This window comes from Lygodium microphyllum, chromosome 3 (assembly GCF_053477565.2).
Source record: "Lygodium microphyllum isolate KBCC chromosome 3, Lygodium_microphyllum_v1.1.10, whole genome shotgun sequence".
Lineage (NCBI taxonomy): Eukaryota > Viridiplantae > Streptophyta > Polypodiopsida > Schizaeales > Lygodiaceae > Lygodium > Lygodium microphyllum.
The window spans coordinates 74,356,073-74,644,430 of NC_141137.1; the positions used below are offsets into that span (position 1 = coordinate 74,356,073).

The 288,358-nt window shown below is 42.7% G+C and overlaps 2 protein-coding genes and 1 pseudogene across 5 annotated transcripts; 1 reads left to right on the top strand and 2 right to left on the bottom strand.

Annotated features, from left to right (window-relative positions):
* Positions 1–1,695: 1,695 nt before the first annotated feature.
* Positions 1,696–181,994, bottom strand: LOC148038509 (DUF21 domain-containing protein At1g55930, chloroplastic-like). 3 transcript variants are annotated; one of them, XM_087672858.1, is made up of 14 exons: positions 181,096–181,994; positions 140,495–140,592; positions 140,291–140,384; positions 140,089–140,166; positions 128,468–128,571; positions 65,808–65,889; positions 29,690–29,829; positions 29,536–29,614; positions 29,179–29,242; positions 8,551–8,642; positions 4,069–4,134; positions 3,802–3,918; positions 3,518–3,700; positions 1,696–3,399 (listed from the first exon to the last, which is right to left on the bottom strand). In XM_087672858.1, exons 1-14 carry the CDS (start codon positions 181,846–181,848, stop codon positions 2,674–2,676), a joined length of 2,676 nt encoding a protein of 891 aa, XP_087528984.1. In that variant the 5' UTR covers positions 181,849–181,994; the 3' UTR covers positions 1,696–2,673. The 3 variants fall into 3 exon arrangements, with proteins under 3 accessions (XP_087528984.1, XP_087528985.1, XP_087528990.1); XM_087672864.1 differs by having other exon boundaries at positions 1,697–3,399; positions 140,291–140,319; positions 181,096–181,232; XM_087672859.1 differs by lacking the exon at positions 4,069–4,134.
* On the bottom strand, positions 57,256–58,738 carry LOC148038510 (uncharacterized; annotated as a pseudogene).
* A 46,216-nt stretch (positions 181,995–228,210) lies between the features above and the next one.
* LOC148038511 (NADH dehydrogenase ubiquinone 1 alpha subcomplex subunit) lies at positions 228,211–283,706 on the top strand. 2 transcript variants are annotated; one of them, XM_087672875.1, is made up of 4 exons: positions 228,211–228,376; positions 262,751–262,890; positions 280,123–280,206; positions 283,188–283,706. In XM_087672875.1, the coding sequence occupies exons 2-4, from the start codon at positions 262,762–262,764 to the stop codon at positions 283,212–283,214; spliced, it is 240 nt and encodes a 79-aa protein (XP_087529001.1). In that variant the 5' UTR covers positions 228,211–228,376; positions 262,751–262,761; the 3' UTR covers positions 283,215–283,706. The 2 variants fall into 2 exon arrangements, with proteins under 2 accessions (XP_087529001.1, XP_087529007.1); XM_087672881.1 differs by having other exon boundaries at positions 228,219–228,376; positions 262,751–262,860.
* Positions 283,707–288,358: the final 4,652 nt, after the last annotated feature.

A 288,358-nucleotide genomic window follows, 5' to 3' on the forward strand; every position in this document is an offset into this window, starting at 1 on the left:
AAATGCAAGACATATTTTGTGTAAATGATGAGATGGAATAGCAAAAGTTAGAGTAACATTGAAAGTCTATTGAATAATTATACATGGAAAAATAGATTGGATGAAGCTAGACGTACCAAATTATGGTAAGAACATTTGTATCAATAAGTATACATTAAACCACTTTTAACACAAAGATGATCAAGTTACTAATGAAGGGAAGACTCTAATGATGATTGGACTTTGAAGAGAACAAATTCTACAACAAAAGAGAAAAGCAATGTAATAGAACTACTAGATACATGGATAAATGTGAGAGAACAAATGTATTTTAGATGGTAGAGGCTAGGGCATTACTTCGTTTTGGTCCTCTTACATTGGCTCATATCTTGGGTATTACAACCAAACAATTTACTTGATAGCTGCAAGAGAAATGGAAAGAAGACGCATTTTACTTGGAGTCATGCTTCTAGTTTTTCTCTCTTCAATTGACTCCTACTAAACTCACAAGTAAATTGTTCATGAAAGCATCTATGTCATTATCAATTACTTAGCTAATAGAATATACTCTTATGCCTACACCGTCATAAATATAAAAGTCTCTCTAGGTCGGGAAATAATGAAGCTAAGAGCTAATAGAATATACTCTTGAAGCTAAGAGCTAATAGAATATACTCTTATGCATACACCATCATAAAGATAAAAGTCTCTCTAGGATGGGAAATAATGAAGCTAAGTTTGGGGCTAGAGCTTTCAACCATGTGAAGCTTTCTCACATGTGCCACATTATCTCCATCTCTACTTAATGATAGCAAATATCTTAATAATCAAGGGAAGGCAAGGCGGAGGTGATGCTGAGAGAAATGACATTAGAAGGCATGAATTGCCATGCAAGGTTGTGCAAATTGGCAAGTAGGAACAAGAGAGTGGCGGTGAAAAGGAGGCAAAAATGAGAACATATTACACCATTTCATAAACTTTTCAATCAACAAACTTCATACTAAAATGCCTGCCATGTGTTCACAAGGTTGATAACCTCAAAAGTTCGTGAGCTAAAAATATTATAAGGTAATCTTGAAATCAATCACTTTCATAGAGGTCAAGCAAATTGGCAAGTAGGAACATGAGAGAATGGTTGTGACAAGTAGGCAAAAAGGAGAACATATTTCATAGACTTTTCAATCAACAAACTTCATACTAAAATTCCTCGTGTTCACATGGTTAATAGCCTCAAAAGTTTGTGAGCTAAAAATATTATAAGGTAATCTTGTAATCAATCACTTTCACAAACAAAACTATTTGAGGAAAGATTCTTAAACTCAATCAATTCTTTTCCAAAGCAAGAAGCTTCTTGAACCAAATGCCTAAGAAAGGTACCTAAGGCTGACTTACTTTACTAACACAAAACATAGCCTAAATCATTAAAAAAACTTATCAATTATGTCTAACCTTGCAAAATACAATGCAGTTGTAAAACAAAGAAATTGATCATGCCTCCATATAAATTTAAGAAATGTGCCAAACTCTAGGCTATAGTGCATAATCCACGCTTTGTTGCTTGGATATAACAATTAGGTTCATGAGTATTTTAACTAGATTTTCTTCTCATTCAAAAATATTAACTTAGCAATTCAAGAGTAAAGAAAATATCTATTGAAACACAAAGGAAATCGAGAGAGAGAGAGAGAGAGAGAGAGAGAGAGAGAGAGAGAGAGAGAGAGAGAGAGCATGAGCGAGCGAGCAAGCTAGGGCTGATTATTTCATTACTTGAGATGCACAATCTTAGGAATATCTGGAGTACTAGGTATACTTTTTATCTTCAGCATCTAACTAATGTTCATGGTCCTATTGGGACCACATAAGGCGTTTATAATCATGAAAGGCAGTCTCTGTAATATCAGATGTGTGTTATCATCCATTGTATGGGAACTCCGTGGCTTTGAGATATATCCCACCTCATCAATCCCTATTGTGCATGACTTCACATAGGCCACGAGTGTTGAGTGGCTTTCTTAGCTGCTCTTTGGCCACATTCAGTGATCTAAATAAACATCATATGTAGTTGGCCAAATGCAGCAACAAGGGAGATAAAGCTACTAAAAAGAAGTGCTTCTGATTGATTTGTACTTTATATCTCGGATAGTTTCAGTAAATATTGCTACAGCATGGAGTAAGAATCAAGTACAGCTCAGGTATGTCTACAATACTTCCACAGAAAATCCTTTCAGTTGTGTCTTGGTTTGAAGAGCACTTGCACATTGCTTCAACTGATCAGCTGCACCATTTCTGAGTAGGGCAATGAGAAGAACCACTGGTATGGACAGTAAACAGTCGAGGATGTGGCTTCAGTCGTCCATGCATTCCAGGATCGGTGATTGATAGAACATGATATGAATCACAGTAGTTGATAATAAACTCTCTTGGATCAGAAACCTCACAACTCTTATAACTCTGTACAGTATTCCCGCGATTAACTTGGCATATAGACTCAGGCTGGTCAGGGTCATTCAGCCGCTTCATGCCTATACCATCACCCACTCTTACTCATCTTGTAGTTGGTGAACTGATTAAGAGACCTTTTAAACTGAACACCACAAGAGAATAATGTGTCGTAGAAGTTCAGGTCACCTTGCTGGCAGTGGATTTTCTGGAACATAAAATCCAGTAGAACTGAGACCAAACTTGAGCAATCAACTACACTTTTTCATCATTTGAATTTGCTCCTTTATCTGTTTGCTCTTTTCTGTTCTCCCGTATCCGCATGCCCATTGCAGCTTCCCTGCGCTTTATGTGAATTTTTCGATGTCTGTCAAGTTCTACAACTGCATCAGCAGACTGCTTTCTCCTCCTTTGACGTCTTCTCTCCACAAGGCCTTCATGTTTTTCCCAATTCTTATTCAGGGTGTCCATGTCCATGGCTGTTTTACCATCTACATTGTCAGCATCCAGACTAGATTTATTGGCTGATGTGATAACATTCCATTCTTCACCAACCACCACTGCCTGCCCACTTCCAGCATTTGCATCAGAACTGATAGTGGTATCTACCCCAATACTCTCTGGAACAAGGTAGCGGTTTTCTGAACTAGTGCACACGTCTTCTGAGTCACTGATATTGTCCACATCAACACTTTCTGCAATGAGGTAACGCCTTCTAACATGGTCTTCATCAGTATTACAGGTATCCTCATCATCAGATATGAATTCTTCTTCTGACTCCCCCTCTGAATGCCATGGAAGATATGCTCTTACCTCGGTGTTCTCTGCCTTCTCAGGTTCCAAAGTGCTTTTTCCTTCCCACTTGTTCTTCACAATGTGTGGGACAACATGAGTTACTGTATCCTTATCAATTTTGATATCCGTTCCATCTATGCGCTCAAATCGGACTGACCCAACCTTTCGTGCATTTCCTGCCAAGATCTGTGAATGATAATCATGAGAGAGTCTCACAAGAGCAACAGTGGCAACACACGTACATTAAACAAACATTCTATCCTGTGGCCAACTTATATAGACAGGAGGCAGAACAAATGCAGACCTCAAGTCTGTACTTCTGAAATTTTTCCTTGCGGTCTTCTGGGCTATCTGATTCACCTTCTGTGCGCTCTGATCCTTCGTCTTCTGCCTTGTGAAGAATCACACTAATACTCTCACCTGTCCGTGGAATGTATCCAAAAGCTTCACAGACAAACCCAGAGACTGTCTCATAATGATACGGACCCTGCAATTATGTTTTTCAGTTTCACACCTTCAGTGTCAAGTTTTGCTGTACTCAATCACACTATCCTAAAAACATTGGGTTTGTTAAGATTCCAAGTATACCTCAGGAACCTTGACCTCGAGAGCTTCAGTAAGATCTTCAATTGATGTATTAGCATCGACATCAAAAATGCCATCACCCCTTTGGACCACATATCCAGTTTTTCTTCGGATTTCTTCCTGAAGGATTTAGCAAAGAAATACTTTACGAGACAAATTTATTCAAATTTTCGATGGACCAGGCATGTCAAACTAAGAGATCCAAATTCCTCACTTTAAGCATGCATGCAAACACAACATGAAAACAATATCCATCTTTGTATCCCTTACCTTTGAATCATTCTCATCAAAAATCTCACCGACAATTTCTTCAACAACATCCTCCAAAGTTACAACCTATAGACACAAAATAGATAAGAATAGAACTTAAACAGGCAAGGAAGACTCCCTGCCATAGGCTTGTACAGGTTCACATAAAACATCACCTATTCTACACAAATATGAGATGTGTTATGCAGCTAGAATAATACGTTAAACATATGAAAGCATGAAGAACAGGTGAGAGCAATGGAACTGAATTCACTAGTGTCCAATACCAAGGATCCCATGCCCAAGGACAGCTGCAATGGAACACAGAAGTACAAGCGATCCCACATAGGGACAAGGTCACATGCATGCAGATGCAACTCAAGTAAGTAATGGCCCTATGATAGTGACCAAAAGGCTGGCCACCTGGTCCTCCTACGGTGAACACACATGCAATACTGAAATCACCTCTAAAGGCCTCTCACAGCCCATAGGTAGAACACTGAAGAGGAACAAAGTGCACCATGAACAATCCCCGCATAGCCTTTGCAGGATGCACCTTGAAGAAGCACAATGAGCTTAAAGCACCACCAAATTCCAACAGCTAAGTGTAAGAAGATGTATAAACTGTCACACACAAAAGTCACACGAGCTATTGACAACGCTTGCCACGTAACAACTATGGAATCCCTTTCGCGAAAATGGCCCTTCAAAACATGTGCACAGGCTGTAAAACTTGTGAAATAGTAATAATGTAAAACACATGCCAATGTGGGACAGAAAAGTCAAAAGGGTAAGGCCTTAAACAAAACAGTTTACTCATGGGTCTGTAGAACCAGCTATCAATTTCAATTCTCGGGTAAAGAGCAGCAGATGACATGATGCAACACATAGGGACTGAAAACAGTTATGTAGGGAGCGAAAACAATCTCTGCCCGCCATAGCACCTGGCCGTCTGCTTGCCATCTACTTGTTGCCCATGTTGCCCATCCTGCACACAGCTCTGCACTGGCTGCCCCTGCACCTGTTGCCCGCACCCCATGCATCTGCTGTTCTTAGGCACCTACTTAGTGCTTATCTTTGTCATGTCAGGGAGAACTCAATCGACTGGTTTCTTTTTCTCGTGTTGGACCTTCAATAACTCAATGAGCACTCTTTTTCCACCCTCGCTAGAGGTTGTGGTTGATCCTGATGCAGCTTTATTGCCTTCCTTTTGAGGGTAAGCAAGGCCTCCTACTCAAGGTAGTTATGGTCTTGGTATTGAAAAGACTAACATGTGCCTGTCGCAAAGATTATGGAACTCGCCCATATGGATTGATAGTTGTGTTTGCCAGCACAAGTTCAAGCTGCCCAATTTCCATTCATACAGTGCAAGGATGTTGGAATAGGAATCTCTATCTATGAGAGCTTCAGGGACGTGCTGTCTCTTTGTGTTCATTTTGATCATAAGATACTTAGGTGGTAGTAGCTCTTCATCTTCTAAGTCAATCACAGTGTTTTTACCACTCTAACAAAAATGTTGGACACAATCAATGGTGGCTCATCCTTTGTTCAAGTGGGTAAGTTTTTGGTACACTGCCCATCCCCTCACCTTCAAGGTTTCAAGTTGTACGTTGCTTGTTTGGCTATTTGAATAAATGTGGAAGGGTCCTAACACTCCAAACTCCATCTTTTGTTTGTGTCCTTTAATAGAGTAAAGTAATACTAGGTCACCTTTCCCACCAAATTGATTATATAATTTACTGAGCAGAGTTCCTTGAACTTTTTATTTTACATTGGGAGGCCCAGGGGGCAGGGATGGGGGAGCGCGCTCTAAGCTTGTTATAAATAAAATTTTCATCTCTGATAAATCAAATTGAAATGGGGTCTAGCATGGTAGTCTTCTAAGTTGTGTGATAACACAGAGTTTCCATGAGTTGTGCCCCAGTCACTTGCAAAGGTTGAGACAATCTTTGTGAGTACATTGATCAATATTTTGTTTGTTGATTTAGCTTGGATGTTTACTTGTGGATGATATGGAGATCACTAATGAAGGATCCCCTGCCGCTGCCACCTCACCCTGAATTTTAGGAAAATAATCAGCTGCTTCCTCCCTTTGCAACAGCATTCCTTTGGTTGTTGGCAGCTCACCCAAAAGGTTCTTGATCCAACTCATGCAATGGAAACCTTAGGTCTAATGCCGGAGCACTCCATGGGTGCTCCCTAATCACAAGCCTTGCATGACATCCTCAACAAGGAACAACTTCAGTCTGTCTCTGCCATAGAGAAGGAACTAGAGGAGACCACAATCTTTGAAAAGGTCATGGGTCACTCCCCATCCAGGGCACAACTTTGAGATTGGCTCCATTCAACCTTGCACATCGACACCTTGGAGATAGCAAAGGGAGCAGTGATGGGGCAAGGTATCTTCATGATTGGACTCACCTTTGCAGATGCAGTGTAGGAGCTCATCGACAACTCCTCCATTGTATCCTTGAAGGGAGTCATTTATATGGTATAGTGACTTCACCATTGCAGACTTTGTGCTGCGCTTCATACTAGACTCCCCAGATACTCCATTACCCTCCTCTTCCCCGGGCTTGTGATCGAGTACTGTTGGTTGGTGAAGGACATACTCCCCCCTCATTTGCTAATGCAATGACGTGTGCAGGAGTACCAAAGGTATGGGTAGTACTGTTAGACCCAAAGAAGATCCCTAAGTTCCTGGAGATTGAGGTAGATAGACACAGGACAACAAATCATAGTGACGGGAAAGCTTGGACAGTGTCTTTACTACAATGATTTTAGGCACCAGGCCTTGGAGTGCACTCACTTCCATCCAAGACCATGTAGTAGACAACTGCACAAGTAGAGGCACAAGTAGAGGATGATAGCTTCATCAGAGTCCAGTCATGCCAAGGCAAGAGGCAGGTAGGGAAACAGTAGGCAATGCAGTCCCAGTAGCCACACCCCTAATAGCCACCGCTGAGGGTAGGTGGCCACATTGGTGATTGCTCATTGAGCTTTTGAGCTTGTCTTCTAACTTGCATTCCTAGAGTAGGGAGTGAAGTACGAAAAGAGGGGGGTAAGAGAGGTGGAGATAAATCACTAGCCTAACATGTATCTTTCTAAATGTCCCAACTTCTATTACCATGAACTCAGCTCCCTACCTTCAAGGAGATGAGTCCATTTCTTCAAGATTTTGACATGTGCATTAGTTCTTCTATCTGACAGGTATCTATTCTGATTCATAAAAGTCCACAAAAAGTGAATGCTAAAGTTCATCAAACAAATTTGATTCCATTCTTGTCACAACTCACTAGGCTAACATGTATCTTTCTAAATGTCCCAACTTCTATTACCATGTCCAAGAACTCAGCCCCTTGCCTTCAAGGAGGCAAGTCCATTTCTTCAAGATTTTGAGATGTGCATTAGTTCTTTATCGGACAGGTATCTATTCCGATTCATAAAAGTCCACAAAAAGTCAACGCTAAGGTGCTCTATGGATCAGAGGGCCATCATGTCCTGATTGTAAGAAGCAGGAAAAGAGGAGGGCAAGAACAATAAATAAAAGAAGAATCCAAGTCTCCGTCTGCAATGCGTTGAAGGTGGACAACTAGAGGGATAGAAAATTGCATAAATAAAAGTTTTCCTTCTTGGACAGAAAATGGCATTAATGAAAGTAAACAAACTCAGAAGAGTATTGTTTGTGGATGAAAACTTCTCCTATTTAGAGCTTTCCTTCTTATGCAGAATGCATAGATAGAAACGAAAAAACTTAGTAGAGTACTGTTTGTAGACACAAATATTTACAAAATATTGTAAAAGACACCTAAAAACTTAGGAACTATATTTTTCTACTAATATTTGTAGATCAATCTGGGGCTGAAATGTAAAGGCCCCTACAAAATTCAAGATATCAAAGTTCAGAAGATTTCTCTTCACGAGTACATTTTCAACACAAGATCAAAATCTCAATTTGGGATACATAAACTTCAAGCAAGTGGCCCCTATATGCACATTATGCTCAGTTCTTTATGTCAGCTTGTGATTTTAACTAATATGCATTGCAAATTTACAAGTATTAAATTTTCTAGTGTGAGAGCTTAATTTTGGTATGTGAAACAACCATGCACATCCACCATGAGCTTCACTTTCATCAATCACCAGCAGACTAGCTCAAGTGCACAAATCTATCACAGATAGATGGATCTTCTTTCAATTAGTTGTCCACCACAACCTTTTGCCACTCACCAGCAGAGTAGCTCAAGTGCACAAGCCTATCAAATAGAGGGATGCTCTTTCTACTTTTAAAATCTAACTTTTGGAAATGAAATTGGCACACAGACAAAAGATTACGAGATGAAATTGACCAAGACATTTTTTTTGTTGTCTTTTATGAGTCTACCTTTATTTCATAATCTTATTTAGTATGAGCTGATTCACTTCTCTAGACCATTCCATTCAGCAATTTCAGGCATTCAACATTGTAAATCTCAAAAGGTGAAAGGCTAGGAGTTTATCTACCCCTACAGCGCCACCATACTCATTAAGAACAATTGCCATGTGTACTTTTCTGATTCGAAATTCTCTTAGAAGGTTCCATACAGACATTGAATCTGAAATAACAAAAATTGCATGTTGTTAATTAACAATGTCCCTGTCCTAAAGAAAACAGCAAATGTGAACTCCAGTTATCCATGTTAAGTCAGGATTTTAATGCAAGCAACCTCAGTTCAAATTGCATGCTGAAGTTAGATACCATCATAGATAAGAGCACAAAACTAGAAAGGGAAAGTCAAACAAAATAAAAAAGCAAAACAGTTGTCTTCTATGATAAACAAGAACAAGAAATGCCATATCAGCATAGAGATAGAAGGGAAAATAAGGGGGTGTACATTAAGAAACTTCCTCAATCAGTTAAAATTACTTTAACAGTTCAAGGAAAGAACCTTATATCAGTAAAAAATAAATCCTCTTAGCTTTTAGCTTAGCACTTCAAAGAAAAAACTTCTATAAGTAAAAAGAGGGCGTTAGGCATAAAGCGAGAGTCACAGAGGGCGATTGAGAGCTCCCCTATACAAGTATAATAGGGAAGGGTAAACAGGTCTTCGAAGCTGGCCAATCTAACGCCAGCATCCTTGTTTTTAAGAAAACAAAACCTCCTCCTTTTTTTAGTTCAAAGAGGCGAAGAAGGAAAAAGGACCGACACTGTTTATGGGACTATCCCAAAGCTCATGAGGTATGGAAGAAAGCCCTCAGGATGGTCTTTCACAGAAACAACAGAAACCATGGTTTGGGAACATGTAGCTTGGATCACAGAAAGAGACCCACCATGTGGATATGGGGATTTTCAAGGGAGCCACTTCTCTCATCACGTGTCAGCATCTCAGCAGGATCCCCATCTAGACTACTCACATGCACAGTGGACTGAAGGACACTGACACAGATGGGAGCTGATTGCTAGCATTGTTTCCTGGTACAGTAAGAGTGCGAGGTGTAGCCATGCTATGGACCTCCAGGATGTCTCCAGGATAGAGACTCTTTCGAGAATTTGGATAGAGATAATCCATGCCCTTTACAAAAGATGGAAGAGGCCATAGGGTGGTTGTGTGAGGACAAGGAGGGGTTGAGATGCCATCCTGCAGCCAGGGATTCCAGCACCTTTTTTCACCTAGCCCCTCGGATGGTCTGGCACAACCATTGCTTTTATGATGGCCTGGCACAACCATTGCTTCACCTAGCCCCTTGGATGGTCTGGCACAACCATTGCTTCTATGATGTACTCAGCTGTTGTCTACAGGCTTCTTTGTACTTTGTATTTTATCTCAGGGGGTTTTCTCTGAGGTGTTATAAATAGAATTTTATTTTCTTTGAAAAAATCAAGGAAAAGGTGCTGCGACTATTTTATTTATTTATTTGTTTGTCTATTGCTTTATTTTAGCTTGTAAACCTACTCATTCCCTTCGCATCAGTCATGGAGTATGCTGCGCATCATGATGCATATATGCAGCCTCTACATGTTCATCCAAATGAAGCATGCTATAACCCCCCAAAAGTACAACTTTAAGCCCCAAAGGCAAAAAGGCTTTTGTTTTAGACATAAACAGCTGGCTGTTAAGAGGCAGTTTTGGCAAACTTCTAAAGCTGATTTTTTGAAGTTCTTGGTACCTCCTGAAGCTCAACAAACCATTTACTTCTAAGGCTGATTTTTTGAAGTTCTTCGTACCTCCTGAAGCTCAACAAACCATTTACTTTCACTTAGTGTATTGGATATCTGGAGATTTGGTGCTGGTTAGAGCAGACTTTGCCATTTCCAGACTGCCATCTTGATGTCTATACAGTCCCTAGCAGTCCGGAACAGGTACCTTCTACTTCTACCCTGGTTTGAGATGTAAAGCTGTTCTGATCCAAAAGAAGCCCATGTCATGTTTGTGGCTTGCACTGTCCCAGGGATATATTTTGAGGGCTCTAGTACTAGTTACTTTCATTCTTATAAACTTATCTTGGTTCTCTAGTCATCACTGCATTACATAACTCCAATTGCAGGTTATTGTATATCTCTCGGTCGACTATGGGTGAATGTACAGCCATAGTCGACCGAGAGATATAAACTTATCTTGGTTCTCTAGTCATCACTGCATTACATAACTCCAATTGCAGGTTATTGTATATCTCTCGGTCGACTATGGCTGAATGTACAGCCATCACTAGATCCAGCTGAGCCTATAAACTTGGGGTTTCTGTATTCACACTCTTAAGGGGTGAGAAATGCACCTGCTATGGAGGAGAGAGAAACGAGAGAGAGTGACTATGAGTGAGATAAAGCAAGAGGGTAGAGTGTACTTGCTGAACTGAAAGATAAAGTGAAGGTACAACAGTAGTTTAGGTCATAGGTTGATCTAACCAGTCTTCTACAAACTAACTAGAGTTGGGTTAACTTACTCTAGTCCCTAGTGTCACTACTTTAATGCCTAAAAACACTAGGCGCACACACACACACACACACACACACACACACACACACACACACACACACACCATTGACACTTTAATAAGTATCCATACCACGCAAATTACATGGACATTGCCTAGAATTGGCAAATTCTAATAGCCCCCTTGTAGTGCCAATGTGATGAAGTACAAGGATGATCAATCACCAAAAGGTAATAAGTTCAAGGACTTTTGAAAAGCCTCAAACTTCTCATGTGGTAATGCTTTGGTGAAAATGTTTGCAACATTTTTCTCTTTGGGTACATACATTAGCTGATCTCTCTTGCATAGCATCTCTTTGTGAGACTGTCAGAAAGAATGGGCATAGGACCCTTCAATGGTATATGTAGATCAGTCCCAACAATCTACACAGCCATACACATTCCACTGTTGCCGTGAAGGCTGCCTTGTACTCAGCCTCACAAGACAAGGTAGCCCCTATAGGCTATTTCTTACTTAGCCATGAAACGCACGAGTGACCTAGAAAGAAAGTGTCCACTAGTAGACTACCTAGTGTCTAAATCATAAGTGAAATTTGAATCACTCTAAGCCTGTGGATGCAAGTCTTGATGAGTACGAGTGGAAGCAGAGATAGCACACACGTCAATCAAGGCGATGAACAATGAGAGTGTGTGAGAGTGAGAGTCGACGGATAGGTGTGTGCCAGTGTGGTACACACAAATAATAAAAAAATGTATTCATACTTAAGGTACACCCGCTAGGGTGAGTTCACATGTGTAAAGTAATATATACACGGGAGATACATGGGAGAGAGTAAGGGGCCTTTACACCCAACAACCTCCCACTTGAAGGTCCTAAGTGAACCTTAACCGACTCCCACAAGTCTAATGCAATGCTCATGTTGAGCCTTTGCAAGACTTTTAGTGAGAACATCTGCAGGATTATCCTGTGACTTGATCTTAGTCACTATGACTAGACCATCATCCAGAACCTGTTTGATAAAATGATACCGAACATCAATATGTTTGGTAAGTGCATGAAACATGGCATTCTTAGCCACACATACAACACTCTAGCAATCGTATCCAAGTACACGTGTTTTGGTGGGCAGCCCAAAATCCTAGAACAAACGACCAAGCCAAACAACTTCTTTGAAGCTTCAGTGGCTGAAAAATATTCAGCTTTAGTGGTAGAGAGTGCTACTATCTTTTGCAATCTAAAGCACCAAGGAATTGCCTCACTAGTCAAGGTAAATAGGTACCCGCTAGTAGACTTGCGAGTATCCAAGTCACTTGCCATGTTTGCATTACAATACCCCTGCAAATCTAATGTATCCTTTTCATAGCAGATACATTTTCTTTGTGTGCCCTTAAGGTACCGTAATATGCATTTCACTGCTTCTGTAGGGAATAAAGGGCCATCGTGCCTTTTATATGTGCACGGGTGTGGTGAACACACCCTTAGCACATTGTACTTTCATACATATATCTATCTAAAAACCTAAAGTGGTACACTCGTGATTGTACCGAAAAACGTGTTCACTCTCTACTCTGCTCACTCGCACTCTCTCTCTCTCTCTCACTGCATGTAATGACTATTTGCCTCGACCTCTGTGCCTAATCGATTCCTACAAACTGATATCAGAGCGTAAGGTGCTGCTGACAGTCGTTAGGCTGAGGTAGAAGACCAGCGTGGTGACGAGAGCTCAAAGGCGAGCAGGAAAGTCACAGGTGTAAGTTGCACGCAGTGACAGTCGGCTGCAGCAGGTGTGGACCAAGCACGCGACGTGACTGGTCGAGCTGCGCGACGTGACCGGTCGAGCTGCGCGACGTGACCGGTCGAGCGGCGGGCGCCGTGACGCGGGCAGGTCGCGCGACCCGCCCCATAGGTCAACAGGGCCACAATTTTCAAAATCTTCTTGAAATTTTTTTTCCTTGGCTTAATAGGGGAATTCGCGCGTATAAGCACGAAAGGTCAAATTAGTGCAATTTTGGCCCAGAAAGTTGGGGCTTCATCAGACTAAGCACTATTTGTGAAACATTGAGGCATCTGCGTTGGAATTGCAGACATTGTGCGCATTTGATTTGGGGATTTCGCCAAAATTGTTGAAATTTTGCTCATTGAGTGAAATTTCTTAACATTTGATCCACAAAATTTGGGGCTATTCCTAGATTTGGAGAATGTGATGCAAGACAATCAAAGTTATCTCAGAAATTGCAGGAATTTGTGAAATCTTGCCTCCGACATTTGGGGCTTTTAATGTACATGCACAAATTGGGCTGAAGTTTATCCAATTTCTTGACATTGAGGCACATTGGATCCCATGCAATTTGGGGCTTTTGCAGTTTGGGCAAAATTTGTACAGCATTTGGTCATTTTATACACATGCATGTTGAATTCTGTGCAATTTGGACATCAACACTCGGTAAAATTTGGAGGTTTTGCTGAAATTGCTTTATTTTGGATAAATTGGATAGTCCTATGCATGAAAGAGGAAATGCAGATGTGTGTTTGATGCTTTGAGCACAAAATTTTGGGGCTTTTGACCGTTCGTGTCGAATTTTATGCCCGTGGGTACATGTACAACAGAAATTGCAGCTGAAATTTTGGGATTTCTCATGTAATGTGATGCACATGCCCTTTGGAACAGCTGTAATCAGTTGGATAATGCTGTAGCACTTGGTTTGGTGTTTTTGAAAACTTAATTACAGATCTGAAATCTGTACTTTTGCATGGCCATTTATTGCTGATTGGTACTTGTTTGCACCTTGGTCACTTGGGTGACAGTTTGGGCCTGTATTTGCTGGTTTTTTGGTCACATTTGGGCTGAAAACCATGGCTGGCAGTAATGACAGCAGTAATTTGATGCATATAAAGAAGCTTGAAGGTGCACATAATTTTGCAGTGGCAAAAACAGTGCTACAATATCCTGTTACAAAAGAAGCAGGCAAAGCTGTTCAAAACTAAAGGGGCAAAGCCTGCAGACATGGATCAGGACGATTGGGATGAGTTGAATGAGCTTGCACGCTCAACCATAGAGCTATCGATTTCTGATGCCTTGCTCTTTAACATTGAAGGTTTGGATTCTGCAAATGCTACATGGACTAGACTGGAAGAACTGTATGCACAGAAGAGTGCTGCAAGCAAAGTGTATTGGCTGAAAAAGCTTATGGATTTGCGTATGAAAGAAGGTACAGCAATGTCTACTCCCTTGAGTGAGTTTAACTCCATTTTCAACTAGCTGGTTGCCTTGAAGTTCATGATTGATGAGGAATTTAAGGTTAATTTCTTGCTTTGCACTCTATCAGAGAGTTGGGATACATTTAGGACTGCTATGAGCAATTCTAATGTGATCCTTTTGTATGCTGATGTAGAGAGTGCTCTACTTATGGAAGAGATGAATCGGCTGAACAATGCATCCAATAACTCTTCCAGTGCTTGGCATACTAGAGATCACAGCAAAAGGGAAAATATGATAGCAAGGGACGCAGTAAATCACGTGGCAAAGATGTTGAATGTCATCATTGTGGCAAGAAGGCTCACTTCAAACGTGACTGCTACAAATGGAAGAAAGAGAAAGGAAAAGGCAAGAAGATAGATGATTGCAAGGAAGAGAAAAATGACAGTCAGCCTAAGAAGAGTGGTGTAAAAATTAAAGAGGTGAATGTAGTCACTCATGATAGTGACAGTGGGAGTGATGTACTCTTTGCCTCTTCACATTTTGGTGCACATGCTCTACTTGCAGATACAGATGATGACATGTATACTTGGATTCTTGATTCAGGTGCTTCCTTTCATGTCACCCCTCATCGTGAGTGGTTTTCCGCCTATACAGGGGGTCGACATGGTGTTGTCCATCTTGGGGACAACTATGCATGTGAGATTGCAGGTATTGGCAGTGTGCAGTTACAGTTTCAGCACGGCTCTGTCTTTACACTTCAGCATGTACGGCATGTATCTCAGTTCAAGAAGAGCTTGATTAGCACAGGGCAGCTAGATGATGATGGTTTTCATACCACCTTTGGTGATGGAAAATGGAAGATCTGTAAGGGATCTAGGGTTATTGCCACAGGTTGCAAGAGTGATACGTGTATCCACTTCATGTATCTAGTGTGCGTGACCATGTTGTTGCCGTGACCGAGCAACCAAGTGTTTCTTTGTGGCATGGCCGGTTGGGACATATGAGTGAAACAGGAATGAAAGTGCTTTCTCGTTTGGGTTACTTGCCTTGTCTTCGTTATAATGATTTTGAGCATTGCCATCATTGCATTTATGGCAAGCATGCACAAATGTCTCACAAAAAGTCTCTTTCTTTAATAATCTTCTCCTCTACAGTTAGTATATTCGGATGTATGTCAAATGCCAGGATTATCTATAGGGGGAAAAGAAATATTTGTCACCTTTGTCGATGATGCTACACGGAAAGTATGGGTTTATCCTATTCGTAGCAAGGATGAAGTGCTTGACAAGTTTAAAAAATTCTTGGCATTGGCTCAAAATCAGACAGATAAGACACTTAAGTGTCTTCACTCTGACAATAGTAGGGAATATGTGTCCAAAGCCTTTCAGGCATTTTGTGACAGCAAAGGAATAAAGAGGGAGCTCACTGCCCCTCATAATCCACCCCAAAATGGAGTTGCAGAGTGTATGAATCGGACCATACAGGATAAGGTCCATACGATGCTGTCTCATGCTGCATTACCCCATGGTTTTTGGGCAGAGGTTGTTATGACAGCCGTTCACTTGATTAATCGGTGACCAAATAGGTCTTTTGGGGGGGGGTTTTTCCCAAGAGGCCTAGTCGGGCAAGCCACCTTCATATGCTCATCTGAAACTGTTTGGCTACGAGGCTTTTGTGCACATTCGTAAAGAAAAACGCAGCAAACTTGAGCCAAAGTCTTGTAAATGCATTTTCCTAGGATATGGTGACGAGGGTGAAATGGGGTATAAATTGTGGGATCCCGAGAAAAGGAAAGTAGTACGCAGCAATGACATTATCTTCCGGGAAGATCGCATGCACAAACAGCCCGAAAAGACTGAGGAGGTCCGTAGGGTTGTATTCCGGGAAGAAATGCCTTTTGGATAGCAAAATGTGCCCGCTGTACAGCAACAAATACCTGCTGTAAATGAACCTGTAAATGCAGGAAATGATCAGCCAGCTATTGCCCATGAAAATGAGCCATTACATGTGCAGGAACAGCCAGGACAGCAAGCTGTTAATGCTGATTTGCAGGCTGAAATGCCAGGACAGCATGCTCAAAATGGAAATTTGCAGGAACAGCCAGCAAACAATGACCATAGGGTTAGGAGATCGTCTAGGGCTACTAGAAAATCTGACAAGTTTGTTACTTGTGCAATTAATGTGGCTGACTGTGTCATGCTGACAGACTGCGGTGAGCTGTCTTGGTTCAAGGAAGCAATGGACAGACAGGACAGCAAGAAATGGTATAAAGCCATGCTGTCATAGATGGAATCTCTTGAAAAAAATGGCACTTCGTGCAGTTGCCTAAAGGGCAGAAAATCCTTCCATGCAAATGGGTTTACAAAATGAAGATCACTTTTGGTTCCTCACCAAAGTACAAAGCAAGATTGGTTGCAAAGGGGTACAAGTAGGAGCATGGAATTGACTTTGATGAGATTTTCTCTCCTGTAGTCAAGATGACTACATTGAGAACCATTTTGGGCTTGGTTGCAGTTGAGGATATGGAGCTCATACAGATGGATGTAAGGACTGCGTTTTTACATGGTGATCTGTATGAAGACATATATATGCAGCAGTCTGAAGGGTTTGTTGAACAAGGGAAGGAAAAAATGGTATGTAAACTCAAAAGGAGTTTGTATGGGCTGAAACAAGCACCAAGAGAATGGCATCATAAGTTTGATACATTCATGCAGTCCCAAGGCTTTCATAGAAGTCAAGTGGATCACTGCTTGTACACCAAAAAGGTAGTAGATGGCAGCCTGATTATCTTGGTTTTGTATGCAGATGACATGCTGATTGCTGGTAGGGATACTCACACCTTGGATTCATTGAAGCAAAGTCTTCATGGCAGCTTTGACATGAAGGATCTTGGTGATACAAATCACATTCTTGGTATGCGAATACTCAGAGATAGATCGAAACGCTTACTCTATCTATCTCAGCAGGAGTATATCTCCAAAGTTTTGCAACCTTTCAATACAGAGGAGGGGAAAACAATTGGGGTTCCATTGCCTCTATATGTGAAACTCAATGCAGAGGAAAACCCTACATCTGATGATGAGAAGACTAAAATGGCCAAGATACCATATGCTTCAGTTGTTGGCAGTTTGATGTATGCTATGGTTGCTATACATCCTGACATTGCCTTTGCAGTGGGAGTGGTTAGCAGATACATGGCAACCCCTGGCAAGGAGCATTGGGATGCAGTGAAAGGTATTATGAGATACCTCAAAGACACAAAGAAGTTGTGCATCTGCTTTGGAAAGCAGAAGGCATCTGTTGTTGGCTTTAGGGATGCAGACTATGCTGGTCATGCGGACTGTAGGAAGTCCACTCTTGGGTATGTGTTTACTTTCACAGGAGGAGCAGTCTCTTGGATCTCTAGGCTACAAAAGTGTGTTGCATTGTCTACTACAGAGGCAGAGTATGTAGCTGCCACTGAGGTATGCAAGGAGGCTTTATGGCTTTCACGTTTGGTGGGAGAGCTTGGCATCATAGAGTTACCTGTTCTCCATTGTGATAGTCAGAGTGCTATCATACTAGCACGGAATCCTGTCTTTCATGCAAAGACAAAGCATATACAGGTGAAGTACCACTTCATTAGAGATGTACTTGACAGCAAGAGCATTGAGCTTGTCAAAGTGCATATAGATGATAATCCTGTAGACCTTCTCATGAAGGGTCTTCCGGCAGAGCGGTTTGCTCATTGCTGACAGATGATGGGAGTTGGATAGATATATTTATTTAAGCTTTGTACATATCTAGACTTAGCTGATTTTTTTCTCCTCTTAAGGCACATTGCCTTTAGGTGGGATGTTGTTGGGAATAAAGGGCCATCGTGCCTTTTATATGTGCACGGGTGTGAACACACCCTTAGTACATTGTACTTTCATACATATATCTATCTAAAAACCTAAAGTGGTACACTCGTCATTGAACGGAAGAAGGTGTTCATTCTCTACTCTACTCACTCGCACTCTCTCTGTCTCTCTCACTGCGCGTAATGATTGTGTGCCTCGACCTCCGTGCCTAAATCGATTGCTATAGCTTCCCAATGTGCTTTGCCAGGATTTGACATAAACCTGCTCACAACTTCCATTGCATGAGCAATGTTAGGTCTATTGGCAACCACAGCATACACGAGTGAGCCACAAGCTGAAGCATAAGGAACACCCTTCATAGAGCTGGTTGCCTTATCATCTTTTGGGAAATTTGCCTTGCTAAGCTTAAGATATGGTGGTAAAGGTACACTGAGAGGCTTAGCATCTACTATAGAAAAACGATCAAGTACTTTGCTGATGTACCTTTCTTGTGAGAGAAATAAGAGTTGTTGCTCTCTATCTCGTGCCACACGCATGCCCAAAATGTGTTCAACTGCACTCAAATTCTTCATGGAAAAGGCTGAATTCAGCTATCTTTTCAATGCATTAATCTAGCTTTTATGCTTACCAGCAATAAGCATATCATCCACATAAAGCACAAGTATAATAATTCTTCCATCATTAGCCTTCTTAATATATGAGCAGTGATCTGCGCTACTTCTTGTAAATCCACGTGAAAGTATGAAGGCATTAAACTTTTTATACCATTGTCTAGAAGCCTGTTTCAAACCATACAAGCTTCTCTTAAGCTTACATACCAAATGATCCTTTCCTTGTATAACAAAACCTTCGGACTATTTATGTACAACTCTTCTTCCAGATCACCATGCAAGAATGTAGTTCTAACATCCATCTGATCAAGTTCAAGATCCATAGATGCTACAATGGCAAATAATACTCGAAGAGAGGTCATTTTGACAACACGAGAAAACATTTCCTGAAAATTAGTGTTCTCTTTTTGTGTATAGCCCTTAGCCACAAGTCTAGCTTTGTATTTGGGTTTGCCATCCACACATTTGATTGTATAGATCCATTTGTTAGGAATGGCTTTCCTAGCCTTGGGCAATGTAACCAAATCCGAAGTATCATTCTGATACAATGACTTCATTTCTTCCTGCATAGCTAGCTTCCACTTTTTCTTCAATTCACATGATAAAGCCTCTTTGAATGTAAAAGGCTCACCTTCATCTGTGAGCAAAACACAGTTCAAAGAAGGATCAAACCTTTGTATAGGTCTTCTGACACGTGTAGACCTTCTTACTCAATGATCTGTGTTATCAGGTAATGGATCCATATCCAAGGGAATGTCAATGACCTCATTATTCAGCTGCTGAAATGCATGTTCAGGTGGTTGTAATACAATTTCAGGTTTGCTGTAATTCATTTCAGTATGCTGATTTTGTTGCCCTAGCTGATTTTTAGCATCCCCTTGCTGCCCATTTTCATCTAGCTCAATGATGATACGTTGATTATCATAACTAGCATCAAATGGAGCTGAATTTTCAGTGGCGCTGATGGCTATTCAAGTGACTAATCATGCTGAAATTTTACTTTCTTTTTGTCCAAGTCATTAGATGTGGCATTTTTCACCAACTTTGACTCATTAAATACCACATCTCGCTTGCATAGCACCTTTTTCATGCTTGGAACCCAAACTCTATAGCCCATTTCACCTTCATCTCCATAACCCATGAAGATGCCTCTATGGGATTTCATGTCAAGTTTGGTTTTGGTATTACCGAGTACATGTACGTAGCATTCGCAACCAAAGATCCTTAAGTGGTCATATGAAGCAAGTTTGCCAAACCAAACCTCTTCAAGGATGCCACTTTCAAGTGCATGGTGTGGAGATCGGTTGCAAATATGTACCGCAGTTTTAAGTGCCTCTCCCCAAAATGATTGCAGGAGATTAGCTATGGACAGTATACACCGAATCTTCTCACATAACGTGCGATTCATTCGCTCAGCCACACCATTAGATGATGGATTATAAGGAGTGGTAAGCTCCCTTTTAATCCCATTTGTATCACAAAATTTATTGAATTCTTTAGATACATACTCTCCCCCATTATCTGCTCTTATGCATTTTAATTTTAAACCCTTTTCAATACTAACAAATGCATAAAACCTTTTGAAAGTATCCAATGCCTCACTTTTTTGCTTAAGCAAGTAAACCCATAGTTTTCTAGAATGGTCATCAATAGAAGACACAAAATAACGGAAATCACTATGAGTTTTTATTGGCATGGTGCATACATCAGAATGGACTAAATCCAAGATACATGCTTTCCTAGAGGCTCCATGAGAGTATGGACTCTTTATATGTTTACCCAGAACATAGTGATCACAAAAGTCAAGCTTTGAGTTTTTCAGATCAACTCTTCCAAGTGAATAAAGTGCCTGCAAACCCTTTTGGCTCATGTATCCAAGACATTTATGCCATAACTCCATGTATGATTGCACTTTAGTAACTCCAATAAACTTTCCAACAAATGCCTTGCATTAGAAATAATAGAGAGTCCCCTTTTTACCACCTCTAGTGACTAGCATAGATCCTTTTTGTATCTTCCACATTCCACCACTAAAAGTAGGGAAGTAACCTTTGCTGTCTAGCTGCCCAACAGAAAGCAAGCTCTTCTTGATGCTAGGTACATATCTAACATCATGAAGGATCAATTCTTGACCATTTTCAAGGGTCAGGTGCATGGTGCCCATTCCTTCAATATCACATGCATGATTGTTGCCAAGGTAGACTTTTCCAAGGTTACCTTTTGCATAAGAAGAAAAACACTCCAAAAATGGAGTTACATGAAATAAAGCACCGTTGTCAACAATCTACGATTGTAGCAAACCACCATGAGCCAACAACAAAGCATCAATCGCATCCGTTTTAGTGATATACATGTCCTTCATTGTCATAGCATGTGGATCTAAAAATGTAACCAATAAATCAACATCTTTATCCTCTTTAATCTTCTCAATAACAACACTAGATACCACATTTTCTTTTTCTGTCTCTTTAGGGGTAGAGCTGCCATCCGTTTCATTCTTTTTGCTGTTTGCATTAGCCTGCTTCTTGCGTTCTTGTTTCCTTTTAAAAAACCTGCAATCTAGTTTTTTATGCCCTTTGCGACCACATTGATAACAAGTTATATCTTGCTTTTTTTCCTTGCTTTTGGTACGATTTTTGTTCTTATTTGCAGCATTAGATCTTTTTTAAGTTCTTTCTCTTACATTGTAAGCTGATCCACTATTTTCCCCACTTGCCTTGCGTCTAATCTCTTCATTGAGAATAGAACCACGCACACCATCAAATATCAAGTTGGGATTATTGCTAAACGAAACAATCAATGCTTCCCATGAATTGGGCAAGATCATGAGCAAGAAGATAGCCCTCGATTTACGATCTAAAGCTAGCAAACCTACATATTATAGACAAACTCAAAATACCAGTGAAAGCATTTAAATGCTCTGGGGTAGGCTTAGACTCATCAAGCTTCAAGTTGATAAACTTTCGCATGGATGTACTTGATTGAAAGGAGTTGTATTCTCATAAGTAGCCTTGAGTTTCTTCCAAACTGCGCAGGCAGTATCAAGCCCCTTTATACCAACCAAGTTATTATCTGTGACTGCCATTTTAATGTAAGTAATGGCCTTTTTATTCATTTTAGCCCAATCCTCAACTAACAAAGCAACATGCTTACGTTTTGCTAAAGCATCATCACAATCCTTTAGAAAGAGTATACCTTGCATACGATCTTTCCATAGATCAAAGCCATTGCCGTAAAATTTACGAATCTCAAAGAGATTCTTTGTGTCAGATGTAGATGCACCGCCAATCATCTTTAGCAATAAAAACTGCAATAAAGGGCTGAAATTTTTCAGCAAATAGCAAGGTTGCTGAATCTAACACCAAGTACACACACTTGTACTTTCAAGGTGCCCAAGAAGCAGATGTTTAGCTGCAATTTCAGTCTGAAGTACTGATTACAACCTATTGAAGAATCAAATCTGATACATTTGCATTAAGGATAGCTCATAGCAAGGTTGCTGAATGTAATAGCAAGTATACACACTTGTACTTTCAAGGTGTCCAAGAAGTAGATGTTTAGCTGTGATTTCAGTCTCAAGTACTGATTACAGCCTATTCACGAATCAAATCTGATACATTTGCATTAATGATAGTTCCCACTTTAGTAATACATCACCACAATGCCCAAACGCAATAATGATACATTTGCATTAATGATAGTTCCCACTTTAGTAATACATCACCACAATGCCCAAATGCAATAACCCAAAAGGTGTATTTACCACTATTTAACTACATAGTGAGCATTCAACAATACATATACCAAGAGAAGCTACCCTTTTATAGCATTTGAAGCATCCAAAGCTCAAAATTCTCCCACTCAGCAATGAATCTACTATAAATTTCATTGTCTAGCCTTAAATCAACTCAAAATACATCACCAATGTGGAAAGCCCAAAAAATTTTACAGTAAAACTATCCCAATTGCATCAATTCATGTTCCTGAGCATCAAATGTGGGCAAATGCTGCAGAAATTTTAGGAATTCTACAAAAGCCCCAATTTTGGAATCCAAGAGTGCACAAATTCCAAAGAAATTGGCTCAACTGAGCAAAAATTTCATTTACACATGAAAATCCCCAAAATTTCCGAGACCCATGCACTCAATGTTTGCAATTTATGGGTCAAATGTCAGTGAAGTATGTGACAGGCACAAAATCTGGAAAAGCCCCAAATTCCTAGGAGCAAATTTGTAAAGATTTATAATCTGTGCTTATGCGTTTGAACGCCCAGAAGAGAAAGAAGAAAAACTGAAAATTCCAGATTTAATAAAGAGGGCCATTGACCTGCCCGTTTCCAGCCATCTGTCTGTCAGGTGGACACGTGCTACCTGTCAATCACTTTGCTCTGTTGACTAGCTGCAGCTTGCTGACTTTGCGCGCTGGTCCTGTCGTCTGGTCGCCGCGCGCAGGTCTCGTCCACCTGACCAGCGTTTGATGCCCACAGCTAGTGCCTGTGCATTGATGACTGCGGTTGTTGATATAGCTGGCGACTACTACTCATGACTATCGATGTTGTAGCTACCTGCGTGGACCATCGGCTCTGATACCAGTTTGATGAGTACAAGCGGAAGCAAAGATAGCACACACATCAATTGAGGTGCTAAGCAATGAGTGAGTGTGAGAATGGGAGTCGATGGATAGGTATGTACTAGTGTGGTACACACAAATAATAAAAGAATGTATTTATAATTCGGGTACACCCGCTAGGCTAAGTTCACATGTGTAAAGTAATATATACACGGGAGAGCGTAAGGGGCCTTTACACCCAACAAGTCTCCCCCCTGGGAGATAATAATGTACGTAACTAAGTACCTTGCAAATATATAAAGCTTTGCTTAACAGCTTGCTAATGTATGGTCCATAGGTTGTGATATACTTACTTAAGATGCTGCATATTGAATGCCAGGGTGTGTGTTGCAAAGATAATAAGATAACCAATAGTGTGGCTATAAATTGCAACATCAGACATATCTTCACCATCATGCATAGACAAGTTTAAGCCTGGCTCCATAGGAGTGCACATAGGTTTGCAACCTTGCATGTTAAACCTATGTAAAATCTTGTTCACATATTGTGACAACGACATGATGATGCCATGTTGATTTTGGGTGAATCGAATCCCCAAATAATAGCGTAGACAGCCCATATTTGACATAGTAAATGCATATTTAATTCAGCCTTGAAATCTGCAATTTTATTCTCTTTAGGTCTAGTGAGCGGCATGTTATCCACATAAAGAATGATATTCATCAAGTTCCCCCTTCATCTTTAATGAATAGAGGGGGAGCAATTGGACTATTTTTGAAGCCTTTGTTGGCCAAATAAGCATCAATTTAAGAGTACCTACCATGCATGAGGAGCCTCTTTGAGACGATAAAGAGCTTATGCAATTTATAGACCTTGTGCTCTTTTCCCTTAACCATAAACCTTGGAGATTATGAAACATAAACATTCTCATGTAGATCCCCATTCAAAAATGCTGTTTTTATGTCCAACTGATGTACTTTTCAGCCATAATTTGCAGCTATAGCAATCACACATCTCACTCTACTCATACGAGATGTACAAGCAAAGGTTTCCTCTTAATCTATACCCTTTTAGTACCAACTGCACCTTGTACTTGTCAATTGTGTCATCAGTGTTGTGTTTGAGTTTAAAAACCCATTTTGTGCCAATAGCCTTCTTGCCAGCGGGCGGCTAAATCCACAAGATCCCATGTAGAGTTTGTGGCAATAGAGTCTAACTCTTCCTACACAGCCTGCATCCAATGTACATCTTGCTAAGCTTCATCCAACGAAGTAGGCTCATTATCATCCAATAGTGAGCTCATGAATACATGCTCATTACAAACATCATCTACTTCCATAAAATCAGCCAAATGTACCCCCCCTGCATCATGTGCTACATGCCTAACAACCCCTCTAGTGCACTAAGGTAAGGGAGTATCCATTCTACTCTCTTGGAGAGTGCATAATAGCCATCTAGAGACTGTTTTAGCTGCATTTATAGCAACCCTTTTCATGTTGTACTACATCTTCCATTGCATGGGGCAATCCAAGATCAAGTACTTACTGTTTCAAAGCATGTGGTGTTGCAACAGCTTGCAGTAATGTGTCTGTCCAGCCATTTACAATAGGCATGGACTCCAAAGAAAGTGGCAAAAGACCCTCAAAGACATCACAATGTCATGGGTGGTTGGCATCTCGAACTGATCATGTGAAAATGTAGCATTTTTAGTAAATATAACATCTCAACTGACAAATACTTTCTTTGTGCATGGACTTACAAACAATAGCCCTTGCTCTCTCCGAACTTTAGGCAATAAAAATGCATTTTACAGCTTTATTATCGAGCTTTCCACAAAGCTTTTTCAGAATATATACATAGGCTATGCATCCAAACACCGAAAAGTAATCAACTTTGGGTTTCTTGCCATGCCAAGCTTCAAACGGTATCATTGTCTTTAGTGCTTTGGTGGGTGCACCATTTAATACATGATTCGCACACTGAAGGCCTTCGAGCCAAACTTATGTGGCAAACCCTTGTGTTTAAGCATGCAATGAGTCATTTCTATAAATATCTGATTTTTCCTTTTAGCTACATCATTTTGTTGAGATGTCATTCTAATAGTGGCTTGATGCGTGATGCCATGTCAAGCAAAAATGTCTCAAAAGCACAAGACGTGTATTCCTCCCCTCTATCCGTGCAAAGTGTTTGTAGTTTCAAGCTAATTTCAGCCTCAGGCTTTGCAACAAGATGCTTAAAATTCATAAACACATCAGATTTTGCTTTTGGCCCATACATCCATGTATATTGTGAGTAGTCATCAATAAAGGTGAAAAAATAAAGATGACCCCTAGATTCACGTGTCCTCATGGAACCACAAATATCAGAGTAGAAAAGCTGCATTTTCTGAATAACATGTATTGCACCATCCTTCAAAGCAAACCTGTGGATTTTGCCCAAAACACATCCCTTACATGCATGGGAGGTGGGGTCTCCACTGGAGGCAATGCATCTATCATCTAACATTGTTGAAGGGTCATCAGATTGCCAAGACTGTGTATCATACATATCCAACAAAAAGTACTAATTGCTAGAGCATCATGGGACCGTGTATCATACATATCCAACAAAAATAGAATCTCATATAGGGTACCAGATAGCTTGAGTTCATAATTCATCTCTTTGTCTCTAACAATGCATTTGTCATATTCAAAGATGACCTTAAATCCATGCTTATTGAAAGCAGAGATAGACTATAGATTCTTTGTAATGCCAGGCACAATCGAAACATCCAAAAGCATGAAATTAGAATCATCTACAGCAATAATAATGACTAAACCAATGCTACACATATCATTATTACTGCTGTTTGCACATGTAACATGCTTTCCTACAAGGGCTAAATGAAAAGATGTGAATAGATACTTCCTAGAAGTGATATGCTTGGATGCCCCATTGTCAAAATACCATGTATGTTGTGTTTCAACAGCATTAAATGCTGAATCAACCATCAAAGAATCAAAACTACATGTAAGAAATGCATAATCCTTCTCCAAAAAGTTGGCTGAAGTATCACCATCAATAGATCTACTAATTGGTCTCCTTGACAGCCAAGCTGAAGTTTTTTTTCTTCTCTTAGGCCAATCATTTCCTGCATTCATCAATATAATGACCAAGTTTTTTGCAATAATGACATCTCCCCCCCCCCCCCGTGCGGGAAAACACCCCTCAAAGACAACATCAACGATGTGTGAAATCTAAGATACAACTCAAAAAGTGAGTTTAGTATGATGCTAACCAATTTTGCATCCTAAATGACCTTATCAACATTAAGCAATTGCTCATGCAAATCCTGTAAGTGTATGAGGTGATTTGTCATACTCTCACCCTTATCCATGTTTACATTAGCCAGCTCTTTGCAGAGATAAGATATCCTGGCTTCATTATGTGTTGCAAACGTATGCTCTAGCACATCTCAAGTTGCTTTTGAGGTCATACAAGATTGAATATGTGAAATAATAGCCCTTTTCACTAACGAGGCAATTAAAGATAGGACATGTGCACCTTTTGAGTCCCATCTTTGTTGATCCTCAGCAAGAGGGGGAGGGGATAGTACTAGCAACCTATCCTTTGGAATTACGTTGAGGTGTCTAAGGTGCAAGACCTCCTGGTCGTTGCAGATCACCATTGACATAGTCCCATAAATCCTTCGCCACAAGAAGGTTACGCACCATAAAACTCCATAGAAGGTAGTTGGTGCCATTGAACTTGTCCTCTAGAGTGAGAACACCAAGAATGATGCTCTATCCATCATGCCCTTGACACGTCATGCTGCCAATGATGTACAAAAATCAGCAGCCAAATACTTCAAGCTGAAGTGTATAATGTACTCTGCTGAGTACCAGAAATCCTCACATGGGATTAGAATGCAAGTACCAAACTATCACAATTCTTGAAAAATTACCCAAGGTTGCACAAGTCAGCCACTCAGCCTGAAAAATTAGAGTAATATACTGTTGAATTGCACTTACCTCAAAATACTTGCCCAAATAGACAATTTACAGCAATTCAATGCTGAGTCTCCCTAAATTTTACTGAAAATCTCCAAAATTCACAGTCAAATCTGGCTGATGCAGCAAGATAATGCTGCTGTGTACCACCATGTGTCAGGCAAAAACCCCAAATCTCTTTGCAAAATTTTAAAGAAATCGAAGAAGTTTCTACCTTACAGTCTGAAATTCTGTCAAAATGTTGCCTCAAGATGCATGCCAATAGTAACCAATACCTGGAATCTGCTTCTAATGCATATAGGAGCCTCTAAACCAAAAAGCCCCAAATTTGTTGCACAAACCTAGAAGAAATTGTGCAAAATATCGGCTTGCCGGGTGTTCACATTGGAAGCCAAATTGAGCAAAGCCTCATATTTTGGGCACCTCGAGAAGCATGCACAGAGCTCAAGAGGTTCATGTCAGACTAGAATGGAGTTGGAACTACCGATCCAACAGGTAGGTGGCAGATTGGTGGCGGGCATCACTGCAATCAGCAGCAACCAAAGGAGCAGGTGGTGCTGCAGTCGTGAGGTGCAGACATGAACTGCAGGCAGCCTGAGGGCAGAACGAGTGGAGCTGATGTGCAGGTGCTCAGTTTTTGGCAACTCCTCCTCTTCCTTGCACGTACCAAAGGTGGTGGCAGGACCTTGGGCGGAGTAGCATTGGCTGAGGGTTGAGCAAAAACCACATGGAAGCTACTCTATTACCAAATGTGAGAAATGCACAGCTATGGAGGAGAGAGAAACGAGAGACTGTGACTGTGAGTGAGCTGAAGCAAGAGAGTAGAGTGTATTTGCTGAACTGAAAGAGTGAGTGAAGGTACAAGACTAGTTTAGGTCATATGTTGACCTAACTAGAATTCCACCAACTAGCTAGAGTTAGGTTAACTTACTCAAGTGCCTAGTGTCACTACTTTAATGTCTAAAGACACTAGCGACACACACACGCACACTACATTCACACTTTAAAAAATGTCCACACTGCACGAATTACATAGGCACTGCCCAGAATTGGCAAATTCTAACAAGGGGGTCTATAATATCAGTCTGTTCTGGTGGTCCAGGGATAGGCTATTACACAGGTTAGCTTCCTTTCTACTGCCATCATAACTGTTGAGTTGTTCTTGCCCTAGTCAGACAATAAAGCACAACTGTTGAGCTGTCCTGATACATGACTTTTTCCACACATTATCTCCAACACCACCCTTAAGGTTTCCTACAGGAACTTCCCCATCATCTAGCAGAAACAATAGATATTTGGCTGCCTTAAGTTCTTTTCGAGCATGGAATTGTGCTCTATGTCTGATTTGAACTGGCTGGAGTCAAAGTATCACAAAACGTCAAAAAACTGACAAATCCTCTTACCTTTCTAGATCTGTCTGTCAGTTCTTATACGATTGTCATCTACTGCACCAAATAGACTACCTACAGCTATATGCTCCATTGCCTTTAAACATAACCTATAAGATGATCCTTTGTATTGGGGAACCTTCCCTTTTTAACATTTTAGGAGAGAATTTACAAGAAAGCTATGCATTGAGCAGATAAATTGGGTTTAGTAAAGGCTTCTTAGAAATGCAACAGTATTTGAAAGCTTACAATTTCACCTTACCAAAAACACAAAAACCTCAACAATCTTCTAGGCTTCAACATTATTGTCTTACAAAAAGCTGTTCTGCAAGTTATACCCTATTTTCGGGTATCTATAGATAAGGGAAAACAAGACAAGAGTACAATCAAATCAAGTTGCAGGCTCTGTCCCTCTAAAGCATTTCATCATTTGTGAGCTCAAGAATACCTACATGAGAGCTGTAACATGCAAATTATCACATTCCAAACCATGATTCAACCTTAGCACTTGTTTTTGGAATTTTCCTTCAACCCTGTTATGTTCTACACTGCCATCATTAACAAGACAACCAACAAGAAACAAAAAGTATTAATCATTTCATGTGCTATCATGAAACCTACCAGGTACAAAATAAGCAGGCCTGTGTGCAATACGTCCAACCGTCAATCTTTGCAACACATCAACCTGCAGAATAGCAAATATGCACATCCATCAAAACAATATTTGGCATTTCAACCTCCTAAGTTCTTCTGCACCTGCATATAGTTCACCCACAGTGTGAAGAAAAGTGAACCATCGTTTTCAGCTCTAGTATTATGATGTCAGTACGACTAGATTTGCAGGTGCAAATTCGTATAGTCAGTTAGCTTCCATAAATAAATAACATGACTGTGAGCAGCTGCAAATAATATTTTCCTGCTCTTTTATTATAAAAGCTGAGCAGTTATAAGCATTTTATCAAAAGAGAGTGTACAAACCTGCTCCACATAATCAAGCATATCCATTGCATATGCTATACCTACAATATTGTCCACCCGTCGCTCAAAAACTGGTACCCTGCCAGTCAAAGGTAAGATTGATAAGGTTCATTGATTCTCTAAAAGCTGCATACATGCAAGCTTATGTGTTCACCTTGAGTACTGATGTGTAACCCATAGATTACGAAAATCCATCAAGGTGGCACTTGAGTCGATTGCCACTACATCTATTAATGGGGTCATTACCTCCCTCACATATGTGTCTTTGATCTCAAGGACATTTTCAATCATATCCTGCAAAATATATCCAATGCAATGAAAATTTGATCTCACAAAGGTCAAATCATGGATGTTTTAACATCTGCAAAGGGTACACCAATACAGAGCCCAGCACTGCTTAAGCATGGACTACAAACACAACTGTGCAATACAGATGTTCAGCTAGAAGAAAAAACCAACACTCAGTGTGCAGAATACCGATAAGAACTAATGCAACTTGATGCTGATACTAAGTTATACTTCAAATAAACTTCCAATATATAAAAATGGTAAATTTCCATTGTTGGCCTGGTTTAGCACAGTAAATTCTGCAGCATAAATTAGCCATCCCATTAATCTGCAAGTTACAAAGACTCTCCCTAGGGCTGGGGCCACAAAAACTATTCATACACTACAAGGGAGATGGGAGAGACTGCAGGATGAGTCCAAGTGCACCACAAGAAAGAGAGATGCCTTATATCCTATTGAGATTTTTGGCACTTTTTTCCATTACTCAGCCGATGTGAAATTTTAAGATGCTTTAATCTTGTTGATAACATTTGATTAAGTGCAAGGTTGTTTAGCACATGTGATACACACGGCAGTTCTTTCATGGTAACAGGCCAAGGACCCCGAGGATGCAGTGGGTATCAAATGTAAAAGTTGCGATAAGTTATGTCAGCTGGGCTTTGGGGGTCAATTGGTGTCAGTTTTGACTCTAGGATAGTTATTTGGCCAAAAGTGTCAGTGGTGACACTAGGGACTAGCCTTAATTAATTAATTAATGGCAGTCTAAGGATCAACAAGGATGGAACCACTCCAAGTTGCAAATGGCCTTGACAATTTAATTACATATGGGCACATTTAATTTTGGGGTAGGGTCAAAAGGGCTAAAACTAATTAAATGGCTGGATAACGCTGACAAATGGGTTTAGAAGGCTGCCACTTGGTGAAAATGCCCATGTAAACTAAGAAAACGTTTTTGGGGGCTATGTTTTAGCCATTGAGTTAGTTTACAGCTTGGAGGAGAGAGAGAGGGAGTTGTTGGTTCAATTTCTCATCAGAGAACAACAATTTGTTGCAGAAGGCAGCCATTTGGGGCCTCAATAGAAAGGGGACAGTAGGGAGACACCTTCCAGGGGCTGGGAACAACATTGCTAATCACGTGAGCATTTTGGAGGTGCTTGGTAGTAGGTGACTGCATTAAATGCAGGCTAGAGCAGGCAGTAAGCAGACTTTAGGGTTTTCTTGCAAAGAAAAGCGGATTTCTCCCTTATCTCGACTTTCCCTCATCTTATTCAATAATTTCTCAAAAGGTCTTAGCATTTCTTAACCATTAGGAGCAGATCTCAGCCATATTTGGTGGACAGTAGGAGGATTTCTGTTGTAAACCCTAAATCTCTGTAGAAATTAGGGTTAAGCAGCCACCTCGGGGCCTGTGCCAATAGGAGAAGGCATCATACACTAAATTCAATAGTTGAAATTTGTGTAATTGTCAAGGAATTCAAATGCCAGCCCATTCATTGTAAATTGGGGCAACATTTGGCTTGTTTGTGATTCCAATTGTGCAAGTTCTGGGTGAAAAGTTAAGGGAAAATGGCCGAAATTGCATGCTGATTGTTATCATAGCAAGGGGCTTTTGGAAGAGTAAAGGAAATTGTGAAATCTCAACTTGTACTCATTCCATTAGCAATTAAAGTTAAAGAAGTACCGAAAGGGGCACCGGTTTTGGGGCCAACAAGGTATCCAATGTCCAAGATTATTAAGGTAAATTGTGCATTTCAATTTATGCTCAACATTTAATTGTTGTAATTAAGTGCTTGATCACGTTTTACCACCCTATCCGAAGAGGAGGGCTGGTTTCATAGTTCCCTGGGATACCACTCACTTCCTTGATTTGGTGGGTTCAAGGCACTTGATTGCAAGCCAAACTAAGAGTAAGATTGAGAGAAAAACAATTCTTTTGCATGGCGGATTAGCAATACATCAATATGGCTTCCTTCTTGATCTTGTGATAGAAAAAGGGCTTGAGAAGGAGATTTAACGAGTTACAAGTTTATTGATTTGCTGTCCTGTAAAACAGCAATGGAAGAAGGGAAAATATGGAGGTATTAGAGAATGATGAGTGAAGGGATGATGCTAGAGAGGGCAAAGGCCAACTTTAGGCTATCTTTAGCTCATGTAAATGAGTTCACAGCCATGAATATTGATGTAGAATGAGAGGAAACATGCTCTTTTTTATAGGAAAAAGGGGATAGTTAGTGTAAAAAGAAAAGTGGAGTAGCACAAGACAAATGTCTAGCCACACATTTTGAGGTGTGACAAGTTGTCGAAAAATTGGAAGCTTGTGTGACAAGTGTCCTAACACTTGTCTCGTCTCTTCTCTGTAACCTTTCTTTTTGGGCTAAGAATTGTCAAGAATAGACATGACCAAATTTAGTAAGCATGGCCAAAATATAAAACATTGTACAAACATTTTATGATCATGCCATTTTGCTGATTATGATTATCTATCCTAGTGGATCTAGTCCACAATTCAAGGCATTAATCCTTTTTTGTGTGCAAGTTTGAGCCTAATATATTTGAGTTTCAATTACGGGCGCTCAATCAAGTCATATAGATGGAAGTGTGTACTATCTTCTAACATATTGCATGGGTCCACCATAACATATGACCACTTATTAGTAGGAAGCAACTCTAATGCACTTTCTATATATCCAATAATTACAAAGGAAACAAATTTAATAAATAATTGACTATGCAAATATAGTAAAAAGGATAGAAGTTCTTTGTCTATTGTCTTGTAACATAAGGTGTATAACATAGTCGCATATCTATAAGATAGAATAGAAGGAAAACCAGTACTAATAAACTATAATAGTACAAAAGTTACCCTAATGAGACACCAATATGATCTTCACAAAATATCCACCTCTCCTCTTTTCCTATGGTAGGTGTGGAGGCAACCACGGATTGGATTCAAATGGTATGTTGTGGAAAAAGTAGTAATCTCGGCTAGGGGGTATTGAATCTTCTCTCCTACTTCCATGAGCATGCCTTGGCTCTGGGCAAGAGTTGCTTTGATACCAAGTGCAATACACCTACACTCAACTCACTCACTCAGTCTCTTAGTCTCTCTCTCTCTCACCCACTCAACACAACAAAGAAAGAGCACATGAAATGTGAGAACAAGGTATGCACTTGTATTACTTGAAAGAAAGAAAGATACAACACACACACATCTCTAAACTACAACCTCTTGACACGCCCTATAAGGATTCACCTTGGAGCATGCAGAATCATATATAGAAGGTCTTAGTTAAGCACCCCACTACTTCCCATATAAGTGCATTTTCCTCTAGTGCCAATTGGCAACTCACCCAAAAAGGAAAGGGGGGTCAAATTGGCAACTAGCAAGGACCATGCTTTTGGAACATGCCCCTATTCTTCTATCTCTAGATGGGCCTGCCTTGTCCCTTAACCCATGCTCATGTTGGAACTAGGACTTGCCCTATGAGCATAGGAAGGTGTGTAGAGAAATTAGACAACTTCAAGTTAGAGATTATGCATAGGACAAAGTGATTATGGAGGAGTCAACACACGGCCTAGGAGAGTTGAACGAGATTTGCCAAGAGAAGGCTCTCCATGCAAAACAATAGTGTTGGTAGAAAGAGAGGGCTTTGCAATCCAACTCACAACCATTGAGAGGTTACTAACAGACACCATGAAACACACCTTTCTAACCTAGGATTTGCTAGGTGAAGACATGAAGATAGATTTTTCTTTTTGCACATCAGTTGTCTTTTGGGCGCAGATAGGCGACAGTTTGTGCCATGAGTTCTTCCTAGTGGATAGATTCATCACTTCAAGTAATTACATCCAAAGCCTACATGATAAATATGAGAAAAGTCCTACCTTGAGGAGGTGCTGGGGCTAGATACTAACTTGTACAGACAGCTTTATCAACAAGAGATGGTCTTGGCTCATGCACACCATTGCACGTGGTAGATGTAGTTGCAAGATGGGCAAACATGCTTGGGTGAGGATGGGCTTTCTAGCCCATTCTTGACTTTGTTAAAAGTTATCTTATTTGTCGGTCTTCTAAGTCTTCTTTCCAAAAAGCACTATAAAGAATGCTATTGTTAGTAGCCCATAAAGCACTCGCAAAGACGATCAACAACAAATCTCTACTCCTTTGAGCCATGATTCATGAAACCTAGATTATAGATAAGTCTTGTCCAAGATTGGGGAATTTCGGATGAGATAACCTTCTTTGAGGCTACAAAATGGGCCTTCTAATGGGTAGAGGATTGTAGTGCTTCTTTTAAATTTTGAGAAAGCCCATGATGAGCTCATTGTGACTTCTTGAAAGGTATTTGCAAGCAGTGGGATGTCGAAGGCAAGTAGCATCCAAATGATGGGAGATTTATGCAACGATTTGCCAAGAGTGGTTGGTCTCTTTCCATCGAGCACTTGTGCAATCGAGCAATGGTTAGGTAGCTCAATTTGCACTAGTGGACATTTCAATGTAGGTCATAGATAGAGGCAATGGCATCCCCTTAGATGCCTTCTTCATCCCACATGAGGGTGGCTAGTCAGCAGTACACAAAGGGCAACAAGGTTTAGGCTTCTCTAATATACCAATTTGCACTAGTGGACATCTCAATGTAGCTCATAGATAGAGTCAATGGCACCCCCTTAGATACCTTCTTTATCCCGCATGAGGGTGGCTAGTTAGCAGTAGACATAGGGCAACAAGGTTTAGCTTTCTCTGATATACCTTAAAAGACGATCATACTAGAGGACTCCAAGGGAAGTCATAGCAACTTGATCCACACGTTCTTAATTAAGTATCCAAAAGTGGTGACTCCAGATTTGTGAGGGGCCTTACATGAGGTGAACTAGAATTTAGGCGAGTGAAACTGGTGAATCCCATGCATTTTCACAAAAAGGAAAGAGAGTGCCTTCACCTATAGAGTAGGGATTGGTAGGTATACCTTGTGTAGGATGATATGGATTGGCTGCATCATGCAACAAACACTAGGCAAAGCATAGCATCATGAAACCTTTCAAATAGACTTAGTGGCCTATAAGATAACCAGTTGCCAAGGAGGGTTTCTTACTTTCTATAGCTAGTAGCAAATGTGATCTTGTAGTTGGGAGCTCTTTAGTTTGAATACAAAAGTCTATTGGTCACAGATATCACCTACTCAACTAGGTGGAGAAACATGACATGATCTTCAATATCAAGGCTTGCTTGTGCTTGTGTGCAATTGTAGGCTTGGAGGCGTTGTGCAACCACCGGGTACTGGAGCCTGCTATGTGGCGATCTAGGTATGCAAGATTATTGGCAACCTCACAAGGTGGCATATCTTGAAGGCTTGCTAGCAATTGGGTGAGAGCTTTTGAGTGTATGCCACTTTAGTGGAGCTCCAATCATCCATTCTTCACTCCCTTAGAGACTGTTAGGAGCAACTTTAGCACGTCTCTAGGTAGTGGTGGTAGTTTCATTCACACTTGGGCTTGCAATAACCTTTTCTTTTCACCCTATTGAGCGGTAAACCCCAATGGTGTTGCACTCCACCACGGCTTCTCTCTTATCCCTCCCAAACCGTCCTGAAAGACTTTGAATGTAGGTGATTTCATTTGCACTCAACTCCAACTTGACTCATGAGCATTTGTACTTCGTAGTATTTGTCAAAAAAATGACAAAGAGACCAAAGAGAGTAGGGTTTGCAGGCAAAAACAGAAAGTGTGTATGGTAAACACTCTGAGAGAAGAGAAACTTAGAAACACAAAACCACAATGATAAAGCACTAAATCATGCTATGAGAAGAAAAACTGATACAACTGAGCCGAAGCTCAGAAGATAACTGCACTATCCTATTTGAATCAAGTGGCTACACCTGTGGGAATTTGCATAGTGAAGGGAGCGAAACGTAGTCCTTTGGGTAGTGGGCTATCAAAGTAATCACTGGGAGGTGAAGGACAACTGTTGAGGGAGTGAACAATAGTCGTTTGATGCTATCGCAGATGTGGAAAATGATCAGCAGTTGTCAAGGGAGCGAAGCCCGGTCCTTAAATTGTTGAGGAGTGGCTTGGGCAGTAAAATGCAAAGCCAAAAATGCTAAAGACACACTATAGAATGCTGACGCGTGTGTAGGAAAGGTCACCAAATGTGGAGGCCATGCCTGATGATGGCAAACATAGACAATAGGGGCCTCCTTGTGCAAAATGCATGGTACACGTTAATGCCAGCAGGTGGAGACTGTTGCGAGGTGGAGAAGACACAAAACACAAGTAGATAGATGCAGCTTGGTGGAGAAGAGATGTTGCTAGGAAGGAAAGAAGATTGTCACATACAGAAGACCTCCAAACACAGACTTGATGATGAGGAAATAGGGCAGGAGCTAGGGACAAAGATGGCTTTCTACCGCGGGCATTTCCTTCATACTACAAATGATGGATTTATTGTTTGCCTGAGATACAAGGATACTCACCTTTCCCATGAGATCAGATGTACTATTGGCCAATTGCGCACCTCCTCACATGAGAGAGAGAGAGAGAGAGAGAGAGAGAGAGAGAGAGAGAGAGATTGTATAGAAAGAGAAATTCTTAATTGTGGAGTAAAAAGAAGATTCTGAAGTTTTAATTGGGAAGAGACAGAGAGTTGTTTGCAATTTTGAGAGAGAGAGAGAGAGAGAGAGAGAGAGAGAGAGAGAGAGAGAGAGAGAGAGAGAGAGAGAGAGAGACTACGATTGTATAGAAAGAGAAATTCTTAATTGTGAAGTAAAAAGAAGATTCTGAAGTTTTAATTGGGAAGAGACAGAGTTGTTTGCAATTGAGAGAGAGAGAGAGAGAGAGAGAGAGAGAGAGAGAGACTATGATTGTATAGAAAGAGAAAAATTCTTAATTGTGGAGTAAAAAGAATATTCTGAAGTTTTAATTGGGAAGAGAGAGAGTTGTTTGCAATTGAGCAAGGGGGGAGAGAGAGAGAGAGAGAGAGAGAGAGAGTGTGTGAAGAGAGAGAGAGAGAGAGAGAGAGAGAGAGAGAGAGAGAGAGAGAGAGAGAGAGAGAGGGGAGAGAGAATCTCGATGGCGCGCAACAGGATGGCGATGGCGAACCTGTCCGCGACCTGACTGCGGCAGCGCTTTCTCTGCTTCTCCGGCTCGTCCAGGGCAGCCCGTCGTTTCCTGCAGGTGCGAGAGAGAGAGAGAGAGAGAGAGAGAGAGAGAGCGAGAGAGAGCGCATGTGTGCCTGCGTCGGTCGCCCTTGGCGCCGCCTTGCGCGCCGCCCTGACTTGTCCCTTGTCGCTACCCCCAGCGCGCCCTTCGTCGCCCCCTGCCCTGTCGCCCTTCATCACCCCCTGCGTGACGTCTTTGACCTGCCTACGTGCTGCGCCGCCCTGCCCTGTGATTTCTTCGCCGTCCTGCCCTGCATGCCGCCTGGCCCCTTCCCCCAGGGCAGCGCAGGCTTGACTGGACCCTGCGTGAAGCTGGGGACCTGCAATCCGACCCTGCGCAGGATCGACCTCACCTAACCTAGCTCGCCCTCTGCCAGGACGAGTGCGAAGACAGCAGTATGGCTAGCCTGGATATGGATTTTCTTGACCGGACGGTGGCAGCCCTTGGCCCTGATTCCGATGCAGAGGAGCCGGAAGATATGGTGCCATGCACGGAGGAGTTGCCGCCGAGTTCTGAACTGCCGCCTGCCGGCAAACGTTCCAAGCATACTTCTGATGAGCCAATGAGTCCTCCGGAACGCTCCTATGCGCAAGTGGCCTCTGATCCTGTGGATTCGCAGGAAATTGACTGGGAGCATTTGCTGGACTTTGCCAATACTCTGCTCGGCGATTATGTCCAGCATAATACTGAATCTTTTTCTGTTGCGGGAACGGATGATGTGCTGGAAGCCACGGTGGACCCCAAATCAGTCTTGCGATCCTTCTCGGTGTTTTATGACCGTGCAGTTATACTTTTCTTCACTGGCAGGATTCCAGTGCTTTCGCATATTCGCCAGTGGTTGCACCATCTATTGCAAGGGGAGTCTGTTGAGGAGATCTTCCTTGGACCTCGCAGCTTTTATAAGGTGCTGCTGAAATCGGAAACGCATCAAGCTGAGCTCTTGTCCAAGTTGCAACTATTCTTTGATCGCCGCTTGGTCCATGTTGTGCCATGGCGCCCCATGGCCGACTTCTAGCGTCTGCTTCAACGCGAATGCCCAGTGTGGGTGGAGGTGGAAAATTGTCCGGCGGTCTATTGGCCCATGTTGAAAGATGCGATGGCGGTTGTGGGAACAGTGCTGGTTCCCCCAAGCCTCAGGGCGATGAACCGCAACCGTTTATGCATGCTAAGGGACACGGCCAGGAAAAGGCCCGCGTGGCTTCGCCTCAATTGTTCGGGCATGCATCCTTTGTATTTTTGCTTAAAATGGGGCAACTTTGCGGGACACTGCTTTTCATGTGGTAAATTGGGGCATTTCATGGCCGAATGCCCTGAAAGGCAACCGTCTTCGGAGGATGCGCAGGTTGTGCTGCCCAAGGATGACATGGTGCTTGATGCCATGCCCCAGGAAGCCCTTCAGTCTCCTCATGTCATGGATAAAGGCAAACAACAGGTCCTGAGTGTGGATTCCCGTCGCACTGACTGGATTGAGGCACGTCCCAAAAAAGGTAAAAAGCTGGATGCAGGCCTGGCGGATCCTGGGCCTATTGCTTCCCAGGATTCCGTGCGCACGTATACGCGCCGGAAAGAAATGGCCACTTCACAGCAGGCTGCGCGTCCTACGGCCCCGTCTGCCCCCCGTAATCAGTCTCCAAGGAGAGCCTATACCGACGGCCCCAAAGGCCCACTTGCCAAGCTGCCGTTTGATGCCAAAGGTAATGTTATTACACCCTGGGATCGGCGTTATCCCCGCCCCTCTCCCAAGGCAGTGGATTTCCCTTCTACCTCTAAAGCAGGTCGCCAGAATTCTTTTGCAGTATTGGCTGATTTTCTGGATGAGGATGTCGTGGATGCTCTCGCGGAAAAGGTGAAATCGAGGCAGCAGGCGCCTCGTTCGTGGCTTCCTTCTTTGAGGATGCATGAAGATAGCCACGTGGAATGTGCGAGGCATTTGTTCTCGCCATAAGCAACATGCCATGTGGACCGTCTTGCATGAGAACCAGTCGGATGTATTGTGTGCAGTTGAGCACAAAAGTCACGGTGAAGCAGGAAAAGTGATGGATTGTCATGGATTCCGTCTGTTTTATGCAGGGACCCATGCTACGCACTATTCGGGCGTGCTGATGATTGTCCATGAGAAATATCAGCCTGTCCTTCTTAAAAATGATGTGCAGGGCCGCTTTCTGGTGATCGAAGTCTTATTTGAAGGAGAGATTTTATGGCTGTTGGGCCTCTATGCTCCGAATGATCCCGCATCCCGACGGGATCTTTGGTCCACTTTGCAGGGCTCCATGTCACTCGGCCGAAGGGGGTTTTTGATGGGAGATTTCACTATGTGTGTTGACTCTTCTCAGTCCACTTCAGGGCATTCGGTCATGGATACGCCGGAAAGCCGGGTGCGGAGTTCCTTTGCTTTGCACGTACTCAAGCAAGATCTTTGGTCGTGGCTTCACCCTTCTTTTTCAGGGTTTACTTTTCATTCCGCACAATATGCAACTACCTGGTCGCGACTGGACAGAATGTATATCATGCAGGGGGATGATTTTCTTCCCGAGATGCTGGAAATGAAGGTCTTGCAGCAATATGCGTTGTCGGACCATTTTCCCCTCCAGGTTGAGATGCGGGCACAATCTATTGCACCTTTTGTGCAATTGCTGGATAGGCTCCCTTTACGTTTCAACTCCTCTTATTTGAAGCATTCAATTTTCCAGGGCTATATGCAGCAGTTGATTGAGAGGTTCTTATTGGACTTCGCCTCTGAGGGCTTGCCTTCATTTGCACGGCTGCTCTCTAATGTGCAGCGGGTTGCTCGACAGTATGGGATCCATCATGCCTCGCTTTGCCGCCAACGTCGACATGCAGCAGAAGACTTACTGGCTTTGGTCCGTTCCTTGCTTCTGAATTCCCCAGATGATGATTTTTTGCTGTCACTAGAGAGGCGGTTGGCCCATCTTATTCAAGTGTTTCAGTTGAAATCTTATCAACAGGCCAAGCTGCACAACTTGACTGACACATTGCAAGATAGTGCCTGCCAGTCTCATAAGTTCTTTCGCGCCTTGCATGCGTCTCTGGCTCGCGAAAATATGACCAGACTCCAGGATTCGGAAGGTCGCATGGTCATTGATCCGCAGACCATTGTCACTATGTGCAGAAACTATTTTATGGAACTTCTTGGTTCTTCTTCCTCGCCTTCTAGCCAGGTTACGCATGCCCGCTCGGTCTTCTATCATCTGGTCCGCCAGCAGGTTCCAGTTGATATGCAAGCCACTTTGGAGGCGGATATTTGCGAGGAAGAGGTTATGGATGTTTTGTTGCACCTGCCGAAGGATAAAAGTCCTGGCTGGGATGGTCTCACTAATGAATTCTTTCAGACCTCGGCCACGCAGTTGGTGAAGCCATTGGTGGTCATGTTTCAGCAGGTTTGGGAAACAGGGGTCATGCCCTCCTCATGGAAAGAAGGCCTTATCAAACTAATTCCAAAGGTCCCTTCGCCGTCACAGCTGCAACACTGGCGACCAATCTCTTTGATGGGCTCCATGTATAAAATCTACTCCAAAGTGCTGGCAAATCGGCTTTACAAGCACCTTCCAGCTATTGTCCATCCTCTCCAATATGGTTTCATTAAGGGCCGCAACATTCTGCATAATATCTTAAATGTGCAAATGGCTATTGACTATGCGCGGCACTCCGGTCAGGAAGTGGTATTCATTCAATTGGACTTGGAAAAGGCGTTTGATTATGTGGACTGATCTTTCATTGCAGATCTCATGTCTGCTATGGGCTTTGGTAGCCGGATGTCCCGCTTGATCTACACCATTAGTGCTGCGGCTTCCTCCAGAGTTATGCTTAATGGTGGGGTTACAGAGCCATTTATCCTTGCACGCTCGGTCAGACAGGGTTGTCCTTTGAGCCCTCTCTTCTTTGCCCTGGCGACTCACTTTGTCCTTTCAATGTGACCCTCCATGGCAGCCTCTGCTCAGCTGGACGGGCTGTCTCTTCCGTTGGGTCAGCACTTCGTTAGCCAATCTTTGGCTGATGACACCTTTATGATTTTGCAGGCGGATAGGGACAACATTCGAAGGGCATTAGATGTTTGGACACTCTTTGGTCAGGCCTCTGGGCTTCGCATCAATGCCTTTAAGTCAGCCATTCTCAGTTGTACGGAGCCTGATTTACAGTCCTTAGGCTGGCAAGGCCAGGTGGTTTCCCGTGGCTCCATTGTCAGGCATCTTGGATACCCATTGGGAGTGGATGTACGGCCAAAAGACCTGCTGGAGTGGATTTCACAAAAACTGGCGGCGAAGTTAATGTATTGAAAGTCGCAAGCATGGCCATTCCATGTCCGCCTCAAAGTGGCCCAGACAATCATGCTACCAATGCTAACGTATTTCCTGCCTTTGTTGCCATGGACGCCTACTACTTTGAAGGCTCTCACTCATCCCATCCGTTTCATGCTATGGAAGAAGGATTCACTGCAGGCAGGCATTTCGTGGATTTCATGGTCACATGCATGTACCCCTAAGCGCATGGGTGGTGGAGCTATTTTGGACGCACACACTTGTATGTTAGCTCTCCGTTGGTCCCTTTTTCGTGCCATGTGTGTGGATCATCACCCGTGGACCATCATAGCTCGTTATTTTCTTGAGGACAGCGGGCTCCGCCATGGTAACACACGGCTTCGGGCCTCCTGGTGGCATGTCCTTAATGCTGACTCTCGTTTTTCCAGTCCCTCTTCCTCCTTGTTACTGCACTTGGTCGGCTCTTGGAAAGTGGTGCTCCAAAAGGCCCGTTGGCACCCAGTAGGGGACCGCTTGCAGACTAACTCCTTTCAGCTGGAATTGTTGGCAGTATCGAGACTCCTTTCACGGGAAGATAAACATTAGCTCAGACCAAGATTTAATCGCATGGCCCGTTTAGGTGTGACGTCGGTTGCGGATGCTACCCTTGCCACTCGCAATGTCCTCGTATCGTTTCGGACTGCTAGGCGACTCTTCAAGATCCCGTGTGGATACCGTGATTTATGAAAAAAGCTTTCGTTGGAGCTTCAGGGTAAGCAACCCTTTCCTGCCCTAGCTGTGGATCGCCCTTGGCAGGACTGCGACCTTGCAGGCCGGCTGAGTCTGGAAAAGGCCTCTACTAATCAGGTGTATCATCTTCTCATTCAAGATCACCAATGGCTGGGTGAGAAAGCTAATACTGTTTGGGGACTGCGGAAATCGCTGTCATGGTGGCAGAAAACGCTGATGGAGGGCTGGCTAAATAAGACACCTTTCAAATGCAAGGTCTTTCTTTGGCGGGTGATGATTGGTGGTCTTCCTTTGGCCTCGGCCCTTGCCAAGCCTCGCATCTCGAATGGCAATTGTTTCTTCTGTACCACACCGGCGGAATCGGCCCGACATCGTTTTCTCTCTTGCCCGCTCGCCAAGAATATCTGGTCACTCTTGTCGCACATTTGGGGTGCGGTGGTGGGGTCCTCGATAACTCCTTTCGACTGGGTTTTTGTGCGCTCGAAGTATCCCACACCGCCACAGTTGCATGTGAAGATCTTATTTCACTTTTTCAGATATTGGGGATGCTGGCACATTTGGACCACGCGCAATGCTTTTCTCTTTGATTCGGCCTCTAATGTACCGTGACATATTGCCAGGCTTAAAGGGCTCTTGCATTGGCAGCTAGATCTCATCCGACACTCCGACTTGCTCCCTCGGGAGGATTTGCATCCGTGGCATATGGCAATTGCCTCTGGGTCGTTGCCATGATTGGTGTAACCTTTTTAGTGCATTACTACGGGGATTCCCCACACGTTGGCCTAGGGCCCTCGTGTCTCTTGTAATCAGCAAAAAGAGAGAGAGAACCTCTTCACATGATGGCTTTGTGTCATCATGTATCTTGTAATCAAGTAATCTTGTATTTTTTTCGTAATTAATACAATTACCTTTTACGAAAAAAAAAGAGAGTGTGTGTAAATGTGTGTGTGTGTGTGTGTGTGAGTGATGGTGATACCTGTTTGTGCAAAATGCTTTTCTACAATTGCTGGTTGAGTCATGGGAGAGGAAGAAGCGAGTTCTTAATTATAGAAAGTTCAACGTGGACTCGTGGTGTAATGTGTGTCTGGCATGTGGGATGTCTTTGATAGATGGCAATAAGCCTTTACAACAATTGGCGTGAAGGAACCCGCCCAAGGGGAGGGTGTCACAAGACTGTGACAACTATTACCTTTTTGCTGATTTCTTTATTACTATTTTATTTGGTTTTTCTTTTTGAAAGGATCCCTCTTGAAATCTAAATGCCTGAGTTGCACAGACCAAAAGATTGATCCTCGTGCAAAAACGAAGATAATGACGCGAACAGATTCTGAGGTCCAAAAATAGTAACTCCCTAAAGTTTAGGAGTTGCTTCCATTGCATCCCACTAGTCTTCTGACCATCATTGCAGACTATGGCTACATCCAGATTTACAATGTAGCTCAACTGAAAGTGAATTTCCGCTGATGACCCCACATGGACTAATCTCTTGCAGATTTGTCCACCTTCACTTTGAACTAGTTTCTTCCAGGCTAGTTCTTCAACACACTTGTCCATATACACTTTCACAAGTCTCTTCCAGGCTTGTCAATCTACAGTGCCATCTGTCTCTTCCAAACTTATACTGGACCTTAACTGTCCAGTCTTGACTCACTAGTTATTCCTGTCCGTTTCACATACTGGCCATGCAACTCAGGCATTTAGATTTCAAGAGGGATCCTTCCAAAAAGAAAAACCAAATAAAATATGTAATAAAGAAATCAACAAAAAGGTAATAGTTGCCACAGTCTTGTGACAGTCCCCCCTCTCTCGACAACTCCAACAGCACGAGAGATTCTATTCGTTTCACCATCTAGCCTCGCCTAGAAGATTGCTGGCTCCTAATCCTAATCCGTGCCAGCCATCAACTTCAGGTGAGTCATACTATCTTTAAATTCACTGTCTCTCTAGGCTACCCTTGACCCCATTCGGGTGCCCAAGGCCCCCGGACGGTCATCCCTCGCACTTGTCTCCCCATAAGTTACATTTATTGATGTAACATTTCCTTCCCCTTAAGAATCGGTTTTGTCCTCGAAAACGATACTTGGAAGGTCCAACTGTAAATTGGGAAACCTTTTCCTTAAAGTACTTACTCGCTCCCATGTTGAGCTTTCTTTTGAACAATCTTTCCATTTGACCAGATATTCTTGATAAATAGTGTTCTTTGTTCGTTTGTTACGAACATTTAAAATTCTTTTTGGTTCATGTGGATTAGATTGGCCATCTAATAGCTCCTCAATATTATAATTTAAGATTAGATTATCCATATCACCCAGCTTCTTTCTTAGCTTACTTACATGAAAAACTGGATGTGTTTTACTACTTGCAAGTAGTTGGAGCTTGTAAGCCTGTTCTCCCATCCTTTTAAGTATTGTGAAAAGACCACAATACCTGGGTGACAGCTTTGGACATCGTCCTGTTTTCATGGTTTTAGTTTGTTCAGGTACTTTAAGATAGACCAATTCCCCTTCTTCAAAGGAGATGTCTCTTCGATGAGGATCTACATAAGCTCTAGCTCGATTTTGAGGTTTCTTAATATTTTCTTGAGCAAATTTTAACATATTATTCATATCCTACAAAAAGTCATTGGCTACCTGAACCTTTTCCTTATGCAATCCTACTGCATGAGGAGCTCTGGGCTGAAACCCTCATTAGCATAAATGGACTATATCCAGTGGAAGAGTGCTTGGCACTATTATATGCAAACTCTGCTATCGGTAGATACCCTTCCCAATTAGTTTGCCTTTTACTTACATATGCCTTGAGCATATCTTCAAGGATTTGGTTAACCCTTTTAGTTTGCCCATCAGGTTGCGGGTGCTCTGCCGTATTCATGCTAAGTTTAGCATCCAGCTTCCTAAATACAGCCCGCCAAAATTGACTTAATTCTTAGGAACATCCTGTGCCTTAATTCTTACTTGGTGATAGCCTGATCTTGAGTCTATCTTTGTGAAGAATTTTGCCCCTTGTAATTGATCAAAAAGATCCTCCATTCTGGGCATAGGAAATTTATTCTTCACCGTTATTTTATTAAGTGCTCTATAATCAACACAAAGTCGCATAGAAGCATCTTTTTTCTTACCAATAAAATTGGTGAAGCCTAAGGTGAATTGCTAGGTTGTATAAATCCTTTATCAAGGTAATCCTTAATTTGTCTTTCGACTTCTTCGTGCTGTGTTTCACTTAGCTTATAAGGTGGTTTAGAAATAGGGCGTGTATCCCTATCTATATCAATTGGGTGATTTACATTACCCCTATCTGGGTGAAGGCCACTTGGTAAATTAGAAGGAAACACATCTTTAAATTCATCTAACAAACTACTTAATTAATTATTTACATTCAACTCACAAACATAAGAAAATTGTTGCTTTATATTACAGAAAGTAAAAGTGTTTTGTATAGGAAGGGACCATAACATATGTACCTCACAAGCTTCCTTCTTTATTAGCTTTTGAACTTCAATGGAACACAACAAAGGGTTATTAGATACTTCATGTTCACCTTGAATCACAAAAGTCTTACCATCCCTTTCAAATTCCAATGTATTATGATGATAACTACGTTTTAAGAATGGTTCCAATCCCCATAGCCACTCCCTCCCTAAAGCAATATCGGCTCTTTCCATATTCATAATTTGGAAATTAAGTTTATCTTTATATCCTTGGATATCAATTTCCAAATTGGATACCATTGTATCCCATATTTTATTATCTTGACCTTGCATCATACGAACAACATATTGTTGCTCACTCTTTTGTTGGGGAAGTTTCAAATTATTTATAAGTGTATAACTTATGAAATTGTGGGTAGCAAATTCATCAATCATGACTCTAACCCTCTTTCCTGCTATCAATCCATGCACTCCAACTAAATCGTGTGGTCTGAAAGTAGGCTCCCACATAGAAGTTGACATACAACACCTGTGTTGTACATCCTTGTGCAAGACCTCTAAAGATATATACTTTTCATACCCGTTTAATTCCAGGGTCTGCACTACATGGATTTGTTTCTCTTTTCCCTTGCCCTTGTCCTTATCCTTTCCTTTATCTTCCCCCTTTTTCCTCTGAGGGCAATTCTAGGCAGCATGGTTAGGGGATAGGCAATTGAAACACAACCTTTCTTTTTTGGCCTTATCAAAGTCATCTTGACTTAACTTTGACCTTACATATTGTTTCTTTTCAAAGGGTTGTTTCTTACCCTTAAGGAATGGCATTTTCCTTTTAAATTTGCCTATCATTTTGAGGCTTGAAATTCCTTAGTCTTGGGCTCCGTATCAGTGAGACTAGTGAGTGCACCTGGACGCGTATTATCTTCATTGATTAATGCAAATTTAGTTGCCTCTTCAAGCGTCTTGGGTGAACTCCTTTTTACAGGCCTTATCTAGTCCCCTTATGAATTCTCTTGTCTTTTAAAATTCATCTATTCCTTTCAATTTGAGGATTTTCTCACAATACTCCTCGAGATATGTCAGCAAATGTCTTCCCTTTTGTCTGACATAATCCCAATCTTCCCAATTTCTTTCCATTTCATTTTCAGGAAGGAATTCTTTCAAAAAGGCTGATTCAAATCGAGCCCAAGTTTCAGGTATTTTATTTGCCTCCTTTAAAGTTCTCCACCATTTATATGCCTTTGGCCCCAAGGTTAGATTGGCCTCCAGCGCTTGGAGATGTGGTGGAGTATTCTTAAGTTTAAGCACGTCCTCCTATTTTTGGAGAAAATTAAAGATAGTGTCTTTATTTCTGTCTTTTTCCTCCACGTGAAACTGAGGGGATTTCATATCTTTTAACATTGGGTTATCCCTCAACTTTTGGTGGGGTTCCCTAAGGTCTTGCATAGTCACATCTAGATCTTTCGATGAAGATGGAATGTCTGAGGTTTCTACCTTATTTTTATCACTTTCTAATAATAAGGCTAATTCAGATTTTATTTCTGTGAGTACTTGAGTTAGCAACTCCATTTGAACCCCTTGTGCTTGCACAGGAGCAATTAAATCATCAAATTATTCTCGTGTAGCAAAAAATTCTTCCCATTGTTCTTCATGAAATTCCGTTTCATGGGGATCCACCATAAGATGGTCCTCGGAACTAGAGCCTTCAGTTACCTCCTTTTTCTCTTTGCCCTCCATTAATACACTGGAATTAGAAAGCAAATATAAGAAATTTGCGTACAAGATGAAGTACTTCCCTGATTACAGTTATAGGGTAAATGTCAATGGCTTTAACAGTTTAGTTATAGCAAAAGACGTGAGGAACAGTTCGACTTTTCTCTAAACTGTGCCGATCGTGTGGAAATAAGGCTTGTCGGGTAGAAATGCAAGATGAGGATGGGATTAAACACCCCCTCCCCCCCCCGCCAGGTCATGTATGAACTAGTTGTGACCACTATTGTCACTTTAAGGCGGGATTTTGCCCGACATGTCTTACACTATTATCACTTTAAGGCGGGATTTTGCCCGACATGTCTTACACTATTGTCACTTTAAGGCGGGATTTTGCCCGCCGACACGTCTTACACCGTCCCCCTTCCTTGCTAGCGATGCCTACGCAGGTTCGAATCCTGTTGTCCACCGTCCCTACTGGCAATGCTTGTGTTAGCCTGGTGCGAATGCTTTCATGTTGACATGGACAGCTGCAGGATTAACGTGCACAGCTCCCGACTGGTAACGCGATAGCTCAAGATTGGCGTGCCAAGTAGGGACGGGACCCAATGGCTCTTTTCCAAACAAGCCCACCAACAAAGAAACGTTTAAAACGTTGGAATTAGGCTCCAGTCTGGAAGGGCGACAACTAATGTAACATGCTCACGCATCGGCTATCGACGAGGACGAAAGCCCTTTCGACTCTTTCCAAGGTAACGTAGCCCAACGGCTCTGATACCAGTATTAGCTGGCCGTTTGAGTTTAATATCGGATATTCAGCCAAGTGCCCGCCCTCTGTCGACACCCAGCCTTGCCTAGAAGGTTTATAGCCTCTCTCTAGACTCCCCTTGACCCCGTTCGGGTGCCCAAGGCCCCTTGACGGTCATCCCTTGCTCTTGTCTCCCCATAAGTTACATTTATTAATGTAACACAGGGGGGTTCTGGATTAGGGCCTTACGGAGGTCCTGCCACATACGGAGTAAGTTGCGTAGGAAAGGTGATCTCGCGGGGTGATCTGGGCTGACGTGAAGATTCATCTCAGGGACGGCCTCCACTCACCGCCAAGCCTTGGTCTACAATCCTGAAGACCCTCTTGCAATAGGATCTTCCAATTCTATCCTCCTAGTGTGAGGCTACGAACAACTAGCTTGCCCAAGAGGGCCATACTCTGATACTTGGGATCTATGATCCCAAGCCCTCCCTCTGATCGATGCTGTATGATGGTTGCCCATGCCACCTTGGCCTTGGAATTCCTCAAGCAGTCTGACCCGGACCAAAGGAAGTTCCGCACTAGGCGGCGAAGCTTCACTACACAAGATGAGGAGAAGCACCAACACGAGGCGATGCACTAGGCCATCGCTAGGAGGACTTGGTTAAGCACCAAGGCTCGGCCTGCCACTGAGAGGCGATCCTGTAGGTCAGTTCCTTCGAATAGAATCGAGGACTAGAAGAAATTGCTGGGCAGGAGTGATGTCGAGTCCCACTTGAAACTCTAGGTAACAGACCGATTGCCCTCTGCTCACCCATCTAAATTCCAAGTGCACACCCCACTCTGTGCTAGAGTTTGGGTCTATGAGGAAACCAACTGACTTTCGCCAATTGATTTTCGCTTCCGCTGTAGAACAGAACACCTCAAGAGTCAGCCTCACTCTCTCTAGCATCACCTCATCATCCTCTGTAGAGTGTTGTATCATCTGCATACTCTGAGTCTGACAACTCACTCTCTTCTCTCACTAGAAGTCGGAGGCTGTGTAATCCGCTCACGCGTGACTTGAGGAAGTGAGACATCGTCTCTGCAAAGAGTAGAAACAGGTACAGGGCCAGGGGGCAGCCTTGCCAGACCGATCTCTCCAACGGAAACTCCTCCTCTCACCTACCACCTACGAGAACCCTGCTGGTGGCCGATTTGTAAAGTGGGGAGACCCCACAAATCCAAGCCTAGGGGAAACCCAACCTCACCATGGTGCCCTCTAGGAAATCCCAGTCCACCCTCTTATAAGCTTTCTCAAAATCCAAGAGTAGTACCGCCAGTCTCTGCCCACTGCTAAGCACACTCTGTCACCTCAAAGAAGGTGAATACGTTGTCTAGGATGCTCCTATCCTAGACAAAGTCTGTCTGTGTGTCATGGATGATGGGTAGAAGCATGGGGTGTAGTCACCTACCAATCATCTTTGCCAGTGCCTTATAGGCTACTGATAATAAGGTGATCGGTCTCCACTGGGAAAGCTCTAACGGGTCTCCCTCTTTGGGGAGAAGACTGGTAAGGCTTGCCGAAAGACTCCCTGGCCCTGAAGTGAAAATCTCCTGGAAGGCCATCAGTATAGTACCCCCTCCTAGTAGATAGTGAAGAAGGCCTTAGGGAGGCCATTCTCTCCCGAGCATTTTTGCTCGTCCTGTGTATGGAAAGCCTCCTCTAGTTCCTTCTCTGTCAAGGGGTTTAGGAGGGAGCGTTCCATCTCCTCTATGATGAGGAACGGGATGTGATCCCGGGCTTGCTATCTACATCGTTGTCCTCTAGCTAAGGCTGTCTCCTACTAGAAAAGGCGTCTCTAGTAGTTGGTGGCAATCTCCATCACCTTGTTTGGGCTAGAACAAGTCCTCCCATACAAATCTCGAAGGTTGCATATTTGCTCTACTAAGGTGGGAAGCTAGTGCACCTAGAAAAACTCCATGCGTATCATTCCCCCCTTCCATGCCCAGAAAGCTGCTGAGGTGCGGAAAGAAAACTGTGAGCACCTGTCCTCTAGGCCAGCAATGGTTGCTCACACGCGCACTTCCTGTGCGTGGAGGGTGGGATCCCCTGGTGCCTCCTGTAATAATCTCTGCGTGGCTGCACGGTCCCATTGAGGTGCTCTCTCGTCCTCCCAGCTCAGCTGTTTGACCTGTATGGCTGCCTCTTGGCAGATACTACTCGACTCGGCTAGAACCTCTACAACCTCCTTTGCAATCTGGTTCCTCTTGCCCCACTCCTTGGTTCAAATCTACTCAATCTATCTCGTCACCTGTGCCCTCCTATAGATCAAGTCAGGGATCCAACAGGATTGTGTGTCTAGAGCAGATGCTAGGGGATCAAGTGTCAGGAGAACCGGGCAATGATCGGCGGACAACATGGTGCCTGACAACTATCTAATCTGGCCTCCACGAGAGCCTCCCCACTCTCCCATATAAAACCTGTCCAACCGCTCCAGCAAGACTCCACCTAGCCGCTTGTATTCCCATGAGAAGTCCAGCAACCTCTCCCTCCTGTGGAAGGCAAGGTCTCTCCAAGCATCGCGTGCTTCTACTACTAGTAGAAAGACCTCCCATGACTCCTCCTCCTCCCCAGCCATGCCCTAGTAGTTTCTACCTTTGCCCTGCTGGTTCTCTAAATCCTCTAGGTTGTTGAAGTCTCCTCCAACGATCTAGGAGTCCACCTTTGGGAGTCCATCCGCGATCACCACCGAGAACCTACTATGTGCCCTAACCTACGTAGAGGCATGGACACTGAGGACTCCAAGGCAGGAGTCCCCAATATCCAATATGATCCATAGAACCCTCCTTGCCACTATCATCCCTTGGTCTCGTACACAGGCAGTGAGACTCGAAGCAATAGAGGTGCATATGTCTCCACCCCTCCCGTGAGCTTTGATGTCGTGCTCCCAGTAAGTGTGTGAGCTGCTCAGGACTACCTTCCCTACCCGTTGGGCTTGGGTGGGAGTAAGCTTGTGCTCATGTAGAAGTAAGATGTTGATCTGTCCGGCAAGGGAAAGCTGCAGCTCTTGTCGAAAAAATCAACTTGTTGGAACAACGTGCCTCACTATAGTGGAGGCTATTCACATTCTAGGATGCAAGGTGTAAACTCATAGGGAGACCTGTAACTGACCGAACAAGTATCTATTCGGTATGAAAGCTTCTGATAAAGAAGAGCAACTATGAGGCATACGTATACGCTTCGCTGCCGGCCTAGATGGTGAACTCCACTTCCCCATGGTAGCCCTCCGACAGACCATGGGGGTGATGGATGCGCTTGGTGGTACCACCAGGGTATCTATCAACCAGGCTGAGAGGTGAGACTCTGTAGATTGGTAGAAATGGGCCGCCTATGCCAGGGGCCACTTGATCACATCCATTAGCACTCTCCTCTGTGGAGGGGCTCCAAAGATAATGCTCAGATGAGGGACCTCAACCCCAGCCCACTAGTTGATGTCCATCATGCAATCCGGCCATTGCTGGGAGAAAAGTGCCAGTCCACCTTCTCCCATCCACTGAGAGATGTGGTCCGGCACGTGGCTCTTCACCTCCTCCTCTGTCTGAGTCGTCGTCTAGTCTCCTGTGTGAGAGATCTGAAGGAAAAAGGCGTAGTTTGGTCCATCCGGTGGTTGGAGGCACCCGGCAAGTGTGGGGGGGGGACTAGTAGCTCTAGGTCAAGGGGGGTGTAGACTAGGGTTGGGGAGGGAGCCGTGGGGAGGGGGGGAAAGAGGGGGTGGGGACTGTGGGCTGTGGGCCCTCGGGTGATACAGCCTCTGACGCCTCTGTGGGGGGTGGATGTGTAGAAATGTGGACCTATCAGGTAGGGTGAGGGGGGGGGGGGGGGGGGGGGTGGTACTCTGTCGGGGGGTGACACTCGCCCTCCTGCTCCATGCCGTGGCTGTGGAGCTGCCTGCAGCCCCCCTTGCCATCTCCCTCTCTGTCGTCTCTATACTTATGTGAAACCGTCCGCATCCACCTGTGGGCCTGTCGACAAAGGCGCCCTAGCTCCGAAGTGCATGCACTCTGCTACCTTGTGCCCAAAGTCATGGCATCGCAGACACTACCTTGGCTGCCCACTCACAATGACCTGCTGCTTGAAGGAGTGTCCACCTCCCTCAATCTCTAGAAATTGTGGAATATTCTTGGTCTCTTTCACTGCCACCTGTACCTTTGGGACTCCTATGGCTGTCACTAAGTCCGTGAAAGAGGCGAGAAGAAAAGTTCCGAAGAGCCATCTAAAGTCTTCCACCAACTCGCAATACTCACTAGTCCGGGGAAAAGTAGGGTAACCGGGTGTCTAAGGAACTTGTTGTGGAGCACAAATGCCTCCACTGTGAAGCCACTATACCAAGGGACCATGTAGATGACCCCCTTCGTGGAAACATAGGGTGAACTGGCCAGTAACTAATGGGCTATATCAACCGAGGTGAGTCGAACCATGAAGATCCCTTGACCCATTAGAACCGCCTCCACTATCTGCGTTGTGCCGATGCGCATTGTGGAGTGAAATCAATCCCGAAGCTGGGCCTTGGATGGGGAGTGACCTACTACCTGACCAAAGATCATTGTTTCTTTAAGCTCCAGCTTTGCGGAACGGATGGCTAAGAGCTATTCCTCAGAGAGGACGACACGCAAGGTGTTTGACTAGGGGGGCACTCGCAGAATGCACCGGCGTCTGACCAGAGGTTTCCATTGTGTGTCTTTGTTGAGAATCTACCAAACACGCTGCTACGCTGCTAGAGGGGGAGGGGAAGTTGCTGCAAAGGGAGGGAGCAATTCGAGTGAAAGGGGGGAGGGAGGAGGTGTTGGGCACCCAAGTAAGCTAGCTCGCAATGGTCATAGTGCGGGTGTTGGGCCTATCGGACGGGGCCAAGCTGCAGTACCAAAGAGGTAGAGGACCAGGGTGGAGGAGACGGGGGGTTAGGGTGGAGGAGGTGGGGGTTTAGGCTGTTAATCGGGGGAGACAGGGAGAGTTTAGATGGGGGCGAGTTGGCGAGGGAGGGGGAGGGAGAAAATAGATGGCAGGCGGACATTGCGCTAGGGGAGGTCGTGCTAGGGGATGGGCGGAGTAGCAAGCGGAAGGAGGCAGGGTCAGCCCTGGGTGGGTAGTTGTGCCAAGGACAAGGCGGGAGGGAGACAGGGGGTAGGCCCGGCAGAAGGTGAGAGAAGACAGGTGTGATGGGGGGTGGAGCAGGAGCGTGCCATGAGGCTTCTTGAATCTTTGAAGATGCTTCTCAGATCATAATATGAGTTCCTTATCTTATTCTTCTTGTTAAATTCCTTGTATCTTGTGAAGAGAGTGGAGGGCTTCCATCACGCAAAGTGTTCTTGCAACACGTGATTTTCGTGAACGAGGGCTTCCATCTTGCAAAGCATCCCTGCGGCGAGCAACTTTCATGAACTCTTGCGCGTATCCCATGCGACACTATGTGCCAGGTTTTGTTCTTTGGTGGCACCATGATAGGTTGGCAGTGGCTGGCAGGCTAGTGGCAATGTGATACATTGGTGGTAGTATGAAAGCCTAGCGGTGGCAAGTAGGTGATCCAACAGCTCACAGTAGCTCGATCTCGAGGCGATGGTTGGTCGACAGGTTCGTTTTCCTTCTTTCTTTCTTTCTTGGAAGGGGGGGCGAGGGAGCAGTGGCGCATTGGTAGGAGCTTGTCGTTCGTCACATAGATTTGGGCACAATTTGATCCTTCAATACTTGCATGCCACCCAAACAAATGGGAATGTAGTCATTTCTCAGATCAAATGTAAATCCTCAATCCACAATTGATACTTTCAATGCCGGTCTCAAATTATTAGCAAGGGATCTTGGGGTAGCTGGGAAAGTCTAATGGCTACTGCAAATTAGGGTTCTTCAGATGCTACCACCAAAGGCTGAAATATGCTGAGTATTGCTAAGGAAATGTCATAGAATGAGAGGAAATTGGATGAACTAGAAATAACATAAGGCATTGTATTCAAGAGAACATTGGCTCCTAGTATTTAAGCATGCTACCACTGAATATATCCTGAAATTTCCAGCCAGCAAAGCTAAGCCATAATCCACAAGAATGAATCATAACTACTATCAAAACCATAAGGGGTGTATCCACGTACCGAAGCCCAACATTCTTCTGACCACCAAGGCAAAGTAATGTTATAACTGAGCATAAACAGTGCCTCGAAGAAATGATGTACCACATGATACTAATGTAAAGCATACATCAGCTGCAAACCATATGTATCTTAAGCAAATATACTTCTCTCACATGACTTGCAAATGTCCATTGCATACCATCCATGTATCTCATACATGCCTTGCAAATGTACATCAAATCCAAATGCACATTCCATGTATTCCATGTGCTCCATACATGTCAACAACCTTGCAAATGTATAGTTTTAGAGCCTAGGTACAAACCATACACATCTACATGCCAAGTCACAATGACTAGTACACTAAATAGCTATCCAAATGGCAAAAATATTGTTAGCATACAGTGCAACCCAAGGCCATCCGAGGTCCACTATATAATTGGGTTGTGCATCACTAAGGGAGTGAAGGTGCAACCTCCCCTTTGAGCATCAAAACAATACTCTGGACCCTCTATGCTTTGCTAAACATGAATGAGCATGATCCATAGTCAACTTTAATTGAAACACATCAAGGTAAAGTGCAATGTTGAGGATGATATGCCAACCATTCATAGGTAGAACAGTCCTGAAATTTCACCAAGTAGCACATGGAAAGCTCCATTAGGTTCTAGGCATTGCATTCCATGCGTGGCTTCCTGCATACCATAAGGATTCATGCCATACATCCTCATAAAAAATCCTTTACCAACCATTACATGGAAAAGTAGATCCACCACCACAATATTCCAAGTGTCCCACATTAGCACGCATACCTTGTTGTCCTAAACTCATTGGACTCACCTTGCGATTGAGGTACTTGTCCCATTGGCATCATTTGCTTTTGGTTATTACAAACATTGTCTGCATCTTGTGGGTCAAGTGGCTTTTCTTTTGAAACCTCATGCTATCCCAAAAAAGCTGTAGAAGATGACGTCTTCTTCTTACCCTGGTGCTTTGTGGAAGAATTCAAAAATTGCACAAATCCAGGATTCTTTACCAACTATGCAAAGAGATTAGTTGCTGTCCTCAATTGAGCCTTAAACTAATCATCATCCTCTCCTTCTTACTGATCTCATTAGCATTTTGAAGCCCCAACATGCTGCCCATGTTGCGTGCCCATTCCAAGATTAGGCATAACATTTCCTTCAATGTTTTTTCAACCTTCAAATTGTGTAGCATCATAATGACTTCAATCCATTTCACTAGAGTATGATGACATGTTCGCTAAAATGCACTCAACTGATCGCAAACAGCAAATTCATTAGCTTGCACACAAGTGCCTCAGGCCCACCTACTCAAGGGAGTTGAAGTATGGAACCATGAAACCAGACTTCTCAGATAGGGTGGTAGATAACCTGATTTAACACAATTTGCACCAAGCAATAGAATTCACAAATCTAAAATTTAAATTTTAGCAATCAATCTCGGACAGTTGACACCCAATTGGCCCCAACAATTGATGCCCTTTGTGGTATTTCTTTAAATTGTATTACTCAAAACTCTGGGCTGACCTCCTTCAATCTTCAATCCATGGGACAGTCTTGAATGACCAGAAACAAGAGGCAACAATTTGCCCCTTTCTCGGAATACAGATATGGGCACAATTCAATCCTTAGGCTCTTGCATACAAGCCAAAGGAATGGAAATGGGCTCACCCCTAAGATTAGATGTAAATTCTCTATACACAACTGCTACCCTAAGTGTGTGATCTTCAACTATTGGGAATGGATTCCTGGATGGTTGAGAAACCCTAATGGCAACTGCAAATTAGGGTTTCAACAACAATTTCTTCAATTGCAATTCCCAAAGTCTGGAATATGTTCAGAATAGGAATTCTTTACTCCAGCTGAAAAACTACCGCCATCGCGTTGCCTCCGCCTCGTCCACCTTGAGGCCCGGCCAGGTGGTCATACCACCGTTTTGAAAACAACAATTTCCCCTCCCCCCCGCCTCCTTGCTATCGAAACCCCCCCCCCCCCCCCCCCCCCCCCCCCCCCCCGGGTAGCATAGCTGCATAATAGGTAGGTTCCCAGCAAGGACGCGCAATGGAAATCCCTGGTCACACGCCGGCACATTCTGCAAGTGCCTCCAATCAAAAACCTTGCGCATCATCCTCTCTGAGGAACAGCTCTTAGTCCTCCATGCCACAGAGTTGGAGTTGAAAGAAACAACGATCTTTGGTCAGGTCGTTGGACACTCCCCATCCATGGCCCAGCTGCGAGATTGGCTCCACTCCATGTTGCGCATTGGTACAACGTAGATCGTGGAGGCAGTCCTCATGGGCCAAGGGATCTTCATGGTTCAATTCACCTCTGCGGACGCAGCTCGTGAGTTAGTGGAGAGCTCGCCCTATGCCTCCACGAAGGGAGTCATTCACATGGTTCCCCAGTATAGCAAGTTGACAGTGGAGACATCTGTGCTCCACAATAGATTTCTTAGACATCTAGTCACCTTACTTTTCCCCGGACTAGCAGTAGAGTACTGCCAGTTAGTGGAGGACTTTGGACGGTTTTTAGCCAGAGTTCTTCCTACCTCCTTCACGGATGCAGTGACAGTTGTTGGAGTCCCAAAGGTACGAGTGGTAGTGAAAGACACAAAGAGTATACCCGAGTTCCTAGAGATTGAGGCAGGAGGTCACTCCTTTAAGCAATAGGTCATCATGCCTGGGCAACCAGGGCAGTGTCTACGCTGCCATGACTTTGGGCATAAGGCAACAATCTACACACATTTTGGACCCAAGGCGATTCTACTAACAGACCTGTAGCATAGTACGGGGGAGTTTCGGAAACGGGGGAAACAAAAACGGAAAAAACCGGAGTTTCGGCCAAATTGAAAAAATGGGAAAACGGCATTTCGGATTGTACACTTAAAAAAATACAGTAATATGTGGGTATATACATATATCAATGTCTACAACAACATGTATTTAAATTTCATACAAAACTTTGAGTCTTTATGTCATATGATTAAAATCACATTTGAGTCTTCATGTCACATTTCACAAGTCACAACTCCTCACGAGTAAAGATTAAGGACTCAGGAGTCAAGAGTCAAGACTGAGGACTCAATGGTTGAAACTTAAGACAGCTTAATACAATTAAGACTCATTTTTCAAAATATAAGGTAACAAAATGAATTAGAATTTATGACTCATGAATAATCTATGATCTAAACTTTAAAGAGTAGTGAAGACTGACATCAAGAACAATGGAAGTTGGAACAAGAATCAAGATGCATAATAAGTGGGATCAAGATACAATCATAGTAACTATGTCATGTCACATGTGAATAATCTATTATCTGTCAAAACTCCAAAGTTCAGTGAGGCTATAAGTATCAACATCAATGAACAACTGACAACTCTAGTCTGGACTCTACACTGCTAAACTGACTCTTGTATATCACGAGTCATCTGGACTCTCAGGATCTGTGCACCATCTCCTCGCCCGACTCCGAGGTCCCTAATCGAGAAGTTGATGAAGCAGCCTTAGTCTCATCCTCAGACTCTAGCTCTAACTATGCCTGTAATGCACGACTACGTGTGGCCCTTACTCTAACCCTCCTCTGTGTTCAAGTCTCATGCACCGGTGCCGATAGCTCCTCATAGACCATGGAGTAGATATCCCGCTCCTCCTGTGGTATCTGCGGAATGTCACGTACCTTCTCTATATCAATCTTGTCAACATTCACCTGTAAAGGTGAACGAGACAAAGATATATCATATGAGAGAAGATTCAATATGTTCAATGTTCAAACTTCATACATATCACAATTTAAAATCCAACTTCCAAGCAAATTAGCAATGTCAAGTGTCAAGAACTCAAGGTTAAAAAGTTAATTATACATAATACTAATCATTACCAATTTACCTGTGAAGGCTCAGGGGAGAGAGCGGTCCTCTCAAGAAGCTGGAGATTTACAATGGCAAAACACTAAACGCTCCAACTGGGCAGTTGTGAGCTTCTTTCTCTTTTTGGTGTGGAAGAGGGCCCATGTGCTCCAATTCCTCTCAGCAGACCCTAAACTACATTCTTGCGAGAGGACCCGAATGGCAATGCATTTCTATTCAATTTTAAAAGATTGAGGTCAAGTAATTGGCAATTGCTAATATGCATGCCACAAAATCAACATTTGAGTGGGCAATAGATTACAAAAACTGGTTACCTAGGTTGCATAATGGATTAGATAATTAAGATTCAAAATATAAAAGTCACCAATCACAGACCAAAGTAGGAGCACAATTGCCGTATTTCTCCCACCAAGAGACAGGCTGAAGGTGTGTCTCTCGAAGCCTAGCTGTGGGTCATCCAAAATGAAGAGAATGATTACGAAATGCCAGCAAACTATCCTCTACTCTTCTCATCATATCTATATCATCCGCTGTGAGACGCCTCATGTACTCCATGAAGCCCATCTCTAACTCCTTGCTAGTGTACTGCTCCTCGCTACGCCAAAGGGAATGCAAGATATGTGCGACAGTATGGATTGGTTTATGGAACCAATCCCATCGTGCATTCCAAACTGCGCGAATCTCATCAACCATATAGATAAAATATGTTAAAAACTTAGATGTTAGAATAATGATCAATCATCAAGGAGTCGTTAATACCAAGTAATTATACGTGTAAAAGTTAAACAAAAACTTGTCTTGGATCAAAAGCTATTGCAAAGCAAGGCCTCGTCAATTTTATCCATATACTCATATAGAAGCCCCAAAGTACTCCTCTCCATATCAGTGATGCGCAATACAGTGTAAATAGAAGTAAGACTTTTCACCAATGCCTCTGCCTCAACCCACTAACTCTCATTTAAATTGCGTCCAAAAGCAAGAGCCTTTGAAGACTCTCTCTCACTCCATGTGAGTCATTCTTGGTATGCAATGGTCCGTATCAAATTTGGACAACCTCTCCAATACAATAAACATATAAGCAAATCAAGTGGTGGAGGGCTTCAATAGCTCAAGTGTGCTATTGGCTCGAAACATGCTTGTGACGGATGGTCTCTTCTTCACAAATCTTACCATGCTTGTGGCCGTCTTGAAAATGTCATCCATCCAAGATATTTACTCAACATCTTCAATAAGCAAGTCAAGGCAATGGGATGCATATGGAGTCCATACTATGCTAGGAAACTCATCCTCAAGCATACGTCCCACAGACATACAATTGCTTCCATTATCTGTCACCACCTGCACCACATTTTGGACTCCTATGTCCATGATGACCTGTCGCATGTGCTCCCAAATGAAAGCTCATGTGATGGTAAGACCTGAGACAGAGGCATCGATGGCCTTAATCAACATGGTGCCTTTACATGAAGACACCAAAACATTGTAAACATTCCTTCGGCACATATCTGACCAGCCATCGCATAATATTGTGCATCCATATTCCATATTCAAGGGCTTTAATTGAGCCTTTATGGATGCTTTCTCCTTTTGAAGCTCCCATGTGCGTAATTTATCTGCGGATAGACCTTCCCACTCACACCCTATGCGGCTTACTACCCTGATTGTCTTCTTCCATTGATATGTAGTGGCCACATTGAAAGGGATAGCACACCAAATAAATAAACGTGTGAGTTCCCTAGTTGCCTCTACAATTGCATGTCTCTGAAGTCCTACATGGACACTTACACAATGCAAGCAGCCCTTTTGCCCACGACCACTAGAAGATCGCAACGGGATCCTTCTTGCACTTGGATCCGATACGGATATGGATGCACTTCGTTTTTATGGGTCACTGGCACCTCCAATTTGGCTAGCGCCACTAGGCCCACTAGTCTCTCTTTGCCCCACTTGTGCTTCTGCCGGGACATGTGTGCAAGGCCCGATGTCTTTGTTGGAAATGCAAGCCAAGTGGTCTTTCACACATGTTACACTCCCCGATTTCTCCAATCCACAATAGTTGCACCGCCACTTCTTTGATCCGCCGGAGCCCTCGTACGTTTCCGTCCCGGTCCGAAATGGCCATTCTGTTTCGGACTCTCCGAAACACCGTTTCGAGGTACACTGGCCCATAGGTGGACGTTGACGGCTTCATATGGATCTAGAGATGACAGAGAGGGAGACGGCAAGGGGAGCCTCGGCCAACTCCTGAAACACAGCCTCGTCTCAACAGGGATCAGGAGGGCAAGCGACGCTCCCTCGACAGAGCACTCCGCAACCCCCCTTGCCCACCCCACCCGGTAGGACCGCAGCCCCCCACATCCACCACCCGTGCCACAAACTACCTCACTTGAGATCCCACAACATCCATACCCACCCTCCCAACCTCCCATGGATCCCCCACTGACCCTAGCCCACATCCCCCTTCCCTTCGGGGGCCACTAGCCTTCCCCCACACTCGCCATGCACCTCAGACCACCCCACTATCCCTCGATCCTCTTTCCCCCACCACCTCCCCTACCGAGCACCCCCCTTGATCCGCATCTAGTACAGGTGATCCGTCCCAAACCCAACCCCCCCTCCCACTGGAGGTGATGAGCCACACATGCCCACATCCTCCTCGCACTAGCAGTCCTCTCCCCCCCCCCCCCCCCCCCCCCCCCCTCACAGCCACCAGCTTATCTACCCCGGCCGCCCGTCACACCTTCCCAAGACAGGTGCAACTGTTATCACAAGAGTTTTCCCGTAGTGGCCCGTGATCTTACCTGAGAGTTGTGGAGACGGAGAGTTCCCACTACCTCTAGAGGTGGGGATCTTCATGATGCGCAAGTCAAGGAGCGGCAAGGTCTATCTACTAGCACCACCGGATGGACCAAATTGCATCTTTTTCTTTCAGTCCTCTCACCTCAGGGGATTGGACGATGACACAGATAGAGGAGGATGTGCAAAGTCAGGTGGCGGACCACATCTCCTGGTGAATGGGAGAAGGACTAGCTTTGTTTGCACAGCAATGGCCAGGTTACATGATGGGCATAGAAAGACTATACATGTTCATCAAGTCGCACTTTTTTTGTCTACGTAAGCTCTAAAATTGCATCTAACTGGTGGGTTGGTACCGAGGTCCCAAACTTGAACATTATCTATCGTGCCCCTCCACAATGGATAGCTCCGATGGATGTGCTCGAGTGGCTCCTGGCACAAGCGGCCGGTTTCTACCAATGTACAAAGTGACGGATCTCAGCATGGCTGATAGATGCTTTGGAAGTAGCATTTGGAGCATCTATTCCCCCCATGGACAACCCCAGGGCCACCATGGGGGACTGGAGTTCGCTCTCCAGGCGGGCGGCAAAGCGTACTCATATGCCCCATAGTCCTTCATCCTCATCAGCAGCTTCCACACCAAATAGATGCATGTTCGGTGAGTCACAGGTTTCCCCATGAGCGTGCACCTGGCATCCTAGAATATGAATAGTCTCAACTACAGCGGGGTACGTGGCTCCAGGAAGTTGATTATTAGGCAGGAGTTGCAGCCGGCCCTAGGGGGACGGATAGACATCATGCTTCTACAGGAGCACAAGCTCACCTTCCGGCCAGGCCCATCGGATAGGGAGGTTCTCCTAGGCAGGGTCATACACCTACTGGGAATACGCCACCGATGCTTTCACGGAAGGAGTGGAGGCGTATGCACCTCTATTGGCCTGAGCCTTACCGCTTGCGTATGGGATCATGGGGCAATTGTGGCAACGAGGATCTTATGGGTCAGGTTGGATATTGGGAAATCGTGCATTGGAGTCCTCGATATCTATGCTCCCACTAAGGTTAGGGCACGCAACAGGTTCTGGGTGGAGATTGCAGCAGGACTCCCAGAGGTGGACCCCTGGATTGTTGGAGCAGACTTCAACAACCTGGAGACCTTAGAGCACCAGCAAGGTAGAGGCAGAAACTACCAAGGCATGGCTAGGGAGGAGCAGGAAGTATGGGAGGTCTTCCTACTGGCAGTAGGAGCTCGTGATGCTTGGAGAGACCCAGCGTTCCACAGGAGGAAAAGGTCATTGGACTTCTCGTGGGAATACAAGCGGCTAGACGCAGTCCTGCTAGAACGGTTGGATAGGTTCTATCTAGGAGTGTAGGGATGCTTTGGCGAAGGTAAGATAGTGTAGTTAGCTAGCACCACTCTGTCCGATCACTGCCCAATCCTCCTGACACTTGATCCCCCAGCATCCTCCCTAGATACACGATCCTATCGAATCCCTAACTCGATCTACACGAGAGAGGAGGTGAAGAGACAAATTGAGAAAATTTGGACGAGAAAGTGAAGCAGAAGGAACCAGATCGCAGGGGAGGTTGTAGAGGTCCTAGCTGCGTCGAGTAGCATCTGCAAGAAGATAGCTCAACACGCTAGGCAGCAGTGTTGGGAGCAGAGAGCACTCCTGCGTGACCTAGCAACTACGCAGAGATTGCTACAGCAGACATGGGAGGAACCCATCCTCCACGCATAGGAGGTGTACGCACAAGCAGCCATCGCCGGCCTAGCGGACAAGCGCTCGGACTTCTCATTCCACATCTCAACAGCCTTCTGGGCGTGGAAGGGGAAAACGATGTGCAAGGAGTTAATTCAAGCACACCAACCCTACACCTGAGGAGAGCAGATATGCAACTTTCGAGATCAGTATGGAAGGATTCGCTCTAGACCAGATGAGGTGATGGAGATTGGCACAGACTATTACAGACGCCTTTTCCAGTAGGAGACAGCCTCAGCGAGAGGACATCGTTGCAGACAGCAAGTCTGGGACCACATACCGTTCCTCGTCATAGAGGAGATGGGGCATTCCCTCCTAGCTCCCTTCACAGAGAAGGAACTAGAGGAGGCTTTCCACACATACGACGGGCAGAAATGTCCGGGAGAGGATTGCCTTTCTAAGGCCTTCTTCACTGCGTACTAGGAGGTGGTGAAGGACCCCCTATTGATGGCCTTCCAGGAGATTTTCACCTCAGGACAGATGCCAAGGAGTCGTTACACATGCCTTATCAGTCTTCTCCCCAAAGGGGGAGACCGGTTGGAGCTTTCCCAGTGGAGACCGATCACCTTATTGTCAATGGCTTATAAGGCACTAGCAAACAATGGGCTGGTTGGGAGGTCGGCCTGGCTCGTACCATCACGACTTGGCGGGAGGTGTACAAGATGGTGGACGAGGAGGCGTTGCACTGAGTATCAAGCTACCAGATAGGAGCGGAGTTCAGGAGACGGGAGATAGATGCAGCAATACCTCAAGAGTGGCTTGCTCCCCCGGTACAAGAGCCGATAGAGCCTAGGGAGGTATGGACCCTTTTGTCTTCTGGACCAGCTTAGGGAGTGGCGCCTCTGAATCTCGGAGGGCAGGCCACTTAACGAGCTGGAGTGGAATCTGCGACAGTGGCTATGGCCGGCTATTGCAGTCGCCAAGAAGCCACCGAGGTTCCTAAAGTACATTGCTAAGATAGGCAAACACATACTGATACAGGAGGATATGGATTGGGCACCGTCACGTAGCAAGGACTAGGCGGAGCACAGCATCACGGAGCCTTTCCGACAGACCTTTTGGCGCTGCCTTTGGAAAAGCTGGAGGCCGAGGAGGATATCGTATTTCTTATGGCTGGTGACACATGGAGACTTGACGATGGAAAGTTGGCTTACCCAAATGCAGAAGAAGGGAGGTTGAAAGTGCTAGAAACCCCAAAGCACTGCCTTTGGTCATATAAGGCGGCATAGCTCGTGTGGAGAGAAGCATACCGCATCCTTCGCCGTATAGCACCCAGCCTTGGATGTATCTCATGGGGAGCTTTTGGTTGGCAAGCAGTAAGCCAAGGCCGTCACCTTCTGTATGAGGCCGGGATGCAAGACACGATATTCATTATCGAGGCATGGTCATGCGTGATGGTCGGTTTGGAAACTCTACCCATCCGCTAGGTACTGGAGCCCACAACAGACCACCCTGAGGTATGGGAGATCATAGGGAGTCTCACTGGGTGGTATATCTAGAAAGCCTGGTGTCAGAAGACTTTTGGCGGAGAGAGACTTTCAATAGAGGCAACCTTAGCAGAACTCTGGACCCCCATCATCCACTCCCTCCGCGGCCGATGCGATCAGGTGCAGGGCGAATCCAGGGCTCGTCAAGAGCTTCAAGGTCATTTCATACGCACTTGGGGTGGCCAAGACCTGTTTTTCGTGATGCAGGCAGTCAGCCCTAGATGGTGATATACCACCCCTCCATGGCTTCTTGCCCCCATTCCCCTAGACCGCCTTGAGAGGCTTGTATACATGATGTATTTGTGACTTTCATCAGCTCCAGCAGGTCTGTCGAGCATGAGCACTCCCTTCTAATCAGATTTTTTGAGTAATATAATCAGCCACATTTTACTTGCAATTTAAAAAAAAAGAATATGTTGAGAATAGCCTAGGGAATGTTAGAAAATAAAAGAGAAAATCAGCTGAAGAGAGCATCTTTTGAATGGTACCTCTGATCCCAATTTTGATGACACCAATAGCTTCAAAAGGGGCGCAACATCTGGTGCAACTAATAAGCCCAGCTCATCTATCACTGCTCTCATTGAGAAGAAGGATCTTATATGACCAAAGCCCTGCTAGTTCTCACCCACTATAAGAGAGAACCTTCCTATACCAAAGATCTCATATATCTAACCAGCAGTGCTGCATTAGACAGTTTTATTTAGCTATGGGTAAAGAGCTTTGGGCAAGACTCTAGGGAAGACACAACACGTTAATCGCCTTCGACAACTCTTTGGAACTACAACTTGTTTCCAACTTCAATTGACCTTAGTCTAGCATCAATAAATTCATTAATGCCCAGCCCAAATGTCACCACAGGACATTTCTTGGGCCTAATCAATGCTACACAACCAAACTAGCACCGGGCACCCACAACTACCTCTCTTGTATAGCTTAATACAGCTTTTGCCAACTGCATACTTAGGGTACTTAGGCCCTCACCATGACACAATTGACTTACATCACACATGTGCACTACTTAATAATGCAAGTTAAGAATTCAAAATACACATGCCTGGTGACAGGAAGTTTCTAATCAGAGCAACTAGCAGGGTGTAAAATTAGGTAATAGGCTGGTTTGTATAAATGTGCAGAGTAGAGTTTGGCAAACTGGGAAACGTGCAAAGTTGAAGAAGAGAGAAGCAGGGTAGTAGGTGTGCATGTTTTGTAACCGACTACCTAATGAAAATTAAAGTTGATATTAAAGGCTATAGAACAGAGAGAATGGAAAGCTTGCTGGTTGTGCCTATAAACCTACAACACAGACTTGAAGCCATAAGAATGGCATAACTTGGGGTTAGCTTATTGGCCCTGCAGACAAGTGTGCAATACAAATGTTTAAGGCTTACAAACTGCTACTATGACCACCTTGCTCAAAGTGCGCTATATTGACCTCCTTTAGTTTTTACACTGTATTGGTATTTTGCATATCTTGAAGACAAGAAATGCATTTATCTTTGATATTGCTACAAACATACATGGTTATATTGATCGGAGATTGTTATTGTGGCAAGCAGGTTCTATGGTTTTAGTTAGTACTGTCCTTCAAATGGTCCCTACTTATGAAAGGAGGTAATCTATTCCACTCCAATTGTCTCCATATTAGTTCAGTGGCCAAATGATCCTTCATACAAAATAATTTTTAACTCAAGGCATACTTGTCTTATAACTAGAAACAAGATATAAGGTGCAGTAAAAATAAATCTATGCATGGATATGTAAATCTAATTTAATGGCTTCAACAGGTTGAAAGAAACAAATAACTTGAATGAGCAGGCTAACCATGAACATATCAATACCAAAAATGAATCCCTTAATTAACACCATCTAAGTACAGCATGGGCTATTAAACACAACAGCAATATCACCTGCTCTTCCTCTTCAATAGCTCCACTCAACTCTGCACCCCTTAGCATCAGCTTCAGCTCTTCCTCCGTCACAAAAGGCTCTCTGTAAAGCAACTTAGGATTATGTCAATAGCATCGCTCTAACAAACAAGCCATATCTTCTAGAAATCCTTCTAGAAGTCATATCTTCTAGAACTCCAAAAATCATCACTCACAATCAAAACAAAATTTACCCAAAAAGAGAAAAGGCCGAATTAAAGCACAATTGGAATTTCTCATGGTTGAATATGTATAAAAAAATCACAATGTTTCCAATCACTCAAATCCCAGGTTCACCAGCACTGCCTTGCACTTACAAAAGTCTTAATAGCTAGTTTCAAACATTGATTTTCAGATTACAAGCTTACGAAAGTCTTAATACCTAGTTTCCAACATTGATTTTCAGATTACAAGAACAAAAATGTTGAGTATTCACTCAATGCCTTTTGAAGAATTTTGTGGGTTTTCATTCACAATTGGCACACCGTGAATATGACTTGTACTGGTTGCATCCGGATACCAGCGCTCAAGGTTTGAATATCCCAACAGCTCAATGGGCCCTCTTTTACCAAAGCACTTGCTTATGTAATCTAGATCGACCAAATAGTTGCTACATAATCTTTGGATATCATACGACATGGATCTACATGAAACCGAATTGATTATGTTATCTGCAAAGCCACAAAGGGCCCTTGAATCAACATGGTGGCTTTGTGTGTTATTTGCAAACCAGGTCAACCAGACATGACTATTCTTTCTGTTTTTATGCCATGCACATGGATCAATCGCTAGTGGCTTGTTTGATTTGTACAGGAACCTAAGGACCATAGTTCAATTTCGACCAAGTAATTACTACTACATACCTGTAAAGTTTTTTGGTTCATGGCACCATGATAACTTTCAGGATTGTTGCACTATTTTCAACTGAACAGGTAACAATTATGGCTCAACTTCCTGGCGGATGAAGGGTCCTCTGCTTACGCTGCGAATGAGTGGGCATAAATCCTTTGCCACAAGGCATCTTTTTAAATCATGCATAAACTTGGGTACAGTCATCATATTCATATGTATGTAGATTCCAAATGGTACATGTTGCTTCATACCCAGCTCAAACAAAATTATGCTAGATAACCTATGTAAGGTGCTTGTGGTGCAGCATGTAGCCATGTATATCACCACTTGTTCTCTGTTTACACTGTGAACAAGTGAGCAAAAATACTTTGCTAGAGCTATCCTTTTCAATTATGTGTAAACTTGGGTACAGTCATCATATTCATGTGTATGTAGACTCCAAATTCTATGTGTTGTTTCATACCGAGCTGAAACACAATTATGCTAGAGAACTTATGTAAGGTGCTTGTGGTGCAGCATGTAACCATGTATATCACCAAACTCAATGATGCCAAATGATTAATTTATTTCTAAGGATATGAGTTTCAAATACATATCTCTATGAAGAAGTCCATTCAGCTATTAACTTTATGCCATTGTGACACCTTTGAAAGAGTGTAATTATCTTGTGTGCACGCATTTTATTTTAAAATATAGGATGCATTGAGACTGGTATATACACACTCTATGCATATCTTGAATCAGTTTGGCATGAATATGTCACTTAAAACAGTCCCTTCGTAATAGTTACATCACTTAATGAAAACGTTTTTTGGGGGTTGGAAGTGTGGGCACTCGTCATCTATTCATAATTAAAAATTAGAAGTTGTCCCTTAAATTCAGTCATTTGTGTACAACATTTCTGTCTCACAACATCCCCTACTCTCATAATGTCAACGTATATGTACATTAAATAGTTGAATAGTGGTATCAAAGCAAGTCTCCCTTCCTGAATGTGATCAATGCATTGTTTGCTGATCTTCATTGTTCTCTCACATTTCTCTCTCGCTTTCCTCATCATCCTTGCTGTGACAGTTGGGGACATTGGCAAAAGTTGTTGTGGGCAGGTGCCAGTGGATGCTTGGTACCAGATCTTGGTCAAGGATATTGAAATTCCCCTTGGCAATGATGTTTGGTCATGCGGTGTAGAGATTAAAATGATTTAATGTCCTAAACCAATGCTTGGGGAAACTTTCAATTTCACGTTCAAAGAGGTTACAAATGTAAAATTGCAGGTCATAAACATTTTATGTTATTTTAATGAGGGTAGGGCCAATGGATTATGCATCTCAAATTAGCATCTAGAGGCTCCAATGAAAATGGAAATTTTCCAAAAATCAAACCTTGGTCAGTTTTGGGCTGCATGCATGTGTATCTTCCATGTTGGGTTGTTTCTCTCCCATTCTCAGCTATTTGGGGCAGATCTGAGAGTGGAAAATTGAGTCGTGGGCTGAGAAAGAACAATTGACCATCAAGCACAGCAAAGAGACTTGATCTACAGAAGTTTCTTGGGCTGGAACAACACACAACTGCTGTGAAAGGATTTCTCTTGCTGGAAAGACAAAGAATTTTCTCTAATTTGCTGCTCCTCCCTTCTTCCTCAGCAGATCTGAATTTCTCAGCCATAACTTTCAAGTGTAGCTCTGAATTTTGGCAGAAATTAGGGTTTCTGGTTGTCTCGAGAAGAGTGCCATCAAATCTTAGCCCACAAGAAGGGTATTTGCTGGGAATTTGAGAAATTATACTAGATCTGAGAAGGATTGCTTGTCTACAGCCAAGATCACCTGCATGAAGTGCACAATATCCACTTTGTGCCCAATTCTGATGCAGAAATTTCTCTCTTGCCTCTTCTCTCTCATCTAGCCTTGAAGCATGTGTCATTAGTGAAGGAAATTGGAGATTTCAGGCTCAAATTTGAGCCTAATTGTGTTATGGTTGCTGATTTGTGATAGACAAAAAGATTGTTAGAGCTCCAAATGTCCTTGTCTGACTTCGATAGGCTCAATGGCAAAAGATGGCCATACATGACACACATGAGTGCTAACAAACCCTTGGAAACAAAGATGGCCTTCTATTGGAACAAGTACTCTCTCTTTGACACCAAAAGAATTCCTAGTACAATTAAGATACATGGATGTCCATGTATCCTAGCATTTGGTGTGTGAGTGACCAGCTCCACAAATGTTCACATCAACCACATGCATTGGGTACCTCCAGAGGGAGTATAGACTAGTGCACCATGATAGCCTCTTCATCGAAGGGACCTCCTTTTCACACATGATGAGAGTACCAAACCAAAACCACCTTAGGATCTATCTACTTGAGGCATAGAGACCTCGAGCTATGGAAACTAATCTAGCATGAGGGGCCCACACAAAAAATCCTCACATACTTTCGTGTCATGGGGCCGCCATTTAATTCCAGCCAAACTCTGTTGCCACCAGTTGTGCTCCCCCATGTAGACTTGGGGACACATACTCATCCTACTATGCAAATCCTTGTATCCATAGTCACAAGCAAGCTCCTACATGCTCCTCAACAAGATTCAATGGCTTGTAAAATCAATGAGAAGAATTACGGTTATACCAACCTTCCTTCTCGGATAGGGTGGTTTAATCTAATTAAGCACTTAATTACAGCAATAAATAAATGCACATAAAATGAAATACACACTTTACCATAACATTCTTGGATAGTAGACACCCTATTGGCCCAAATTGGGGCCCCTTGCGGTATTTCTTTACCTTTCATTCAATTGGAAGGAGTACAACTCGAGATTCTTCAATCTCCTCCTGCTAACCAATTGCTCTTGCTATCATAAATGACCAGCAAGCCTTTTGGGTCATTTGCCCCTTGATTCACCCAGGACTTCTTCTCCAATTTAACCCTTGGCTGGCCAAATGCTGCCCCAAATCAATTTGGGATGGGCCGGCTCTTGAAATCCCTTGATAATCTTCAATTATCAGTTGCTGATTTCAATCCCTTGAGCCTTCAATCTCTGGAACGGATCCCAAGGTGGCTGCTAAACACTAATTTCTGCTGTAAATTAGGGTTTACTGCAAAAATTACAGATCAGCCCACCAAAAATGGCTGAGATCTCCTCCAAATGGCTGAGAATTGCTGAGAATGGCTGAGCATAGGCTGAAGGAGATGAGAGAATGCTATAAAGAGAGAAAATTTTGAGATTTGTCGTGAAGAACTGATCAAAATCAGTTGCTGCCCTGCTCTACCAGCCCCAAACGGATGCACCAACAACAATAGGAGCATCAAAGACTGTGATCTTCAGGAGAAAGTGCATCAGCAGCAATTGTTAACTTCCCAAGGTCAAGAATATCCAATCTCCATCACCAAAATGGTCTCCAATGGCTAGAAAATGGCCCCAAAATCTGGCAGCAACAGTCCAATAGCTCCAAAATGAAAAAACGAGATCTTCCTCTCCCTTCAGCCCTATTTAGCCTTTCCCCCACTTGCATGGGAAAGTTTTGCCAAGTGGTAGCTTTCTTAATCCATTTTCAACAATTTCCAGCCATTTGATTAATTTTCAGAATTAATAAATTCTGAAAATTAATTCAGCCCTTAATCCATGCCCAAAAAATTGACCTTGCCCATCCAAAAATTAATTGGCTAGGCCACTTGCAACCCAAAGTGGTCCCATGCATTAATTGACCCTTGGACAATCATTAATCCATTAATGCTTGTCGCCACTGACACTTAACGGCCAATTAATGGTCCTAGGGACAAATTGACACCAAAATTCACCTAGAATCTAACAAGTGTAACTTGTTACAACTTTTGCCTTTGACACCCATCTTTTTCACAGGGTCCTTTGGACTTTAACTGTGAAAAAGTAGCTTGTACCTCACATGTGCAACACATGTGTATCTTTTAATTGCACATTTGATTGATTCTTTAATCAAATGTCAATTAAACATAACCAAAGCATCAAATTTTCACGTCGTCGTGACATACGGCCTCATGGTCAACCCAAACCATCCACTTCCATTCCCATGAATGGATGACCTAGACTTCTTTGCTTTCTTCTTCCCATGGGATTAAAAAAGGAGAGTATAGATGGTTCAAAGGTAAGGTACAAGGCAACTATATGAGTAGTAGTTTGAGCGGAAGATTATCTTCTTGTGTTGTCTCTTCATCCCTCAATTCGCCTTCCTCTCTTCCCTGTCGCATCACCATAGTCCTACAGACGAGACCAAGCCTACCACCCATGGAGGCCATGAGACAATGTGGAGTTTTCTGACAACCTGAAAAGGAGCTAACAAGAATGCGCTGACAATTGTATAAGCCACCTAGAGGACCAATTACACTAGTTTTGTGACTCTTGGCAATAACAAGTTGAATTGTTTTTAGGGAGGTGTGTCAAAGCTTTTCCTATCACTTAGTGGGTTTTTACTTGCACCACAACACAAAGGTTTATGTATGTTTTCGAGCAAAGGCCGAGTGTTGAGCTAAAAATTCATTATATCTTGATTATCTCTTTAAAACATCCCCAAAACAGTAAATTGACAAAAGTTTCATTAAATTGGGAGTGGTTCTAGAGAGTTTCTATGTCACACATGCAAAACCCTAATTTGGGAGGATCCTTCCATGTCTATAAATAGAGCCGCCCATCATTCAACCCTGTCCTTGTCTTGCAAGTTTCAGCCATCAACCCTCTTCCACTAGTCGTCCAACCCCTAGTGATTGCTGCTACCTAATCTAGAGTTGTCCCCCCCCAACCTCCCGCTATTGCGGATGATCAACTACCATTATCTACATCAGATTGTTTTTGTGTTTTCAGCAAATTTCTTCATCGGCTTTTGCTCTGATTGGTGGTTACCGAGTCAGGATCCGTCTCTGGTGGACAACACACATCAACCCCTCCCTCAGCCCACTCCTATGACAGCCACTAGTAGTTGGATAGCTTTGCCCTTGAGCATTCTCTACATTCTCTCATTCATTTACAGCATTCATTCATTCACTCCAAAGTTCTCTCTCTTCTTTGTTTATGTTTGTGTATTTTGCGTTTTGAAATTTATGTTTTGCATTTTGTGTTCAAGGTTTGAGTTTTGCATGCCAATGTCTACGCCTTTGTGTTTTAGTCATGGTCGTACATTCTATGTTTCCTCAATGCTCACCCTCAGCACATCCGTCAATGGAGATCCCACAATGCCACAACCAATGTTGAGTTAATGTAGGGAATTACTTCTCGAGTTCCATTCTTAATTACAATGTTTTCCCAAGCGTTGGAGTCATCTCATTGACCACTATGTGGCGTGAGATCATACTCGGCATATCAATCTCGATTTTCAGCTTTAGGAGTTTTCCATTACAAATGGGGATGATCAACAAGTCAAGTTGGCTAAATATTGGTGGTTACTCACTGAGTTTGCCACTACTGAGCTCTCTAAAATCAAACGACAATCAGGTTACATTCTTTTTGAACAAGCTACCTGAAAAATATTTCCATTGCATTAAGCACATTATCTCATTGCCCCGATTGCTAACCTTTTATGAGTTTGAGTGCTAATTCTTGCATTACACAAGGCTACATGATCAAGTCTACAAGAAGTCTTCCACATACTCTTATCTAAGGAGGGGTCTAGTTGCCTCTTCTTTGTAAGGGAAAACCGGTGATGGCAAGAACTCAGTAGATACAAAGACAAGCCCAAACAAGGGTGACACCCCTTCCTCCAATGGAACCAAAGAAACAAAATCCAACTAGTGACAACTCCCTAAGAAAAATACGTTTTGCACACACTATAAGAGATCGGGCCATGTGGACAACAGTGTTCTACCAAGGCCAAGGGTCTTACTCCCAAGAAACCCCAACATATTACGCCGATTGCCTCCACTTCTAGTGGACAATCCAATGGGGCAACGCCTCCACTTTCTGCCCCATCTCCTTCATCTGCCCCAATGGCTACTAAACATATGGCACACGGACAACCTTAGGAGCCGATATCTTTCAATACTCTTGAAGAATTAGTTAATTGGTTTGCTAGCTCCCCACCAACCACACTCTTTGCATCGGTTCCTTGGTCATCTCTACAAGTCCATCTAGGACTACTTCACCTCGTCAGGTGTTTCATTGGCAGAGGCCTGTTGATGGATCTACACAATGGTGGGCCCATCTTTAGTTTTTCCTTCTTTAATCTTTTGCTGCATTCACTCATACATCCATCCTTGTCTTGCACGTTTCAACCATCAGCCCTCTTCCACTAGTTGTCCAACCCTCAACGACTGCTGCTACATGGTCTATGGCTACCGCCCAACCTCCCACTACTGCTAGTGATCAGCTTCCATCATCTACATCAGCCTGTTTTTCTATTTTCAGCACTCTTTTTCATCACCCTCTGTTCCAATTGGTGGTTACTGCACTCAAGATGATTCGTCTACGGTGGATGACATACATCAACAATCTCCCTCAACCCACTCCCACGAGAGCTATCGGTGTTGGACAACTTTAACCTTGAGCATTTTGTACATTCTCGCATTCATCTCCAACATTAATTCATTCACTTCGCAATTCTTTCTCTTCTCTGTTTTTGTTTGTGTGTTTTGTGTTTTCCGTTTTCAGTTATCCATTTTGCGTTCAAGGTTTGCGTTTTGCATGTCACTATCTGAGTCTTTGTATTGCAATCGTCATCGTAGATTCTGTGCTTTCTTAGTGCAAACTCTAAGAAAGCATGTCTTCACACCTAGGTCACTTTAGACATTGAGGCTAGTATTTTGAAATCGAGAGGACATGTATCATCATGGTGTTAGAGATTTAGTCATCCCCTAGACTAGAATTGTAAGGCTATAATAGGTACAATTAGTTCTCTTGGCTACAATTACACATTTCCTGGTCAGTATTGGGCATTTTCAAGAGTCACCAACACAGCCACCTTTTAGTTGCTAGGTCAAACAGTTGGTTATATGTTGTCCGCCAGTTTGGCTGCTCATTTTGCACAATCACTTCTATTTCAAATGGTGAGCGAGGGATCGGCCTGAGGAGATAATTCGACATCCCGTTTGTATATCTACCTTTTTCATTTCAGCATTCATTGACTGCAGATTTCTACTTTCTACTATCTCTTCTCTCTCTCCATCTTCTCTCATGTTCATTGTCTTTCAATCTTGTCCATATGCTTTTGCATTTATTGCACTTTGACATGATATGAGAGCAGCACTGAAAGGCTGATTGATCGTGGGTAGACTTGAATGGCAGGATTCTTTGCAACGACAAAATTTTGTGTTTTCAGCATTCGGAGGTTGAGGCAAAGAGGTGAAGCATCGGGAAGGAGTGGAGTTGCTGTTTTTTGCAGGTTTTTTCTGTTGGTGAAGAAGAAAAGGCTGATTTTTCAGCCTTTTGGAGCAGATTTAGAGTTTACTTTCGCTCTAATGCGGTTGAAACTCTTTTAAGACAAGCGGAGGAAGCCCTAGTAGGCACAATGTGTGGAGTCAAAGGGGGCTGCCCTTATTTTTGTGCAAGTTGTTGACAATGTCTACTGAGATTGACGTAGAGTTTTAGACTATTATGGAATGTAAGGTCCCCGTGTTACTGGCTCTTCCTTCAAATTGGAAGCTCGATATGAAGAGTTGCCAGATTTGGCATGGAATGATGCTTGCCATCTTCGAGTCCTATGATTTGGTGAAGCTCCTGACGGAGGCTATAAACAATCCTACACCGTGTGATGCCTCCAAGTTTTCTATTAGCCACATTGGGACAAACAGAATGCCCAAATCCATTCATTCCTCTTTCTCTCTTGCACTCCAGCTATTATTGCTTGCATCGAGCACTTGACCATGGCTCCTGAGATATGGCTGGAGTTTGTGGATCAAATATACAATTGGATGACCATCATGAAGCAAGTATCTCTGGAGCTTCAAATGCAAACATTGAATCCCAACAAGTCGTCTTTTATGCGAGAGCAAGTCTTCTTCTATGCGGGAGCATGTCACCTCAGAGAACATAGTGATAAATCTTCTATCACATTTACAACCCCTATTCATTACCTTTTATTCCACCTTGGTTGCTTTGGGGCAGGGACCCAAAACCCTTAAGTGGGAGAAGATGGTTCTAAAAGCCTTGGACCAAGAGGAACAACCCAAAAGTTGGAATGATCCCAAGTTGGAGGTGTTGATAAGTCCGTCTTCACAACAGAAGGGGAAGAACGAGAAGAAGAAGACAAGGATGAGAAGAACAAGCAAGATAAAGCCAAGGAGTCTACTTGTCATAGCTATGATAAGACACGTCATTAGAAGATGGAAATTGCCCCAATAAGGACAAGGACACCGAGAAGGAGAAGACTACAAAGGGCTCAAGAGTGGTGGCTACTGCTCCATCTACCGCCTTCTTCCAACTAGAGGTTCTTGAGAATGTTTCTCCGATGGCCCACTAATGCAACAATATTGTCCCAACACTCTCATGAGTGGATTGTGATAGTGGCTTGTGCATGGATTGCTAGAGAGTGGGGTGAACCACCTGCCATGTGTATCTTGCATTCATGGTGAGCAAAGCGGCATGGAGATGCTATTCTCAACAAAGATTCATGATGGGCTAAGAATCCCTTGGAGCTTGTTTCAACAAACTTAAGTAGACCAATGAGGACGGAATCTCTTAAAGGTGAGTTCGTATTTTATGCCAATTATTGATTTTAGCAGGATGACATGGGCATACTTTTTGGAGTTGAAGTCAAAAGCATTCTCACACTTTTAAAGAATGGTTGATCTTTAAGGAAAATAGGTCTAGCTGGATTCACCCATTTTGCTTGTATTGGTTGACATTCCAAAGACTTGGACAAAGGTAGAGCCGCGAGGGGGATATCGGCCTCCTTCTCGTTGGGCACGTGATACAATCCGTGATTTAGGGATTGAGGGAGTCCTTAAGGATTGGGTGCCGCACAATCACTCGTGGCACTCTCGAAGGAATCATGCACATTCCACCAACTTTGTTTGTACTAACTATTGTTTAATGACTACGAAGTAGGAGTGGATGCGATTGAGTAGAATGGCACTTGGGATCTTGTGCCTTGGCTCGCTCATAGGAAGGTGATTGGAGTCAAATGGGTCTTTAAGACTCAATGGGTCTTTAAGACTAAGTGCCATAATGATGGCATTCGATAGTCACAAGGTGGGGCTCATTGCAAAGGGCTTCGCACCTATAGCTCAAATGGCTACCATAAGGATCATTCTTCCCTTAGCCAACCATAGGAGATGGCCCGTTTATCACCTTGATGTAGTCATCCCCTAGACTCCCATTGTCAAGCTACAGTAGGTACAATTTGTTCTCTTTGGCACAATTATGAATTTCCTGTCAGTTTTGGGCACTTTCAGCAATCACCAAGAGAGAGCACCTTTTACGAGGTAGGTCAGACAGTTTGGGGGGCAAGTAGCAAGGCCACATGGCTATCCAAGTAATCATTGGAAGGTGAAAGACACGTGTTGATGGAGCAGACCACAGTTCTTTGATGCCATCGAAGATGTAGAAGATGATCACCAACTACCGAGGGAGTGAACTGCAATCCTTTGATGGCAAGAAGTGATCTGGGCAACAAAACGTAAATCCTAGATTGTCAAAGTTGGCAAACGCAGGGAGAGTAGCCCCCACATGCTAACACCAGATAATGAAGGATGAGCCAAGCTACAAAAACGCAGGTCCCAACAACCTCTATAACAAATGAGTGATGTTAGGTAATGGAGGAGAACCAAACTGCAAAAACGTAGGTCCCAGCAATCCCTATGATAGACAAGTGATGAAATCATTGACACTCAGTGATGGAGACTGCCACTAGAGGTTAGGACGCTGACGCCAAGTTGAAGATGTTAACGCTAGGCCTAAGTGAAAGACGCAAGTGAAGGTGGAGCCTAAAAGAGAAGGGTGCTGATGCCAAGTAGACAATGATGACATTAGGTGGAAGATGCTCGAAACGCAAGGGCTGATGATGAAACAGGGCACACCAGGGCACCTAAAGCACAAGAGGAAAGGTAAAGGCAGTCATGCAAGAGAAGGGAAGTGGTGATGGTAAACGAAGAAGGTGATAAAGAATGACTGAAGAGAGAGGTTTGGAATAAATGAAGTGATTGCCTATTTATATGCATATCCTGTCTAGGGTGGCGCACCACTAAGTGGATGCCCACTAAAAAAGTGGCCAAAATGTGAACGCCAGCTCTTTTTGGAGCTGTTACTGCGAAACCCTAAATGAAGTGTATGAACTAAAAAAGTGGTCTCTCGACATCCCTCCTTTCTTGTGTTCATTGTCTTTTAGTCTTGTCCATATGCTTCCACATTCACTGCACTCACATGAATAGGGGCCTAATTGTAGGCCGAGAGAGTGAGGACACTATCCCCATCTCTATGATAGACAAGCTGCAAACCTGCAGCCACAAAGTCTTAGCTGAAATATTTAAAGCTCCAAACCAGGTGGAGATGATCCTGGGTAAATGGGTGATGCAACTCCCAAATTAAGACTAGCAGCGGATCGAGCTCCATGGCCTCAAGGGCCCTTTTTTTTCTTTTTGCCCTGAGAGCAGGGGGAGAAGATGCTCTTGTAAGTAGAGAAAGCAAATATTGAATGAAAATCACACATTCATAAATTATGAAAGTCAAAAGATAGGACTTTATTATATATGTCGCAAGCATGTGAAAATTTAATACATTGGCTAGAATTTGATTAAAACTTAATTAAATGTTCAAAGGTGACTTGTACACGTGAGATGCAAGTTAATTGTTACACAATATGGGACCCAAGGCATCGAGATATTAGTCAGTGCAAAACGCAAAACTTGTAGTAAGTTATGCCTTATAGATACTAGGTGGTACCCGATGTCAAATTTGGGTCTAGCCCAACTTATTAGACATCAATGTTAGTGGTCAATCTACGATGTCAATAATTGCTGGGGAACACTTAGGAGACAAATTGGCCTAGCCAATTAATAATTAGTTGGTGAAATTATTTTCCTTTGTACTAAAATAATTATTAATAAGCTAGATAATGCTGGAAAATGGGATTAGAAGGCTACCACTTCACAAAACTTGCCATGCAACTGGAAAAAACGTTTTTAGGGGTTGGTGGAAGTCTATTCCAAACATTGTGAGAGAAGAGGAGGCTGTTGGACTGTTCTACAGCATAGGAGACCTGCCCAAAAGTTGCAAACAGATGGTTGAAGGCCTAAAGCAGTAGTTGATAGCCCCACGAGAGCCAAAACAAGCCGGTGACAGCCATTTTGGACTCTCAGACTAAAGGTGAATGCAAGTTGCACTATCTTGATCGTTTCCCTCTCATTCTCTAGCCATTTCTCAGCTGTCCTCAACATTTTCCCACAGTTTGAGTCATCAAAGGAAGGGATTTTAGTTAATCTCTATTGTGGACCCTAATTTACAAAAGAATTTCTCTCTACAGTGTTCTCTCTCATTCCCCAGTCATTTCTCAACTCTTCTCAACATTTTCCAATAGTTTGAGTCATCAAAGGAAGAGATTTTAGTCAATCTTTGATGTGAACACTAATTTACAAAAATAATTAGGGCCTAGAACTTCAATTCTAGAGACTAAAACTGACGAATTTTAGGAATATCCCGCCAGTCAATATTAAATTTGGGACTTAATTCGTCTTTCAAGGAGCAGGGCGAATCCATCTCAAATAAAAGCTAAAGAAATACCACAAGGGGCACCAATTTTCGAGCCAATATATAAAAGAGAAGAAGCAGAGAAATAGGTAAAAGACTTGCAAAAAATGTGGTTTATTCAGTCTGGTCAGCCACCCTTTGCTTCTCCCATACTACTTGTTAATAAGAAAGATGGATCCTATCGATGTGCATTGATTCAACAAGAGCACTATAAAGAACAGGTACCCAATCCCCTGCATTGATGATTTGTTGGATAAACTCAAGGATACAAAGATGTTTACGCCATTATCCAGGGTTCTAGGCAAGACTCGACGTCACTCCTGCCCAACAGTTTCTTCCAGTCCTCGACTCTATTTGGAGGAAGCTGACCCACTGGAGTACTGCTCGTCTTTCCCTAGCGGGCCGAGCCCTGGTGGTTAACCAGGTCCTCCTAGGGACGGCTTCGTACATCGCCTCATATTGGTGCTTCTCCTCGTCCTGTGTAGTTCAACTTCGCCACCTAGTGCAGAATTTTCTCTAGGCCGGGTCACAAGGTTCCAGGGATCCAGGGCCAAGGTGGCGTGGGCCACCATCATCCGACATCGGTCTAAGGAAGAGCTTGGGATCATACACCTAGAGTATCAAAGTATGGCCCTTTTCGGCAAGCTAGTAGTCTACCGTCTCACACTAGGAGGGCAAACCTGGAAGGTCCTAATGCAGGAGGGCCTTCAAGAGTATAGACTGAGGCTTGGCGGTGATTGGAGGCCATCCTTGAGATGGATCTTCACGACGGCCGAGATCACGCCCCCCAAATCCTCCTTTCTACGTAGCCTACTTCCTCTATAGCAAGGCCTCCGTAAGGCCCTAATTTAGAGCCCCCCAAGCTACCAGGAGGAGATAGACCGCCAACCAGTGATCTGGAACTCCCAGGTCAAAGATCGCGATGGGATACAGATTGGCGAGCATTCCCACATCCAGTGGGCTGGGTGGGAGGATGGCCCGGCTCATACCATCAGGACATGGTGGGAGCTGTATAAGATGGTAGACCAGGAGGTCTTGCAATAGGCATCAGATTGCCTGAGAGGAATTGAGTTGAGGAGAAGGGAGATTGATGCAACAATACCTCAGAAAGTGGCTAGGTGAGATATGGGCCGCTAGGTTTTCACCAACAGGTATCCCACTATAGGTGGTAAGTAGAGTGGGCGACGCCCCACATGGAACTTTCTCCACCGTGCAGGAGGGGGGGCCTCTGGTTCTTCCGTGGAGGAGAAGGATTCAGGTGGTTGGCCTTCAAGGGAAGACATGGCGGCTGGACTCTTATGTGTTCTGGGAGGAGCTCAGAGAGTGGCACCTCTAGATATGGGAGGGCAAGCCACTTGATATGCTGGAGTGGGACCCGAGAGAGTGGCTATGGCCGGCCACTGCGGTTGCCAAGAAGCCACCAAGGTTTCTCAAGTACGCAGCTAGGATTGGCAGACACGTATTGATACAGGAGGACATGGACTGGATGGGCGCCATCACGTAGCAGAGCACAGCATCAAGGATGCCTTCAGGCAGACTTTCTAGCACCGCCTATGGGACAGTTGGAGACCGAGGAGGATATCGTATTTCGTATGGCTATTGGCACATGGAGGGCTGGCAGTGGGGAGTTGGTTAGCCCAGATGCAGAAGGATAGAGGTTGTAAACGCTGCACACAGCAGTTTCTGGAAACTCCAAAGCACTGCCTTTGGTCGTATGAGACAATGTAGCTCGTGTAGAGAGGAGTATACCGCATTCTCCACTATAAAGCATCCACCTTGGATGTATCTCATGGGGAGCTTTCTGCTGGCAGGTAGTCAACCAGGGCCGTCACCTCTGTATGAGGCTATGAGGCAAGACACGAATCTTCATTATTAAGGCTGGGTCATGTGTAGTGGTCCGTTTGGAGGCTCTACCCATTCGCTAGGTATTGGAGCCCACAGCAGACCGCTCTGAGGTATGGGAGATCATAGGGAGTCTTACTAGATGGCACATCTGGAAGGAGCGGTGCCAGGAGGTTATTGGTAGGGAGAAACTTTCACTACACACGACTTTGGCAAAGCTTTGGACCTCCATCATCCAATCTCTCTAGAGCCGATGGGACCAGGTGCAGGGCAAGTCTTGAGCTCGTCAAGAGCGTCGTTTTCATTTCATGCACACTAGGGACGACTAGAACCTGTTGTTCTTCATGATGCAAGCAGGCAGCCTCAGATGGCGATACACCCCCCCTCCATGGCTTCTTGCCCCCATTCCCCTAGATCGCCCTAAGAGGCTTGTATACTTAATATATCTGTTACTCTACATTAGCTCCAACTAGTCTGTTGAGCATGAGCACTTCCTTGTATTCAAGTTTTTTCTAAAGTAATATAATTGATCAAATTTAAAGCATTGCGGAATACTTGAAATTTGTCAAGAAGAAGAGCTTTGGTAAAGATGTTTGCCACATTACTGGTGGTAGGATAGTAGACAAGGTTGATATCTCCTGTATGTAGTGTCTCTCTGACAAAGTGATAGTGAATCTCTATGTATTTCGTGCGTGCATGAAATACTAAGTTCCATACAAGTGCAATGGCACTCTGACTATCAGTGAACAAAGGAGTAGCCTTCGGGATAGATACATCTAAATCAGCCAACAAAAGTCTCAACCATACACATTCAAGTGTGGTAGTGAAAGCTCCCTTGTATTCAGCTTTACATCATGATGTGGTAACAATGCGTTGTTTCTTGCTAAGCCAAGAGATGCAAGATGAGCCAAGAAAGAAACAATTATCACTCGTAGAGTGATGTGAATCAAAATCACTAACCCAATCTGAATCATTGTAAGCATGTAGTTGTAGCAGTTCCCCCTTAGCATAAAGCAATCCAAAAGTCCTAGTATCTTGCAAGTAACAAAAAACACACTTCACAGCTTGCCAATGTTATATACATGGTTTTCATCAAGGCTAAAACTGCAAACTAAATGTTTGGCCTTGTGTCGCATAAGTAAATGAGACATCCAACTACTGGAGCATACATATGGATATCAAACAAATCACTGTCATCAAGCAATGACAGGTAGAGTCCAGTTCCATTGGTGTATAAACTGACTTGCAATCCCGTAAGCCAAACCTCTCAAGAACTCTACCAATGTATCTAGACTGTGATAATCAAATGCCTCTAGACTGTGATAATCCAAGAAGCCTACCAATGTATCTAGACTGTGATAATCCAATGCCTCTAGTATCATGAATGAATTGAATGAGACATCTCAAAAGTTTGCTGCAAATTTTATTTGAATGTTGAAATCTGATCAGCATGTGTCCCTGTAAGCAGAATACATATGACCAACAAGGATCTCCCCTCTTTACATACGTAAAGTGTAGACTCTGATGAGATGTTTATGAAACCCTAGCTAAGTAAAAAGACATGAATTTTTGCATACCAAGCTTAGGGAGCTTGCTTCATACCATATAAAGCATTGTTCAGCTTACATACCAAGCGTTCGGATCCCACAACTACGAAACCAATGGGCTTCTATACATACAACTCTTGAAGTTCCCCATGTAAAATGCAGTCTTTATACCAAGCTGATACACAATTCATCCATAATGGAGAACCAAAGCAACCATAGACCGAATGGTAATCATGCGAGATGTAGCAACAAATGTCTCCTCATAGTCAATGCCTTTCTTCTGTGCATAGCCTTTACCACAAGCTTGGCCTTATATTTGTCAATGGATCCATCTACATTCCTTTTCAGCTTATAGACCCACTTTGTATCAATGGCTTTCTTTTCAACAGGCAAGGACACTAAATCCCATGTGTGATTCTTTATGATAGAATCAAACTCCGCTTGCATTGCAACCATCCAATGCACACTATGTTGTGCATCCTCAAAATATTCAAGCTCCTCATTACTAAGTGTATCTACCATAACAAACTCCATTGTATATGCACCATCATGCGTACGAGCTTGCCTTCTAGTACAATCAGCAATAGGAGTATCCAAATAACTCTCTCTCATAGCCTGCAAACACCATCTAGGGATCTATCTATCTTCCTAATTGTGTAGAACCTCCTGCTAAACTTCAAATTCAACCTCTTGTTGAATATTCATATCAGCCGTAGGCTGATTTTTTGCATTACCCAATGGAGCAGCTGGTTGAACATTGAGTGGCACTTGTTCAAAACATGGCAAGCACACATAATTGCTTCCATCCAAAAACTATGTGGCAAGCTCTTTGCTTTCAACTGTAACGTGTCCACTGGAACCCTCTAGGACACGTCTTAGCAGTCCATCGGAAAGGTTGTCTAGAAAACTCCACCCGGCACTCCCATGGAATGTTGCGGGTTTTGTCATCTAGGACTTTCCGCGTCTGCCACGTAACGGAAGCGTCCTGGACGTTCCCACTTAGGATCGGCTAGAATTGTTGGTCATTTACTAACAGCGACTAGCGTCAGACCTGATCGAACTACTTTACGCAGAGCGCCTGGTCTGAAGCGGATTCATGCTGCACTTGGTTCAAGGAGAATGGGAAACGAGAGGGATGCAAGGCTCGACCTCTCTGCCAAAAGGCATAGTCCCATTCCGTTCCCCTAAAACAGCTTGAATCGGGTAATCGGTACTTCCAAGTCATTGTTCTCCTTGCTTGTTTTGGTGATGACGATCATCCTCTGTCCATCGAAGATCTTGAGAAAAGTTCCCGGCTAACCGGGACCACCCATCCGTAGGACGGACCCATGGTCCATCCTCCGCACTTTCCTCGGTTTGTTTTAGTTATGTAATTACCTACCACATTAGTTTGACATATACAAACAGCTTCCTTGATTAACCCTGTTAAGCACTGGTTCCTTCACGTAATCTTATCACAGGACATAAAGAAAACAATGTCAAACAACTTCTTTGTTATCATTTAATCCTTTTATCTTTGCAATACAAGGAGTTCCCGCCCGTAGGCGCATTCATAATCCACCCGAAGGCTATCCAGTAATCCTTCAGTGATTACTAATCCAAGTTTCCGCCCGTAGACTAGTATGCGGGCCTCGAGATCCAATCCCGAGTCACGTTAGTCTCTTGTGCAGGACCCGGAAGGCGAGGGATTTACAGCCAGAGCCCCCCCTGGCACCCAAGCGTCCTCCTGCTCCAAGCAGAACTCAACGGAGAGACCTCTCACGGCGGGTTCGGTCCACGTTCCCGGCGCGGTTCACAACCCCCTTGGTTAGGGTTAGGCAGGCAGTCGGGGGTAACTGAAGCTGCCTCTCCCTTCAGGCTTCAACCTGAAGTATTTAGATATGTTTTCCTCCTTTAGTTCATTGAGCAAACAATGCAAACAGTGCTTTTCTAACGGTTACAAGCACAAACAAATTCCAATGGTCGTTGTGGCTGGCAAACTGTCAAGGAGTGACTTCCTTTCCTCCGAATGCAATCCGCATTCGTTCCGGAATCAATTGCAACTTGGCAAGATTCCTATCATTCTTGGGTTAGGGTCATACCCTACCCATACTTTAGTGTTTAGTTGTGGTAGGTTCCAGCGACCATGTCGCTTTGGTTTATAGTCTGGTCATTTGCTTCAAGGCAAATACTTAACTTTCCTTTTCCTTGGCAAATTATTCCAAAAGTGAGTAACAGGATGATTAGACATCCTCCAAATCATTCCTAATTAGGTTGGCCCATGGTTCAGGTTCCAGCGACCATGTCGCTTTGGTTAATAGTCCGGTCATTTGCTTCAAGGCAAATACTTAACTTTCCTTTTCCTTGGCAAATTATTCCAAAAGTGAGTAACAGGATGATTAGACATCCTCCAAATCATTCCTAATTAGGTTGGCCCATGGTTCCAGAAATATGCAACTCCGTCGGAGTTTCGTCATGATCCTTAGGATAACCTTAGATCATTTCATACATGAACATCCAATTGCTTCGACATTTTGTGAACGTGTGTAGGATCTTTAGATTCACGGTTTTTGTCTAAAGCTAGGTCGAATTATTATTGCACTAAGTTCTAGTTAGCACTTGGAATACCTTTCATTCCGACGGAGCCATACCCATGATTAGGTTACTTAGTCACTATCTTGCGACGAGGATGATCCTTCTAAAGGTAATAACTAAATCTAACGGAGAGCAATAGATACAATACCACCAAAACGCGTAAACATGCGATTGATTGCCTCTACGTATCACATGGTTCATGATAACATTATCTTTCCTTAGTAAGGTAAAATGCTTGCCAATCTGTACGCTAACTTTCCTAGGTCCTACTAGGATTTACCAATTAATCATGCCTACTACTTGTAGTCCATACTTTTGAATACTATGCTTTGACTCCTAAATGCAGCTCTTAACGATGGCATGACGACTACGCAATACACAACGTTCTCCTAGCTACGAAGTAGATAATGAAGTTTATACAAACTAGTGTTAATTTATTCCATCTTACAAGCTATTTGCAAGTCCATCCGTTCACTTTGGTACTCTATTATTTCTTTCCGGATCATACCTTATGGTGCTAACCTTTTCCTATGAAATCATTACGAGAAGTATGTTGCCTAATGTGCAGTATATGCTTATTTCTACCAAATCTAAGACAAAAGATAATGCACTTATAAATTCCATTTCCTTGCCTAAGTTTAGACTCATTACCTTGATAAGGTACCAAATCTACATGCAATTAGTATTTTACTCGTTCAAATTCATGACAATTTTAATCTTACCTAATGTTCAAGAGATGTATTTCTTTCCAATTTCCGTAAAAATGCAATTCCTTTTTATGGGCTAAGCGCGCCTAATCTTTTCCTTATGCGGAAATAACTCGAAAGAACCTGGACTTGTGGAGTCGGGGAGATGTCCACTTGTACATTCGGAGATGAGCCTTCCGCGGTCGCACCTTGCGATCTTTTCGGGGCCATCGTACACGTAGGTTCGGTTTCTGGATTCGCTTTCGTCGTCTACGGATTGTTTTGCCTTGACATGCAACCTTCCAGCCTTTGCCTTCCCTCGTAGGCGGAAGTTTCTTTTACGGAATGTCGCTTGCGGTGAAGGGGCTTTAAAGACTTATTGCGGGAAGCCTTTTCCGACGGTCTAGTGGGGTCCTTATGGCCCCTCTTCAAATCCCGGGAAGGGGGTATTAATGGCTTATTCGGAATTATGGTGGGAAGGGGATTTCGGAACAGGTGGTGGGAAAGGCCTTTAAGGAGGCCCCTCTTAGGAGCTTCCAAAGAAGCTTCTAAGAAGCTTCTGCTTCTTCAGTCCCACGTGGGGTCGTGATCAGCGTGGTGGGCGGGCTGTTTGGCGGCTGTGGCGGCAGCAACGGCTGCTGGCGGACAGGGCGGACTGGGGCGGCAACAACGGCAGCGCGGCGTCAGTGATTCCCTCCACGGCGGCCAGCACGGCCCTCCCTCTTCAGCACGGCCCTCCCTCACAGCCTTCCTTCTTCACGGCCTCTCTTCTCTCCCTCCCTTCTCCACAATCTCCTCTCACAGCCTCCTCCTTAGCACACCCCCTTGATGGGGGGTGTTTATATAAGAATGGGGGGGTGGGGAAGAGGGTCTCCACCCACGTGGAGAGCTTTCCTCATGCAACCCTCACTTGGCCATCCCCCCCCTCCACACTCCCTCTCCTCCAGCCATGCATCGGCTGGGGGAAGGGATAATAGTAAAAAAATTTGCCTTAATTTAATTAAAGTTGTCCCTCCCAAGAGGGTGTTTTCGTGCGGCTTGCGGTTTTGATCTCCCGGTCTTGATTTACCAAAGCGGAGGACCCCATTTCACGCGCGCGGGTCACACATTACGCGGTCAATAATTTCAATGCAGGAGATACCCTTTGTACGGGGTTTACACGGCGTGCGGAAGGTTAATATTTACGGTACGGTTACGCGGAAATATTACATCAACATACATCTAGCCATCTCCATCAATGACCGATTCTTCCTCTCTACAACCCCATTCTGTTGTGGAGTATAAGTAGTATACTGATGGACAATGCCTTTCTGCTTCAAAAAATTATTCAACATAGAAGACATGTACTCCCCTCCACGGTCCGAATGGAGAGTATTAATCCTATAGCCAAATTGATTTTCAGCAAGTGCTACAAAACCCAAAAAAGCATCATACACTTCTGACTTTTTCACCAATGAGTAGACCTAACAAAAATGAGTAAAGTCATCAATGAAAGTGACAAAATAGTAAGAGCTACCCAATGACTTTGTCTACAAAGGGCCACATACATCCGAATGCACAATGTGTAATCTCGCAGTTACTCTAAAAGAAACGTCACGAGGAAACAAAAAACGATGTATTTTGCACAAAATGCATCCCTCACATATATACTCGAGAGGTCTCTCCAAGAGAGGTAAGCCATCAAGCATCTGTGTATGATGCATAAGCATCAAGCTACCATAGGTTACATATCCCATACAAGCATGCCATAACTCTGCCTGTGACATAGCAAGAGGGAGAGTAGATGCTAGATAGACCGATTGATCAACTGAATAGGCATCTAACTCATATAGCTCATGACATAAAGTGCCAATCAAAACCAAAGTCATGGGTTCTTTATCTCTGACCACGCATTTATCACCATCAAAGGTGACTTGCACACCACACTTTGCCAAAGAAAAAATAGACAACAAATTCTTCTTTATGCCTGGCACAAATAATGAATCCTGCAAATGAAGAATAGAGCCATCAATGGCTATCAACACAATCTCTCCAATATCTCTAACAAGGTGTGATGCATTGTTGGCACAGTGCAAAGACTTGCCAATAGGGGCTACAATAACGGAAAAAAACAAATCCCTGTGGGATGTGATATGCCTAGAAGCCTGCTATGAAAGAACCATACGCTCGCATCCTTGGTAGAGCTAAATGCTCTATCAACCCAAGAAGAGTTATAAGTGCATGTGTGAAAACAATAGTCACAATCTCCAACAAAAGATGTGGACTCAGTAGCGGTAGAAGGTGCATCAAAAACAGACATCCTTGGCTCCTTTTTCTTTTCCTTGGCTATGCAAATCTAATCACACTCTGTCAAAATGTCTCTAGTGTACATGCACTCCAAAGCATAAACAATGCTCAGTAGCAGCAAAAATGTAAAAGCCTGTAAACGCCCCGAACAACGTAGTATGCTTAACAATTATGATATTTGCTTGTTTTCGAGATTTAATAGAAAAGAGAATGAACACTTAAAGCTGAAAATGAAAATTACTCACAAAATTACAGCCATAAAAATGTAAAAGTAATGGAGACAAGATTGAGGGTTGAAGATGGGCAACCCCCCCCCCGAAGGAATGTATTTCTGCTCAACCCAAGTCCCTTAGGGAAGAGCTCAGTTACAATCAACCTGAGAGTGAGAAGAAGTAATTCTCACTCTCACAAGATCATGCAAAGATGTACAAACACACATGCATTATCTATTATGCAATGATAAGAACTGATTTCTTTACAGTATGAGAGAAGAAAAAGGGGAATTCAGCCTTTCTCCATCGTTGATCAGCAGTACAGGGATAGAGCTTGCTTCTTGTAGCTAAAATGGAAGAAAGAGCTCAAGAAGGAGGTGCTGTAATGAATTTACAGGCTTGCTGTCTTGTAAAACAGCAGTGATAGAAGAGGGAATATGGAGGAATTTGATAATGGAGAAGTGGGGGATGATGATGGGAATGGATGGGGCCAGTTTCTGGCTATCTGTGGGTGCTGTACATGAGTTTATAGCAAAGAAAAATGATGCTCAATGAAGAAAAACGAGCTCTTATTTATAGGAGAGGGGAGAGCTGGTACAAAAGGGGAAAGTGGAGTAGCACAAGACAAGTGTCCAGCCACATGTCATGAGATGTGACAAGTGGTGGGACACTTGGAAACTTGTGTGACAAGTGTCTTGACACTTGTCTCTTCTTTATGGCCTTCCTTTTTGGGTTGAATACTGTCAAGAATAGAAACAACCAAATTTAGTAAGCACAGTAAGAGTACAGAACTTACTATTTTTAGAATGACATCCCTATTTTTTAGGACTAGCATTTTTAGGCTAATTCGAGGCTCCTAAAATTTAGGGACCTCCTAAAATTTAGGGATCTCCTAGAATTTAGGGAACCCCCCAATATGGGTATCATATGAAAGCTTTTTCCGTGTACATCGCAAAAATGGTATCCGAATCTTCATGTGACTTTCCTATGCAAAGAAATGTGCATTTCAAGCTTTCAGCCCACACATGCACATTATACAAGCATTTCATGATCATGCCATCTTGTTGATTGTAACTGTCTGTTCTGGTGGATCTAGCCCACACTTCAAGGCATCAATCCTTTCTGTGTGCGAGTCTAACCCTGATATGCGTGAGTTCTAGTCACAGGTGCCCAATCGGGTCATATAGGTGGAAGTGTGAACTATCTTTTCTCTAACCCACCGTGTGGGTCCACCATAACCTGTGACCACTCATCAGTGGCCAGCTCCAATGCACTTTTCTTTATATCTAATTAGTGCAAAGGAAATAAATTTAATAAATCATTATATAAATAAATTAATGAAAAAGGATACAAATTCTGTTTCTATAGAGTTGTGACTGCCCTCTGGCTTTTATTCAGCTGTCCTCAGCTGAAAATCTTCTTGATATTGTTGTAGAATATTTGGGTAATCCTTCATGAATTTTTCATCTACTCACTGTGCATCTGTTGTGGGTAGATTCTTGAATTTTAGCAAGAATTTTCGTGTCACAAGGCCACTTCTCGTGGTTCGATCCTTGAGAAACAAAATCTTTTCAGGTTCCAAGAGTTGCTCTGTTTCTTCAACTTCTGGGGGATCTTCAGTAATGGGTTCCTTTGGTTCTGGTCCAATGTAAGGTTTTAGCAAACTTACATGAAAAGCATTGTGTATTTTCCAATGAGTAGGAAGCTCAAGTCGATAAGAAACTTCATTTATTTTCTCAATCACTTTGAAGGGTCCAAAGTATCTACTGGAGAGCTTTGGAAAATATGAATTTTGACCAGAACCTTGTTTGAGCCTGCTTTTATCAAACTTTAGCAAGACATATTGACCTCTTTCAAAAGCCAAAGGTCTTCTTCGTTTATCTGCTTGCTTCTTTTGTCGCTCTTGCGCAACTTTGATAGTGGCTCGAACTTGATCCATTGTTGTTTTTAAATCTGAAGCAAACTCATCAGCAGCAAAAATCTTATCTTTAGTGCGAATAATTGGAGGAGGAATCACTTTACCCTGTACTATTTCATTTGGAGCTTTCCCTGTGGATGAGTGCACTGTATTGTTGTAAGCAAACTCCAATAATGGAAGATATTTCTCCCATTGTGACTTATGTTCACTAACATAAGCTTTCAACATATCCAAAAGAGTGAGATTCATCACCTCTGTTTGGCCGTCAGTTTAAGGATGAAAAGCTGAGGAGAACTTTAAAGTGGTTCCCAAATTCTCAAATAAAGCACGCCAAAAGTTACTTGTGAATTTGGAGTCTCTATCTGAAATGATCTCAGAAGGCATACCATGTAATCTGAAGATATGTTGAATGAAAAGTCTTGCAGCTTGTGCGGATTTCAATGTTTTATGACATGGAATAAAATGTGATTGTTTGCTGAATCTATCAATTATGACCCAAATCATATCATGACCTTGAGGTGTTCTTGGAATACCTGAGATGAAATCCATTGTGATAGATTCCCATAGATCTTTGGGCACTGGAAGAGGTTGCAACAATCCTGGAATCTTCTGCCTATCATATTTGGATTTTTGGCATACCAGACAAGCCTCAATGAAGTTATGTGTATCTTTTCGTAATGTTGGCCAATAAAAGTAACGCTCAATTGCACTTAGAGTGGCTGCCCTCCCTCTATGCCCTGCATAAGGGGGTTCATGACTTTCTTTAAGCACCTTTTGTCGAACAGGAAGAGTGACACAAAGGCGATTGTTCATGAGAAGGTAACCATCTTTGATGGAATAATCTGGATGAGAACCTCCTTGCTGTAAATTTGACCAAATTGCTGCAAAATCAGTATCTTCATCATAAGTATTCTTCATCGTTTGAAAATCTTCATGATGAGCCACTGTAATAGTTGCAATGCGAGGCACTCTAGAAAGTGCATCAGCAACTACATTTTGTTTCCCTGGAGTGTACATAATTTAAAAATGAAACATAGACAAGAAATTTTCTCATCTTGCATGTTTCTCCTGCAAATGCTTTTGAGTCTTGAAATACTTCAAGCTTTGATGATCGGTTTTAATAAGGAATTCATTGCCTAAAAGATAATGTTTCCATATCTTTAAAGCATAAACCACTGCTAAGAGCTCTTTTTCATTGTTGTCATACCTTTTCTCCACATCATTTAGACGGCGGCTTTCAAAGGCTACGGCATGGCCTTCTTGATTTAGCACTGCACCAATACAATCACCGCAAGCAGCTGCTTCCACCACAAATGGTTTTACCAGATCTGGAATGATAAGAACAAGTCCAGAAGTAAGAGCTGTTTTCAGCCTTGTGAAGGCTGCCTTCTCTTTTTCCTTCTATTGGAAAGAGATCTTCTTCTTTGTAAGGTCATGAAGTGGAGAAGCCATATGTGCAAAATGCTTGATGAAGCGGCGGTAATAAGAACAGAAGCCAAGAAACGATCGCACCTCATGTACATCACGAAGATGAGGCCATTCTTGGATTATCCTGATCTTTTCAGGATCCATCTGAATCCCTTCAAAAGAGATGACATGCCCAAGGTAATTTATTTTATGCATGAAAAATTCACTCTTTTTACCATTTACCAAGAGTTGATTTTGTTGTAGTAATTGTAGAACAATTTCCAAGTGTTGATGATGCTCCTCTTCATTCTTGCTAAAGACAAGAATATCATCAAAGAAAGTACCGACATATTGTCGATGCTCTCTAAAGATGCGCTCCATCATTCGATTAAAGGTGGCTGGTGCATTGGTTAATCCGAAAGGAACCACCAAGAATTCATAAAGACCGTATGAAGTGCAGAAAGCAGTTTTGTGTACATCTTGTGGTATTACCCTAATTTGATGATAACCACTCTTTAAATCAATGCGGCTGAAAACCTTTGAGCCTCCTAGACGATCCAAAATGTCGTCAATTCTGGGAATAGGAAACCGATTCTTCACGGTGATTTTGTTGAGGGCTCGATAATCAATGCACATCCTGAATGTGCCATCTTTCTTTTGAACAAGAAGAACCGGTGAACAAAATGGTGAGCTACTTGGCCTAATTAGCCCACGGTTGAGTAGGTCTTCGACTTGCTTTCTGATTTCTTCTTGTTGAGGACGGCTCACACGGTATGGTGCTATATTAGGAGGAGAACTGCCCGGGATAATATCAATATGATGGTCTTCTGGCCTTTCTGGGGGAAGCTGATAAGGAAGATCTTCCAAAAAACAATCTTTATACTTTTCCAAGAGCTAAAGTTGCTCTTGGTTTTCAGCATTCATATTATCTTTTACATCAGTGACATAAAGCAGACAACATTGAACACAATCCTTAATTGCTCTAGAGACTTGCATATGGCTTACCATAGGTATGGTGTCTCTAGAAACTCCATCTTGGATCTCGTACTTCTTGCCTTTGTTGGTGAGTTCTACCTTCTTTTTCTGAGAGAAGATTGTTGAATCTATTCTATGATTCCAGGGCATGCCAAGAATCACATCGCAACCATCAAGGTCTCCGATACAGAAGGTATCTTCGTCACTGTAGCCTTGAATTTGAAACTTGAGCTTGCCAATGTAGAGTATCACAGTCTTCATTGTGTCACCTTCATCAACATTTAAAGCTTGGCGAACTTCTACCAGAGTATCCATCTCTTCATTCTTTAATCCAAGCTCTTTAGCTAATTGCAAGGAAATAATATTTTCATTCGCCCCAAGATCTATCAAGAATAGTGCTTGCTTACCTTGCAACTGTCCCCAAGCTTTTAATAATTTGCGCGTCTCTGGAGTGTGAGTTGTGTTTGCAACTACATCACTGATAGCATTGATTTTCACTGGCGACTTAGGCTTGTTGTCAGAAACCTTGCTTTGTCCCTTGTTTGGACATTGCTTCGCTATGTGGCCTGTTTATCCACATTTAAAGCACTTCCCTTCTTTCATGAAGCGTTGCTTTTCTTCTTCGGAAAATTGCTTTGCTTGTGGGTATAGATTGGAGCGAAATTGAGGAGCATTAGGAGGTGCATAGAGCTTCATCTTCTTTTGATTTGATGGCTGCTTTTGCCACTGTTTTTGTCCTTCATTTGGGGCTGAATACTCCTCATCATCAGCTACTCTCTTCTTATCATTCTTTTGGAATGATTTGTTGCCATTGTGCTCCATTTCCCATGTCTCAACATGGTCAATGAGTTCCCTGAGACTAGAACAATGATAATGATTAAGAGCAGTACGAAGTTTAAAATGCAAACCTCCTTGAAACTTCCTAAGCTTTTCCGAACTGCTGATCTTCTTGAAATGTTGGACCTTCAAAAGTAGCTCCCAAAATCTCTTGGTATAGTCACCAAGTGACTCATTTTTCCTTTGCCAAAGCCGATCCCATTCCATTTCTACATCTCTTTTGAAATGAACAGGAAGAAATTGGCTTTGTATCAGGCGAACAAAGAACCGCCATGATTTTGGGGCAGCATGATCATATTCCAACCCCGTCCACCAAGTATCGGCTAAGTCGGTTAAATGTAAAGCTGCAAACTTAATCTTTTCTTTTTCTTTATACTTGTCCCGACCATACAAAATTTGAAATTGACGAATAAACTTCAGAAGAAGATCAGGATTTCGGGAACCATCATACATACTGAACTTGATCTTCTTTTCAAGTTGAGATAGTGACTTAGTCTTCTTCTTCTTCTTATGCCTTCGTCCATGCTCGGATATTGAGGTTGAAGATGATGAAGTGCTTGATGGGGATGAAGATGGAGACGAGGGTGAAGAATGTCGACGCCTTTGACGATGATGAGGTCTTCCACGAGAAGGGTGTGACTCTTCATTACTAAAAGAGAATCCATCAGAATAGGCGCCAGATGACTTTGAAAAAGAGGATGAGCTTCGACGCGATCTCTTTCTTTGTCTTGAAGTAGAATGGGACTGCCTCTTAGAAGTAGTTGGACTTCTTGATCGGCTCCTTTCATTGGTATGGCTTTGTCTCCTTGAAGTAGATGGGCTTCTTTCCTTGAATTCTTTGGGATTCTCAACTTTTTTTAGTTTGAGAAGTTGCTCACGAATTTGCTGATTCTCCTCTCTAAGACTTTGAATGACTTGAAGGATAGCACTCGATTGATCCATTGAGACTAAAGAAAAAAAAATATGCTCACACACTCAATGCAAGGGCTGAAAACAAACAAACTTATAGTGGTAAGCACTACCAGTGTTGGGGGTGAGGACCGAGCCAAAGCTCTAATACCACTGTAAACGCCCCGAACAACGTAGTATGCTTAACAATTATGATATTTGCTTGTTTTCGAGATTTAATAGAAAAGAGAATGAACACTTAAAGCTGAAAATAAAAATTACTCACAAAATTACAGCCATAAAAATGTAAAAGTAATGGAGACAAGATTGAGGGTTGAAGATGGGCAACCCCCCCCCCCCGAAGGAATGTATTTCTGCTCAACCCAAGTCCCTTAGGAAAGAGCTCAGTTACAATCAACCTGAGAGTGAGAAGAAGTAATTCTCACTCTCACAAGATCATGCAAAGATGTACAAACACACATGCATTATCTATTATGCAATGATAAGAACTGATTTCTTTACAGTATGAGAGAAGAAAAAGGGGAATTCAGCCTTTCTCCATCGTTGATCAGCAGTACAGGGATAGAGCTTGCTTCTTGTAGCTAAAATGGAAGAAAGAGCTCAAGAAGGAGGTGCTGTAATGAATTTACAGGCTTGCTGTCTTGTAAAACAGCAGTGATAGAAGAGGGAATATGGAGGAATTTGATAATGGAGAAGTGGGGGATGATGATGGGAATGGATGGGGCCAGTTTCTGGCTATCTGTGGGTGCTGTACATGAGTTTACAGCAAAGAGAAATGATGCTCAATGAAGAAACACGAGCTCTTATTTATAGGAGAGGGGAGAGCTAGTACAAAAGGGGAAAGTGGAGTAGCACAAGACAAGTGTCCAGCCACATGTCATGAGATGTGACAAGTGGTGGGACACTTGGAAACTTGTGTGACAAGTGTCTTGACACTTGTCTCTTCTTTATGGCCTTCCTTTTTGGGTTGAATACTGTCAAGAATAGAAACAACCAAATTTAGTAAGCACAGTAAGAGTACAAAACTTACTATTTTTAGAATGACATCCCTATTTTTTAGGACTAGCATTTTTAGGCTAATTCGAGGCTCCTAAAATTTAGGGACCTCCTAAAATTTAGGGATCTCCTAGAATTTAGGGACCCCCCCAATATGGGTATCATATGAAAGCTTTTTCCGTGTACATCGCAAAAATGGTATCCGAATCTTCATGTGACTTTCCTATGCAAAGAAATGTGCATTTCAAGCTTTCAGCAAACACATGCACATTATACAAGCATTTCATGATCATGCCATCTTGTTGATTGTAACTGTCTATTCTGGTGGATCTAGCCCACACTTCAAGGCATCAATCCTTTCTGTGTGCGAGTCTAACCCTGATATGCGTGAGTTCTAGTCACAGGCGCCCAATCGGGTCATATAGGTGGAAGTGTGAACTATCTTTTCTCTAACCCACCGTGTGGGTCCACCATAACCTGTGACCACTCATCAGTGGCCAGCTCCAATGCACTTTTCTTTATATCTAATTAGTGCAAATGAAATAAATTTAATAAATCATTATATAGATAAATTAATGAAAAAGGATACAAATTCTGTTTCTATAGAGTTGTGACAAAGCCCCAAAATGTCGTCCCGAAATGCACAAATTTAGTCTAATAATAGTGTCACTGATTTACATTTGCCAACCTCTAAGTTGACATTAGAAGCCCCAAATTTCTGACCCGAAATTTCACAAAATCTCTGAAAGGAATGTGTCCCAAACACTTGCAAGAATAGAGGTATGCTGCCGGGGCATAGGCTCCTTCCAGAAGATAAAATCTGATTTGAAAAATTGATTAAAATTCCTCTTTTGCCTCCTTGAACTGAGCTGTGGAAGGCGAACCTGGCTGTGCAGGTGGCAATTCGATGGTCGCTGAGCTGGAGGCGTAGGTCGCACAAGCAGCTGGCAGGCAGCGGCTGATGGTGGGCACGTGCAACGCTGATGGCGAAGGCAGGAATATGTGGGGCGTCTGCTGGTGGCGACTTTGCTTGGCGGCGTGCTGGCCCTGGTGGCACAGGTTGTGCAGGCAGCAGGGCGGGCATAGGCAGACTGGCAGCGCCCGCTGGAAGGTTAAGTTGGAGGTGGCACAAGTGGCGCTGGCGCTGCAGGCCAGTGAGGGGGGTAGATTGGCGGACGAGTTGGAGCTGCTAGTGGCAACTGTGGCTCAAGTCGCAGGACTGGCGGGCAGGCTCAAATGGCAGACTGCAGATGACGCCTAGGGCAATAGCTCTGCACGGGGAGCTGCAGCTGCGAGCTGGCGGACAAAAGGTGAGGAGTTTAGCTGGAGAAGGTGGCCATTGGCTAAGCTAAGCTGAGGGCCAGCTCTGGTACCAAATGTAAGAGGTGAGAAAATACACAAAGATCAAAGCTCAGCTGAGAGCACAATTGACCGTGAAAAGTGCGTGTGAGAGTGAAGGTACGATTCCCAATGCAATAGTCAAAGAGTGTAAGGTGCAAGTACAAAGTACAACCCTTAAACCTTAGGGTTGCTAGAGTGTGTTCACACCCGAAAGGTGTAAAACACAATAAGTGCCCAAACTGTATAGTATAGGCATATAAAATAAAAGAGAATAAATCTAGGGAAAAAGACCTCTCGTAAGGAGAGTAAAAAGTGCCCAAGTGTCCTATCAATGATCACCGACACTCCTCTGTGAGTGTAGGCATGAGTCAAACCCAACAAAAGTAACCTTGTAAGGGACTTCCATTTCAAGAATTATATAACAAGGGGAAGTCTATTACAAAGCTTGAGTGAATCTCAAGTCCTGAGAAAAGTATCTCTCCTCTACCTCATACTCTCTGAGTTGCCCTCTGGTCTCTCCCATCTTCCACGAAGAGTATGCACAATCTCTGTCCACATCCTAGAGAGAGTCTTTGCATTAGATATATCCAAAAAATCAATAGCCTACATCTGGCTGTCTATATGTACCAAGCAATAAAGCTAGCTATGAGCTCCCATCTTTAACAATACCCCCAAGTCCAAACTGTCTATGAAAAATCTGGCATAAAAGTCATGCTCACAAGCTGCCCAAGCCTGACATCCCTGTACATCCTCATACCCACAAGCTGGGCCTCTATCAATGACCCATAAAACTGTCGCCAAACTAGCAAATGTAGAATCTGTAGTGCCATGAATCACCATCCCGAGGGCTCTCCTCCAAACCTCTTGAGTTGTTTCCACCAAAGTCTTGCTTCGCCAGTAAGCTTCAGTTTGGCAAGCATAGCTTGGTTAGCGGGTGCAGTTCGTGCTACCTCGAAATAATCCTCCATGGATTCGATCCAAACCTCGGCGTCAATTTGGATGGTCCTCTTCCCTTACCATCGCATTCAGGTGGCTTAATTTGTTTAGAGGAACTTCTTCTCTTGAATTAAAGCCGTACTTAGTGCAGGGGTCGAACTAGGAATAATGGGCAATCCCATCAGCAATGCCTTTGAGTCTCCTCATGATCCCCACATCTAGTGTAAGGAATAGGGCCTCTACCATAGCCAAGTGATGTACCAATTGCTAAGCTCCTGTGCGCTAGTAGCCAAAGAAAGAGTGAAATCTTTCTTGGTCTAAAGTTGTCCTCCAATCTCCTCGAGAAGTCTACGTGGAAAGACTTTGATATACCTTGGATAGTCCAGTACTCAAGTGGCACCACTCTAGTCCTACTCACCTCTATTCTCCTCCCCAACCTAGTGATATAGCAAAGAAGGGAACATCCTAAGGCATCTCTGCAAATGGATCTCTCGATACCCAGTCTCAAGGATCCAACTAAAGCCTTTGTAGCAGCCTTCTCCTATATGCCCAATGTCTCCATCCATCTTCCATACAAGTCTAAAGGTGTGGGTTCAAGTATCAAAGTCCTATCACAATGAGCCACAACTCTAATCCCTTCTCAAGACTCGAGAGCATCCTGTGAACACCAACTGATCTAGATCCTCTCACCTAACTCTGCCATACATCTCTATTGAAAAAGTAAAGACACTCTCTCCATTGGTGGCTACCACTACAAGAAGGATCTCTCCTCTAGTAAATAGCCCTATCCATGTCTAGTCTGTCATTGTGTCATTTCTCCATTCAAGGGGTACCACCTCCCTAATGCTCTCCGTTAAGACTCTGACCCCCCCCAAATACCTCAAAGTCTCTGTCTTTGTATATGGGTTGGCAACTCCTAAAATGCAAACCACTCTCCCATTGTAGAAACTAGATGTGCCAAGAACCTCCCCCAAGATAGGAGGGTCCTCTCCCCAATGGTGTGGCCTCTCTCTATCTTTAGTAACTAATTAAAAAAAAGTGGCTGCCTAAGCTTCTCTTCAACACTAACTAGGTCAATTTAATGAAGTCCTATAGATACCGATCTCCATGCCTATATAATAGATGCAACAAATCTAACCTAAAAACTCTTCCCAAGCCCTCTAGCTTGGATATGCTAAAACACGCACTTTGCTAGGCTGCCACGGCCCTCTATGAGCAGAAATGATAGTCTCTTATCTCTAAAATAGTAGCTTCTTCCATGGCTCCTCACCCGGAAGACGGCCCCTTACAATGAGCTTTACCATCAGTGCTCTACTTTGACTATTTGGGTCAATAACCCCCAAACCTACTCAGTCATTGGGCCTTTACTATCCTCGAGGCACTTTTACTTGCTCATATGTGTTTACAAACAATGATTACCAAACGAAATGGTTTCACCCTTGGTGATTCATGCATCTCTTGGCAATCTTCAGTGACCACGTCTAGTTATCAAGCTAGATATGTGGTATCATTTAAAACTACATAGGAACCTATATATCACAATGTGGGAAAGCAATCATCCACTCCTCTCTATATTGATAGTCAAAACATTCTCACAGTTGTAAGAAACCCGAGCACATTGAGGTGCATTTCCATTATATCATAGAAATGTTGTCATGAGAACATGTATTTTTCAAACCTAACTTAACATGTGGATTAATTTTTAATCACATGATTAAGGAAATGATGCACATGTGAGGTGCAACTAGGGTAAAAGTAAATTTACGAGCCCACGACCTGAAGAAATCACGGGATATCGAAGGCAAAAGTTGCTATAATTTATGCCGCACAGGTACTTAGTGGTATCTCGTGCTAGTTGTTGGCCTAGGTCATCCATTTGGCCCTAAGTGTCAGTTGGTGATACTAGAGAAGTGGCGTTTAATGATACCTAACGACAATTTGATAGTCAAAGATGGCGCAGAGACACTCGGGAATAAAAGTTGCCTAGCCAAATTCATTATTGGCCAATCAGATTATTTTTCAGGGCACCAAAACAATTATTAGATTAATTCTTTGTATTTAAAGGCTGAAAATTAGTATTTACTTATGAAAAATGCTGGGAAAACCATTTGAGAAACCTACCACTAGTCAAAAATGCCCATGCAAGACTAAAAAACGTCTTTAAAGGCTGGAGAGAGACATTTTTATAAATACAGCCTACAAGAGACAGGGAGGGGAGCGTCTTGGTCTGATTTGCACCCATTGGAGGACCTTCTGAGGCTACCAAGGGTGTTGGAGTGCGCGGGTAGCAGAAGCGTGAAGATTTGCAGCAAAGGAAGTGAGCAGGTGAGTGAGAGTAAGAGTGACGAACTGATTTGGGTATACCAACAATGTGTTGGTACACAAAGAATAAAATGTATTTATACTTGGGGCCCGTAAGGGTGCATTCACATGTATAACATAACAATACACGTGTAAAAATACACGGAGGTGAATAAAGAACCTTTACATCCCAACAACTTCCCACTTAAAGGTCCGGAGTGAACCTTTAACCAACTCCCACTAGTCGTATGCAATGCTCATGCTGAGCCTTGCCTAGACTTTTAGTGAGAACATCTGCAGGGTTGTCCTGTGTTTTGATCTTGGTCAATGTGATTAAACCATCTTCCAGAATCTGTCTGATAAAGTGATATCGCACATCAATATGCTTTGTGCGTGAATGATACATGGCATTCTTAGCTAGATACACAGCACTCTGGCTATCACATCCCAACACTGGAGTACTCATAGACATGCCGAGATCCTCTGCGAGTTTGCTCAACCATATAGCTTCCTTAGAAGCTTCAGTAGCTGATATGTATTCAGCTTCAGTAGTACTCAGTGCTACGATGTTCTGCAACCTAGAGCACCAAGAGACGGCCCCTCCAGCAACTGTAAAGACATACCCGCTAGTGGACCTGCGAGTGTCTAAGTCACCTGCCATGTCTGCATCACAATAACCCTGCAGATTAAGTGCACCCTGCCCATAGCAAATACACTTTCTTTGTGTACCCTTCAGATATCTAAGAATACACTTGACAGCCTCCCAATGTGGTTTGCCAAGATTTGACATAAACCTGCTGACAACTCCCACTGCATGAGCAATGTCTGGACGAGTAGCCACCATAGCATACATAAGAGAGCCACAAGCTGATGCATAAGGGACTCCCTTCATAGCATTGGCTTCCATGTCATCTTTTGGGCTGTTGGCTTTACTAAGCTTAAGGTATGGAGGTAAGGGTACTCCGAGAGGCTTAGCTTCAGCCATGTTAAATCTGTCCGGTACCTTTTCAATGTACTTTTCTTGAGATAAGAACAGCAATTTCTGCATTCTATCCCTACGAATCCTCATGCCCAATATATGCTGTGCATTCCAACTGATCTTTGAGAGCCTCCAAGCTAGTCTTTCTCTTCCCAGCTAGCAACATATCATCCACATATAAAACAAGTATGATAGGGCTGCCATCTGTATCCTTTTTCATATACAAACAATGATCTGCATGGCTGCGTGTAAACCCATGAGAGAGCATAAAAGTGTCAAACTTTTTGTACCACTGCCGTGGTGCTTGTTTCAGCCCATATAAGCTGCGTTTTAGTTTACATACCAACTGCTCTTTTCCAGGAACTACAAAACCCTCGGGCTGTTTCATGTAGATCTCCTCATCAATGTCACCATGCAGAAAAGCTGTTTTCACATCCATTTGGTACAGCTCTAAATCCAATACAGTAGTGAGAGCAAAAAGCACATGTAGTGTAGTCATCTTCACGACAGGTGAGAAGACCTCCTGGAAGTCAATCCCTTCCTTCTGTGCATACCCTTTGGCAACCAATCTTGCCTTGTACTTGGGTTTCCCATCAATTGTCTTTACTTTGTAAACCCATTTGTTTGGAAGAGGCTTTCTTCCTTTGGGCAACGACACAAGATCCCAAGTATCATTAGCATACAGAGATTTATTCTCTTCCTGCATAGCTAGCTCCCACTTATTGCTGAATTTGCATGACTTAGCCTCTTTATATGTCAGAGACTCACCCTCATCAGTAAGCATCACATAATGCAAAGAGGGGTCATATCTATGTGGCTGCCTTCTTAGGCGTGTAGACCTGCGTACCCAATGATCTACATTCTCAGGAATCGGATCTACATCTGGAGGCATGTTATTTTCAGCATTTATTGGCTGCTGTAAGCCATTTTCAGCATGCTGTTCATGCTGTACAGCACCTTCATTTTCATTTCCAGCACCTGCATTTTCATAATCAGCAAGTCTATCTTGCTGTCCATGACCTCCCTGTGCTTCTATTTGCTGTCCATCATCATCTGGCTCAAAGATAACTGGCTGATCATCAGTTTCAGCCTGTCGTACAACACCATGAGGCTCATCATTTGAAGTAATAGGTGGCTGCGAATTTTGAAATTTGACCTTTTTCATGTCTTCATCTGAGGCTAAAGTACTTTTCAGCAACTTTGCCTCATTAAACACAACATTACGGCTGCGAACTATTTTCTTGGACTGAGGTAGCCACACTCTATAGCCAAATTCACCCTCATCACCATAGCCCATGAAAATGCCTTTGGTGGATTTCGGGTCAAGTTTATTCCTCAGCTCATCTCTAACATGCACAAAAGCATCACAGCCAAATATTCGTAAATGGTCATATAAGGCCGGTTTGCCAGACCAAACCTCCTCGGGGATGCCATTATTTAAGGACCTGTGTGGAGAGCGGTTGCAAAGGTGGACCGCGGTTTTAAGTGCCTCTCCCCAAATTTCATGAGGGAGATTAGCAGTGGACAGCATGCACCGCACTCTCTCACATAGGGTCCTATTGTATCTTTCAGCCACACCATTTGAAGAAGGGCTGTAAGGGGCTGTAAGCTCCCTCTTGATCCCATGGAAGTCACAAAAGGACTTAAATTCATTAGATGTAAACTCACCCCCATTATCAGTTCTCAAGCATTTCAACTTTCTACCTATCTGAGTGGTCACGAATGCATGAAAAGTTTTAAAAACAGCAAACACTTCACTTTTCTTTTTCAACAAATAAACCCAAATCTTCCTGGAACAATCATCAATAAAAGAGGCAACGTATGCAGCACCACCCAACGATTTCAAAGGCATGCTACATACATCAGAATGCACTAAGTCCACGACATTTGACTTACGTGAGACACCAGAGTAAAATGAATTTTTCATTTGCTTTCCAAACTGACACTCATTACAAAAATCAAGTTTAGAGCCTTTTCCATCAACCCTCTTCAAAGAGGTAAGGACATCAAGTCCTTTCTGGCTCATATGGCCTAATCTCTTATGCCATAACTCCAAATGACAGCCAATTTCAGCAACTGCAAGAAACTTGCCATTCAAAGCTTTACAGTGCAGACAATACAAAGTGCCCTTCTTGGTTCCTTTAGCAATCAGCATGGAACCCCTTTTTAATTTCCACAAACCACCACCAAACAGTGTGGTGTAACCATGCAAGTCAAGCTGTCCAACAGATAGTAAACTCTTCTTGATGCCAGGCACATATCTGACATCTTTCAACACAAGTTCTTGCCCATTATCCAAAGACAAGTGTATGGTGCCAATCCCATCAATGCTGCAAGCATGATTATTTCCAACGTAAACCTTGCCATGACAGCCTGCATCAAAAGTAGCAAAGCACTCCAAGCATGGAGTCACATGGAAAGAGGCACCAGAGTCTACAATCCAAGTCTGAGTGACACCATCATCAACAGACAAAAGTGCATCAATCACATCAGCCTTGGTGATCTGCATATCCTGCATGTGACATACAAGGGCATCATAATCCACTGCACATAATACATCAGCCTCTGCATCCGAGAGCTCCTCTATGACAACACTGGAGGCCACATTGGCCTTTTCCTTGCCTTTGCCTGCCTCAGATGCATCTATCTTTTCCTCTTTCTTCTTTTTGTCTCCTGCATTCTTCTTTCTCTCTTGTTCCTTCTTGTAATACCTGCAATCAGGCTTCTTGTGGCCCTTCTGATCACACTGATAGCATGTAACATCACTCTTTTCTTTTCCTTTGCTCTAGCTCCTGCTTCTCTGTCCAGCATTTGCATTTTTCTTTTCAGCCCTGCCTCTAACATTATAAGCTGAGTTGCTGCCTTCTCCACTAGACTTACGTCTAATTTCTTCATTCAAGATCGAACCCCTTACACCATCATATGTGAGATTGGGGTTATTACTGAGAGAAACAACCAAAGTCTCCCAAGAGTCAAGCAATGTCATGATCAAAAAGATCGCCCTCAACTTCTCATCAAAATCCAAACTTGCATCCTTGAGCTGATTTAAAATGCCAGTAAATGCTCAACTGCAGGCTTGGACTCATCTAGCCGCATATTCACCAACTTGCGCATTAAATGCACCTGATTAACAGGTGTGGTGATCTCATAGGTAGTTTTCAACTTCTCCCATATTGCATGACCAGTGTCTAAACCCTTAATGTCTGTCAAAATGTCATCAGTGACACCCATCTTTATATAAGCCACAGCCTTTTTATTGACTTTGGCCCAATCCGCCTCAGACATTTGTGCAGGTTTATCCATTTGCAAAGCATCCTCACAATCCTTTAAGAACAGTATGCCCTGCATACGATCTTTCCAAAGATCAAAGCCCTGGCCATCAAATCGTTTGATTTCCATCAAACTTTTAATGTCAGAACTGGAAGAAGTTGCAGCCATTTTTATCACAAGTACAAGTGTACATGCACTGAACTGCAAGAGCACAAGCTAAATCAGCAAATACACTGCTGTTCTTGCATAACCAGCAATAATCCTCTGCTGTTTTTACATAAACCAGCCACTGCACAGGCAAATAATGCAGAAAATTATCAAATTCTACACAAAATCCCAAATTTCCAGGTCCAAATGTGCGCAAATGTCAGCCAAACTGACTCAGCTGAGCAAAATTACATCAATACATGAAAAGCCCCAATTTTTCTTGGTCCAATGCCAAGAAATTTTACTCGGTTGAGCAAAATTTCACCAAATTTGGAAAAATCCCCAAATTAATTGAGGTCAATGCGCACAATGTCTGCAATTTCTGACAGAGATGTCACTGTCAAGCATAAACAGCATCAAATCTGGGAAAAGCCCCAAATTTCCAGGTTCAAATTTGCCCAAATCTGAGAACAGTGCTTGCGCGCGCGAACTCTTGTCAGTGGCAAAGGGGCTGCTTGCAGTAAACCTTAGAAAATTTTAAAAATTTTCTGGAAGAAAAATGTGTCGAATCTGCACCCGTTGACCTTGCGCCTGCCCGTCAGCCCGTCGCTTGATGCCACGCAGCCTTGCGCCTGTCGCCTGATGCCACGAGGCCTTGCGCCTGCCCGTCAGATGCCACGCAACCTGATGAATCTGCTGTCGCCTGTCAGAAAACGACCTGTCCTGACTGTCGCCTCAGCTGTTGCTTCACTTTCGTGAACTGCCGCCTCTGTAGAAACTGTCGCCTGCTTTCCTGTGAGCTGTTGCTGGTCAGACACGACCACTCCTGTGAGCTGTCGCTGGTCAGACACCACCTGTGTGAGCCCGCTAGTCAGACACGACCTGTGTGAACCTGTCACTGGACACGACCTGTGCGAGCTTGCCAAGTCAAAAACGACCTGTGTATTTCGCACGACCAAACACTGAAGATGTCTCACACGGGCTCCGCGAAGCGCGCACACCTTAGCCAAAGCTCTGATACCAGTTGTTGGAGTGCGCGGGTAGCGGAAGCGTGAAGATTTGCAGCAGAGGAAGTGAGCAGGTGAGTGAGAGTAAGAGTGACGAACTGATTTGGGTGTATCAACAATGTGTTGGTACACAAAGAATAAAATGTATTTATACTTAGGGCACGTAAGGGTGCATTCACATGTACAACATAACAATACACGTGTAAAAATACACGGAGGTGAATAAAGGACCTTTACATCCCAACAAAGGCCAGCAAAAGACCAATCAAAATCAAAAGCAGCAGACAACATCTACAAGCTGTTGAGACAGGACAGTAGCAGTAAATGACTGATTTTCTTCAGTTCTTTGCATCTACAAGCTCTTGTGGCACGGCAACAGCTCCATTTGACTGATTTTCAGTCATTCTTTGCAACAAAACTCTGAATTTTCTCTCTCTATAGTTTTCCCTCTCATCTCCCAGCCATTTTTCAGCCTTGCTCTGAAGATCTCAAAATTTGGACCCCTAGAGACTGAGAAATTTCAGATTTCTCTACTGTAAATCCTAATCTGCAGAGTAGAAATTAGAGTTTAGCACCAGCTTCCGAAAGCGCACCAAAAATTGAAAGCTCCAAGACTTGGATTCAACAAGGCTGAAGCTGTTTTTAGCCTATTCAAGTGGAGGGACCAGCACATAATTGAATTTGGGGCATTTTCCAACTCCATCAAAGCGGGTGAAGGCCAATTGATTGCCCAAATCAAGGGGCAAATCAGATTAAAGACTTGCTGGTGATTTTGAACAGCAGAGAGAGTTGGAATATCGAAAGGGATTGGGAGAATCCCATTGTAAATCAACTTCTTCTTCAATAACGCTAAAGAAATATCGAAAGGAGCATCAATTTTGGGGACAATCCGGTGTGCATTGTCCAAGATCAGTAGGTAAATTTGAATTTTCAGATTTACATTTATTGTTTGCTGCTGTAATTAAGTTGTAATCAGGGATTTACCACCCATCTACAGAAGGAAGGCTGGTTACATGGTTCCATTGCCACGATACCACTCAATCCCTTGATTAGGTGGGCCCAAGGCACCTGATTGCAAGCCAAAGCTTTGTGCTAGTGCTGATTTTTACTCTCAACTAAGAAATTACAGTAATATGTCTTCATACAGTGAGATGGATTCAAGCAATGATGATACTTCTCAGTATGAACATTCACATGGGAATGAAGAAAATGCAATGCCTGACCTTGCACAAGGCTCTGATTATAGACAGCAAGCTGAAAATGTTGTTGTTGGGCAAGATGCACGGCCTTTAGGGCATAAGGAAGTTAATAACCAGCAAAGTGAAGGGGAATTTGATGACCAGTTCAAGAATCAAATGACGACAGCAGCAAATCTCCTTACTAAATTGGCAAAGAATCCTCAATTTACCTAATTTTTGAATGCTCCAAAGAAAGACAACAAAGGCAAGAAGAAGAAGGCGTCTTCTACCCCTTCGGAACAGCAAGATACACCGAAGATAATGCCAAACCCTTCATTTGAAGCTCTAAAAGATGCTACTGAAATAGAACAGTTGGTACTTACGGGGCAAGGAATGCAAGTGCAAGGCCATCACGAAAGTGCCAATCCAATGGATTTTGGACAGCCAAGCATGCATGCTATGATGGGGCAGCCAGGATATTTTGGTGGAACCACCATTTTTCATGCTATGGTTGGACAAGGACCGCATAAGGGAATGTATGGCACAAATCCCTATGGTATGCAGCAACCAATGCATGGTGTGCAAGGCTCAATGTATTCGTGTATGGCTAGAAATATGCAAAACCCTATGTATGGCAGCATTGGCCTTGATGCCTAGGGAACAAAGTAGCATGTTTGATACTGTTTCTGCACCCCCAAATGCTTATGGGGCTCAAGGAATAAATGTTGGTCAGGCAGATGCTTCGCTTAATGTTGGTTTTGATGTAAATTCAGCAAATGCACCCTTTTTGCAACAGCCAGTGTATGACAACTTGACACCCAAAGGAGCAACAAAAGACTATGATGAGGGTGCAAAGGAGTGAAGTTTGAGCCCTTCAGCGGTGTATAAGATAGGCTGAAAGCTTTGACTTTCATTCAGCAATTTGATGCAGCCTATTTAAGGAGGAACTTCACGAAGTCCTCAAAGATTCGAAAGGCAGCCACTTTCTTGAAAGGGAATGCATTACAGTGGTGGTCCACTCTTTTGATGCAAGGTAGAGAACCATCAACGTGAGTACAATTCAAGCAAATGTTTGCATCGAATTGGTTGACAAGTACCTTTGAGGTGGACATCATGACAGCTTGGAATAAGCTGGATGCTAAGGAATGTAAGAATTTAAAGCAATATCATAAGAAGTTTTGGGATGCATTGCTGCCTATTACTTCTTATCGCCCCATACCCCTTCATGAGCAAGTGAAAAATATGTTTGTGGACTACCCGAAGGAATTAGGGATTTTTGCATTAAATCCACCGTGCCTAGCATGTCTCAACTTATAGAGACTGTTGCTACAAGCTACGTGGGAAGGATTCGGGCTTCCTAGAGAGTGGGGAAAAGCCGAATAAAAAGGGGGTTTAGGTTGAGAAAAGGGGCAGATCTGAAAATCAGCCTGAAAAGAGGCCAAAACAACAAAGAAAGGGCTCGAAAACATTGGCACAACGTAAGGAATTGATGGCTCCAAATAAATGTTTTGTTTGTGAACAGGAGGATCACATTGCAAGGGACTGTCCCAATAGGCAGCAAGTTGGAAAATCAGAAAATCAAGGAGACTAAAGGAAAGAATCCCAAAACATCAGTGGGATTGGTGCCTGATATTGTCAGTGATCAACCCAATGATGATGCTATTGACTTGTGCAGAGTATGGGGCAAAATTAGGGATCAACATGCATTGATTTTCTTTGAAAGCCAACTTCATCTCTATTGACATGGCTGCCCGTCTAGGCATCAGAGAGGATGAGATGGGATCCATTTGGGAAGTTGAAATGGCATGTAAAGGCCACGCAAAGCCTGTCACACCGCTCATTGAAAAGCTTCGATTGCACATACAAGGATATGTGGACAGTGACAAGTTCTTCATTGCTCCACTTGAGGATTGTGATGTATTGCTTGGTATGCCATGGTGTCATCCTATACATGTAGTGATTGATTCTCGTGCAAAAAAGATCACTATTCAGTATAAGAAAAAGATACTCACACTTGATGTAAAGTTGAAAGGTGAATTTGTCCCTGTTGTATCTGTAGCTGCCATTTCTAAAGTAATGAAAAATCATCTTTCAGCGTACTTGGTTTTTACTAAGGATAAAGATGATAGTGAGAATATTGGGAACATGTCTAAGTTATGAAAGGATTACATATCATTACTGAAAATGTATGCTAATTGCTTCTTAGTCACTTCCAAGGCAGCTACCGCCTAAAAGGCCAAAAGATCATGGCATAGATCTTATCCATGGAAGTAACCCACCTAATAAGCCACCCTACACAGTCAATGCAGCCCAATAGGAGATTATGAGTCAAGTAAATGAGCTATTAGATAAAGGGTTGATTCAGCCCAGCTCATCTTCTTTTTGTTCTCCAGTGCTTTTGGTGCAAAAAAAAGGATGCTTCATGGCGTATATACATTGATTATCATGCTCTGAACAAGATCACAATAAAGAATTGTGTTTTGATTCCTCGGATCGATGATGTTATGGATAGATTGCAAGGGGCAACCATATTTAGCCGTATAGATTTGAAAAGTGAGTATCATCAGATACGCATTAGACCGGAAGATGTGCATAATAAGACAACTCTTAGGACATCTTTTGGATTGTATGAGTTTCTTATTATGCCTTTTGCACTTACAAATGCTCCTGCCACTTTTAATCGGATGATAGATCGTATCTTCAGGCCACATAGAGGATTTGTGGACACTTTCTTTGATAACATGATTGACTATTCAAAGAACGAGGCAGAGCATAGAAGACACTTGGATATTGTATTCAATGAACTGCGTGACCATAGGCTGGTCATCAATGACAAGAGAAGTAAATTCTTCTTGCATAAAATCCACTTTTTGGGGCATATTGTATCAACTGATGGTATTTCCATGGACCCTGCAAAGGTTGAAGCAATACCATCATAGCCACCTTTGAGAAATGTGCATGAGATCCGCAGCTTCTTGGGTTTATGTTCTTACTACAGGAAGTATATACATGGGTTTGCTGAAATAGCATCTCCATTGCGTGCCTTGCAGAAAAAAGAATGTAACATTTAGATGGACAGCAGTGAAAATTTCAGCATTTGAAAAGTTGAAGGAAAAGATGACTTCAGATCCTACAATTGTGTTGCCCGATCTAAGGAAGTCATTCATCATTCAATGTGATGCATGTGCTAACAACATTGGGGCTGTTCTTATGCAAGACAACCGTGTTGTTGCTTATGAGAGCCGATTTCTCCATGGTGCAGAAAAGAATTTACAGGTCCATGAGAAAGAGCTCTTGGCTGTAATTCATGCAATGTCTAAGTGAAAACATTATTTGTTGGCGGACTGATTTTACAATGCAGACAGACCATTAAGCTTTGAGGTACTTTCTGGCGCAGACAAAGTTGTCAGAGAAGCATATAAGATGGATAAACTTTCTCTCTATGTTTCATTTTTAGATTGTACATATTGATGGTAAAAAGAATGTTGTGGCTGATGCACTATCACGTAAGCCACAAATTTCAACCCTCGGCATGGTTTATCACACTGAGTTGGATGCCATGAAAGAGCAATATGCTGCTAATTCGTACTTTGCTAATGTTTATGATCAATTTTGCAATGGCCAAAAGCATCAACACTTTGTGCTAAGACATGGATTTCTAATTATGCATGGACGACTATGTGTCACAAAGCAGCTAAGGCCTAGAGTTATCACTAAAAGTCATGTTCCTCCGTATGCAGGACACAGAGGTATTGATGCCATGGTCAAGGCAGTGGAGCATTTCTTTTATTGGCTAGCTCTGAGGCATGATGTAGCACAGTTTGTTAAGTCACGCATTGTATGCCAGAAGGTAAAGCATGATAAGCAAAAGATTCTGAGTTTCTTGCAGCCCTAGCCTATTCCAGATAGGCCTTGGCAGAGCATTGCAATGGACTTTATTTTTTAGCTTCCTAAGACACCTATAGGGAATGATGGGATATGGACTATCATTTGCATGTTTAGCAAACACATTCCAGGGAGAAAGAAAATAAAGGCTGATCATATGGCACGATTGTTTTTGCAACACATTTTTAAGTATCATGGTATGCCATAGTCGATCATTAGTGATCTAGACCCTTGGATGACCAGTTTATTTTGGAAGGGGTTGTTTGAGAATATGGGTACCACACTGAAATTCTCATCATCCTTCCATCCACAAACAAATGGTCAGTCTGAGGAAGCAAATTCCATAGTGTTAGATCTTTTGAGGTACTATGTTTCAGACCACAAGACACAATGGCAGTAGTATTTGCCCTTGGTTGAGTTTGCTTACAACAACACAGTGCATAGTTCTACGGGCAAAGCTCCATTTGAGGTGGTTGAGGGTGGAAAGAAGGTACCACCTATTCTGCAAACTAAGGATAAGATATTTGAGGCTGATCGTTATGTGGAAAACTTGGATGTAGCCTATGCAAAGATAAAATATGCACTCCAGAGATTGCAAGAAAAGCACAACAAGGCAACTGATTGCCACAGACGTGCTTTGCAGTTTGCAGAGGGTGATTATGTATTGCTGCGTTCTAAAAAGACAAGGCTGAAAAATATGAGAGGAAGAGAAAGATTGTATCCGAAGTTGAGTATGAGATTCTATGGGCTCTTCCAGGTGTTGGAGAAGATCAGCGATATGGCATATCGACTGAAATTACCTCCACATTGGCGGATACACAATGCCTTTCATGTCAGTTTCTTGAGGCCTTTTCATGGTTATGTGCCAAAGGATATGTCTGCTAAAATTCAACGTGAGGTTGAGGAGCTAGATGAGATTTTGGTACCTCAGTAGATTATGGCACACAATGAAAGAAATGTCAAAGGTAAAGTTTCCAAGAGATACTTGGTGAATTTTTAGAATTATTCACCAATCGATGTCAAATGGATGGAAGAGGATGACTTAGCAAACCATCCTCAGTTGTAGCTTTACCTAGATGCCTTTCAGTTAGAGCTGACTTTAGTTCGGGCTCCGTCGCGTTCAGCAGAGCAATGGTCCGGAGTATTGCCTGATGCTCAAGGGGGATGTAGCATTTCCTCTCCTCCAGTTATGGACAGCTCTCGTATGTAGTGCATCTCGGATGTATTTAGCATGCATCTAAGGTACTGCGCTGACTATATGTTTGCCATGAGATCACTACTCAGTGTACTAGTCATTATGTTTGATATGCAGATTGGTATGGTTTTCACTGCAGCTCTGAAACTATACATTTGCATCCGTTATGCTCGGTGTGTAATCAGTTATGCTTGGTATGGCATTGGTTATTCTTAGTGTAGCATCAGTTAATGAACATTAGGGGTTGATTATCGAATGCTGGTTTTTAGAGTATGATAATTAATATTCGATGGTATTGAGCTTAATTTTTTATCAGCTTGAGAACCATTTATGGTTACTTCTAGAATCAATTTTGCATCAGTTTTTGCATTGATTGCTGGTCACTTTTTGCAATGAGTTTGTGATCAGTTTGGGGTCACATTTGCAACAATTTGTGATCAATTCTTAGATCAACAGGTGATCAGTTTATGATCAGATTATGCTCGATTCTCAATGGTTTGAAGCTAGTTCCATGGACAACAACATATGTTATGATGCCATTGATGTTTTAGCCATGGTTTCTGCTTGTTTATGCTATGTTGTGGTTTGGTTTTGCCAGATGAGTTGAGCTCATGAGAAATGGACATCTCACATGATAATCTCGCAATGTTTCTTAAATTCTTTGTAAGGTCTTATGTTATGCTATGTTAGCTGGTAATTTTCAGCATATGTTGGGCATGGGCATATAGAATGGTTAAACAGCAGTACGCAATGTTGTGTTGACTGTGATGCCCTATGGAAAATTCCAATGTAGTACTTTGCTTTTGATGCATTTGGTAGTGCAATTGAGGACAATTGCAAGGATTTCAAGGGGGAGGGCTGTCATAAGGACATGTATTTTTGAAACCTCACTTAACATGTGGGTTAATTTTTAATCACATGGTTGAGTAAACATTGCACACATGAGCTGTAACTGGGATTAGAGTAAATTTACAAGCCCGTGACTCAAGGAAATTACGGGATGTCAAAGGCAAAAGTTGCTATAAGTTATGCCGTTGTCATGAGGACATGTATTTTTGAAACCTCACTTAACATGTGGATTAATTTTTAATCACATGGTTAAGTAAACATTGCACACATGAGGTGTAACTGGGGTTAGAGTAAATTTAGAAACCCGTGACTCCAGGAAATTACAGGAAGTCAAAGGCAAAAGTTGCTATAAGTTATGCCGCACAGGTACTTGGTGGTATCTGGTGCCAATTATTGGCCTAGGTCATCCATTTGGCCATGCACCAAACCCATAGGACCACAATAGGTTTGTTGACCAATACTGCAGTCCTCTACATTGAAACCAACTCAACTTGACAGTTCTAGTGTCCAAACTATTCCACAAGTAGAAATCAACACACCAATTGAGCCGCAAAAGTACCTAGTTGTCAACACAATGCAACAGCTTGGCTCGACACCAAGTGGAGAAGCCCCATTGCTAGGGGGATGAAGAGGCCGATATCTGTAGATGTAGAGTCAAGAAAAGACCCGAAGAAGCCTAGAAACCCAGAATGGAAGATCTTTTTGATCAATTACAAGGGGCGAAATTCTTCACAAAGATAGATTTAAGGTCAGGCTATCACCAAGTAAGAATTAAAGCACAGGATGTTCCTAAGACAGCATTTCGTACTAGATACGGGCATTATGATTTTTTGGTGATGCCTTTTGGCCTCACTGCTAGCATCCAAGAATCCCCCATTCTTGTTTTGTTCAGCCATATTATCAAATCTAATCTCATAAATCTTGCAAACCATGAGATCACTTTTTCATTCCATTATAAAACAATATTTGGCTATATAGTCAAATCCAATTTCACAGCATGTTATAACAAATGAATCACTTTCTTCATATGGTTATGAAACTAGATTTGGCCATATTGTTAAAACTAGTTTATACAAATCGTCTTATCTTGTATGTTTTTCCATGAGGTCAAATCTCCACCTTTCAAGTGTTTTTTACTTTATCTTATATTGATATCTATGGGATTTGCTACATTGGTGACACTAGAGAAGTGGCGTTTATAGGTACCTAACGCCAATCTGATGGTCAAATATGGTACAAAGACACTCGGGAATGAAAGTTGCCTAGCCAATTTAATTATTGGCTAGTCAGATTATTTTTCAAGGTACCAAAATAATTATTAGATTAATTTTCAGTATTTAAAGGCTGAAATTTAGTATTTAATTTATTCAATTATAAAAAATGCTAGAAAAACCATTTGGGAAGGCTACCACTTGTCAGAAATGCCCATGCAAGACTGAAAAACATCTTTAGAGGCTGGGGACATGCATTTTTTTAAGTTCAGCTTGCAAGAGAGAGGGAGGGGAGGCTACTGGTCTGATTTGCAGCCATTGGAGGACCTTCTGAGGCAGACAGGGGCAAAAGAAGACCAATCAACAGCAGGACACAGCATCTACAAGCTGTTGAGGCAAGCCAGCAGTAGTAAATGACTGATTTTCTTCAGTTCTTTGCATCTACATGCTGTTGTGGCAAAGCAACAGCTGCACTTGATTGATTTTCAGTCATTCTTCGCGACAATACTCTGAATTTTCTCTCTACAGCTTTCCCTCTCATCTGCCATCCATTTCACAACCTTGCTCCGAAGATCTCAGCATTTGGACCCTTGGAGGCTGAGAAATTGCAAATTTCTCTGCTATAAACCCTAATTTACAATAGAGATTAGGGTTTAGCAACAGCCTTGGGAAGCGTGCCAGAAATTGGAAGATCCAAGACTTGGATTCAACAAGGCTGAAGGTGAATTTCAGCTGAATTCAAGTGGAGGACTAGGCAACCATTGAATTTGGGGCATTTCCATCGTCTATGAAGTGGGTGAAGGCCAATTGAGTGCCCGCATCAAGGGGCAAAATAGATTAAAGACTTGGTGGTCACTTTGGACAGCAAGGGGAGTTGAAATACCGAAAGGGATTGGAAGAATCCCTTTGTAAATCAACTTTTTCTTCAATAAAGATAAAGAAATACCGAAAGGGACACCAATTTTGGGGCCTATCGGGTATGCATTGTCCAAGATCAATAGGTAAATTTGTATTTTCAGATTTGTATTTATTGTTTGCTACTGTAATTAAGTTGTAATCAGGGATTTACCACCCATCCACGGAAGGAAGGCTGATTTCACTGCTCAACCATATAGCTTCCTTAGAAACTTCAGTACCTGATATATATTCAGCTTCAGGGGTACTTAATGCGACAATGTTCTGTAACCTCAAACACCAAGAAAGAGCCCCACGAGCAACTTTAAAGACATACCCAATGGTGGACCTTCAAGTGTCCAAGTCACCTGCCATGTCTGCATCACAATAACCCTGCAAACTAAGTGCACCCTACCCAAAGCAAATGCACTTTCTTTGTATACCCTTGAGGTATCTAAGAATACACTTGATAGCCTCCCAATGTGTTTTGCCAGGATTTGGTATAAACTTGCTAAAAACTCCCATTGCATGAGCAATGTCTGGACGAGTAGCAACCATAGCATACATAAGAGAGCCACAAGCTAATGCATAAGGGACTCCCTTCACAGCATTTGCTTCCACATCATCTTTTGGGCTGTTAGCTTTACTAAGCTTAAGATGAGGTAAGGGTACCCCAAAAGGCTTAGCTTCAGCCATGTTGTATCTGTCCAGTACCTTTTCAACATACTTTTCTTGAGATAAAAACAGCAATTTCTGCATTCTATCTCTACGAATCCTCATGCCCAAAATATGCTCTGCATTCCCCAAATCTTTCATGGAGAAGGCTGATTTCAGCTAATTTTTGAGAGCATCCAAACTAGTCTTTCTTTTTCCAGCTACCAACATATCATCCAAATACAAAACAAGTATGATGGGGCTGCCATCTGTATCCTTTTTCATGTACAAACAATGATATGCATAGCTGCGAGTAAACCCATGAGTTAGCATAAAAGTGTCAAACTCTTTGTACCACTTCCGTGGTGCTTGCTTCAGCCCGTACAGACTGCATTTTAGTTTACACACCATCTGCTCTTTTCCAAGAACCACAAAGCCCTCGGGCTGTTTCATGTAGATTTCCTCATCAATGTCACCATGCAAGAAAGCAGTTTTTACATCCATTTGGTACAGTTCTAAGTCCAATACAGCAGTGAGAACAAAAAGGACACGTAGAGTGGTCATCTTTACAACAAGTGAGAAGACCTCTTGGAAGTCAATCCCTTCCTTTTGTGCATACCCTTTGGCCACTAGTCTTGCCTTGTACTTGGGTTTCCCATCAAATCTTGACTTTGTACACCCATTTGTTTGGAAGTGGCTTCCTTCCCTTGGGCAATGACACAAGATCCCAAGTATCATTTGCATATAGAGATTTAATCTCTTCCTGCATAGCTAGCTCCCACTTACTGCTGAATTCGCATGACTTGGCCTCTTTGTATATAAGAGGCTCACCCTCATCTGTAAGCATCACATAATTTGAGGAGGGGTCAAGCCTATGTGGTTGCCTTCTTAGGCATGTAGACCTACGTAACCAATGATCAACATTTTCAGAAATTGGATCTACATCTAGAGGTATATTATTTTCAGCATTTATTGACTATTATAAGCCATTTTCAGCATGTTGTTCATGCTGTACAGCTACTTCATTTTCATTACTAGCACCTGTCTCAAAATTTGACTTCTTTCATATCTTTATTTGAGGCTAAGGTACCTTTCAGCAATTTTGCCTCATTAAACACAACATTACAACTATGAATAATTTTCTTGGATTGAGGTAACCACACTCTGTAGCCAAATTCACCCTCATCACCATAGCCCATGAAAATGCCTTTGGTGGATTTTGGGTCAAGTTTGTTCCTCATCTCATCCCTAACATGCACAAAAGCATCATAGCCAAATATACGTAAATGGTCATATGAGGCCGATTTGCCTGACCAAACCTCCTCGGGGATGCCATTATTTAAGGACCTCTTCAAAGAGCGGCTGCAAATGTGAACCGCGGTTTTGAGTGACTCTCCCCAAAATTCATAAGGGAGATTAGCAGTGGACAGCATGCACCGCACTCTTTCACATAAAGTCCTATTATATATTTCAGCCATCCCATTTGAAGAAGGGTTGTAAGGGGTTGCAACTTCCTCTTAATACCATGCAAATCAAAAAAGGACTTGAATTTAGTTGATGTGAACTCACCCCCATTATCAATTCTCAAGCATTTCAGCTTTTTACCTATCTGAGTGGTCACAAATGCATAAAAGTTTTAAAAACAGCAAACACTTCACTTTTCTTTTTTAATAGGTATACCGAAATCTTTTTGAAACAATCATCTATAAAGGAGACAAAATATGCAGCACCACCCAACGATTTCACGGGCATACTACATACATCAGAGTGCACTAAGTCCAAGACATTGGACTTACAAGAGACACTAGAGTAAAAGGAACTTTTTATTTGCTTTCCAAACTGACACTCATTACCAAAGTCAAGTTTAGAGCCTTTTCCATCAACCCTCTTCAGAGAGGTAAGGACATTAAGTCCTTCCTAGCTCATATGGCGTAATCTCTTATGCCACAACTCCAAGTGACTGCAAATTTCACTAACTACAAGAAACTTGCCATTGAAGGCTTTACAGTGCAAACAATACAAAGTGCCCTTCTTGGTTTCTTTTGCAATCAGCATGGAACCCTTTTTCACTTTCCACAAACCACCACCAAACAGTGTAGTGTAACCATGTAAGTCAAGCTGACCTACGGATAGTATACACTTTTTAATGCTAGGCACATATCTGACATCTTTCAACACAAGCTCTTGCTCATTGTCTAAAGACAAGTGTACAGTGCCAATCCCATCAATGCTGAAAGCATGGTTATTTCCAAGATACACCTTTCCATAGCTGCCTGCATTGAACACAACAAAAGACTCCAAGCAAGGAGTTACATGGAAAGAGGCACCAAAGTCTACAATCCAAGTTTGAGTGACACCATCATCAACTCACAAAAGTGCATCAATCACATTAGCCTTGGTAATCTGCATATCTTGCATGTGACATACAAGGGCATCATAATCAACTGCACATAATACATCAGCCTCTATGTCCGAAAGCTCCTCTATAACCAAACTAGAGGCTACAATGGCCTTTTCCTTGCCTTTGACTGTGTCTCAGATGTATCTCCCTTATCCTCCTCCTTTTTATCTCCTGCATTCCTCTTTCTCTCTTATTTCTTCTTGTAATACCTGCAATCAGGTTTCTTGTGGCCCTTCTGACCACACTAATAGCAAGTAATGTCACTCTTTTCCTTTCCTTTGCTCTTGCTCCTATTTCTCCTTCATGCATTTGCATTTTTCTTGGCCTCTTACATTATAAGCTGAGTTGCTGCCTTCTCCACTAGACATACGCTAATTTCTTCATTCAAGATTGAAACCCTCACCCCAACATATGAGAGATTGGGGTTATTGCTGAGAGAAACCACCAAGGTCTCCCAAGAGTCAGCCAGTGTCATTATCAAAAAGACCGCCCTCAACTTATCATCAAAGTCCAAATTTGCATCCTTGAGCTGATTTAAAATGCATGTAAATGCACTGAAGTACTCAACTGCAGGCTTTGACTCATCCAGTCACATATTCACCAACTTGCGCATTAAATGCACTTGATTAATAGGTGTGGTGATCTCATAGGTAGTTTTCAGCTTCTCCCACATTGCATAACCTGTATCTAAACCCTTGATAGCTGTCAAGATGTCATCAATGACACCCATCTTAATGTAAGCCATAGCCTTTTTGTTTATTCTAGCCCATTCTGCATCAGACATTAATGCGGGTTTATCTTCCTGCAAAGCATCCTCACAATCCTTTAGGAACAATATGCCCTACATATGGTCTTTCCAAAGGTCAAAACCATGACCATCAAACCGTCCGTTTGATTTCCATCAAACGCTTGATGTCTGAACTGGAAGAAGTTGCAGCCACTTTATCGCAAACACAAGAGTAAATGCCCCTGAACTGCAAAAGCACAAGCTAAACCAGCAAAGACACTGTTGTTCTTCCTCAAACAGTAATAAATCTCTGCTATTTGTGCATGAACCAGCCACCACATGGGCAAAAATGCAGAAATTTACCAAATTATGCAAAACCCCCAAAATTTCAGGTCCAAATTTGCATACATGTCAGCCAATTTGACCCAGCTGAGCAAAATTTTACCAACACATGAAAAGCCCCAATTTTTTGGGATCCAGTGTCAAGAAATTTTACTCAAAATAGTAAAATTTTGACAAATTTGGCCAAATCCCCAAATTAATTGAAGTCACCACACAGAATATCTGCAATTTCTGACTTGAAAATCACTGCCAAGTATAAACGAGATCAAATCTGGGAAAAGCCCCAAATTTTTGGGCTCAAATTTGCACAAATCTGAGATCTGTACCTCCAGCGTGTGAACCCCTATCAAGACAAGTGGTAATGAAGATTAAAGAAAAAAAATTATTTTTTAAAAAAAGGAACTGACGAGGAGGGAGGGGGAGTCCATTGACCCTACCCCGTCATGTCACATCACTTGCCCGCCAGTGTTGCCTGCTTGTCGCCCGTCAAGCAACCACTCCACCTGCCTGTTGGACCCGTCACATCAACGGCCCGCCTTTACATTGCCTGTCGCTGATTCCCGTCGCTAGTTCACGCCATAGACACAGGTCCGTCGCGTCTGCTACGCTGCCGTCGCTTGCTTCCTGGACTAGTCTTGTCTAGCTGCCGCGAGCAATTTTCTGCTCGTCTTCAGCTCGGTTGCTAGTCTTCTTGACTTGTTGACTACGTATCGCCTATCAATTGTTTTGTCAACTAGAAAGACGTTGGGAAGCATACACAGAACCTGAAGCTCCGATACCAGTTGTTGGAGCTCAGGTGGATGTAGCAGAAGTTCGAGCATGAGAGCGTCGACTGGTGAGAGAGAGAGAGAGAGAGAGGAGTGAAAGTACGATTCCATATGCGTGTACCAACAATGTGTTGGTACACAAAGAATAAAATGTATTTATACTTACGGCACATAAGGGTGCATTTACATGTACGGCTAAATAATGTGTGTGTACTATACACGGAAGGTTAAACGGGCCTTTATCCCAACACTGTGAACTATGCTACAAGCCCCCGAGTAGCCACAATGGTCTCTATTGTGCCATGAAATACCATCCTGAGGGCTCTCATCCAAACCTCATGGGCTCTAGGGCAGACCCATAGGCAATGTCTCTGTGTCTCCACTAGCTCACCACATCTTGCGCATGCTATTGGGTCCCTACCATATCTGAGCCACATGCCAGCATAGATTACAAGCCATAGGAAGAGAGAGATCTTCCTAGGCCTGAAGTTGTCATGTAGCCTCCTCCAAAAGTCACATGGGAACTCCTCTGTGATTCCCTCTCTGTGCCAATTGGGAAAGGCGCTAGCCGTGCTTTCATCCTACTCATCTATATTTTCCCCCCCAACCTACTACTATAGCCAAAGAGCAACACATCGCAACGTCTATCAAGGAATGGATCCCTCCACACCCACTCTCCTACATCCCATGGTAATCTTTGTAGACCTCTCCTCTGGAAAGCCCAATATCTCCATCCATCAACAAGACAAAGGGCTCGGTCTAGGTCAATGTGCCGCTTCCTCTCAAAGTGAGCCACTACTTTGATCCTCTATCTAGAGCATCCAATGAGTGTTGTCTAGTCAAGGTCCTCTCACTAAAGATGGCCATCTTTCTCAACCATAAAAGTAAATGTCGTGTCTTTGTCAATCATAAAGACTACTAGTAGAATATCCCCTCTAGAGAAGAGACTGATCCAAGTCTAAGAGGTGCATATATCTGTCTACCAATCTGGTGGAACTCCCTCCTACACAACCTCAATCGTAACTCTAGCTCCCTTGAGCCCCTATAGTCTCTATCTCTGAGCCTTGTGCAATAGCTCCTAGAATGAACCAATCTCCCACTAATACAAGAACCAGTAAAGAGAATCTCCCCCCATGATGAGTATGTCCTCTATCCAAGAGTGTGGCCAAAGTCTCATTTCAAAAGGTGATTGAAGAGAAGAGGCTGCCTTCTCTTTTCTTCGGCTATAGTGGGGGGTAGCTGGTGAATCCCTGGTAGTACAAATCGCCAAGCTCTAATAATAGCAGCTGCAAATCTAACCTCGAAACTCCTCCCTAAGTCACCGTTCATGATCTCCAAAAAAATACAGTGGATGCTAGGCTGCCATGGTCCTCCGTGTGCATGTCTCATGGTTTCTTTCACGGGACCTCACTTGGAAGCAAACCCCTAACAATGAGCCTAGCCATCAAGGCTTTGCTTTGGCTATCTAGGTCTATGATCCCCAACCCTCCCCTAGATCTAGGCAGTATGACGACATCCCAAGCAATCTTTCCCCCAGCCGCACTCCGGTCTCCTTTGGACCAAAGGAAGTTCCTGATAAGGTGCTTCACATGGCTGATGCATGACCTAGAGAATGCCAAACAAGAAGTGATATATCAAATGTTGGCAACCACTAGTCTCCTTGCTAGTGAGAGTCTCGTTGAGCTCCAATTAAGGAGCTTCTATCTTATGCTCAAGAGGAGAGCTGCAAGTTGTTGTTTTGAGGTAATATAAATCCCCACATGGCATCCAACACATCTCATTGCGGTCCCACGGGGAACCCACGTGAAATCCTCATGTGGAGGCCACTATGGCCGCCTAGTGTCAAATACCCAAAATCCATAGGACTTGTGCCAATTAATTAAGCCACTTGCTACTCTACAAAATATCTCCATGGCCGATACAAAGGCCCTAATGCTACTCTCACCCCCTTCTAGATAGATTGTTGTGTCATCCACAAACTCCACATCCAAAAGCTTCTCAAACTCAAGGATGGGTAACCTGATGCCTCTAATGCCTGTAGATCTCTCTCTCAAGAAGGAGCTCATGGCCTCTACTACAAACAAGAACAAGAAGAGGGCTAGTGGGCAGCCTTGTCTAACTGATCTCTCAGTGCTAAGTTTGTTACCTTGTGGCCCATCGGTCATAACGTGGCTATGAGCTGAGAAGTAGAGAGTCGCTATTCCCCTAACCCACTGCTTTGGAAATCCCATCCTCACCATTATACCCTCCAAGAACTCCCAGTCGACACCATCATATGCCTTCTCAAAGTTGAGAAGTAACACAATAAGGTCCTAGTTCCTAGATTGAGCCAAAAACTATGGACACCCAAAAAATGCAGATGTTCTCCAAGATGCAGCGCTCATAGACAAAACCCGTCTATGTGGGACAGATGATATTTGCCATCAATGGGGCTAATCTAATACTAATCACCATTGCAAGGATCTTATAGGCAATTCCAAGCAAAGTGATTGCTCTCCACTATGTGATCTCCAATCTGTCTCCACTTCCCTTGGGAATGAGATGAATCAATCTCTCCGAAAGTCTTTCTGGCCTACATTACCCTACCTATTTTGGTGATGTTAGTCAATCATCTCTTGGCTATAAGCTCTTGCTAGAGTCTAATAGAGACATGGGAGCACTGGCAGTTTTAGTGTGCATTCCTCCGTATTTATTCAGGCTGTGCATAGTTTCGTGTACTTTTTTTATGCATTTTTTGTGTTTTCCAGATTGGCACTATCTGCCACGCATTCTCCAAGAATCTGGCTTCTTTTTGGGATTTTCTACCATTTATAGAACACTTTGGCTGGGGCAGCATTGATTGCCTTCTGCAAATTGTGCACTCTCCATCGGTGCTGCCATTTTCATCAGCCTAATCCGGTGCCCTCACTGACACTGTGGGCTGCGTGCAGGGACTAATCAGTCCTCCCTTTGTATTCAGCATTCATTTTCAGTCAGTGCAGATTTTTTCCTCCTCTTCCCTATTGTCTCTCTCTTCCCTTCTCACTATGTTGGTGTCCCATTTTTCATTGTGCACTTTCACATGGTATCATCACCAAAAATGCAACACAACTTGCACCCCCCACCTTTTTGAAGAGGTGACCCCCAGCCTTTAAAAGGCAGGTCATAACCTTGCATTTGCTGCACATGCACCCTCCCCTTCTTGAGGTGATAGGTTTGCAACCTATGCAACAACCTTCTAACTAGAGGCAATAAGTAATTTCCATCAGTTGTCACCTTTCTCACTACAAACGCAGGTTTTCTCCTCCAGCCAATAGTCTTCTCCATCAAGCAACAAGTTTTGGCAGCAGGCAACAGCATCTACCACACAGGTGGTGCATCTACATCAATTGTAGCTCTTTTCCTCCTATGCCCATCCTAATTGACAAATAAATGCAGGCTTTTTTGAGTGATTGCAAGTTCTCGAAGGTGTCTCCCAACCAGTTTTTCAGCTTTGATGACTGAGAGGGATGAGGTCTCATCATTCCTCTAAGAGATTATCATGCTAGTCTGTGCAAAGATTGCGATGAATGGAGGTCACTAAGCCCATTTATACGGAAGCCTTCTCCTATTCCCTCCCTTTATGTTTCTCACAAGACCCGGCACCATGGTCTTAAGACGCCCCCGATGGCACCCTTTATATAGGCATCCATGCTTCCTTCTTTGCCCAAGAAGGACCACTTGGATGATTCCAACGAACTTCTCACCCATAAGCACGCTGACTACAAGTGTCACGAGTATCTACTGCTATAAGCGCTCTATAGAGCTCTGCAAAATTCATCTCCTCCTCCTCGTCCACCTCCTGATGTACACTCGGAAGAGTGCCGCCCATCAACTTGAATGTATCAACATTCACCTACACAATACACTGATGAATGTAAGATTGTAAATGCTGGAGTCTAAATTGTAAAGTATAAACTTCTAAGTTCAAAGTTTAAAACAACAAATTTTAAATTTTATGGTTAAGTGTTTGAACTTTACCTGCTTCGGATTACCCATGCTCATCATAGCCCTCATCATGCGTAAGTTAGTGCAGCAATAGATTAGCTGCTCTAATTGTCATGTGCTAAACCGATTGTGAGTCTTTGTGTGAATGAGAGAATAGACACTCTAGTTTCTCTCACATGCACCCCAAGAGCAATCCTGGGTAAGGACCCTCATGGCTAAGGGCTAAAGGGTCCCCAATGTGTATCCAAAGTTTTGCCACCAAAATAAAGGCTTCACAAGTGACTCTCTTCTCCAACAAGTGGGAGAAGCAAAAGCCACATGCCCTCTCTGATCTGCATAGCATCCTAGCTCCTCCAGGCACTGCATACGAGTCAAATAAGCAAGCTGGTCCCAACAGAACTCTCTATCATCCATGACCACCAACGACTTGTAGGCCGGATGTACCAATGCAGCAAAACCATGGATAGGCTTATGCATCCATGCCCATCTACTCTCTGCTATCTCTAACACATGTACACGTTGTGTCTCTGTCAATACTGTACAAGCACGTGCCTCCACCAATGCCGCTCTAAAGAAGTGAACAAGAAGGCTATGGTGGACCCCTCGCAATCACTCACACGTAACACCCTATAAAAGGGAGTCACAACAATGACAACGGCTTGGACTTTTTACCAAAACTGCTCACTAAGGCACAAGCATTGCATGGCTTTGGTCTCCTCTGACTCATGCTCATCCCACTCATTCCATAGAGTTGACACCACTGTCTAGCCGCACCTCATAAAGGCCCTCCAACAATAACCACATGTAAGCAAAGTGAGTTAAAGAAGGCTTCTTTAATTCCAGTATGCAATACTCACGATACATCACAAGCACCTTTACCTTTGCCATGAAGAAGGTGACAATTGATGTAGCTTTGCGGACCACCCTCTTCACCCACTTGAGCTTCCCGATGTCCTCCATGAGCAAGTCCAAACAATGGCTTGCGCATGGAGCCCACACAATCGTGGAAAACTTCGCCTCAACCAAACGGCCCATGCACCAACAATTCGATGCATTGTCGGTAACAACTTGCACCACATTCGAGGGGCCCACCTACAACCAAAATTTATAAATTACAAGTAAGTACACTTACAAATTAATAATACTTGGAGGTTAGAGAGAGAAAGAGAGAGTTGAGCCTTTCAAGTTTCAACTTTCAAAATTCAAGATTGAAGAGAGATGGGGTTGGGGGCCTTGGGGCTCGGAGCGAAAGAGAGAATCGAGATAGATATTAGAAAGAAATTAGAATAGGGACATAGATAGTCATGCATAAATCAATTATCATAATGAAAGAAAGTGAAACAAATTTAAAAGGCAATGTATACCTTAATGATAGCTTGTCAACTATGGCGGTAGATGAATGCACCCGTCGTTTTCCTCCCCCTCTTGCCGGTATCTACGGCCCGCAAAAAGTAAGTGCTGAGTGGACATGAGACGAGTATATTGATGATACCCCGTTTCTTACAATCACTCCATCCGTCGGTGAGAATGAAGCAAACATATTTTTTCCATGTGACCCAAATAGGATCAAGGGCTCTATCAATCCTCTCCTCTTCATCAATCTTTTTCGTCCTCATGTTGTTGTATGTGACACCTGTCCATCTTTCATATGGACCCACATTGGCAATGGCTTTTACCATCTTCTTCCATTGCTCTTGCTTTAGGACATTGAATGCGAGATTGCACTCAATCACCCTGCATGCAATTTCAATATCCGCAAGTCGTTGCCTTTCTCTAAGAAAGGCAACCGATCCACGCACGACTTGAAGCTTCAAAGAGAAAGGATTGTCTCTCCGGCACTGCATGAGCCTCCAATCTTTGCCTTTTACCGAAGCCAGATGTGGATGTGGAGTCCCCCACCACCAATGGTAGAGGCCTCTCTCACATCGGTTGAAGATATGCCCACATTCGATGCTTCCTCGTTAGTAGGCATAGGAGTTAATGCCGATAAGCCACTTTCTCCTCCTCTTGTATATGCGTGCTTGCAATGTTTTTGGATGGAAGCAATCATGTGTGCTTGCCATGTTTTGAACACATGCCCTACCAAGGCATTAAAGAGTGTTACGCCTTTTGAGGCTTGAAACAGTCGAAGACCTGTTGGATATTTTCATACTTTTGGGTGTCTTGCATATGCTCACATTCCCGAGGTACTAAGAGAGAAGTTGGACAACAAGGTTGTTAAATGCATTTTTTTAGGGTAAAGCAACGAGAGCAAAGGATATAGATTGTGTGATCTTGTCTCTCAGAAAGTATTTCTTAGTAGAGATGTGGTTTTTGATGAAAAATCAGAATTATCCCTTGCTGGTTCTGATACATATCAGGCAACCAATGATGTATTTGAAGGGCTGCTGCCCATTTCTGTTGGTGATACAGTTGGAGCTTCAAATAAGTGAACATAATGTTCAGCCAACTACTCCATTGAGTAATGCAAACATTCACCCTATGGCTGATCTGAATATTCAATAGGATGCTGAATTTGAGATTCAACAAGAGCATGTACACAATCAAGAAGCTAGGCCATAGTAACAGGGAACGGCCGTCCCGAGGCCTCGGGACGCGAGAACGCTGTCCCGAACGAATGGGCCGAATGGGGACGCCAAAATGGGATGGGGATGTCCCCTATCCTGTCCCCAACAGCCGTCCCCCCGTCCCGGCCGTCCCCTAACCCGTCCCCTTGTCACGTTACCTGTTAGGGGACATTTTTTACTTTCTTTTTTTTTGGGTGGAAGTGGGTGTCTTTTAGGGGGTGGTTTTTTTGCATGTTCTTTGGTAGTATACATTCGCCCACACACACTGTAACATGGGACCGGTTTTGGGGATAGGGATGGGAATAGGGACAGGCCCACGGGGACAAGAATAATAAATTACCATCTCATGTTACCATGAGAGGGGGCTCTAACATGGAGATGGGACTCGGACCGGGAAGCTACAAAATGGGCATTCCCTATTACTATGCCACACATCCATCCACCACATCATATGCATACATTTTCAAATGCTATTTATGTATGCCGTTCCCTCCCGCGTCCCACCCCCTTGTCCCCGTTCCTTGCTTTTAGCCATCCCCCATCCCTGTTCCATGTTACTATCAGCTAGGCAGATGCCTAGATGGTATTTGCAGACTATGAAAGATAGTCATTCGGATGCTCCTAGTGCTGGTCATACCAAAAGACAAGCTCGTATGCATGATAGTGCTAATACAATGGAGTTTGTTATGGCAGCACATACACTTGATGATGAGGAGCCTGAATGTTATGAGGATACACAACAAAGTGTGCATCGGATGGCAACAATGCAAGCACAGTTTCATTCTATCATAAAGAATCAAGCGTGGGATTTAGTGACCTTGCCTATTAGAAAGAAAGCCACTAGTACAAAGTGGGTCTATAGGCTCGAAAGGAATGCAAATGGATCCATTGACAAGTATAAAGCCAGGCTTGTAGCCAAAGGCTACGCACAAATTCAATTCATTCATGATGCTAGAGGCACTGGATTATCACAGTCTAGATACATTGGTAGACATCTTGAGAGGTTTGGCTTACACGATTACAAGCCAATTTACACACCAATGGAGCCTGGTGAACTCAAGCTGTCCTTGTATGATGACAGTGATTTGTTTGATATCCATACGTATGCTCCCACAATTGGATGTCTCATTTACTCATGCAACGCAAGGATAGATATTCAATTTGTGGTTTCAGCTCTGAGAAGATTTATGCACCGTCCACGCATGTCACATTGGCAAGCTATGAAGCGTGTTTTTCATTACTTGCAAGATACTAGGACTCTTGGATTGCTTTGTACAAGTACATGCTCACAAATTACAATGATTCAAATTGGGCTGGTGATTTTGATTCATGTCACTCTACTAGTGGTAATTGTTTCTTTCTTGGTTTATCTTGCATCTCTTGGCTTAGCAAGAAACAATGGATTGTTGCCACATCGTCTTGTGAAGCTAAATACAAGGTAGCTTTCACTACCACAGTTGAATCTGTATGGCTGAGACATTTGCTAGCTGATTTAGATGTATCTATCACGGAACCTGCTCCTTTCTTTATTGACAATCGAAGTGCCATTGCAATGGCAGGGAACCCAATGTTTCATGCACACACAAAGCACAGAGAGATTCACTATTACTTTGTCAAAGAGAGGCTACATACAAGAGATATCAGCCTTGTCTACTATCCTTCCACCAGTAATGTGGCAGACATCTTCACCAAAGCTCTTCCTCGTGACAAATTTGAAGCATTCCGCAATGCTTTAAATTTGATCTCATTTGGTGGAAAATCCTTGTATATTGATCACTCTTCACTCCAAGGGGATTTGTTGGGTTTGGCTCACATCTACGCTCACAAAGAAGTGTCGCTGATCCTTAGTACGACACTAAGGCACTTTCTACTCTCCTTACGAGAGGTTTTGTCCCCCAAATTTATTCTCTTTTATTTTATGTACCTAGTTTACACAGTTTGGACACTTATCGTGTTTTACACCTTTCGGATGTGAACACACTTTAGCAACCCTAAGGTTTAAGGGTTACACTTTGTACTTGCACCTTACACTCTGTGATTATTGCATTGATAGCTGTGTCTTTACTCTCACACTCTCTTCACTGTCAACTGTACTCTCAGCTAAGCTTCGATCTCTATGCATCCTCTCACATCCTTATGGGGTGAGGCTAAGGCTACTCCAATACATATCCCCACAACTACACATTTTCTAGGTTCCTTTGGAAATTGCACATTTTCCAAGATGCTTTTGACATGTAGGCTATCCTTGAGCTCTTGGCTCATGACTAATCCTTTCCGCCCTATTGACATTCAACACTACTCATGTAGGATCTAGCATGCCCACACTGTGATAGTGCATTCAAATGCTAGCAACATCCCATCCACATCAGCCCATACCATCCTAACATGTGGATGGAGCTGCCTAGGGTTTAGAGTCCAAGAGTGGATCTCACAAGAGATGTCCAACAAATGATCCTTACGTCCTGTCTCCAAGACTCTTTACCTACCATAGCCCTAGGGCATGTTCACACTACGAGACTCCTCATATCATGATTTTAGGACATGTTTGCACCTAATCACCAAATGGTCAACGGTCAATCGCCAATATCGCAGATGCACATCCAAGATGTCCAAGGATGAACTTTGACAAGCCAGTAAAAATTGCACCTTAAAATTCTGATCAATTTATTCCTCCCATTTAAAAATCCAGAACAAAACAATTTAAATTCAATTCGACCAATGCTTGACTGTTTTTGGTAAAACAATTAACTCATAATGTTCTAGGATATGCATTTCTACAAGGTGTTGCAGTGTGACTTTGGAAATGTAAATACTCCAAGCACTTTCTTTCTTTGCATGAAAGGATGTGAATTCAGCTTTCATGAACAAGGCTGAGGCAGGCCGCAGTTCCAATGCAGACATGAAAGTAGCATGAGCACGTGAAAATTCTAGCATGAACAGACTAGTAGGAAAGTTCTAATTAGCAACCAATCTCAGGCTTTGAAAACATGGAGATAATCCAACTGCATACTTTCTGCTTATTGTGTTCTCCAATTAAGCTCTAATTCTGGCCTTTCAAGAAGACCCCATATAACCAATGCCTATGAATACTCAGACAGACATCTAATACAGGATTTGTTGAAGCATCGCAATGTTTTCTTTTAATAGCAAAAGCGTATCTGCAAACTATGATTCTGCTTCAACTAATAAGTTCAGGCATGCGAATGCTTTTTTGTTTTACAGCAAAAGAAACAAAAACTGGCTCAATCTTAGAAGATAGTTGAACAACCCAAACAACATGTTGGTCAGCTTGCTAGACCTTGGTTAACAGCTTATGATATGCTAAGACAAGTACTCATACCCGCTACTTTTAAGCCCCAAAACTTTGAGCATAGCCATGGAAATCGCAGTAACTATGCGCCCCACAGGATAAAGAACGTAAGACAGCCAAGCAACAGGCCTAACCTGCACTATCACATTACAATCAGCAAATGAGTACAAAGTCCATGTTACTACAAAGAACATCCTCAAAATTGACAACTTAAATCAAAAAATACTGCATCAAAACATTGAATAACATAACTGCTGCATCAACTCAAGTGGAACTTGCTAGATTGAGATGGTGAGAAACAGACTTAAATTTCATACCAACGCACAAGTAAACAGGCACCACCTCTTTCCCAAATGCAATCCAGTGCATATTACTGAGATATGTGCATGCAGAAAGACTCCAGTGCATGCTACTGAGTTATGTAGTTGCATGCAAAACAACTATGCACTTGTAGTACACCAGGGGGCTGCCCATGTGAAGGTGATCAAATCTCATACAGGTCCAAGACCGGTTTCAAGCGGGGCACGGCCACTAGATGGGTGGCTGTAATCACTAAACAAGTGAGCAAGCTAGGGCAGAGCTCACTATTCAAGCCAGTCTGATGAGGTGGGTCAGACAGATTGGGTGTATTGGACCGCCAGTGAGTGGTTGGGATGAATGTGGCCAAATTGGTCACAGTCCCACCAAAGTTGCTTTTGGATTGTCCAGCAGACCTATTTATGGCAACCCTTTTTGCTCTTCATCATCATGACCTTCATCATCTTTGTAATCAAGTATGGCTGCTGCATACCTCCTGTAGACTGACACAGTGATCACATGCTGAATGGGATTGAAATACTTACTGCTGCTCAAATGGGGTCACTTAAGTGAAACACGACAGGTACTGCCTTTCTGATACCATGTCAAAATGGAAATGGAAACGTGTGAAAAGGAAAAGTAGAAACACACAAGGACATTGTAGCATCAAGCAAAACAATATGGATAGCAAAAGCTAAATACCATTGTAGCATCAAACAAAACTATGTGGATAGCAAAAGCTAAGAGACAATGGCAGCTGCTCAGTGTCGTGCATGAAGCACAGCCCATGACAACACAGGATAAAAGCCCTGAAAACCAAAGGTGAAAGTTGATATAGCTTCCAACGCCTCTAATTTAGTTAGTATCTGGGCTCACAACTGTTAGACGTAGGAACATATAGGGCATGTCCTCTCGTGAACCGACCACAGTCCTAGAAAACATCAAATGTTCATAGCCCTTTTGGACTTGGGGACACTTGTCTTTGAGCATTTGCATAATGGCTAACCTAGTGGCCAACGGTTTTATAATTAGGTCTTTGGTCCATATGCCTCTCTCTCTCTCTCTCTCTCCAAAAACCCCAACGGCTTCTCCGATCCATCTTGTCCAGTACAACACGTCCAATGGTGTCCGATGGAAACTGTCCGACTCGTTCGGGGTTACTTTTAGGGTAAGTTATGGTTGTCGTTTAGGCTTCCTCCACAACGCACATGTACGTACCCCCAATCAATCTCTCTCTTTTTTATTTCATGAAGATAATTGAATTAAGTAGTAAATATTTACATCAGACCATCGGGTCAGCAATCTCACTGTATCTCTTACTTTCTGTTACATCAGACCATCAGGTCATCCGAGAATCTCTCTCTCTCTCTTTTTCTTTTTTTTTTCGTAAAAGGTAATTGTATTAATTACAAAAAAAATACAGATTACTTGATTACAAGATACATGACGACAATCCAAGCCATCATGTGAAGAGGTGCTAAGTACTACAAGTTACAATTTCATGGCAAGGATGCGGAGGAAATTGCCATATGCCAAGGACGGAAGTCCTCCGTCAGGAGCAAATCCGAACGATGGAGAAGAGCTAACTGCCAATACAAGAGGCCCTTAAGCCTCACAATATGCCGCTGAACATTATGGGCGGAGTCAAACAGAAAAGCATTCCGAATGGTCCAGTTATGCCAACAGCCCCAGTATCGAAGAAAGTGATACATGAGCTTCATATGTGGTTGTGCGGGAGTAGGGTATTTGGGCTAGCCCAAAACCCAATCAAAGGGGCGCAGTGTGATACCAACCACCCCTCGCCAAACGGCCGACAAAAATAACCAGACTTTCTTAGCGACGGGGCAAGAAATAAATCGGTGGCGGGCAGATTCCATAGTAGTGGTGCAAAAGAAACAGGTGCCATTGGAGATTCGTCGCTTGGAAAGAGCCGAAGCAAGCGGAAGACCCCCAATCATCACTCTCCAAAGAAAGACTTTGTATTTAAAGGGTGTCTTGTTGACCCAGCCCTCCATCACAGTTGTCCTCCACCATGACCGGGATTTACGCAATCCCCATAAAGCATTCGCTTCAGTAACTAGCCATTGATTATCTTTGATCAGAAGATGATACACTTGGTTAGCACAAGCTTTGCTCAAATGCAGCCGGCCTTGTACGTCCCAATCCTCCCAGGGATGATCCAAAGCAAGAGCAGGAAAGGGTTGTCTGCTCTGGAGCACCGTCAAAAGCTGTTCCCATAAAGGCCTATATCCACGAGGGATCCGGAAAAGCCTCCTAGCAGTACGAAACGATATAAGCACATTGCGACTGGCAAGGGTGGCATCCGCAACTGAAGACAAGCCCAAACGTGCCATCCGGTTGAATTGTGGTCTAAGCTCATGTTTACCTTCCCACGAAAGTAAACGCAAGACTGCCAGTAATTCCAATTGAAAAGAGTTTGTAGCCAAGCGATCCTCCGTTGGGTGCCACTGAGCCTTTTGAAGGACGTGTTTCCAGGAACACACCAAATGAGTAAGCAGTGATGAAGAAGAACTGGAAAACCGCGAATCAGCATTAAGAACGTGCCACCAAGAACTCCGGAGTTGGGTATTGCCATGCCGAAGCCCATGGCCCTCGAGGAAATAACGGGCGATAGCGACCCACGGATGATGATCATCCGAGCACATGGCGCGGAAAAGGGACCAACGAAGTGCCTGCATGTGAGTGTGGGCATCTAAAATAGCTCTGCCACCCATGCGTTTGGGGGTGCACGCATGCGACCACGAGATCCAGGAAATACCTGCATGCAATGAGTATTTCATCCATAGCATGAAGCGAATAGACTGAGTGAGAGCATTCAGAGTCGTAGGAGTCCAGGGCAACAATGGCAAGAAATATGTGAGCATTGGCAACATAATTATCTGGGCTACTTTGAGGCGAATATGAAAAGGCCAGGCCTGAGACTTCCAATACATAAACTTGGCCACCATTTTCTGAGAAAGCCACTGCAGAAGCTGCTTTGGGGGAACATCAACACCCAAAGGGTATCCAAGATGCCTGACAATGGAACCTCGAGGAACAACCAGACCCTGCCAGTCCAAGGACTGCAAATCCGACTCCGTGCAGCTTAGAATGGCTGATTTGAGCGCATTGATACGAAGGCCTGACGCCTGACCAAAGAGACCCCAAACATCCAATGCTTTTCGAAGGTTATCCTTGTCCGCACGCAAAACCATAAAAGTATCATCCGCCAGGGATTGGCTAATGAAGTGTTGCCCTGTAGGAAGCGACAGTCCAGCCAACTGGGAAGAGGCGGCCATATGTGATAACATGGAAAGAACTGGATGTGTCGCAAGGGCAAAGAATAAAGGGCTCAAAGGGCACCCCTGTCTGACAAAACGGGCAAGGACAAATGGCTCAATAACACCTCCGTTCAGCATGACTCGCGAAGACGCCGCAGCACTAATGGTGTAGATCAGACGAGACATCCGAGCACCAAAGCCCATAGCAGACATAAGGTCAGCAACGAAAGACCAGTCCAGATAGTCAAAAGCCTTTTCCAGGTCTAGTTGAATCAGTACCACCTCCTGATTAGAATGGCGGGCATAATCAATGGCCAATTGGGCATTCAAAACATTGTGTAGAATATTTCGGCCCTTAATGAAACCATACTGAAGAGGGTGCACAAGGGCAGGGAGATGCTTATGGAGCCGATTCGCCATTACTTTGGAAAAGATTTTGTACATTGAACCCATCAAAGAAATGGGGTGCCACTGTGTCAACTTAGATGGCGAAGGAACTTTTGGAAGCAGTTTAATAAGTCCTTGTTTCCATGAGGGAGGCATGATCCCCGTTTCCCACACCTGCTGAAACAAAGCCTGCAATGGTTTCGCCAGTTGGGTAGCGAAAGCTTCAAAGAACTCATTGGTGAGACCATCCCAACCCGGACTTTTATCTTTGGGCAAGTGTAACAAGACATCCATAACCTCTGCTTCACCAATATCTGACTCCAGAGTAGCTTGCATGTCCTGCGGAAGCTGATTGCGGACCAGGTCATAAAAAACCGAACGGGCCTGAGTAATTTGGGCTGAAGGTGGAGAAGCGGAACCGAGAAGGTCACAGAAATAATTCCTGCACATATGCACAATAGTCTGTGGATCCAGGATAAGGTGGCCTTGTGCATCCTCGAGTCTGGTCATATTCTCTCGAGCAGGAGAGGCATGGAGAGCTCGAAAGAACTTATGGGTCTGACATGCACTATCTTGCAAAGTCTCTGTCAGATGTTGCAATTTGGCCTGCTGATACGATTTTAACTGGAATTCTTTAATAAGATCGGCCACCCGCATGGCCAATGCAAGCAGAAATGCATCATCCGGAGTGTCCACCGGCAGGGAGCGAACCAAAACCAGTAGGTCCTCCGCTGCCTGTCGACGACGCCGACAAAGAGAGGCATGATAGATCCCATATTGCCGAGCAACCCGCTGCACATTAGAGAGCAATCTTTCAAATGACGCAGTGCCCTGAGAGGAAAAGTCCAAGAAGAATCTGTCAAGCAATTGCTGCATATAGCCCTGAAAAATTGTATGCTTTAAGTAGGACGAGTTGAAATGCAAAGGGAGTCTCTCCAGAAATTGCTTGAAAGGGGCAATGGGTTGTGCAAGCAACTGGAACTACAGAGGGAAATGGTCCGACACGACATATTGCTGCAACACTTTTATTTCGAGCATCTCAGGCAGAAAATCATCATTCTGCATGATATATATACGGTCCAACCGCGACCATGTTGTGGCATACTGGGCCGAATGGAAAGTAAATCCTGGAGAAGACGAGTGTAGCCAGGACCAAAGATCTTGCTTAAGAACAGCAAGAGCCAACTCTTGCCACATACGACTTTCCGGCGCATCCATGACCGAGTGCTCCGATGTAGACTGGGAAGAATCAACACACATATTGAAATCCCCCATGAAGAAGCCCCGTCTGCCAAGTGACAAGGAAGTCTTCAAAGTCTGCCAAAGCTCCTGGCGAGATAACGAATCATTCGGAGCATAGAGGCCAAGTAACCATAGGATTTCCCCTTCGAATAAGATTTCAACCACCAAAAAGCGGCCATGAACATCATTTTTAATAAGAACAAGCTGATATTTGGCATGTACAATCATGAGCACACCCGAATAATGCATGGCCTGTGTTCCTGCATAGAACAAACGAAAGCCATGGCAATCCACAACTTTACCGGCGTCACCGTGACTCTTGTGCTCAACAGCGCACAGGACATCCCACTGATTCTCATACAATGCAGTCCACATGGCATGTTGCTTGTGGTGAGAACAAATTCCTCGCACATTCCACGTGGCTATTTTCATGTGTATACAAAACACAATCAGGTACGAGGCACAGCTTGCCTCGATTTGACTTTGTCGGCGAGAATGTCCAGGACTCCCTCATCCAAGAAATCCGCCAACACTGCAAAAGAGTTCTGAGGACCAGATTTGGAAGTAGACGGCATATCTGCTTGCTTGGGGTTGGAACGTGGGTAACGACAGTCCCACGGAGTAATGACGTTGCCTCTGGTATCAACAGCCAGCTGTGCAGGTGGACCCTTTAGACGATCCAAATACATTTTCCTAGCGGGCTGATGACGGGGAGCTGAGGAAACCATAGCAGGAGCAGAGCGCTCGGAAGACATCATTTCCTTCCTGCGCATATATGTTCGCATGAAATCTTGTGAGGTAGTAGGCACAGTACTCTCCATGCCAGCACCAATCCTGTTGCCTTTTTTGGCACGTACTTCAACCCAATCAGTGGCACGGGAATCCAGACCCGAAACCTGTTGTTTACCTTTGGCCAGAACTTGGGGCGGGTGGATAGTATCCAGCGACGGAGCATCACACACCATATCTTCCATGGGCGGAGCAACATGACCCGCATCTGAAACGTGTTGTTGCTCAGGGCATTCAGCCATAAAGTGCCCCAACTTTCCACAGGAAAAGCAATGGCCTGCAAAATTGCTCCATTTCAAACGAAAGTGTAACGGATGCATGCCAGAGCAATTGAGGCATAACCAAGCAGGCCGTTTCCTTGCAGTATCCCATAACATGCACAAGCGGTTGCGATTCACAGCCCTGAGACTGGGAGGGACTAGAACCGTGCCCACAGCGGCCATAGCATCCTTCAATAGCGGCCAATAAACAGCCGGACAATTTTCCACTTCTACCCAAACAGGGCATTCACGTTGCAGGAGGCGCTGGAAATCTGCCATCGGGCGCCATGGAACCACATGAACCAACCGACGATCAAAAAACAAAGGCAGTTTAGACAGGAGAGCAGCACGGTGCGTCTCTGTTTTCAAGAGGACCTCAAAAAAACCTCGGGATCCAACAAAAATCTCTTCAGCACATTCCCCTTGTAGCAAACTCTGCAACCATTGGCGAATACGGGAAAGCAGCGGGATTCAACCAGTGAAGAAGAGTATCACCGCGCGATCATAAAATACCGGAAAGGAGCGTAGGACAGTTTTTGGGTCGACGGTAGCTTCCAGAACATCGTCTGGAGCAGAGTCAAAGAAGGCTTCCTGATTATGTTGAACATATTCACCAAGCAGAGTGTTGGCAAATTCCAACAGATGCTCCCAGTCCACCTCCTGAGAGTCCACAGAATCCGAAGCAACCTACGCATAGAAAGAATCCGGAGTAACACCTATCTCTTCCGGGGTATGCTTGGTACGTTTACCCGCAGGCTGGATGTCAGAACCCGGGGGCAATTCTTCAGTGCACGGAACCATATCCTCCGGTTCCTCAGCATCAAAGTCCGGGCCAAGTGCTGCCACCGTTTGGTCTATGAAATCCAGATCCAAACCAGCCATCGTGTATGACGAGCTGATCTCGAAGGACTAACCGACATTGCAGATCAGGACCGCTCTCTCTCTCTCTCTCTCTCTCTCTCTCTCTCTCTCTCTCTCTCTCTCTCTCTCTCTCTCTCTCTGTGTACAGAGCAGGGGGCCCGCTATCCCGGACGCTGCCTCTCTGACGATGGTCAGGTTTAGGGTTTTACAGGAGCTGGGCGCCTCTGCACGAAAGGAGGAGCACACGCAGGCGGAGCATCGAACAGCAGCACAGGCGAAGTTCATGGGGCGGCTGCAGACGTTTCAGCGTGGCAGGCAGTAGACAGGGCGGAATGAAACAGGGCAATGCGCAGGGGTGAGACGTAAGAGACGTGGGGCTACGTGACTGAAGGGCGACGGCAGGGGTCCCCGTGCCCAGGACAGACGACCAATGGGCGAGGGCGAGGGCAGGGACACGACTGGGCGACGTGGCGACGGGGCATCCTGGCTCGTGGACGAGGGGGTGCGCAGGCGTCGGGGCAGGTAGGCGACTGGGCGCGCAGAGAACGGGCCGCTCAGGCGACAGGCTCGAAGACGACAGGACGCGACGGCAGTCAGACGACGACGGGGCGCGACGGGCAGTCAGGTGACAGGGCGCAACGGGCAGTCAGGCGTCGGGCAGTCAGACGGCGCAATGGGGCACGCAGGCAACAGGGCGCCATCGACCGACCTCCTCTCTCTCTCTCTCTCTCTCTCTCTCTCTCTCTCTCTCTCTCTCTCTCTCTCTCTCTCTCTCTCTCTCTCTCTCTCTCTCTCTCTCTCTCTCTCTCTCTCTCTCTCTCTCTCTCTCTCCCTCTCTCTCTAGCAATATATTCTCTCTCCCCTCTCTCTTTTTTCTTCGTAAAAGGTAATTGTATTAATTACGAAAAAAATACAAGATTACTTGATTACAAGATACATGACGACAATCCAAGCCATCATGTGAAGAGGTGCTAAGTACTACAAGTTACAATTTCATGGCAAGGATGCGGAGGAAATTGCCATATGCCAAGGACGGAAGTCCTCCGTAGAGAGCAAATCAGAACGATGGAGAAGAGCTAACTGCCAATACAAGAGGCCCTTAAGCCTCACAATATGCCGCTGAACATTGTGGGCGGAGTCAAACAGAAAAGCATTCCGAATAGTCCAGTTATGCCAACAGCCCCAGTATCGAAGAAAGTGATACATGAGCTTCATATGTGGCTGTGCGGGAGTAGGGTATTTGGGCTGGCCCAAAACCCAATCAACGGGGCGCAGTGTGATACCAACCACCCCTCGCCAAAACGGCCGACAAAAATAACCAGACTTTCTTAGCAACGGGGCAAGAAATAAATCGGTGGCGGGCGGATTCCATAGTAGTGGTGCAAAAGAAACAGGTGCCATTGGAGATTCGTCGCTTGGAAAGAGCCGAAGCAAGCGAAAGACCCCCAATCATCACTCTCCAAAGAAAGACTTTGTATTTAAAGGGTGTCTTGTTGACCCAGCCCTCCATCACAGCTACCCTCCACCATGACCGGGATTTACGCAATCCCCATAAAGCATTCGCTTTAGTAACTAGCCATTGATTATCTTTAATCAGAAGATGATACACTTGGTTAGCACAAGCTTTGCTCAAATGCAGCCGGCCTTGTACGTCCCAATCCTGCCAGGGATGATCCAAAGCAAGAGCAGGAAAGGGTTGTCTGCTCTGGAGCACCGTCAAAAGCTGTTCCCATAAAGACCTATATCCACGAGGGATCCGGAAAAGCCTCCTAGCAGTACGAAACGATATAAGCACATTGCGACTAGCAAGGGTGGCATCCGCAACTGAAGACAAGCCCAAACGTGCCATCCGGTTGAATTGTGGTCTAAGCTCATGTTTACCTTCCCACGAAAGTAAACGCAAGACTGCCAGTAATTCCAATTGAAAGGAGTTAGTAGCCAAGCGATCCTCCATTGGGTGCCACTGAGCCTTTTGAAGGACGTGTTTCCAGGAACACACCAAATGAGTAAGCAGCGATGAAGAAGAACTGGAAAACCGCGAATCAGCATTAAGAACGTGCCACCAAGAACTCCGGAGTTGCGTATTGCCATGCCGAAGCCCATGGCCCTCGAGGAAATAACGGGCGATAGCGACCCACGGATGATGATCATCCGAGCACATGGCGCCGAAAAGGGACCAACGGAGTGCCTGCAGGTGAGTTTGGGCATCTAAATAGCTCCGCCACCCATGCCTTTGGGGGTGCACGCATGCGACCACGAGATCCAGGAAATACCTGCATGCAATGAGTCCTTCTTCTAGAGCATGAAGCGAATAGACTGAGTGAGAGCATTCAGAGTCGTAGGAGTCCAGGGCAACAATGGCAAGAAATATGTGAGCATTGGCAACATAATTATCTGGGCTACTTTGAGGCGAACATGAAAAGGCCAGGCCTGAGACTTCCAATACATAAACTTGGCCACCATTTTCTAAGAAAGCCACTACAGAAGCTGCTTTGGGGGAACATCAACACCCAAAGGGTATCCAAGATGCCTGACAATGGAACCTCGAGGAACAACCAGACCCTGCCAGTCCAAGGACTGCAAATCCGACTCCGTGCAGCTTAGAATGGCTGATTTGAGCGCATTGATACGAAGGCCTGACGCCTGACCAAAGAGACCCCAAACATCCAATGCTTTTCGAAGGTTATCCTTGTCCGCACGCAAAATCATAAAAGTATCATCCGCCAGGGATTGGCTAATGAAGTGTTGTCCTGTAGGAAGCGACAGTCCGGCCAACTGGGAAGAGGCGGCCATATGTGATAACATGGAAAGAACTGGATGTGTCGCAAGGGCAAAGAATAAAGGGCTCAAAGGGCACCCCTGTCTGACAGAACGGGCAAGGACAAATGGCTCAGTAACACCTCCGTTCAGCATGACTCGCGAAGACGCCGCAACACTAATGGTGTAGATCAGACGAGACATCCGAGCACCAAAGCCCATAGCAGACATAAGGTCAGCAACGAAGGACCAGTCCAGATAGTCAAAAGCCTTTTCCAGGTCCAGTTGAATCAGTACCACCTCCTGATTAGAATGGCGGGCATAATCAATGGCCAATTGGGCATTCAAAACATTGTGTAGAATATTTCGGCCCTTAATGAAACCATACTGGAGAGGGTACACAAGGGCAAGGAGATGCTTATGGAGCCGATTCGCCATTACTTTGGAAAAGATTTTGTACATTGAACCCATCAAAGAAATGGGGCACCACCCTCTCCCCTCTCTCTCTCTCTCTCTCTCTCTCTCTCTCTCTCTCTCTAGCAATATATTCTCTCCCTCTCTTTCCCTCTTTAATTTCAAATTCAAATTTCAAGCTCAATTTTGAAGTTCTCTATTCTCAAACTCTCTCTCCTCAAGCTCTCTAACCCCACCCCCTCAAGATCTCCTTCCCCATATCTCCACCCTACCTTCACTTTCAAGCTCTCCAGCGGCCATCCTCTCTATCCTCAAGCTCTTAATATGTATTAAAATTATATGTACAATGTTTTTCATCAGACGTAAGTCCAAGATTTATTAGTCTGATTAGTACTGTACTAGTATCGGACAGAACAAATTGGACACGGTCAGATGTAACAACCCTGTTCTTGAGACAGTTTAAATCCTCATGGTCTCCCACCCCACTCTATGTACCGTTCACTTACTCTCTGGACAGCTTGGTAACTTGCCACCTACGATAGTACCAGTTAGGGTTTGTTGCTAACATTTAGCTTCTACATACTGTTTCTTTCCAAGGCAGATAGTCGTACCTCATCGTCTGGCAGGTCATTTCTGAATTTAATAGACATAAAGAAGGCAAAATGAACAAAGGCCCAAAGCTGTGAAACCCCAGGCATGCAATAATGACAGAATGGAATGGAATGGAACGTACGATGAGGGTGAAGGCCATATGTAGGTGATAGTCAAGAAACTCGTCGACCTGATCATGTGGCACAAGTGGCAAGTGGAAAATGCCCTAAATACTGTGTGGGTGCTGCCAATGCAATGGGTGCCCGATATGGAAACTGGATGCACCAAAACTCAAACGCAACTTTGCACATTCCCTAAATAATACAATTAGATCTAGCAAGCCCCTAAAGGACACATTTCAATATGAAATGAAGAAGAAGGGCAAAACTAACAGACTGTATTGCAACAGTCACATGTATTGCAACAGGCACTGTCAGCATGTTGGCCAAAAACTATTTAATAAACTGAACTTGAGCCAGCTATCTATGGCATCACCTCCAACCAATAAAAGTAGAGCGGACAACCCACCAAATAAGACACCACAATAGAAATCAAGAAGTGCAAAATAGAGACTGTATTGCAACAGCTACTGTCAGTGTTTTTGGAGAAATTAAAACCGAGCTTGAGCTGCCTATCTGAACATAACTCACAATTCAACCTAATAAGAAATACAAAGGACTCAAAGTTATAGTTCCTAATGACTGCTTTCAACCTAACAGCAGTTTCTATTGTGATACGCGATAATGTTAGCAAGTGCAACTTACTAGCTTACCACTACACGTGCCACCTCTGCAGCATTATGAACAGCTATACTTTTTGGCGTAATCTCCGTCAGTAAAAGAATAACAACCTGCAACAAGGAAATGTTAGCCTTCATCTGCACAACATCATTTAAACACAAACAGCAGAATGGTCATATAGACAATAAAAATAGAGCAACCATATCCACAAGAAGCTCCAAAGCTTGTCCTTACGGTCATTACTCCAGTTGCAGCGCTGACTCCTACCTCGCCAAACAGGGCAGTTGCAGCATCAGTTACTAGAGCAGTTGCTGCTATATTTGCAACTCTGTTAAGTATGCAATTTCATTGCAGTAAGACAACTTCAAAGCTATCAGCACAAATTGTCATATTAGCACAAACTGAAGTAAAATAATAGTACAGATTCAGTCTCATTACGTTGTGCCAATAAGAATTGTTGTAAGGAATCGAGTGACATCACGTCGTAACATTTGAAAAACACCTCCTTCTTTCTCCTTTTCAGCTAGTTCACGAACCTGGATGACAAAGAAGAGTCCAATTATTTATTATCACCTCAAAGTCAAGAACAACTTTGATAAGTCAAAGGCACATTCGTTTTTTACATAAATAAAATAAGCACTAGGACAAAGACAATGTTTCATCATTGATGCACCAATGACATTAGCGTGAAGGATTTCTTTTTTTTTCCCAAAGAATAGAAAACATTGCACTAATAAATCCCCTTGGGACGAAGTATCCCAAGGCAAAATACAAAGTACAAAGCATCTCTATAAGGGAGTTCCATAACCAAAAAATACATGCAGCAAAGGGAAGTCTATCACAAGGCTTAAATGAGTAACCAGCCAGAAGGTCTATAGTGCCAAACTATATGGGGCTAACAATGGAAGAAAGTGTCCGAATCCTGGTCCTAAGAAAACCGTCTCTCCTACTCCTCATAATCTATGAACCACACTATATCCTCTCCCATTTGAGATCTCCCACAGTATGAACAATCTCTATCCAAATCTCATAGAGTCTCTACAGTAGATATGTCCAGTAAATCTATAGCATGGCTGCATCTAGCAGTCCATATATACCACACAATAATGCTACTTGTTAGCTCCCATTTGTAAAAATGACCCCGGGCCCACATTGTCTATGAGAAATTTGGCAATCAATCCTATTCACAAGCGGCCCCACAAAAAGGTGAGCGTGACACACCTATACATCCTCATTGTTGAGCTAAAAATGCATTAGCCTCACTTAAGCAGCCCCAAAACATAATTAATTAATGAAGAAACCATCTTATTTTAAAAGAAACACGATCCTAGAGAGTTACTATGTCCCACATGCACAACCCCAATTTTGGTGCCCCAAACATTCTATAAATAGGCATGCAGTCCACCACTCTCCCTCAATCTCATTTTTGCAAGTTTCAAAAGCCGTATCTCTGCTGCCCACACCCCATTCGCGGAGGACATCGCAATCAAAGCTTCCCCCAGCCATCTGCTACCATCTGTTGCTTGATTCCAGACTTTGTCTACATCCTACTCCTGTCACCTAATACCCTGGAGCTCTCACGTACTACTAGATCATCATCAACATTCTGCATTTTTACAAGTTTCTCTTTTCTCCAACTGTTGCTTGCATCTTTTGCACAGTTGCCTGCTACTTCAAGCTATCGCCCAGTTTTTCTCTCTCCTCAAGTACCTACGTTTTAAATCTTTCTCTCTCTTGCACTACTATCTGCATCAAATCCAACCTTCCCTCACTGCATTTGCTAACATTCGACACTCGAAGGCTACCTTGTTGCGTCTCGAGATCCATTCGGAGTAAGCCACACTCTCCAACTCATAATCTCTACCTTGATCCCAAAGATGCGAGAGTCCAAGGTTTGGTATTCACTACATAGTGTACTTCCTGTATTAGCATTGTATATTCACTATTCATTCATTTTATTATTCATTGTGTGCACTATCTCTGAGTTACCCTAACCCTAATTGTGTTCTATGTTTATTAGTTTGTTGTTTGTCATATGATTGGTTTCGTGTTTTCTATGTTTAGAGCATTTCTTCACATGGTATCGAAGCTAGATACTCTCTGAGAAACCTTGGCCTTTAATTGGAAAGCTCATCTGCAAAAGCAAGAACAACAGAAGGGTCTCATGACTTCAAAAACATTCACAACACTACTCTAGTCTCCACAGCCAAACATGGACAGAAACAATCAGGAGTGGGCCTCCGAGCTTGCTTCTACTTGATTTGACGAGGGCAGAGAACTATGGGACTACCATGGAGTCCACAAACCATATCAAATTTCTACCCTATACTCATCCTTATGCATAGGGCTTAGCACGAGGTTGAAGGTAAGCCTGAGTTTTATTCTTTAGATATGGTACACCAAAAAGTGACTAATGATCTTGGAAGACCCTCGGAAACTCCACCATGGACTAGCCATCCACAAGTGAAACCTGGCTTAGATTACACATCACTTCCACATTACATCTTTTCTCCAATCCCAAGTACAAATCCTATTATTTTAGATTCTATGCCAACTAATTCTCTATTTTTCATTGCATCAGGGGATGCTCGTCAACAAGGGACTCTTCAAAACAACCTTTGGTTCCTAAGTAATGAGGAAGACGGGTATCTCTTTATGAATTCAAAACTAGATAAGAAATCGAAGTAAGAACTTGTGAGTATTCCTTCGCTTCCTTTTCCTTCAAATGATTATATTTCTCATGATCAATTTGGATAAGGTGCATCTTCATCTAATGCATTTAATGGACAAAAGGAACCAACCATGTTTCCCACAACAACATCCATCACAAATCCATTTGGGCTCCCACCCATCCCTCCCTCATCTTCCGCTACACCTTCCTTTTCGCTTCCATTAAGTGCACCACATTATCCACCACACACCACACCAGGGGATTCTACACATTTAGGCGCAGCCTTTACGACCTATACATACCTATTTCCGACTGGTGTACCTGTGGCAAAGGCTCGACCTCCCATACACACTTTCGAATTATCCCTTTGGGAGTGAATCCTAGACAAACTCGAGTGGGGATTGTTTGGTATCGCAATTTGCCTCTATGGCATTATCTAGTGGACCATCCGATCATTATGTTGTGCCCCAGCTGACATTTGGACAGTGCTATTGTGTTCCAATGCCTCCACCTACACCCACGATATCATATGGAACTATGTCTGTTTCGATATCTCTGCAGCAATCGGCACTCATTGGATATCAGAGCCCATTTCTGCCTATCCATCATTGCCCCCTCCTTATCCACCAACCCCACCGCCATCTTATCCTCGATCTTATTTCATCTATCCATCTTCCCAGACATCTCATGGTTCTAGTTCCTTATCCACGAAGCATGCTTTTAATGACAAGACTCGTTTCAACGGGTCAAACTACACCACTTGGTCAAATTTGATGAGGCATGTCTTAGACTTTCAAAACCTATGGGATTTACTATAGAGATTGGAACCCCAACCTAATCCCACACTTGTTCCATAGGAGGTCAATTGTTAGAGTCATAGAGCATACGAACTGGACAGTCATGAATGCGGCACGCTCTTTATTGTTCGCAACACAGCTCCCTAAGCACATTTAGGTTGAGGCTGTTAACATTTCTGTGTACATCCTTAGCAAATGTCCGACTGTGGTAATCCCTAAAAAGACTCCATACGATGTATTTTTTGGTTATTGGCTTGTTTAACTCACTTCAAAGTTTTTGATAGTCCTGCTTGTACGCACACTCCTAATGACAAGATAGCAAAGCTTATCCCTCGAGTAAATCTCTTAATCTTTGGGGGTTATTCTTTCAAAGCCAAAGCCTATCGTTTGTTTGACCCTCAAACGAACAAGATGATCGTTTGGAGGGCTATCGTCTTTGATGAGAGGAACATAATGCAATCCTCTGCACTGGACTCTTCATCCTCACCTCCGCTCACATCATTTGAGATTGTGCCTATTGAGCCAGATTTACTACCCACTCCTGAGTCTACTACCCACTCCTGACCTTCCTACAAATACTTTAGCTCCCAAGCCTTCTCCGCAAGACCTATTACCTCACAGGTACTAGCAGACCATGTAGGATTCGAGAATCCTTCCATTGGATTGCTCTTCGAAAGGCCCTAGAAGGCTTGTTCGGCTCGCCCCTCAGGCTTCATATGCATCGTTGTTTATAATTGATTACATTGCACATTTTGAGCCGGACACGTGGCAAGAGGCTCTCCAGGACCCTCTATGGTGTCACGCCATGGAGAAACAACTCGATAGTATTCATCGCAACAAAGAGGATTCTTAAGACCAACCTAAAGGCTAATGGTACTCTAGACAAATACAAGGCTCGCCTTGTTGTGCAAGGTTTCAGACAAAAGTACGTCATTGACTATGAAGAAACCTTCACATCTACCGCTTGATTTACATCCTTTCCTCTGTTGGTCAAACTTGCCGCTCATCAAGTTGGCCGATCTATCAGATGGATGTCAAAAGTGCCTTTCTAAACAGTTATTTAGAGGAGAAAGTCTATGTAGAGCAACCTCCCAGCCTTTCTTTCGATGACCAGGCTAGCAAGGTCTTTTGCTTGCAAAAAGCTCTTTATGGATTGAAGCAAGCACGGAGATCTTGGTCCCACCAAATGGACGAGTTCTTACGAACTCATGGTTACTATTCTGCCACCTATAATCCAAATCTATATGTGCGCACTTCTAGCATGGGGGTCAGCTATATCCTCCTATATGTTGAGGATATATTACTCATTGGCTCAAAGTATGCATCTATCGCAGAAATTACCACAAAACTTTGCTCTACATTTGAAATGACAGCATTAGGTTTATTGTCTTATTTCTTGGGGATGGAGATTGTTAGATTCGAGAAACATATCCTTCTGTCACAGCATCAATACATCCTAGAGCTAGTGGAACAATAATACACTAATCAGAGACGGCTCGTGACCACGCCTCTAGATCCAACTATCCATCTACACACGGATACCTCAGGTCAGTCTTTTGATGCTCATACCTATTCTTCTATTGTAGGAAAATTACTTTGATTGATTCATACTAGACCAATTCTTGCACACTCATTTAGTTTGCTTAGATAGTATTTTAATGCATCCAAAATGTCTCATTGGATTGCTTGCCTTCCTGAATTACAATATTTAAGGTGTACCTATAATTATAAACTAACTTATGATCATGGTTAATGCTTGCTAGGGTACACTTGACTGACCACTATATAGCTTGAGATAGGACAGTCATATCAATTTGGATTATGAGCTTCAAAATTTCAAAATCACAAACAAGGATAACTTGAAAGTCAAATTGGCTAAGTACAGGCATCTCCTCATCGAGTTCTCAACCACTAGGGCTCCTAAGTCATCTAACGACCAGGTTACCCTGTTCCTTTACAAGCTGCCAAGAAAATATTTCCATTTTGTGTAGCCGGTAATTTCACAGCCTCAGATCACTCGTGCTATCACAGATACTAGGTAAGCTTTGCCTTCCACGTCTAAAATTATCTCGAGAGCTTGGTAAAGCATGTCAGCTAGGTAAGCAGTATTGTACACCCATTCCTCGACAATCTATCACTTGTGCTACAGAACCCCTTAGGCTTATTCATAGAGATCTTTGTGGTCCCATATCCACTGCTGCATTAGATGGTGTACTATACTTCTTTTTATAGTGGATGATTTCTCCAGATACATGTGAGTCTACTTCCTAAAGCACAAAACCGATGCTTTCACTTATTTCAATGCTTGGGTGTTGCTGCTCCATAACCAAACTAGTCATCATGCGGATACTTTGAAGAGTGATTCTAATGGCGAGTTTACCTCCCACAAGTTCTGTGAGTTTCTACAGGAGCAAGGCATTGCACGCTAGCTCACCTCTACCAACTTCCCCGCACAAAATGTTGGGGGTAAAGGCGCCCCTACCTAGCCGCCCGTGTATTACTACACTGACAATCACCGCCACTGCACATTGCAGGTGGCGGGCGCCCGTCACCGTCACTTTATTCTTTATTCTTTTAGTGACAGTTTGAATAAAGGAAGGCCCGGTCACACATTGTGACTATTGGAGTTCCCATTTCTAGTCTCTTCCTTTCTTGCTCTTGCTCTTCCACCATAGCTCTCGAGTCCAACCTTCGATCCGTCGCTCCCTTTCAACTGGTATCAGAGCTTTGCTTTCCAACTCTTGAGCTTGATTCGTGGCATTCTCAGCATCCCATTGACTCCCTACTTGCATTGGGTCTCCTTCCCGACCGACAGCCATATCCGACTCCTTCGAGCTTCCGTCACTCCCCAGCTTCCCGAGCACCTTCCCGGCATTGTTGGGCACCTTCACAGCATTACATCAGAGGTATTGCTTCATTATTTCAAAGTTTTACTTCAGTTCTCAAGTCTCACAAGCTATAAACAAGTTGTGGGCAGCCATAGCTCACACCTCTTGGAGCTTCCTTCACCTCGATCTTGTTTCCAGCCTATCAAGGCTTACCAAGGCTTGGTGTAGGCCTTCTTTGGCCCTCATTTGTGCCCCCTTTGGGCCCCATTGTTCACACAGGCGACAGCAGGCCCCCCAGCCAGCTCACGTTTTTTTTACGCCTGTTTCAAAATCTGGCCCAAATATCACTCTTTTTGTCATATCTCGGGCATTCGGAACCCGATTCAAGCAAGGTAAGAGTCTAAGTTGGAGTTTTGGCACGCTCGGGACGCGATGGTGATGTCGGATTTGCCAAATTCTGATGACAGAATCTTCTGCAACAGATTTCAGGTCTGAGACAGCATGTATTTGTATACCTATGCTTGTTTGGGCATGACTACATAACCGGTTTGATACCTGTTGCATCCCGATTGATTGGGGGATTGAAGCTACATGTAATGCTATGATTTTGGCCTGATTTTGGGGCTGGAAATACACAGTTTATAACAGTAAATGCATGCTGAATACTCTTGGGCTGAAGCTATCTTTCATGCTTTGACATATGCCTATTGGTTCCGGATGTATGTCTTGGGTTATGCTATGATGTATTGATCATCGAGGGACGACTTCGAGCTTGTCATTGGATCCGGATGCTTTTGGAAGCTTGAGCTTATTTCAGCCTGCACTTATTGACATTGGTATATGCTTTGACAGTGATGCTTCTTGGGTTTATGCATACCCGTTGCCTACGGCTTGATGCTCATGTCACGGTTGATTACCCTATACACACGTTGAGCTTGAGTGCTCATTGAAGCTCCACCTTGGATGCATTTTGGATTATCTGGAGTAGCCTCGGATGTTACTTGGCTTGTCAGAGTTTGGATTGGGATGTATTTGATGTCTTACGTGCTTACGGATGCTACATACGGATGCTCTACCGCCTACATGTTCGAGATGTACTATTGATGTATTGTCTTGGACTTATGTCATTGGCACTGTGTCTGGCCTTGGCTTGAGCTCTTGAGCTCATACATACGGCTTTTGTGCCAGTGCGAGCATTCTTGAATGCTTATCAGACATTGAGCAGGCGGTACTTTTATGCATTGAGCCGTTACATGCCATTGAGCAATTACAGACACTTGAGACTTTGGGACTTCTTACCTTTTGGAATGATACATCATATGTCTTGGTTCACAGTATACTTATGAGCTAAGTCTCAGTTTTGGATCCGTATCTTTGTGAACTGACACCTACTTGTGTCAAGTTTTGGTAGTGGCAGGAACACTTTGCCCCGTTGACTGGGGGGTGCGCCTACTCACTGGCAAATGTTTGTATGACATACTTGGGTGTTGGATTCATGCTTATCGACCGTCATATGCTTATGCTCTGCCTGCATGATGCCGGCTTTGGTCTTGGCAATATCTGATTGCCTTGGGATCCGATTTTGGCACTGTTAGCTCTCTTTTACTGAAATCTGAAATTTATTACAGCAAGCATATATGTATGGACTGACATGGATTTTTCATGCTGAAACACTCTGAAATTATGTAATTTCACTAGTACTTGGTGGGCGGCAACTTTGGATCCACTTTCCTCGCCATTTTCCCTCGATTTTGGTGATTTTTTGGTCATTTTCTGCAGTAAACAGCAAGCAGTTTTGAACTGTCTACAAATCTTCCAGCTTGCATTATGGCAAGTTCATCCACTGATCATGCTATTTTCAACATCACTAAGCTTGATGGTACGAATTACTCTTATTGGAAGAGCCAGATTTGGCAGGTGTTGGTGCAGAAATCACAGATCAAACCTTTGAGGCTAAGCGGACATCCGCCTGCAACTATGCCAGATGAGGAATGGCTTGAGCTTGATGAGTTGAGGAATGGCTTGAGCTTGATGAGTTATGCAAGTCCACCATTGTATTGTCTCTCACAGAATAGGTTCACTACAATGTATTTGAGAAAGAACAGAGTGCATGGCAATTGTGGGATAAAATCAAAAATCTCTATGACAAGAAAAGTCTAGCGAGTCAAATGTATTGCCTGAAGCAGCTTATGGATCTGCGCATGAAGGAGAATGTGACTATGTCTGCTCACTTGAGCCAGTTCCATGCTATACTCAAGAACTTGACTTCGCAGGACATCACTTTTGCAGAGGATGTCACTCCTCTTTTCTTGCTTGGTACTCCTAATGAGTCATGGGATGTATTCCGCACTGCATTATGTGCCTCTACTGCTACCTTGAAATTATCTGATGTTGAGAGTGCTCTTCTACAGGAAGAGGTTAACCGTAAGAATTTGGATCTCTCTCGTGTGTCTCATGCTATGACAGTTAGAGGCAGGAATGATTGATATGGAAAGCATGGCAGTGGTAGTGGCCATGGATGGGATTCTCAGAAATCTCGGTCCAAGTCTCATGGGAAGTCACGTAGCAAATCCCGTGGCAGGAATGCAGATGTTACTTGTCACCATTGTGGGAAAAAGGGCCATATTAGGCCACAATGCCATGAATTGTGCAATGAAAGGCGCAAAGATAAGGGGAAAGACAAAGTGCAGGATAAGTCTTCTGATCGCAGCATACTACCTGCAAAGTCCAGTGTTAAAATTGAAGAGATCAATGTTATGCAGCCTGAGAATGTTGATAATGATGATTATATCCTAGCAGCTTCTTCTAGTGCTTCACAGATGACACAGATACACTCTATGTATGCACAGTGTTGGCTCTTGGACTCAAGTGCGTCCTTTCATGTGACACCTTGCCAAGAGTGATTTCATTCATACCGTATTGTTTCGGGTTTTGTGCGCTTGGGTGATGACAGCTCTCTTGATATTGTGGGCATTGGTGATGTTAGGCTGCAAAATCCTTTTGGCAACAGTTTTGTTATGCAGGATGTACGTCATGTACCTGCTTTGACACACAGTCTCATGTCAACTGGACAGCTTGATGACGCAGGATATCATGTATGTTTTGGAGAGTCTGTATGGAAGATCACTCGTGGCAGACTTCTGATTGCGAGAGGTGCCAAGGCTGGCAGTCTCTACCCCTTGATTGTATCAGCTTCTTCCCTTGATCATGTTTTGTCTGTGGGTTCTATCCCACATGTATCTCTTTGGCATGCCCGTTTGGGCCATATGTCTTTGAAGGGAATAAAAATGCTTTCTGGTTTTGCAGTACTTACTGCCCCTTGATTATGTATGTTTTGATTCATGTGAGCATTGTCTTTATGGCAGGCAGACTAGGTCTACGCATAAGAAGTCTGGTAGGCCACGCATGAGTGAGCCCTTGGCATTGATACATTCGGATGTCTGTGGGCCCATGCCTTGTCAGTCTATGGGTGATGCAAAGTATTTTGTTACGTTCATAAATGATTTTTCACGGAAAGTTTAGGCTTATCCCATTAAGCTGAAATCTGATGTCTTGGCTGTGTTTCAGAGATGGCTTGCATTGGTTGAGAACCAGTCTGGGTATAGGCTAAAATGCCTAAGGACAGATAATGGGGGTGAGTATGTCTCCCGTACTTTTGAGCAGTTATGTGATGAGAGGGGTATTAAGCGTCAGTTGACCGCCCCCAACACCCCCCCCAGAATGGTTTAGCTGAGCAGATGAATAGAACCATCCAGGAGCATGTACGCAGTATGCTTAGTCATGCAGGCCTACCACAGAGCTTTTGGGCTGAGGCAGTTAGTACAACTGTGCCTGTCATAAGCAGATCATCCTCTAGTGGTTTAGATTTCCAGGTTGCAGAGGAGGTATGGACTGGAAAACCTCCCTCTTATGCGCATCTCCGTGTCTTTGGATGTGAGGCATTTTGCCATGTGCCCAGGGACAAGAGAAGTAAGCTGGATCCTAAGAGTATCAAATGCATTTTCCTTGGTTATGGGGATGCAGGCGAGATGGGTTACCGTCTTTGGGATCCGCATGCGTGGAAAGTCATCCGCAGTCATGATGTAGTCTTCCATGAAAACAAAATGCATAGGCAGCCTAAGAGAGTTATTGAGATCCTCAAGGTCATATTTCAGGAGGAGCCGAGAGCTCCGGCACAGCTAGTTGGACAGCCTAAAGCTGCAGTAGATACTCATGGTCAAGGCATTGGACAGGTAGCTGGGCAGGCAGCGGAGCCTGCCATGAGATGGTCTACTAGAGACAGACGTCCACTAGATAGATTTCAATCCTCGATGCATTATGTCTTGGTTACATATGCAGGAGAGCCTTTCACTTACGATGAGGCTATGCGCAGGGGTAACAGTCACTCTTGGGAGAGGGCTATGCAGTCTGAGATAGACTCCCCGCATAAGAATGACACTTGGGATTTGGTTTCCTTGCCTACGAGCAAGAAGGCTTTGCCATGCAAGTGGGTGTACAAGCTAAAAAGTACCCCTGGACATCCCAAGCCGGCATACAAGACTAGATTGGTAGCAAAGGGTTTTAAGCAGGAGCATGGTGTGGACTTTAATGAGGTATTTTCTCCTGTGGTTGAGATGACCATCTTGCGCTTAGTCTTGGCTTTGGTTGCCCAGCTTGACTTGGATTTATACCAGATGGATGTCAAGACGGCTTTCTTACATGGGGACTTGCATGATGAGATTTATATGGAGCAGCCTAAGGGCTTTGCAGAACCTGGCAGGGAGCACCTAGTGTGCAAATTGAAGAAAAGTCTTTATGGCTTGAAACAGACACCTAGGGAGTGGTATCATAAATTTGATGCCTTTATGCAGTCACAAGGCTACAGCCGGAGTGCTATAGATCCGTGTCTTTACACGAAGAAAGCCCGTGATGGTTCTTTATTGATTTTGGTACTCTATGTGGATGATATGCTGATAGCAGGGAAAGCTCATAATGAGCTAGATGCTCTTAAGGCTCAGCTCAAGAAGAGCTTTGAGATGAAAGATCTGGGACAGGCCGCTCACATACTTGGTATGCGCATTAGACGCGACAGGCATCAGGGACTGCTCTACTTGTCACGGAGGGAGTACATTCATAAAGTCCTTGAGCGCTTCCGCATGCAGGATGTAAAGCCTATTGGCTATCCATTGCCTTCTTATATGAAGGTATCACAGATTGATTGTCTGCAGACAGATGAGCAGAGGGCCGAGATGGCCAAGATTCCCTATGCATCCGCAGTGGGCAGTCTTATGTATGCCATGATAGCCACTCGTCCAGATATTGCCTTTGCAGTTGGTGTTGTGGCACGCTATATGGCTACACCTGGCAAGAAGCATTGGGATGCTGTGAAGGGTATCATGAGGTACCTGAAGGGCACTGCAAATATGTGCATATACTATGGCAGCCAGGATACAGGAATCGTGGGGTACACTGACTCTGGTTATGCAGGACATGCAAATAGTAGGAAGTCCACTTTTGGCTATGTATTCACCTATGCTGGAGGTGCTGTTTCTCGGATGTCCAGGGTGCAAAAATGCATGGCCCTTTCTACTACAAAGGCCGAGTATGTTGCAGCCACTGAGGCTTGCAAGGAGGCCATTCGGTTGGGTCGTTTAGTTTGCTGACCTTGGTATTGATCCTATCCCTACACTGCATTCAGATTCTATGAGTGCTATTCAGTTAGCCAAGAATCCGGTCTTCCATGCGAAGACGAAACACATTGAGGTGAGGTATCACTTCATACGTGGGGTTGTTGAGGACAAGTCTGTTGATCCTGTTAAGATCTCGGCTAACCAGAATCCTGCAGATCTGCTCACGAAAAGCCTCTCTACAGAGCGCTTTGCCTTCCTCAGGAGGTTGATGGGCGTGGAATGAGATAACGACTTTCCTCATCCTGTTGTACATGTATACATGTTATACTATCTTTTTTTCTTTTTCTTTTCACTCCTCATTGGGACAGATTCACATTTAAGTGGAAGGTTGTTGGGGGTAAAGGCGCCCCTACCTAGCCGCCCGTGTATTACTACACTGACAATCACCGCCACTACACACTACAGGTGGCAGGCGCCCGTCATCGTCACTTTATTCTTTATTCTTTTAGTAACAGTTTGAATAAAGGAAGGCCCGGTCACACATTGTGACTGTTGGAGTTCCCATTTCTAGTCTCTCTCTTTCTTGCTCTTGCTCTTGCTCTCCCGCCATAGCTCTCGAGTCCAACCTTCGATTCGTCGCTCCCTTTCACAAAATGGAGTCATAGAGCATAGGAATCGAACAATCCTAAATATGGCATACTCTATGCTGTTCATAGCAAAGCTCCCTAAGTGCCTTTGGATCGAGGCTATTAACACTTCAATATACATCCTCAACTGATGCTTGACTGCGATGGTCCCTAAAAAGACTCCATACGAGGCATTCTTTGCCTCTTGTCCTATTATTTCTCACTTTAGAGTTTTAAATAGTCATACTTATATGCACACTCGTGATGATAAGATAGGAAAACTCACCCCTCAAGCTAATCTCTTAATTTTTATGGGCTATTCTTCCAAAGCAAAAGCCCATCGTTTGTTCAATCCTCCGACAAACAAGGTGATCGTTGGGAGAGATATCATCTCTGATGAGAGAGACACCATGCAATCTTTTGCATCAGACTCTTCATCCTCATCTCTACTCACATCATTTGAGATCATACCTATTGAGCCGAGTCTACTGTCAAATCCTGACCTTCCTCCAAATACCTCAACCCCCAAGCCTCATCTCTGAGATCCCTTACCTCATTGCTACGAGTAAATAAAGTGGGATTTGGGAATCCTTTCACAGGATCTCACTCAAGAGGGCCCTAGAAGGTTTGCTCAACTCACCCCTCAAGCTTCATATGCATCGCTATTTACAATTGATTACATTGCAGATTCTGAGCCAAACACTTAGCAGGAGGCTCTCCAAGACCCTTTGTGGTGTGAGGCCATGGAGAAGGAACTGGATAGTATTGATCGAAATGGGACTTAAACATTAGTGGATCTCATAGTATTCTAGAAGCAAAGACATTCTAAAGATCAATGGTGTACCGTGTAACTACATCCTTCAATCTAAATGAGCGCCACCATGATGCCAACAATCAACTCTAATCTATGACAATGGCATAGAGTCCACCAAGTCTACAAGCAATGTGATAGGATAAGACTATCCTAAGGGCTCCTCTCCACCCTAAATTGGTGGTGTATCCAAAGAAGGCTACTTCTTTGGGTCTATTACAGAATGCATCTCTCCAAACCCACTCTCCTATCACTGCCTCCATTTCACTACACTCTGACACCAAGGAGAGAGGAAAAGAATATTGTCCTTATAAGGATACAAAGGACACCAAGGAGGAGGAAAAGAATACTACAAAGGACTTAGGAGTGGTGGCTATCCTTCATTAGAAATACTTCTACATTCAAAGGTTATTAAGCCTTCTTCACAAGATCTATCTAATGCAGCATTGATGACCCCACAGTATCATGAGTGGATTGTTAACAGTGGTACCTACCACCACATTACTCCTTCTCCAAATGGTCTTGCCCATATGCGTCCAATGCATGGGCATAAGTATGATTGTGATAGTTCTTTCGTACCTATATAGGGTAAGGGTGATATGCAACTAATTCCAAATGGACACAGCGGCACTTACACTTTGGAGGTTCTTTGGCTACTATCATCTCCTTTTGGTGAGCAAGATTTGTGGACTTGGCCTCACGGTTGACTTTGATAAGGACTCCTTTCAAGTTCTACATGAAAGGACGAGATGACTACTTTGCCATGGGCACGAGGAGAATGGTATCTATAATATGCAAAGATCCTTAGCCCTTACTTCTCTTCTTCTTACTTCTCACTTTGAGTCCAAGCTATGGTATGTTCAATATGGCCACCTCAACTATGAGTACCTTAGGAAAACAGCTCACGACCGACTTGTGTGTGGATTGCAAGATGTTGGGTTGAGTCATCCGCCCAAGAGAGTGTTGAAACTATCTTGCCCATAGGGCTATCTCCAACCTCAAGGAGGGAGTCCAAATGAGCTTCCAAGCTCAACTAAGTAGATCTCAAAGAGGCGGTTAAAATTATCATAGCCACAAGGCCATGCCCAACCTTAGAGAGGAATTGATTAAGCTTAGCCATGTGCTTCAAAGAGATCTAAAGGAGAGAGTTCAAATGGGATCAAGATAATATGGCACATGGATGGCAAGTTGAAGGCGTGGTAAACATGGTAGGTCACATCATCAAACAACCAACAAGCGACAAACAAGACACAAGTCAACAGGTACTCTCATGAGCACCGCAAGATAGTTCAATGGCACAACTCATCAGCGCAACAAGGTAGACCAAGGATGAAGCATCTAGATGGAGGCCATTGCAAGGCAAAAACAGTATGGCACCAAGAAGGACTGGGCAGAGATTGGGGGTCTTCCAACTAGAGGCGTGTTGCGTACTCACAAGATCTCTGATGGTCGTTGTGTATTTTGTACTACATGTGATGAGACATCGCTTCATCTCTTTGTCTCTTGCCATGTTGCTCAACAGATTTGGAGTTTTGTTTCCCATGTGTGGTCCTCGGTAACTCAGCAACAGATATCAACTCATTCGTGGATTATGGGAAGGATGACTTGTATGTCTACTTTGCATTCAGATTATTCCTGCCTCTTCCATTTCCTTAGATGGACAGCTCTGTGGCATATTTGGCATACTTCAAATGCCTTTATTTTTTATTCAACCTCGGGTATCTATGGTCAATAACTCTAGGATCTCTAGGACCCTACAATCTCTATCTCCATGTCTATTGTGGTAGATCCTCAAAAGCAACCCCACTCCCACTAAGAAGGCCACTTGCGAGGAGAATCTCCCCAAGATGAATGTGTCCTTTGTCCAAGGGTGTGCTTCTGACTTTGATCTAACAAGCTTATTTCTTGTAATATCATTTCTACATGAAGGAAGAGTTTCATCCTCCCCACAAGCAAAGAGAAGTGGAGGCCTGCTTGACAAGTGACTATATCCCAATTTCTGCCTCCACACAAACTGGTGGCAGCCTAGGTAACAAGGGGAGCAGGCTAGTAGCAAGGGTGGCACCTCCTAGAGAGTGGGAGCAGCACCAAGGACAAGGCAGCAGCCAGCAATGGGGGGACAGCCAACTGGAGAGGTGGATGATGATGGAGTGAGTTAATAAGCTCGGGATGAAGACAATTGCCCACAACATGTTCTTATATAGGGGATTTTTTGGCATTTGTTCTACTTTTGAAATAAAATGCCTTTTCAATTAGATGAGTTTTTTTTGGCTATTTTTGCAAAGCTAAATTTGGGACTTTGGTTGGGTTTACACTCAGCAACAACGGAAAGAAAAACGGGATGGCATGTGATAAAAGTTGTGTACTTTTCATTTGAAAGTAAAAGGTGGTTTTCTTCCAAACCTACCACTTCTACTAGCCTCATGACCCCTATAGGGAAACATTGCTTGATGGAAGATGTTCTACTTTACACATGGCCAAATTTGATTCAACAAAAGTGTGCATATGTCTTTGAATGGTTGTTTTCAAAGAATAAAAGATATATTTCCATGCACTTCTGCTGCTAGTGTGAACACCCATGGTAGATCTCCTCTGGATTGCTAAAACTTCTTCCACCTTAGTGTAAACCCGCCCTTAATGTTGCACTTAATTCTCATAACTCAACACCCCTTCTCAAGCCCAAAAAGATATCCAAGTGGAGTGAGACTAGCTCTGCCCCTTTGCATTCAAAAGGCCCAACCCAAAGAGACCAAGAAATTGGACCAAGGGTGTCGCAATGGATTGCCCAAGGACCTACCAAGATCCTAAGGTGATGGATACCTCCTCTTGAATGGCCCAATTGAATGGGCCATATGATTTTTTTGAAAACAAGATACTTAGTGCATTCATGGCACAACAGTGTCATTGTTTGAGGTATCGAAGAAGTAAAGTAGTAGATGTAGTGCGGTAGCTGCTCAAACCCTAGGTGAGCAATGGAGTGCCCATGAATGCTCCTCTCAATGAGCTAAAAGGGAATCATGCTACACAATGCATGGTCCTTCACCAAGGAAAAAGCCTACTCTCATAGATTTTCATCCCATCCAAGGGCCCAACATATACACACGATGCAAATGCAAAGGAAAGTTGCATGAAGGGACATTCTCATGCAACAAGTGCCACTTGGACATGTCCTCTCTCTCTCTCTCTCTCTCTCTCTCTCTCTCTCTCTCTCTCTCGGGTAATTATATTAATTATCAAAACATAGTCTCAAAAGTATAGCATGACCAAGAGTACAAAGATACATCATGACCAAAAGTATAAAGGGACTAGATGGCCTCCAAGGAAGTCGAAGAAACTATAGTGTGCCAAGAAGGCAAATCCTGTCAAGGGAGAATATCTGCCACCTCAATCATGTCGAGCTACCAATGAAGTAAGTCTCTCAAACAAACTATATCACTCTGCACTCCTAAAGTAGAATCGCAAATGAAAGTATTCCTCATATTCCATATGTAGCAACAATCCCAAAAGCATAAAAAGTGAAAGACCACTTTCATATTGAGCTACATAGGATCCATGACCTTGGGATGTCCAAAGACCCTGTCCTTTTGAGGCATCAATAGCCCACTGATCACTCAAGACCACACGGCTAACAACAATTAGCAAACTTTTCTTCAAGCAAGAAAGTTATTGATGGCTAGAGGTTATCCACATGTCTCACAAAAGAAACAGTGACCATTGGAAATCCGAGATTTGAAGAGTACGTAGGCAAGAGAAAGAGCACCAATCAACATTTGCCAAATGAAGACCTTGTATTTGAAAGGCGTTTTGTTGAGCCAGCGCATCATCACCACAGATTTCCGCCAAGTTTCAGCTTTATAGACACCCCAAGTGTTGTTGCCCTTCTAGGCAAGCCAATCCTTATCACATATAAGCAAGTGCTGGATCTTATTCACTGAAACACCTCCTAAATGCAGCCAGCCATTAGACATCCAGTCTTGCCAAGGGGTATCTTGGTCCAAACGGGGAAACACTGCATGGTACGTAAGGATATTGAAATGAAGTCCCATAAATACTAATATCTAGAAACACAAAATCAGTGTCAAACTGATTTGAAAAACATGACAGCAGCGCTTGTAGATGGAAGAGCATCAACAATAGTGTCCAGTTCTAGATACACCACTCTATTCAACTTCAACCTTTGTTCCTTTCCTTCCCATGTGAGAAGTTTCAAAACAGCCAGCACTTCAACTCTCAAGGAGTTTGTTGGCTCCCGATCCAGAGGTGAGTACCAAGAAGATTTAGCAAGGACCAACTTCCAAGAATGGACTAAATGATTCACAAGCATGGAAGATTTAAGATGAAGAGGCTGTTCAGCATTAACCACATGCCACCATGATGCAAAAATACTAGTGTTTTCATGCTTACTACCCCAAGCCTCAAGGAAAAACCTGGCAATCAAAGACCAGAGCTGCCAACCCTCACACAAAGCGTGACAATGACCAACGATGAGCAATCATATGTGTCTCCAAATCTAGAACAACCCTACCTCCCATTCTTTTAGGAGTGCAAACATGGTGCCAAGAGATCCAAGACATACTCATTCGTGTAGAATCCTTCTTCCAAAGCAAGAACCGTATGGGCCTAGTGATTTTTGTAGATAAGACTTCGACCAAGAGAGCAAAGATAGGTAATATGAAATCATGGGTACCATGATTGTTTGAATTATTCACAATCTTACATGGAAAGGCCAGGCTTGTAAAATCCAATATACGAACTTGTCCATAAGGCATAAAGAAATCAAGTCCATCAACATTTTAGGCAATACATGTACCCCCAACGGACCCAACATTGAGGACAAATTTTATTATTTCGGCACATTTATTGGGCGAATTTTCATCAAATTCTACTGTTGTTCGCATTATCGGAGCACTTTCAGCCCTTAATCTCTGATTTCAGCATGTTGCTGATTGCCACCTTGATTGTGAATATTTTATATCTGAAAATACTGATTTTCTGCACGTTTTTCTCTCTCCTCGAGAGGAAAACAGCAATAGAAAACTGTTATTTTTATATTATTTGACTTCATTGAAGCAGCAACATCTCTTCATTATTATTCAGGCATTTATTGTCTCTCTCTTCATATAGAAAATATTATTTTATTGTTGATTGATAGATGATTTTTTATGCCGAGAAGTGCTTAAAAATAGCCAAAAATTCCAAATTTCAAGGGAAAAATAGACTTCGTCGAAGGCGGCAGTTGCAATCAATACGATTTTAAGTGGCAATGCCCCAAAAGTGCTTTAAAGACCCATCAAGCGACACTTGGGGAATTTTCATAATTTTTCTGACTGTTGACAGGACTTCTAGGGATGCCCCACAGTGGGGGACTTTGAGACGAATGCCCACAATTTTCAGTGGCCGAATCCGAGGCCGAACGTGGGAATGGCCGTGTAAAAGGACTTGGGGGGTCAAGGGGGGTGACCCTTGGGGTCTCCCCCCCAAAAGTTTCACGAAATGGGGGGGGGGGGAGAGGGGGGGCGCCGTTTTTTTTTATGGCAATGGAAAAAAAAAGACAGGGTGGCAATAAACGGCGCAAAATGAGGAGGAGGGGAGGCTATGAGCCATCAACCACTTCAATGTAACCCCCCCTTCTAATCCTATCCCTGATCTTCCTCTTGTCCACGCTTCCTATCGCCGCCTTCGGCCTCTCCAATGGGCCGCCTTCGGCCTCTCCAATGGCTGCCTAAAGATGAAGATAAAAAACCAATCTTTCTCTCTCCTCCCTATCTCTCTTCCAAGAGGCAATTCATGTGGGAAGAATCAAAAAGAGAATCGGGTGGTGAACGTTTGTCCAGCATAGTACCGGATCATTCCCGAATTGATGGAGGGCTAGAGTTAGCTATTCAGACATGGATTGAGCTTTGAATGAGGGCTGATCTGCAGTCCCGTATAATGTTTTAAAACCTGCAAAGAAGGAAAAACCGATAACTCTATTTTACAAATGATTTTTTTTTTTTAATATTTGATTGAGCCAATGTTGTTATTATGGAGCCAAAATCGGTAGACATGTTTCTTATTGTTAGTTCTATGCTCGCATAGTGAAAAAATCAAAAAACATAAAGTCAAAATGCTAGAAATAATTTTTAGAAATCCGTAAAACACGGTTTTTATGAGAAAAATGGGATTTTTGGTGTTTTCGAGTGGGATAAACCAATACACATGGGATAAAATGCCAACGGCACTTTGACAAGCTCAATGCTCTTGCTGTCAAGTACATCTCTAATGAAGTGGTACTTCACCTGTATGTGCTTTGTCTTTGCATGAAAGACGGGATTCCGTGCTAGCATGATAGCACTCTGACTATCACAATGGAGAACAGGTAACTCTGTGATGCCAAGCTCTCCCACTAGACGTGAAAGCCATAAGGCCTCCTTGCATGCCTCAGTGGCAGCCACATACTCTGCCTCTGTAGTAGACAATGCAACACACTTTTGTAGCCTGGAGATCCAAGAGACTACTCCTCCTGTGAAAGTAAACACATACCCAGAAGTGGACTTTCTACAGTCCACACGACCAGCATAGTCTGCATCCATAAAGCCAACAACAGATGCCTTCTGCTTTCCAAAGCAGATGCATAACTTCTTTGTGTCTTTGAGGTATCTCATAATACCTTTCACTGCATCCCAATGCTCCTTGCGAGGGGTTGCCATGTATGTGCTAACCACTCCCATTGCAAAGGCAATGTCAGGATGTGTAGCAACCATAGCATACATCAAACTGCCAACAGCTGAAGCATATGGTATCTTCGCCATTTCAGCCTTCTCATCATCAGATGTAGGGCTGTCCTCTGCACTGAGTTTCACATATAGAGGCAATGGAATCCCAATTGTTTCCCCCCCCCTTTGTATTGAAACGTTGCAAAACTTTGGAGATATACTCCTGCTGAGATAAATAGAGTAAGCCTTTCGATCTATCTCTGAGTATTCGCATGCCAAGAATGTGATTTGTATCACTAAGATCGTTCATGTCAAAGCTGCCATGAAGACTTTACTTCAGTGAATCCAAGGCGTGAGTATCCCTACCAGCAATCAGCATGTCATCTGCATACAAAACCAAGATAATCAGGCTCCCATCTGTTGCCTTCTTGGTGTACAAGCAGTGATCAACTTGACTTCTATGAAAACCTTGGGACTGCATGAATGCATAAAACTTATGATACCATTCTCTTGGTGCTTGTTTCAGCCCATACAAACTCCTTTTGAGTTTACATATCATTTTTTCCTTCCCTTGTTCAACAAACCCTTTAGGTTGCTGCATTTATATGTCTTCATGCAGATCACCATGTAAAAACGCAGTCTTTATATCCATCTGTATGAGCTTCATATTCTCAACTACTACCAAGCCCAAAATGGTTCTCAATGTAGTCATCTTGACTATAGGAGAGAAAATCTCATCAAAGTCAATTCCATGCTCCTGCTTGTACCCTTTTGGAACTAATCTTGCTTTGTACTTTGATAAGGAACCAGAAGTGACCTTTATCTTGTAAACCCATTTACATGGAAAGGTTTTCTGCCCTTTAGGCAACTGCACCAAGTCCCAAGTGCCATTTTTTTCAAGAGATTTCATCTCTGATAGCATGGCTTTATACCATTTCTTGCTGTCTTGTCTGTCCATTGCTTCCTTGAAGCAAGACGGTTCACCACAGTCTGTCAACATGACATAATCAGCCACATTAATTGCACCACGAACAAGCCTGTCAAGTTGTCTAGTAGCCCTAGACGATCTCCTAACCCAATGTTCATTGTTTACTGGCTGTTCCTGCAAATTTCCATTTTCAGCATGCTGTCCTGGCATTTCAGCCTACAAATCAGCATTAACAGCTTGTTGTCCTGGCTCTTCCTGCACATGTAATGGCTCATTTTCATGGGCAATAGCTGGTTGATCATTTCTAGCATCATTTCCATGTATGCTGAATACATCCGAGATTGAATATACACGAGAGTTGTCCATGATTGGTGGAGTGAAAGTGCTATCTCCTCAATCCAAAGTTGGCTCTAATTGAAAGGCATCTAGATAAAGCTACAATAAGTGAAGATGACCTGCCACGTCATCCTCTTCCATCCACTTTGCACACGTTGGTGAATGTTCTGGAACTTCACCGAATATCTCCTGGAAATTTATTTGTGAGCTTTCTTTCCTTATGTGCCAAAATCTGCTTGGGTACCAAGAATTCATCTAATTTCTCAATCTCAGGCTGAGTTTTAGTGAGATACATCCTTTGGCACATCACCATGAAATGGCCTCAATAAATTGATATGAAAGGCATTGTGTATCCCCCAATGTAGAGGCAATTTCAGCCTATGTGGAACATCGCTGATGCTCTCCAACACTCGAAAGGGACCATAGTATCTCATACTTAACTTCAGATATAACCTCTCTCTTCCTTTCATCTGTTTCAGCCTTGCCTTCTCAAAATGCAGCAATACATAATCACCCTTTGCAAATTGCAAATCACGTCTATGGCAATCAGTTGCCTTCTTTTGCTTTTCTTGTGATCTTTGAAGTGCATACTTCATCTTTGCATAGGCTGCATCCAATTTTTCCACATAGTGATGAGTCTCAAAGATTTTATCCTTAGTATGCAAGATAGGTTGTACCTTCTTGCTACCCTAAAGCACCTCAAACAAAACCTTACCTATGGAACTATACACCGTATTGTTGTATGCAAACTCAACCAATGGCAAATTCTACTTCCATTGTGTCTTTGGTCTAATTTATAGCACCTCAAAAGATTCGATACAATGGAATTTCTCCCTTCAGACAGACCATCCGGAAGAATGATGAGAATTCTAGCATGGTATCTTTATTCTCAAACAACCCCTTTAAAAATCTACTAGTCATTAGATAATCTCGATCATTGCCAATTGACTCTAGCATACCATGATACTTAAAGATGTGCTGCAAAAACAATGGTGCCATATGATCAGCCTTTATTTTCTTCCTCATTAGAATGAAATGGGCCTATTTACTAAACTTGCAAATGATAATCTATATCCCATTATTCCCTCTAGGTGTCCTAGGAAGCTCAAAAATAAAATCTATTGCAATGCTTTGCCAAGGCCTATCTCAAATAGGTAGGGGTTGTAGCAAACTCTACATCTTTTGCCTATTATGCTTTACCGTCTGACCTACGATGCATATCCTGACAAACTCCTCTATTGTATGTCTCAAAGATGGCCAATAAAAGAAATACTCCACTACCTTGATTATGGCATCAAAACCTCTATGTCCTATATACGGAGAAGCATGCCTTTCAATGATCACTCCGGGCCTCAACTACTTCGTGATACATAGTCGTCCATGTATCATTAGAAATCCATCTCTAAGCATAAAGTACTCATGCCTTTGGCCATTGCAAAGCTAATCATAAACATTAGCAAAGTTTGAATTAGTAGCATATTGTTCCTTCATGCCATCCAATTAGTGTGATGAACTATCTTGATGCCTGAAATATGAGGATTATGTGATAGTGCATCAGCCACAACATTATTTTTACCATCAATATGTACAATCTGAAAATGAAACATAGAGAGAAAGTTTGCCCATCTCATATGCTTCTTTGACAACTTTGTCTACATTAGAAAGTATCCGAAAGTCTGATGGTCTCTTTGCACTATAAATTTAGCCCCTAACAAGTAATGTTTCCATGTAGATAGTATATGAATTACAACCAAGGGCTCTTTCTCATAGACCTACAAATTCCTCTCTGCATCGTAGAGAAGACAGCTCTCATAAGCCACAACTCGGCTATCTTGCATTAAAACAGCCCCAATGTTGTTTCCACATGCATCACATGGAATCACAAATGACTTCCTTAGATTAGGCAACTGAAGCACAAGATTTGAAGTCATCTTTTCCTTTAACTTTTCAAATGCTGAAATTTTGATTGTTGTTCATTTGAATAACACATTTTTTTCTGCAAAGCATGCAATGGAGATGCAATTTCAGCAAACGTGCGTACATACTTCTTATAGAAAGAACATAAACCCAAGAAGTTGCGGATCTCATGTACATTCTTCGATGGTGGCCATGAGTGTATTGCTTCAGCCTTTGCAGAGTCCATACAAATACCATTAGCCGATACAATATGTTCCAAAAAGTGTATTTCATGCAAAAAGAATTCACTTTTCTTGTCATTAACGACCAACCTATGCTTATGCAGTTCATTGAACACAAGGTCCAAATGCTTTCTATGCTGTATCTCATTCTTTGAGTAGATAATCATGTCATCAAAGAAAGTGTCAGAAATCCTCTATGCCGCTTGAATATGCGATCCATTATCCGATTGAAAGTGGGAGAAGCATTTGTAAGTGCAAAAGGCATGACAAGAAACTCAAACAACCCAAAAGATGTTCGAAAAACTGTCTTAGGCACATCCTCTTGTTGAATGCGTATTTGATGGTACTCACTTTTCAAATCTATATGGCTGAATATGGCTGCTTCTTGCAATCTATCCATAACATCATCAATCCAAGGGATTGGAAACCGATTCTTTATCATGATTTTATTTAAAGTCAATACATATATGCCATGAACCATCCTTTTTGTGCACCAAAAGCATTGGAGAATAAAAAGGAGATGAGTTGGCTGAATCGGCCCTTTTTCTAACAGTTCATTCATCTAACTCATAGTCTCCTCTTGTTGGGTTGCACCAAGGTTGCTCATGTTTGATGGATGGGTTGATGTATCCGATCTGTCCCGTCTAGTACGACCCGAGCACTGCACTTAACCAGCATTGGTGCTAGTGACGAGCATGCCATTAACATAACACACAAGAATAATAATTCAAATCCTTGAGGTCGAATCTAAAGAGTAGCCTTGGTAGGTCTATTTTGAAATCCAAGATGCGATAGATGAGAATGGATGCAGGCATACGCCAATGATCCGAAAATCCTGAAATGGGAGAGAGAAGGCATGGAGCCAGTTCATGCCTCATAAGCAACACATAAAGTAGTATCAAACCAAAAAGAATTAGGCAAACTTTTACTCTTCAGCATGCATCTTGCCATCTCCATGAGTGATTGATTTTTCCATTCCGCTAGTTCATTTTGTTGTGGGGATTAAGGGATGGTACATTGATTGATGAGTACCTTTAGATGCAAGATACTCTGAAAATTGTTTAAAAAGATACATATCCCCTTTCTTGGTGTGAAGGGTTTGAATACAAAAGCCAATTTGGTTCTCCACCATGGCAATAAGACTCTTGAAGCAAGAGAAAACTTGAAACTTGGACTTCAGTCCATATACTTAAGTAAATTGGGTTTTTTCATCAATAAAGTAACAAAATATGGGAATCCACCAATGGATTTGGTTTGCATAGGACCATAAATGTTACTATGAAGAAGATGCGAAATAGATGGAGAATGAACATGAGAGTCCTTAGGAAAGGAGAATCGATGCATCTTACCAAATAAACACCCTTCACAAATGTGATCCGATGGCAAGTGAATTTTTGGAAGATCTATGACCATATCCTTTGACTAAAGCTTCATCAATGCTTGATGGTTAATGTGGCTAAGTCTCTTATGCTAGAAATATGTAATGTGAAAAAAATTCTTTGTTAATAAGGCACTATTAATAGGATTTTCGACAAGGCGTTGATCATATGTATCAAGAGGATAAAGACCTTTAGTGAGGGTGCTTGTCAAGACAATGGAAGAAGAAACTTGATCATTATATACCGCACATTGAGGTCCATAAAAAATGACACGAAACATGGAAGTTGCAATGTCTGAAATGGAAATAAGATTATTCTTGATGTTGAGCACATAGAGAATATGGTGCAATGCCAAACGAGTGCCCAGAATGAAGACAACTTGCACATGGCCAATGCCTTTAACTACATAAAAGACATTGTTAGCATGCACGACTATAACCCCTAAGGTACATCAAAGAGAGAGAAAAATAATGCTTAGCAAGAGGTGATGTACTTAGATGCACCATTGTTGAAATACCAAGTAGAAGCCTCATTAGTGATAGAAAAACAAGCATCATGAATAGAAGGATTATATTGATTCTGAATAAAAAAAGTATAATCCTTGTACTGAGAATAGTTCGTAGTCTCATGTGTGAGAGTAAGACCGGACTCCTTGTTCAATGCAATGCGTTTATGATATTCAATGATGTTGTCCCCTATCTTGTGGTAGTAATTACACCTATAAGGTTTGTTGACTGTACCCTTTGAAGGGTTGGATCGGCATGGAAGGATATCTTTGATGGAAAAGGAGTAGAAGAAGAAGGATGACTAGCATGAAAGTTTATTGATTTTTTACCAGCAGCCTTGTTTTTTTTACCTTCGGTTTGGCTTTTCCACGATGATGGTTGGAAAAGGCTTGTCCGGTTGCCATGGTAGCATTGCGGTTGAAAGGGATTTGTTCTTCCTGCAACAAAAAAAACACAATATGATCGAAAGTATAGGTGATTTGGTTACCCATAGTTACCAATTGCAAGGTGGTAGCAAAACCTTGGTATGACTCTAATAGGACATTAAGAGTGATGGAAATAAGTTGATTATTTGGGACCTATTCATCGATATTTAATAATTGTTCAATAAGATCTTTGATGCCGGTTGGTGGTGAGATAGGGGTCCATATTACCTCCTCCTTCCATGTGAACATCTTCTAGTTGCTTACGTAGGTAAGCAACACATGCTTCACCTGGTACTTGATATAGTGATGCAAGCTTATGCTAAGCATCCTTGATAGTCTTGCATGATCAGATGTGTGAAATAATACCTGTGTTCATGGATAAAGTGATTACGGCATGTGCTTGGGTGTCATGGTCATCCCATCGGATCTAGTCTTAAGTAAGAGGTGTTGTGGACGAGGAATATGATTCGGCATCATGAGAGTCACCTTGTGAAGTGAAAGTGGGAGGTGGTGTTAGTGTTGGAGAAGCCAGTCTTTGCTTAGTACTGTCACAATTTGCCATAAATTCTTCGTGACAAGAACATGTTGCATCATGTAAGCCCACATTGGGTAATTGGTGCCGTCGAGCTTGTCATTAGTACCAAGCATACCCAACAAATCATTATTATTGGTGGCCATAAATGTGAATCAATGATGGGACACAAAAGGGGCCGGCATTGGCTATGGCACTAGCCGGACCTCATGCACACAACAGACAACTCCATCACCACACGGCCTCGCGGGCCAGGAGCGTTTGTAATAATTAAATGCACACTAGATACATCCAATATTGTGTTTGTAGCTGGATAAGAGTTCAACGGCACTTTCTCCAAAATCCCTCAAAGGGGATATCCCACACATATTGGCAATAAGTGCCACGTATCACAGACATAGGAGGCACCCCATTGGCTAATTGCCGTGGTCCCACTGCAACTCTCCTACATCTTGGGGATTGGCCCCTTGATACGCTGCTTTTACATATAAACACATTCGCACAAGACTTCTCTCTTTTTTCAACGAGATCCAGGAGATACCATGTTTCCTCACTAATAATTTTCCCCAAGAAACGAACGACTAATCTACGGCAAGGGGAATCTCACTCTCTCAAGCGTGGGTAAACTATAATTCAAACAATTGCTATGCATTTCCAGGAGTTGATACCACATGTATGATCAATGTAATAGTGGATGTCTCATTGTGTACAAATAACTATGTTTCGAAATCAGCCTATGTGCTAGTACACAAACAGTCTTTTCATGAATTCCAACTAATACGTATATGCTTCGTTGCAAGAATCTAGCACCAAGGTGAACCTTGTGCTACTAGATCCCTTATTTCCAAATAGGCCGTTTACTAAATGCTATGCATAGAAAAAACAAGCAGAATTTGTATTATTTCAGCCGATGATAATCCTGCAGACCTTCTCACAAAGGGTCTTCCAGCGGAGTAGTTTGCTCATTGCCGACAAATGATGGGAGTTGGATAGATATATTTATTTCAGCTTTGTATATACCTAGACTTAGTTGATTCTTTTCTCCTCTTAAGGCACATTGCCTTTAGGTGGGAGGTTGTTGGGAATAAAGGGCCATCGTGCCTTTTATATGTGCATGGGTGTGAACACACCCTTAGCACATTGTACTTGCATATATATATATATATATATATATCTAAAAACCTAAAGGTACACCCGTCATTGTATCAAAAACGTGCTCACACTCTACACAGCTTGCTTTCGCTCTCTCTGTCTCTCACTACACATACGACGATTTGCCTCGATCTTCGTGCCTAATCGATTCCTACATTATCTCTCTCTCCACATATTCTCCATATGATTGGCACACACGCACAACCTTAAGAATCCCTAGGCACTTACCTTGTTAGTGTGTGGGATTGTTTTGCTTGTTGTATAAAGGTGATGGGGTTATCCATTCTTATTTTCTCGTACTTCGAGACATAGTGACTCACTAGGACAAAAACTATTTTGCAACCATCACTAATGCTAAATCTTTTGACCAACTTACACCAAAAGCCCTTTTTCTTTAATTTTAAAAAAAACAACACACAAAGTCCACTGTGAATTCCATCCACCTTTGTAGGACTTGGTAGGCCTTTGGGGCAGCCGACGCACACCCTCGGTCGGATGCCCTAACCTCTCTGGGGTAATCAATAGGGATTCCTTAGTAAGATAACCATCATCTTTGTAAACTTGGTAGGTCCCTGGGCAGCCGATGTGCACCCTTTGCCTAATGCATTGGTTGCTTTGGGATGGGGCACCTTGGGATACAAGAAAAATAAATAGTAAGGGCTTGTTTCTCATGGCTCAGTTTTGAGCCTAAGAGCAGGTGTTGAGCTAAAAATGCATTAGCCTACTTAAACAACCCCAAAACACACTTAATTAATGAAAAAAACCTCTTGTTTTTAAAGTCCCAAACTTTCTATAAATAGGCATGCAGCCCACCACTCTCTTAATCTTGTTTTTCAAGTTTTAAGAGCCGTATCTCTACTGCCCACACCCCGTTCACGAAGGATCGCAACCAAAGCCTTCCATCACAGTCTACTATCACCTAGCACCTATTTCCAACCTCTCTACCTGTCGCCTACCTCCTGGAGTTGTCGCCAACATTAGGGAATTTGCGTTTGCCTCTCTATACTGCTTGCCCACGATGCAAGATCCACGATGCAAGATACACATGGCGGGTGGCTCTCCCCCCTCTCTCACTATTTATGCACAAGCTGATCTTGAGCTACCTTCCAAAGGTACTCATAGTTGAGGTCGCCAAACCAAGCATGCCATAGCTTGCTTTGAATCTATGAAGAAAGAAGAAGAGAAGTAAAGGCTCATGAAGTCTGCATCTTCTAGACTCTATTCTTCTCATGACCTGCACAAAGAACCTAAAGAGAAATTCCATCAAGAACTCAAAAACAGTCCTTACCAAAGTCAACCATAAGGCCAAGAGCACAAATCTTGCTCGCTAAAGGAAATATGATAACCTAAACATAGCACATAGAGAAATTTTCATGTCTGGACACCACCTTACTTATCATTTGTATACTACCTTTGCCTTTGATACGGATTGAAGAGCTATCACCAATGAGAATTTACCCTTGCATCGGACGTATACAATCAATACCATCTATTGGAGTCATGTGGTGAGAAGCGCCATTGTCCACAATTCACTCACAATGCTAGGGGGCCATCATCGTTACATCAAAGGCCATCAAAGGGGCATCCTCAATCACCTCCAAATGGAGGAAGGCAGCTGATGAACGACCAACCACTACTCATGAGTCCTTCATCGGTTTCTCCTTCTTGGTATCCTTGTCGCAGCAATCCTTCTTCCAATGACCTATCTTGCCACAAACATCAACACTAAACTCCTTGGCTTTATCTTGCTTGGTCTTCTCATCCTTCTTCTTCTTATTATTCTTCTTTTTCCCCACCTTCTATTGGAAATACTATCATGTAAATGCCTCCGACTTGGGAGCATTTTGACCTTTGAGCTATTCCTCTTGATCCAAACTCCTCCCACTTAAGGGTATCTATCCGCCGTAAAGCAATCAAGGTAGAGTAGAATGCACTAAATCAAGGCAGTAACTCTGACAGAAAAGTTATCACCGCGTCCTCTAAGGTAATCATTGTCCCTACGTTCTGGACCTGTATCTACAATCGCCGAAGCTTATTGACACACTCCCACACGGAAGTGGACTTGGACAAGTTCAACATCTCCATTTGTACCTCCAAAGGCATCCACTTCATCATGGTCATCTGATTGTACAACTGGTCTAATTCTAGCCATATCTCTTGAGCAACAATCAAATGTTTGGTATAAGCAATCACAGCTAGAGTACAAGAGAGAAATAGAAAGGACATTGAGTTTCTCCCAATGTGTTTGTACCTCACCAAATTAACTTTCTCGTCAATAGAAAGCTTGGAGGCATCACGAGCTATAAGAAAGTCTAAGGCCTTAATCACGAGCTTCACCAAATCATAGGACTACAAGATGGCAAGCATCATTACCTGCCAAATGAGGTGATTCTCCCCATCAAGCTTCTTATCAGAAGGAAGAGTCTATAACACAAAAATCTTTTGATCCATAATAGCCTAAAACTCCATGTTGATCTTGGAAGACATTGTCACCTGAATAACCTACACAAAAACAAGGGCAGCCCCCTTTGACTCCGAAAAAGCAAACTTGCTAGGGCTTCCTTCGCTTGTCCCAAACTTGTTTCAACCATCAAGGTGATGAAAACTCAAAATCAGTGCCAAAAGGCTGAAAACACAGCCTTTTAACCTTCATAAACAACAAAAACCTGCAAAGAAAAACAGCAACTTCACTCCTTTCCTGCGCTCTACCTCTTTGCCTCAATCTCTTATAGATGTGCAGCCCTCCCGCTAAAAATGCAAACTTTTGTTGCACTAAAATCTCCCGTTCAAATTTGCCCGCAATCAATCAGTCCTTCAACACTGCTCAAATACCATGTCGGAGTGCAAGGAATGTGGAAGCTATGACCAAATGAAAGAAAATGAACACAAAGTGAAGAGGAAGAGTGAAAAAAGACACTAGAACACAGAAATCTGCAGTCAATGAATGCTGAATGAAGAAGGCATATATGTACACGAGTTATCAAATGTATCTCTGTAAGCCGATCTCTCTCCCACTTGAAAAACCAAAGTGGAGTTGACCAAAGGCTGGCCAACCTATAAATAGATAGGGAAAATAATAATAAAATAATCAATCCCAAAACCAAATAATAATAAAATAATGCTACATTGAAACGCCTATGCCGAGTGGTATCTACACAGCCTGTGTGGCCAATCTGACTACCCAAAACTACTCAAAAGCACCAAACGACTAAGTAAACTACCCGACCTATATCCAAGAAATACATAATTGTACAACAGTACACTACCAATGCTTGTCTAGGGGATGAATAAATCTCTAATAGGGGGTACAGATGCATTACCATACATGCCACTTTGTGCCCCAAGCATCATGCCAATACTACCATATATAGGTGTTTTCACTCCACTTGCCATACCCGAGTACATTTGGCCTTGAATTCTATGCATTGGTTGTGGCATACCATAAGGAGTTGTACCATGCATTCCCATATGCAGTCCTTGACCCACCATAGCATGAAATATAGTGCCACCACTTAAATATCCTGGTTGCCCCATATTGCATGTGCGCCTTGCCATACCCGAGTACATTGGGCCTTGCATTCCATGCATTGGTTGTGGCATACCATAAAGAGTTGTACCATGCATTCCCATATGCAGTCCTTGACCCACCATAGCATGAAATATAGTACCACCACTTAGGTATCCTACCTGCCCCATATTGCAAGAACGCCAAGCTATCGAACATCCTATGCGTTTGCACTACCAAGATGGCCTTGCATTTGCATGTCTTGCCCCGCTGGCACTAGTTGCTTTCGCTCATTGACAACATTGGGAGCATCTTGAGATGGTTTTGGCATTTCCTTTGATATATCTTGTTGTCCCAAAGCTCTAGAGGACAACTTCCTCTTTTTGCCCTTGTTGTCCTTCTTGGAAGAATTCAAAAACCAAGAACATTAAGGATCCTTTGCCAATGTGTAAGCATATCAGCTGCTCTCCTCAAACAATCTTTAAACAAGTTATCAAATTCTTCATCTTTTTGCTAATCATCAACATTTAGTGGCCTAGAGGAACCTACTTCTTGCTCTAAACCCACATTTTCTCCTTGCTGCAAGATTAGACATTGCAATTCTTCTATTTCTTTGTATACCTTCCAATGGTGATGCATTATTGTGACTTGAACCCAAATCACTATATGATGATATGCTTGCTGTAAATGCACTCAACAAATCACAATTTCAGTAATATGCAACTTCACTCACTTGCACACAACAAGCTGCATTTTGCTGCCAGCCATCCTCAGACTGCTACCACAACATCAGTGAGCTGTCACCAGCCCTCTAGAACTGCTGCATTTTCAACCTATAGCTGCCGTCCTGCCTGCATAATCACTCTGGGAACTGATCGTTGTCAGTTTGCTGTTGTTTCCACTGCCAGATCAGTCGTTGACATCTTCAGCCTACGTTTTTGGGACAATGCAGCCTGCATAGCTATTCTCTGCCATTTACCGCAGCTGGTCACTATTTGGAGGCTGCCTGCTGCTGCGATTCAGGATCTGTTCAGAGTACGACACAGTCTCCACCTCACCTCTGCCCAAGTCCTTTCAAAGACATACAAGTTCAAGGTTTTGTATTCACTCTTGCATCGTATATTTACTGCATTGAGCATCGTATTCATCCATTACTCGTTCTTCAATGTTCATTGTCTTTGAGTTACTCTCCACCTTTGCACTCTTCTATTATCACTATGTTTTATCATACATTTGTGTTGATCCTTGGTGCTCAAGTATTTCTTTGCACATCATACCACCTATTTGCATGTGCTCCTCGAGACTATTTCCCCCACTAACATCTGGTACCACCCCCTCCACACAAGAGTATCAAGTAAGAAGGAAAACTCACCATACACACCACCTACTTGCATGTGCTTCCCATGTCTATTTAGTATGCCTCCCACTACTAGTACCATGTACCACCCTATCCAACAGTGCCAATGGAGTAGGCCTGTTGAGCTTGGATCATCACAATCCGATGAGCTTCCAATAGTTTTATGCATGTTGCCATGACACATGGAAGAGAGCAAGACAACAAGCAAATATCTACCACTTTGGAAAGTATTAGAAAATACAAATCCTTGCATAATCTCAAAAGATCATATTGTTATGATTAAGCCAACGGGACCATAAAATTCACTAGGGTAGGCTTTAGAGGACAGCCTTGAGTCCTTTTAATAGGACTCTTTAACCACCCTAGCCTTGGCCCTTAAGGCATGTACATACTACAAGACCCCTTAGCAATCCTAGCCATGGGACATGTTCATAGCTAGCAACTTCATGGTCCGTGTATTAGAAATGTACATATCATGATTGTATGGGCATCATATTTGAGTGTGTTGCATTTTTTAGCAAGAGCCATCATTATGGCTGGCCAGTCTGTTTATTGTTTTCATTGTTTCAATTTATTTAAAGGCTACCTCTCCTCCATCTCATATATTGTTTGATACATGCACACTACATCCTAGTGGAGAGAGGGAGATTGGGAGCAGTTTGTTGGTTGCCCACTCTGAGCGGATATGTCAGTTTATGTATAAGTCTATGCATGTTCCACTACGTTGGGCACAATTAGATATTTTAGGCATTTTATATTAGTCATTTTCATGGTGATTTAGGCATTTATTGCTGGCCGAACTGATCATATTGATGTCATATTTCTAGCCTATTTATTCAGGCGCTCCCTCCTCCTATGTCATTTATTGTATCACTCTGCATACTTCCATAGCAAGGACCAATGCAGAGAGGGAGCCAATGCCAATGCCCATGTAGCCGGTAGCTCACATTGTTTCTATACTTTCTCATGTCTTGATATATGGATTCCATTTTCCGAGCAACTTTTTCTTTTTGAGTTCTTGTGTAGTGTACTTCTTTCCTTTGCAGTGCTGCTTCTTTTCTCCTCGCTCATGTTATGCAGTCTATTACAGCAGTTTTCTATGCTTCCATTGCTGCATCCACTTCTGACATGGTATCAGATTTCAAATTGGGCTTTGCTACTGTCTTGTGATCAGCAATCTAAGATGTGCTAGTGCTAATTTCTGCAGATCTGTGTTTAGAGTTTTCTGATGCTGATTGGACTTTTTGGACGGCTGCAACTATGTTTACAGCCTCGCAAACATCTACTGAGCCAAAACGGCCTGTTTTCTGGTGTTTTACTCTGCATTGCAGCCTACCAGCTACATTTATTGTTCCTGCATTGTTTCAACGCTGAGGCAACCTATTTAACCTGCTGTATGGTTGCATTTACTGCTTACTCTGTCCGTGTTTTTGCATCAGCTATCTGCATTTCCAGGTTTCTGACCCTTTGCAGGCTGGGCGATAGTATTTTCAAGCCTCTTGCTGCTGCCAACTCTTTGTTTCATCTTTTCCGGGCTGCATTTGGTCTAATTTCTCCTGATTTCTCTTATTTTGTATCGCAATCATCTTGTCTTCAGATCAGCCTTTGTGATTCACTGCTCAACTTTAGAGAGGGTTCTTGAGTACATACTGTAGATCCATTATCTGTGCTTTCTTTATTGCTTGAACTCTTGAAACTCTTGTGAGTGTCTATATTCTTGGCACACATCTATCCCTCTAAGATCCCTTGCCTCTACTCATCTTCTTTGTATCTCCTTTATTATGGCTCCTTTGGCTTCTCATACAAATACTCAGCATGCAAACATTGTTTACTCATCTACAAGTGCTATGTTGGAGACTTGTGTTGAGATTCACGTTTCAATGAGGATGTTGTCTTTGGGTGCTCCAATTGTTCCCATCTCAAAGAGGCATGACATACAAAAGAGGTAGTCTCGATGCTATTATTGTGGTAAGAAGGGACATCTCTTGAAGGATTGCAAGACATTAGCAGCTTTTACAAAAGAAGGTGTGAACTGTGACAAAGGATGATAACTCTCTCAATGAGTTTTCCTCATCTACAAGTCTAGGTTTAGGCTCCTACCCTACAGCCCTCACGATGGCTATAGGAACCTCCCTTCTAGCTTGCTAGTATAGCTGATGTAGGACATCCCTCACAGCTCTCCAATGCCAAAGAGGATGTGTGAGAGGGTGGTGAGGTGGGGCAATTAGGCCTCATCTATACAAGTATACAAGTGCACAAGATCCGAAGAGGGGTTTCCTTGACATATCAACCGAAATCTGGTAAGTTTTCAAATCCTAGAGTTAGAATTGACATCCAAGTTCATGACGAGCTATTTAACAACAAGCAAGCTTGGCTCCTAGTTCGAGTTCACATGAGGGGACACTTTGGTGGTCTAGCCAAAGGCATGGAATCCATAATCACCGGTGGATCTTTCACTTTAACTCCTACACCTCCCATAGTAAATTAGTTGAAATGAGATGGGCGTAATGCCCAAGCTCATGCTTTGATTGCACTTTCGTGCAAGATATGGATCATCCTGCATATTCGGTCGTGCATAACGGCCAAGGATGCTTGGGAAAAGCTTACTTTGTTGTATCAGATGCGCAATGAGGCTCATGTAGCCTATTTGCGTAAACAGTTTGAGATGGAGCACATGATAGACGGTGATTTTATGGATGCATACATTATACATGTCAAAGACATTACGGAGCAACTTGCTAATATTGGTGAAATCATTCCCAACACATCTCTCGTATCTACGATCTTGGGTGATCTACCTGATACTTATTAGAGTTTTGCCATCACACTTCGTTTACTTGCCAAAGGAGATACTAATGCATGCACATTTGATGCATTGGTATTACTATTGTTGCAAGAAGAACAATCAAGGCCGAATAGCTCTCATATAAGTATGGATAATCAAGCATTTGCAGCCAGCCATTGAAACAAAGGAAAGACATGGCAGCCCTCAAACTTAAAGATTAAATGCAAAGCAATTTTTTCTATAGACTCCTCAAGCACCAGAGATGATTGTGCTAAGAAAACGAGATGCAATTATTGCACGAAGAAGGGGCATGCTATTGAAGAATGCAAAAAGAGAATGGCAAGTAAAAAGAAGAAAAAATCAAATATGAGCATTGCTGACAATTCAGCAAATGCGAAGAATGCAACCGCACATTTGGCAAGCTTGGACATTGGTCAATCTTATGCCTTTGTTGTACATTGTTCGTATGATCCTTCCTCACATGAGCATGGTCTTTCAATTGCTGAAAATCGCAACCAATGGTATTTTGACAGTGGAGCTTTTAAGCACATGAAGTCCTTTCGTGACTTATTTATATCATATACAAATGTACAAAAGGGGGGATCCATTGTATGTGCAAACAATGCTTAGTATGCAATTCAAGGCATTGGTCAGATTCTCATTATTGCAGTGGAAGGGAAAACTATCATGCTCAAAAAGCTCTTGTATGTGCCAAGTAAAAAGAAAATTTTGCTTTCAATTTCAAGCATTGCATGTGTTGGTTTTGTGGTTAAATTCCACATGGATCGATACAATGTCTATGACTATAGTGATGGGGATGCCTTCATTGTCACCGATACTTTGTACAATGGACTTTATCAGCTTGATTTATATGAGAGGAATGCATCAAAGGATGCATTAGAGGTCGATGCTACCATTGTGGATGATATTGAGTTACAGCATGCTCCATTTGGTCAACTTAATTATGAGAGTTTGCTTCACCTAAAAAGCAAAAGTATGGTGCTCGATCTCCCTCCATTGAAAGCACCTACTCACAAGGTATGTGAAAATTGTGTATTTCGCAAAATGCATCATGCTTCATTTCCCAAGGATGCTTCTATGCATGCTGATCAAAAACTACAGTTTGTGCATAGTGATGTTTGTGGGCCCATGTGTTTCAAATCCATTGAAGGATACTTGTACTTTGTTATCTTTATTGATGTCATGACTTGTCGTTGTTGGGCATATGCTTTGAAGCACAAATCCAAAGTGTTTGCATGCTTTAAAACATTCTTGGCCTTGGCTGAAAATGACAGTGGATGCAAGCTGATTACACTACGTACCAATTGAGGGGGGGAATATATGTCACAAGAGTTCAACTCCTCCTTGGTTGAAAGGGGCATTATCCATCAATGTACTATGCCTTGTACACCTCAACAAAACGGTGTAGCTTTTTTTAAAATAAACATTGATGGAAATGGCACATTGTATGTTGTCACACAATAAGCTACGCCCAAAGTTTTGGCTTGATGCTAGCACGTGTGCAATACATGTGCTGAATCACAGTCCAACTAAAGCATTGGCTAAATGTACACCTTATGAGGCTTGGAATGGCCGGAAACTAGTGGTGTCACATATCCGTGTCTATGGTTATTAGGCATATGCTTTGGTGCCACCACCACAAAGACAAACTGGAAGACAAGACTATCAAATGCATTTTTATTGATTATAGTGCAAAAAGTAAAGGGTACCACTTATACCAACCCTCAACCAACAAGATTTTTGTTAGTAGAGATATGATATTCACTGAACATGCTAGTTAGCCCTTCATGGACTGCAAAAATCAGCCCAATGAGGGCCTATGGATATGTTTCATAAAATGGCACATGGGAGTTATGTGACTTGCCTATTGACAAGCATGCTATTGGCACTAACTGTTGTGTTTTGGTGACCAACCTATTGCCCTTCGTTATTCAACACTCTTATCTCCGACTAGTGGTTACATTACTCGAGATCCATCACTGGTGGACGTCACACTCTGATACTCTACTACCCTACCCTTGCGCATTTTGTACACTCTTGCATTCATTCACTTCATTGATTCATTCATTTCAAAGTTCTCATTCTCTCTCTATTTGTGTTTGTGTTTTTGCATTTTGCATTTTGTGTTCAAGTTTTGCACGTCATTGTCTGTGTCTTTGTGTTTCTGTCATGGTCATACACTCTATGTTTCCTCAAAGCAAACCCTAGCAGTTTCTTCACACCCACTACTTGGGTATCCATGGTTCTATCTGATGGACATTGTTGGATGTACTATGATCATTGTATACTATATTACACCAAATCACCCGTGATCTAAGAGAGGGTGTTAGTGGATATGTCAACTCATAAGTGAGTCTATGCATGTTCCACTAGATTGGGCACAATTAGAGATTTTAGGTATTTTATATTTGTCATTTCATGGTGATTTAGGCATTTATTTACTAGCCAACCTGATCATATTGATGGCATATTTCTGGCCTATTTATTCAAGCGCTCCCTCCTCTTGTGTCATTCACTGTATCACTTTGCATACTTCCATAGCACACACTAGTGGAGAGAGGGAGCCCGTGCCAATGCCCTTACAGCCAGTGACTGACGTTGTTTTTGTACTTCCTTGTCTTAGTATATGGATTCCATTTCCCGAGCATCTTCTTATTTCTACGTTCCTGTGCAATGTTCTTTCCTTTCCTTTGCAGTGTTTCTTCTTTTCTCTTCACTCACGTTACACAATCTATTACAGCAATTTTCTACGCTTCCATTGCTGCATCCACTTCTAACACCCACAACCCGGGCCTTTGTGCACACTCTTGCACTTTGATATATGGATTCCGTTTCCTAAGTTCATTATCTTTGAGTTCATCTGTTCTTGTGCTTCTACTCAGCTCCTTGAGTCTACAGCAGCTCTATCTTTTTGCATTCGTTGCTCCACATTATTCTAACATGGTATCAAAGCCCAAGCGTCTTGGTTCTAGTGCTGTTTGCATTCTTGACTGCTGTTTCAGGTCTGATTGCTCTTCTTGACTGCTGAAATCATTGTGTTTTTGCTGCTGTCTTGGTCCAGCTGGCCTGGGTGTGTGCTCATCTGACAGCAAGACAGCAGTTTATGGCTGCTGGCCTGTTTAGCTTGCATTTTCCATGTTGAACCCTGCATTTTCACTGCTAGAGCTTGCATTTTCTTCAGCCCCACCATCATCTTTTGTTTAGCCATTTTCATTCTTTTGCACAAGCACTTGCCTACATTTTCCTTTTTTCTGCATTTTCAGCTTCACCTACATAAATACCAAAGCCAGTCTAAAGGGAAGGTTCCCACATATCAACTGCCATGCCTCTGTTCACTACACTTGCTTCAGTTCCTCTTATCTTTAATCTGAACCCATTTCTCTTGCTTGAACCGCTGACATCTTGGTATTGCGCTTATTACCCAGAAGGACCCCCAAGTGTTCTTTCTAAACCCCTACCTATCTTCTATGCATATCATCTATCAATGGCTCCTCCGTGTTGTGACATTGATGACGAGCTTAAAGGCCATGGGCCTATCTATCTGCCTACATTGTGGTGATGAAAGCATCATTTGGCAAAAGTGTCTTTAGTACATTGTTTCAAGTTCTCCTCTTCCGGCCAATTGGAACAAAGACAATTATGAGGAAGCAATCCTAGACAAGGACAACAACGATGCCAAAGTATATTCAGCACTTCTTTGATGCATCTCAAAGGAAGTCCTCTCAGCAATCACTTGCTATAGGACGTCTCCCAAGGTGTAGAAGAAGCTCTAGCTTTTGTACAAGGCTCCATCAACCATGAGAGTTGTTACCCTCTATGCCCAATTGCACTATATCCGGTTCAAGGCAACTCATACGATTTAGTCATCCGTCCTCTGAGTGACACAGACCCAAGATCAGCTTCGCAAAGTGCAGTCCACTCTTCCCCAAGCCCATATAGTGGGGATTGTTCTCTTAAAACTGCCTCCAAAGTTTGATGGTGTTGCTAATGGAGACACTTTGGCGATTGGCTAAAGGCAAGGAATCCATGGTCAAAATGTGCTTTCCACAAAGTTGGTTCGTGACAAGCATCGAAATTCAACTATTGCTACTCTCTATGGTCAGGCATTGGTGCAATTGACATCAACATCAATGGCTTTCTCAGGCACCTCGATGGTGGCTTGGTCACCCACTCCTTGGGTATCCATGGTCTCGTCAAATTGTCATTATTTTATGTACTATGGTGGATCTTTCATCATTACATTATATATTTTATTGTGCTTATTATCCATGATCTAAGAAGGTGTTCTAAGCAGGAGCCATAAATATGGCTGGCCAACCTGTTTACTATATTTCATTATTTCAGCCAATTTAAAAGCTACCTCTCCTTGATCCCACATATCATACAATACATGCACAACGCACACTACATCCTACTAGAAAAAGGAAGCCTAGGAGCACTCTGCTGGTTGTCCACAACGTGTGCCTTTGTACACACTCTTGCGCTTTGGTATATGGATTCCATTTTCCCAATTCATATATTATTGTTCTCATGTTCAGTTCTTTGAGTTTACAACAACTCTATCTTTTGCTTCCATTGCTCCACATTATTTTGAGACCCTAGTCATTGGGCCAATGTTGCAGCCCATCCCGATGCAGGGATGTACCATGGTAGGTGGAGATCTTTGCAAAAAGCGGCTTGATTCCAATAAGAGAAGTTGCACATTTGTGTGCCATGGTTCTACAAAAACAAGTGTCAAGCTAATGTGCCATTGGACAAGCGAAAGACTAGGCCTTTTACCAAGGATTTTACTCAATGATTGGAGTTGACTATGTAAAGACCTTTGCCTCCACATACAGGACAATTATGTGGCTCAGCAATTCAATAGGTTTGAAGTTGTAATGTATAGCAGCCCCCTGTAGATATCTACGCATCTCAAGCCATTTAGCCTATTGTAACCAAACTTACAAAACTCAAACTAGAGTAGTTGCAAAAGGAGAGAACCAACATCCTTTCTAAAGGGGAGGCATCATTTTAGAGGGGAAAATACTTAATGAAGTAATGTCGATTATGTTATATTTAAATTCAAGGTAATATGGATTGTGCCACTTTTTCTCTATAAATTTCCACCCGAAACATTTTGATTCATAAATTATGAAACTGGCAATAGAGTTCGCCAATGGACACACTTGGTCATGCTTTGAATTAATTTGACCAAATGAGATGGTCTCCCACAATGACATAAAACTCATTTGTGCTTTGAAGTCATGTATTACTAATTTATTATAGTTTCAAAGGGAAAACCATGTATGTTAAATGTGGGTTGCTTAGGACAATTGTGAGCCCAAGCTTTTAACTACTGCAACATAACCTTCAAGATGTGTTTCCAAATGGTTGTCAAAATTTATATAAGTGTTGCGGAATTGATGTTTACAATACCATGGCCTTGCCACTGCACACGATCTAGTGTTGCTTGTCTGAGATCCCAAGGGCAGATATATCCTCTTGAGTTAAGTTGAAGAATTGGAAGTATAAGAAGAATACAAAGTATGCAAGTATTATGCTCATATGTAGCGATTGATATGATAATACACATTACTGTTAAAGACTATGAAGTTACATCTAAGCATGCTTGCACAAGGAATCGCAGGGAATGTTTGTGCCTATCAGGATATCAGAGATGGCAAACCAAATATCAGTGAAAAACTTTGCATCAAATGTTTATAAGTTCAAAGGATTCTAATTGTCTCGGAACAAGCAGAAGTTTTAAGATAACATACACCCTGCCAGTAACAAGCCATGGAGGAAACATCTCAATGCAAATCCTTCACCAGTATTACCCAGGTTCTACAAAATTTTCCAAATTCTGTGCATGTGAAATTGGCAAAACCCAGTCATGTACAAAGTATATTGAAAAGAAGGCCCAATGAACACTATAGTCAGAAAACTCGTAACCAACCTTCCAAGGCCAAAGTGTCGTGATGGCAGTTTCTGCCATTGAGAAGAATGCAGACAATCCCAATAGTACAGACAGCAGGAGTCCCTGATCTCTGAAGACTCCCATCACTTTGATGAATGTGGGCCAAATTAAACTCAATGCATGCTGAGTCTGCTGAGCGACAGCAGGAAGCGTTACTGTTGCAGAATCAACAGCGTATGCTGTCCCATTCAGAAACACTGTGCATGCGCATGCCATGGAAACAAGAAATGCCTTCAATATCAACTGTGCCACATCAGGTACATATGCCTCATCTTTCAGCCCCATGGCCTGCAAATAAAGAGGCTTTCTGAAACCTTCCTCAACGGCGAGCTGCATTGATCCTCTGTTTTCCAATATCATCGTCTGAAAACTTGATATATGACCGGTGCTCTCCTCCTGACTCCTGAGGCATTGGCATCGGCTCGAAAGCGAGGTAGTTCTGGGTGCAAGAGCATGTATCAACGGCATGCTTCTAGGATTCGAAAGGAAATGGCTCTGCCTCCGCATGGGACTCGGCCTCCAGCAACCTTGAGGGATAAGCTTCAAGAACCTGCCACAAAGTCGAAGCTGCAGTGGGGCGGGCGGTCGTCTCTTCTGCACGGGAGACAAATACCTGGTTTGATGCTGTCTGAGGACTTGCCTATTCTGGTGCGTCGAGGAGAAAGCACAGCTGAAGGGAGAAGATAAGCCACCGAAACTGGAGCCCGAGACGCTTACTTCCGCCATAGCCATGGCGCAGGCGCATGATACAGGCTGAAAGGGCAGCTCCGCCAATCTAGGCACGCCGGGAGATGAGTCTCGTGCGCATGGATGCTTGCTCTCTCTTTTTTTTTCGTAAAATGCTTGCTCTCTCTCTCTCTCTCTCTCTCCGTGTCCCCTCGTCGCATAGGCCTGAGTGGGTAAGAAATGAGGATGACATGGCACGCATGACGTGGCGAATCCACCCTTGTCAAACCGCGACGATGGCACTGTCATACATCGCTCAAAGGTCTACCATGGTTGCTCCATGAATGAGGTGGCAAAGGAATATTCTGGAATTCTCAATAAACCATGCCTTTTTCTCAAACCATGGAGAAGTTTTGTGTTTAGCAAAGCTACCAAAGTTCAACTATGCACTAAGCACACCTATCAATTTCTAATTCGTGCAGATTGCTTTCCTTATTAACTCTATGGTTACTCTCAAAGATAGCACGTGCAGATGACAAACCAGGTAGACTATCATCATTGACAATCAGTTCAACAAAAGTGATTCACTACAGGCAAATTGACACACATGAAGCGATGGTCTAACCAAAATCAGAACAACTATTATTGCATAGTTTTTTTTTTCAATACAAATGTGAAAGTTCCACGTAGTGAGTAGCTCTGGTTTAACAATGGGTTAATGATGGACAGAGCTTTTCCCCATGGTAATAGGGGGAGGCAAATTGACACACATGAAGCGATGGTCCAACCAAAATCAGAACAACTATTATTGCATAGTTTTTTTTTCAATACAAATGTGAAAGTTCCACGTAGTGAGTAGCTCTGGTTTAACAATGGGTTAATGATGAATAGAGCTTTTCCCCATGGTAATAGGGGGGACCTCCATTGAACTAAGAGTTGAGTGCCACATCATTAAAGTGTAGACTGTGGTAGCCTTGTTATGCATGTAGGACCTCATGTGCAAGGGCCTTGAGATTATTATGGTTGCTCTCACTTCTGTATACATGCAATTGTAGGTTCTTGCTTGCAATGGTAGATGTGAGAGTCTACCATGGTGAATGTTTCAAGCCCTCATTTGCATGGGCTATCATAAGAGCTTCACTTTTGTTTGCCTAGGTAAGCCCAACTTGGAATCTAGGTAGAGGGATTTTGTGTAAAAATGAATTTTCTAAAATACTTTTTTTTCTAATTAGGCCTTCCAAACTGTTGGCAAGTATATTTTCATTCATGTCTACTCATCGTTATCTCGCATGGAACATCTCAAGACATGGAGAAACCCACACAAAAGTGATGACCCATGATGTGTGACCCCCTTGTACACCATCCACCTTGTACCAAGGTGATTCGAACTCATAACCACCGCATTGGCGCACCAAGACATGGAATAACCCGCACAAAAGTGATGACTTGCAATGTGTGTTCCCCTTGTAATTCGTCCACCTTGTACTGAGATTCAAACAACCACCTCATTGTTGCACCAAGCACCTATCCATTGAGTTATGGTTTCTTACAAAAACTTGTAGTCCCTTTTGAAGCCAAAAGGTGATTTCAACCTTTTCGCACTCATGTGTCACATCACAACATCACATCATGCAAGTGTTACTATTTTTTGCACAGGTGACCGCTTTACACATTGATGGCGTATGGCTTTGAAATGTGTGTGTGATTTTTGGGTGTCGATCTCATGTCTTTTGGTAAACAACCTCCATGTGAGATCATGATAAGGATTTTCCCCCCACCACACCACACACCAAAAAAAGCCAAAGGAGGAAACTCTAGGACTTGAGAACTAGAGCACTATATCTTTTGTTAGGGTTTTTTTTCTTGGAAAAAAGGGATAATTGAAAAACACATGTTTGAAAACAAAATTGAATAATAAGGTATTACTTTATGCATGTCAATTGTCATTTTGCTTTGAAGGCTTACTATTATTGCCAATTACAGTATATGTTATTACAATGGTGTGTTGATAATTTGATTCTTCTTTGAAAATTTTCCCTTGGTTAGCTTGAGTTAAATGGCCCACTTTTAGACTTGTCAAAAGCTAATTTACTTTAGCTTGAGTTCACTTTTTTGTCAAAACTTTCTCTTTAATTTAAAGCAAAATCTTGAGAGAGCTCTAGAGCATGTTAGTTACAGTAGTTGATTTCGCAAACACTTGTGATACAAGTGTTGCAACTACAAAGGGAAGTGTTGCACGTCAATGCATCTAGAATCTAAGAGGTGATTTGCTAGCTCTATGGATGTGTTTGTTAGTGTTGCGATGAAGGCAAAATATGAGGATTTGACAACATAGATGGTGTAGGTGCATGTTGTTGTTTTATGTTCTTTTTGGTAGGTGTTCTTTATTTTGGTTCTTCTTGTTGACTTTTTGGGGATGTGTAGCATGAGAAGGGATTTTGAGGAAGAAGGCTAACTATTATTGTTTGTGTGAGGTACAATGGTCACAACTATGAAGAGTGGTGGATGTGGATGTGTGCAAATTGCAACAACAATGACATGCACTATGGTGGGCTCATGCATGCATTTGTGGGTGATATTATGCAAGGACTAAGGCAAGGAGTTGATTGCATTGATGGTATATCATAACACTGCAAGCATTGGCACCATTTTCCTTGAATACCTATTGATCTATTTCTTTATTTGAGGTCAATTTTTTATTTTTGGCTATCAATATACACACCTTCTTACTTTGGTTGTTATTATTGATTGTAAGGTTAGTTGTGTCACACCAATTGTGGGTGAAGTAATGACTATTTATGTGGTGCCACAGACCCATGCTATTTTCTCTTATTATAAATAACAAGACATTCTTTTTTGAACATCATACTTGAATGTGAACCTATATGCAGCCTTGATTGTCCAAGGTATTGTTATCTCATAGTTTGTTTGGCATGGCTATATGTGCTTTCTATATTCTTGCTTTGTGATTGTGCTTAGCTAAAGTTATGCACTTGGACTTTTTTAATAAGCTTTTTTGTGTTATGATATTTTTGGGTGGGCATTTCTCTATTTACTTGGATTTTCTTGCTCTATGAGGATACAAATAGCTCGTGGTGGTTTGAAATTCGAGTGGATGGTGGTGATTTCACTTGGTTTGTTTTCATAGGGAGAAGAGATTGCTAGGAGGGTGTGCAAATGTAATTTGATGCCACATGCAACCACCATTCTCACATGTCACCATGCATTATCTCTTTGTTGTTTTTGTTTTCTTTTCCCCTTTCTTCTCCCCACTAATTTTTTGCTATTCCCTAGATTGTAACAACAAAATATAATTTCTATGATGTTTTCTCATGATAGTCTAAGTAAAGCGTATTTGGTAAAGCTAAGAGTTGTCATTAGCTTAAGATGTTTGTGTCAAAGAAGGAAAATACATTTGTTAACATTACAATATCATCTAACAATTGATTAAATCAATTGTTCGTCCAATAATTGATTATTTCAATTGTTCATCCAACAATTGATGAATTTAGATAGAGACATAGAAGTATGTTATTAGCATGAATGTATTTTAGGACATTATGCTAGTATAAGAATATGTGAAGTATTGGCATACTCAATAAGTATGTACATGTTGTAGTTCATATATCTTGACCCATGGCAATTGTTCACAATCTAGTGGTGTTGCCTTATTATTCCATGTTCATTCAACAAGGTAAGCACCTTATTGTTTGTTCATAACAATTGTTTATAAGATGCACACTTGATAGCTTATTGTGTTTGTGTGGAAGAATAAAAATATGTTTGTTAACATTATGTTGTCATTTGTTAAGCCCCATTAACACTTGGTCGTAGGCATGTGCATTTATGTCGAGGTCATGTAGAGACATGAAGTTATGTTACTAAAATGAAGGTTTTAGGCCATTGTCTTAGGAAGAAATGATGAAGTGTTAGTTAACCATACCTAGAAAAGAGTATGCATGTTGGTGTAGCCTGAGTATATTGATCCATGATTGTTGTCATGGCATCATCAATTGCGAAGTTGCCTCATCCTTGCATGTTAGATTCCACCATGTAAGCACCTTACTATTGAGAAATATATAGATATTCATTTGTCTCAATTTTTGACTAGCATAAACATGTTGCTTGAGTTGTACAATATTTATTCATAACAACTCTTCATAAGTATGTGAGTTGCACAATGTTCTTGTAGCAATACTTTGCATCAGAGAAGGCAATGACTTTTCTCTCTAGGTAAATATAAATAGTTAAGGAAAAAATAGAAGTGCAATGTAGAAGTCAATGTTGAATATATACATTTCAATGAAAATATAGATGGAAATGACTACTTTTATGTAAGTGCCTATTGAATGTACTATTGGATTAGGTCAACTATCAATGAGTTTAACTATGTAGCTATATTGTGATGTTCACTCTAACACAGACATTAAAGCAAATCAATGTGATGTTGTTATATTCAAGCAATAGTGCCTCTTGTAATAAGTACGGAGAGATCTTACTCTTGGAGGTGAACACTATTACATTGACATATTTTCATGCAATAGTTTAGTTTTCTCCATTTCTATATGCACTTCAAAATCTCACTGTATTTCAATACACAAGAAGTTGGGTACTTACATTAATGAACAACTCTTTCACTCCTACAATGGAAAAAACATTATGTAAATTGAAAATTTACCATTAAAATTTGAATGCAGAGGTAAGACACTTGATGCTATTCGCCAAAGTTGATGATAGTGAAATTGATATTATTAATTAGTATATTCATTAAAGTCTCAATTCCCATTGTCTATTGCAAGAGACTTCTATAGTTCAAACTATTGAGAGACTACTAACAATGGTGTATATTCGTGCAACTATTGATGTTGTTATTTTTGGTATTGCTGATGTATATCAATGTTTAGCATGTGTAATAATTAACAATACTTATTATTCTTACTATAGGTGCACATGATACACTGTCAATTGGTCATTAATATACGTTGTCAATGTTTTAAATTATACATAGTATGAAATAGTTCAAACCAAATAAGCTCTCTTTTTAAACACAACAAAATAGTTGACGCCTATTCTTTTGAAAAATATAAAATTGTAATGTGACAAGAAACGAGGTATTGATTGTAAACAAAACCTTCTCATTGTAATTATGATTATCATGTTATGGTCTCAAATACACACCCATTTATTGTTGTTCCACCTCTTTTTGCAAGAACGAGCCCTTTTTTATAACTAGCAAAGTTAGAGCTTAAGATTACTTTTCTAAAACAAAAAGAAGAATCCAAATAAAGGGGAAGTGTTGCTTGCATGTTTTGTGTATGGGGAATGCTAGGCCAATTTGCAATAGCATTGTTGCGATTTGGCATCCCACGGAAAATTTGCTTCCCTCACTTCTTCTCTACATACTATATTTCACTTTTCTTATCTTTTATAGCAAAAAAACACTAGGCTACTTATGGCAACTTATTGCATGAAGCTACAAGGAACAACACTATGAAAGGAACAACCTTGCCATTCGCTTACATTATTTGCTAGCCATGCAAATTGTTGCGTCTTTCGCCTATGCTCTCTCTATCTCTCTTATAATTTCAAAGTGCTAGGCCACTTAGTCACACTATCATGCAAGGTTGCCACTAAATGATATTGTCTCTCCTCAGTTCTTCCCCCACACATTATATTTCACTTTCCTTGATTCCTTTCTCTGATATTTCTCGTTATTTTTTGTCTCATTTATATATGTGGATGTGTGTGTTGTGTGCGTGCGCACGCGCTAATCTCTCTCCCTACCCTTTTTCCCTCTCCTCTCTAACTTTTCTCTCTCATATTTGTTACCTCTCTCTCTCTCTCTTACCTCTCTTCTCTCTCTTTGCCTATAGACACACAAACACACACACACTCTCTCTCCTCTCTCTTTGCCCATAGACACACAAACACACACACATACTCTCTCTCCCCCCCTTTTTGCCTCTCATGTCTTTGCAACTTTTATCTCTCTAGTTTTACACCTCTCTCTCTGTACAAATCTCTCCCCTTTTCCTCTCTCCTCTCCCATTTTTGACAACTCTATTTTACTTGTATTGACATTGTGTGTGTGTATGTGTGGGTCTCTCTCTCTCTCCCCTGGCCCTTTCTTACATCTCTACTCTCTTTGTGACTTCAATCTAACATTGTTGACCTCTCTCTCTCTCTCTCTCTATGTTTGTGTCTGTGTATCTCTCTCTCCCTCCTTTCTTTTTCTCTTTCCCTCTTGCCCCATTTAAAGCCCCTCCTCTCTTTGGCAACTTCTCTCCCTCTCCTGTTTTGTTCTCCCCCCCCCCCCCCCCCTCTCTTTCTCCCTCAACATGGAAAATCACCATCCATATATGTAGTCAAGTTGTTGTTATCACTCACTAGAATGGCATGCCAACTTCTGATGAGCTAGGCCATTCCTTACGTGCCTTGCCACCTTCATCTTCTCCTTTGTGCTACCTTTTCCCTCAATATATATTGTGGTGGTCATTGTTCTTTCACTCGTTGCCTTAGAGCAGTGCGCGTGCGCACACACACACACACACACACACACACACATCTCTCTCTCTCTCTCTCTCTCTCTCTCTCTCTCTCTCTCTCTCTCTCTCTCTCTCTCTCTCTCTCTCTCTCTCTCTCTCTCTCTCTCTCTCTCTCTCTCTCTCCCAGTCCACAATTCTACTAACCTACTGTCACGCACTTTGTTCTCCTTTTCATGAGAGAGAGAAAGAGAGAAGCCATATATGCACTTACATGCATAGCCATTGCATATCCTCCTCCTCCTCAAAGATTATGGTCTAAGAAAGGGAGAGATGCTACTGATACTCTCTCTTTCTCTTTTTTCTCTCTCCTTTCACCCACACACACACACACACTCTCTCTCTCTCTCTCTCTCTCTCTCTCTCTCTCTCTCTCTCTCTCTCTCTCTCTCTCTCTCTCTCTCTCTCTCTCTCTCTCTCTCTCTCTCTCTCTCTCTCTCTATTTGTGTCTATTTGTCTGTGGCTCCAATGTTCTCCTTCATCACACTAACTTTGTCCTCCTTTTCACAATACACGGACATACACACATAGAGGCTACATATCTACCTAAATTCTTAGCCGGTGCATCTCATTCTTAAAATCGATTATAATTGTGTGTGCATGTGAGAGAGGGAGAGCTCCTTCCTTCTCTCCTTCTCTTGTTGGGGACAAAGGCACCCGTGTATTAGTTACACTAAGTTACACTAATAGTACCCACACTGTGTATTAGTTACCCACACACCTATACACTGCAGGTGGCAAGCACCCATCATTGCCACTTTATTCTTTGTTATTTTAGTGATATTCGAATAAAGGGAAGGCCGGTTGCACATTGTGATCATTGGAGTTCCCACATCTAGTGTCTCTCTCTCTCTCTCTTGCTCTTGCTCCTTCCACCATAGCTCTTGCTTCCACTTCAGGGCTCAGTCCCTTCAACTGGTATTAGAGCCTTCTTCCTCAAGAGCTCGAGCCAACCCGATAGCTTGCGGAGAATACCTTTAGCTCATAGCTTCAGCTCACCCCAAGGTATGCATTGAGCTCTACCTTCTTCTCAACTTCTTCCTATCGCTTGAGGCTTTCTTCAAGGCTTTCCTAGGACCTACTAGAGCTTCCCCAGTTCCACATTCAACTTAGCAATGGTAGTAGTAGTGGCCAACAGTTCAATGTGAAGTGCACTAGTTTGCTACTGCCCACTCCTTGATAGTCTCAGCCCCATCCTCTAGCTTTGGCACTGCTCTCAGCACGTGGAAACCTTTAGAATCTTCCCTGACATCAATCTTGTCATTACAGATTATTTAAAGCTCCCGAGATTAGCTATTGATTCACCGTTTGTGACAACACTTTACTTAGGACAACACTTTACTCATTGTTTGGAGGTCACTTATGCTTCCCAGGATGTCTATTTGATGCTAGATCATTCGAGGGTGTTACGACAATGTGTTGGAATGCTATGGTATTGATTTGAGTACTCTTTTACTTAGTTTTGTAAAGGTTTTTTTTTGCTATGATAAGCAATGTTGAATGTTATTTTATCATAGAAACTTCATGCCTATTGCTTGTTGATGCTTCCTGAGCACTTTGGATACTACGTAAGGGTATACCATTGAACTTACATGCTTGGTTATGATTTAAGATTGCTTTTGAGCTAAGATTGGAGCTTTGAATCTTGATATTGGCTGTCATTCATTATTATGTATGGTTATTTGATGCTCCAGTAAGAGCTCTACAAGTTACTTGGATCGAATGCACCTGGATATATGCTACTTGGAGCTTGGATGCCTTCCACATGATGTTTTGAGCTTTTTTTTCTCGTTTGGCATTCGACTTTTGTTCCATGGGAGTCGCTCCTCGACATTTGGATATTACATTAAGCATTTGGTTACACAGTTGAGCTTGAGGGTCTTACAGTGAGATCATGGGACTTGGTGACATGTACATGCTCTTGTCATGTTTTTATATACGCAGTTGATGCTTAGTGGGGTGATCTAACATTACACTTGGGCTGGCACCTATCTCTATCACCATGTTGTTAGTGATGTATGCATCTTGGTTGGCTATGCATTGAGCTTCCATTACATTGCTCAGTCCGTTGTGCCTTTGGCTGGTCTACTCTATTACCCACAAGCCCCACTCTATGCATGATGGTTATGCCTATGGGATGTATCTCAGTCTAACACACTAATTCTTTGACAATTCTTGGTGCCAATCACATATTCACTCACTACTAGTTGGAGCTATTCCTTGACAGCTGCATTTTGTCTTATATCAGTGATGGCCCATCTTTGGTAGTGATTTCTTACTATTGAACTTCATTTTCTACATGTTGTAATTATAGTCTATTACAATGTTCATACGAGTAGTCACCTTCATTTGATAGTTCTTTGCATTGAGTTTGTGGAGAGCTCATTACTTGGTCATCAATATTCTCTTGTTTTTAGCTTGATTTGTTGGTAGTGGTTTTGGGGCTGATTTTCACGTTATTAAAGCAACATGTTTTGCCCTTCTATGCATTTACTTGTTCTCAGTATGGCTGGTGATTCCAATGATAGTGCTTTCTTTAGTATTGACAAGTTGGATAGCACCAACTATAGCTATTAGAAGGCCCAAATATGGCAAGTTTGAATGTAGAAAATGCAAGTTAACCTTTTGAAACATGAGGGTATTAAGCCCAAACGTATTAATGCCAATGATTGGGCCAAATTAGATGAGCTATGTAAGTCCACCATCATATTGCCCCTCTCTAAGCGGGTGCTCTGTAATGTTGTCTCTGATGGGTAGTCTGCATGGGACTTATGGGAAAAGATTCACAATGTCTATGACAAGTAGAGCCTTGCTTCTTAGATATATTAGTTGAAGCAACTCATGGACCTTCACATGAAGGAAGGCATTTCCATGTCAGCCCACTTAAATGAGTTTCATTATATTCTTATGTGTGTCAACAAGCCTACTGATGGGTTAGACTTACAAGGTGTAGAGGGTGCACTCTTAAATGAAGAGGTTAATAGAAAAAATGTCAATGCTTCCCGTACCTCTCATGCTTTGACAATTAGAGACAATAATGGTAGGAGCAATAATGATTGACATGGGAGAGACTCTCAATAGTCTCATTCTCAGTCATGTGGACAATCTCGCAATAAGTCTTGTGGCCGTAAGTCCTCATTGACTTTTCATTACTATTGGAAAGTAGAGCATATTGGACCATAGTGTATATTCAGTCACAATGCCATAAAATACGCGAGGACAAGTGCAAGAAAAAAGGCAAGGGTAAAGTACACGATCAAAGCAAGTCATGTGTTAAGATTGAAGAGATTAATGTTATGCAAACCGATTCTGATGATGATTTCATACTTGCAACTTCTTCTATCGATACTTCACAGCTGATTGATGCTTTGTTAGGGTATACTCAATGTTGGCTTATCAATTCAGGGGTTTCCTTTCACGTGACCCCTCGTAGAGAGTGGTTGTTAACCCTCAAACGAATGAAGGTGGAAAATCCGAAAAAGCTAAATAAGAAGACAGAGACAGAGGCCAAGGCAAAGAGAAATGGAAGACAAAGACGCACAAGGAGAAGAGTCCTAAATAATGGAGAAAGGCGCACAAGGAAAAGCGCAAGTCAAAACTTTTGTAAAAGAGCGCAAGCGCATCATGGTTTAATTCAAGGAGTGCCGCGGGCTCTCACCCGTGCAATTTGTAAATGTAGATGGGCGGTGGAAAGGAAGCTAGGAAGATAGAAGGACAATGGGAAAAAGGGCCTAGGCTACGGCCGGCCATGTAAAAAGGGGAAAAGGGGATGACCGCCCAAAAGGGATTTAGGGTTTTGTATATAAAGTTGAAAAGTGAATAAGAAGCTCATTCTTGTGTGTGGCCAAAAGGAGCTCTCCTCTTCTTCTTCTTCTTCTTCTTCTTCTTCTTGCTTGCTTGAGCTTGTGCTTGAGAGAGGGAGTGTGAGAGTGTGAGGGAGTGAGTGTGTGAGGGTGAGGGACCGAGGAGGAGAAGCTCTCCATCTTCTCCTCTCTTCTTCTCTTCTCTTCTCTTCTCTTGCCTTGCTCGCGGCAATGGAGCTTGGAGCGTGGAGCTTGAGGATGGAGCTTGCGTGAAGCTTGCACTTGGATCGTGGAGCTACCGGAGTGCGCGGGAGAGGAGGTAACTCGAACGGCATCAAGGTAAGATCACTACACCCGTAAGGTAGGCATTGCGCGTCGGCTATGTGAGAGGTAGCCATTAGTGCTCGGCTTGGAACGCTTGAAACAATAAGCGGTCCGAGGGTCTTGGTGATTGAGTGAAATCTCCCACAGTGGTTCCACTCCTACAGTAGTTTAACTAGATCCATTTGTTTGTTAATGAACTAGTACTAGAGATAGTTGGTACTGGTGATGTCCGGCTGCAGTTTGGTTCAGGTTGCATATTTACTCTTCATGATGTACATCATGTACAAACTCTCACGAAGAGCCTTATCTTTGTTGGCACTTTGGATGATGCAGGTTATGTAGTTTCTTTTAGTGATTCCTCATGGAAGATTAGATGTGGGAATCTTGTCATTACACGTGGTGCTAAGTCCAATACTCTTTACCCCTTGCTTGTATCTAGTTAGTTGACTATGTTTTGGCAGTGGATGCAGTTCCACATGTATCTCTTTGGCATCATCGCCTTAGAGATATGTCCTTGAAAGGAATGAAAATGCTTATCCATTTGCAGTGCTTTGAGTCTTGTGATCATTGTTTATATGGCAGGCAGACACGTAATACGCATAAAAAGTCTAGTATGCATGGGTGAGCCATTGGCTCTTGTTCATTCGAATGTATGTGGTTCCATGCTCTGCAAGTCATTAGGTAGTACGAAGCAAGCAGAATTTGAAAGTCTTGGCTACATTTCAACATTGGCATGCTTTAGTAGAGAACTAGTCTGGGCATAGGCTGAAATGCCTAAGGTCAAATAATAGGGGTGAGTATGTCTCTAAAACCTTTGAGCAGTTTTGTAATGAAAGGGATATTGAGCGTGCTAGTTGACTGCCCCATAAAACCCACCCCAAAATGGTATGTCTAAGTTCATGAATAGGACAATTTAGGAGCGAGTTCATAGTATACTTAGCCAAGTAACCTTACCATAGCATTTTTGAGCTGAGGTAGTTACTATTGTTGTACACTCAATAAATCGGTCCCCATGTACTTCTCTTGATTATCAGGTTGTAGAGGAGGTATGGTCTAGAAAACCTTCCTCACATGCTTATTTGCATGTCTTTAGCTATGAGCCTTTCTATCATGTTCCCAAGGACAAGCACAATAAGTTGGATCCTAAGTCTAGGAAATGCATGTTTCTTGGTTATGGCGATGTAGGTGAGATGGGCTATTACCTATCGATTTTGCAGGCTTGAAATGTTATTCATAGCCATGATGTCGTTTTCCACGAGGAGAAAATGCATAAGCAGTCTGAGCATGTCATTGAGGTATGCAGGGTGATATTTCAAGAGGAGCTTGCTGCTACTGTATAGTTAGCTAGACAGCTTGCAGCAACAGTTGATACTCCAATGCCCCAGATCCATGATGCTCCATAGGATGTCTTGGCCCCCCAACCTATTTGGCAGTAGTCTACTAGAGATAGATGATAGCCTATGAAATTTGAGCCCTCTATGGATTATGTTATAGTGTGACAGATGCTGGTGAACCTCTTACTTATAATGAGGCCATGTGCAGAGGTGATACTCACTCTTGGGAGAGGGCCATGTAGTCAAAGTATGAATCACTACAAAAAAATCATACATGGAATTTGGTTCCTTTGGTTAGTGGAAAGCGTGCTTTGCCATATAAGTAGGTATACAAGTTGAAAGGTGCCCTTGGACACCCCAAGCCAGCATACAAGGCCTGATTGGTTAGTAAGGGTTTCAAGCAAGAGCATGGTGTGGACTTTGATGAAGTCGTTTATCTTATTGTGAAGATGACTACCCTATGTTTTGTACTGGCTTTGGTTGTGCTAAGCTTGACTTGGATCTTTTATCAAATGGATGTTAAGATGACTTTTCTTCATGGGGATTTGTATGATGAGATTTACATGGAGTAGCCTAAGGGCTTTGAAGAACGTGGTAGGGGTCACTTAGTGTGCAGATTGAGAAGAGCCTTTATGACCTTAAGCAGGCACCTAGGGAATAGTACCATAAGTTTGATGCTTTTATACATTCACATGGATATTCTCGCAGTGATATGGATCTGTGCTTATACACCGAAGAAGGCTTGTGATGGTAGCCTTATGATTTTAATCCTCTATGTGGATGATATGTTGATTGCTGGGAGTGCCCATGATGATCTAGATGCCTTGAAAGGTCTGCCCAAGAAGAGCTTTAAGATGAAGGACATGGGACAGGCCTCACATATTATTGGGATGCGCATTACGTGCAATTGCTCTAAGGGGCTTTTTTACTTGTCACATAAGGTGTACATTTAGAAGGTCCTTGAGCATTTTGATCAGTAGCATGTTAAGCCTATTGGCTATCTGTTTATTGCAAAGCGAAGGGAGCAGAAAACGAGGCATCAAGAGGAAAAGCGCAAGGTGGAAAAAAGGAAAAGGAATCCTACAAGAGAGTGATCCCGAAAGAAATCTAAAAGCATGGGAACAACCACCAAGAGTACACGACGCAAGCATGGAAGCCGTAAGAAGCCAAAAGCAAAAAGGCGCACCTTTAAATATAAAGGGACAACCAAAACCTCTGTAAAAGAGTGCCGAGCTCTCACGGGTGCAAATTGTAAAGGTAGATGGGTGGTAGGAAGGAAGCTAGGAAGATAAGAGAATAAGGGAAAAAAGGGCCTAGGCCATGTAAAAAGGGCATGACCACCCAAGGGAAAGAGGGTTTTGTATATAAAGTTCAAAAAGTGAATGAGAGCTCATTCTTTGGTGTGTGGCAAAGTGGACTCTTCTTCTTCTTTTCTCTTCTCTTGCTTGCTTGCTTGTGAGTGCTTGAGGGAGGGAGTGAGAGTAAAAGAGGAAGAGAGTGTGTAAGGGTGAGAGATATTGGAGGTGAAGCCCTTCACCATCTCTTCTTCTTCTCTTATTCTCGTCTCTTCTCTCATCTCGCATGTGGCTATGGAGGATGGAGCTTGAAGGAAGAGGCTTGAGGATGCTTGAGCATGCATCACGAATCGTGGAGCTATCGAAGTGCTTGAGAGAGGAAGTAACTCAATCAGGCATTAAGGTAAGCTCACTATACTCGTAGAGAGAGATAGCGCATCGACTATGTGACAGGTAGCTATTAGTGCTCTCTTGAAACACTTGATCAATAAGCAGTTTGTGGGTATTGGCGGTTGAGCCTCTATATTTTGGTTCTGTTGTCGGGACCAACGGATTCAAGCTTGAGCACTTCAAATCGGGCATCGAAGTAAGGGTTTCATCCCCAAACCGGAGCTTGAGTTAGATAGGAGATTTTGGGTTTTTTAATCCGTGCTACAAGTAAGTATTTTTGGTTTTTGGTGATTGGCTGAGTAGGAGAAATCAATTTAGTACTTTGCTTTTGATTTTTGTCGCTATTAGAGTGGGAAGCTTAAGGTTCACTGCTGTAAAACAGTCATGAACAGGGCAATAACATGTAAAAATGGGAAAAAAAGAGTGCTTAGATACCTCGGAGTCGCAAGTGAAGTGATCAGGAAGGTTAAGGTGCTGGCCAGCAAAGATTTAAGGTCTTGAGTGACCAGAAAAACCTCATTTGCAGTTTTGGCTTTGAGAGAGAGAGAGAGAGCAGTTTTGGATTTGAGAGAGAGAGAGAGAGAGAGAGAGAGAGAGAGAGAGAGAGAGAGAGAGAGAGAGTGTGTGTGTGTGTGTGTGTGAGAGGGAGAGAGACACAGAGAGAGAGAGAGAGAGCTTGCAGGTCATGAGACTACGTCAAATCGATCAAAGCGTGTTGGAGCTTTTGGTGAGATTCGGGTATAGGATGCCCTTGGCCTACACCCCTCCTCGATACTTGGAAGTTTTTGTAGGTGCTAGCAACATTTAAGTGAAGATTTTTAGGTGAACCATGATCAGCACGTTTTCGGTCGACGGAATCAGACGTTTCCCATAGTGTCTAATTCTCAGAATCGGACTAGTGACCAGTCTGATTCCCAGACTCGAACTCAGACAAGCCCGGTTAGTCCGATCGGATGTGCTCGTCCAATTTTGAAAATTGGACCAGCTCCTAATCAGACACACCACCTCTGTCCGATTCCGAGAATCAGATGAGAAGGAATTGGACACACTACCCCATTTGATCGTTGCATTCGGACCACACATTCAGACCTAATATCCTATCCGATCCGACATACATTCAATTGGACCAAGCACCCCCGTTCGATTCCAAGAATCAGATGTATCCCAATCGGACCAACTCAAGTTGTCCGATCAAACACACCTTGTTGGATTGTGACAATTGGACCCGTCAACCTTGTTTGATTCCTAGAATCGAACATTGGTAAATCGAACATCCGATTTTCAAAATCGGACACTAGTAAATTGGACACACCTTGAGAAAGAAAATCTGTAAATTTGACAAACCTTGGCTAATGAGAAGCATGGCCCGCGCTGAAAGAGCCCACTAAACCTCACAGATAGTTACAGACCTAGAAATCGTGGTCGAATAGTCTGGAATAGTGGTTGGTGTTGTGGGCCGATTGTAAGATTCCAATTCGACCCCGAACGAGCTAAACAGGATAGTGCAACAAAAAACCCGAGAAGCCGATGAGAGCAGCTAAAAACCGAACACACGACCTTATCAAGCCAACTCGTAGACAAGGGCGCCTAGAGCTACACACACATTGTTTTCTCAATCACTCTGACTTCTAGCACTTGAAACACACTTGAGGAGAGCAAAAACCCTGGTTGTGCACAATGCATTGAAAATAATACACGTGCATGCACACGCACGAAGCGAGGGTAAGTTGAGGAGTGGTTGCAATTAATAAGGAACTCACTCAGACATAAAACTTTGAAGGAACCCACCAGTAGGAAAAGACCCCATGATATAGAAGGCTGATCGAATCCCTAAACGTAGAACCAAGCGAAGAACATAGCCAAAAAACCGGATGTAACAAGGACATGCACTATCATGGAAGTGGATCTACTCGGCCTTATCAACTTGATCGACAACCTGGAAAAACGGGAAGCTTGGGACATGAAAGAGGGCAGCTCGGGCCATAGAAGTAATGAAGAGCTGGACCTAGGCAATTTTCTTGAGGCTGTCCAACAGTTAGTGCACAAATACAATGTTCAAACCCGGCTAGAACATCACGGTGGACCTATAGAGGACATCATAGCAAACCTCGAGGAAGAGAGGAAGTTGGCTCGCAAGGCTCTACAAGGCCTAGCCGTATACAACCAAGACCAACAAACTAGGAGCTTGTGCCAGAGTTTCGAAAGGTGAGAGATCCAGAGAGTGCTAGCCCTAGCAGGCAAAAATTAATCGGAGAGCAAGAGAGCGCTAGAGGGAGACCTCACACTGAGTAACGAAGTGATTGCTAGATAATACGGCAGTAGAGCAAAGAACTTTAGCATTAGCAACATCACTGCAGACTCATGAATGTCAAGTAGAGAGAGAAAGAGGATATTCAAGATTACGTGATCTAGGTGAGGAGTCTCTTTAAGAGAATCCCAAAGGGCAAGAGACCAACCAAAAGAGCGGTATCCAGTGTATTCATCAGCGGAATATAAAGTGAAGAGCTCTACAAAGCCTCGGTTGACAACTCGAGCTTGCAACGAGACACACTGGCAAGGGTCTTTGAGGAAGCTATTAGAGTGAATGACCAACTCAAGGAAAGAAGTTCCAAAGGCTCAAATCGAGAAGAGTTCAGTACCAGGAGTTTCGAGAGGGCCTCAACATTGAGTGAGAGAGTAGGCCCAAGCACGCAAGACAAAGGGAATGGCACTAACTTGGGACAAGAGCTAGTGAGATTAGGATGGACATAACCAAATTACAAGAGATGATGAGATGACCAATTTTATATATTGTTTCAACTCATTATCGCATAAAGGCTACATTCTTGGGTACTAGATACAATGGTACACAAGAAGTGCATGATTTAGAGATTAAAATTGGTGATTATATTGAGCATAGAAATTTATTGGTTGTACCTTTGCAAGCTAGTGATAGTATTTTAGGAATGCCTTGGTGTCACAAATATAATCCTGACATAGATTATTCCACAAATTTCATAAAAATTTATTTTAATGGGAATCAAATCAGATTACATGGATTGTACGCCTTTGATAAATTTTCACTGCTTAGTCATACACAGGCTAAACGTGCATTAAGAAAAGGTAGTAAATCATATATAGTATGAGTGAATGAAATCGAAGCTAAGGAAAATAAGATGCATCCTAGGAATGCACAATTTCTTTCACAATTTAAATATTTTTTTGTTGCTGATTTACCACTTGGTTTACCACCTGCACGTCCTGGAGACCATAAAATAGATTTAATCCCATGTTCTTAACCACCATGTAAAGCACCTTATAGACACAATTAGATTGAAGAAAAAGAAATCCAAGCACAAGTTGAGGAATTGTTAAACCGAGGACTCATTAGGCCCAGTAGTTCTCCTTTTGGTGCACTTGTCCTATTAGTTAAGAAGAAAAATAATACCTATAGGATGTGCATTGACTATGGTGCCCTAAACAAAATCATTGATAAGAATAGATATCAAATTCCTAGGGTAAATGACCTCATGGATAAACTACAAGGGGCCATTGTTTTTAGCAATATAGATCTCAAATCTAGATAGCATCAAGTATACTTGGATACACTTGACATTTTTAAGACTACATTTAGAACTCAGTTTGGTCATTATGAATTTCTTGTTATGCCTTTTGGTTTGACTAATGCACCAGCTACATTCAGTCGTATGATGAATCGTATATTTTTGAAGTATCAGAATTGTGTGATTGTTTTCTTTGATGATATTTTGGTTTTCAGTAAGAATGAGAATGAGCATTGTGAACATCTATCTTTAGTTTTCTAATTGTTGAAAGAGAATCAATTGTATGCTAACCTTGACACCAGTGATTTTTTCCAAACCCATATTGAATACTTAGGTCACATTCTTTCTTCTCATAGTATTCGCGTTGATCCTAAAAAGATAGAGGCAATTTTGAATTGGCCAATCCCTAAAAATGTGCACGAGTTACGTTCTTTCTTAGGCCTTGCCAGCTTTTATAGAAAATTTGTGAGTAATTTTTCATTGCTTGCATTGTCTTTGACGAAATTGTTAAAGAAAGGTGTTGTGTATTGTTGGTCTAACAACTAGCAAAAGTATTTTGATTTGTTGAAACATGCTTTAACACATGCACCTGTCTTGTAATTACCTGATTTTAATCGACCATTCTTTCTAGAAGTCACTGATGCTAGCGGATCAAGAATAGAAGCTGTCCTCATGCAAGTTCACATCCCATAGCCTATTCTAGTCGCAAACTTAAATCTTTTGAGTTGAGGTATTCCACCTATGATATAGAATTGTTAGCTGTAGTACAAGCTTTACGTTAATGGAAACACTATGTGATGGGATCCAAATTTATGATTAAAACTGCCAGCAAAGTATCAAACATCTCCTTAGTTAGTCACAAATTTCTGATTGTCATATTAAATGGGCTGCTTTCATTCATAGTTTTCGTCCACTAATCCAATATCAGCTAGGAAGAGAAAATGTTGTTGTTGATGCATTGAGTAGAATACCAAGTATCCATAATATTTTAGTTCTATCTTTTGATTCCCTTACTCCTATGAAGAAGGATACCTATGACCATGACCCAAGTTTTCAAGCTGATTGGAACAAATTAATTGCTAATAACTGGATTCCAATTGATTCTTTGTCTTATTCTGATGGATTTATGTTTTATGAGAAAAGAATGTGTATCACTATTCAATTTAGATCATTTGTGTTGCACGAAATTCATTGTCCTCCATATCAAGGACATAGAGGTATTATTTCCACTTTAAGAACATTGATTGAAGATTTTTACTCACCACAAATGGAATCTGATTGTTCTAACTTTGTTTCTGAGTGTTTAATTTACCAAAGAATCAAGCGACACCATGCTGAGCAATATGGTTAATGCCTTTACCAATTCCTGACCATCCATGGAAACATATTTCAATGGATTTTATAACTGGTTTGCCTAATACACAAGCTAATCATGATATGATTTGGACTATAGTAGATCGATTTAGCAAACAATTATATTTCCTACCATGCAAGAAAACATTAACTACATCTCAAGCTGCACAATTGTTTTTAAAGATTGTTTTCACTAATCATGGTTTGCCAAAAGTTATTATTTCTGATTATGATTCTAGATTTTATAATAATTTTTGGACTACTTTGTTTGCTAATTTAGGTACTAAGATTGATTTCTCATCTGCATTCCATCCTGAAACCAATGGGCAAACAAAAGCTACTGATAGTACAATTCTAGATCTTTTGCATGCATACACAATTTCAAAACCACAAATATGGGATACACATTTACATCTACTTCAATTTGCATACAATAATACACCGCACACAGTTACGCATAAAGCACCTTTTGAAATCATTTGTGGACATAGATTGCCTACACATGTTACATCATTGTCGAACAAAGTTAAAGTTGTTGATGATATTGCCAATACGCATGCTACTATTTCTATTCAAGTTAAAGATATGAGGGAGAAAGCCCAGCAATCATACACTAAACAAGCTAATAAGAAAAGAAAATCCATGAGTTTCAATGTTGGTGATTATGTATGGTTACGCATTGAAAAGAGAAGATTGCAAGGTGTTGAGAAACACCCTATTGTTAAATTAGCACCTAGGTTTTAAGGACCTTTCAAAATAATTCACAAAATCAATGACAATGCATTTAAATTAGAACTACCCAAACATTGGAAGATCCATAATACTTTTCATATAAGTTTACTACGACCTTTTAGAGGCCAATTACTTGTCCACCATGTCTATGAAAACCCTCATTTGTTAGAAGAAGAAATTGAAATCCTTGAACCTGAAACTATTCTATACACTGACTTTATGACAACTAGAACTGGCCATAGATATTTAGTTAAGTTTAAAAATCATCCTGTCGAAGAGGCCCAATGGATACACTTCTGTGACCTAAGTATTTACCCCTCACTACTCACTCACATTGAGCTAATAGCAATTTAGGACAATTGCTATCCAACCCCGGGCGTATGATGCTAGGAGGCATATTCCACAGTGGATTGTGTGATTATATTCATTTGTTGGGGCTCGTACACAAGGTGGATTCCTTGTGTGAGAAGTTGACGGGGACGCCTATCCTTTTTGGGTATCAGATTAATTGAATGTGCACGTAGGTGATCCCACAACAAGTGATTTCACAAAAATACATATCAAATTAATGGACATTTATGAGTTTAGAGTGTGCACTCGAATTAAATTAAGGTTAGGCTAGAGTTCCAACCTATTTAATTATTTTGTAGCTGAAGACTGTTAAGTATTCACTTTTGTCAGGTTTTATCTAATTATTTTCTAACAATTGTGAATGCTTCAGTTGATGTGTAGAGCAAATGGCCGAGGCATTGGGTAGCACCGAGTGATGACGTGAATCCAAATACCTAGAAGAATTACTATTTTTAATGGGTGTGCGTCTTATCACTAAATGCGGGGTGCCAATATTTATTTAAGCGTGCTTATTTATTAAAACACTTAACAAAACATTTATTCTATTGTCTACACATAGGCACTTGGTTTAATACTTCATTATTCGATATTTGTATACGAGCACATCCCGCGACTTTTGGATTTCCAAATGTCTTACTCTATATTTGCGCAAAAGCAAACACAAAATCCAAAAGTATCCTATTTGTAAAGTGGGCTATTTTGTAGCTTAAAGATAAATAAATCTATAAATACATGCCTTGTGAAGCGCTCACACAAGGCATGGGGGGAGATTGCACCCAATTTGTCTTTTTTTGCCTCATGTCGTGTAAATTCTCTTTTGCTTTTATGAAGTTTTTGTAAAGTTCTTTATTCTTGGCGACCTTCCGGCATTCACTACACGCGCATACACCATCCGATATGCACACCAGAACCTTACTCCCTTGTCCTTGCTCAAGCATAAGCAATGGTGTAAGTAGAAGACAAAGAGAGATTGAGAGAATGGAATAGGGTGCTAACCCTTTCACTTTAGCCTTTTTGTCTCTTCATTTAAATAAAATAGAAAGCTCTTAGCTTAGGTCTTCACAACATTTTGATTGTTGAATCTTACAAGTTGCATGAAAGAGAATGGATGCTCAGATAATTTATTCATCATAGTTGTAGAAGTTTAAAATTGATACAAGTAATTTGACAAAATAAATTGATAAAGATTAAACTCCTTATTTAGTAGTCAACACTTGTTCTCTATTTAAATTTTGCATTTAGATTCTCATTTTCTATTACTCTTCTTTATGTATAGTAGATTCACTTTTGCCTTATAATTTATTTACCTTGAGCCATTGGTGGTGCACTACAAGAGGTATTCTTGTCCATGATCTAGTTGGCAAGCATATTCATGGAGAGGCAATTTCTTTCCCTATAAAAAAATCCAATAATCAGGTGAAGGGGAGCTACAGAGCTCTACCCCGAGACCTACGGACCGCTTATTAATCAAGCGTTTCAAGCCAAGCGGCCATGGCTACATCTCACATAGCTGACGTGCAATGCCTACCTTACAGGTGTAGTGAGCTTACCTTGATGCTCGATCGAGTTCCCTCCTCTCTCTTGCACTCCAGTAGCTCCATGATCCTTGCGGCAAGCTTAAGCAACCTCAAGCCCTCTCCGTCAAGCTCCATCCTCCATAGCCGCGCAAGAAAAGAGAAGAGAAGAGAAGAAGAGAAGATGAAGAGAGAAGATGGGGAGTTTCTTCTCCACGATCCCTCACTCTCATACACTCACTCCCTCACACTCCCTCAATTCCTCACTCAAGCACAAGCAAGAAGGCAAGAAACAAGAGAAGAAGAAGAAGAAGCTTTGGCCATACACAAGAATGAGCTTCTCATTCACTTTTCAACTTTATATACAAAACCCTAAATCCCTTTTGGGCGGTCATCCCCACTTTTTACATGGCCGGCCATTAGCATAGGCCCTCTTTTCCTATTTCCCACCGTTCTAACTTATCCCATTCCCAACTAGTGCATACAATTTGCATAGGAGTGAGCCTGGCGCTCTTTTACAAGGATTTGGGAGCACTTTCACAATTAATGGTGCACTTTTACTCTTTTTTTTTCTCGAGGCGATATTGAGGCCTTCTGGAGAGGTCGTCATTCAAAATTTTCAGGGTCTGACTTCCATCCGGGGCGCCTTTTCCTTCCTTTGTCCTGTGCCCTTTCGGTTATCCCCTTTTTCCATTTTCTCGCTCCTCTACTCCATTTTTTCGCTCCTCTATGCTGTGGTAAACATTACCCCCCTCCTATAGCTGAGTGCCAATCCCATGGCGCTGTGGTGGGGTAGTTGGGGTTATTGCTAAGTGGAACTGGTGGGTAGATGACCACAATTAAAAGGTGTTGTTGTGAATGAGAGGTGATGGAGTTTGATTAACAATGACCAGGAGAGATTCCGGCGTACTTTAAAGTTCATGAAGATGCTCGGTATTTCTCACACAGTTGTAGCTCCCATTCTGCGACAGGTGATAAAGGTTTTGCATGGACATCTCTAATTATTTAGAGAATATGAGGTTCCAAAATCTATGCCAATGGTGGGTCCATCACTGAGTTTTCCTTCTGCTTGATTTGGTTCAGTCATGGTAGCCATCAAGAGGCAGATGGTCGGCTACATCAAGCATGTTGGTCCATCCAACCATCGGAGTATGCAAAAGCTCTTGAAGCTGCTGTAGTGGTGTCCTGTCCGACTCATGGAAAAATTCATGGTCATTAGCGGATGTCGTGGATGGTCTTCTTTAGCTGGGTAGCCATTCATTGAGTCACGATCATAGCCTGTAAGAGAAAGTTGTGCACTCCCTAAGGGGTGTGTCTGTCTCACGGTGTGGTGTAAGTACATGTGTAGTGGAACTCGGAGATGGGTTTAACCTTGGGTAAGCCCTTGGTAATGTTCCACACTTGAGGACCCAGTTCGTGTGTTGTTGGAGGTGCATTGTAAAACTTAGGGTGATAGGTTTGGAAGTCCTGCAGGCCCTTGATGTGCCCTAAGCGTGAAGTGGGGGAGGGGCTAGGTGTAAACCCTAGGTGTAGTGAGTGAAGTGAGCCCTTGTGCTTTTTTTCTTTTCTCTTTTTCTTTTTCTTCTTTTTTTTTGAAGAATTGCATACAAGGAAGATGTCCTGGCTAATTCCTATCACCTTTAGCTAGATTACGAGGCGGTTGCAAGTATTGGGATAGGGATGCGCGACTTTGTAGATATTCTTTGATACCGGCCTGGGCCTTCAGAGGTGTGGATGACAAGAAAGGATGATTGCACCTTGTGAAGCGGGTATCACTCATATCCTCTAAGATTTCTAGGCAAAAGGAGAGAAGCAGGGTTGCCCTCATCATTAGTCTAGTCATGGCTCTACTATCTATCCCTAGGTTGATGTCAAAAAAGAGTGGAGGGAGGTGGGCTTCCTCAGCTGTGGGTCTTTGCATTAGTAGGAACTTGATAAGCCTAAGGTAATTACAAGTGGTTAAGAAGGCTGGATCTGGGCAAGAAGAAAAATATGCAAGGAAGTGGTTGATAAATGGGAAAAAGATCCTCTAACCTAAAGACTAGGCATTCCTCGGGGGGCTCCTGGCATTAACATTATATATCTTAGGAAAGTAAAAATCCCCATGAATACTTCGATTGTAGTCAACTCCATGCCTATGGGGGTAGGGCATATAGATGGGGTCATTGCGTTCTTCAGGGAGCGAGTTGCAGAAGGCGGTCCAGGCATCAAAATTGGTATCGCAAATCCTCCTCCGCCACTTCGGCTATGCCTCATAGCCTTGGACGGTTTTGGGAACCTTGTTTACCTTGTCCTGCAAATAATCTTCAGGCTCTTACCTCCATCTGGTTATTAGTTCCTCTATCCACCTGTTTGCAAGATCATTAGCCAAATCCTTGATCTTGGCTAGAATACCTAGAGGCAAAGCACGGTCCAGAGAGTGTGGATAAGCAAATGAAAGTTCAAACAGCCTCGTCTGGAACTCTCGTTGACTCCATATGACCAATTCCTGAGGCCAATCGATAGGAAGGGGATCCCCCCGTAGTGGCACAAGCTCTTCAGGGAATTGTCTTGGTAGTGATCGTGCTCTGCATTGGGCTTCCTCTGCTACTTCTTGTCTTCTTCTTCTGACTGCCACAATGCGCTCGAGCATTTGGGTATCTTCAGGCTCTTCAGGCAGGAGGTCTGGTAGAGGTGGACTAGGCATTCTTTGTTGCTCTTCTTCACCATCTTACTCAAAGTCTGGACCCTTTTCAACAATCTGCTTGACAACTAATGGAACTGCTTGTAGTGGTAGTGGTGGCTGCTCATGCAATTCAAACCCAAGTTTCTTAAGCTCAACAGTGGAGAGGCTGGCACAGCGTAGGTAGTGAAATTGCTGCTCTTTTGTGATTTATGTCCCTATTGGAAGCTCCCGTTCTTGAAGGCCATACTTTAGTGCTTGGGTGGTCAGTTCTAGCTTCCTTTTTACCTTCTCCACTAAATCATTGCCCTCCGCCTGGGTGACATGTAGTATTGTGCTAAGGAAGGCTTGCCTTTGTGTGTTGGCACATACATCAACAGCTTCTGCCCTGGACTCCGCAAGCACTCTCTCGCACTCAACAACCGCCAAGCGTTCTGTTAAATCCCTAACTCTTTCAAAATTTTTTCTTTCCCACCCACTGGCTCTCTCGTCCATCTTCTTTCTTCCCTCCTCCAGCTCACTTGCCAAGGTTGTCACAACCTGCTGCTGCTCATTCGCTAAGAACCAGAGTTGGTTCCTTTCCCTAGATTTTCGAGCGAGCTATTCTTTAGTAATTTCTTTTGTCTGATTTGCAATGCTAAATCTTTTTTCTGCCTCAGTTAATAGCTCTAGCTTTTCTTGCACAAGCTGCTCGTGACTTTGGATCTCTGCGAAATGCAATCTTCTTTGGGTGAAGGCCATAGCTAGGAGGCCCTCTATGTCTCCCTTGGTAATCTCTAATGCATCTTGCAGTCGTTGTGCCTCATTTTGCAGCCTTTGTGCTCTTGCTGTGGGAACTCCCGGCATTTCCTGTTCTAGGAACTCTATTTCCCTCTCTGCACGTCATCTTTTTTTAGTCCCATCATGGTATATACATCTCTTCTTGGGCGCCTCTCCTTCTTGGACACAAGCTCCAGAGCTTTCTCGACGATAGCTGCATTAAGGGGCACTTGCACCCTTCTTTCCTGGTCATCAGTCCTTACTATGACCGTGCCACAACTCCTACCTTCATCAAAGCTCCTTAAAAAGTCAATGCACATGCTGTAATCTACAGCTTGTCCGACCTTTTCCACATACTTTCGGAGGTTGCATTTATCCACCAACTCCTTCATTGCTGGCTCTTCCAGGATGGCCTCGTCCAAATTCAGGGTATGTTTGAACGTGAACTGGCTAAATCCACATGTCTCAACACTGATCCCATACTTTGTCAGCTCCTCTTCAGTGAATGGAAGTTTACCCCCCTTTTCTTGTCCTGCCATGGTAGGTGCCTGTCATTACACCATGCCAATATTAGTGTTATGAATTGACTCATCACTAACAAAAACCCAAGAAAGAATGTGTGTGACAATTTGTCGTGCTGCTTCAGAGGTATAAAACTTGGAAATAATTCAAAAGCAACATCTATTTCCTCCTTGCATTCTTTCCTATTTAAATTCAATTGATCATTTTCATCCATCACCACACCTTACTACATCACTTGGCTCTCACTTTGCTCTCCCTCCCCTTCCTTAAGTTTTAAAGGAATCCTTCCTAGGATTAGCAAGGGAAGAAGGAGGACTCACGTGGACTTTGTGGGGCGAGTTACTTGGCCAACAGCCAAGTATAGAGGTTAGGGTTATATTCAAGAGCTGGGCATGACAATCAAGTTCACATGGTCGTATGGAAGCTTGGGTGATATAGGTTAAGACATCATGAAAGATGTCCCCGGAGTTAAGGCAGCAAGCAACGTGTAGTTCCTTTTCCGTAAGGAATTGGTCAATGTAAGGGTGAGCTAACACATGGTCATCTAAGTGTATGTTGCATGTAATGGCCAAAACCCTATACGAAAGAGGTGCCACATAAGTAGGGTCGTGTTCAATTGTTTTGATTGCCCTTCTTTGCTCGGCATTGGTCATGATGCGGCAGCCTTTTTTCTCCCATTAGAGTCGCAAGGCATACCACAATTGTAAGAATGAAGAATCACAGCTGGCAAGCTACGTGAGCTCCTCCAGTTCTTGTTCAAGTGTAGAGCAAGCATGCTTGCAGTACGAGGTAATTAGTCTTCTGAGAATGGCTTGCTCCTTTGTGATTTCTCCATTAGCGATTAATTCGGCGGCAATTTTGGGGAATTCGACGATCATAAATTCATAGTCTTCCCAAGTGCATGGCAACGCATGAACGTCAGAAGCAAGGGGTTCATTGAGAAGTCCTAGGTCAAGCCTCTCATAGCTCCTAGCGAATGTGGTGAAGGTGTTATCTAACTCCTTGATGCATGTCACTATGTCATCTCCCGAGGTCTCAGCAAGATCCTTGGCCACTAAAAGGAAAGATCGTCTTTCATACGAAGGCCTAAGACCTGCTGGTGGTGATGGTGCAATTGGGCTGGACAATGGTGACTCCATTGATGGCGTCACAAATGGGACTTTGCACTTCGAAGCACTTTGAGATGTTGCAGGGGGCTCCAGTGCCATAGGAGGTGTGCTGCATTCTATCTGAGCCGGCATGGGGGTGCTCAACTCCTCTGACTTGGATAATTATGGGGCATCCAGCTTGGGACGATAAATGTGTTGGGATTCATTAATCACAACCGGTGCTGGTTCAGCTTGCTTTGCAGCCTGGGCTCCATATGTGAAAGCCTCTTTAGCTGGAGTGAGGTTGCTTAGAGTTGAGCTTCTTGAATGTGCACTCTTAGGCACCCATATCCAGGGGTTGCCCTCATAGTATCCTTGTACTTGCAATAGATCTTTGGGGATCCATCTTGGCATGGTCGTGCACCTACGTTGATAGCATATGAGCTGCCTCTTAGGCTGTGACTGATAGTTTTTACATTTAGAAGCACATTTCTGTGGTTTACAAGGAGGTGGCCCTTGTCCTTTTGGCACCCATATGAGCGTGGACTCCTTGGCCTTGTGAATGGCCTTAGTGGGCTTGGTTCTAGCAGTTTGAGCGTGGGGTGAGATATCACAACCCTTCTCCCTAGGCTTGGTCATAGGCGTGGTCATAGGGGTCTCTATTAGTGGCTTTGCAATTATAGAAGGATCAAGATAACCCTTGCTGAAAGTAGTCACTATGCGCACATTGCCTAAAGCAAGATGGATGCGATCTAGGTTATAGTCCACATTGCAGTTCATCTGCTTTTTAAAAGTGCGACCTAGTAATGACTTATTACCGGCCCCTTTAGTGTTTGGCAACACATAAAAGAAGATTGGTATACTTTCAAACTCGATAGAGACAACCACTTTGGATTTTCCTAAGAGTGAGTAAGTGTTGCCCCCAAATGGGCTAAGTTTAGCATATGTGGGTTGTAATTTAGGTTGACCAATGCATGTCCAATGGTCATGCGTCAAGATATTATAGTCGACACCTTCATCGATCAAAGCATTAAAAGAATACGTCCGTTCTGCAGTGACCATGATTTGTAAGTAGGCGGGTGCCACTGCTTCTTCATCTGGATCTGTCAATTCGGCAATAGTGGCCACGCAGACGTTGACAAGGGCTTCAAGCATAGGTGGCTCGTGCAATGGATGGGAAGGAGGATAGTACTTTTTCATGCAACTGCCATTGAAAAAGCCTATTCCCTCACATTCGAGCGTCTCGAATTCAACATTGCCTGTTCTACTAATTGTACATACTCGGAAAGGTCCTAGTCCTCGAAATTTCATTTTTTGTTTATGAACCTTCACAGAGTATAGTAGAACGAGGTCCCCTTGATCAAAGTTGCGCTCTTTAACATACTTGTTAAACCACATCTTTCTTCATGCCTTCTCACAAATCAAAGCGTGGGTGGCTAAGAGTTGAGTCTCTGTGAGTTGCTCTAACTCCACTAAGCGGTTGGTCCAAGCCTCTCTTTCCTCCCAACGCTCCTGGGCTGCTATCCTTAAGCTAAGGACAAAGAACTCTAAGGGTAGAATGGCCTCCGTTCCATAAGTCTGTCTAAAGGGCGTCTGTCCTACAGTTGTATTATAAGCTATACGATAGGCCCACAAGGCCGCCATTAATTTGTTATCCCAATCACTTTGTGATGTGGATACCACCTTTGTAAGCACATTGACTAGGATTTTATTCGTGGATTCTGCTTGGCCATTTACTTGAGGGTAGTAGGGCGAGGACCTTCTATGAATGATTAGGAAGGTCGAGAGCAGGTGGGATATCACTTCATTAATGAAGTGTGTGCCCTAATCACTTACTAGTTCAATTGGACAACCAAAACGTGAAATGACCTACTTCCACAAGAACTTGGCAGTGGTTCTAGCATCGTTCTTCCTAGTGGCTCTTGCCTTTGCCTACTTTTTCAGGTAATCAGTTGCCACAATGATGTAGCATGCTTGGGAGTACTATGTCACAGGACTAATAGGTCCAATGAAGTCAATGCCCCATTTTTCGAAGGGCTGTCGTGCTATTACAGGGGTCAACTCCATCTTATCCTTGCGCACAAGCACCTTAGTCCTCTAGCACTCATCGTAGTATTTTACAAATTTAGCAGCATCACGAAATAGGGTGGGCCACCATAGTTGGGATTATAGCACCTTACGGGCTGTTGTATCCCCACTAAAGTGTCCTCCAACTATTCCACCATGCGCTTCTCTCAATACATCGTGCATCTCGTGCTCACACACACATCTATGCAACAAACTGTCTTGTCCTAGCCTATAGAGTTGGCCGGCGATGAGTTGGTATGGCTGGATCTTTAAGATAAGTCTCCTTAGCCTAGCTTTCTCAATAGGTCTCTCAGGTAGACCGTTCTCTAGCACTTGAACTGCATCATCGGCCCAATATGGCATCAGATCGGCTCTAAACAAGTCTCTTTCGCTAGACAGGCCAAAGAGATGAGCGTCCGGTAGGTCGTCAGGTATGCCTTGTCCATCAGCTTCTCCTGTGGGTATGCGGGACATGTGATCAGCCATGTAGTGTTGCTTTCCCTTACGTACAACCACAGAGAAATCGAATTCCAACAAGAGAAGTAACCATCTAGCTATGCGACCTGTAGCGCATGGCTTGTTCACGAGATAAAGCAAGGCTTGATGGTGGTCAACAAAAAAGACGAAGGGGGTGGCCAACAGATAATGCCTAAATTTCTTTACAACAAACACCATGGCTAACCCTTCCCTTTCTGTAGTGGAATAGCTCATCTCTATTTCAGTGAGGTGCCTGCTGGCAAAACTCACAGGGTAATCTAGGTCATGCTCACTAGATTGGCATAGAACAACTCCAATAGCAAACTTAAAGGCATCTATGTGTACATAAAACGTTATACTCCAGTCTAGGGCTCGTAAGATTGGTGCAATGGTGAGAGCCTTCTTCAACTCTTCATATGCACGTTGGCATTCCTAAGTCCACTTGAATACAATCAGCAGCTTGTACAATGGTCTAGCAATCAGTGCGTAATTCAATACAAAGGGTCGATAGTATCCCGTATGGCCTAAGAAACACTGAACGCCCTTGTAGTTAATGGGTGGTGGTAGGTCGACAATGACCCTGACTTTTGAGAAGTCAATGGCAATGCCGTTCCTTGACACTACGTGCCCTAGGATACATCTGTGCTTCACCCAAAACTGGCACTTTAAGGGGTTCAACAAGAGATTGTATAACAGACACCGTTCAAAGACAACTCTCAACTTTTCTAAGTGTTTGGCTCAACTAGAGTGTACACATAAGTCGTCTATGAACACCTCTAGCTCGCATCTAAGCATGTCCTTGAAGATGGTGCACATTAATCGTTGAAAGGTTACAGCCGCATTCATTAGCCCAAAGGGCATAACGATGTAGGTGAATACACCCTACTCCGTGGCGAAGGCAGTCTTGTGCATGTCATCAGGGTGCGTTTGCACTCGATTATAGCTAGAGAAGCCATCCAGGAAGCTGTAGGCTTCTTTGCCTGCTACCCTCTCCAGCATGTGCTCGGTATACGGTAAGGGATAGTTGTCCCTCTTCGTAGTGGCATTAACTTTCTTGTAATTCATGCACACTCGAATTTTACCATTCTTTTTCATAATGATCACTATAGGTGATACCCAATCCATGTGCTCAATCTCATATATAAATCCCGCCTTCATGAGCTTATCGATCTCCTCCTTCACTACATAGGCATGTTTGGGATTCATACGGTAAGCTCGTTGCTTTGTTGGCACCGCATCTGGAACCATTGGGATATTATGGGTCATAACCCTAGGATCGACTCCTTTAATTTCCTCCAAGGACCAAGCAAATGCGTCGACATACTCCCATAGGAGAGCAACAAGTTTAGCCTTCTCATCCCTGGTCAAGTCGTCAGCAATGAACACAAGTCGAGGTTTCTCGCTTCCCCTGCCAAGTTGACTTCCTTGACCTTGGCGGGTCCCTCAATTGGCTCACTGTTTTGCCCTTGTCTCTTTGCTCCTAGCAGAATCACTACTCTATCACCCTTCTTAAACTTTGTGAAGCGTTTGGGGAGATCCTGCGACTTCTTTTGTCCTCTGCTTCTGAGTCCTTAGTTTGCTTCCTGGCCTCCTTCTTTAGCCGTTTGCGCCTTAGGTGGACTGGCAAGTCCCCTTTGGTGCATCTGACCTTAGAGGGTTGGGGTATTCGGAATCACTCTCTGTACTGACTTCTGACTCTGAGTTAAACTCACATCCCTTGCTTGAGGAAGGAGTTTCACCAAGGGGTCATAATTCAGTAGTTAGGTGTATCCGCCTTAAGCACTAGAATTACCAATGGTTGCGCCACTCTTGCCTGCTCGTAATCCATGGCTCCTATGTACTCCAACCAGGATCTATCGCACTCCATCCGCATGACTCCTCTTTCATTCCAGCCTGCCCTTTCCCTTCTAGGCATAGAGTCTGCCTTGATCTGTTCGATCATTCTCCCTTTAGTGTCATATTCTATCGTGTCTAACTCTTCTTCACTCTCATCTCCAATAGAGCAGTAGTCCTTGTACTCCTCATCATTAGAGTCTTGTCCCTCTAACTGCTCATCATCCCCCAGGCTTTCCTCTCCAATCTCCTTTTCATCAGTGACTAAAGCCCAGTTGTATAATAGGTTCAGATCGTGAATTTTGGTCCCTTTCCACTCAGGCTTAACCAAAAGATCACTTAGGGATTTTAGATTGGCAGCCATGTTGCCCTTCAGTTTATCGGTCAAGTACTCTATGATTTCTTGAAGCTCGATCTTGTTGGTGGGGATATGGAATGAGACTGGTTTCCCTGGGTTACGTGAGCTTCATGCCATCATGCAGAGTGGCACGATGGGCTCCCTTATTGGCATGCTTGGGGATTTAGCAACTTGCCTATATAGCTCATCCTCATCTGAGAACGGTAGGTCGATGGTTGCCAAGACATACATCCAATCCCGCTCGTCCTCAGGGCAAGGGATGTACTTGGTCAATGACCCATAGGGTTTGCTTGCCTGTGCATCACCTTTTAGCATGGTTGAGATAGCATCAAGGTCGGTTGGGGTAGTCTTCCAGGTATCCATCTCAACCCTTACCGCTTCTGTTCTATTCCCCAAGAAGATGAGATTGTTATCCCAATCTTCAATAACTCGAGTGTTTCTCATCTAGGGTCGGCCTAGCAATATGTCGTAGTCTACTCCCTTCATGATAATGAAGTTCACGGAAAACTGCACCCCTGCGACCTTCACTGGCCAATTCTTTAGGACCTCAAATGGTCTGACCTTCATTCCGTTGGCCAATGTGACATTGAACCTAGCCATTTCCACGGGTGGGTTTCCCTAGGCCTGTAGAACTGCGTGGCTCAAGACACTAACACCGACGCCTGTGTGTACGATTCCTTTTCATGTTACATCCCCCAAGGCTAAGATAGGTAAGACTGCACGCATCTCAGTGCCTTCCCAGAAAGCATTGGCGTGCAATGACCTTGGAACTGAGTGTAGCGTTAGGCTTGGAATCTGCATGATTGCGTCCTGCTTTTGCAAGTTAGCGACAGTGTGCTCTTCTTTTCCCTCCACCCAGTGCTTTAATTCTTGCCATAAGGAAGGGTGCTGCCGAAGCAGATCTCATAGGCCCAAGGTTATTGGCATGGTTATTAAAGTGGTGAGGAGGTTGCTGGGTGGTTGCCTTCCTCCTTGGTCAGCACTCTTTGGCTATATGTCTTGGTTAGCTTGCTGACATACTCCTTCCTAATCTTGCCTCTGTGGCATCTCATGTGGTGTGGGTGCGTTCCCCAATTGAGGTCGCGACGGTGAAACGGGTGTACTCACACTAGAGAGATATTCAATTTGGCCTTCCAGTATGGGCTCTACGTCCTTAAGATGTTCCTGGGCATCCTTGACCCACTCCTTGACTTTGGCTATAGCCTCGAGTTGCCATTTGGGGTGGGGGTATTCCCCTACCTTGGCACTCCCTAGTTCTGCTGTCTTAGGAGATGAGGTCTCTACCTTTGCATCAGTGACCCTCTTTCCTGTCACTAGCATTGTAGCTTCCTCAGTCTTAAGGGTAATCTTTGCGTTTGTTCTCTTTCTCCTTCTCCTCCAGCTTTTCTTTCCCAACGAGGCTGCATCCAGGTTACTTGGCCCATGTAATGAGATGCCTGCCTGTTTTGTCTGCACTCACGTCATGACATGTAGTGGGATGCGTGTATCCTCACTGTCAAAGGTCTCCACACCGAACAGTCCCAAGGGTACTGAGGACACGTTGGCAGAACTAGTTGATGGCTTCCGTCACGGACAGTTAGGAAATAGGTGTGTGATTCCACACTCGGTGCATCAAAGGTCAGCTTTGTCCTTGTTTGCCTGTTCCCTTTCTGGGCATCGCGATGAAATATGGCCTGGATGACTGCAAGTCCAGCATGAGATTGGATCTTGGCTTGGTCCTCCAAAGCCTCTGCCTCTTTCTCTACCTAGCACCACACTGGTACTGGTCGATAGTCCATCAGGACTGGATTGCCTTCCTCATCATAGGATATGTATGGGTTCACGTGGGTCTCCTATTCAATAGGTTCTTCCACATAATGAACAGGAGCGTCACTCGGATGGATGGGTTACATAGGGCCCTGGTGGTCTGGGTATGCATATTGGGTTCATCTGTAGCCTAGGAATGGCCGATCTTGCGTCATTTGGTGCTGGAAGCGCCAACTGGGCTCCCCTACCAAAGAGGTTAGGTGGCCTAATGCCTAAGTATGGAGGGTTGTATTGCTGCGCATATGGGAATCTCCGTGGCAGTCTGCAATGCAATGCATCGTGACCGAACCTACCGCAGTTCGAGCACAGCCTAGATCTAGGATCTTGGCACTCGGCTGGGAGGTGGTTACCGCCACAGTGTATACACTGCATATGCAACCGCACAGGTTTCCTCATTTGGTCTTGCAATCGTGCAAGCTCCATTCTCATCTCAGCCAGCTCCTGGCCTTGGTCAACACTCTTTCCCTTATCCTGTATGCTAGAGTTCTTTTTCTCTCCTGAAACTGTTGACCACTCTGGAGCTCTCTCACTTGTACTATCTCGATTGGTGTTCCTCATGCTTCACTCCCTAAGCTGATCATCCACACTTATTGCCTCTTCAAAGAATCTAGCTAACACGTCTCAGTGTAGAGTGGAGTTACTAGCCAAAGCCTTGTAGAGCTCCTCGCTTCGAATTCCATTTATAAATACGATAGACACAGCCTTCTCGTTAGGTCACTCATTTGCAGGGATCCTCTTGAAGAGGCTACGCACATGAGTGACATAGTCCCTTACGTCTTCCTTTTCCCTCTGACTGACATTCATCAACCGGACGATGAGATTGTCAGAGTACCCTGCCTCAGAGAATCTCTTGATAAAGAGGTCCTTAAGATGGGCAAAGTTCGTGCACTCAGCTGCATCTAGACTAGTGTACCAAATTCTCCCCTTATCACCTAAGCACAGACCGAAAGCTTGAGGGCATTGTGCAAGGTCCGTGAGATCGTTTGCTTTACAAACTTGTTCAAATTGCTCCACAAAGCTATATGGGTCATTGCTAGGTTCATACTTGTCTAGCTACTTTGCTACAATAGGGATTCTAGATTGCCCCTTGCGTGACCCTTGATCCCGAGAGTAATGCGGTGGCTAAGGCTGTTGCGCTCTGCTCAGCGGACGTATTGTCCATGAGCCTCTCGGCTACGAGTTCACTCAACGATAAGTCAGCCTCTGCTGCTCATTCTCTCACTGCATTTGGCCCTGCTTTGACTACACCAACCAAGGCTACCACACGACCTCGTACATGTCTACATCTTGTTGGAGTTTCCTAGCCTTTTGCTCGTGGTTATAGGCAATTATGATCTCTAGCGCCTTTCTAATCGCCTTTCTTTCCTCTTCTAGGCTTGCTACCACTTTCTCTACTCGTCTGGCCTAAACTACAGTCCTAGTCAACAAGTCGTACTCATTGACTAACTCCTGTAGTAAGACTAGGAATTCTCCCAAGTCCAGTCAGTCCTCTCCTTGTCCGCCTCGTGATCCTGACATTGCTCCCACTTCCAACTCCACAAGGTCGTCAATCAATTTGAGTAGCTCCGCGGCAGTGTCTGATCCTCTATGTCGTCGCCTTCTGGATCTTCCTGTCCTCTTAAGGTCCTACTGATAGGGCTCTCAGGCACCCAACTATTTTTGGGATCTTCTCCTAAGAGTGGGTTCCTTGATGTTATTATATCTCCTGATGAGTTCCTTATTATTGAAAGTAGTTGTCAATCTTATTCACAAGTTGTGCTTTGTGCTTTCTAGTACTCAGTGCGAAAACAGGCTTTTTCTTTTCTTGTAGTGCACCTTTGGTGATAAAATCAAAAGTGATGTGCGGATGCAAGAAATGCTCAATGCAAACTCCACTCTTCCTCTCACGTTTGTAGCCTGATATGGCTCCAAGCGCAGGTTCTGGATGATCTAAGGTCTTGCTGAAAGTTTATGCTGTGTTCTCTATTCTGCGTCAGGGTTGGTTGGTTGGTTATCGAAAGTCAAGTCAAGTTCTAAATTTGGTCCGCTCAATGTCTAGTTGTTTGGGGTGAATCCTCGGTTATCCTGTCTGGTCTCTGGCTTTTAAGGGCTAAATTAGGTTTCTAGGGGGGTTAGAGATGTAAACAGGGTGGCCAGGACTGTCATGTAGGTTTCAAAACCCTCTATTTTAAGTTCTAGTGAAGTGGTCTAATTTTGAGACTCAAACAGGTTGGTCCGATTCTAGGAATCGGACGGGCTGGTCCGATCCTGGGAATCGAACGGGATGGTTCAATTCTGGGAATCGGACGGGCTGGTCCGATTGTGAAAATCAGACAGTCCGATTTTCCTAGTCGAAGAGGGTGGTCCGACTCCCGCGAGTGGTCCGATTGTGGCGTTAGGACCAATGGTCTGATTCTCACACTAGGAAAAGTGGTCCGATCCTTGCAGTTGGTCCGATTTTGAGACTAGGACACGTGGTCTGATTTTGACATTGGTTCCAATTCTTGCAGTCGGACGGGGTGGTCCGATTCTAGTAGTTAGATGGTTTGACTCCAAGAATCGGGTGGTCCAATTCTGGGACTCGGACGGGCTGGTCCGACTACGCAGACGACGGCCCGCGGGTTGTGCACAATGATTCAAGCTCAGCGCCTACTCCATGGAATCATCCAGTGCCTTCCAAATATGTGCAAAACACTACAAGGAAATGCCAGACACACCTGGAATCACTGTGGTGCTCGAATCGAACGACACTCCAAGGATCTCCCTGTACCTCTCTCTCTCTCCCTGGCTCTCAATCTCACTCTTTCTCACAAAGCAGAATGTCAAATATGGTCTTTCCTGGTTCCATGGGCCTCTTATTGCCCCATCCTAGCCTGCTGTAACCTCAGAAGCTAGTCCCTCACGCTCTTCCAACCAGAAATTTGAATTTGTGCCCCTATTTCCCTGTTTCTAGCAGCAGCAGAACCCTTTCTGTTTTCCTTATTTTTCCTATCCTAATCTTAACCTAATGTAACAAAAATCAAAAACAGAGATGGAGATGGATGGTCCTACTCTGATATTCAACAACAAATCAAAATACTTACTTGCTCCAAGGATTAAAACCTCCTAAATCTCCTAACTATCTCGAGCACCAATTCGGGCTGCAAACCCTACTTCTATGCTCGATTCGATGCATGTGGCACTTGAGGCTCGATTTCATCCGTCCCAGCAACGGAACCAAAATGAAGGGGAGCTACATAGCTCTAACTCGAGACCTACAGACCGCTTATTGATCAAGTGATTCAAGCCAAGCAGCCATGGCTACCTCTCACATAGCCTATGCGCAATGCCTACCTTACGGGTGTAGTGAGCTTACCTTGATACTCGATTGAGTTCCATCCTCTCTCTTGCACTCTGGTAGCTCCACGATCCTTACGGCAAGCTCAAGCCCTCTCCGTTAAGCTCTGTCCTCCATAGCCGCACGAGAAAAGAGAAGAGAAGAGAAGATGAAGAGAGAAGATGGGGAGTTTCTTCTCCACGATCCCTCACTCTCACACACTCACTCCCTCACACTCCCTCAATCCCTCACTCAAGCACAAGCCAGAAGGCAAGAAACAAGAGAAGAAGAAGAAGAAGCTTTGGCCACACACAAGGATGAGCTTCTCATTCACTTTTCAACTTTATATACAAAACCCTAAATCCCTTTTGGGCAGTCATCCCCACTTTTTACATGGCCGGCCATTAGCCTAGGCCCTCTTTTCCTATTTCCCACCGTTCTAACTTATCCCATTCCCAACTAGTGCATACAATTTGCATAGGAGTGAGCCTAGTGCTCTTTTACAAGGATTCGGGAGCGCTTTCACAATTAATGGTGCGCTTTTACTCTTTTCTTTTCTCGAGGCGACATTGAGGCCTTTTGGAGAGGTCGTCATTCAAAATTTTCAGGGTCTAACTTCCATCCGGGGCGCCTTTTCCTTCCTTTGTCCTATGCCCTTTTGGTTATCTCATTTTTTCATTTTCTCGCTCCGCTGCCCCATTTTCCCGCTCCTCTGTGCTGCGGTAAACATGAGGTTTTGCAACCTTGTTGCATGGCATTCAAATGCGTGAAAATATGAGGATTAAGGTTCTTCAAATTCAATGAGCATTTTTCCTTGCCATTCAATAGCTTCAAGGCAATTAGTAGAAAGGCTCGCCAGGTGTTGCTTGGATATGGTGGTTCATCCTTTTAAGGTTGGGGGTTCTAATACGAAAGGAGTAGATAGGTTGCAAGAAGTGCATAAGTTCTTGTTGGCTAGCTCATTGCTACAAAAGGAAAGGTTTTGTGCTCGGGTAGTTTTTTCACGTGGAGGAGATTCTCATATGTTGGAGTCACTATCATGAAGATGTTTATGGTGGAGAATTCACTTAATGACTTTATTGCAAGGAAGATTTAATTGGTGGGATACATGTAGCCTAATATTCATGCCAAAATTGAAATGTGCTGCCAAAGTTGTCAAGCTTGCCTATGCATGCCAATATTGAAATGTGGTGTTGAAGTTGTCAAGCTTGCCAACATGTTGGGGATAGAAAGCCTATGCAAAAGAAGCAACAACCCATATTGAGGTTTAGGGCATTTGAAAAGTGAAGCATAAATGATGTGGGTCAATGGAAAATCATACATAAAAATGGAAGAGATAAGGAAATACAAATAAAATATGTACTAGCTTTGATAGGACATTAGAGATAGTTTTCTTACCATGAACAAGAGTTTCCAAGGAGATCTAGAAATATCTTCATTCTAATTGTACAATGTTTAAGGCATTGATGTAACTCATACCATTCCAAAATGTATATGTATAAGAAGCAAAGCAAAGCTTTCAAGTATACAATTGGCTCCCCAAAAAGAAAGGGATAAAAGAAAGGACCTTCAAAAGTGATATTGGAGCTATATCAATTGTATATTTAGAGAAAACAATCTATCAAAAAATTGATCCACACAACTTTAACTATCTTACTACTATATTATTTTGGTTATAGGTTTGGAAAGCCCTGAAACCTTTAAAGGGCTCCCCGAACCTACCCCCTTTTCCAAACCTCCCTTTTCAATTAAAGGCCCCTCCCCTCCCCTCTCTCTCATGTGTAATCTCTCCTTTTCTCTTTCCCCTCCCCTTTTTAATTAAAAGCCCTTCTGTCCCCCCTCCTCTCTCTCTCTCTCTCTCTCTCTCTCTCTCTCTCATTGTAGGGCCTAGGCTCTCTCTCTCTCTCTCTCTCTCTCTCTCTCTCTCTCTCTCTCTCTCTCTCTCTCTCATAGTTAGATTAAACTTTTTAATTCAAACTTTTAATTTTTAAAAGATTTTTAAAATATTTTTAATTTAAAGTTATTTAGACATTTTCACACGCTTTGAGAGGGAGATAGAAGAAGAAGGATTAAGAAAAGAAGAAGAAAGAGAAAAAGACGGAGAGGGGGGCAAGAGAAAAGAAAATAGTTTTTTATTAAATTTTTTTCTTCCCCCCTCCCCTCTCTCTCTCTCTTGTGTGTAGGGCCTAGGCTTTCTCTCTCTCTCTCTCTCTCTCTCTCTCTCTCTCTCCTTTAATTAAATCAAACTTCTTTTTAAATCAAAATTCTCTCTCTCTCTCTCTCTCTCTCTCTCTCAGTTAAATTAAAAATTTTAATTTAACTTTTTCTTTTAATTAAATATTTTTAGAAGCTTTTTTAAAATTTAAAGTTTTTTTGACGTAGTTTTCACATACTTTGAGAGGGAGATAGAAGAAGAAGAAGAGGAGAAGGATAAAAAGAAGAAGAAGAAAAAAGAGAAAAAGGCGAAGAGAGAGGAGGAAAGAGAAAATAGATAGCCTTTTTTAAATTAAACCTTTTTTGTTATAGTTTTTGAGAGAAGAGAGAAAATAGGGGAGAAAAAGGGAAAGGGAAAAATGGAGAGAGAAAAGAGAGTGAGAGAAAAAAACTTGAAAAAGAAAGAGAGAGGAAAAGAAAAATAAGGAGAGAGAGAGAGAGAGAGAGAGAAACCGAGAGAAAGATACAAAGAGAGCAAAAAGAAAGAACAGCAGAGAGAGGGAACTGAGAGAAATATAATTATAGAGACGTAATATAAAATTGAAGAGAGGGAGAGAGAGGAAAATAAATAGGAAAATGAGAGGAGAGGGGGAGAGAGAGAAAAGAAGAAGAAGAGGAATATAGAAAACTTGAACACAGAGAGAGGAAAGATAAAATTTAAAAGAAAGAGAAAAGAAAAAAATTGAAGAGAGAAGAAGAAAAAAAAGGAAAAAAGAGGAGAGGGAGAGAGAAGGAAAAGATTGGAGAGAGAGAGAGAGAGAGAGAGAGAGAGAGAGAGAGAGAGAGGAAGAAGAAGAAAGAGGAAAAGAGGAAGAGAGATGGGGGAAAAGAGGAAAGAGAAAAGCATTTTTTAATTTAAATAATTGTTGAGAGGGGGAAGGGAAAGAGGATGAGGGAAGAGAGAGAGAGAGAGAAAAGAGAAAAAGGGAGACAAAAAAAGAAAAAAATAGGAGAAAAGGGAGCAAAGAGAGAGAGAGAGAGGAGAAGAAGAGAGAGAATTATATACATGGAAAAGATAAAATTTGCATTCTTTAAAAGAGATTGGGGGGGGGGGGGGGAAGAAAGTGAAAGAAGAAGAAGAAAAAGAAGGAGAAGGGGAGAGAGAGAGAGAGAGAGAGAGAGAGAGAGAGAGAGAGAGAGAGAGAGAGAGAGAGAGAGAGGGAACATGAAGAGCGAATTATATAGAGAGGAAAGATAAAATTCAAAAAGAGATAGAGAAGGAAAAGAGAGGAGAGAGAGAGAGAGAAGAAAAGGAGAGAGAGAGAGAGAAGAGAAGAAAAAGAAGAAGAGAGAAAGAGAATAATAGAGAGGAAAGATCAAATTTAAAAGAGAGTGTAAGAGAGAGAGAGAGAGAGAATCAAATTTTTAAAAAGAGAATGAAGAGAGAGAGAGAAGAAGAAAAAAAAAGAGGAGAGGGAGAGAGAAGGAAAAGAGAGGAGAGACGGGGAGAATAAAAGGGGAGAGAGAGAGAGAGAGAGAGAGAGGAAAAACGAGGAGAGGAAAAAATGAGTGAGAGAGAGAGAGAACCAAGAGAGGAGAAAAAATAAACTAAAATAGAAGGCTGAGAGAGAGAGAGAGAGAGAGAGAGAATTAGACATAGGGAATTTGGGGGGGAGAGAGGGAGAGGGAAAAGAGGAGAGAGAGAAATGAGAAATGGATTGTTGAGTGAAGTTGCCGTGCAACCATGCACGGCAACTTCCCTTGCCGCTATAGGGTAGCGAAGTTGCCGCGAAGCGGTCTAGCGTCCCGTGAGCGCAAAGCGCGCGCGAAACGCTAGTAAACAATTATTTGAACAATAAGTATAATAAGAGAATGAGGCACATTAAAGAAGGTTCCTTGTACACCATGATAGCAAATCAAGCACTAAAGTTTGATACCTAGTTCTAGAAACAATGGGAAGCTTCTTTTATAGTGTATCAAAAAGTTCAAGAATGGTTTGCACTGGTTAATGGACATGGATGGGGATTTGCATGGCACGATAGTTAATTGGCATTTAATCAAACCATATTTTGTTTAACCACACATGTGGTAAAAGTTTAGCAAGGGCTATGCCCTTTGTTGGTGTCTTTAAGGGGCCAACCATGAGTTTGAGCTTTTTGAAAATTTTACTACTTTTACTTTGATCCTAACTTTATGGGCATCCTACATGGTAGGGATTCATAACATGCATGGATCTATGGAAAGATGGTTGGGAGCATTAATTGGCCATGGAAAGATGGTTTATCTATTGCATTTTTATAATCTTATCTTCTATATGCTATTGATGGGTGGGTGAGATGGTTGCTCTATGACATTTTTGTCATCTTGTACTATAAATGCCTATTGATGGATGGGCAAGATGGTTGCTCTATAGCCATTTTGCTTGACTTCCCCTTGTCTTGTAAATGGCTATCATGGGTGAGCATGTAGGAGGAGCTATTTGCTTTACGTGGGCATTGGACATGATTTGTGGCACTTTAGATATCACTTTTCAAGTTTTGGACATCCTAGATTAGGTAGCACCTTTACTTTTGTTGGAGCATGGACAAAGCATGATTTAAAAGGTGGCACACGATTTTGGTCTCAATGCAAGTTGTGCTTTTGTAGCCAATTGTGATTATGACTAGTAGCATAAATTCCACTAGATTTTGCAAGTTGACTCAATGAGCATGATTTATGGATCCTCTAGCTTTAGTTGTACTATGATTTTCTTTATCCTACCTTGGTGAGGGAGAAAGCATAAAGATTATAAATATAGCAAGTTATGGAAGAAGCCACCAAGAGAAATAATATTCTATAGCTGGAAACCACTAGGACAAAGCTCTCTATGTAGAGCCTATATAAACATGAGCTTAGTGCACTATGAAGCACATACTTAAAGAAGCACTCAAACATGTTTCTTCTTGCATTTCATGTTCACTTCTTGTGCATAAGTGTAATTAAGAGAGCCCATGTACACACTTGAATTTTATTGGGCCAATCTTGTTCCAACATCTTTTCATATTTTGAGTTTTCTTTCCATGATCTTGTTCCATCATCTTTGCATAATTTGAAGCTCAAATCATCATTTCTTATATTTGTTTCTTGTGTGTCATCTCTCTTGGCATCCATCTTGATGGCTTTGCCCTTTGTTTGTGAAATTCATATTTGAAGGATGCCATTATCAATTCTCTTGTGAATTGCCGATGAGTTTCATGTGTCTAGTTGGTTTGCATGGCTTGGTATTTGGTTATTTGGTGTGATTCTTAGTATTTTGATGTGCCTTATGTGGTCATGGTAGTTCTTAGTGTTTCATTAAGCCACTTTTTCTTCTCTCCCCCCCCCCTCTCTCTCTCTACACACACACACTTGTCAGTGTGTAACCCCCCCTCTATAGCCATGTGGTACTCGTATCACTCTTATTTATTGCTTCTGCCTCTCTTTTAGCCATAATGATATTCCTGTGTCAATGCTATCACCGCACAATGTTGTCGTTGTTGTTGCCACACACACACACACACACACACACACACACACACACACACACACACACACACACACACACACACACACACACACACACACACACACACACACACACACACACACACACACACACACACACACACACACACACACACACACACACACACACACACACACACACACACACACACACACACACACACACACACACACACACACACACACACACACATAGAGAACAAATAAATAAATAATTATTCATTTTTACAAAAGGCTAATGTGGCCTATGAGACAAAACCAAAGGACATCATTTTCTATTGTCATCTCGCCATGAAAGTGAAAAATATGCATCCTAGTATAAAGCTATTATCTAAAGATCTCTATGTCTATGGATTGTATGTATGGATGTGTCAAGGGGTGAGTCTCCTATGCCTCATGATGATGGTTCTGACCTAACTATGATATGACCCCCTCAATCATGGGCCAAGTAGTGAGGTCATCGTGCTCAACCAAATGCAATGGCTATGTTTAGTGTGACTTTGTGGCATGGGGTAGGTACAATCTAATGGGATGACATTGTGTCTGCTAAACTAGTAGTACCTGTAAATCTAATAAGCAAAAAGCATTTATCACTATTCTCTACCTAGGTCCCTCTATGCAAGTTGATATCATCTTTTAGTAATGTTATGTAGCACCTTTGTTGCTTTAAGAGGAAAAGCCATTAATCCTCATACTCCATGACACAATAGAGGGGTCCAAAGCCCTCACGAAATAGGCAATGATATCTTCGTTTTATGTCACTGTACAATGTAGATCTACATATGTAGTGCTTCTCTATCTTGGGCTCTCAACCACAGAGCTGACATGTCTTGTTCTCTATTGAATACCTATCCATCTATTTATCTCAATCCTCAGCTGATCGAAGGAGGCATGTATCTATCCAATAGCAATGTGTCCTTTGTCGGATATTTGCCCATCTACTTGTCTCAATCCTTAGCTGATAGAAGGAGGTGTGTATCTATTCAACAGCGGCTTGCACACCATGGGAGGTGTATATCCATATACTATGGTTAGATAATGAATCCATCCTTAGAGAGATGTGGGAAGTGGATCCCCAATAAACCATCTTTGGTTCTAGAGGGAGAGGCAATCGAATCCAAGTCCTTCCTATCTCAACTCTTAAAACATCAGCTTAATGATTAAGTTCAGCTTAAATTGGCTAAGGGGTAGTGTAGGACAGCCCAACCTATAGTTAAAAGGAAGGATCCTAGCTCGTGCAAGCTTATCCAAGTCGCCATTTGTGAGTACCAACACTTCATCTCACCCACCACTACTAGTTATCTAAAGGAGGTCAATGCTAGTGTGGGATATCTAACATGGGATCTCCCATACCGTATGTAAGAAAGTCACTCCTCTAAAGAGCACCTCCACAACCATATATGTTGCCCCCATCTCTGTTTTGATGATAGGGTGTGGGGTGGAGAGCTTACTAATGCCATCATCGTCAATGGCCTCTCTATTTAATCCTAGCCATCATTGTCTCTCTCTATGCTAGTTTGATCAACATGCTAGCTCACTTGTTAGCGGTATAGATTGTGATCCCAAACTTCAACTCCATATAAAATAGTAGGTGTAACTAGAGTGATGAATGTTTGAGGAAGGGAAAATTTAATTAAGTGCAAATTTTAATAATTAATTAACAATAGGTGAGCTATATTAAGTGAAAAGTCTTAGCAAGGAAATAGTAGTTTATTTTATCCATTAATTAAAAATTATTAAGTTTCACGATGCTTTAATGTTTCCCAGACATCATTCCTGACTTAAGGTCTCTAAATGCATAGTGCTACATAGCCTTCCACGAATTGAGCTTCAACTAGCCCCCTATGAAAATCTTAGGTGAGAGTGTAATTCCCAAGTATACATGTGCTCTCTCATGCTCCACTGCATCTCCCTTGAATATGAACTAATACATAGATCGGGTCACCCATGCTGCCAAAATGTTCAGCACCATGAGCCTTCCAGTGATGCATCTCTGTCTTTTTGCAATAGGCATGTAATGTATCCAAGTGATGCTACAAGTCCTCTAGTGAGTCTAAAATGAGTACAATATCATCACAAACAATAGTATTGGTATTACCACTCCAAGTAGGCTAGCTCCAATTCCACCTCCCATATTAATGTAGTTGAACACTTGATCTATGTATAATCCAAACTATGTGGTGTAAAGCAGGCATTCTCTTTTTACTCCTATGGTTCTATCAATCCTCCTAGACATCTCTCTAGATGTGCGTATGTGGCTTATCAATCTCTCAAACAAGGCATAAATGCCCCACTACATACCCTCTAGTATTCCAAACTTTGCAATCTTAGCGTGAAATGTGCTTGAGATACCATATAAAATGCCTCATGGAAATCCACAAAGAAACAATAGATTCTTTTGTCTTGAGATCAACCCTCCTTAATGATCTCCCTTATTGTGAGGATATATTCTAGTGTGGTGTATCCATGTCTAATTTTGGCCTACTTGTCTCCTAAGGATGCACATGCACTGAGCTCCTACTACTCCAATATTGATCCATATATCTTGACCTACATGTGGTTGATCATGATGGTCCTATAGTTATTGGGGATAATAGGTCACCACTCATAGAGAGTGGGACTATAATATCATCTAACTAAATTTCAAGGAATCCCTCACATGCTTCTCTATCAAATATACATGCCAATATGGACACCAATGCATCACATGCATGCAAGGAGTGCTCTACCATAGACTTTCCTCATCTTATGCTTTCTCATTTTGTAGTCAATAGATTGCCTCTCTAACCATCATTTTGGTGAGCTAGGATTGCTATGTTGGCCTTCGAGCATGTGGAGGTTGCATGGATGGCTATCCCAAATCATCATATCAACCATTTTGAGAAGTTGTAGAGCATGGGTTTTTGCATGACGGCAAGGATTGTGGGAATGCAAACATAGCTAAAATAGGAAAGGCCTTTGCCAAATCTCTCATGTATTCCTCTAGTGAATGGCTCAAATCTAGCATTTGTAAATTGTCATGCACAAAGCCATGATATATATATGAAATCTCTTCTATTTGGGGGATATGGTCAAGATTGTGTGATCCACTACTATCCCACATGCCTTGAAGAGACTATAAAGGTCAAGATTGTGTGATCCACTACTATCTCAAAAGGTCTCCACAAGAGCTCAGTGTTCTTAATGTTTGGTATCAACAATGGTGACCCTATCAACACGTAGTCCATTATACTTGCCCCTCACCTATGGTTCTAGCACATTTAGGCATATGATATTGGCTAGCATGAGAGACCATTGAAAATGGCTAATCTATGTCCACTTTCCATAGCTAGTAAGTGTATCCCATAGGTATTCACTTCTTTGTCTTGGGCTATCATGTGTAGACCCACCTCATCTACACCAATCTCTTTGAACATGGCATCCTCCTGCATGCAAAAGTCACTCTATTTGTCCCTAGTCCATGCATGAAAATCCCCTACCAGTAATACATTTGTTGAGCTAGAGTATCTCATGATGTCCTCATATAGTGCATTAAAGGGTGACCCATTTCATGAAGCATGGCTTTAGTTTATATAGGGAAAGTAGGCATTGCTATATCATGAAAACTATAGATTAGTAACTCTAGTGCCATAGTAGTCAATATTGCCTCATGACCACATTGTTGCATCACACCCACTACAAGGTAGTGGTCATTATGTCATCATCACATTCAACTCATCATGACCACTACATCACTCTAGCATGACATTAACTCTAGCATGGCGGTTGATGCATCATAACCATTCACTCTTATGTGCTAGCCTCACTCCACCATGACCAAAGAGAGAGCATCCAAATGTGATTGTCACTACATCACAACGTGTGCCACATCCATTCTAGCACGACAATCATCGCATCACATTTTGCACCAAATCCACTTCATTATTTGCCCCCCCAATCCCCCCCCCCCCCCCCCCCCCAACACACACACACACACACAGAGGGCAAGAAGAGCGTGTGTGTGTCCCACCTTTTGTAGCAGTAGTAGTCTACTGAGCAAGACTTGAGCGGTGAGAGATGGAGCATGAGATGCAATAAAACTTAGAGAAGCAAAAGATCAAGCATGAGAAGTGAGACTTAGTATGCATAGGAGTGAATGCCCCCATACTATCGTGACTACTCTCCCTTATTAGTCAAAGCATGATCATATGATGATTAGAGCCCTAATGATTGAGGCCTTAATGTTTTAGTTTTCAAACTTAAAAGTAAAACATAGTCTTCAAGAGGTTTGACACACTTTATAGATTCGGGATGTGCTTGGGATGTTTAGGGCACTCCTTTCCAATAGGGAATATTAAGCAAGAGCCAAACAAGCTAGAGTCTTGCCATATATGGGGAGAGAGAAATAAAAGGTAAAGGATACCATGTAAATAGTTGCCGTATCCATTTCAAAAAGTGAAAGTAATAGGTGAATGATAAATATAAGCACAAGGAGGAAAATTAGGGAAAATTTTCAAGGAAATTAGAATATTAAAATACACCTCTACATATAAGAGCATTCAATGGTAATAAGACCTTATATGTAAGAGTAATAATTGAACGGCAAACTAAAACTTAATTAAAGAGGAATCAAATTCCATGGAAAATACTAATGGATACTTCAAAACAAGCCGAATATAGCCTATAATGTTACGTCTTTAAATTATAGTAGATAGGCCTTTGGAAGATGTTTTAACCATGTTCCTGTGTCCTAAGGAATGAAACCATAGTCGACTGCTTTTCCTTCTGGATGCTCGACAGGGTTGGGTCACTATCTCTATTATTCTCTCTCTGCGAACCTTCGCGGGTCTCCGAGCGACAGGCTACAGCAGGTATGCGCTCTCTCTCTCTCTCTCTCTCTCTCTCTCTCTCTCAATTTCAGGCTGAAATCTCCAACATTAATGAAAATCTTCAGACTTATCAATCCCTTTCACGAACATAATCAACTGCTGCTGTAGTCTGAGAGAGAGAGAGAGAGAGAGAGAGAGAGCGAGCGCTTTAAATTTAAAAAAGAAGAGCCTTCTTTAACGGTGTACATGAAACATCAGATCAATGTGCTAGCATTACATGACACACGCGATACAAGCATAAACAGACAGTCAAAATTAGAGAAATGGACATCAAGGTCACGTCCACCATAGGTGGTGGGTTCCATTACCCATGAGTGTGGGACCAACAATGTAATTGGCAAACTGCCATCGCAAGGGCAGGTGCCTAGAGTCTCACTGTTCAGATCACTTGGCCCACATGAGCCCCTGGATCCCTAATTGGTTGCCTTTTACCTGTGTTGATAAACGTAGACACCTGGCCACTCAAAGTTTAGGGACGATGTCGTGGGAAGTATTTTGGATATCCAACATCTGTCATTAACGAACTTGCCCTTATGAATGATTGCTGTCCTCAGCAACATTTCCTCTGGGGGCAAAGCTGGGTAAGTGACATTTAAGAAAGCCTACCAACTCTTGTGTTGCCTTTGCCCCTTAATGATTCATCCACTTTTGTAAGAACTCTGATTGTTTATTGCCAAGACTCGAAAACCGATTTGGGTTTAAGTGGGTTATAGCAAATAATGTCCTCTAGGTGTGGGACTTTCTTAATTCAGATTAGTTTCTCATCTTTCCAAGGATGCTTTTAGATGGCTGCATGGAACATAGGATGAGCTTGATATCTGGAGGCAAATACAATTGGTAGGATGCGCTACTTATTTCATTAGGATTGAAATCATTTGTAGGATCTTGAAGACAATGTATGATAGTTGTCATTGCGCATCATATTAGAATACTCTAGTACTCCTGCATGTCTTCTTAGAGCTCGAGGAGTATGGAGCATAAAACGTAGTGGGAACTTGGATGCTTTCCTTTGCAACGGTTAACATTTCTTGTATTTTTGTGTAAGAAGTCAATTGTGGATCATATTTTCACTCCTTTTGAGTCTTGAAGCAAGTTTTGGCTTGTAATGATGCATTAGTATGCCAAGTGCTTACTACCCATATGCAAGTATAGTGCTTACTACTTGCATATGAGTGAGGCATAGAAGCCTCACCTCCAACACCCTCACACTTCCTCTTTAGCATTTGAGAGTCGTGAGGGATGAGCTCATCACTAGGGCTAGAAGGCAGTAGAGAAGGTCTTCACATCCTTCGCTTTCTCTATAGAAGAGGAGCCCTTCATCTTGGCCTTCGCCCTAGCCAAAGGACTTGAATTAGGTCAGAATAGGAAGATAAGAAGGATGATGGGTAGTCGGAGCTGCCACCGCCTCGTCGTCGTCGTCCTCCTTCTCCTCCTCCTCCTCAAAGTGTGCCTTCATCTTCTTCTTCTTGTCACCCCTCTTTGAAGTTGCATAAGCCTCTTGATGGCCACCATATTGAGATGGTAGTCTTCCTAAATGCAAAGATGCCTCATGCTCAAGTAGCATGGAGGCCATATACTCACAACTTATAGGTGTTGCTAATGTCTAAGCTTGTAAGGCGATGGCCTCACCATCAAACTTTGGAGGAAGCTTGAGAATGGTCCCAACAAGATGTGTGTTTGGAAGGGTAGACTGCATGTGTCAGAGCTGGTCTTGTATCTAGGTCACTCGTAGAAGAAACGATTGAATCATATGAGTCGCCCCGAACTCAATTGTTCGAAGACAACCATAGAGGGTCATGGCTTGCATGGTCGACGGAGCCTCGCACGTAAGGTGAAGCTTCTCCCATACATCTAAAGTTGTCTTACAAAAGGTAACTGCTAGAAGGACCTCTTTGCAGATGCACCTGAGAAGAGAAAAGTAGGTATGAGAATCATTTGTGTCCCAAGCAAGCGCAATCTCCTCAGTTGTTGCGGTCTCAATCTTCAGAAATAGGATTTGGAATCCAGGGATGCTCAATGGATCTTGAAACAATATACCACAGGCGCTTCTTCACAAACCAAGCTTTTAGTACAGCACTCTAGGTGAGATAGTCAGGACTCTTAAGCTTATCATTAGTAGAATAGCAAGGAGGTGCCATTGAAGGGGGAGAGGTACAGGAGATGAAGTAAAGAAGAGGTGTATAGAGAGAGAGAATGGTAAGACTTTCAGCCCATGAAGTAACAATCTGAGAGTTCAAGCTATGAAGAAATACCCTAACATAGAAACACAAATAACACCGTACAACAAAGCACTGACTGATAGAATAACAATGTTAGGGTTAGGGTAACTCAGAGACAATGAACACAGAATAAATGAAGTGATATGATTATTGAATATACAATGCTCATGCAACAAACACACCATGTAGTGAATGAATACTATACCTCGAACTCCTGTATCTCAAGGATTAGGGCAGGGGTAATAAGCTGGAGAGTGTCGTACTCTAAACAAATTCCGAATCGCAACAAGGCAACCTCCAGATGTCGAACACTAGCAAATGTAGCCAAGGAAGATTGGATCTGATACAGACGACAGTGTAGGAGAGAGAGAGAGTAAAAACGCAGGTGAGGAGAGAAATACTAAAAATGCAGGTGAGGAGAGAGAAAGTTTATAGCGATAGCTGAGAGGAGAGAGAAAACAGCAGATGCAGGCTGTAGGAGAGAGAAAACAGTAGCGACAAGTTGAGGAGATGATGTCGGCAACTGGAGGGGAGAGAAAATCTGCACGGTGGCAACTGGGGTTTGCAAATGCCGTAGTATGTTGACATGGCAGGTTGTACAACTACTATGGATGACGGACAACAATAGTCATCTGGCTGAAAACAACAGCAAATTGATGATGGAGGGTTGGAAATAGGTGCTAGATGAGTGAAAACTGCAATGGATAGCTTGGACTGCGATGTTCTCTGCAAACAGGGTATGGGTAGTAAGCTGAAAACACTTGAAACCTTCAAAAATGAGATTAGGGCTGAATGGAGGGTAGGATACCTATTTATAGAAAGTTTGGGCCCTCCTAAGTAGTTTTGTGCATATGGGATATAGATACTCTCTAAGAACACATTTCTTTTTAAATAAACAATGTTTCTTCCTTAATTAAGCATGGTTTGGGGCTGTTTAAGTAAAGCTAATTCATTTTTAGCTCAACACCCTCTCTCAGGCCCAACAACGGTGCTACTAGAAAGAGGCCAGTCAAACCCTTAAGGCGTTCCACCCCAAAGCAACTAGAGTATCGGACAAAGGGTGTGAGTTGGCTGCCTAGTGGCCTACTAAGACTATAGAGGCGATGGCTAGCTTAGCAAGGGAGCCCAAGTGATCACCCTAGAGACGCCAAGGCATTGGACAAAGGGTGCACTGCGGCTGACCAGTGGCCTACCAAGTCCTGCAAAGGTAGATGGAATCAGCTATGGACTTTTTTAAGAGGACTTTGACATTAAGTGAGGGTATGGTTATTGAATATACAATGCTCATGCAGCAAAGATACTATGCAATGAATGAATACTATACCTCTAACTCGTGTATCTCAAGGATCAAGGCAGGGATAACGAGCTAGAGAGTGTGTCGTACTTCGAATGGATCTAGAATCGTAGCAAGGCAGCCTTCGTATGTCCGAACACCAGCAAAGGTAGCCAAGGAAGGATGGATTTGATGCAGATGGTAGGGCATGAGAGAGAATGCAAAAAACGTAGGTGAGAAGAGAGAGACTAAAAACGCAGGTGAGAAGAGAGAAAATAGTAAATGCAGGTTGCAAGAGAGAGAAAACAGTAGCAACAGGTTGAGAAGATAGAAAAAGTATAACCCTAGATTGAACTACCTCCATCTCCAAGAAGTAAGACAATAAACTGAGGTCTATTACCTCAAATGTAGCACTAAGCTTTGCCTTGTTTCCGCTATGGCAGCAGAATCTAAGCCTATGATGAGTAAGTCATGAACGTACAATAGGACGTAGCTGACCTTCTCTACAGTAGATCAAACATATAAGTTCGGGTCATAAGGGGTAGAATGGTATCCGTGAATCTGTAAGAACTTATCCATCCTATGGAACCAAGACCGTGGTGCTTGCTTTAGCCCATAAAGAGCTTTCTGCAAGCGGAATACCTTATCCCTTGGGTTTGTGGAAGGAAATCCTGGTGGTTGCTCCATATAGACTTCCTCCCCTAGATTATCGGAAGTGGAGCAGCAATGGAAGCGTAAACATATGCTGTAATAAACTGCTGAAACACAAGACAAAAGAGTAAGGGAAAGAAAGATCACTGAAGAACACAATACAGATGAGAACTTAGATGTATGCTTGGGAAATGGAATCCATATATCCAACATGAGATAATTGCATACAACAGTGAGTCACTGGTTGCATGGGAATCGGCACTGGCTTCTCTCTTCATGGAGTCTCCACACGTGTGATGGCAGATGAGCGATTGAGTGAGGAGGAGCTTGAATATATAGGACAAAAATAGTCCTTAATGTGATCAGGTCGGCCATCAATAAAAGCTAAATATGACCAAAATGAAGACTATAAAAAATACCTAAAATATCCCAAATAATGTGCCTAGCCTCTGCATGCACAGAGTCACACATGAGCTGATATATCTGCTAACACCCTCTCTCAGATCATGGGTGATTTGATACAATATAATGGTACAATGAGAATGAATCATAAACCATACAACATAGAACCACCAAGTAGAACCATGGATACCCAAGCAATGGGTGATCAAGCCACCACAAAGGTGTCTCGGAGAGAACCTAATGTCGAGGTTGATCATACCAGCTCTTGAAAATAGAGAAGATTATATCATATTTCTGTGTTTGTCCCAATGTCTCTCAGTAGTATACATGACTAGCCTGTCAAAAATGCCTCTGAAACATACGTTACCATGGATTCCTTGCCTTTGGCGAAATTGCCAAAGTGTCCCCTCTCATGTGAGCTTAAGACTAGGAGTAATCCCGCTCTGTCAAATAAACAACTCATCATGAACCTGGATGCCAATCCTAGCTCCAGGATTTGAACCTGCTAGACTTCAATCAATGCATCAAGGAAGTCCCTCTTGGGATCCTATACATCTGTATAGATGTATAGATGAGGCGCAACTGCCCCATCTCACCACCCTTTGACACTCCCTCTCTGGCACTAGAGAGTCATGAGGGATGCCATCATCACCACCACTAGAATGCAGTTGAGGAAGGGGCCATCCATCCCTTTTCGTGATTCGAAAGTTGATCCTGTTCGCACCTCGGACTTCTCCTTGGTTGGAGGATCGAAGTCCGAGTTTGAGACAAATGATGACTTGTCGGAGGAGTCCACATTCCACTTTGTCTTCTTCTCCTTCTTCTTTCTGGAAGCCGCTAACTCTTTGTAGTCCTTCCGTAAATGACATTTCTTTCCACAATGGTAATAGTAGGTCTTTGACTTCTTCTTCATTGAACCCCTCTCTGAAGCTGCAAGAGCCTCACGAGAACTTGACAAAAGGCTCCCCAATAACCGCAGTGATGCCTCATGCTCAAGCAACATCAAGGTCAAACTAACAGGAGTTGATGATGTTTGCGCCCTCAAAGCATTTACCACTCCATCAAACACCGGAGGGAGTTTAGAGAGTACGAGTCGAATAAGATGAGCCTCTGGAAGGGCAAACTGCATTTGTCAAAGTTGGTCTTGGATTTGGGTCACATGGAGTAGAAAAGATTGGATAGTATCTTTGGCCTTGAACGGAATTTGCTGGAGCTGTCCATAAAGAGTAATTGCTCTCATGGTGAAAGGTGTCGCATACAACAGCTGCAACTTCGTCTATACTTTAGAAGATGTCTTGTAGGAGGTAACCGCTGGTAGAACATCTTTGGAAATACACCGAAGTAAGGCCGAGTAAGTATGGGCATCGTTCGAATCCCATGTAAGCACCGCTTCCTCATGGCTGTCTTAATCAAAATCAGTTGGAATAGGAGAAGGCCACTGAGGGCGTCCAATAGCTCCGTAAACCACGTACCATAATGGCTTCTATATAAACCAAGCCTTCATCACTGCTGGGAATAAAGGGTCACTGTGCCTTTTATTGTGTTCGGGTCTGAACTCACCCTTACACTTTGTACTTTATATATATATTCAAAACCTAAAATGTAGTACACTAGTCATTGTACCGAACATCAAGTGTCGTGCTCTCACTCTCACTCTCTATTGCTCTTGTAACCAGCCTTCCTTCCGTGGATAGGTGGTAAACCCCTAATTACAACTTAATTACAGCAGCAAAAAATTAGTGTAAATCTAAAAAGACAAATTTACCTACTGATCTTGGACAATGCACACCTGATTGGCCCCAAAATTTGTGCCTCTTTCGGTATTTCTTTAGCTTTTTTGAAGAAGAAGTTGATTTACAATGGGATTCTCCCAATCCCTTTTGGTATTCCAACTCCCCTTGCTGTGATGAATCACTAGCAAGACTTTAATCCGATTTGCCCCTTGATTCCGGCAATCAATTGGCCTTCACCCACTTTGATGGAGATGGAAAATGCCCCAAATTCAATTATTTGTTGGTCCCTCCACTTAAATAGGCTAAAAACAGCTTCAGCCCTGTTGAATCCAAGTCTTCGAGCTTCCGATTTTTGACACGTTTCTTGAGGCTGTTGCTAAACCCTAATTTCTATTGCAGATTAGGGTTTACAGTAGAGAAATCTGAAATTTCTGAGCCTCCAAGGGTCCAAATGCTAAGATCTTTGGAGCAAGGCTGTGAAATGGCTGGGAGATGAGAGGAAAATCTGTAGAGAGAGAAAATTCAGAGTTTTGTCATGAAGAATGATTGAAAATTAGTCAAATGTAGCTGCTGCCTTGCCACAACAGCTTGTAGATGCAAAGAATTGAAGAAAATCAGTCATTTACTGCTGTTGCCTTGTCACAACAGCCTGTAGATGCTGTCTCCTGTTATTGATTGGTCTTCTTCTGCCCTTGGCAGCCTCAAAAGGTCCTCCAATGGCTGCAAATCAGACCAGCAGCCTCTCCTTCCTCTCTCTTGCAGGTTGAATTTATAAAAATGCCTCTCCAATCTCTAAAGACGTTTTTTAGTCTTGCATGGGCATTTTTGACAAGTGGCAGGCTTCCCAAATGGTTTTTTCAGCATTTTTCATAATTAAATAATTATTTTTTAACTTTAAATACTGAAAATTAATCTAATAATTATTTCGGTTCCATGAAAAATAATCTGATTGGCGAAGAATTAAATTGGCTAGGCAACTTGCATTCGTGAGTGTCTGCACCATCTTTGACCATCAGATTGGCGTCAGGTACCATTAGATACGACTTCTCTAGTGTCACCAACTGACACTTATGGCCAAATGGATGACCTAGGCCAACAACTGGTACGAGATACCACCGAGTACTTGTGCGGCACAACTCATAGCAACTTTTGCCTTTGACTTCCGGTGATTTCTTCGGGTCTCGGACTCGTAAATTTACTTTAACCCCAGTTACACCTCACATGTGCAACATTTACTTAATCATGTGATTAGAAATTAATCCACATGTTAAGTGAGGTTTCAAAAATACATGTCCTCATGATAGCTCTCAACTTTCACAACAAACTAGTATTAGAGCACACAGGTTGTGCATGTTTCCCAAAGCTAGTGACGGGCGTCAGGCCACGTGACAGGCAAGGAGGAACTTCAGGCATTAGCTCTCAGTGTTTGATACATGTAGAAGAGACAGGTGGACTAGGTGGGCATCAGCTGTCAGTGTTTGACACGTGCAGAAGAAGCAGATAGACAAGATGGGCTGCAGGTCGCAATCGCTGCAGGCGGTCAGTTTGTAGGCGACACGCTGCACGTTGCAGGCGACTAGGCCCAAGCGACATGACGACATGGCTGCGGACGCGACGGGCAAACACGTGATGACCAGGCGGTCTACCTCATGTGGCAGGTGGCGACCTTTTGGACAGGTCACGCTGGTCATAAACTTGACTTGTTAGTTATCATTCTTTTTTCTTTTTCTTAACTTCTGCAATCATTTTACCCAGCATTCACACACAAAGGGACAAAGTCAAAATTTGCCCAAGAAAATTGGGGTTTTTTTCCCGGATCTGGGGATTTTAATGCAGAAGTGGACAATCTGACTCAGAAATTGCTAAATCAATGCACAATTGCCTGTGAAATTTTGGGTTTTTTTCACATTTTGGTGAAATTTCTTCAGTTTCAGTGAAATTTGTGCACACTGGATGTGAATAATTTGGGGCTTTTGCAGAATTTCATCAATTTGTGCAAGAATTGCGTGCTCTATGCATTTGGGTACTTGAATTCATGCAATTTGAACATATTATCTTCTTAAAATTTGGGGCTTTCGACCCAAATTGTCAAATTTGTGCTCAGGAATGCCTTTGGAGTAGAAATTGCAGTGAAATTTTGGGGATTTCACATGAAACTGGTGGCTTGGTCTCTAATTGTGTCAGAAATTGCTTGAAGAGTGCAGCAAACGGCATTTTTTAATTCTGAAAATTCATTTGCAGATCTGAAAATTTTTGCAATCTTGGAATTTTCATTGCTGATTGGTTTTTTTGTGTATTGTGGCCACTTGTGTCATATTTGGACTTTCCTTTGGTGACTGGTTAGTCAAATTGGGGCTGCAAATAGTGACAACAGTAATCTTTTGCACATTAAGAAGCTTGAGGGTGCCCATAATTTTGCCATCTGGCAAAAACAATGCTACAATGTCTTGGTGCAGAAAAAACATGTAAAGCCCATCAAAACAAAGGGAATCAAACCAGTAGACATGGAACAAGACAAGTGGGATGACTTAGACGAGCTTGCTCGCTCTACCATTGAGCTCTCAGTGTCAAACAACTTGCTCTTCAACATTGAGAAGTTGAATTCAGTATGCAATGTGGCAAAGGCTTGAAGAATTGTATGCTCAGAAAAGTGCAGCTAACAAGGTTTATTGGCTAAAAAAACTGATGAGCTTTCACATGAAAGAGGGTACAACCATGTCTGTACACTTGAATGAGTTTAACTCAATTTTCAGTTAGCTGATTGCTTTGGATTTTCATATTGATGAAGAGGTCAAAGCCACCTTCTTGCTATGCACTCTACCTAAAAGTTGGGATACTTTCAGGACAACTTTGAGTAATTCGAATGCTCAGCTGTTATACTCTGATGTGGAGAGTTCTTTGTTGATGGAAGAACTCAATAGGTAGAACAACTCAGCAAACAAGTCTTCAAATGCATTACACACTAGAGGCAGGTTTCAACATAAGAGCAGTTTTGAAAATCGAGCACGTAGTAAGTCTCGTGGAAAGAATGTGGAGTGCCATCATTGTGGCAAAGAGGGGCACTACAAAAGGAATTGCTTTCAGCTAAAGAAAGAGAAGGGTAAAAACAAAAACAATGAAGCCAACAATGCTGAAAACAAGGATAGCCAGCATACCAAAAAGAGCAATGTGAAAATAGAAGAGGTTAATGTAGTCACTCATGATAATGACAGTGATGGTGATATACTTCTAGCTTCTTCTTTGGATGCACATGTATTGATTGCAGATTTTGAGGATGACATTCACACTTGGATACTTGATTCAAGTGCGTCCTTTCATGTCACATCACATCATGAGTGGTTCTCTGACTACAATGGTGTAGTATGTGGTGTTTTCCTCTTGGGGGATAACTATGCATGTAAAATTACAGGTATTGGCAGTGTGAAACTGGAATTTCAGGATGGCTTCATGTTTGTTTTGCATAATGTGAGACATGTACCTTAGCTAAAAAAGAGCTTGATCAGCATAGGGCAACTAGATGATGAAGGCTATCATATCACCTTTGGGGATAGTAAATGGAAAATATGTTAAGGGCTCCCGCATTGTTGCCAAGGGGTCCAAAAGTGATACTCTGTATCCTTTGCATGTATCTAGTGTGCGTGCGCCGTGACCATGTTGTCGCCATAATTGAGCAGCCAAGTGTTTCTTTGTGGCATAGCCGGTTGGGACACATGAGTCAATTTGGAATGAAAGTGCTCTCTTTTTTGGGTTATTTACCGTGTTTGAGGTATGCTGATTTTGAACAATGTGATCATTGCATCTATGGTAAACATGCTCAAACGTCACACAAAAAATCTATTTCTCTTAAGTTTTCACCCTTAGAGTTAGTATATTCAGATGTATGTCAAATGCCAGGGTTATCTTTAGGGGGAAGTTTGGGTTTATCCAATCCGTCGCAAAGACAAGGCCTTGGATAAATTAAAAAAAATTCTTGGTACTTGCTGAAAATCAGACCACCAAGACATTAAAATGCCTTCGCTCTGACAATGGTGGGGGAATATATGTCCAAAGCCTTTCAAGATTTTTGTGATAGCAAAGGGATTAAGAGGGAGCTTACTGCTTCTCATAATCCGCCCCAAAATGGTGTTGCCGAGCGTATGAATTGGACCATTGAAGACAAGGTCCATACAATGCTGTCACATGCTGCTTTACCCCATGGGTTTTGGGCAGAGGTTGTTATGACAGCCGTACACTTGATTAATCGATCACCAAATAGGTCTTTGGGGGGGGGGGGGGGGAGAGTTCTCGGGGAGTTCCCCAAGAAGCGTGGTTGGGTACATCACCTTCGTATGCACACATGAAAGTGTTTGGTTGCGAGGCATTTGTGCACATACATAAGGAAGAACGCAACAAACTTAAGCCAAAGTCCTGTAAATGTATTTTCCTAGGATATGGTGATGAAGGTGAAATAGGGTATAGATTATTTGATCCCGAGAAAAGAAAATTAGTACGCAGCAATGATGTCATCTTTCAGGAAGATCACATGCACAAACAGCCCGAAAGAACAGAGGAAGTCAAAAGGGTTGTATTCCGGGAGGATGTACCAGTAGGACAGCAAAGAATACCCGTTAGACAATAGCAAATACCTGCTGAAAATGTCCCTGAAAATGAAGGGAATGATGCTGTAAATGATCAGCAAGATCTTGCCCATGATGTTCCACAAATTCAGTAAGAACATGTGCACTTGGAATAACCTGAACCAGTTATACAACAAGCTGTACCTGTAGAATAGCAAGTTGTTAATGCAGGTTTATAGGCTGAACAGCCAGCAAATATTGACCACTGGGCCCGTAGGTCGACCAGAGGTGCAAAAACAGCTAAGTAGATTTGTTCCTGGAGTAAACTATGTGGCTGATTATGTCATGGTAACAGATTGTGGTGAACCGTCATGCTTCCAGGAAGCAATGGACAGACAAGATAGTAAGAAATGGCAAAAAGCAATGCTATCAGAGATGAAATCTCTCATGAAGAATGGCACTTGGGATTTGGTACTTTTGCCAAAAGGACAAAAAGTGCTACCTTGCAAATGGGTTTACAAAATGAAAGTCACTTCTGGTTCTTTGTCCAAGTACAAGGCACGCTTGGTTGCTTAAGGGTACAAGCAAGAACATGGAATTGATTTTGATGAAATCTTTTCTCCTGTAGTCAAAATGACTACTTTGCGAACCATCTTGGGCTTGGTTGGATAGTGCCTTCTTACATGGTAATCTGCATGAGGAAATCTATATGTACAGATCAAAGGGTCTTCTTTATCTGTCACAATAGGAGTATATTACCAAGGTTTTGCAACGTTTCAATATGGAGGGGGGAAAAGCTATCAATGTACCATTGCCTCCGTATGTGAAACTTAGTGTAGATGACAGCCCTACATTAGATGATGGGAAGGTTGAAATGGCCAAGATACCCTATGCTTCAGTTGGTAGCTTGATGTATGCTATGGTTACTACATGTCTTGACATTGCATTTGCGGTGGGAGTGGTTAGCAAATACATGGCATATCTTGGTAAAAAGCATTGGGAAGCAGTGAAGGGTATCATGAGATACCTTAAGGGCACAAAGGATCTGTGGATCTGCTTTGGTAAGCAGAAGTCATGTGTTGTTGGTTTCACGGATGCAGATTATGCTGGCCATCCTGACTGCAGGAAATCTACTTCAAGATATGTGTTTATGTTCATAGGAGGAGCAATCTCTTGGATATCTAGGCTGCAAAATTGTGTTCTACTATCTACTACAGAGGCAGAATATGTGGCTGCCACAGAGGCATGAAAAGAGGCTTTATGGCTCTTATGTCTGGTGAGAGAGCTTGGGATTACAGAGGTTCCTATCCTCCATTGTGACAGTTAGAGTGCTATCATGCTAGCATGGAATCCTGTCTTTCATGCAAAGACAAAGCACATACAGGTGAAGTATCACTTCACGAGGGATGTACTTGACAGCAAAGATATATTCAAAACCTAAAATGTGGTACACTAGTCATTGTACTGAACATCAAGTGTCGTGCTCACTCTCTCACTCTCTACTGCTCTCAACTCTTCGCATCTGGACTCTTAGCTCAGCTCGTGACCATACCTTCACAACACATCACAGCTCTCCATGTAAGATAATCAGGTCCATGTAACTTACTATCAATGGATGTGTATGGAGGAGCCATCTGTAGAGGATTTAGAAGAGAAGTAGAGAAATGAAGGTATTTGGAGAGAGAACACAGCCAAACCACAAGCATAGATTGCAGAAAATGAGAGCTCACATGTAGTATTCACCAAAATCTGACCAAAACAAGAAGAAAGCTGCTGCAAAAAGTTAAAAAATCAGCTAGAAATTGCATGAAACAGCAAAAACGGCCTGAGAATGCAGTCGCCCAGCCAGGAGGAGATGCAGAGACACCAAAACACAGGCTGAAACTAACATATAGGCAGTAGAGGGGCTGACGTAGGCTGTACAGATGCCGAGGTCAACAAAAACGCAGGTAAAACAGGTCACTTGGTTGGAGCAGCGGTCGTTAGGTTTGCAATGGTCAAAACAATCTTGAAATCAGCAAAGAAAACACAGCAGGAGCATAGAACTTAAAATCTGATACAATGTCAGAAGTGGAGCAGCAATGGAAGCGTAAACATATGCTGTAATAAACTGCTGAAACACAAGACAAAAGAGTAAGGGAAAGCAAGAACACTGAAGAACACAATATAAATGAGAACTCAGATGTATGCTTGGGAAATGGAATCCATATATCCAACACGAGACAATCGCATACAACAGTGAGTTACTGGCTACATGGGCACCGGCACTGGCTCCTCTCTCCACTGAGTCTCAACATGTGTGATGGAAGATGAGTGACTAAGTGAGGAGAAGCTTGAATATATAGGACAAAAATATGTCCTCAATGTGATTAGATCGGCCAGCATTTAATGTTGGTTGGCCAACAATAAATGCTAAATATGACCAAAATGAAGACCATAAAAAATACCTAAAATATCCTAAATAATGTGCCCAGCCTTTGCATGCACAAACTCACACATGGGCTGATATATCTACTAACACAAATAACCATTTAGGTAGACATTCTTGACATCCATCTGATGTATTGGCCAACCATGGTGAGCGGCCGGCGCGAGTAATAACTAAAAAGATGTCAACTATGCAATAGGGGTGAAGGTCTCTTCATAATCAATACCATGCTTCTGTTGAAACCTTTGCACGACAAGGCAAGCCTTGTACTTGTCTAAAGTCCCATCAACCTTTAGCTTAGTCCTAAAAATCCACTTCGTCCCGATGACTTTCTTATGGCTCGGATGATCCATCAATGTCCAAGCCTCATTGTGGTCAATACTCTCTAGCTCCTTCTCCATGACCTCTCGCCATTGAGGGTGCTGAAGAGTCTCCTGCCATGTATGTGGCTTAGAATGCACTATGTAATTAGCTGTAAACAATGATGCAAATGATGCTTGAGGTGCAATTCGAGGGTAAGATCCTTGAATCTTGCATGGTTTGCTAGTACGAGCTCGTGAATCAATCTAAGAGGTGCCTCAACTCTACGTGTAGATTGTTGAGGAAATGGGGTACGGTGCTACTTCCTGAGCTGATATGCTTTATAGACATCTTGAGCTAGCTTTAGGCGAGGAAGGCCCTCAACCATCTCACGGTGAGACAACTCATGAAGAGAGTCATAGCCAAGATACCCTAGGTGGAAATGCCAAAGATGCTCATTGTTCGTCGGCTCCCAAGATGTGGCTAGTGCCTGGAAGCTATGGAACACGGAACCCTCGGCTGTTGGCTTGGTAAGAAAATGGGTCATGTGGTATAGGCCATTAGGCTATGCCTTGTCAAAAGATGACGTACCAGCGAGACAGTAGGGTTTGCGGGGAGGAACACGGAGTGAACTCGGCAAACATGGAGAAGAGAAGAGAGGAGAGAAGAAACTTTGATGAATGGAATGATGAAATTCTGAATCATGGAGTGAATGTGATACAAGGGAACAAGGGTGCCGTAGCTCAAGGAAGATGATGAAGACAGCCACGAACCACGAACCGCAATGTCCTCTTAAAGGGGTGTGAGGGTAGTGGAGAGGTTGGAGAGAAGAGGTGACGGATTGAATAAATTAGCCATAAGGAATGAATGAGAGAGTGGCCTATAAATAGGCACAGTCAGCTAGGATGGCGGCCCTTTTTGGGGTTGCAAACCCTAAATGGAAATCCTAAACGCAAAATGCAGAAACACAAAAACACAAACTGTGGGTGAAGGGTTTCTCAACACCCCCTCTCAAGCCCAAAAAGGGGAACAAGAGAAGAGTGAGGTGGAGATGCAATGCTACATACTGAAGAATGCTCATGCAGCAGGTGCCACTTGGACAGTGTCCCTCGTGGGAAAATTGGTTACTTGCCTAAGCGCCCTAGTACAAAGATGATGAAAATATGCAATGCATAGGAGGAATGTCGAACTTTGTGTGGTGCCGAGAACCATAAAGATATGCTCGTACTCGATCTCGGGAGGTGGCTCCATACTGACCAAGTGACCAAGGCAAGAAGAGAAGAGGAGGAAGAAGATGTAGAGGATCTCTAAGATCCAAGATTTTCACTGGAAAGGGAACTTGCAGGAAAGAATAGTAGATAGAGTGAACTGGAGAACTCGAAACTCAACCTCAAGAGAGAAGCCACTAGCTTTGTGCATCCATGCTGAAAGGAATACGAAGGCCTTGTCACCAAGTCGTGGTTGAACCTCCAAGGTCCTGATCAAGGTGGTACCTGAAGATCCTGGGTATCAGTAGAAGAGATGACTGGTTGAAGACAGCCACCCCAAGAAAGTAGAGGATGGGTGAAGAACTTCATATGGAATAGGTTCCCTCTCTGAGGTGGGAGGTGGAGGGGCCTCGGCTGAAGTCGAATAAGAAGTAGATGCCCCTTTGAGGGCAAAGAAATAACATTCCCCTCTGAATCCCCCTCTGAAGTAGATAGGGAATTCAAAAACTCATGGATCACCGATTCCAAAATGTTTGATGACGAAGAAAGTGCCGTCGGTCGTGCCGAAGAAGGTATCTGGGGTGGTGAAGAACTCCTAGAGATGGCCTCTCAAACCTGAGTAGATGAGGGTGAAGGGTGGGGTTCAGACTGAGCAATGAGTGGGCAATAGTTGCTTCTTCTCAATGGAGCGGACTGGGAAGCTGAAGAAGAGAAAGGAGTCGAGCAGCCACTGTCTCTCTCGGAGCGGATTGGCGAGGAGATGGTATCAAACAATCACTGTCTCTCGATGGAGCGAACTCGGTAGCCAAAGAAAAGGAAGGAGTCGAGCAGTCACTGTCTCTCGAATGAGCGGACTGATGAGGAGACGGTATCAAACAATCGTTGTCTCTCGATGGAGCGGATTGCAAAACCGTGGGCCAGGAAGCCATTGGACTCGAAAAGAGATGGAGGAAGACTGCCGCTGGCATTCCGGCGATCTCTTGGAGGTTGTAGTGCCAATCAATCCTCCCTGCCCTTGAAAGGACTTAGTGCGCATCGGATGCGTCTTATTGCCTTGAGCATAGTACTTTGATAGCTGATGCAGAACGATCTTTGTGGCCCAGAAAGGAGAGGTGGCATAAGGAGTGCCTGGTGGAAGACGCATATACTCTGGGGGGGTGGGGAGCAAAGGTCGAAGTCGGCAAGCATTGGGGGTGTGTTCGGTGATGCCACAATAGAAGCACCTAGTAGTCTGGGCTTTTGTTGGTAAAAAAGCCACGGATACCAGTGTGCCTTGCTAAAGAAGGAAAAGGTCAGCCACCATGAACCATGAATTGCAATGTTTGCCTCAAGGGGTGTGAGGGCAGTGTGAAGCACGAACTACAATGTCCGCCTCAAGGGGTGGGAGGGCAGTGGAAGGGCTGGAAGTGAGCTGCCAGTGCGAGGAGAATGCGACCAGCAGTAAGAGGTTGCAACCAGTAGAAAAACGCAGGTGAGGAGAGAGAAAGACTAAAAACGTAGGCTGTAGGAGAGAAAAAGATTAAAAACGCAGGAAAAACCAGCAGTAGCAGTCAATATGCTGAAATTAGCTCCGAACAGTGTGTGATAGGCTGGAAACAGGCGCCAAACTGTTGTAAACAGCAATGGCCAGCTTGGAGCGTGATGTCCTCCGCTTCCAAAGTGTAGGCAGCAAGCTGAAGTACCTGAAATCTGCAAAAACGAGATTGTTTTGTGAATGGAGAGTGATCGGCAACAATCGCTTTGCTGTAAATAGCTGCAAACTGCGGGTGGAAGGCTTGAAACAGGTGCTAGATTGTAGATGACAGCAAGGGACAGCTGAGACTACGATGTCCTGCGCGAAAGGGGTGTGGATAGCAAGCTGAAAACACTTGAAACCTGCAAAAACGAGATTTTGATGTAGCGGAAGAAGAAAAGAAGTGGATGCCGAACCTGCCACGGGTCTTTGCCTTCACTGGAGTGGAGGATCTTTGTGGTTGTTTGAGCAGATCCAGCTTTGATACCATGTCAAAATATGACGTATTGGCGAGACAGTAGGGTTTGCGGGGAGGAACACGGAGTGAACTCGGCAAACATGGAGAAGACAAGAGAAGAGAGAAGAAACTCTGATGAATGGAATGATGAAGTTCTGAATCATGAAGTGAATGTGATACAAGGGAACAAGGGTGCCGTTGCTCAAGGAAGATGATGAAGACAGCCAGAACCATGAACCACGAACCGCAATGTCCTCCTGAAGGGGTGTGAGGGTAGTGGAGAGGCTGGAGAGAAGAGGTGATGGACTGGATGAATCAACTATAAGGAATGAATGAGAGAGTAGTCTATAAATAGAAACAGTTAGTCTAGGATGGCGCCCCTTTTTGAGGTTGTAAACCCTAAATGCAAAACACAAAAACGCAAAAAACGCAAACTGTGGGTGAAGGGTTTCTCAACATGCCTCACCGCGAGCATTTACGAAACCAGTTTGGGAGTCAAGGACCTCGACCGTGATCGTTGTAAAGAAAATTGCTCGCCCCAGCCAGCTAAGTTGCTGAATAGGTAATAAGTTTACCCCAAGCTGGTCAGCCATCTTAGTCGACAACGTTCTCAACTCTAGAGAGCTTGTCTAACTGGTTTGCAGAGACCCACATCATCTCCGTAGAGACATTTGATGCAAGTCTCATCCAGATCTGTGACTTCCCGCCCGACGAGGTTACCGCAGAGGTCCACTCATAACAGCCGAGCACATTAGCACTTGTTTGGATTGTGGACAATGGAGCTACACATTACATGACTCCTATAGAGGACATCTCTTGTACCTGAGCCCCTGCAGCCAAGCAAGTCCATGTAGGAAACAACTCCTCGGTCAAGATCCAGGCTCGAGGTTGTGTCAGTTTTCCCATTGACAAAGGGTTTGGATCTGGCTTAGCTGGACAATGTATACCATGTAGTGTGAGTTTGACCTTTCCATTGCCCCTTGCCATCACACTGCCTCCCCTGAGGGGTTTGCCCGACTAAGGGGTGGGCTTCTGTGACTTCGGTTTTGGTGTTGTCCCTCTTGCCTTTTATCGACATTCATTGTCAAAATGACCAGCCTTTTGACATTGTTGACAATACCTATTCTTCTTGGGTACATTCTGTTACTCGGGTTTGAGTTGAAACTGGGGGTTTCTTGGTGATTCCCCTACTTGTTTTTTGCTTTGATTTTGATTTGAAGTTTGATTTTGTTTACCCTTTCCTTGTTGCCCCTTCTGAAAACGAGCAACAAGAGCCCTCTTTGAGGTATATAAAACTGATTGAACAGCGGGGGATAACGCAATAGTTGACACTCAAATTCATAGAATGTGGGTAAGTTGGGCAGAGAAACCACTTGCCACATACAATTGAATTATTTATGTGCTAGCTTGTTAAGAAACAATGTGACCTGATTGTCAGAGGACTTAGGAGTCCCTGTAGTGGAGAAATCGGCAAGGAGATGTCGATACTCAGCCAACTTGACTTTCAAGTCATCCTGGTCAGAGATTTTGAAGTTTTTGAAGCTCATGATTAAGATTTATTTGACGGGTCCTATCTCGAGCCGCATAGAGTCAGCAAGTGTGCCCATCGTTTTGATACTAAGTCAAAATGTTGAAGTTGAGAATGAAACTCAGGCAATAAGCGACAATAGCGGAGGCATTCTAGCTTTCCATGAGCGGACGACCTCGTATGGAATAAGTGCGGGATCGGGTTGGGGTTCCAATCCTTGCACAAGTTCCCATAGGTTCTGTGAGTCAAGGACATGTCTCCTCAAGTTCGACCAAGTTGTAAAGTTTGACATGTTAAAACGAGTCTTGTCATTGAATGCATGCTTGGCGGAAGATGAGGTAGAACCATGAGGTGTCGGGAATGTGGCGTAAGATGGATGTGGAGGATAAGATGGTGGTGGTGGTGGTGGAAGTGTCTGATAAGAAGGAGGGGGAAGAGGCGGGTAGGTAAGAATAGGCTGTGAGTGTCCAATGAGTGCCGATTGATGCGGAGGTATTGGAACATGAATGTTTCCATAAGGTGCTGATGGAGGTGGAGGCACTGGGACATGTACGCCTTGTCCAAATGGCGGCTTGGACGTAGCATAATGACTAGAGGGTCCACTAGGTAATGCCATGGAGGCAAATTGTGGCACCAACTAATCCATACTTGGGAGAGATTGGGGGGAATACCTAGGCTGCAATGATTCCGAAAGCGTGTGAAGAAAATGTGAAACACCACCTGGATGTGAAAGAGATGAGACTCTAATGGCTGTGTCTAAGTTTGAAGAACCCCCCGGTGTAGTGAATGAAGACGCACGTGATTCTACATGAGATGCAACATGCGGTGCACTTAATGAAGGTTGAAAGGATGAGACAACGGAATAAAAGGGTGGGATGGGAGGGAGATTAAATGGATTTGTGATAGGTATAGATGTGGGAATTAATGTGGATTCCTTTCATCCATTAAATGCATTAAATTGAAATAATGATGATGAAGATGCACCTACTTCATTTTGACATTTGAAAACAAAATTGTTTGAAGGAAAAGAAGGGGAAGGAGTACTCACAGTTTCTTGTTTCAAGTGCTTACCTAATCTTGAGTTCATAAAGAAATATCTGTCTTCCCCATTACTCTTGAAACCAAAAATTGTTTTGCATACGTCTTTTATCATGAAAATCATCCATACCAATAGGAGAAGGGGAATCATCATTAACAGAATCTGAAATGGTAGACATATCTAGCATCGGAGAGAATAAGTATGAAGGCAATGGAGTGTACTCTATGCCAGTTTCCACTTGTGGATGGTTATAGAGAATTGGCAATGGAGATGGTTACAAAGAACTGGCAATGAGAACTCGGCTCTGATACCATGTGAAGAAATACCCTAACATAGAAACATAAATAACACCGTACGACAAAGCACCGATTGATAGAACACAATTAAGGTTAGGGTAACTCTTCAAGCAGCGATAGGCTGAGGAGATGATGGCGACAGTTGGAGGAGAGAGAAAATCTGCAGGGCGGCAACTGGGGCTTGCAAACGCAGCAATATGCTGATGTGGCAAGCTGTACGACAGTTGGATGATGGACAGCAGTAGTTGCTTGGCTGGAAATAGCAGCAAAGTGGTGAGGGAGGTCTGGAAACAGGCACCAAATGAATGAAGACTGCAATGGACAGCTTGGACTACGGTGTCCTCCACGAATGGGGTGTGGGCAGCAAGTTGAAAACACCTGAAACCTGCAAAAATGAGATTAGGGTTGAATGGAGAGCAACATACTTATTTATAGAAAGTTTGGGCCCTCCCAAGTGGGTTTGTGCTTATGGGATACAAACACTCTCTAGGAACACATTTCTTTTTAAATAAACAAGGGTTTTTCCTTAATTAAGCATGTTTTGGGGGTGTTTAAGTGAAGCTAATGCATTTTTAGCTCAACACAAGCAGTGTAAGCAAACACAAACAATGCAATAGCTGCAAAATCGAAAGAGATCGAGTAGAAGAGAGATTAAACCAGGGTGCAGCCAGTAGAAAGTAAATGCAGAGTTTGCAGCCCAAAGTAGTCATGCAGCCTGTAGAGTCAAGACACTGTCGCCGTGCCTTGTAAGAGGTGAAAACCTGAAATCACAGATTTCCGGATAAAAAACACAGAGTAAGACATGCCTGAAACAGGTCATGCAGCACCTGGTTGTGGTCACCCAGCCTGATAAGAATAGCAGAAACCTTAAACACAGGGTCAGCTGATCAAAACACAGGCTGGCAGGGCAGAGAACAGCTTGAATCAGCAGCAGATGATGTTACCCAGGCTGGAAAGCAGTGCACAGCAGCTCAGCAGGAAAACTCAGGCCTGCAGCAGTAGAAAAACAACATCAGGAACACGAAAACAGATGTATAATACCATGTCAGAAGTGGGGGCAGCGATGGAAGCATGAGAAACTACTGTATTAGATCGCACAAAAACACAAAGAGAAACACTACAAAGGACAATAAAAGGAACTCAAGATTAGAATGCTTAGGCACAAGATAGTACAAGCTCAGGCTTTTAGTTACTGGCAATGGGGGAACAATCTCCCTCTTTCCACTAGGATGCAATAAAAGTGACTAAATGTGAAGGAGGGAGCCTGCCTATGAATAGGCGCAGGAATACCATCTCTGGCAATAAATAATAAATGCCCACATGAAATGCATAGACTCGCACATGAGATGTACAATATGCTAATGAAGATATGCTAGGGTTTGAACTTTTCATTGACAAACCATAGAATGTATGAACATAACTAAAACACAATAACTCGGACAAAAATCTCAAAAATGTGAGTAGAGAGGTAAGATAATGAAACTAGCCTTTCTTCTGGGCAAGGGTGGTAATAATGCGTGATTTGACCCAAATTACAGCAAGCATTGAATACACAAATCTGGGAACACACACTTTACTACTTAATCTTGGACAATTTGAAGACTTAGTTTAGTATCAAGTAGAGATAAATTCATCTATTAGAGCAACACATCATGGACAAAAATGAGAGGAATGATAGCAGCATACATGAAGAATCACAATGACCAAGGGACCCTATTGATGTGGTACATATGTCTAAAGCAAATATATCACATGATTCAAATGAGTTCCAACAACTTTCTCATAGGATTGAATGCATGAATGAGTGTATCACTCAATTAAACCAAACAATTGATGGTAAGTTTTGACAAATGTTTACTTCAAATACTTTCAACAAGATTCCTCCTGCTTGAACTCGAATTGACTTCTGAAATTACCTTTGACAGCAAGATAGAAGCATGGATGTACTGTTCTCCTTGTTACATGGTAGTAATAGAGACAGAGACAGGAGTAGAGACTGAGCCAGAGACAGAGATAGACATAGAAGCAGAAGGAGAGGATATAACAGAGAGTTTGTTCTTCTCTTAGAGAGCCCTCATAGAGGTAGAAATAGAATTTGAAGAGGACAAAAATGATAATGCAAAGAAAGACTATGAAAGTGAGCTAGATGAGTCTATCTTTCTCATAGAGGGCAGAGATGAGGAAGAAGTTCATGAAGCCTCAGAAGTAGATCCCTTCTTGTTCAACAGAATGTCTATATCATAAGCGACCATTAGTGCTTCGGCACAATTTGCCCCTCGATTGTACAACAATCTGGGCTCAGTTTGGGTCTTTGATCTCTGGTATGTGAGCCATAATAATTTGGGAATCGGCTACCCCTCGGATTAGCTGCAATATTACTGGCTTCAGGTGCTGCATCGAGTACCTAGGTCTTTAGTATTTGGGCATAGATCCAAAGGTGGTTGTGGAAATACTAATGGTTGTTACAAATTAGGGTTTTAGCAACAATTTCTTCAATCGCTCTTCACCAATGGCTATAATATGCTAAGAATTATTGAGAGAATATCAGAGGATGAGATAAAATCAGTTGGAAGGAGTATCTTTTGAATGGTATCTTTGATGACAACTCTGATGGTTCCAATGACTTCAAAAAGGGGTAAAACTATAGTGCAATTGGTGAGCCCTTGTCTTCTATCATTGCCTCTCATCAAGGTGAAGAAGGCAACCTATTGCCCATGTCCTATTGTGTTGTGCAATGAGCTGTTGCTTCTCTTAGAGTTCATCCAATGGATAGCTCCTCTCTCCCTTGGTCTTTGAATATTGAAATGACCCTCAACTAGCCCCCAAATAACCTTCTCTTAGCTTGCATGGGCAATTTTAACAAGTGGCAACCTTCTAATCGTAATGTTCAATTTTAATTAATTAATTTTTAAAAATTGAATTCTAAAAATTAATGAATTATCCAATTGATCCTGTCCAAGAACATACTAATGCCCATTCACAATTAATGTGCTAATCCACATGGGACATTTAATGGTCCCAACATTAATTGGTCTTAGACTAGCATTAATTTATTAATTAATGCATGGTCACACAATGTCACTAGACATTTAATGGCCTAGACCCCAAACTGACACTAAGTACCCATGAGTACTCGCTTGGCATTCCTTTGTATAACTTTTGCTAATATCACCCACTATTCAAATGGGTTACTTAAACCATTACTATGACCTAACTGACTTGCACTTCACATATGCGCCTCATGTGTACAACTTAATAATACCAAAGCTAAGCATTAAAATAACACTCTTCATGATAGATCTTTGTACCGCATTAGCCCTTACAATATGCCCTAGAAAGTGGATTTCATGTAAAAAAAACTCTCTTCTTGTCATTGATCACTCGCTAATGCTTACACACCTCATTAAACACTATGTCCAAGTATTTTCTATACTCTTTCTTATTCTTTGAGTGCTTTATTGTGTCATCAAAGAATGTACCCACAAATGCTCTATGCTGTCTAAAGATTCTGTCTATCATCTGATTGAATGTGGCAGGAGCATTTGTAAGCCCCAAGGGCATGACAAGAAACTTGTAAAGCCCAAAAGATGTCTTGAATGTTGTCTTTTGTAGATCTGTTGGCCTTGTACAAATATTATGATACCCACTTTTCAAATCAATACGGTTGAAAATGGATGACCCTTATAATTGATCCATGACATCATTGATTTTAGAAATCAAAAACTGATTCTTGATCGTGATCTTGTTCAAAGCACGGTATTCAATGCACATATGCCATGAGTCATCTTTCTTTTGGACCAAAGCACTAAAAACAATAAGGAGATGAGTTGGATTAAATCAGCCCCTTTTCGAATAGCTCATTAACTTGGCTTACAATCTCCTCTTGTTGGGCCATACTCACCTTGTATGGTAGCTTAGTAAGGCCTACTTCCAGTTATCAAATCTATACCATGATCTTTTGGCCTTCAGACTGTAGTTGCCCTAAGAGTGATTGAGAAAAGCAATCAGCATACATTTTGAGAAATGAAATGTGATCCTTATCTAGTTTCGAATAGCTCATTAACTTGGCTTACTCTCCTCTTGTTGGGCCGTACTCACCTTGTATGGTAGCTTAGTAAGGCCTACTTCCGGTTATCAAATCTATACCATGATATTTTGGCCTTCAGACTGTAGTTGGCCTAAGAGTGATTGAGAAAAGCAATCAGCATACATTTTGAGAAATGAAATGTGATCCTTATCTAGTTTAGACACATTCCCAACATTTTCATTGTCATCTTTATCCTTAGTGAAAACCAAGTACGTTAAAAGATGGATTTTCATTACTTTTGAAATGGCAAAGTTGATACAATAGGGATAGATTTCCCCTTACAGTTTTACATCCAAGGTATGGGCCTTGCTCTTATGCTGAATATTTAATGACTTTGTCATGGTAGTAAATCATTGCATGTACCCGATGGTGCCAAGGCATACCAAGCAATACATCACAATCCTCAAGTGGTGCAATGAAGAACTCTTCATTGTCCACATAACTTTGTAAATGCAAGTGAAGCTTCCCAATCAAAGGTGTGATAGGTTTTGCATGACTCTTATATGCCATACCAATTTCTCCTATGGGTCCCATCTCATCCTCTCTGATGCCTAGATGGGCTGCCATGTTTGTGGAGATAAAATTGGCTCTTGCTCCATTATCAAACAATATTAATGCATGCTGATCCTTGATCTTCCCGCATGCTCTACAAAGCTCAGTAGCATCATCATTGGGCTGATCATCGATTACATTGGGCCTGGGCTTTTTCTCCTTGGTACTTCCTTTATTTTCAGCTTTTGTAGTTTCTGTCTATTGGGATAGTCCTTTGCCATGTGCCCCTCCTATTCACATACAAAACATTCATTTGTAGCCATTAATTCTCTACGCAATCTAATCGATTTTCAAGTCTTCCCTTGTTATTTTTGCCTCTTCTCGGCCCCATTTTGAGATCTTCCCTTTTCTCAGCCTTGGAAAACTTTTTGGATGGCTTCTTATCATCAATTGGAACCCTTTCCACACAACAAAGCATCAACTGTACTCCTCATCTCTATTATGAGTTGTGACATGCTAGTCATGATGCTCTTTATGTAAAAATTCATGATTCCTTTAGGTAGTCCATAACAATACTTCTCAATTTGCTCTTGAAGGGGAATGGTACGATGAGATGCATCCCAAGACTTCTTATTATATTACTTTAGAATATTTGCAATGTGGTGTATCAAGCTTATTCAAGTAGTCATAACATCCACTTTAAAGGTGCTTGTCAACTAGTTAGAAGCAAACACTTGCTTAAATTGTACCCATGTTGATGGTATTTTACCTTGCATTAGAAGTGTAGACCACCATTACAATGCATTTTCCTTAAAAAAGATGGTTGGCTTTCGAATCTTAGAAGATTTCATGAAGTTGCCTTTTGAGTAAGTTGTATCAAACTGTTGAATGAAAGTCAATGCTTTCAATTTTTATTGTATGCTACCAAAGGCCTCAAACATCAACTCTTTACCACCCTCATCATAGTTCTTTGCTGGCCCTTTTAGAGTCAAGCTATCAAAAACTAGCGGCTGCAAAAAGGATGCATTTGCTGTATTTGCATTATAACCAGCACCATATGAAGCATTTCCATGATTAGCATTCATTTGTCTAGCCCCATACATACCAAGGGGTCTAGATACATTACTATACATATCACTCTATGCCCCAGGCATCATGCCAATGCTACCATACATGGGGTTTTGCATACCACTAGCCATACTTGGATACATTGGGCCTTGCATTCCATGTATTGGCTGCTGTATACATAAGGATGTGTACCATACATCCCCATATGTGAAGCTTGACCAGCCATAGCATGGAATATTGTACCACCATAGGTGCCTCATATTTGCATGCATGCCTTGGTATCCAAAGTCCATCGGACTGGCACTACCAGGATGGCCTTGCATTTGTGTGTCTTGCTCCATTGATACTAGTTGCTTTTGCTCATCACCAACTTTTGGTGCATCTTGAGGTTGCGATAGCTGTTCTTTGGAAGCTTCTTGCTGTCCCACAGCTTTAGAGGAGGACATCTTCTCCTTGTCCTTGTTCTTCGTTGGAGAGTTAAAAAACTTTGTGAATTTTGGATCCTTGGCCAATTGGGGAAAGATGTCAGCTCAATGAAGCCTTAAATTGATCATCATATAATGTTTATCTCCTTGTTGGTCATTAACATCTTGTGGCCTAGAGGGATCTACTTCTTGCTCCACATTCACATTTTCAGCTTGTTGCCCAAGCTGTGTGTTTTGTCCAAGATGAGACCTTGCATTTCCCCTTCATTATGTGCATTTTCAAATTGAGAGGCTTCATCATTGCTTGATTCCATCTCACTATATGAAGACATGCTTGCTATAATGCATCCAATAATCACGAGGATGTGGGATTTTATTGCTTTCCCTAGCATTTGATTAAAAGCTAATTAAATGTACTAATGTGACTTCCACATGTGAGGTGCAAATTAATTATTTTACAGTGTGGGATCCAGGACCTCGAAATATCAGCTGGTGCCAAAGGCAAAAGTTGTAATAAGTTGTCTGGTAGATACCAGATGGTACTTAGTGTGAGATTTTGACCTAGACCAATTTATTGGCCTCTAATGTTAGGGGGTGGTGATATTAGAGACTAGGTATTGATTAATTAATCAATGCCAGTCTAGGGGTCAATATTTGCCCAAGGATACCTCAAAGACAGATTCACCTAGCCAAATTAATCATTGGTTGGTGGAATTATTTATCTAGGCACTAGAAAAATTATTAAATTAATTTTCATAATTAATATTTTGAAAAATAATATAACAAGCTGAATAATACTAAAAAATGGAATTAGAAGGTTACCACTTGGCAAAACTCGCCACACAAGTGGAAAAAAAGTTTTTGGGGGCTCGCAGAAGTCTATCCTAGTCATTGTGATAGAGGAGGTTGTTAGAGAGCAAGGAGATGGTGCCAATGTGATTTGCACCCACTAGGGACCAATGCTATAGACGGTGACCTAACTTTGGAGCTCTCCATGTGTAGATGATAGGAGTCCAAGGTCTTTTTGTTGCAAGTGACTGTTAGCATTAGAGTCATCCCCTAGACAGGCTGTGTTAGGGTTTCTGCATAGTTAGGGTTTGGTACAGTAGACAGATTACAGAGCCACGTCAGCAGCAGACAGAGTACAATGCCACGTCAGCAGCCAGCCACGCCAGCAGACTGCACAGGTGCCACGTGGCAGCCTGCAGTGTAGTCGGACAGTATTTGGCATTATTTTATTGCAGTCCGTTGCCGACCTATTTATTTTATGCCTTTTATTTCTGCTTTATATAGTAGTCTTCCAGCACATTGTTGACACATTATTCAGTGATTTCAGATTCTGATCTTGAGATTTGTTGGCTGAGACAGACTGTGCTCGGGCTGACGGAGATCGAGGTTATCAAGTCGGATACATACATAGATATTTCCTCTGCCCCCTTGTGTATTTCTGCACTTTTATACAACATACTACACTGCAGATTTTCTGCGTTACATTGTCTCCTTTTCTCTCTCTCTTCTCTTTGTGTTCATTCTCTCTCTCAGTCTTTGTTCTACGCTTTCGCATTGCTGCACTTTGACATGGTATCAGAGCGGTGAAGATGGGCTGATTGAGGGCTGAACCTATCTGAAGAGGAGATTTCAGTGCGACACAAGGCTACGTTTCCAGGATTCGAGGGAGAGCGGGAGGGCTGCACATCGGATCAAGGCTGAAGCGAGCGTGGGCGTGTGGGAAAGGAGTCTTAATCGGTGAATTTGCTGCAGGTTATTGTTGTTCGAAGGGGAGAAAGGCTGCGTTTGAGGCCTTCCATTGCAGATTTTACCTTTTCATCGCCTCCGGCGGGTGAAGAAGGTTTGGGCAGCGGAGGAACCAGCTCTAGAAGGCTGCGTTTTCACAGTTAGAGGGGGCTGATTTTGCGTTTGTGCAGGTATTGCAGGTTAACATGTCTACAGAGACTAATTTGGAGTTCTAGGCGATCATGGACGGGAAGGTGCTTGTCCTACCATCTCTTCCATCGGATCAAAAGCTTGATGGTGACAATTACTGCATTTGGCAGGTGATGATGTTGGCCATTTTGGAGTCTTACGATTTGGCGGAAATGGTGATGGAGGAGATTAACAGGCCCTCGGCGAGGGATGAGTCCAAACTCTCTTCCAATGCTCGTGCGGAGTTGACCAAGGCCCAGTCTCATTGGGACAAACTGAATGCCAGGATTTGATCTTTTCTGTTTCTGTCTCGTACTATAGCCGTGATAGCTCACATCGAGCACTTGACGGTGGCTCGAGAGATATGGTTGGAGCTCGATCAGATGTAGAACCGGATGATCCTGATGAAGAGGGTTTCGTTGGAGATGCAGATGCGGACTTTGTCCTCGAATAAGTCTTCTTTGCTTCGGGAACACATCAACAAGCTTTGGCAGCTTCAGATGCAGGTTCAAAATGCGGGAAAGCCTATTTCCTCCGAAGATATGCGATCACTTTACTATCCCAGTTGCCGCCACGATTCAGTACTTTTTATTCCGCTCTTATTGCATCAGGGCGGGAGTCGACTCTTCGGTGGGAACAGTTGGTTCCGATGGTCTTGGACCAGGAGGAACAATTGAAGGGACAGAATGTTTCCAAATTGGAGGCATTGGTTGGTCAAGTCTCTTAGAAGAAGGGGAAGAACCAAAAGGAGAAGGAGGACAACAAATCCAAGAAGGACAAGGAGAAGGAATCGACTTGCCATATTTGTGGAAAGACCGGTCAGTGGAAGAAGGATTGCCCCGACAAAGACAAGAAGGATACCAAGAAGAAGGACATGAAGGATTCTGGTGCAGTGGTTGCATCCTCATCAGTTGCTTTTCTACACTTAGCAGTCATTGAGGACTCTACATCAAAGACTTTTGATGCTGCGATGATAGCTCCTCAGGCTCGTGAGTGGATCGTGGATAGTGGTGCCTCCCGGCACATGACTCCTTCTCCTGTTGGTGTTGCCCATTTGCAACCTTCGTGTGGGCAGATTCTCATTGGAGACAGCTCTTCTGTGTCTATTGCTGCGCGGGGTGAGATGTAGCTTATTCCAGATGGACGTGGTGGTACCTACACTTCAGAGGTGTTGCATGTGCCAGGTTTGGGGTATCATTTACTTTCAGTCCATAAGATTTGTGCTCTTGGCCTCTTGGTGGAGTTTGACAGTGATACTGTTCGAGTCCTTGATCGTGGATCGAGGAAGGTTCTCTTTGCAGGATATGAGGAGAATGGAGTCTACAAATTGAAGTCTTCTTTAGCTCTTACTTCTCTTCTTCTTACTACTCAGACACAGTCTGAGTTATGGCATGCCTGGTTTAGCCTCCTGAACTATGAGTACCTTTGGAAGGCATCGCGAGGGTCGTTTGTCCGAGGATTGCTGGACATAGTGGTGAGCCATCAGCCATGTGTCTCCTGCATTCGTGGGAAACTGGATCGGGATGTGATTCCCAACAAAGCTTCTAGGTGGTCTACTTCACCCATGGAGCTTGCATCTATGGATCTTTGTGGCCCGATGAGGACCGAGACCCTGAAGGGGAGCTTGTACTTCATGTTGATCATAGATGACTACAGTAGGTTGACTTGGGCCTATTTCCTGACTTTGAAGTTGGAGGCTTTCTCTCACTTCAATGATTGGCTTATCTTTGAAGAGAACCGTTCTGGCCGGCGACGACTGAAGACCTTGCGTTCAGACAAGGGAGGTGAATTTATGTCTAATGAGTTTGCTCGTTTTTGTGTAGATAGGGGCATTCACCAGGAGTTTGCTAACACCAACACTCCCCAAGAGAAAAGCATTTTGGAGCGGAAGAACCGAAGTGTGATCGAGATGGTACGCACCATGATGGAGCACCAACAGACACCTTAGTTTCTGTGGGCCGAGGCAGTGGCTACCGCAGTTCACATCCTCAATCGATCTCCCACTTCGGCCGTTGACAGGATGACACCTTTTGAGGCTTACTTCGGGACTAAGCATGATGTCTCTTATTCAGGATCTTTGGGTGTGACGCTTATGTGCACATTTCGAAGACGCAGCGTGATAAGTTCGAGGCGGCTTCCCGACGACAGGTTTTTGTTGGCTATTGCTCCCAGTCCCAAGGTTATCGTTTGTTTGATCCCGTCAAGCGGGATGTCTACACGAGCCGAGATGTGCAGTTCGTGGAAGTTTCGGCCACAGAGGGGGTCGAGGAGGACCCCGTCCTTGGAGATCCAGGGGAGAGTTGGGCTCATGAGACAGTTCCTTTGGAGCCAGAGCCTCTTGATGGAGATTCTTCTTCTGATTCGGAGTCTTCTCTTCCACCGGCCACCCCGGAGGAGTTTCTGCTGATGGATGTTCCTGAGTCTTCAGTAAATGGAGAGCGACGAGGAGAGGTTCGTCCTTCTCCTCTTTGGGCCCGTGACACACTTCGAGATTCAGGGATCAAGGGGGTCCTTGAGGAGTGGGAACCGTAGGATGGACCGTGGAGGTCACGGAGGACCCATGCACATTCTTCGGAGCTTGTTTGCTCCAACTATTGTTTGTTGACCCGTGTTATGCAGGATCGTCTTCACTTGAGTGAAGGCGGCTTTGCAGTTTGATCATTGGCGGAAGGCCACGGAAGCCGAGTTGGAGGCTATTGAGAGGAATGGCACTTGGTCTCTTGTGCCTCGTCCCTCTTAGAAAAAGGTGATTGGTGTCAAGTGGGTCTTCAAGACTAAGTACCTTAGCGATGGTTCTTTCGACAAGCACAAGGCTTGCCTTGTTGCTTAAGGTTTTACTTAGTGCCCATGCATTGATTTCCATGATACTTTTGCCCCCATTGCTCGTATGGCGACTATTTGAGCTGTTCTTGCCTTGGCTGGCCTGTCTATTAGTTGGATGTGAAGTTGGCCTTTCTGAATATTGACTTGCAGGAGGAGATCTATATTGAGCAGCCTCTTGGCTTTGGGTCCTCGGATGAGAAAGTTTACAGGTTGAAGAAGGCCTTGTATGGCCTCAAGCAAGCTTCGCGTGCATGGAACGAGAAGATTGACTCGTTTCTTTAGTCGAAGTTGGGATATCGGTGCTCTAAGGCCGATCCGCAACTTTATGTGCACACTTCCGAGGTTGGTCGTGTGTTGTTTGTGTTATATGTTGATGATTTGATTTTGATAGGGGATCATGCACAGAAGGTCCGAGAGATCAAGATAGCTTTACATCAGGCATTCGAGATGACGGATTTAGGGCTTCTTCATTTCTTCTTGGGTCACGAGATTTATCAGTCTTAGAGGGGGATTTTCATCTCTCAGCAGAGGTACATTTAGGAGCTCTTGGTGACTTTTGAGATGGAGACTGTCGGCTCATTACTACTCCTATGGATCCGAATTGGAAGGCCACTTCACACGGAGATTCTCCCGTGATGGATGCTTCATGCTTTCGTCAGTTGATTGGATCCTTGATTTGGCTTCTCAATACTAGTGTTGATCTTTGTTTTGATGTGGGTCTTTTGGCAGGGTTCATGACTGAATCCAAACAGGTGCATTGGCAGGTTGCTGTGAGGATTCTTCGGTATTTGAGGGGGACCTCTGACTTAGGGATTTGTTATCTCGCAGGTTCAGATGCTTCAGATTTGGTTCTTGCAGGTTGGAGTGACTTGGGTTGGGCTGGCAATGTGGACCACCAACGGTCTACTACAGGCTACTATTTTATCTTGGGTACAGGTGTTATCTCTTGGAGTAGCAAGAAGCAGCCCATGGTAGCCCTGTCTTCTACTGAGGCGGAGTATCGGGCTGCGTCTTCCACCACATGTGAGGTTGTGTGGCTTCGGAGGTTGTTGGAGGAGCTTGGCTGCCCCCAGACTCGTCCTGAGATGCTTCAGATTTGGTTCTTGCAGGTTGGAGTGACTTGGGTTGGGCTGGCAATGTGGACCACCAACGGTCTACTACAGGCTACTGTTTTATCTTGGGTACAGGTGTTATCTCTTGGAGTAGCAAGAAGCAGCCCATGGTAGCCCTTTCTTCTACTGAGGCGGAGTATCGGGTTGCGTCTTCCACCACATGTGAGGTTGTGTGGCTTCGGAGGTTGTTGGAGGAGCTTGGCTGCCCCCAGACTCGTCCTACTCTACTGCGGTGCGACAATGAGAGTTGCATTGCCTTGGTACGGAATCCTGTATTCCATGCTCGAACGAAGCACATTGAGATCCAGTATCACTTCATTCGAGAGAAGCTTCTGGATGGGACCATTGATGTGGAGTATTGCAAGACGGAGGATAATCTTGCAGATTTGTTTACGAAGGTGCTTCCCCAAGCTCTTCTTCGGCAGCATTCCAAATCCCTCAGTCTGATGCCTCGTCCAGGATGTGAGAGGGGGTGTTAGCATTAGAGTCATCCCCTGGATAGGCTGTGTTAGGGTTTTCGCACAGTTAGGGTTTGGTACAGCAAACAGAGTACAGTGCCATGTCAGCAACAACAGACAGAGTACAATGCCACGTCAGCAGACTGCGCAGGTGCCACGTGGCAGCCTGTAGTGCAATCGGACAGTATTTGGCATTATTTTATTGCAGTTGGCTGTATTTAATGCAGCCGGTTCTGTTTATTTTTATGCCTTTTATTTCTGCTTTATATAGCAGTCCTCCAGCACATTGTTGATACATTACTCAGTGATTTCAGATTCTGATCTTGAGATCTGTTGGCTGAGACAAACTGTGCTCAGGCTGACGGAGATCGAGGTCATCAAGTCGGATAGATACGCAGATATTTCCTCTGTCCCCTTGTGTATTTCTGCACTTTTATACAACATACCACACCGCAGGTTTTCTGCTTTACACTATCTCCTTTTCTCTCTCTCTCTCTTCTCTTTGTGTTCACTCTCTCTCAGTCTTTGTCCTACGCTTCCGCATTGCTGCACTCTGACAGTGACAACATATAGGAGGGAGCAACAATCTTTTTGTGGTCTTAAGTCGTAGGTGACAGCTTCCATGTTGTTTAAGCAAGGCAACATCAGTTTTAAAGCCTTTCTCATGATGAAAGTTTGGAATTTTTGTTTGTACAACATTTACTCTCATTTACAGCCATCTCTCAAGTTATCTTAGCAAAATCCAGCCATTTTAGTCCTCAAAGGTGGAGATATTGTAAACTCTTTGCTGTAAACCCTAATTTACAATAGAAACTAGGGTTTGACAACCACCTTGGGATGGTGCTGAGAATTGAGGACCTAGGACTTGAATTTCAGTAATTGAATATAAAAAATTTTAAGGAAATTTAAGAGGCCAGCCAATCCATATCAAATTTGGGGTTAAATTTGTCTTTCAAGGAGTAGGGTAAAGACCAATTCCCAAGCAAGCCAAGGGTAAGTTAGTTTGAAGGTTTACTTAAAATTGAGGGCCTAGGGGTGCAAGGTGAAGGCCAATCCCCAAGTAAATCAAGGGTAAATTGGTTTGAAGGCTTTTTGGTTAGTTTTGACAAGAAGAGACACTTGGATTAGTGGAGGAGATAAGAGAATCTCAATTATACTCAATCTCAGTTATACTCCATCCATTTGCAATAAAAGCAAAATAAATACTGCAAGGGACACTAGTTTTGGGGCCAACAAGCTATCCATTATCCAAGATTAGGGTGGTAAAGTGTGCATTTTTAGTTTATGTGAATTTCATGCTTGCTGTAATTGTTGATTAATCAGGTCATTACCACCCTATTTGAGGAGGAAGGCTGTTTCACCCAACTGATCACAGTTTCAGCAAGAATGTAACTTTTGTGATTTGCACACGAGTGCCTTAGGCCCATCTCCTCAAAGGAGTTGATGTATCCGGCTATGGAACTATGAAACTAGCCTTCCTTCTTGGCAAGGGTAGTGCAGTGGCACCCCTAGTGGTATTTCTTTATCTTGTATTGTAATAAGGTTAAAGTACATTGAGATATAGGCTAATTTCCTTCCATCTTCAATACGAATGGCTATCATAAATGACCAGCATTGCTTGGGCACAATTTGCCCCTTGATTGTACAACAATCTAGGCTCAGTTTGGGTCTTCGATCTCTCGCATGTGGGCCACAATAATTTGGCTGGTAGAGCTTTGGTTTTCTTCGAGTAATATAGGAGCCACATTCTGTTCTGCAAAACAATGTTATGACAAGTATTCTAATCTTTTGAATACATCATATGAGCATGTAAAATAATGGCCTTTATCAGCTCATAATTCGTAAGCTGTTCAAGTGATTGGTAAGTCTTACGTGCTCAGCTTGGGGTTGTGGAATAGCTCAACATGAACTTACTGCTGTTTTTTCATCATGTTCTTGGATGGATACTTCATTCAAGATAAACTAGAATGTTATTTATCTAGCATTAGGTGAGTAATTTTCCTTGTTCGAAGTTTTTGGTGTTTGTGTCCTTTGTGTTAGTTACAGCGCCTTATATGCTATGATTGTAAGCTAATTAAAACTTAAATGAAACAGCTGAAAATCTTGAGTGGGGGATTATGCACATCCCTTATGCCTAGACTATGTAGCATTCTATTGTGCTTTCTTATGTGATTCCAGTCCGTGCTTTTGAGTGTCTAGTTGCTTTCTTTTTTCTAATTTGGGTTTGCAATCACAAAAATGCGCACAGTTGTTTTTGACAGAGTTTTTAAACACACATTTTTCAACTTTATTTGTGTGTGCAATTATATATGGGATTTTGTTCTGTTTTTCTGAAGTCAGAGGTTTTGGTTCTTTCAATCTGCAGGTTAGAACAAAATGTGGTGGGAATCTCTGATTCCTATGGGCATCATTGCTGGAATGCTTGTTGTGATGGGCACATCCCAAGATTTAGTCCATAAGGCTATGTTTGGCAGGGTAAATTTCATCAGTATGGGGAAGCATAATGTATATAAGCTGTCTTGTTTTCACATCTAATACTGCTACATGGCTACAAAGTTTTAAACCTCCTGTCAAGAAATGCATTTAGTTGCTTTGTTCTAACGGATAAATCTTGTTCCAACAACCAGTTCAAAGGTTAAATCTTGTCCCAAGAACCAGTTCAAAGATGTGCCTTAAGCCCAAGCATATTGGAGAAAGCAAGTCCTTAAATATTTCCTTCCAGTTTTCACTACAGCTGTACAATACTTGCTAAGTGCTTGATTCTATGTAATCTCTGTTTTGAGTAGTGATAGAAAGTTTTTTTTACATATGCTACCTATCTTCACTGTGGCTTAAGATAGGTTGATAAGTGCTTGATTCTATATCCTAGCTGCCTTTATTAGTGGTAGAAAGTTTGACCCACTATCAAGGTAGAAGCAATATATATTTATCAAAATGCAGGGAGAAGGATGTAATTTCTCTTTGTGGGTAGAAAAAAGAGAGAGTAGGTTGAATGGAAAGATTTGAGACCACTTGTCTATTTTCTAAGAGATCTGCCTTCTTCTTCCCCAACCATTCTCTCCTTGTATCTCCTCACTTTTAAGTTGTATCTTCCTTTTCCTCCCTCTCTCATTCTCCGTTCCCTACTTTGGACCACAAGTTTGGGTTGCATCAGGATTGGTAAAATGTGCGTAGCTGTCTTCAATGGGGATATGCTGCGTTATGAGGCAACTCTTAAACTATTGCTTGACTAAATGGCAAATCTTATGATGCTAGAGGATGATGAGGAGGTTGAAATTGTCTTGTGGACATGTATTTTTAATGAATAAGTTGTGCACATGTGAAGTGCAAGTTAGTTACAACACATTGCTGGTGGAGGTTGAGAGAGACAAGAGAGAGGCTGTAGACTGTCAGGTGCCAGCTGATTTAGGGCATTTTCAGTTGGCACAAGGCAGCCCAGGGCCAGCAACGGCATCCATGAGGTGCATAACTATTGGCAAAAGCATCAAGGGTTGGGCGACTGCATTTCCAGCCTGTTTGGCAGTAGGCAACATCTTTTTAGTTGGTCCCAAGGGTGGTGGCAGCAGATTCAGACCACTTGTCGCTACAAAAATTAGAAGTTTTTCTCTCACCAGCTTCCTCTCTCATCTACCAACAAATCCTCAACAGTTCTCAGCCATTTCCAGCACGGGGTGAGGAGCAATTGAAGAAATTGCTGCTTAAACCTTAATTCACAGTAGAAATTATTGTAAATTAGGGTCTCCACAACCACCTTGGGATTTGTGCCCAATTACTGAAGACCTTGTACTCGGTGTAGCAGAGCTGGAGGCAATAAATTTGCAGCTGATCCAAGAGGGAGCCCATTCACAATGTATCGTGGCCCACATGCAAGAGATTGAAAGCTCCATTGTGTCGGGATTGTAGTACAATGAAAGGGAAAATTGCTTTTATGAAGTGCTGGTCATTCTCGACAGCAAGTGTATTGAAGATTGAAAAAGGTCAGCTCGTGTCTTAGTGTACTTCACCCTTCTAGTTATACAAGATAAAGAAATACCACAAGGGGCACTAGTTGTTGGGGCCAAGTTGGTGTTGGCTGTCCAAGATTAAGTGGTAAAGTATGCGTTTTCCGATTTGTGTATTCATTGTTTGGTGTAATTCGTGGCAAATCACATCATCTATTGCAAGGGGTGCTAGTTGTTGGGGTCAACCTGGTATTGGCTGTCCAAGATTAAGTGGTAAAGTATGCATTTTCAGATTTGCGTATTTATTGCTTGCTGTAATCTGTGGTAAATCAGGTCAGCTACCTAGTTCCAGATATCCCTCGAGATAGAATGTTGGAACAAGGAGAAGACATTTACATGCATATGGACCCTTGAACAGGTCTTGCAAACTGGCCCAAACAGCTGTGAATATGTATACACTGCTTAAATTCATTTCCTGCAATTTATAGGATTGTATCAATCCTAAGAGAAACATATACAAAAGTATGTAATTACAAATATTGCATATGGTGTGCTTGCAAGCACATAATCAAGATTTGTTTGCAGGTATGAAGCCTACATTCTGGATATCACATGTTCTATGTGGATATGTTGTGTGGCAATTTCGTGGATGATCAAGATCTTGATATTCCATGGGTGCCATGAGATAATGGAGCCATCATAGAGAGAGATTAAATAATGCACTCACATGCATTCTCAATAATGCTCGCTGCCTATAAAAAGGCTTTGGACATGATAGCTAGGGCAGAGTTGGAGACCTCCAAGGGCCACATATACTTATCCCCTAAGTCGGTGGATGCACCCCTTGATTCTTGCCACCACTTGGTGGGTTCTTAGAGTCGTGTTTAGATTGAACCTCTCTAGATGTTACATCATTGCTCATGTCAGAAGATACTTGAGAGGACACACTTTGGGACATCCAACCGAAAGTACAGATGATGATCTCCAAAAGCTATTCTCAAGAAAGAAGCGGTCAATCTGTTGGTGCCAAGCCCTAGGAGCTTGATTTAGGCCATAGAGAGCCTTTTGCAAGTGATACACATAGTCATCCTTATTGGGTGCATTGAAACTTGGAGGTTGATTAACATAGATCTCCTCTTGAAGATTGCTGTTTAGGAAAGTGGGCTTTAGATCCGTTCGATACATGGGTGAGTGGTGGTGGGCTGCAAGAACTAGAATAGCCTGAATAGTAGACATATAGGTGGTCAAAGAAAAGTCTTCGAGTAGCAAATATAAAATGACAAATATAAAATACCTAAAATATCTAATTGCACCCAGCCCAATGGAACATGCATAACTAACATATCTGCTAACATCTTCTCATAGATCATGGGTAATTTGGTAGAATACAATATACAATGATAAGAAGCCATCATAGTATATCTGACAATGTCCATTAGATAGAACTGTGGATACCTAGTAGTGGGTGTGCAACCCACTACCAAGATGCCTTGGAGAGAACTCGATGTCGATGCCAATCATAATAGCTCTTAAAAGTAGAGAAGAATCATAGCAGCTCTTGATGTTTGTCGACAATGCCTTTGAAATAACACGTGACCATGCCATCACCAATGCCGCAGTGCATAAGCGACCACATATTCCTTGCCTTTGGTTATACTACCAAAGTGTTCCCTCATGTGAACTTAGACTAGGAGCCAAGCCGGCTCAAACAACTCATTATGAATTTGGATGGGAATCTCAGCTTTAGGATTTGAAAACTTGCCAGACTTCAATTGATGAATCAGGGAAACCCCTCTTTAGATCCTATGCACCCATATACTTGTATAGATGAGGCGCAACTGCCCCACCTCACCACCCTCTCACACTACCTCTTTGGCACTTGAGAGTTGTGAGGGATGTTTTGTATCACTTGTACCAGCTTGCTGGAAGGGAGGCCCCTTGCAGCCATTGCTAAGGCTGCATGGTAGAAGCCTAAACCTAGACGTGTAGATGAGGAGACTAATTGAGATAGTCGTCACTTGTTTTCACCATATGCGTCTTCTCCTTCCATAAAGCGGCTAATGTCTTGTAGTCCCGAACCTTGAAACGCAGATAGCTGAAACAAAATGCAGATAGAGTAAGCAGTAAATGCAGCTGTACAGCAGGTTAGAGAGGTTGTCTCAGCCCGGAAACAAGGCAGGAACAGTAAATGTAGATGGCAGGCTGCAAAAACATAGGTTGAGAAGGGTAGAAATAGGCCGGTTTGGCTCAGCAGATGGTCGCCCCGGCTGGAAACACAGTCGTAGCAGTCCAAAAAGTCCAATCAGCATCAGAAAACTCAAAACACAGATCTACAACAGAAGAAATCAACACCAATATACCTCAAATGACTGATCACTAGACAGGAGCAAAGCCCAACCTGAAATGTGATACCATGTCAGAAGTGGATGTAGCAATGGAAGTGTAGAAATTTGCTGTAATAGACTGCGTGACACAAGAGTGGAGAGAAAAAAGAAACACTATAAAGGAAAGAAGAACACTGCACAAGAACAACATGAGTCATCGGTTGTATTGGCTTTGGCACCGGCTCCCTCTCTTCACTAGTCCTTGGTATGGAAGTATGCAAAGCAATACAATGAATGACATAGGAGGGAGTGCTTGAATAAATAGGCCAGAAATATGCCATCAATATGATCATGTCGGCTAGCATTAAGTGCTGATTGACCAGCAATAAATGCCTCAATCACCATGAAAATGACAAATAAATGCCTAAAATATATAATTGTGTCCAGCCCAGTGGAAGATGCACAGACTCACACATGAATTGACATATCTGCTAATTGCTTTTCCTAGTTAATGGTGTGAGTACACCCCGAGGTGATGAAATAAGAGTAGAAACCACCGTATCGGGGGGGACAAATGTGAGAGAAGAGACACTGCCATTTCTTCTAGGAAGATCGTCTTTCTAGCATATTGGATTTGCATCTGCAGTGCAGTTGCTAGAGTTTGTTGATGTGATCCCTCATTGCTGTGGATTTGTTTCGAGTCCAAAGGTTTGCATCTGTACCTCCAAAGAGCTCTTCATAGATGTCACCCTATTAAATAGTTGATTAAAATGCAATTATCTTGTCATTGGTTATATGCTTGGTGTGAGTAGTGATGGTAGGTATACACAAGAGCAAAGAGGAGTCAGGGAATGCGAGCATTCAGCTTGTCCCAGTGTGGTTGGGCCCTCTCCAATTGTAATTTCTTGGTTTGAGAAAGGGTTGAAGACTCCTTGATATTTGGATAGTCAATGTCTTTTGTCACTAGCTCCTCCAAATCGTAGGACTCCAAAATAGTCTCCATCATCATATGCCAAATGCTGTAATTTTTGCCATTGAGCTTTTGATCCTAGCCTCTAGGGTAGAGCCTGAAGGATATGGGGACCTTTCATAGTGGCCTAAAATTCCATGTCCTCCTTAGAAGACATCCTATTCAATTGGTTAATAATTTTGCACGTGCTCAGTAGCTCCCCTCTTACTCTAAAAAGGCAGCTTGATGAGACTTTCTTTGCCGTTCATGGAAGAACTTTACCGTTGAAGGTGATAAAACTCAAATCTGCTTTGAAAGGCTCAAAATGCAGCTTTCTTCATGGTTAGCTGTTCTTGCACAAATAAATAGCCAATAAGCCTCCTTTCACACGCGTCTTTGCTCACTTTAGCCTTGTGTTGATTCACAACACTCTTGCTTGCGTATGTATGCTGGAAATGCAGCCATTGTGTCATGTAGAATCCTCCTCTTCAAGGTCTGTCCGTGCTTAATCAGCCCTAAACTTGCTCTGATACTGTGTCAGAGAGCTGCAATACAGAATGGTGTGCTTGGACTGATCAAATGTGCTGAACATGGAGAGGAGAGTGTAGTGACGGAAAGCACGAGGATCGAGACACTCAGTGCTTGCTAGCAGGAGAGAGAGCAGAGTAGTGAGGAGAGTGAATGCGATTTTGGGTACAATGACGAGTGTACCACTTTAGGTTTTTAGATAGATATATATATTAAAGTACAAGTGCTAAGGTATGTTCACACCCGAGCACATTAAAAGGCACAAGGGCCTTTATTCCCAACAACCTCCCACCTAAAGGCAATGTGCCTTAAGAGGAGAAAATAATTAGCTAAGTCTAGGTATGTACAAAGCAAAAATACATATATCTATCTGACTCCCATCATTTGTCGGCAATGAGCAAACTGCTCTAGTGGAAGACCCTTCGTGAGAAGGTCTGTAGGATTATCATCTGTATACACTTTGACAAGCTCAATGCTCTTGCTATCAAGTACATCTCTCATGAAGTGGTACTTTACTTGTATGTGCTTCATCTTTGCATGAAAGACGGGATTCTGTGCTAGCATGATAGCACTCTGATTGTCACAATGGAGAACACGTAACTCTGTAATGCCAAGCTCTCCCACGAGACGTGAAAGCCATAAAGCCTCATTGCATGCCTTAGTGGCAGCCACATACTTTGCCTCTGTAGTAGACAATGCAACACACTTTTGTAGCCTAGAGATCCAAGAGATTGCTCCTCTTGTGAAGGTAAACACATACCTAGAAGTGGACTTTTTGCAATCCGCATGACCAGTATAGTCTGCATCCGTAAAGCCAACAACAGATGCCTTCTATTTTCCAAAGCAGATGCATAACTCCTTTGTGCCTTTGAGGTATCTCATAATACCTTTCACTGCTTCCCAATGCTTTTTACTAGGATTTGCCATGTATCTGCTAACCACTCCCACTGCAAAGGCAATTTCAGGACGTATAGCAACCATGGCATACATCAAACTACCAACAGCTGAAGCATATGGTATCTTGGCCATTTTAGCTGTCTTATCATTAGATGTAGGACTGTCCTTTGCACTGAGTTTCACATATGGAGGCAATGGAACCCCAATTGTTTTCCCCCCCTCTATATTGAAACATTGCAAAACCTTGGAGATATACTCCTGTTGAGATAGACAGAGTAATCCTTTCGACCTATCTCTGAGTATTCACATGCCAAGAATGTGATTTGCATCACCAAGATCCTTCATGTCAAAGCTGCCATGAAGACTTTGCTTCAGTGAGTCCAAGGCACAAGTATCCTTGTCAGCAATCAACATGTTATCTACATACAGAACCAAGATAATCAGGCTGCCATCTGCTGCCTTATTGGTGTACAAGCAGTGATCCCCTTGACTTCTATGGAAACCTTGAGACTGCATAAATGTATCAAACTTATGATACCATTCTCTTGGTGCTTGTTTCAGCCCATACAAACTCCTTTTGAGTTTACATACCATCTTCTCTTTCCCTTTTTCAACAAACCCCTCAGGCTGCTACATATATATGTCTTCATGCAGATCACCATGTAAAAATGCAGTCTTTACATCCATCTATATGAGCTCCATATCTTCAGCTGCAACCAAGCCCCGAATGGTTCTCAATGTAGTCATCTTGATTACAGGAGAGAAGATCTCATCAACATCAATTCCATGTTCTTGCTTGTACCCCTTTGCAACCAATCTTGCTTTGTACTTTGGTGAGAAACCAGAAGCGACCTTCATCTTGTAAACCCATTTGCATGGAAGTGTTTTCTGCCCTTTAGGCAACTGCACCAAGTCCCAAGTGCCATTTTTTTCAAGAGATTCAATTTCTGACAACATGGCCTTATACCATTTCTTGCTGTCCTGTGTGTGCATCGCTTCCTTGAAGCAAGACGGTTCACCACAGTTTGGCAACATGACATAATCAGCCACATTGTTGGCCTAGGAATGAATCTATCAGGTTGTCTAGTAGCCCTAGACGATCTCCTAACCCAATGATCATTGTTTGCTGGCTGTTGAGCATTTCCAGCTTGCTGTCCTGGCATTTCAGCTTGCAAATCAGCATTAACAGCTTGTTGTCCTGGCTGTTCTGGCACATGTAGTGGCTCATTATCATGGGCAATAGCTGGCTGATCATTTCTAGCATTATTTTTTGCATTCACAAGTTCATTTACAGCAGGTATTTCTTGCTGTACAGTCGGTACATTTTGTTGTCCAAAAGGTATTTCTTCCCGGAATACAACCCTATGGACCTCCTCAGTCTTTCAGGCTGTTTATGCATGCGATCTTCCCGGAAGGTAGCATCATTGCTGCGTACTACTTTCCTTTTCTCGGGATCCCATAATCTATACCCCATTTTACCCTCATCACCATATCCTAGGAAAATACATTTATAGGACTTTGGCTCAATTTTGCTATGTTTTTCTTTATGAATATGCACAAAAGCCTCGCAGCTAAATACTTTCGGGTGAGCATATGAAGGTGGCTTGCCCGACCAGGCTTTTGGGGAACTTCCCCCCCCCCCCCCCCCCGCCCCCAAAAGACCTGTTTGGTGATCGATTAATCAAGTGTACGGCTATGATAACTTTTGCCCAAAAAACATGGGGTAATGCAGCATGAGACAGCATCATACGGACCTTATCTTGTATGGTCCGATTCATACGCTCTGCAACTCCATTTTGGGGTGGATTATGAGGGGCAGTGAACTCCCTCTTGATTCCTTTGTTGTCACAAAATGCCTGAAAGGCCTTGGACACATATTTTCCACCATTGTCAAAGTGAAGACACTTGAGTGTCTTATTAGTTTGATTTTCAACCAATGCCAAGAATTTTTTAAACTTGTCAAGCACTTCATCCTTGCTACGAATAGGGTAAACCCATACCTTCCGTGTAGCATCATCGACAAAGGTGACAAAATATTTTTTTTCCCCTAGAGATAATCCTGGCATTTGACATACATCGGAATGTACTAACTCTAGAGGAGAAGATTTCAGCTAAAGAGACTTTTTATGAGACGTTTGTGCATGTTTACCATAAACACAGTGATCACAATACTCAAAATCAGCATAACGAAGACAAGGCAAGTAACCCAAGCAAGAGAGCACTTTCATTCCAGTTTGACTTATGTGTCCCAACCGGCCATGCCACAAAGAAACACTTGGCTGCTCAGTCATGACAACAACATGATCACTCACACTAGATACTTGGAGAGGATATAAGGTATTACTTTTACAACCTCTGGCAATTACTCTAGATCCCTTGCAGATCTTCCATTTTCCATCACCAAGGTGGTATGAAATCATCATCATCTAGCTACCTTGTGCTAATCAATCTCTTCTTGAGCTGAGGTACATGCCGTACATGCTGAAGTGTGAAGACAGAGCCATGCTGAAACTACAACTGCACATTGCCAATACCTGCAATGTCACATGCATAGTTCTAAAATCCAAGTATGCATGTCATCATCCGTATCTGCAAGTAAATCATGTATACTAAAGTGTGAAGAGACCAAGAGTACTTCACTCCCACTATCACTTTCATGAGTGACTACATTCACCTCTTCAATTTTGACACTGCTCTTCTTAGGCTAATTGTCTTTCTTCTCTTCCTTGCTATCATTTGTCTTCTTGCCCTTTCCTTTCTCTTTCTTCCATTTGTAGTAGTCACGTTTAAAGTGACCCTTCTTGCTACAATGATGGCATTCAATATCTTTGCCACGTGATTTACTGCGCCCCTTGCTATCAAATTTGCCTTTTTGCTATGATCCGCCCCTAGTATGCAAAGCACTAGAAGACTTACTGGATGCATTGTTCTGCTGATTCATTTCTTCCATGAGTAGAGCATTCTCTACATCAGCATACAAAAGAATCGCATCAGAATTGCTTATAGCATTCCTGAATGTATCCCAACTCTCTGGAAGAATGCAAAGCAAGAAGGTAGCCTTAAATTCTTCATCAATCAAGAACTTCAAGGCAACAAGCTGGCTGATGATGGAGTTAAACTCACTCAAGTGAGTAGACATTGCTGTACCCTCTTTCATACGCAAATCCATAAGCTTTTTCAGCCAATTCACTTTACTTGCGGCACTCTTCTGTGCATACAGTTCTTCCAGTTGAGTCCAAATAGCATATGCAAAATCCAAATCTTCAATGTTAAACATCAAGGCATCAGAAATTGATAGCTCGATGGTTGAGCGTGCAAGCTCATTTAACTCATCCCAATCTTCTTGTTCCATGTGTGTGGGCTTTGCCCCTTTGGTCTTAATCGGCTTTGCTTGCTTCTTTTGTAACAGGATATTGTAGCACTGTTTTTGCCAGACTACAAAGTTATTTGCTCCTTCAAGCTTCTTAATGTGCATGAGATTACTGTTGTCACTGCTGCCAGCCATGATTTTGGACCCAAATGTGACAAAAAATTTAGCAAATGCAGGTCCAAATTGTCACACAAGTGACCAAGGTACAAACAAGTATCAACGAACAATAAATGACCACGTAGAAGCAGAGATTTCAGATCTGTAAGTAAATTTTCAGAAGCACCAAACCATGTGCTACAGCATTCCACAACTAATTACAGCTATTCCAAGGGCAAATGCATCACATTACATGAGAAATCCCAAATTTTAGTTGCAATTTCTGTTGTACATGTACCCACGGGCATAAAATTTTACATGCACGGTTAAAAGCCCCAAAATTTTTGTGCTCAAAGCATTAACCATACATTTGAACTGTCTCTAACTTGCATAGAATAGGCCAATTTTGCCAAAATAGAGCAGTTTCAGCAAAACCCCCAAATTTCATTGACCAATCTGTCCTAATAGCATTAATACATGTTTTCGAAAGCATAAAATGGGCAAAATTAGCAAAATTTCACAAAATTTTGCAAAAGCCCCAAAATTTTCGGGTCCAAATGTGCACCAATGTTAGCCAATTTGACTCAGTTGAACAGAATTTCACCAGTATGATAAAAGCCCTAAATTTGATGGATCCAATGTTGAGAAATTTCACTCAGATGAGCAAAATTTCAATAATTTTGGTGAAATTGCCAATTCAAATGCTCACAATGTTTGCAATTTCTGACACAGATTCCTCAATTTTGCATGAACAACACTCAGTCTGGACAAGCCCCAAATTTCTGGGCCTAAATTGCACAAAAAATGGAAGTTGTACCTCCACGCGTGAAACCCCGTCAGAGGAAAAGGAGATAAAGGAGCTTTCCTTTTCTTTTTTCAAAAAAAAAAAAACTGATTTTGAAAGGTGTGATGGGGTCCGTTGACCCTGTGCAGGTCATCGATTGGATGTCGTTTGTCCGTGGCGCACCGTGGAGCCACGTCTTCAGCACCCGTGAAGCCGTCGCCACGCTGGTCAGCGTCCTGCTGACTTGACCTGTCGTGCTGCACATGACCTGTGTTGGTCGTCTTCTCCTTGACTCCGTCTCCTATTGCTACAGCTGTTGCGGGTGATCGCCTACAAAGAGTGTATTCTATCGCATTAGTTGTTGCAGGTCTACGTCTGACAGTCAACCCTCCCTTCGACTGTCAATCTGCCACCCGTCGAGAGCTCGCTTGTTAGCTGGCTCACTTTTGACGTATCGAGAAGCGTGCACTTCTTGCCCGCTCTGATACCAGTTCGTAGTGACGGAAAGTGTAAGGATCGAGACACTCAGTGCTTGCTAGCAGGAGAGAGTGTGAGAGAGCAGAGTAGTGAGGAGAGTGAACACGATTTTGGGTACAATGACGAGTGTACCACTTTAGGTTTTTAGATAGATATATATATGAAAGTATAAGTGCTAAGGGTGGGTTCACACCCGAGCACATTAAAAGGCATGAGGGCCTTTATTCCCAACAGAGCGAGGGAAAGAAAGAAGAAGAAAGAAATATATATAAACATCTTGTGAGGCCAAAATCAGCCTATGAGACAAAACCATGTACAATGCTAATTGTCACTAGACATCCAAGTGTGACATACTAAAAGATGGTTAGCGCTATGCTATGAAACTATGAAAAGAAGCTAAGGTGATGTATAAGACAAAATAGTGGCCATGTAGGGATATAATGGGAGGATGGTGGGTGTAGTATGTCATACATCCTTGATGAACTAGTACGGGAGTAACATCTTGACCAATCCCTCAGATTTGTCATGTATTGCTCATGTCGTAGGCGGATCTCCCTCATCTCTCTTTGGTGTAGCATCTGTGTTTGGTACCCCTATGTTCATGGTTGGCTTGCTGCTTTGATCTCCTAAGCTCTCTAGAGTGTCACTGCTCTCAATGTGGCTGTTGTGTATGGAGTCACTATGTTTAAAGGAAGTGGATAAGCTATGATTGATATCCCCCTCTTTATACGGAGCATATCTGTAATAATGACATGAGGAGTGAAACCAGCCTTCCTCCTTGGCGAGAGTGGTAAATAAGTGATTAACCACTAATTATAGAAAGCATAAAATTCATGTAAACTGAAAATGAAAATGTTACCACTTAATCTTGGACAATGAACTCCTTGTTGGCCCCAAAATTGGTATCCCTTGCGATATTTCTATAGCTTGTATTGCTAAAGGTTGAAGTATACTGAGATGCAACATGATCTCCTTCAATCGTCAATACATCTTGTTGTTCATAGCAACTAGCAAGTCTTTAAACCAATTTCCCCCTTGGTTTACTTGGGAATGCCTTCAATTTGCTCCTTGGAAGAAAAAATTTGCCCCAAACTTAATGTTGGTTGGCTGGTCTCTTGAAATTCTTTGAAATCCCTAAATTTCAATTGTTGAATTTCAAGTACTAGGCCTTGAATTCTGAGCACTTTTCCCACGGTGGTTGGTAAATCCTAATCTCTGCTGTAAATTAGGGCTTAGCAGCACAAATTCTTCAATTGCATCCTCTTGGGATTGAATTTGACTGGGATCTTTTGAGGGAAGCTGTGAATTGGCTGAGAGAATGGCAAGAAAGCTAGAGAGAGAGAGAGAGAGAGAGAGAGAGAGAGAGAGAGAGAGAGAGAGAGAGAGAAAATTTCAGAGTTTCATTGCCTAAATTGGCTGAAATTTAATGCTGCCTGTTGTGAATGATTGATTGACTATGGCCCAGCATCAACAGGAGGCTCACAAGCAGTTGGTTGCCCTTGTGGACCCCAAAATTGCTGTCACCTACCTATAGACAACCTACATGGGCTATCACTTGCCTCCAATGGCCTCCTGATCAGTTGAGGGTAGCTCTTCGACAGCCTCCAATGGCTGGGCTGATCGCCAACGGCTGGAAAATTGCAGCAACAGCTTTGTCTTTTCCTCTCTCAATCTCCACCATGCTGCGATGATGCTCCAATATCTCTAATTGCCTTTCCCTCACTTGCATGGGCAAGTTTTGCCAAGTAGCAACCTTGTAAATGCATTTCTCAGGCCAATGAAAATAATTTTCAGAATATTAAATTTAAAAATTAATTAAATTACTAATTCTTGCTCAAAAAATTAACTATACCAACCAACAATTAAATTGGCTTGCTCCAAGTATTCTTAAGCATTTATTAGCCCTTGAACTAGCATTGATTAATTGGTTAATGCCTAGTTCCTAATGTCACCACTGATATTAATGGTTGATAAAATCTTCTAGGCTAAAATTTGTCACGAGGTACCACCTAGTACTTGTTAAGTACAACTTATTACGAATTTTGCCTTTGACACCCACTAATTTCTCAGGGTCCTTGGCCCGTCATTGTGAGATAGCTAAGTTGCATATCATGTGCACCTCACTTTGCACATTTGATTAACACATTAATCAAATGTTAAGCAAAGCATTAAAGTTTCATGTCATCGTGACATGTAGCCTTTGAATCTCAACTAAGAGCTGGCCTAGGTGGCGCTGGTTTTGGGATTCCATGACTAGTTTGAGGGAAGTGTCTCCTCCAAATAGTGTGGGTTATCTAGCTCGGATTGTGCTATAGGCTCTGCATTTGTAGATAGAGTGCTCCTCACTCTCCACCTCCTCTTGGCATAGTCTAGAGATTCACTCAGCTTTGGGGATGTAGGTTACCCTCTGAGTGTCTCAAGCTCTAGATGATGAGAGGATACCCAGAGCTGGCCAATGGCTACTTGCATTTCATGTGGTATGTATACATCTAGTTATCCAGGCCCACGATGAAACTATCCCTTGTAGTCCTCATAAAGTGATCCTTGTAGTATCACATCTTTGGTGGAAGAGGGTGTTGAGGTGAAATCCATGTATGCTGTATGTACAACTGGTGAAGGTCTTACTGCATGACACAAGTTCCTCTCAGTGTGGAGAGGTGTATGAAGGCAGAGTCAGGGTCACATTGAAAAAGGGGAGGTGGTTTATGTTGATCCGATATCTTGTGAACCATTGTGTGATGTGTGCATACCATGAAGTCTCATGCCTTGCTTGAGCTAGTTGTCAAGAGGCCTCGAATGCTCTTGTAGGTAATCTATCTGGATGCATGTCACGTACTCTATGTATGAATTTGATGGTCTGAAGAAGGGCCTCCATCATCATGGGTGGTGCAACAAACTTGGCTCTGATGATCTCGTGTGGTATTGATGGTTTGCTGTGGATCATTCGTGAGAGCATGATGACTTGTGGTCTCTCAATCTGTGTCCATATGTATGTATCCAGGCGGGGGTGCACACACACACACACACACACACACACACATATATATATATATATAAAGAGAGAGAGAGAGAGAGAGAGAGAGAGAGTATTTACGAAAAAAAAAGAGAGAGAGAGAGTAGAATGCTGAAAAGAAGCAGAATGTGGAAATGCTGAATAACAGGGCAGAATGCTGAGTACAACACCATGACGGGGGACAGCAGCTCGGAGTATGGGGCTAAATACGCATAGGGGAGGAAGAAGAATCAAGCAGTTGACCTGCCCAGAATAGGCTCTGACTGGGGGAAGGCCTGGTCGGTCTGGCAGGCAGGCAAGCCAACTGGCCCTGCCCAGCCTGTGGCTGGTCCTGCCTGCTGCAGTGCCCGCGGGCTGTGCCTTGACCATCTTGTGCCTTTGCCTACTGCCTGGTGTCCTGCCTGTGCCTGCTGCCTGCGATCTGCCCATCATCACGGCTCTGCCTATGCACCCATGGTCACTATAGGAAAGGGGACAAAATTGTTCTTTTAGTATGAATCAGTACAGTACGAACCATATGGTACCAACCTGTCCGTATGATGTATAGGTGCAACCTTGCACAGATTTCATTTCTTGGCATTTTGAAGGAGTGTCCTAGGAAGCCTTTATGCAACCAGTTAGTACAAGACTAGCAACAGATGTTAGCTTAATTACATTTGCCACATAGGTGTCCCCAAGAGTTAGTTCCACGAGGGTAGAGAGTTAAGAAGGCACAAGGACTAAAGCTATCAGCTTCTGTTCAATAGAAAGTAGAAAAAGTGAAAAAGATGCAGCCACGAACATCTTTGCTAGCGATTAATCAAGCTTGTCTCCCAACACAGAGGGTTGGAATTTCACCAAAAAAGAAGCTATCTAGAAATGACTTGGAATGGTGTTGGAAATGTACTTTCCCTCTGTATATAGTATTAGTTGATAGTGTTGACGATTATAGTGAACAAAATGTAGACAGTGTAAATAATGAGCAGGATAAGGCAATAAGTCTGATCCATGCAAGGCGTCTAATTCTTATCATGCATCCTCAAATGTGTGACTTTAAGGTGCATGCATATGCTGGAAATACAAACATGCTTACTTGAAGCTACATTCTTGTATGGAACCACACAATTTTTTACAGCTATATCCATTGTTAAGGGCATCTTTCTTAAAAGCTAGAGAATTACTGCAACATAAACATAATAACACATGTATGCTTCCATTTCAACTGCCAATGTCATTTATAAACAATGGTATTTCCCAATGCTGGCAAGCTTCTGTAAAATGCGCATACGGGAACAAAAAATCTCCTTTGTGTCACGTCTGTTTTATGCCTTTTTTGAGGCTCTCTTTTTTTTTTCCCCCTTTTGGTTCAGTCTTTGTAAAGTAGCCTTGTAATCCATATATGGGAGCAAGGGGTTGTGATCCTAGTAAAGGAAAAAATGGACCATACATAAAGTCAGCATGGTTTGCCAATGGATGGGAGAGGAACTTTGAACTTTGAAGAACCAACAAGTGTTTTGCAAATCTGTAGAAATTGGACCCATAGATATATCTAGGTTACATGTCAAGGAAAGCTCATGTCAATAATCCAACCAATGACATCTTGGAGCTTGCAAATCTTTCCGTAGATACTACAAGCAACAAGATGGTAATCCATGTAACTAGGGTTGTAATCTTCTAACCTTTGTACTGCATGGTAGGATTGCACTTCATTTGGGGTTTCTCACACATGAATAAATTGGCTTATATCTTGCCCTTGTCTTTTGAGATAGCTGTCATTGGCAGATTTCTTGAGCGTGTTGCCTTCCTTTTTCTGTAATTGCTTGTTACCCTTATGTATTTGTGGCCGCTTCATCTACAGGTGATTGTGTAGACCATGAACCTGTTGTTCTCTGTCTTCTTCTCACACGTTGCTCTTAGGTGATCTGCAAAACTTTTGGCTTGTTGTCTTGCTTTGCAAGGGAGGGACTCCATGTGAGTCATTGTTCTGGTATTTTTTTATTACTTCTCTTATACACCGTGGGATGTGATTAGCCTTGCATACCTGTTAGTTGTTGCGGCCTTGCTGGTCGGAGCTGATGTATGGATTGTTTCCTTGCTGCTGGTTGTATATGTCCATGTCAAAGTGCCATGCTATCTCTTTGTCTATGATCTGGGGATATCAGTTATTGTAAGTTTTCTTCATGGTGTTCATTATCTGTGCAGCCACTTTGTTGTTCAGGTCCTCCAAGTCAGCTAGATTGACACTGTAGGCATAATGGAGCATTTCTAGTGTGTATGGGGAAATGAGCTCTTCTGGCGGAGCAAGTGTTTGGCATCCTCTTGCATCATTTCTTCTGCATTCATGTGGATCTGCACTTCCATCTTGTCAAGTGCTTCTTGGTGTTAGAATGTGCTCTGTTTGTTTACTGGTTGCATGCCTCCTTCCTTTGTTCTTTTCTGCATTGTTTCTTCTTGTGTAATTGCCCAATATTCTAGGACGCATCTCATCTTGTCCTTGGAATCCTGCCATGTAGGTGTGTGGCTGCCTGCCTGTGATGTTTCGAATGCTGATCCTGCTCTGTGTTCAGATATATGGTCAGCACCACCGGATGTTCTTTCTTTCGACTGTCTATATTTGCTTTGAGGATGTGGAAGAGCCTCTGTTGTTTGTGCTGAGTTCCATTTAGTATATTGAGAATATGTAAAGCATAGTGGCTTGACTATGTATGGGTTGACATACCTTGCTGTTTTCTGTCATCAATCATGTTGAGAGCGATCTGCTTTGTAAATTGCATGAAGGAAGTTGTGGGTTTTCATACCGTGCTGTTTTCCATTGTCAATCACCTTGACAGTGATCTGCTTTGTAAATGGTGAGAAAGAAGTTGTGGGTTTTCCCCTATTTTGTGGTTTCCTGCCTGTATTATTAAGTCTTCATCCCTTTTAAAAAAAGTGTGTGTGGTCAAAATTTCCCAATTTCTCTCATACACTTTTTGTGGCACTGACCTCCCTGGTAGAATCATCCCCCATCTAGAATAACTTAATCAGAAGCACCGGTTTCACTTTAAAAGAAAAGGAAGTTTGTGTCCTTATTAACAGAACAACTCTGTGTGCGTGTGCACGTGCATGTGTTCATGTGTACACGTTTGGGCACGTGCGTGTGCGTGTGTGCAGGTGTGGGGGTGTGCGTGTGTGCATGTGTGTGTGCATAGGTAGGCTTAGTGTGGGTTGTAGGTTTGTGCGATTGATGTGTGATAATCCTCATCTTCTACTGTTGAAAGATCAAAACCATTGAGAGATGAGAAATGATACTCTTATTATTTGTGGACACGTGATGAACTTCATATATTTGTATGTACAGAGGTTTATGCAATTTGATTTGTACATTTAATTTCTATTTCAGCCAAAGCACCCTTGCCGCGATGCTTGGGATAGAGCCATGGATGCAAGAGATATTCGTGTAATCGAGGAAGCCATTGAAGCAAAGGTAAGGAAGTTGATGGTCCATATCATCCATTAAGTATTACTGGGCTTCATGTAATAAGGGTCACTGGGCTTCATGCAGTAATTATCTGCTCAAGTTTAAATAAGGGTGGTCAGATAAATGTGATTGTGATATCAATGTTCTATAAGTGCTTGTAATGAGCTATTATTATGTCCGTTAAATGGAAAATATTTTGAGTCTCAGTGGCGGTCTTCTTTACAGTATCAGATCTTATATGTTTATGTTTTAGGCACAACAAAGTTGGGGGTTGTAATGTCTTATCAAGCCTCAGAACTGAAATGTACAGGCTGAAAAAGCTTAAATAAACACTGGCCTTTTACTAGGACACAGCTTGTTTTGGGAATATATACCCAGGTTTTCCACCATCACCTGGAGATGCTTCTGTGATTTGAAGTAAATAATACCTCTAGTTGCACAGAAGAATTATTCAATAACTAGCTGGATATTTGAGACATAGTGGCTTACATGCCTATACTACATCAGCTAACGGGATGTAAGTTTAAACCTATGTCTGAGAAGTTCAAGCTGAACGTGGTCTGCTGGTACTCCATCCCCATAGTCTCCTGTAGGCTGGCTTTGGAGTGGTTTCTGTTCAAGGTAACTCCATCTGATCCAAGAAGAACACCTGCAGAGAAGTCTTGCAAATGTGTTGGGTACCTCCTCTCCATTCAAGAGAGAGTGACTCCTCCAGGGAGAAGTGTGGCAGATGCTTATATATGTCAAGCAAAAAAGAGGCCCAACATAACTTGTGCATGCATTGATTCCAAAAGGAAGATGCCAACGTGGTTTCGTCCTGCAAAAGTGCTAAAGTCACTGGCATTGGATGAGATTGTAGAGGTGTGAAGGCTCTTTGATGATGAAGATACTGATAGTCGCACTGCCTCTCAAGCATTAAATCTGATTTGGGCTCATTGGCTCTAGCTCTAGCTAATTGGTGCAGGCTCAGATTCTGGTATGTGCTCACTATCTCCAACTCCGATATTGCATGGGCAGTCCTAGGCAATAAATCTAGGCTTATGTGAAAAGGATATGTATGAAGACCACGGCAGTGATATTCACTTACCATATGGATGAAGAGGAGAGCCCATCAATGGATTGTATAGGTGATGTGACCACCAGGATTCCAACTGAACTCAACCTGCACACCAATCTCAATTGTAGCTTGTAGGTATGCACATTGCAACTCCACCAATGCACCACAAGATGGCAGGTTGGACTCAAGAAATCTCTATGAATTGTGGAGCAGCCAAACTACCTGTACGCAGCTGCAGGTTGAAGAACATGGGAGTGGCCACTATAACCAGCCTAGCCTAAGATCAAGTTTCCTGGGTAAGGAGGGTCTTGTTGGGATGCTGCCATTTGCAGGGGAGGATAGGAACCACAGTCGCCTGTAGGCTTAAAAGCAAATCAAGCAAATGTCATGGATGCTGCCCTCCTGATGAACAGCTAAACACAAATTTTGGGGGCACCAGAAGGCTGTTAGTGATGGCACCCTGCTGAGAAATACTAGGCTTGCAGGAGGAGAAAAATGCACCATTGTCTCTGCTTCCTAGAGGGTTATCCAGCTAAGAGGTGAAGGTTGATGGAGGACATGCAACATCTTGATGGGAAGAACGTAAATGCAGGAGGGTGAAACTGCACTAATGTGTCTACTTCCTAGAGGGTTGTCTGGCTAATCGGTGAAGGTTGATGGAGAAAATGCAACATCTTGATGCAAAGAATGTAAGATGCAGCAGCTGCCTCCATTTCTTCACAATTGAAATGCACTAGAGCTTCAATACGATGCCAAAAATGTGAGTGGGAGTTGTCTGTAGACGTAGTCTGTAATATCTATAAATGCAGAGACAACCTGTATGTTGCATGAAACATGCCAGTAAGGGTGCAGAAGAGAAGGTATTGAGCCACACTCTGGTGGCAAGATAAAAAATGCTGAACAAGACAAATGAGGCCTACAAGACAAGAAATATGGAAGCCCAAAGCTGCTACCAAAAGCTGCCCAAAAATCTAAATAGAGCTGTAATGCCCTCCATAGAGGAGTCGTAGGTGCACAAGTTGGGGATGGCCATACTGTTGACAGACTGTACCATAGTAAGGGTGACGTTAAAATGCTGTTAGTGGTAAAACTCACCTGTACGTACTTATTGAAAGGCTTGATAGGTCGCTTGCTTTTGAAAATTTTTAAAATTTTGGTTAAAAGGTGATTATTTGTAGATTCAGTTGAACTTCACAACTGATGACTTGTAGTGATATGAAGTTAATCAATGTGGTTGAATTTCTGAAGCTTAGAGACACATGGCATGCTTTTAAGATATGCTTTTCTACTTTTAGTCCACTCTAGCCCGTACAGAAACAGGACCTTCTCAACATAAATACATGAAAAGTTCTCCCAACCTCTGGCGTATATGGCTCGAACAATTGCAGTGGTCATGGATAAGATCTGTGTCCCCAGAAAAATATTGGGAAAGGTTGATCAATCTGGATGTGTTTGAGCACATGCCAGAATGAACATGAGACCAATTTGTACGCATGTTTAACTGCAAAATTGAAGTAAGAGAGGATTGTAGACAAGCATAATTGAGAGCTCTCCCACTTGACTGGTGTATCTATGGATCCTTAGTTTATTGCCAACACATGATGTAGTTAGATGCACTGTACTATTCATTTCTGCACCGCAGTTCGTGAAACTCATCTTCTTGCAGTTTGTGGAAGACTTGTTTTGGGTCATTTCAAATTCCAGTGCTAGTTTGACTGAGTGGCGAGAGTTGGTTGAATTTCATGCAAACCTCTCTTAAAATTTTGAACCGTAAGATCTGTTGGGGAAAATCCTGCGGGTCAGTGAAGAGAGTAAGGGGACCTGGTGTCGGATGCCAACCATTGAACCTCAAAGAATATGTATATTTGAGTAGACCACTATATTCCTTTTCATACCAATGCTGAAGGCCACTTATCTGATGTGGGTGCAGAAGGCGAGGATGAATAAGGCTGGATGAGAAGCAGTCCTTGCCAGGGTTTGCCTAGACCTTTGGTTTCTGGAAGAGGGGCAACCTGTAGCTCACGAAGCTCTGTGTAGCTCAGTGAGATGGTTCGGTGGTGGATGCTTTCATAATTTAGATCGAGAAACTTATCCACTCATTTATTGGTTCAGCTTGTGGCAGTTTCAAAACCTCGGTGTTGTGCATCAAGGTTGCTATGAAAGAGCTCAAATACATTTCGCACAAAATCAATAGATGTAATAAATTCTATTAGCTATGCAAATCTTCACTAGCGTTTTTGTTTTCCTAAAGCTACGAGGTAAAGAGACTGATGGGGAGATCTGTCCATCGTTTCCACGATATTTTTGTCTTTGTTTTCATGTTAGGTCAGTACAACTTGATGGGTAGACCTATCCTTCTAACTGTTATGCAATCTTGTGATATGATGAACTTTGAAAATAATGGAGTGATCATAAGCTTTCACAACTTTGATGGTTGTGAAATTGATTATATCCGAGGAGAATGAAGTATGCATAGGTATGCCAATCATTTGTGCCATCCTTATTGCTAAAGATAAGCCACTATTTGTCTTGAGGTGTGCCTCCTCAACTTATTGAAGCTTAAAAAATCAACATCCCATCATCTAAAGTTTTAACTATCATAGCAATAAAGTTGATTTGTGCTCAAGGTCATAGACAAAGCTGATTTGTGCTGAGAACAATTAGTAATCATAAATATATGGTTAGGACAAAATAATGGACCTACATGATAGTGAGCTCAAAGTATAGACAAGATGGTGTTTGATAGCAATGAACTCTGATAGAAGCTTTTATAGATGTTATGTCTCATGTCCCAAAGGTTTTGGTAACAATGTTTCCCTATTGTAGCTGAAATGTATCATTCAAACAATTGCAAGTTTGCCTTTTTTAAGATTCTTGTGCTCTCTCGAACTAAATTTGTTGGGTATATCGTTGTTTAATAACGTGAAGTGCTACTATTCTTGTCTGGTGGTATGAAGTTGAATGATTGTCTTTATAAAATGATTGGTTATGGTTGTTGGTATAGTAGCAATGGGTAGATAGTGTTTTCATTATAAATTGAATAAGATATGGTTGTCCTAGGGTATTGTTTTTGTTTGTTTGTTCAATAATATTTATAATGTAGCTTGTGATTGAATGTTTTGCAACAATTAGGCCTTCGGTTAACCTTTCATCCATATTCACTTTGAACTGTGCTTGCAATATCCGAGTTCAATATTAAAAAGAGAGAGAGAAGGTGCAACATCAACTATCCATTAATTGCACTAGCGTATGTGCTTGAGCTAGGTGATTAATGAATGCCTTGTATTGATGAATTGCGTCCAACATACATTGTTGATTTGCCTAGCAAATTGATCAATATGGGTTGCACCTTGAAGTGAAGCTTCAATAGATGTACCCATTCTTATAGAGAAGTGAAGTCTTGATTGTCACTGTCATTTGGTAAGTATCCAAGATTAAGGGTTGGCCCCAGCTTTCAAAGTCTTGCAATTGGAGTTGGGGCAATATTAGTACCACAAAATGACATTAGTGGCATAAACCATGTTAAATTTGAAAAATCTCTTCCCTTTGATTGATGGCCAATAGCTATGGCAAGACTTAAAGGAGAATTGCCTTATGTGATGTGTGTTTCGGAGTAAACCAATGAACTAGAGTTTGTTGTTGTTGGCAAGTAAAAAGATTGAATGGAGGTTTGCAACAAAAACAAGATGAAATGGCAAACTCTTGATGCATCTCAATAATTGGGAATTATTCCCTAGACACAAGGCTCATTTAGGGTGTGTAGGGAATTACTCCTGAGATACAAGGCTTGTTAAGGATGTTTAGAACTCAAAATTTTATTCTCATTTCCCTCCATTTTGAGATTCAAGAATCCTCTAAACAAAAATTCGTTTATTGAGTGTGTTTTTTTGCATGATACCATGTAAGCAGTTATGTGATATGCCTTGTCACTTAGTCATGTGTTGCCAAATAAAGAGTCATGGCATAAGGTCGAATGACCTTATTTTCCCATCTCATGCTATGGGTATGTTTGATATGCCTTTCCAATCATAGCATATATACTAAAATAGAAGATGCAGTTGAATTTGGGTGTTCTCAATGGCTCTAATTATTACTTATGTTAGACTTTCTTCCAACTCATTTTCGGGCTTTCAGGTTCGAGAGAGAGTCTCAAAACTAATGAGATGGTTATTTCCATGCTCATTTTATTTTTAGGCAGTGTTTAATACTTTTTGTGATATGGGAAAATTAAAAATGTTTGAACTTCAATATAGTTCATGTGTGTTCTACACTTCTTTATGTTTTGTAAAGCATTTCAATTTGGCTTATGTTTAGGCTTTCGAGTGAACAAAATCTCTCTTGCCTAAAAAATCCTCTTTCATTCTTTTGAAATTTTGTTACATCTTTACCATGGAAGCTATATGATAGAGACACTTTTCATCCTTCCTTTATGCCATTACAATATACAACACCTTTGACATTAACAAGGGGCATTCAATGGCAATAAATATTTTAGGGGACAATTAGGTGATGTTGAAAACAAAGAAGGAGATTTCAAAGTGAATTCAAAACTTCTAAGCTAGGAAGAACTATAAGCTCATCCCTCCTATTAATCTTTGTTTTAAGAATCTGTTGAATACATGGTGGGAGAGTTGAATGTACTACATGCACTTATAGGTGACCTCCAACAAAATGGAAGACCCCCAAGGTTTGTTGTAGAAGAAGGTGGTTTCTTTTAATGGCATGTCTTCATGACAATTTCAACAATAGTATATGGTTTCCTAAAGTTGCTTTCTCCTCTCTCTAGCCTTGAATGGCCAATTCTTAGTTTAGAAACAAGCAAGTCCTTTAGATTAAAATTGTATTAACACATACAAAAATATGCACACCAAAACATAAGGCACAATCTTCATGGCATATCATGTTTTCATTGATTTCTTCTATTTGCGAGAGTGCATAGGAGAAATGAAAGTGAACATGGAGCAAATAGAGAAGAAGACTAAGAGAAATACATTAGAATGAAGGAACAAACTGACAAAAGACACAATGATACAAGGTTGCAAGATCAGTCCCAACATGTAGCTTAGAGCATTAGTGTGGACACTAGACTCAGGCAAGAGGATGAGGTAGAGGAATGAGAAGGATTGGATGGATGAGAGATGAATGAGTGGAGTGAAGGGGGGTTGCCTATAAATAGAAATATTGATGCCATAACCGGCACACTAATTGGTTAGGGCCCAACATGTGGCTACCCAAGTTAGTCCACTTACAATCAACCGATCCAACTTGCTAGAAATGAAATGCAGTGTTGTGAAAAGTATCTAGGACTGACAAAATGACAGAAAAACATAATGTCAAGACTCCAAATGTCCTCTTTCGCCTTAGATTGAGGTTCATGGGTAGGAAATGACTAAATATGACAAAGCAAAATCTACAAGTGCGATTCAATAAGCATGGTTGTTTTATTTAGGAGTTTGAAAATGGTTGTAAATTGATTGCTAAAGGTAGAAGACATGGTCGAATGTTCACTCTAGATGTTAGTATTTTGCATCTAAAATCAACTATGTTTGCACATGGACACATTGCAGTTAGAGATCTTGAGATCTAGCATAAGAGGATTGGACATGTGAATGTTCAGAGGTTGCAAATTATGCAAAGAAAGTAGTTGGTTACAAGCTTGCCAAAGTTTGCATATTTGGATTTAGATCATATTTGTGTTGCATGTCACTTCGGCAAGCAATCTTGGTTTTCATTTATGAAGCATGTTTGGAACAACTCTAGGCCACTACAATTGATTCGCTTAGATGTTTGGGGACCATCCCATAAGGAAAAAGTTGGATCCTAAGGCAAAGAAGTGTGTGCTTATTAGCTATGCTTAGGAGCAGAAGGCTTACAAATGCTTTGATCCATCTACCAAGGAAACAATAATCAACAAAGATATTCTCTTTGATGAGTTGGCTTTGTGGTATGGGTCATCTGCTAGTATTCCTCATGATCATTCTTCAGATAATGTATCCATCTACCAAGTAAACGGTAATCATCAAAGATGTTGTCTTTGATGAGTTGGCTTCATGGTATGGGTCATCTACTAGTATTCCTCATGATCATTCTTCAGATCATGTATCTACTACTATTCTACAACAGAGTATTATTATGTCTTGACCTACAGGTGATGTATCTTCGAGTGTTTCACCTTGGACTGACAGGTTACGAAGGATGCATTACCATCCATTGATAGCACTATGTCAGCGAGGGGGAGAAATGAAGCTGAAGGCAAAGGCAAAAAGAAAGTTCTTGATGATTCTCTTGGGTTTATGAATTCAAGATATGACTCGATCAATAGCTTGGATAGTGGATTTGGGATTCCATTTGTTTCCATGCATGGGGTTAGGTAGACTAGATATGTACTGACTCATGAGAGAGGGGAATCAAGCATTGCCTTAGTTGAGAAATCGTAGAGGTTGATATAACCTATTGACTGGCTAATGAACATAGATAGCCTACTACATTTAGTGAAGTTGTCATGCTCAAAAATTAGTGCAAAGTAATGAATGAGGAGATGAATGCATTGGTTGAAAATCAAACTTCGAAATTGGTTGCATTGCCTAATGGTAAGAAGTCAATTGACCATAAATGGGTTTATAAAGTTAAGTGCAAGTTTGATGGCAACATTGAAAGGTATAAAGCTAGGTTAGTGGCAAAAAGATATGCACAACAGTATGGTCTAGATTATGAAGAGGCATTCAACCCAGTTGTGCCAAAATGGAAACTATCATGATAGTGATTGCTTTGGCTATAGTAAAGGGTTAGAAATTACAACAAAAGGATGTGAAGAATGCATTTGTAAATGGAGACATAGTAGAAGAGATGTTTATGGATTAGCAACCTTAGTATTTGAATTATGTTTGCAAGCCGAATAAAGCATTAACAAAAGGATGTGAAGAATGCATTTGCAACCTTAGTATTTGAATTATGTTTGCAAGCCGAATAAAGCATTGTATGGGCTGAAACAAGCTCCATGAGCCTAGTATGCACGAATCAGTACTCACTTGCAGAGTCTTGGATTCGAAGTTGGAAAGGCTGACCATATTTTCTTTACAAAGAAGACATATGTAGGTCTTG

What these genes read in the sequence shown, in the direction of transcription:
- LOC148038511 (XM_087672875.1), top strand. Translation starts at nt 262,762, where the DNA reads ATGTGGTGGGAATCTCTGATTCCTATGGGCATCATTGCTGGAATGCTT. An exon ending in TCAGTATGGGGAAGCATAAT is followed by an intron (nt 262,891 to 280,122) that starts GTATATAAGCTG and finishes TTTCTATTTCAG; the next exon opens with CCAAAGCACCCTTGCCGCGA. An exon ending in AGGAAGCCATTGAAGCAAAG is followed by an intron (nt 280,207 to 283,187) that starts GTAAGGAAGTTG and finishes ATGTGGGTGCAG; the next exon opens with AAGGCGAGGATGAATAAGGC.
- LOC148038509 (XM_087672858.1), bottom strand. Translation starts at nt 181,848, where the DNA reads ATGGCTATGGCGGAAGTAAGCGTCTCGGGCTCCAGTTTCGGTGGCTTA. An exon ending in ACAATTCTTATTGGCACAAC is followed by an intron (nt 140,385 to 140,494) that starts GTAATGAGACTG and finishes CATACTTAACAG; the next exon opens with AGTTGCAAATATAGCAGCAA. An exon ending in CTATTGAAGAGGAAGAGCAG is followed by an intron (nt 29,830 to 65,807) that starts GTGATATTGCTG and finishes TATATTTTGCAG; the next exon opens with GATATGATTGAAAATGTCCT.